General features: G+C 36.3%; 8 protein-coding genes and 3 long non-coding RNA genes across 15 annotated transcripts; 7 read left to right on the top strand and 4 right to left on the bottom strand.

Moving 5' to 3' along the window:
- Positions 1–68,722: 68,722 nt before the first annotated feature.
- Positions 68,723–71,964, top strand: LOC121733336 (the record flags this gene model as incomplete). Its single annotated transcript, XM_042123552.1, has 5 exons — positions 68,723–68,900; positions 69,478–69,665; positions 70,177–70,390; positions 70,821–71,034; positions 71,228–71,964. Coding segments are annotated over 5 exons (1,221 nt in total), but the record flags the coding sequence as incomplete, so codon positions are not given.
- An 89,795-nt stretch (positions 71,965–161,759) lies between these two features.
- Positions 161,760–162,817, bottom strand: LOC121732864. The gene is made up of 2 exons (XR_006036448.1): positions 162,508–162,817; positions 161,760–162,403 (listed from the first exon to the last, which is right to left on the bottom strand). It is a non-coding gene; the product is annotated as an uncharacterized LOC121732864 (long non-coding RNA).
- Positions 162,818–166,944: 4,127 nt separating this feature from the next.
- LOC121732862 lies at positions 166,945–168,152 on the bottom strand. 3 transcript variants are annotated; one of them, XM_042122855.1, is made up of 3 exons: positions 167,992–168,147; positions 167,688–167,890; positions 166,945–167,366 (listed from the first exon to the last, which is right to left on the bottom strand). In XM_042122855.1, exons 1-3 carry the CDS (start codon positions 168,055–168,057, stop codon positions 167,018–167,020), a joined length of 618 nt encoding a protein of 205 aa, XP_041978789.1. In that variant the 5' UTR covers positions 168,058–168,147; the 3' UTR covers positions 166,945–167,017. The 3 variants fall into 3 exon arrangements, 2 of the variants coding, with proteins under 2 accessions (XP_041978789.1, XP_041978790.1); XM_042122856.1 differs by having other exon boundaries at positions 166,946–167,366; positions 167,688–167,888; positions 167,976–168,145; XR_006036446.1 differs by having other exon boundaries at positions 167,151–167,366; positions 167,688–167,888; positions 167,972–168,152.
- A 1,971-nt stretch (positions 168,153–170,123) lies between these two features.
- LOC121732863 lies at positions 170,124–171,231 on the top strand. Its single transcript, XR_006036447.1, has 3 exons — positions 170,124–170,277; positions 170,707–170,783; positions 171,150–171,231. It is a non-coding gene; the product is annotated as an uncharacterized LOC121732863 (long non-coding RNA).
- Positions 171,232–171,930: 699 nt separating this feature from the next.
- On the bottom strand, positions 171,931–187,405 carry LOC121733017. Its single transcript, XM_042123087.1, has 8 exons — positions 187,327–187,405; positions 186,598–186,682; positions 184,839–184,946; positions 184,119–184,214; positions 180,681–180,751; positions 175,192–175,300; positions 173,977–174,115; positions 171,931–172,093 (listed from the first exon to the last, which is right to left on the bottom strand). The coding sequence occupies exons 1-8, from the start codon at positions 187,387–187,389 to the stop codon at positions 171,943–171,945; spliced, it is 822 nt and encodes a 273-aa protein (XP_041979021.1). The 5' UTR covers positions 187,390–187,405; the 3' UTR covers positions 171,931–171,942.
- A 2,779-nt stretch (positions 187,406–190,184) lies between these two features.
- On the top strand, positions 190,185–191,670 carry LOC121733018 (dynactin subunit 5). The gene is made up of 4 exons (XM_042123088.1): positions 190,185–190,299; positions 190,441–190,628; positions 190,893–191,004; positions 191,375–191,670. Exons 1-4 carry the CDS (start codon positions 190,252–190,254, stop codon positions 191,576–191,578), a joined length of 552 nt encoding a protein of 183 aa, XP_041979022.1. The 5' UTR covers positions 190,185–190,251; the 3' UTR covers positions 191,579–191,670.
- A 4,382-nt stretch (positions 191,671–196,052) lies between these two features.
- Positions 196,053–211,796, top strand: LOC121733015 (PAN2-PAN3 deadenylation complex catalytic subunit PAN2). 2 transcript variants are annotated; one of them, XM_042123083.1, is made up of 22 exons: positions 196,053–196,217; positions 196,544–196,704; positions 196,961–197,130; positions 197,791–197,911; positions 198,517–198,716; positions 199,572–199,794; positions 200,937–201,076; positions 201,296–201,448; positions 201,614–201,710; positions 202,043–202,138; positions 202,569–202,679; positions 203,186–203,267; positions 204,364–204,515; positions 204,696–204,957; positions 205,236–205,372; positions 205,645–205,811; positions 206,540–206,624; positions 206,932–207,023; positions 207,528–207,624; positions 208,529–208,674; positions 210,459–210,587; positions 211,197–211,796. In XM_042123083.1, the coding sequence occupies exons 1-21, from the start codon at positions 196,169–196,171 to the stop codon at positions 210,559–210,561; spliced, it is 2,844 nt and encodes a 947-aa protein (XP_041979017.1). In that variant the 5' UTR covers positions 196,053–196,168; the 3' UTR covers positions 210,562–210,587; positions 211,197–211,796. The 2 variants fall into 2 exon arrangements, 1 of the variants encoding a protein (XP_041979017.1); XR_006036478.1 differs by lacking the exons at positions 206,932–207,023; positions 207,528–207,624; positions 208,529–208,674; positions 210,459–210,587; positions 211,197–211,796 and having other exon boundaries at positions 205,645–205,948; positions 206,540–206,621.
- A 1,662-nt stretch (positions 211,797–213,458) lies between these two features.
- Positions 213,459–232,313, bottom strand: LOC121733016 (leucine-rich repeat-containing protein 39-like). 2 transcript variants are annotated; one of them, XM_042123086.1, is made up of 4 exons: positions 231,560–232,313; positions 216,383–216,533; positions 214,420–214,893; positions 213,459–213,612 (listed from the first exon to the last, which is right to left on the bottom strand). In XM_042123086.1, exons 1-4 carry the CDS (start codon positions 232,218–232,220, stop codon positions 213,492–213,494), a joined length of 1,407 nt encoding a protein of 468 aa, XP_041979020.1. In that variant the 5' UTR covers positions 232,221–232,313; the 3' UTR covers positions 213,459–213,491. The 2 variants fall into 2 exon arrangements, with proteins under 2 accessions (XP_041979020.1, XP_041979019.1); XM_042123085.1 differs by lacking the exon at positions 231,560–232,313 and adding an exon at positions 218,982–219,695.
- Positions 232,314–240,461: 8,148 nt separating this feature from the next.
- On the top strand, positions 240,462–252,505 carry LOC121733141. Its single transcript, XR_006036506.1, has 3 exons — positions 240,462–240,473; positions 247,319–247,321; positions 252,421–252,505. It is a non-coding gene; the product is annotated as an uncharacterized LOC121733141 (long non-coding RNA).
- Positions 252,506–257,638: 5,133 nt separating this feature from the next.
- On the top strand, positions 257,639–260,037 carry LOC121733055 (larval cuticle protein LCP-17-like). Its single transcript, XM_042123155.1, has 4 exons — positions 257,639–257,661; positions 258,310–258,510; positions 258,739–258,843; positions 259,917–260,037. The coding sequence occupies exons 1-4, from the start codon at positions 257,659–257,661 to the stop codon at positions 260,028–260,030; spliced, it is 423 nt and encodes a 140-aa protein (XP_041979089.1). The 5' UTR covers positions 257,639–257,658; the 3' UTR covers positions 260,031–260,037.
- An 18,386-nt stretch (positions 260,038–278,423) lies between these two features.
- On the top strand, positions 278,424–281,579 carry LOC121733054 (larval cuticle protein 65Ag1-like). Its single transcript, XM_042123154.1, has 4 exons — positions 278,424–278,451; positions 278,790–278,996; positions 280,376–280,480; positions 281,405–281,579. The coding sequence occupies exons 1-4, from the start codon at positions 278,449–278,451 to the stop codon at positions 281,516–281,518; spliced, it is 429 nt and encodes a 142-aa protein (XP_041979088.1). The 5' UTR covers positions 278,424–278,448; the 3' UTR covers positions 281,519–281,579.
- Positions 281,580–288,358: the final 6,779 nt, after the last annotated feature.

Here is a 288,358-nt window from a genome sequence, read left to right as displayed (position 1 = left end):
TCCGCTGGTCGCCGTGCTAACGCTACAGCAATATAGAGAAAAGTCTACCCAAAATCACTCTGACATTGGCAACTCACTGAGGCCGCCATTAAAAAAAGAAATAATTTTGCGGTGTAAAGTGTAAACAAACACGAGAACGAGATTCCTACTATGACTATTGAATATGACTATAATATATTATCGTATATTTCTATTTTACAAACAATTTAAATAGCTTATTGCTCAACTTAATGGAGATCGCACAGTTAAGGTATTTATTCACATTGTTTTTAAATATAATATTTGCTACCTGTTGTTTTGTTTAACAGTGATACAATACATTTTCAGCATCTATGTCTAAACCATAGGTGAACTATGCCACCTTCATCGAAGAAATTCCTCGTGTAACATTACACGTGGTGTAGATATTACAGGTAACTTAAATATAGGTACCTAATTGCTTATTACAACTTTATAATTTACTTATTTTTTATTTCAATGCATTAATTTTTTATTTTCAGCACCCAAAAAATGTTACAAGTTATTCTTCATATCTTTCCGACAAAAGAAGCTTTAATATGACCTTCCATGTGGTGCAGACAATACAGGTAACCTAAGTTTCTTGCAGGTAACCTATATACTTATAACTATCACAATATTTATATTTAAATGTTTAAAATTCAATTTTCAGTACCCAAAAAACATGCCACATATAACATTGGAAGTTAAAGGGCGATTATACAAGGATATGGTTCGACTTTGATATAAATTACATTACATGGTTTCAAGTAATAAATAATTAGTGATACATGATAATATTATGTTCATAATGAGAGTATTGTGATAAAGATATAATAGTATTAAGTAAGATCAAATTAGAAATGTCAATTAATTAGTCAAAAATGTATAAATTAAATAATATCATTAGATGTCAAAGAGAATTAAATATGATTGTGTTATTGAAGTCATGTCCAAAGAATAATTATAATATATATATGTCACAATAATCTCATTCTGAATAAAAAGTTAAAATTAAAGTATGTCAACCTATAGGTAAAGAATAAAAATAAATTTTCATCAATCAGTATTATGTCAGTCCAATTTTATCATTTAGGTATTCTGAGACACTATATATATATATTTTTTTTTATGAAATAAGGGGGGCAAACGAGCAAACGGGTCACCTGATGGAAAGCAACTTCCGTCGCCCATGGACACTCGCAGCATCTGAAGAGCTGCAGGTGCGTTGCCGGCCTTTTAAGGGGTAATAGGGGAGGGTAGGGAAGGGAATAGCCAATAGGGGAGGCTACAGAAGGGAATATGGGAGGGTACGGAAGGGAATAGGGGAGGGTAGGGAAGGGAAGAGGGTAGGGGATTGGGCCTCCGGTAAACTCACTCACTCGGCGAAACACAGCGGAAGCGCTGTTTCACGCCGGTTTCCTGTGAGGACGTGGTATTTCTCCGGTCGAGCCGGCCCATTCGTGCCGAAGCATTGCTCTCCCACGTCGTCTATAGTAACATTTTTGTATTAGAAATTCGGAAACAGCTTTTTTGAAGGAATTAACACTAACATTATTTTCTCTACATGATTTAGGTAGTTTGTTGTATATTTTAGAAGACATTCCAATTACGCTTTTAGACATGAGTGTAGTTTTATATGTTGCAGTAATAATCTTGGTTTTATCACGTCTATTCCTATCTACAATATTAGTCTTTTTAGGGAATAGATCATGATTTTATTTACAAACAATGCTATTTCTAGTATGTATAGTGATGGAAGCGTGAGAATTTTTATTTTTAAGAGCGCACTTGGCCGATTATTTATGAAAACACCCAATTCCAAACGAATAAATGCGAAAATATGTCTATCTGTCTGTCTTCGAAAATCTAATATCTAATAATATAAATGCGATAGCGCATCTGTCTGTCTGTTACCTCACACCCAAACCGCTGAACCAATTTTTCTATAATTTGGAGATAATTTAAGTTTCGGGAAAGGACATAATGTTATGATAATTTTTATTCCGGAAAAATGTATGGATTTCGATAAAAAATCTGCAGTAAAGCAAATCATTTGTTACTAAACCAAAATCTATAAGTATACAGGGCATTAAAGGGTGTAACAAAAATAAGTGATAATACTTTAGGGTGTGTACGTGTTCCTTGTAGACAGTTCACTGTGAAAGTAGCAGCGCTGAAAGACCAAAATTTTTTTTCGCTTTTTTATGGGGAAACTCGTGACGCTCGGGCCCTTGCCCATACAAAAGTGAAAAATTTTTTCTTCTTCCAGAGCTGCTACTTTCACAGTGAACTCTCTACAAGGAACACGTACACATCCTAAAGTATTATTACTTATTTTTGTTACACACTGTATAATTGAAATCAATCAGTTAGTTTTCTTGAATTGAAAATAACAAAGTTAGCCGGGAATAAAGTTATCTGGGAATGCGGTCGTTACATCTTAAGGGCAGCTTTATCCCGGGACTGGATAATAAAACCCTCATCGGTATTCCTGAGGGCTGATTACATGGGATTAAATAGCTGCGGATGGACTACCTTGGACTTAAGGAAAATCGGTGTGAAAAAGTCTTTCAGGTGGTTTAAGCGGTCATATTCTGGCAAATGTCCAAAATATATACATCAACACTCAACAGGTAATCTTTCTGCTATTTAGTTATATGTAATTGCAATAATATAGTGTGTATAATTAATAGTTTATTATATCCCGTATTTCTCGTATATATAAAGTTTGAACTTTATAAGTTTAGCATTTATCAATTTTCCTTTCAATTGTTTTCAAAATTCAAGACAAAAATTGAAAAGTAAAAAAGTATACAAAACGGGTAGCATTTTTTTAATGAAATAAAGGGGCGAACGAGCAAACGGGTCATCTGATGGAAAGTAACTTCCGTCGCCCATGGACACTCGCAGCATCAGAAAAGCTGAAGGTGCGTTGCCGGCCTTTTAAGAGGGAATAGGGTAATAGAGGAGGATAGGGAAGGGAATAGGGGAGGGTAGGGAAGGAAATAGGAGAGGGTAGGAAAGGGAAAAGGGTAGGGGATTACCTGTACTTGATTTTCATTAGTAGCTTTCAATGTTCAAAATAATAACAGCCATTCACATACTTCATATTCCATCGCAATGCTCTAATCAATCGGAAATCTCTTAAATGTATCTCCTTTCACGAAACGAACACATCAGAAATATGTTATGATGGAAAAGGTAGAAGTAATGGCATCCATCAATTCAAAGAAATACATTTTATACCCGCCAGACGGATAAGTACGGTCGGCAGAAAAGTTGGCACGCTCTTTGTGTCACCGGACAATAATTCTAGGGTCGCCAGCATCGAAATACAATACATTATAGAACATACATCTGACCACTAAAATATGGCTCCAGTTATTGTTATAAATGGCTATGTCCACACTATGCAACTTCATCTTCAATTTTCGTCATCATCTTTTTATTCAACTTTCGTTTGGCATATTCAATAATTGAATGCGTCAAAATCCACCCGCGTTGGAAAGAAAAGTGTCACAGCGTCGCGGGCATGCCTCACATGCGATGTTGACTGTGCATGCCCTTGGTGAACAAAAAAAGGCACAGTGTGGACAAAGATAATGAGTAGCAAAAGCAACGATAATTATATTATGACCAGCCCGAGTTTATGAATCAAATATTTTGACGGTTGTCAGTGAAACATGGTCAAACTTTTGGTTTCCTTTATATACAATAATATTTTGTTATTCAACATACAATTTATTTTCAGGCAGTTGAATTTCAAGTTGCTCATAATCAATTAAGTATTAATAATTTTAATCCATGGAAAATATTTAAATTAAATTAATTTAATATAAAAACTCTTAGGACCTACCATGTCACCAACAGATATAGTGACATATACACATAATGTCCTTAAGCAAAAAGTTGGTAAAAATAGGCATTTCCAGTCCGTCTTTAGTCAGCGATTAAGAAAACACGCCGACTATCATTATATACTATGTTTTATGTATTTATTTTAATTTTGTAGCGCGAATATCTTACTTCGTATTTTTTCCCATAACCACATAATTCAGAAGTTGACAACCCTAGCTATAAGTATGTCTCAATCTATTTCTTTGTGGGTAACAAAGAGTATTCAAATTATAACAAATTTTATACGAAATTTTTAATCGAATATGGATGTAGGAATTTATTTGAAATCAATCAGGATTCTGTTTCAAAACAAGCATAAAGTGAATTTATTTATTCCATCGCATTTGTTTCCTTTTTTTATCTACCCTAGTTATTTTCTGTTTTTTCACAAATTGTTTCTATTTTTTTCAATACTTCTCTTACTATGAACGAAATATTATGTTTTGTGTCTCGTCTTGTGCTTTTTGACCAAGGTATGTCACTTGCTGGCATACCATAATTTTTTTTCATCACCTAAATTGATGATAATATAGTGAACTGGTATAGTGATTGACTTTAAACAAAGATGTAAACGCGAGCACTAGTAGAGATGTTTTGACATAATTTTTTTAATTTTCATACAAAAAATTATTACCTAAGAAATTCTAATCATATCACTTTCAGTATGAACCCTTAAGCTTAGGCCTAACCTAGGCGACCAAGCGACTGCGAAGCGGGAGCGTCAAGTTGTCAAATGGTTTAAAAAAAGAAGTCTAGTTACAAAACACACATTTGACAACTTGACGCAACTTGACGCTCCCGCTTCGCAGTCGCTTGGTCGCGTAGGTTTGGCCTAAGCTTTAAAGTGTTCATGGTATTTGCCATAACTCTTATTCACCACAGCTAATGCACGAAATAAATTATTTATTGGCTTAGCGATTAGCCTGTTACGTATTAATTTGATGACGTCATTAAACATCACAGTAGGCCTACAATAGCATTCGCCGCGTGAATAAAGGACCAAAAAGGGACACGGCTTATATGTTGACAATGATAAATTCGGCATACATTTTCCGTATTATGCTGGTATGTAAATAGATATTATTCGGGTTTTATTTATGGCACAAAATACAGACCAAATGGTGTATTTTACAAAATGGATTCTATTATGTTTTGTAGAAACTAGGTAGTTTTTAGTATGAAATACAAATATATCTAATTTTTTTCTTCTGATTCCTATTTTTAAGTTTAAGAAACGATTAGTTTATCATTTTCTTTTTATTAATTACAAATCTTTAAAATCCGAATCAAGTTAAAGCGCTATACAATAAGAATAGAATATAATTTTATCTGACTTAACTATAGCTGGGTTAAAAGTGCATGGCCTTGATGATCATGACATTGCTATTATTTTCAAATAAATTCATATCCTTTCCAGCGAAACATTTCACCGGCTTATTATTCCGCGTCGACGAGCTGCATTTTTCAAATAAATTAATAAAATATGGCCGCGTATTTGTGCGATATAAATCGTTGTTTAATATTTTAATTTAAATGCTTGTCTAGCGATTAGCGATACCGTTGGCCTAGTTTGGCATTTAGATAAACGAGCTCTTATTATATAAAAGTTACAATATTTTTACGTAATCACTATGTCGTATCACTATCGCTATTAGGCTCTCTACTGCGTAGCACAATCACGAGGCTGTCTACGCTACGAGGCTGTCTACGCCGTAGTACTATCACTACGAGACTAATCACTACGCTGTAGCCCGTAGCACTATCACTGCCAGGCTGTCTACGCCGTAGCACCATCGCTACGAGGCTGTCTACGCCGTAGTACCATCGCTACGAGGCTGTCTACGCCGTAGTACTATCACTACGAGACTAATTACTACGCTGTAGCCCGTAGCACTATCACTGCGAGGCTGTCTACGCCGTAGCACTATCACTGCGAGGCTGTCTACGCCGTAGCACTATCGCTGCGAGACTGTCTACGCCGTAGCACTATCGCTGCGAGGCTGTCTACGCCGTAGTACCATCGCTACGAGGCTGTCTACGCCGTAGTACTATCACTACGAGACTAATTACTACACTGTAGCCCGTAGCGATATCGCTGCGAGGCTGTCTACGCCGTAGCACCATCGCTACGAGGCTGTCTACGCCGTAGCACTATCGCTACGAGACTGCCTACGCCGCAGTACTATCGCTACAACACTCACTACGCCGTAGCACTATCGCTACGAGGCTCTCTACGTCGTAGCACTATCGATACGAAATATCTACTCGTATTTCGCATATCTCGTACGTTTACTACGTACTTTTATTTTTTAAATATTTTTTTGAATTAACATAAATTTAAACGGATTGTTAATAGATCACTATTTGGCACTAAGATTACACTCCTAGTTTGCCCACGTTTTTAAACACCCGGTTTTTGTTAGAGCTCATTTTTTTCCTTGTTTGATTGCATTCATTACACAAAGTAAAAACAAAAATTAATGACAAATAAACCTATCTTGTGCTAAGCAATTTCGTGCTCGTAGATCCTATTAAATGAAAGAATGGCTTCATTATAGCTATCGCGGAATCACTTCGCGACAGTACCTGCTTCGTTAGCGTTCTGAGAAAATTCATTGTTGACATAACGATCATTATAATTCTAATTGTTTCTATTGATTATGAGATTTGGATGTCGATTTAATGGATGTTAAATGTATTGTAACGATTTTCTGTTTGATTTTTCATTGGAATTGAAAGTAATAAAGATTTTGTAATATAATACATATTTTTTCAGATAAAATTATTCAAATTAAGTAGACAAATGACAGACACTTGAAAGGTGTTTGTTTGTGTCACTACTTTAATATCTCTTTACTCTTAAACCTGAAATAATTTTGATGAAATTTGATAGGGGCATACATTTTATTTTTTGCCAATATGTTGCGAGCATGATGACGTAATTTATAAAGACTCTTTTTTTATATCTACGCTTCGCACCACGTCAGTCTGGCTCCATGCTAAGTACTTGAAGGACTTGTGTTACGGGTACCAGACAACGGATATATAATATTTAATATTTAAGATTTTTATTATATGATACACATATTTAATACGCATCCATGACGGACAACGGAACAAAAAGTTTTTCAAAGTTCCTGGAACTTTGAAAAACTTTTTGTTCCGTTGGCGGGATTCTAACCTGCGGCGCCGGCTTGAGCTACCAACAGCCCACCAACTGAGCCACATAGGTCGTCAGAACTCTGTGATAAATATTCATAATATTTCTTAAGCGTTAATATAAAATCTGTCTCAAGTATGAGATAAAATAATCTCTTCATGCCCCAGCCTATTCTAGCAAGGTTCGTTCAAAATTATTTTACTTCGGACTTTCGCAAAATGACTCTTAAGTTCATAGCTTTAATATCCTATAAACATAAAATAAGGAAGACAGTGGCGACCCTATTCTGGAAATCTCTATATTGCGACAACTTGATGTCGCCATTTCTGTTGATTTCACGGAATAAACTGTGAATTGTTGTTATTAAATGTCTTACGGCCACAATAAAAAAATGTTTTCGTCGGAAAAATATTATATGGCCGTGAACGAACAGAAAAAAATGCGTTTCATATTTCGAACAATATTGATGACTATGTGTTTTGTTTATTCGTGTAGTTCTAGAAACATTATAGTCATTAAAAACTAAAATTAATCAGGCATAGGTGAATCAAAATTAATTTTATTCTACATATTATGCAAACTTCTTAAATGTTTTATTAATCAAACATGAATAAAAATGTGAGATTACGTAATAATTAATAAAGTATAGGATATTAAGAGCATGGTTATACACTCATCATAAATCAAGCGTACGAAATGAAAACGAATCAAAAGTTAATCATTCAACTTTTTTCAACGTTTACGAAGCGAATATTTATATCTTTTTCACGATGATGAAAAAGATATAAATATTATTGGACTGTCTGTAACAATCGTGAAATCAGATAGTTCGTGACCACAGATCTAAGAATTTAGTAGAAGGAGTTATTTTATTTTTTGGTTTTATTTCTGTCGATTTTTTTTATGGAATAAGGGGGCAAACGTCCGTCCGTTCCGTCACCTGACGGAAAGCAACTTCCGTCGCCCATGGACACTCGCAGCATCAGAAGAACTGCAGGTGCGTTGCCGGCCTTTTAAGAGGGAATAGAGTAATAGGGGAGGGTAGGGATGGGAAGGGAAGGGAATAGGGGAGGGTAGGGAAGGGAATAGGGCAGGGGATTGGACCTCCGGTAAACTCACTCACTCGACGAAATACGCGCTGTTTCACGTCGGTTTTCTGTGAGAACGTGGTATTTCTCTGGTCGAGCCGGCCCACTCGTGCCGAAGCATGGCTCTCCCACGTATATACTACTTTAGCACATCTATATCACTACTATATCAGACATTCTCTTAAAATATAGTATTTATAAGTAATATTAGGCTTAAAATATAAATATAATAATGTTGCACAGAATTTCGTTGCGCCAAAATTCATTTATCTGCTGGAACCGTTATTTTTATTGAAAAAAAAAATAACCTGTGAACTTGTCCATTCCTAAAATAATCTCCATGATAATATTTTTCATCATGTAGTTACTTTGACGCTTGAGGCGCCAAGAATTACACACATTTTCTTATTTTTAAAAGGTTTAAAAATTGTTAAAAACATCACGCCCCTGTTAGAATGTGACAATAATTTTGAAACAATCGTAACTTTTTAACTTTAAGGGGTAATTTCACCAAAGAAATGGAACGCGTTCAGTGCAAACTGAACCGGTTCTAAACGTATCAACGTGTTTATAACATCGAATTGCATTTCAACATCTTAAACTAATCGCGTTCACAGCAAATCCGAGTTTTATCTTCTGTTGCAGGTATTGGGCGTTCCAATGTTCGAAGTTTAACGTCATAAAACACGTCCAAGTCCTATCAGTATAGTGTCACGGGGGGTCGAAAAACATAGACTAAAAAAATGTCAAGCTGACATTTTTGACAGATGCGTTTGGTTAGTTTATGTGTCTTGCTATATTGTTGTGAAATAAAATAATAAAAACATTCAAAATCATCGCGTGACATCACGTTTACTTAGATTTATTAATCGCGATCAACAGAAGTTTGTGAAATCCATTTGAAACAAAACGAGATTTGCGTCGTCGCGAGAACGCGTTCAGTCAGAACTAGGTTTTATAAAACGGTATATAGGTAATAAAGTGTGATTTGTGAAATCCCACCTAAAATGCTTCCTTATGAGTGTTATGAAATGGGTGTTATTTAACTTCCTTAATTTACTGTTTTCTATTGCCGTATTTAAAACACTCCCACACATCATAATATTATATTTCATTTCAAAGGAAGAATGTTTAAATTAAAATTAATATAGAACCCGTTAAAGCATAACGCGAGAGGCGTAAGTAACTTATTGTGATAGAAAATTAAAAAATACTATACGCCATAAAATTCGTTTAACATTTTTTTACAAAACTCGCCCCTTCATTACCTTCCTAATTCTATGAGCTCACAATATTACGCTGACAGTTTGAAATATGGCCCCGTATCATGATTCATGAAAGCCGAAGGTATCGCATTTTATTATTTACTACAATGGAGCCGCGGTCGACCGGCGAACATTGTCAACATTCTCGTAGAGAAATTAAATTCTATTTATAGTATACACGCGGCTAAATAGATCAAATTCAGTTTTGTATGGGCAAGGGCCCGAGCGTCACGAGTTTCCCCATACAAAAGTGAAAAAAAAATTTGGTCTTTCATTGCTGCTACTTTCACAGTGAACTCTCTACAAGGAACACGTACACACCCTTAAGTATTATCACTTATTTTTATTACACCCTGTAGATTATATTATAACATGTCTATAGTTAAATTTACATTGTGTAGCTTTTAGCTCGGTTCTTATTGGCAAATTCGATTTTGTACTTTGAATAAAATATCGTAGGATTTATGAATATTTATTACTTTTTCTAAGTTTGATGAAATTACAAATTAGATGTTGGCGTCATAGCGATGGCATGTGATTGGCCCAAGACATGAAACATGACGGAAGGTGAGCCTTTTTTACTGACTTTCAGAATGTTGGTAAAGCGCAACAAGAAAACTTTTAGCTCGAATTTCATAATTCATACTAATATTATTAATGCGAAAGTATGTCTGTCTGTTACTTCTTTACGCCCAAACCGCTGAATCGAGTTTGCTGAAATTTATTTAGTATATCGAGCGGGAACTGTGAATTTTTCCGGGATAAAAAGTATCCTATGTTCTTTCCTGGGACTCAAAGTATTTCGCGTGTATATATAGCGTGAAGAAGTAGCAGACAGACAGATAAACAGACACACTTTCGCATTTATATTGGAACCGAGTTCTTTATCGCGCGTTCGGCGTAAATCTGAAGGCTAGACTGACCTATGACTGACGATATTTGACCTTGATTTTGACCTCGACACTTTTTTATTAGTACCTGCATGTTAGGGGCAGAGGGCGTTATTAGTAAGTATTCTGTGCGTCAACTAGATGGCGTTTTTTTTTTATAAACAGCGACGCGTTGTTAGTATTCCTGGGCGTCAATAAATGGCGTTTTTTTAATAGTTTTTTTGAGTGTATAATTATAATTATGTATACAGGTTATTTGAACATAAGAAATAACTTAGTTCCATTCGGGTGTCCCTTGACACCTCTCAAGTTTTTATTGGTATGGATTCTCTTTCTGTCAGGCGAAATTATTTGCGCCAGCTCCGTCAGGTACATTTCGGAAGTCGATTTGCGATCGTCCTCAGCGCTCTCGGAAAAGATTGGATCCGAATATCCTCCTTGAGAACCCTCCGCGTTATTGACGTTATTCACACAATAATACGTGTAATTTGTTTACATTTATGTGACGTGAAGTGATAAAGATGACAAATGGAAAATTGTTAAACCGATTTTATCGTGTCAATAATAAGCAAAATTATACAAGAAGTAGTAAACATTAAAAGCAACAAGTCATTGATTACTATGGAAATAATATTATTATCGATTTATGGTAATGGTCTCAATAACAAAAAAAATTGATTTTTATAAATGGTGGGTCCAAGCTACGAGACTAGTTTTCTAGCCTAGATTTCATAAAAAATTAAATTATTCGTGACTAACTAATGCACGCTGCATTAGCATTTCATCGACTACATAAAATTATTTTAATAATGCATTGGATCATTTTATACTTTATTTTATTAATTATACTGTATTTTTTAGCCCGTGCTTTAATAGTATCACAGGCGTATTTCTTGATTTTTTTTATGAAATAAGGGGCAAACGAGCAATCGTTTCACCTGACGGAAATCAACTTCCGTCGCCCATGGACACTCGCAGCATCAGAAGAGCTGCAAGTGCGTTGCCGGCCTTTTAAGAGAGAAAAGGGTAATAGGGGAGGGTAGGGAAGGGAAGGAAATAGGGGAGGGTAGGGAAGGGAATAGGGTAGGGGATTGGGCCTCCGGTAAACTTACTCACTCGGCGAAAAACAGTGCAAGCGCTGTTTCACGCCGGTTTTCTGTGAGAACGTGGTATTTCTCCAATCTAGCCGGCCTATTAGTGCCAAAGCATGCCTCCCCCACGTATAAAATGTACATTTAAAGCAGATCGTTTTCATACGGAAAGTGTTCATATAAACCACAGTTAATTTCACAATTAAAATTCAGTTTGTTCAATCAATTCATTATAATCGAAAGTAAATACAAAATTGTAACGGGTTATTATTTCCCAGCGAATTTAATTAAAATTATCCCACACGATATTCTGTGGCTCCTATAAATATTTTCTCTGCAATTTTCGAAAATAATCTCGGTTTAAATCTACCTTGAATAGATACAATAACTTGATGACCAAAATTAGCCAAATCAGTCGATAGCCAAACCCGTTAAGCTTGAAATAATTTTATTTTATTATGAATTATGTGATAATAATAATAACGTACCGTAGGTATATATAAATACGAGCTTTTGCTCGCGGCTTCGCTCGCGTTAAGAAGTATTATTATATACAAACTTTCATCCCCTATTTGAACCCCTTGGGGTTGGAATTTATCAAAATCCTTTCTTAGCGGATGCCTACGTCATAACAAATACCTGCATGCCAAATTTCAGCCCGATCCGTCCAGTGGTTTGGACTGTGCGTTGATAGATCACTATGTCAATCAGTCAGTCACCTTTGAGTTTTATACTCGTATATATAGATTTCGTCTAGTATTTCTAGTGAACTTGAAATTAGTCCAAGATGTCTCTTGTGTACATCAACTTCCGTAAAAAAAAACATAAAATTGACGGGACTGATTTGAAATAGAATAGGAACTTGATGTCCAATTATTAGTTGAACATATTTTAAAAGGATTTTAGTTCCAGGTATCGGTGTCAAAGTTTCCAAGCATTAGAGTTTTGGCGAACTCGTTTCAGCGATCGAGAAACTTTGACGATGGCTTATGAGTTTGTAGATAATCTTATGTATCGAGTTGCAAACATTACATGAGTATAATATATTTAGATGCAAACTTTGATTAAATAATCGGCCAAGTGCGAGTCGGACTCGAGCATGAATGGTTCCGTACCGTTATAGAGGAATAATAGGCCAAAAATTATATTTTTGTATGGGAGCAGCCCCCTTTAAATTTTTATTTTATTTTAATATTATAATTAAATATTAAAGTACATATAATATAATAAAGGAGTTTGTAAAAAATCATGTACCTACCTGTTGCCATTATTGATATAGAGCAAAAACGGTCGAAAAAATCACGTTTGTTGTATGGGAGCCCCCCTTAAATATTTATTTTATTTTATTTTTAGTATTTGTTGTTATAGCGGCAACAGAAATACACAATCTGTCCAAATTTTAGAAGTCTAGCTATAGCGGTTCTTGAGTTATAGCCTGGAGACAGACAGACGGACGGACGGACGGTCAGACGGACAGACATCGAAGTCTTAGTAATAGGGTCCCGTTTTCACCCTTTGGGGTATGGAACCCTAAAAAGTATGTGGGATGTAATTATAGTCCTGTGTTTTAGTTACAATTAGTATCAAATTATTATATCTAACCTAATCCCCTTAGTAATAAAGAAGTTATTACAAAATGAAAAAGATTTTCGATATAATAATATACTTTTCTAAATAATGCTTTTCTTTCGTTAAACTACTTTTCAACTTATCAAGCACAACATCATAAGCCTTTTTAACCCCGTTTTAACTTGAAACTGTATTCAATAGATGATGATGATGCTCAAGCACAGCTGTGGGGTTAAAATGGTCGCTTTGGAGAATATATATATATATATATATATATATATATATATATCTATATATAATCGTGGAAGCCGATTCCGAGATTCCAATCATATGTGTGTTCCACATATGATTGGAATCTCGGTTCATTATGTGTCACATCTATTGTCGAATAATAATACTATTTTGTAAGCAACTAACTGTTTTAACGACCAGCAGATGGCGTTATTAAGTAACACGAAGTCAATGAGTGTTTGCTATACTGAGCAAAGCTCGGTCATCCAGGTACTGTCTAGTAATTCGAACTAATTTGACATTTGTCAGTTTGACAGTTTTGACAATTCATTTGCTGAATTGATTGAGAATAATTGCTAAATGTGACCATTTTAGCCCCGCAGGTTTCAGATTGGATCACTTTAAGGCCCGTATTTTTGGTCAGTACTCAAGATGCATCTCGGTCTCAAGACACGGTTCAGGCTCTGTGAGTGGTTGGCTGTCAAAATTTGGACCAATCACAGAGCCGAACCGCGTCTTGAGACCGGGTTGCATCTTAAGTACTGACCAAAAATACGGGCCTTAGACTCGATTTATATATTATGTCCGACCGAACCCGCGGCTGCACCGCAAGATCAAAAGCAGTTGTATGTAAATGACGGCGCGACCACGCCGCTATGTAAATAAATCGTTGTAATCTACGTTATAGTATACATTTGCTTGTAATATCGCTATGTAGCCGCCAAACCGTGCGTTTGGGTGGACGCATATCAAGGTAATGAAATAAAATGAAATAATAAATGACAAATAAAATGAAATAATTATTGTATGTCGTCAAATGATTATCTACACATCTACAATACACACTTATTAAATGTACTATCAGAGAGTTGATTCATATGCAGATGGTGGGCCTACGTAACATGGTCGTGCCGTATCAAATCCTGCCGACAGATCACAGCTAACATGACATTAGAGATATATATTTTATGTCAATTCAATTTTAGCTGCGATCGGTCGTATGTCAAACCAGAGATAGATTGAATATTGGGAACGGCCGTAAATTGACATAACCCGGCCGATTGACGTAGGACCGTCAACTGCATGTGAATTATTTTTTTCGATAGTACATCGACACCACACACGCGTAATCTAGACGCACCTTTACATTTAATCTCATTAGTTATAGTTTTCGTCAAGTCATTGAAACAAAAATACAGATATTATACCCACCTGCTTGAATGGGATTAACTCTCATTATGTTAATGCCCCCGCAACCCTTTGCAATTAGGGAAATTGCTGTCATACTCGCCGGGTTCCGTGGAAAACTTTTGAATGTTCTGAATATAAACCTAACAGTTTATTTTTATGGACCAGTAGCTTAGACTATGTGGTGTTTAAACATATATATTAACTAGAGATCGCCCAATGGTCGAAATTCGACCTTAGTTTCAACGACATTAGGACTACTACGTTTAATTTGTAAAAAAATATTGACTTTATCTTTTTTTTTCAACTCTCGTCTCTGGGACTCAGCTGATCTCAGAATGGCCGTGTAAGTATTGTCTAATAGTATCTAAGATTCAATAAAAAAAACTATAATCCATTTTCAATTTGTCAACTGGTTGTCAACAGACTTCAAACATAAAAGAGTATAATTCATATGTATAGGTTTGTCACTCAAAAATCTGTCATCTTCTGGTGTGTGCGTATTGTAGTGTGTGTAATGTTTTATTTGTTAAAAAATGTATGATGAACCAATTCAGATAAAAGGCGCAGTGACACTTTCAGGAAGGGCATCGGATAGTTTTATCATGACAAGATGTACTATGGTTCCCGCAATATACAAACAGTGTAAAGAAACTTGCAGGCAGTATCTAGTACATTCGACACCATTTCATACAGACAGATTAATATCCTTCTTTTTGGTTTCAGTGTAGACAAATACGTAGGTTGCTTAAATTATAAAGTATCAAAGTTAATCACAGGCTACATAGGTAAGTGTCTAAACACTTTAGCCGATGTTACGCGGCGTAATTTCTGCATGATTACGACCGCAATGTATTTTAAATTACCGATGACACACTATTACGTCGCGTTCCGTCCGTATTGTATGTGTTTGACATTGCGGACGTAATCATGCGTAAATTACGCCGCGTAACTTCGGCCTAGTGTGTTCAGACACTAATAGCTATAATTTGATCGTTAATAGCACAGTTTTGAGCTCGTTAATATAATAACAGCTGTTGAGTGCTGCATGAAGCTTATTTCTGGCTTGATTAATCGTTCGCTTGTATAGCCGCGGTATAAATTGGTAACGCCCATTCCCTGTTCAGTCTTTCATTTTTCACGTCAACGCTAAATTTGCAATGGCAAAATTTAGACGATTAATTAATATAAAATAATAATATGATATTATATTTAAGTACTCACTTACATATATTTCGTAAATATTAGCAAATATTGCGTGATTTCCGAAATTTGATCCAGACTGACCAGTACTCCCCATAAAGTAAGAAAAATGTTAAATTAAACTGTTTTTGATAGCCCCAGAAGTAGTAGTAGTTGTCGAAGTACATACTTTTAAATTTACCGAGCTTTGTCTCCACGAGACAGGCCAGACCTAGTGTGGAGTCCACTAGTAATAAGTTATACCTTGTAATATTTTAATGCAATAAAGAATTATTATTATTATTTGTTTATTATATAACAAATAGACACATGGCTTATATAATTCACAAAAGTTGAGGCGAAACGATAGGCATGTAAAATGTAGACTCCGTTGCGTCAAAATCCGTTTATTGCGCGGGAATCGTATATTTTTCCGAGATAAAAAGTATCCCACCAAAAATATTTCTTGTAAAATGGCCGAGACGACCACATAAGGTTTAAGAAAAACCACCTGTGAAAAAGATATGAGATCTCATGTAGAGCGAAACTTCTGAACCTACACGACTTAACTCTACTGCTCTAACTTAAACAAATTCTACATACCAGTAAATATGTATGGCTTCGCCGTTTCGCAACCGTCACGGAGGTGATGCGAATATTTAGTTTCTGATCTGAAGTCAGTAACAAAGCAGCCGAGCCATACATGGTGTACATTGGTATGCCAAACTTCAGCTAAATCGGTTCAGCGGATTGGGCGTGAAGAGGTAAGAGATAGACAAACGGACACACTTTTTCATTTATAATATTAGTATGGATTTCGGGTAAACATGGCTAGTGGTACCATCATTGAACGTTACTTCAATAATGAAATAAACTATTCATACGGTCGGTTCATGAAAAATGCAGCGGCAATTTGCGGGATTGTCCCCGGGCCCTCGAGTGTACTGACAGCCGTAAACGGTCGAATTATATCGAGGCCCAGTGGCGGCGTTAGGGAGGGGGACGGTAGGCAACTGTCCGGGGAGCTGGAGCACCCTAGTATGGAAGACTACCTCATTAAGTATAATATTTTGGGAAACATTTTTACTTGCTTTAATAGTTCTCACACCTTATTTTTTGCTATGACTAGCACGAAGTTTTTAATACATTTAACCGAAAAAATGACAAAATTTTCTCAGACTAAAAATATCACAATTTTGCACGTTCGTTTGAATTGTTTTCGTGTCGGTAAAGATGGAAACATGTTATATAGTTTTAGGCACGTTTGTTGTCAACAAGACACGCGGCGTTATGGCGATGGAAATTTCACCCAGGGCGCTAGTTAAGCTAAAGCCGACACTGTATTAACCCTCAAAATAGGCGAATTATATTGACACTCTGCACTGACCGCCTAAATGATTGGATCATAGGATTTACTGCTTAATGTTGTACTTTACGTCATTTCTTAGATGACTTGATGATCCATGAGTCATAACTTATCATAATATTGTGTGGATTTAGGTGCGAAGCTAAGAAGGTTGATAGATGATAAGGCATTTGATGTAACGTTTGCTTTAAGGCTGGCAACGCACCTGCAACTCTTCTGATATTGGGAGTGTCCATGGCTCCTCCATCAACTGACCCGTTCGCTCGTTTTCCTTCTAATTTTATTTAAAAAAAGGTAATACTAGTTTGTTGTTTACATCAAATAAAGTTCTAAGTTACTGAATATGATGAAATTTGGCACCACCAGAGATTCTGTGTAACAACGTAGACTATTAATTGTGGAAAAATGTACGGCTGCCGCGAAACCGCTTCATCTCTGGAAGAAACATATTTTTTTTAGAATATAAACGTAATAAAACTATAGTTTAGTTAGAATATAGTGATTTAACTAATTCATTTAAGCTTTAGGCATTACTTATAAATCCTCATCAAAATGTACCTATAGAAAAAATGTATTTAAACTATTCAGCGTCAACAATTGTTAATAATTTCCCTCCAAAGATTTTTCACCTAAATTAAAATGTCCAATTACACAATACAATAAAATAAATACTCGCCTTTTGTACTAACAATTATATTATACTCGTAAAGGCGAGTTTTGAATTGTGAACATTTTTAGAGGTAAATTGAATTTTTCAGCAAACATCGTATAATGTCGAATTTGCATTTCGACGGAATGATAATAAGAATCATGAATGTTTCATACGCAGTATGGTTTATGCATTCGATTCTTTGTATTTTTATTTTAAACGCCGTTTAAAGTTTAAAAAACACGTGCGTTGATTTGCATTTCACAGGCTTACTTCTTATTTTGCTCTGGTTATAAAATTAAATAAATACGTAAGTGGACAGAGGGGGTAACGAACATTTTATAACATAAGGACAATTACTAATATTTTCCCTTATAATTTGAACAAACCTTGTAACTTACACACTTCAACATTTGTCTAATATCTGGCTCTGAATAAAGTCCACATTTTTTAAATCATTTTCACAGCCCTAAAGTCTCCTTCTATTTTCATAAAAGCGAACATTTTTAAATTGCTATATGATAGTTTATTTACTTATTTTATTGTTTAATATATTTATTTTATATAATATACTACGCTTAATATTCTCCCATGTAGAGGAAGCCGAGCAATATTCAGTATCCGACTCTCTCGTAATAAGTGATCAAGTTATGTAAACTTCAGTAGTTCTATCTAGTATCTAGCCCAACTTCTAATGCAAGTTGCAACCGATCTTGAATTCAATTGGTTATTCAGGACTTGTACCACCGAATACATTGATTCATAGGCAGTTGACGGACCTACGGCACTTGGTCGCATTATAGCAATTCAATATTAGTCGCGTCATATCGGCTGACTAGTTCGGCATAACGCCACCAAGTTACGAGTACGTGGGTCTGCCTATGGATCAACTTCTCTGATAGTACAATCAGTAAAAACGTATAAGCATTTAGAACTTCTTTTTTTTATGAAATAAGGGGCAAACGAGCAAACGGGTCACCTAATGGAAAGCAACTTCCGTCGCCCGTGGACACTCGCAGCATCAGAGGAGCTGCAGGTGCGTAGCCGGCCTTTTAAGAGGGAATAGGGAGTTTAGGGAAGGGAAGGGAATAGGGGAGGGTAGGGAAGGGAATAGGGTAGGGGATTGGGCCTCCGGTAAACTCACTCACTCGGCGAAACACAGCGCAAGCTGTTTCACGCCGGTTTTCTGTGAGAACGTGGTATTTCTCCGGCCGAGCCGGCCCATTCGTGCCGAAGCATGGCTCTCCCACGTAAAATTCTAATAATAATCTGCAGACGTTAAATTGATTTTAGTTTTGTTTAGGTGACGCCCGTAACTTCCTTTTCCCATTTTTTCAAGAAAAATGAATCCTATGTCCTTTCCTGGAAATCAAAGTCTCCATACCAAAATTTCAGTTGAACGGTTTACAAGTGGTAACAGACAGACAGGCAGACACACTTACACATCCATACTAATATTATAAATGCGAAAGTGTATCTGTCTGTATGTCTGTTGCGCTGAACCGATTTTGCTGAAATTTAGAGATACTTTGAGTCCCGGGCACATAGGATACTTTTTGTTCCGAAAAAATGTACGGTTCCCGCACGATAAACGAGTTTTGGCGCAACGGAATTGCGGGCATCATCTAGTTTATAATATTCGTATAAATAAATAAATAAATAAATAATGTTTTATTTCTGAGTAAATTTGAATCAAATTTTTTCAGAATGTCTACCTGATGCCTACCACTGGTTCGGGAACTACCCCGGCGAGAAGAACCGGCGTAAGAAACTCGCACGGGTCCCACTTTCTACCAAAAAAGTGAGAGAAAAATTATTCTTTTAAAATAAAGTTTACAATTTTGTAACTTAATATTATATACAATGTCAACATACATAATTGTAAGTCATAATAAAATAATGTAGAAGTAGCCTTGCAAGAAGCCATCCTACTCCCAAGATGTGTGTGTGTATGGATAATATAGTTGTTCTATTTGGACAATTCCCATCGGCACTGATCTGAATTTCAAAATCACAAATGATATTGACGATCGAAATCACAGGCGCTGGTTATTATACACGAAAATATATCAAACTTGTTTAATATTATGTAAATAGTAGAAGTCTAAATACCTATTAGTTATAATGGTTTATTATTATATTGTTATTAGTTTCCAAATTTCTATTTATTATTATAAAAATATAACGTAGATTTAATTTGTAACTAATACAATAATATTAAGATAGTTAGGTAGATACACTATCCAGAATATAAATTTTATTAGTCATATAATTGTACTAATATTAAATTTATTCAGTTTTAAGCGCTAGGTACTTGGTTCTCAAAGGACCGATTTGAGAAGATATAATTTAAATTGGTAATGGACGATTAAAAGATTTTTATGGTAAATATTGAACAACATAAAAACCAAAATAATTTTATAACAAAATCCAAAAGAAAAATTTCATATTAAATGTCCAAATTTGTATGAAATTTTGTGACCTTGGCGTGGACCATAGCCAATGAAGAGGTAACCCTCTTCATGCCCAAACCGCTAAACCGATAGTGTGGAGATACTTGGAGTCCCGGGAAAGGACATAATATTATGATACATTTAATTTTTAGGGATGAATCCCTGAATTTACGGTTCTTGCACGATAAAAGAATTTTGGCGCAACGGAGTTGCGGGCGACATCTAGTGTAAAATAAAAAATATAACAGAAACCTCAAAACATTTAATTCACAACACAGAAACCTATTTTCATGAAAGACAAATTTCATTACTCTAGCTTTGTAGTTGAAAGTCGGTCAAGTTGACAAAAACCAATGTCTTCTGATGTATTGTATGTTATAAAACAATTGAAACCGTTTCCTGAACTGACTTTGATGTTTGGCTTTGATATTTATTACGTTTATGCTTGTAATACTCGCAATTAAATTTTATAGGGTCTATACATCGAAATACAATATAGTACGGCTCAATTTACACCGCCACGGAATGGAACGGAATGGAAGCGTCAATTTCGCCTCATGCGATGGAATTGAATTTTGGATGGAAAAATTTTGCGAAAAACGCGCGTCCAATTTTTGGCTCGTATTTAATTTGTATGTTATACTGTAGGTTACACTGTTCATTTTGTCACAACACAAAAATCGCTTCCGTTCCATTCCGCGCCGGTATAAATTGAGCCTGTAGAAAAAAGCTCGTCAAAGAAAATTAGATTGAATTTCAAATGGCACAATGGACAATGGTCAATAATTATATTAAACTAGATGACGCGATCAATAACTTGATCGCGCGGGAATCGTACATTTTTCCGGAATAAAAGTATAATTTGTCCTTTCCCGGGACTCGAAGTATAATCATACCAATTTTCAGCAACATCAGTTCAGCAGTTTGGGCATGAAGAGGTAATTGACAGACTCTTTTACATTTACATAATCATTAACTTATATCGTTAAACGAGCAATTATAATTGGAATCTTGGAATCGGCTGCAACGATTTTCATAAAATTTAGTATATAGGGGGTTTTGGGGGCAATAAATCGATCTAGCTAGGAATCATTTTTAGAAAATGTCATTTTATTCGTGTTTTATCGAATACCGAGCAAAGCTCGGTCAAATAGATAGTTACAATAAAAAAAAGCGAAATATAGAAGTCGGTTAAAAATTAGAATGGATTAGTTTACTTAATTACAACACAAACTTATTTATTCATTAGCAAAATTATCATTAGCAAAATTAATTTGTGTTAATTTAAATAAATTAATATTTCGACGTAATCTGGAAGTTTCCGCGAGAGTTAGCGGGAAATTAATACAAACTTGTCACCGTTGTTCAACAACTTTGACGGCAAAATACAGATGTAGTGCTATTGTTAGTTTACGATTTATATAACAATGATAAACATACACGCTGAGTTTAAATATAAAATGTCTGTCTGTATGTTACCTCATGGTTATAATATTAAGGGCCTGTTTCACCACTTCCTGATAAGTGCCGGAGAGGCTATCTACAACTTATCTGACAGAATATGGAGTATGGAGTATCTGTCAGATAAGCCTCAGAGTGTGTCTGTTTGTCTGCTGGACCGATTTTGCTGGGTATTTTAGTACATTGTAAACATCAAAATCGGTTATAAAGTTCAGTTTGGGCGTGAAAAGAGAACAAGCAGACAGATACATTTTCGCATTATAATATTAGTATAGATTCAAACTAATCACCATTAGTTCTAGCTGCTTTACATACCGGTACACGACAAAACCGAACGCGTGCGTTTGACAGAAACGTATTGGCTGGGTAATGGGAATGCATTTCACTTTTTACCGATGCTTATACCGCTCTTCGTAAAGTTGACGGGTGGGAATAACAATATAAAACAACAAGTATTAGATTATATTTTATGGTAAATTATAACGCAAGCCAATCAGTAAGAAAATATTATAAAAGTTTCAATCACTTAAATGGGTTTAGTTTGCAGCGGAAACATAGTATAGCTAAAAAAGTTGTTGATGTTTGTATAACGGCAATTACACAGACCTGCTTATTTACTTTTATAACACGATTGGCGAGAGATTATGCAGTATGCACATGACTCTAAAACATGCCTATCGGATGCATGGATCTTTGTTAGAAGGAATTGTGCCAACCAAACTGAGAATTATAACAATATTAATTAGGTACTTGATGACGTCCGTAACTCTGTTGTACAAAAACTCATATACCGCGCGGGTACCGTAAATTTTTCCGGGATAAAAAGTACCTATCCTATGTCCGTTCCCGGGACTCAAAGTATCTCCATACCATTCAGCAAAATCTGTTCACGGTTTGGGCGTGAAGGGGTAACAGACAGACAGACGCACTTTCGCATTTATAATATTAGTATGGATTTATTTTCACCTTGGGCATCTAGCCTAGTAGGTACGACTCGAGAGCTCTAGACCACTGAGGCTAAAACTATTTTACACTCGCTGGAAAACATTATGAGTTTTCCCATAAATAGTTTACGATTTAGCAGTAGGCAGTTGCGGTAAACGCTTTCAACAATACATGAACTAGATTGCTGCGATCGCAACCGTGAGCGCGGCATCCATTGTCGGTTCTGATAGACAACGACTTTTCCAGCTCGTTCAATAGCATCGATGTATAACATCCTACCATTGTCTACCGTTTCCTGACGTAAATGAACGAATGCTATTGTTAGATGGAAAATGATTCAGCGGTATTCTGTTTAAAAGGACTTCACTTACATTTGTCTAATTTGAGTGCGATTTTGTATAAATGGGTTCAGATGAAAATTGAGTTTTTTTAAAACAATAGATTATTATGTCGAAAAGAACGTAGGTCTAAGTTCTGCCTCTAAAGTCTAAATCAATCTCTTTGATTATCGTTTTTGATTTTTTGAAATAAAATAATGCCAGTTGATCGCTGTTAACATTTTTGTGATAATGGCCTAAAAATAAAATTAATTAATGTTGATTTCTTATTACTTATCCAATCACTTAAGTAACTATCATTTGTATCGTGTCTTTGTTTTCTTTCTTTTCGTAAGATAAGATTACAACACAGTATTATTCTATTATTCTGTACTAATAGCGCTTAGTATAAAAGCCTATTAGGGGTAATGAAGGTTATTACTAAAATATGCTTAAGAGTTAAGACCTAATTTCGTAAATAGCATGTTCCTAAATATCCCTTATTTATAACTTTGATTGAGACTTATTATCTGTGCCAACTTAATGCCTTCATGGTCCAGTGGCTTAGAGCGTGGTTTTTGACTCAGAGGTCATGGATTCGATTCTTTCTTTGGAAACGTGTATTTCCAATTTGATTGTTTGGTTAGATTTGGGTTATGACAATGCAGGCTGATCACATGACTGTCTCACAAGTAAGATGATGATGATCTATGTCGGATGAGCATGTAAATAAGCTTGCGCCTGATCTCTTGCCAGTCGTGTCGGTCATCCGTCTCACTGGGTTATGAGAGTAAACGAATAGATAGTGCTCTTGTGTACTGCGCACACACTTTGTGCACTACGTACTAAAAATTATACTGATAAGGAAAAAGCACATTTTGACATAGGCGCATCGGGCAGGCTGAATTTTCTATACATTTTAAATTGACTTAATTATATTTTATTGTCGGTCTGTATGTAAATCTTGAGTCGATTATGACTGTCAAGACCCTAATAACCCTGTAAACGGCTAAATCGTCGTGTAATATCAATTTGAACAGATAAACCTAGCGGCGGGGGTCCATGGGACCCTCTAAATGGGAGATTCGAGCCCCATTCGTAATATGGGTCCATAATCTCTTTGTGATCCTGAATATTGGGTTAAAGTCGATATTGTAAAGGGTTAACACGGTTATAGTTTATAAAGGTTATGATAATATTTTGGGTATCATGTTTTATTACCTAACAAGTTTATCTAAACCAACTTCTCGTGTAATATAGACGTTATATATATAGTTTAATGACGCAAATTATATGATTATAATAACTATGACACACGTATCTTTGACGGTGGCATGTTTCATGGTGAGAGATCAGGCGCAGGACCGACTTTTTGCATGCCTATCCGACGCATGGATCATCTTACTTGTCAGACAATCAGGTGATCAGCCTGCATTGTCCTAACATGGAAATACTTGTTTTCAGCGTGGCAATCGAACCCATGACCTCCGAGTCAAGAGCCACACAAGAAACCAATGGACCAAGGAGGCGTTGCATTGACATTTAGTTTATTAAAATCCTAGTTATCACAAGACGTTACAGTGCAACAAATGTTCATGTCCAAAATCCTTTACTTTTCCTTTTCACTGTACCGTTGTTAAGTAAAATTTAATGAGATTTTATATTAATTAAATATAAACAAAAGAAAATAAGAATTCATAAATACTAAACAATGAAATAACTTTCGATTCAAAGCAAACAAAACGAGAAAAGTTTTGGTTTCGACACGATTACAATTTACTTCGCCATCTTATAATACCTTAAAAATTTAGTGATTTGGTGATTTCTTGAATTCAAAAACTTGCTTAATAAGTATGTACCTTTTTTGATTTAGTTTTGAGCACTTCTGGTGTTTTTGTCGCAGAGCAGCTCCTTTACAAAAAACAGTAAACATAATCCTAAGAAATCATTAATTTTAATCTATATTTTTCGTGATTTTAAAATATCCCCAACATACGGGTCGAAATCAAATACCTATATTATTCTAAATTTAAAGGTAAAATTCAAATATCTGGTCGCAAACAAACAAACTCACAAATCACGAATAAGTACAGCCTTTAGAAATCTGTCGAAGGCTTTCGCTTCTGATTTCTGAGATAACAACGTTGAAACAAAATACGCTTGTAGCGAAAGCACATTTAGATTCTATAGATGTCGAAACAATTTGATTAAATTCAAAATATTATGGGAACGTAGTTCCTTATCGCGCGTTGCGCCTTGGGCTAGACGGTAAAAGTTGTAACGACATTTTTTTATAAGTATCTGCATGGTAGGGGCAGAGGGCGTTGATATCCCTGAGCTTCAACTAGATGGCGTTTTTTGAGAATAAATAGCGACGCGTTGTTAGTATTCCTGAGCGTCAGTAGATTTTTTGAGTATGTATACAGGATTTTTGAACATAATAAATAACTTCGTTTCATTCGGGTGTCCCTTGACACCTCTCATTTCTTTTATGTTTGTTTCTTCAAGAGTATAAAAACATAAAAGTATGATTTTGAAGTGAAAATTCTTGTGGCACTCGGGGACTGCCGTGGTTAAGATATTACAAAGGTTTTTTAGCAACATAATGCAACTATAATTCGTATACGAAATAGCACACGTACACAAAAACCGTGCCAATGTCTGCTGAACTGAAACGACGTTAGACTATGCACGCCGACATGCTTTCAACGCCGCACCGCTGTGCCGGTCGGAGTGTTAGGAGCGTTAGGTTTATTTTCGTTACGGAACTTCTTGATTCGGTGGCCGCATTCAAAGCTCGCTAAAAGATAAAAGCTATGCAATAGCTTAAAAAACCTCTTTATCGACGTTATGGATTTCAGAGAACAGACTGCAGGCGCGTGGTAGGAGAGAAAGTAGTAAGTCTCTTTCTACCGCATTTTTATTTAATTGGGGGCATAGTAGGAATAAGTGGATAAACAAGACCACGTTTAAATCCTTAAACTTCATATCGATCCAAAAAATACTTTGCTGGGCGTCTCTTTTCCACTATTTTTGATAAAATCAAATAAGTAGAATGATAGGTCGCGTGCAATAATTGTTATTTTGATAAAGAAATATTTATTCAATGCAACAGAAATCACGCGAGAAGTTTTGCCTTTCGATTCCTTTTTGATTGCTGCAACGAACTTTCTTGTCGTTTGAATGCAAACTTTTCAACAACACAAGTTTTTAAATTTGTAAAATTATTTCTATTTATTTTGTAATATTTTCTTTTGCATCTGAATTACATAAAACCTAGGTGAACTGTGTAAAATGTAGATGTAATTTTTATTAATGAGGTAGTTCTTAGGGTTCCGTTACGTAGCTATATGGCAAAAAACGGAACCCTTATCGTCATGTCTGTCTGTCTGTTTGTCCGTCCGTATGTCACAGCCACTTTTTTCCGAAACTATAAGACCTATACTATTGAAACTTGGTAAGTAGATGTAGTCTGTGAACAGCTTTAAGATTTTGAGACAAAAAAGGAAAAAATATTAAATATTTTAGGGGTCCCCGTAGATACAACTGAAACAAAAATGTTTTTTTTTATATATAATAATAGTGAATAATCCGACCAATATCCGACATATTATAATTGCAGACATCATTTTTTTATGAAATAAGGGGGCAAACGAGCAAATGGGTCACCCGATGGAAAGCAACTTCCGTCGCCCATGGACACTTGCAGCATCAGAAGAGCTGCGGGTGTGTTGCCGGCCTTTTAAGAGGGTATAGGGTAATAAGGGAGGTTAGGGAAGGGAAGGGCAGGGAATAGGGGAGGGTAGGGAAGAGAATAGGGTAGGGAATTGGGCCTCCGGTAAACTCACTCACTCGGCGAAACATAGCGCAAGCGCTCTTTCACGCCGGTTTTCTGTGAGCCCGTGGTATTTCTCCGGTCAAGCCGGCCCATTCGTGCCGAAGATGGCTCTCCCACGTGACAGAAACGTTGTCGAATGTCGAACGCAACGTTTTGTTTACTGTCTGTGCTGGTGCTGCCATCTAGCGTGAAAACATTGCAGTAATATTATTATATCCTATTTCATTTAATTAATTGCAGTGCCAGGTTCCGTCGCGTCTCGGTGTGTCAGTTCTGAGTTCTGACCCTGACACAACTATATTTACTAGAGATCGCCCAATGGTCGAAATTCGACCTTATTTGCAACGACATTAGGACTACTGCCTATATTTAAAAAAAAATATTGACTTCATCATAGTTTTTTTCAATTCTTGTCTCTGGGACTCAGCTGATCTCAGACTGGCCGTTTAAGCATTGTCTAATAGTGTCTAAAATTAAATAAAAAAAACAATAATCCATTTTCAATTTGTCAACTTGTTGTCAGCAGACTTCAACCATAAATAAAAGAGTATAATTCGTATGTATAGACTTGTCACTCAAAAATCTGTCATTTTTCCTAGTAGTAGTGTCGTAGTGTGTGTAACGTTTTATTTGTTAAAAATATATATGATAAAAGCATAATTTTAAAATAATATTAGCTCGATGCACTCCTTCACCATATAAACTATAACAATGCGAAATTTCATGCACCTACGTTTCCCCATTTTTCGTAAAAAGTTTTTACAAAGTTTTTCTCTCACGTATTAATAAGATGTGACGTCATGGTATTATTTGTTTTTATCAGTGTCAAAGTCTGCGATTGACTGATCAATCGTAATTCAGATGGAGATTGGAATGTTGACATGTGGCCGCGTCGACGTACCATACGTAGATATCGAGTATATTATAATATAATTCGTCTAATATTGTAGTGATAGACGAATAATGGTTAAAGCCTAAATTTGTACTGATTGACTGATTTCAATTACTGGAGACGTCTTGCAAATCTGTTACATCCATACAAATTTAGAAAAGCATCTACGCGTCGAGATGCGGTCTGAATTGACCCTAACATATACCGAATACAGTATAAAATATGATAAAAATGTAGAACGAATGTAGCATGGCAAAACGATTTGGTTCGTCTGTTATGTAGTAAGTAGTTATATAAAAGCAAGCAAGTTTTATTTCACCTATAAGAAAATATTCAATTTAGGGAGTGCCTCCGCTGCTGGCGCCGGCTTCCAAAAATATCAGTAACGGGAACCGGCGCGCGGCGGTAAGTATACTGCCGGCAGCCGGGATATGAAACCACGGCTGCCGGCGCCGGCGCTCAAAATGGGAACCGGTGAAAATGCGTAAAACGCTAGGTTTCAGTGCCGATAAACAAATTTTAAAAATAAATTATTATAATTTCAAATATTCGACTTCTTAACTGACTTCAAAAGGTGGAGGTTTTATGTTCGGCTGTGGATATTTTAGTTTTTTTGTGATGCATTTCCATCTACCTTAGCTTTACTACCTTTTTTCAGCTTTTTCAGCTTTAAGATTTTGCATCACAGTACACCCCGTGGTATACTTCCGAAGGTATGAACAGAACTTCGGACTCAAAACGAGACACAATAGCTTATCTATTGTTATCACGGCTGCATGTGGCCGCTTGGAAGTTGGAGTACTATGCAGATCACATATTTTATCATCATCATCACTACCATTAAAATATGCATCCTCACATTATGACCTTATTATTTCTACTTTTTATAGTCCTTTAGCTCAAAACTGATGTTTTTGATCACTATTCTGTCATTTAACAAGCGATGTTTGCCGAATAGGCATCGGCAGCCTATTCGGCAATCATCGCGTGACTTCGGCAAACTTCGGAAAACGGCGCCGGCAGCTATTTCGCCAACCGGCGCCGGATGCCGAAATGGCTACTGGCGCCGGCAGTGGAGGCACTCCCTTCAATTTATTATCGTATCATTATTACAAGCTGTAATTGTCTGTTTGTCAGCGATAACACAGGATAACTAGCATTAATTAGCACAATATGTGCTGACAATTACTGATACACTCAGCATTCAGGCATTTTTATCAAACTTTTTATCCACACACGACAGTATCCGTGTCTAAAGTCCATATAGGTAGTCTTTGCTATAGTAACTCATTGCATATTATAATGATGTTACTGCGACGTTGTATGTATTGTACGTCGATGTGGCAATGTAACACTATTTTAATTGGAATTGGAAAAATGTTTGCATTGTACGCCGATGCGAGTGAGTTATGCCGATATTCAGAAACGGCGTGACAATTCGAATCACGCACGTCCTGATCAATTCAGACCGCAACGCAATGTATTTAATTATTATTCAAGTAGTGGCCCGGGAGCTGTCAATCTCAAAAGTGCCCTCATAGTGTGCATGAATTTTTTTTGATGAAAATAGATAGTTTAGAACTATAGCTACACGAAACGCTCGGTTTGCGTGGCGTTGCGGACAATTTTGAGATTGACAGCTCCCGGGCCATAGGATTTGACAGATTTGCAAGACGTCTCACGCAGCAAAAATTTAGAATTGACCCCTACGAATAACAAAAACTAAGGAATCGTAACTCCCATACTATTACCGTTTTGGTTCCTTTTGATCTGTCATATTGTAACGTTAGCCTAGTACCGCTCAAGGTCACCTTAATATTGCAAATGTATTGAAATGTGAACCTAAGGTACACTTTTTTGACAAGTATTGTGGAGCATGTTTTTTGATGGAGTTACTTTTCCTTAGTTTTTATTATTCGTAGATTGACCCTTTCATTTGTGTGTTATAATATTACAGAACATTAGATGTAGCACAAATTATATTAAGTATGCGCCAAAACGAAAGAAGATGATGAAAATTGAAGATGAAAGCGCATAGTGTGGACATAGCTTAAACGTTACACATGTTACAGACAAGATGACGCCCTCAACTCAGTTGCGTCAAAATTAGCATATCGCGCGGGAACCGTACCTTTTGCGGGACAAAAGTATCCTATGTCCTATCCCGGGAGTTAAAGAATCTCCATACCCAGGAAAATCGTTCCAGCGGTTTGGGCGTGAAGAGGTAACTGATAGACAATCAGACAGACAGAAAGATAGACAAACACACTTTCGTATTTATAATATTAGTATGGATTTTTACAGATACAAGATACAAACAGTAGCTGTCCCGGCAAACATTGTTTTGCCATCTAAAGTATTTCACCCCGTGATATCTATATATATAAAACTTAAAGGTGACTGACTGACATGGTGATCTAATCAACGCACAGCCCAAACCACTGGACGGACCGGACTGAAATTTTGCATGCAGGTAGATGTTATCACGTAGCTACGTCTAACTAAGAAAGGATTTTGATAAATTCTAACCCCAAGGGGTTAAAATACGGGATGAAAGTTTGTATATAATAATACTTCTTAACGTGAGCAAAGCCGCAGGCAAAAGCTCGTTTTATTATAAAAAACGTCATTGATTTCGCCCATATTATTTTATCGAAGTGACTATATATTCTATATAAGTATGGCATCATGGCAACGTCCATCGCTATCCCGTCGCACAAAAAATGGTCGCCGTCGGTCTCGAGTTGTAATAATTAATTATTTATTCAACAAATGAACTTGTGAATATAAAAAGTAGCCAATGGCCGATTCTCAGACCTACTGAATATGTATGTAAAATTTGGTAAAAATCACTAAAGCCGTTTATATATCGTCGTATTAAATCCACAATAATTTATCTATATATAGATATATATATATATATATATATATATATATATATATATATATATATATATATATATATATATATATATATACATACAAGAATTGCTCGTTTAAAGGTATAAGATTATTTTATTGACACTGTTTTTAATCACAGGTTCATGCTCCTGCACGCGCGGTAATCGGATCGGGTTTACAAAGTAAATACAATATTTTAATCAAAATATGCAATACGTTGATGTTCCACGAACCCAATACCAGAAATGATATTTCTGAATAACAGGAATGATTCTGATATCGGAATAATTTCTGTTTTTACCTTCAGTGCCGTAAACAGTCTTTTTTGCGCCCTGTGCGAGCTTCTACAACTGCACCCTTGCTTTTTTAGATATTATATTACCCAAAGCAATGTATAGGTCTATTTTACTGTTGGAATCATGCTCTAGGGGCGCAGCGGGACCTATTATCGGGAGCAAGCCGAAAAAATAATACGCCCTGTGCTTGGGCACCGGTGGCTATTTACGGCACTGATTACCTTTAAACTGAGACATTGCTTGGAGAATACTATACATTAAGGGCCTGTTTCACCACTTCCTGATAATTGACAAATAGGCTATCCAATAATTAACTTGACAGATCAATTATGGAGAGTCTGTCAAAAAAGTTGTGAATAGCCTATTCGACACTTTATCAGAAAGTGGTGAAACAGGCCTTAAGACTATCAAACTAACTGAAGCTCTGAGGAGTGAGCACACTGAGATGGGCCGTGCCGGGGCTCAGCGTGCCGGGGCTCATCGCAAAAATCCGCCTCCATACAATTTGTATGGAAGCGGATGCGCGTATCGCATACTGTGTCAGGGCGCAGCGGATTTCCGCTTCCATACAAATTGTATGGAGTCACCATCCAACCATCAGGTCATACGAAATTGTTTTGACGGCAACAGAAACATCTTACTACGTTGTTATAAAATACCTATAGTGTAAACCTAGGCTTGTATCTACTAAAATTTAAGTATCATGCAGACGAAGACTTCAGGTAAAGCTTACATTAAAAAAACTTACACGTATTACAACTTCACTTTAAAACCACCGATTTTGATAAAATGTTATAAGTACAGAGAAATATTATGGAAAGGATAATACCATGAATACCACGTTCTCACAGAAAACCGGCGTGAAACAGCGCTAGCGCTGTGTTTCGCCGAGTGAATGAGTTTACCGGAGGCCCAATCCCCTACCCTATTCCCTTCCCTACCCTCCCCTATTTCCTTCCCATCCCTACCCTCCCCTATTACCATATTCCCTCTTAAAATTCCGGCAACGCACCTGCAGCTCTTCTGATGCTGCGAGTGTCCATGGGCGACGGAAGTTACTTTCCATCAGGTGACCCGTATGCTCGTTTGCCCCCTTATTTCATAAAAAAAAATTGGAAAATTTATTATAATATACGTAGTGTGTATACTGTATGTGTATGTGTCCCTTATTTAGGCATAACTGTTAAATTAGCAACGCTGAAATAGAAAATGTTTGTTCTGAGATTTGTTTGTAGAAAAAATACTCTATCAGCGCTGCTACTTTCATTGTGAACTCTAATATAGGGGAGTCATACATAACCCTATATTGTCACCTTGTTTTATTACGCCCTCTATAATAATAGCTCCCACACCGGTTTCGGTGACGGTGGCCGGTTTCATTGAAATCAGGCCAGTCGCGCAGGAGTAATTTTACAGTGCCCAAGTGTACCCAAAAGCACTCTCTATTCCTTTTTCTCTCGTAAGCCAGTGGGACGGAAGACCGACATGACTGGCTAGAGATCAGGCGCAGAACCGACTTTTTACATCCCATCCGACGCATATATCATCTTACTTTTCAGACAATCAGGTGATCAGCATAGTCCTAACCAAACTTGGAAATAACATGTTTCCAACGCGGGAATCGAACCCACGACCTCCGAGTCAAGAGCCACGCTCTTAACCGCTGGACCACGGAGGCGTCCTCGATAAGCCCTAGCAACAAAACAAATCTACGCAATAAAATATGCATTTTTTATGAAATGTTGTGACTAGCCTCACGTTTTGGGCTATATCAGTTTATTTACGTATCGCATGTTAAACTAATCGTGTTAGAAAGTGATGAATGATTTACTTTACCTCAATATTCGCCCTTCACTGTGATAGAAGTGGAACGATAAATCACTCTTATCAAAACAATAACAAGCCACGTTTCTACAAATTGCCCATAATACGACTATGTTTCCCTAACCTTATATTTTTTATTGCTAATAATAAGCAAGAAGGAAAAAACATCGGCGATCTATAAGGAAATGTAAATGTTTTATGTCCAATTCAATTTTGATCTAAATGTCTCACAAATGAAATTCATCAAAATTAAGGCAGACAGACAGACACACTTTCGCAACTATAATTTTAGCAAGGAGGACGTATATTATGTTAAACCTTTAATATTATGTTTTATTGTAAATGCCTAGGAAAAGTATTGTAGGTTTTTCTTGTTAACAAGGAAAAAAGTTAGATGAACGAAATGTAAAGTTTTACAATAATTTAGTAACGATAAAATGTTTCTTTGAAAGTAATTTCCAATTCTCTTTCATAGAACTTTGCGCTGTACTTGTTGATATTTCGTAGAAAAAGAACACAAGGATTTTAACGGTCCAAAACACTCGAACAAACGTACCATTGAATAAAATTCCAAATGAAACGAATAATGAATTTGTTCTGAGGACATTATTAATTGAAGCGTTGCGAAGTTGGGAGGAGTTTGGGCTGCGTACGCACTCAGTGATATGAACACAAAATAATAAATACAAAATGCCTATCGCAATAAAATTTAAGTTTGTAGGTAACTGTGTGGTAGCTAAAAATTAGGGTAAGTATAATAATTTTATAGTAATTTATACGTGGGAGAGCCATGCTTCGGCACGAATGGGCCGGCTCGACCGGATAAATACCACATTCTCACAGAAAACCGGCGTGAAACAGCGCTTGCGCTGTGTTTCGCCGAGTGAGTGAGTTTACCGGAGACCCAATCCCCTAACCCCTACCCTATTCCCTTCCCTACCCTCAACTATTCCCTTCCCTTCCCTTCCCTACCCTCCCCTATTACCCTATTCCCTCTTAAAAGGCCGGCAACGCACTTGCAGCTCTTCTGATGCTGCGAGTGTCCATGGGCGACGGAAGTTGCTTTCCATCAGGTGACCCGTTTGCTCGTTTGCTCCCTTATTTCATAAAAAAAAAAAATAAGTTTTGTTCTGTGGACCAACATAGAGTAGTGTCTAGAGTCTAGACAGAGGCTGTTTGGGGGCATTTGGCTACTATATTTTAATCTTAGTCTGTCACTGTCTCTTCGTATAGCTTCCGTAGTATTTCCTTAGAATAACCATGGACGCCTTACACTACAATATCGTCTAGCCCCGTAGTAAGTTCTAGGAGTACTTGTTTAACTGGTAAATTATAGCAAACAACAGGAAGTTATATTTATGTACACGATAAATTAAATATATTTTTATTTTATACTAGCTGTCCCGGCAAACGTTGTTTTGCCATAAAATGATTTTCCCTGTTTCCCTGCTATTCTCTTGAAGTTTTTTCTGATTTTTTTCTATAGACCTCATGGAGCCATTTTTATATTATACTGCTGGTGCGCGCGACTTCGTCCGCGTCAGCATAGTAAATCACGTCCCAAGTATTATTTTTCAAAAATATTCAATGTACAGAATTGAGTCCCTTACGATTTTATTATATGTATAGATGACTTAAGCGTTAAGAAAGCGTTAAGAAAGTAGTCAAAGAGCGTTTGTGTGCCAAAGCGTATTATAAGGTCAATGATTTCATAAATGATGGCACATCTTGGGAGTAGGATGGCTGCTTACAAGGCTACTTCTACATTATTGTACATGACTTACTATGTATGTATGTTGACATTGTATAATTTTAAGTTACAGCATTGTAAATTTTATTTTAAAAGATTAATTTTTTTTACCTCACTTTTTTTTGGTAAAAAAAGTGGGCCCCGTGCGAGTTTCTTACGCCGGTTCTTCTCGCCGGGATAGTTCCCGAACCGGTGGTAGGCACCGTAGCTAATATTAACATTCTGAAAGTATTTTCTTAAAATCTACTCAGAAATAAAACATTTTTTATTTTTATTTTTTATTTTAGTTTGTTCCTAAAAAGGAGAAATAAGACGCAATACAAACGCCATGACACCATTTCGTTATAAGTAACAGATCCATGTTGGGGGGGGGGGGGGGGGGGGGGGCAGCCCCCCCATGAAACGACCGGCCCCGAAGATCGCTGCATATAAAATTTCCTACAAATTGCTCCTTTACACTTTGTATCTATCTCCACTCCTTGCCTTGCTATGAGCTTTTATCTACCTTACCTATACAGATTTCGAGTGTCGTTTGATTTATATGCAGCGAGCATCGGCGCCGGTCGCTTCTTGGGGGGGAGGGCTGCGCCCCCCCCCCCAAACCCTCCCCCCCCCCTTCTAAAAAATTTCTTTCGACAACACGATATCACGTACACATATTTCTCCATTTTTAAGAACAAAGTTAAAAACTACACTAAACATACGGCTTTTGAGTGTCATTTGATTTGGGGGGGCTGTGCCCCCAATATTTTTAGTTTTTTGCTCATATGGAATGGAATTTATTAAATCCTTTCTTAGGGCATATTTACGTCATAGTAGCTTTATGCATGCAAAGTCTCAGCCCGATCGGTGTAAAATTGACAAAGTTTCATACAAACTTTCATCCCCTATTTTACCCCTTTAGGGGTGACATTTTTTAAAATCCTTTCTCAGGAGATGCTAACGCCATAGTAGCTTTATGCACGGTAAGTTGAGACTTAGCATAGCGATCGGTACAAAATTGACAAAGTTTCATACAAACTTTCATCCCCTATTTTACCCTCTTAGGGGGAGAATTTTTCAAAATCCTTAGCGGATGCCTGCGTCATAACATCTACCTGCATGCCAAATTTCAGCCCGATCCGTCCAGTGGTTTATTTGGGCTGTGCGTTGATAGATCACTATGTCAATCAGTCAGTCACCTTTGAGTTTTATATGTATAGAAGATTAGATGACAGTTTTCAACCCCCTACCTCCAGCAACACACACTCGAGTCTCGACCACTGAGCCTTAAGAAGTTAAAATAAGGATGCTTCGCTTTTCTGACTTCTTATTTCTATCTTGTAGTGTGAACAACCATTAAAGCGTTCTAAAGTTGACCAACTTTTTTATTGCCCCACCTAATCAAAAATTCTTGGTGAACTTTCATTGGTGTGATTTGAGAAGTTATCTGTTTTATGACTTGGAATTTTGTTTTTTCTTTTGTATCTGTTTTTAGTGACATCATAATATGGATTTTTTATTCAAAAACAGAAGAAACATCTACTTGCATATATTATATTTAAAAATACTAATAAGGTCTCCTAAGATTTATCAAAATCGCAACTTCTTAAAGATTGAAAAGAGCAAGTAAAACGTTAACCCTCTTACTAATAAACGTTGTACATATAAGCTTTGAGTATAGTTATACAGTGTTTTGTTCCTATCACACAAGTGACATTTTTAATTGGATTGAAGAAGACAAAACACTGTATAACTATTCAAAGCTTATACAGCGTTTATTAGTAAGGGGGTAAGTGTCTAAACACACTATGCCGAATTTCCGCGGCGGAAGTTCGCCTTGATTCCGCCTGCGATGTATTTTAAATTACCGATGACACACCACGCCGAAATTCTGTCGCGCTATATTGTATGCGTTTGACATTGCTGATACAATCATGCGAAAGACACACACATGCGTTTAGACACTGACACAATATTATGTTAATATTTTTGTAATTTCGTGATTATGAATTTAGAAATTCAAACAAATATAAGCAACGATAAACAACGTTATTAAACACCGATTAGCCACGTAAAACTTTGAGATTATTCGGCAAAACTGGTGGAGTAACAGGCGGCTAAGTACAATCTACTTATGAGGTACAAAATCTATCAATAACATGCAGCATTAAAAACCAGCTAATTGCATTGTACAATAACTATACGATAAAACTAATCTGCTTAGAACCATAAAGATAATATATCTAGCGGAATAGAGAAACAAAGGCCTGAGCAAGAGAGATGTCACTATCAGTAACAGTACTGCGTGATAAAAAGATGATACATGACAGCAGCACTCTTTATTTAACGTCCAGTCGGCACGTGCCGCACGTTGACAATTTAATCACATAGAAATCATGTTCAATCATGCTTGTGTAAGTGTATACGTACACATATTTTTACACACAGATGAAACCAATTTCGGTTACGTTTGACAGCTCAAGATTGTTGCTCTATTCCGCTAGGTATATTAACATTATGCTTCGAACATGAACATGATCATCTTCCCTTTTTGATTAGCGAATTAAAGCTGTACTCGACTAATAAACATAATATTATAATAAGTACCTGGATGACCGAGCTTTGCTCAGTATAGCAAACACTCATTGACTTCGTGTTACTTGATAACGCCATCTACTGGTCGTTAAAACAATTAGTTGCTAACAAAATAGTATTATTATTCACCAATAGATGTCAGGAAGAGTCATATTTTTCAGTTTATCGATTATCGATAAAACACGAATAAAAAGACATTTTCTGAAAATGATTCCTAGCTAGATCGATTTATCGCCCCCGAAACCTCCTATATACTAAATTTCATGAAAATCGTTGGAGCCGATTCTGACATTCCAATTATATTTATACATATATACAAAAATTGCTCGTTTAAAGATATAAGATATTATATATAGTATAATATTATAACACATCGTTATAATTATATACTACCTAATAGAAAGTACAGTAACATAATAATAAGAGCGTAATACTCGTAATTTCATTAACTATGCTAATTGGCCGCATCGTTTCCCTTTGATGTTGAGTGGAAAAATTCCATAATTCCAAAGATCGGAAGTTACGGGATTCCATAAAAACTTTTCTGATTACAACCCAGCAACTTCGCTACAGTGAAATTACTTTTTAATTTAAGATTATGAGTTTTATTACGCTACTTATGTGGTGAGACTTTGTTTAGTACTTTGTGTAACAAAAACATTGTAACGGTCTTATTGTATCTAATCAGATAGTCAGTATAGCAAATTATTCATATTCTACTTAAGGCCCAATAGTCCCTAAAATAAGCAGGTCGATGTCTGTCAGTACGAATATCGACGTAAAGGACATTAAAATAACATTAATATCAGCGCGCCTTGTACCGTGGCGGTTACGCGCTCGCCGCGTGCCTTGATAATAGGAAATAGGAGAAAAAACCTTTTGTTTTTAGTATTACACAAATCAAAATATATATCAAATCGTTTAGGTTAGGTTACGACAGTTAATGTACTACTACATTTAGCCATAAAATGATTTAATTATGAAAAACAGCGTTATAACAGTGATCTTTGAGATTTTTTTCTATCGAGCAGAATTTTTCAAATTGTGTACTGATATATCTTTGCGTATAGGAAATTTCCTCAATTTTAAAATGGTACTTTTTTATACTTAAATAATGACATTTTCTTTACAAAAAACATGATTTAAAAAACTCATTTTACGTAGTTGCAACATCCACAGCGCTTTAAATTATAAATGTGAAAGTGTAGATCTGTCTGTCTATTAACTACACGCTAAGCCGCTTAATTTGATAAGATTTTGGTGAAATTTGATGCGAACTGTGAGTGTTTGTAAAGGACATAGGATAGTCTTCATCGCCAGAAATGCCCGATAAACAATTAAGCAAAAACAACGTCTATTTTATAACTCTTTCATAATATGTTTTTTGTCTAAAAAAAGTCCTTTATTAAATTATTATGTTTTAATTTAATCTCTAGCTAATATTAATATTTACTACATAATATGTGATGTTATAATAATGTGAGTCCCAGTTTACTTATCACAATGGCCCGTTTTATGATCTATACCTTCAGTTTTAGCTGATAAAACACAAGTAAATCCCTTAATGTCCCACAGAAACCTCGTAAAATAGTCGTAAAACTTTTGAGACATAATGATATTTACAGTCAATTTTCGTTGAACAAGGGAAAGACACAGGTTATAAGTTTCACTTTTTTTATTTTTATGATATAATAACGAAGTATAATAACGAATATAAAACGAGCAAACGGGTCACCTGATGGAAAGCAACTTCCGTTGCCCATGGACACTCGCAGCATCAGAAGAGATGCAGGTGCGTTGCCGGCCCTTTAAGAGGGTTTTTTTAATGAAATAAGGCGGCAAACGAGCAAACGGGTCACCTGATAGAAAGCAACTTCCGTCGCCCATGGACACTCGCAGCATCAGAAGAGCTGCAGGTGCTTTGCCGGCCTTTTAAGAGGGAATAGTGTAATAGGGGAGGGTAGGTATGGGAAGAGAAGGAAAGGGAATAGGGGAGGGTAGGGAAGGGAATAGTGTAGGGGATTGGGCCTCCAGTAAACTCACTCACTCGGCGAAACAAAGCGCAAGCGCTGTTTCACGCCGGTTTTCTGTGAGAACGTGGTATTTCTCCGGTCGAGCCGGCCCATTCGTGCAGAAGCATGGCTCTCCCACGTATAAACTTTTAATGATTTTGAAAAAAGAATTAATCCTTAAAATGCGAAAGTGTTCAATGTCTGTCACCCCTTTATATTTGAACCGATATTTTATAATAATTTAATTTTATAAATACTTAATGAAATTTTTTTCGAGTCTCTGAGATGGATGTAGGATAGTTTTTATTACAAATGTACTGTTATATCGGAAGTCACATGACAACGTATGTGTAGTAAAAACGCTTAGGTTTTCAGTTGCATTTCCATGAATTGCAATTGCAAACTTTTGCTGTTTCTGTTATTCCATTTTCCGTATTTTTTGATCAGATTGAATTGGACCTTCGTCGGGTGCAGGTTTTCTCTTAAGATAATTATTAAGTTTTTTAAATAAATATTCTAGTTTTAATAAAAGTGATTTTTTTTAAAAAGTCTCTCAAGACCCACCAAGTAACAGTGGTGTCAGAAGTGGGATACCAGCATTAAATCCGTCGTTTCGCTGGTATTCCTTAACGGTTCGCGAAAACTGAACTGAAAAGTGAAAAGAGAACTGAGTGAATAGAAAAACTATGAACCAATTCGTCTCCGGAGTGTGATTGTGTCCTTGTCCACTTCGTAAAACTCAAGTGCACTGTGTCTCGACAATAAGCCTTTCGTCGTAAGCCTGCAGACCAGTCCTGCACTCCTGCACCCCGACATCTCGCGCGCGAATCGCGATAAATCCGTAACGCCGCCGTTCCTGCCATCGTTCCTGTCATTGTTCCTGCTGCTGTTCTGCCGCCGTCCCGGTCGTCGTGCTGCCCTTCTGCTGTCGCTCTCGTTGTTCCTGACGTGGTTGCGTTTGGAAACGCGCCGCCGCTGCCTGCTGTCGCTCGCCGTGCTGCTATGCCGCTCAAGTTCCTAGTGTTCCTGTCCCTGTGAGTAAAGCATATTATTATTTGTTATTGCTACATTTCAGCTATATTTTTAATCAGTGTCGTTCAATATACTTACCAAATTCCTTACCAATCTCTTATCCTTGAAGTAACAATATTATACCTAATTATCTAGAAAAATAAATAAATAATTCTTTAAATTAATTTAAAAATGTCGGTCGATAAAAAGGCAGAAGTCTCAGTAAGCGAACAATTCCCTATTAATGTATTATGTAATTTTATTAGTCCCTATAAAGGAGATCGTGAAACTCTAACTGCTTTCCTAACTAATTGTCAAAACGCCTTAGATTTAGCATCGCCGTCTCAAAAGAATTTATTAAATAAATATATATTATCACGTTTAGAAGGCAAGGCTCAAATTGCCTGTTCACATAAAGTTTTTGAAGATTTTAATCAATTAAAAAGTTTCCTTAAACAAAATTTCGGCGAAAGAAAACACTATAATCATTTATTACTAGATCTACAGTCATGTAAGCAGCAATTAAATGAACCTGTTGCACAATTTGCTCTGCGTATTGAAAGTTGTCTTACTGATTTACAGTCCGAAATCTATAATTCCGATTCTCTTAAAAAAGATATCTCTGGTCGCATCGCTATGACAGAGGATTTAGCATTATTTTCATTTTCATTAAAGTTACATTCGCGCTTAAGTAATAATGTTAGATGTAGAAATCCTAAAAATCTAAATGACGCTATTAATATTGCTTTAGAAGAAGAAAAAATTCAAAATCTTTTATATAAAACTAATATTTCTAAATCTAGGTGTAAAACCTGTGGAAGGACAGGGCATACGGAATCTGAATGTAATTATAAAGATAAACGTTCTTATCCGCCTCGTGATTTTTCAAAATTTCAAGGTCAAAGATCATTTAATATAAATAATAATAATCAATCCAGTTCTCAATCTTTTTGTAGATATTGCAAAAAAGACGGTCATGATATTAAAGATTGTTATAGAAGGAAATATAATAATGAAAATCGTAATTCTTATAAATACAATCATGAAAATCGCAATTCATATAATAATCATTCTAATAATTACAATAAGTCCGCGAACGCGCATCATATTACATACGAGCCGCCGTCGCCACCGTCACCGACACCTTATGAAATTTCTTGTGAAAATGTCGGCGACAATTCTTTAAACTAAATGATCGGATTACGAAAAAGTGCCGCCGTTTTCCGACTAATTTAGGCACATTGCGAATTCCTTCTAAATCTAAAAATAAATTAACTTATTTTAATACAAAATCAATGGACCAAGACACGGGTAACCAGCCCCAAAGTAGTGTCCAAAATCATTTTCCAATGGACCAAGACACGGGTAACCAGCCCCAAAGTAGTGTCCAAAATCAATTTTCAATGGACCAAGACACGGGTAACCAGCCCCAAAGTAGTGTCCAAAATCATATTTTAATGGACAGAGCCACGGGTAACCAGTCCCAAATATGTGTCCAAAATCAAAAATCGATGGACAGAGCCACGGGTAACCAGTCCCAAATATGTGTCCAAAATCAAAAATCGATGGACAGAGCCACGGGTAACCAGTCCCAAATACGTGTCCAAAATCGAAAATCAACGGGCAGAGCCGCGGGTAACCAGTCCCAAATATGTGCCCAATCTCAAAACAAAAATCAAGTTCAATCTGAAACTCCCATTTATGAAATAAAATCATTTATAACTAAAATATCATTGCCTCATATCGAATTAAAAACTGAATTTTCTGTCCGTAATTTACGTTTTCTTATTGATACAGGCGCAAGTATAAGTCTAATTAAAAAATCTAGTTTAAATAATAAATACATTTTGTCTCGCGAAATCATTAAAATAAAAGGAATAAATAATATCGAGCAATGCTCTGAGTCTCTAGGTACATCTCAAATTAATTTCTACTTATCTAATAATATTTATAATTATAAATTTCATATATTTAATGACGATGTAAGTCTAGAATATGACGGTATAATCGGTAGTGATTTTCTCGGTCATTTTAAAGCCAACATTAACTACGATTCTAAAACAGTTAATATCTGCGGACAAACCCTGGATATGAACTATGTCCAACCAACTTATATAATTCCAGCTCGTTCCGAAGCCGTCATCGAGTGCGCGGTATCTAATTACACACCTGAGCGTTATCCGAATAATCAAGGTTTATTATTAGACCATACTTTAAAAGATGGTATTTATTTTGCTAATAGTATTGTCACTATAAAATCAAATAAAAGATTTAATGTTTCAATTTTAAATACTACCGACTCAGCTATCGAAATTAAAGATTATTCCGTAGAGTTAAGCCCTTTCGAACAAGAAAATTCTTCGTGTAATATTCCGTCTCAATCCGTAAATTCTATTTCTTATTCTAGTTCTGATAGAGTCCAAAAAGTCCTCGATCTTATTCGCTGCTCACATTTAAATCAAGAAGAAAAAGAAAGTCTTTTGGAATGTTGCTCACACTACACAGATATTTTTCATATGGAAGGTGAACCCCTAACATTTACAAGCGCGATCGAACATAACATAGATTCAGGAGACGCGCCTCCTATTCACGTAAAATCATATCGTTTCCCAGAATGTCATAAGGAAGAGGTAGATTCACAGATTCGTAAAATGCTTGACCAAAATATCATACGTCCTTCGGTTTCACCTTGGAGTGCTCCTGTATGGGTCGTTCCTAAAAAGATGGACGCTTCAGGTAAAAAGAAGTGGCGAATAGTAATAGATTATCGTAAGTTAAATGACGTCACTGTATCAGAAAGTTATCCGCTACCTCTCATCACAGATATTTTAGATCAGTTAGGACATAGTAAATATTTCAGCACCCTCGATTTATCTAGTGGCTTTCATCAGGTTAGGATGAGTTCTAAAGACGCCCCGAAGACAGGATTCACTATAAATACAAATTCGAGTGTCTCTGGACACTACGAATTCACTAGAATGCCTTTTGGGCTGAAAAACGCCCCGGCTACATTTCAGAGACTGATGAATACGGTTCTCTCAGGTCTCCAGGGGTTGCATGCATATATATATTTAGATGATACTATTATTTATAGTCACGACCTTCAGAGTCATATTTCAAAACTAAAATTAGTCTTTGATCGTTTAAGAAAATTTAACTTAAAATTACAACCAGATAAGTGTGAGTTTCTCAGGCGCGAAGTTGCTTATTTAGGTCACATAATCACAGACAAAGGTGTATGTCCAAATCCAGATAAAATCAAGGCCGTAACTCAATTTCCAACTCCTAAAAATCCAAAGGATATAAAATCCTTCCTAGGCTTAGTCGGATACTATCGACGTTTTATAAATAACTTTTCACAACTCACAAAACCTTTGACATCTCTATTAAAAAAGGATGCAATATTTAATTGGTCTCATCAGCAAGAATTAGCTTTTAATAACCTTAAAGATAAATTAACTTCAGCACCTTTACTTCAATATCCAGACTTCAATCAACCTTTCTTATTAACTACCGACGCTTCTAATTACGCGGTAGGTGCTGTATTATCGCAAGGAGACATAGGCAAAGACAAACCTATCTCGTATGCGTCACGAACCCTAAATAATGCCGAAGGCAATTATTCTACCATAGAGAAAGAACTCTTAGCGATTTTATTTGGTGTAAAAACGTTCCGTCCCTATCTATATGGCCGTAAGTTTAAAATAATAACAGACCACAAATCATTAGTGTGGCTGTTCAGTGTCAAAGATCCCGGATCCAGACTCATTAGATGGCGCCTTAAATTAGAAGAGTATGATTATGAAATTGTATATTATAAAAAAGGAAAATTAAACGCTAACGCTGACGCATTATCTCGTTATCCAGTACATGCCTTAGATGAAAATACAACTGATAATTCAATGTTATGTAATCCTACACTGTCACCCGGAAGTGACATCGACTCTCATAACCTTCCGTCAATATCTGAAACTTACGAACAATTTCTTCAAATCTCAAAACAATCCGGTGTTACTTTTGACACCGTAATTCAAGAACATAACGAAAGCCTATTAAAAACTAAAATAAAATTAATCGCGTATCCTACATCAGTCGATTTAGACGATTCTATTCCTTATTGCAGCGAAATTGTAGATGCATCTACTAGTGAGCCTAATATCCGAAATATTGAACGCGAACTTCATTCATATTATTCAACATCTAACGATAATCATGTATTTACTCATTTGTTTATTAAATTAAATCATTTTAATGAAATGACTTACAAAGATATATTTAATGTCCTTCGTGAATACCGAGACATGATAAAATACTGGTATGCCGAAGAGAAAGAGATAGCACTATCAGATTTCACAGATCCCTTCTCTAAACTTTCGTTCACAAAAATATATAATATTATTTCGTTTCTTTTTCATAACACTAATATTAAAATTCATATCTATCATAATTGTATAAAATATCCTACACCTAGTGAAATTAAGCAAATTTTAAAAGATAATCATGACTCACCTGTAGCCGGACATCCCGGTATCTCGCGTATGCTGGAAAGAATAAAATCTCAATTTTGGTGGAAAAATATGAGACAAGATATCGAAGAATATGTTAAAAATTGTCGCTCCTGTCAAATTAATAAGCCCTTACGTCAAACCAATCGGGCTCCAATGATAATTACTTCCACAGCATCGCGGCCTAATGAAAAAATATATTTAGACCTTGTCGGTCCATTGCCTGAAACATATGAATATAAATATAAATTTTTACTTACCGTTCAGGATGATCTCACAAAATTTTCACAGGCTTATCCTATGCAATCATGTTCAGCTGAAGACACAGCCAGAACACTAGTTAATTATATTGCTCACATGGGAATACCTAAAATGATAATTTCAGACCAAGGCACAAACTTTTGTTCAGATCTCTTTAAACAATTAGCTAAATTATTCAGTATTAAGCATATTTTCGCTTCACCATACCATCCTCAAACTTGTGGAGCTCTCGAAAGGAGCCACTCCACCCTTAAAGAATATTTAAGATCTTATATAGGCGAAAACCAAAATACTTGGGACCTTTACATCCCAAGCGCTATGATAGCTTATAATTCAAATGTGCATAGTACAACGGGTTATTCCCCTCTAGAACTTTTATTCGGTTTTAAGCCTTACATACCATCTAGCATAGATGTTCTCGATAATAATACATATACAGACTATATTCGAGCATTAAATCATCGTCTTTATTATAGCCGTCAAAAGGCTCTACAAAATATTCAAGCGTCTAAAGAAAAGTCAAAAAATTATTATGATATACGAACAAAGCCTATCATTTATAATGCTGGCGATATGGTGTATGTCCGTTGCCACCATAAGCAAAATAAAGCCTTGTCCCCAGTGTGGAAAGGCCCTTATAAAATAATAAAGCTCAACGGCAATCACACGGCTACGTTATTAATTAATCGTAAGCACGTACGTCATCATTTCGATGAAATAAAGCCAGCAAGTGATGACACGTCATAGTGTCCTAGGTCAGTAAGTTAGTAGTAACTATATTATAATAACTATAACATAATCGTAACATAAGTCCTTTCGCTCTATTTCAGATGCGCGCTGTCGCCGCTAGCTATATCAGATTACGTATCGCCCATCATTAGTAGTCCGGGCTTCTATTTCGATAAACTCTTAGATGTTAAGTTTACTAATAATGATTGGAAAGTCTTAGCATATTTAGATATAAGTCATGTTCAACCGAATCTAGATAAGGTAGAATTTTTATTAGAAAAATTAAGCGTATTTTGTGATTCTCTTACGTCGTCTAAAATACAGTCGGATTGCATAAATTTTCTTACGGCGCTGAAAAATCAGCACCTTATTAATGTTAATAAGTTTTCTTCGGTTTCATATTTGCTTCAAAATGATAACGCAAAACAGCGTTTTAAAAGAGGTCTTATTGACTTAGGAGGTTCTATCTTGAAAACTATCTTCGGTACATTGGATGCTGAAGATGCTGTCAAATATTCGGAGGCTATAAATAGTGTCCAGACAGACGAGAAACATCTCGCTCATCTTATGAAAGATAATATTCACGTCATACAATCCACTATTTCATCGTTTAATAATTCTATGTCAAAAGTTAATTTAAATGAAAAACATCTTTTGGAAAATATGGAAACAATACATAAAATACTAGATTCAGTTTCAAATACTAATGATAAGCTTACTTTAAAAACTCAAATTAACTCTTTATCCAACTCTTTGGAAGCTATAATCTTAACGTCGTCATTCGATATCGACGACATAAATAATGCTATTTTATTTGCAAAACTTAACATTTTACACCCGACTGTACTCAGTCCCTATCAGTTTTATAACGAATTAGATAAACATAGAAATAAACTCCCTAGCCATTATGATTTGCCTATACCATTAACGCTACAAAATATACAGGAATTAACCGATATTTCTAAATTAGTTTGCTATTATCATCAAAATAAAATAATATTCGTCCTTCACATTCCTTTAGTCCTACCTCAAACCTATAATCTTTATAATATAATACCATTACCCGTCCCATACGATATATTGAAACCAGACACCTATATTCTAATAGAGCCGACTAGCTCATATGTAGCAGTAACAGGTGATCGCATGTTCTATTCACTATTAAGGGACATTGACAAGTGCAAATTAATAAGTGAAAAGTATTATGTGTGTGTGCTCGCCGACTTGTTCTCAGTCGTTGCCAATCCTACGTGTGAAACAACGTTATTAACTGAAGTGGTTACTAAACTCCCAGACTCTTGTGTAGCTAAAATTGTTCATGGTTCTATAGATGTATTTCATAAGCTTAGTTTTAACCGTTGGATCTTTGTACAATCAGAACCAGGGAAATCTCATATTACCTGCGAAAAGTCTGACGTAAATTTAGATGTAATTTTATTTGGTACTGGCATCCTGACCTTACCTAAACATTGTAAAGCATTTTATAAGACTTTGCAGTTCACCGCAGTTGATGAAACATCACTCGGCAACGTAACAAATGTAATTTCCAATTTCAACATTTTATTAGACGATTGTTGTGAACAAACTAAAATTAATAAAACTTTTTCTAAACTTCCACATTCTAATTTAAAGAACATTGGTAATCTTGATTCTTTACTTCATGCCAGCATCCATCTTCGTTCGATGGAAGATGAGTTGTATAATTTAGAAAATCCATCTCACTTTGATACATATGGAAATTATTACATGTCTTTAAGTTTATTTAGTAGCATATTATTCATATTTTATCTCTTATATAAATGTCGCAAAAATATTACTTCTCAGAAAAATCCTTGTTGTATTCAAATCTTTAATCAGTGTCATAATTCAAAGACTCGCACTGATCATCCAACATCTCTTGTAGTATTTAAAGATAATAATAGTGTAAAGAATGATTCTATGTTGGAAGAAACAAATTTTGTAAGCACACCGACTCCTTTGAAAAGAAATGTTGTTATAACTAATGTTATAAAGGATCATGAAATGTAACAATTTTATTACTGTATGATTTTATTTGAATATTGAATAAATAATGATAAACATTATTTTCTATAATAATTACATATTATAATAATCTCTTATTAAAATTTTTGTGTCTTTTTATAATTTTGTGTTTTTATTGTGTGTTAGTTAAGTTTTAATTTTTAAATAAATGTCATTAATTAAATAGTTTATACTTTAGCTACTTCCTTGTATACTCCAAACGAAAGTCCAATTTCCCGCGTTTTTCAAATTACTTTATTTCAATCTCTCATCACTTTGACATGTGATGATCGATCTTAACGGGGGGGCTGTTATATCGGAAGTCACATGACAACGTATGTGTAGTAAAAACGCTTAGGTTTTCAGTTGCATTTCCATGAATTGCAATTGCAAACTTTTGCTGTTTCTGTTATTCCATTTTCCGTATTTTTTGATCAGATTGAATTGGACCTTCGTCGGGTGCAGGTTTTCTCTTAAGATAATTATTAAGTTTTTTAAATAAATATTCTAGTTTTAATAAAAGTGATTTTTTTTAAAAAGTCTCTCAAGACCCACCAAGTAACAGTACGGTTCTCGAGATAATTTCTGTATGTTATGTTTTTAATGAAAAAATAAATCGCACGTTTATTTATCAGTGCATAATATGTTTGAAATATTTCCAATGTTTCACATCTGGCTATCGTAAATAAAGGAACGGTTAAAGGCAATCAGCTTGTCATTTACATGTGTAATTAGCCTCCGAACACCGAGGGCTGTTTACGTGGGTCTGACCAATGCAATGACGTCATTACTATTAAAGAGCAGTTATATGCATACAATTCTTAGAGTAGTTATAAAAGTTACATGATAAAACAAATTTCAAGAGGTAATAAAACTACTGCATGAATGAATTGGATTTAAGAAACATATAGCTTCCATTATCTAGTAACTGAATTATTATATAATTATACTTGTTAGTTGATTTTACTAGCTTTTGATGATGTTGTAAGGTTTTAGAAAGATTTACTTGAATATATTTTTCCACGTTTCAAATCTATATTTATATAGATTTCAAACGTGGCAAAAATTAGATCAAACACCATCATAATGTTATATAAAATGTTTCTTGAGAGACAGCAGTTTAAAAAGCCTATTCTCCCGTCAATATCAGTTAAAAAGTCAAATCGTCCTTGTCGGACTGTATGTAAGTTAATAGTGTCGAACTCTTTAGTATTGTACTAAAATCGTACGAGTCTAATCGAAGCTTAAGGTTCACACGTGTTCTTGATAGGGGTTTCTTGTGGTTTATTAGGCGTAAGACTTCTGACGAGAAACGAGGCCGACAGAAGTTTTCTTAGTTTGAGAAATAACTTTTTATACTTATATAAAATTAAGTTATATTTGCAGATAACACTTAAAGCAGGTTTTAGCTGCTTAAAACTTTTCATAATATTTGGTCCAAAATGATACCTTAAATACTGGCTTTGGTCTTGAAAATGTAAAACATATTAATATGTTTATTGTTTACTTTCTATGACTTCTCTCTAAGACGATTGCTATTTTGAATAAACTGGAAAATAGGTAGATAAAGTCTCCTTTAAGTAGTGACGGTTGACTGATTTTCATAAAAAATAAAAAAAACCTTCAAATTTATGATTTATTATTAAGAATATTTCATTTATAATTCTATATTTACTAGCTGACCCGGCAAATGTTGTTTTTCCCTATTTATTTTTAATATATTTTATTGAAGTGACTAAATAAGTAAGGCACCATACTAACGTCCATCGCTGTCCCGTTGCACAAACAGTAATGGTTGCCGTCAGTCTCGAGTTGAAAATTAATAACTTACTATTATTAGTTCAACAAAATATTAAAACAACAACAACTTATCAATATAAAAAGTAGCCAGTAGCCGATTTTCAGACCTACTGAATATGCGTAATATAAAATTTGGTAAAAATCAGTAAAGCCGTTTCGGAGGAGTACGGTAACTAACATTGTGACACGAGAATTTTATACATAAGAATAACTTTATTTAGATGACGGTCTTTAAAATCTAAATGGTAATTAAAAGACTGGTATTAGAACAGCGTCACTGATCTTTTTTAATTTAACACAAACGAACTAGCAGGCTGAATGATGCTATTAAAATTCCATTGAATTTAATAGCATAATTAATAGCACTGAATTCAATTTCTCCGAGTAAATGATACTATAGATTCTCGTTAGTAATGTCGGTAATTAGGAGCTAAGTCTAATGAGGATTTATTGTCGTTTCCACGACGCGACGGCTTCAAGTTGACTTGTAGAGTGTAATGTTGAGGAGTGCCTTCATTAAAAGGCGTCAGATTACGACAAATCTAATATATAAAAATAAATCGGATTTTCTTTCCTGACCCTATAACTCCAGAACGCACGAACCGATTTCCACGGTTTTGCATTCGTTGGAAAGGTCTTGGGATCCGTGAGGTCTATAGAAAAAAAATTGGGAAAAACTTCAAGAGAAAAGCAGGAAAACAGGGAGAATCATTTTATGGCAAAACGATATTTGCCGGGGCCCGGGACAGCTAAGTCCATAATAATATTATAAATATGGAAGTGTCTGTCTGTTACCTCTTCACGCCCAAACCGCTGAACCAATTTTGCTGAAGTTCGGTATGAAGATACTTTGAGTTCCGGGAAAGGACATAAGACACTTTTAATACCGGAAAAATGTACGGTTCCCCAATCGATAAACGAATTTTGGCGCAACGAAGTTTCGGGCGCCATGCGAAAGTCATTTCTGTTTACGCTTTAGGCTAATTTTGATGATATTTAGCAATGATATTCTATGTTACTAACGTAACTAGATTGGAAGTTTACGGTAGCAACGCGTTGCCACTTCGAAGATGCCTGCAGGCATATCTCACATACATAATGACATAACGAATATATGACTTGACATTGTCTTTTGAACAAAAAAGTGGTTACGCATTTATGAGAATCTTTTGTAAGACATTGCTACTCTAGTATTTTAGAAACTCATTGATATTTAGTATGACAATAAACTAATGTACCTATTTAAATTAAATAAATAAAACTTTATTCCAGACTAATTTTGTCCATAGATTTGTTAGTGACAGTTAGTAACAATTAGCTTAGATAAGTATGTTAGTAGGGTTAGTAGTCATCAGTATAATATTTTACGACATCAAGCGTTTCCCTATCTCCATCCAGTGTTTTTGAATAGGACTGTCTAATTTAGAGGCAATGATCTTCAGAATGTTAGTTTCACTGCTACGAAGTCTCGGCAATAACGATGCTCCTTTTTTGCGCATCAGTGCGTGAAAGTCGTCAACGCGAGACTCGGCAAACATTTTTGACGCACTGCAGCGCCATGGCAGCCCAAGCAGCATTCTGAAGATATTGTTGTATTGGACGCGCAGGACGCTGAAGGTTCGGCGCAAATATGTCAGCCACAGGCCACCCGAATATTTTATAATATTATTTATAATTAGTGAGCAGAATCTTTTTTAGTTTTCATCACATGTATTTGATTTCATCATAAGCTTTTCAATTTTAAAACCCGTCTATACGAAAACGACGTCACGCAGGAACGAAAACAGTAATCGGAGTTGGAACAATCCGGTTAATGCATGAGTGAAGTTTCCATCCGTTTGTTCCAAATATAGTACCAGAAATGAGATTTATTTCTGTATCTATCTTCTAGACTCTAGAGGCATCGAATAATACTTTTAAGGGTCTTCTTTTTAGGATTTTTAATCTTCAGATAACTTATACGTGAAGAACAAAAGCACATTTTACACATTTTGTGCGTAAAAAAGTGTCTATAAAAACATAAGATGAGACAACAATAGCGAAACATAAAGTATCTAAGCGGGCGCCGGGCACCTGGACGGTCAATTTTATTGTGCAATATCACGTATTTTTAAATTTTATTGACCGTCTAGGGTTGATATTGACCCTAGACGTTGATATTGGACGGGCTCACCTATCAATCTTTTTTTTCTTTATTTATAGGCCTTACATCGTAAGATTAAGTCGGCCTTAAAACATTAATAATTACAAAAAACTTAGATCTAAATCCCTTAAATACAATGAGTGGATTACATAACTTAAAAATATATCACTGCATTCAGCCTTAAAATTAGATGACATAATGTTATGAACAAAAAGAACAAATTGTTACATTTAGCATGTTGTTTAAGTTCAAGCCTGATACCTTCGTTCCTCTTACATTCCATGAGCATGACGTGATAGAGGTATTATCACATAATATACAATGTTCAATGATATTGCACAATAAAATCGATCATCTAGGGGCCCACTTGAAGAAACAGTTATTTACTTTGTTGCGATTGGAAATGCGCAAATCGACGGTATTTATTTTCTCTGTCATTTGAAATTCTCTTTCAATTCAAGAATTTCAGAACGTCGTGTCTTCATCGATTTACAAAAGTCTTGTCATAATATTATACTGAGAAGAGTCTCAACGTATTCTTTATTTAATTAAATTGAATCGTCACAGTTTTTGCCATAGTGAACACTACGTCATAGTTCCGAATGTACCATCGAATAAAATTCATAGGCAAATGGCGGACCTACGTCATTTGGTCGGATTATGTAAATTCAATGTTAATAATAATTATGATCTTTCAGCAGGGTTCGACGTAACGCAACCAAATTAAGTAGATCTGCTATCTGCCAATGAACTTCCCTGATAGTACATAAAAAAATTATCCACTATCTACATATTACTACCCTTATTTCGCGAAAACCCACCAGTGGGGTAAAAGGGTCGTATTGCAATCATAAATCATGCTTTTAGAGAGCCTTGTTTAATAAAAACCCTAAAAATTGTCTCGAATCCCTAACCCTCATATAAAGGATATAAGTACATCATACATACTCTAAGATAATATATGCAACGTATAAGGGCGTCATAATTTTAGTGACAGTGTCAAATAGATATATAGGTCGTTACAATTAGGTCTACCGATAAAATTCAAGGATTTTTTACGATTCAAAAGACCAGATAAATAATAAATTTTACCTATAATCAATGCATTAAGTGTTCTAACACACTCGATAATAAAAATTGAAAAAGATTGACAAAACTCTTCGATTTGTAACTTATAATTAGGGCCCGGATTTATATGTAAATACCATCGACATAAGAAGCTATATGGACACAAAATGACCACGAAAGATGCCTGCCTTCAAAATTTGTAAATTAAAAATGGCGGATTTTACTAGAGATGTCACTGAATAATAAAAAAATATCGATATCGAAACTTTTCCAATTAATAGTAAAGGCAAAGATCGATCATACATTGATATTTTTTTATTATTCAAAGATTATCTCTAGTAAAATCCGCCATTTTTAATTTACAAATTTTGAAGGCTTTCTTTCGTGGTCATTTTGTGTCCATATAGCTTCTTATGTCGACGGTATTTACATATAATCCGGGCTCTACTTATAATAATATGATCTGGTTATGCCCTGGCACTTCTCATGGCTCCTCTTGGTCTATATACTGAATAAATATTGATTTAAGAACATAATTTCAAACTCTTCAGTAAATTGAAATTAACTAACATTAAAATATATCTGAGTGCGGAATTTACTCATTTCTTTTCTCATTTTATATTGGGATGGAAGCGATACAAAGTTCATCGGGTCAGCTGATATTAGTGAAATGGGCCATTAATGTATTGATAATTATAGTTACTAACACCAGTGCATATTATCTATATGTATATAAATACGTGAGCGAAAAACTTTGTAACCCTTTTTACGAATTATTATTTTTAACAAAAAATTAAAACCGACTTCCAAGGTAAAAACAATAATAATATGAACAAAAAGTATTAAATAATTTCTGTACATACTACAGTCTTCATTATTTGAAGTCGGTACTAGCAAATTTTATCGTGAGTTCGGATTATCAGCACTAATATAGAGTAAGAGTTATTTAATACTTTTTGTTCATTTTATTATTGTTTTTACCTTGGAAGTCGGTTAAAATTTTTTGTTAAAAATAATAATTTCACTCTTTTTAGTTATCTACAAGAAAAGGCTTTATGCGTAAATAACCACTACGAATGTTAACTATTCACATTATGTTACTGTAAGCGAAGTTGTGGTAAATGCTTGCAGTTATCTAAGCGATGCTGCAATTTAAAAACTTTTATCTTTAAAGGTTCAGGAGTTCTGTTCAGTGTCTTTCGACCAAGAGACACCTTCGTATGAACTTTCTCTTATCGTAACATATGTTTAAGTTACTAGAAACAACATTTTAACCACTATGAGTCTTTTGATAAATTTCAAGGATTTCCCTCGATTGCTCATAGATCCCATCATCAGCTCACCACTTTCGTAATAATTATACAAAATCAAGATTATACCCTATACAACAACATAAGAATTTTGAAAATCGGTCCACAAACAGCGAAATAATGATCAAAAACATCTGCTTCGATGCAAAATATCTCGAAAAGCATCAATAATTGGGTCATAATGTGATGACCCATAGCATAATTATGATTTTGATGATGATTATTAAATAAATTGATGTGTTGGCTTATGCTTTCAGTTGTTTAAACAACGCCGAAATCCCCGAACCTGTATCTATAAGGATTCAAAAGTTCTATTGGGTACCTTCGGATCCAGGCTATAACCTGGTGCGAAATCTTACTTTTTGGTAGCATTTACCTCGGATGTTTCAGAAAAAATTAAAATCACTATATGTTTCCATACAAATTTCAAGGAGTCCCCTCGATTCCTCTAGGATCCCATCATCAGATTACCATTTTTGTGAACATGGTATCAATTTCGAGTTAAACCCTATACAACACAAAAAGAATTTTGAAAATCGGATCACAAACGGCTGAGCTATCGTTGAACATACAAAAAAAAAAAAAAGATACATACAGCCGAACGTATAACCTCCTCCTTTTTGGAAGTCGGTAAAAATGGGGAAACGTAGGTGCATGAAATTTTGCTTAGTTATGGTGAAGGAGTGCATCGAGCTAATATTATTTTTAAATTATACATTTTTTTAACAAATAAAACATTACACACACAACAATGCGCTACAATGTGCACACTCAGAAAAATGACAGCTTTTTTAGTGACAAGCCTATACATACGAATTATACTCTTTTATTTATGGTTGAAGTCTGTTGACAACAAGTTGACAAATTGAAAATGGATTAACTATTAAGTATAGTTTTTTTTTTTTTTATTGAATCTTAGAAACTATTAGACAATGCTTACACAGCCAGTTTGAGGTCAGCTGAGTCCCAGAGACAAGAGTTGAAAAAAAATATGATAAAGTCTATATTTTATTACAAAATATAGTAGTCCTAATGTCGTTGAAACTAAGGTCGAATTTCGACCATTGGGCGATCTCTAGTATTTATAAAAAAATAAGTAATTGTTAGACTAAGCACCAATTTCACCAACGACTGTTAAAGTTAACGCTCGCATTAGTATTACGTTACCTCTTTCGTTTTTCTTATGAATGAAAGGGAAGACATGACATTTTAACAAGCTGTTAACACTAACAGACGTTGGTGAAATTGGGGCTAATTCTAAGAAATTAATATTAAATGACTTATTATTATTATTTCACGCCTTAACGGCTAATTATAGATAAGCCAGGACATCTTTGTAATACCTTATGTAACCTACAATTGCAAAAATAAATGATTTGAATTGGAATCTTTTTATTATTTATTTTAGTTACGCAATATCTACGATGATTCAGTTCTACTGTGCTTATTACACTGTAACGCTTATCTATTATCACGATACAACAATATCCGTGTAAACACGAAATGCTGGTAAACTTATTATTTGCGACACGCAAAAATTAACCCTGCCACCCTGGCCTTAGAGACGAAAATCGTACAACACACAGTCGACGTAGTTAGCGGTTTTGTTCGTGGGAGGTTTTATTGAATTTGTCCGCATTTACACCTTAAAATATACCAAAAACCTGGTTGTGGTTTTTGGTTGTAAATTTTCGTAGTTATTTACCGAATTTCATGAGATTTAATGATATCCCACTTTTAATTGAGGTCGGGTAAGTGATATGGGCAAGACTTAATAATGTAACCATTTTATTGTGGGTTAAAAATGTTGTGATTTTATTAAAATGCATAAAGGCATTCATGGTCTAATGATTTAAAAGTAAATTTTTCTCTTTATTTATAATTTTTTGCATGGGAACCGTGATTTTATCTGGGATAAAATGTAGCCTATGTCCTTTCCCGGGACTAAAACTCTTCATACCAATTTCATAAAAATTGGTTTAGCAGTTTGGGCGTGAAGAGGTAACAGATAGACAGACAGACATACTTTCGCATTTTTATATTATAAGATTAGAAGTATGGATATAGGAGATTCGATTCCCATGTTGGAGCAACTAAAATAGAAGAGGCTGTGAGATAGAAGAGGTGAAAAGGAAGGGAAGGGAGGGGATTGGGCCTCCGGTAAACTCACTAACTCGGCGAAACACAGCGTAAGCGCTATTTCACGCTGGTTTTCTGTGAGCCCGTGGTATTTCTCCGGTCGAGCCGGCCCATTCGTGCTGAAGCATGGCTCTACCACTTAAATTAGATGCTTATTTCTTTAGCAAAAGTCATAGCAATAAACGCTTTCTAAACGTTTAATTTGTCCACTTAGTTTAGTTTGATTTGAGTATATTACGAACTGCTTTATCCAATTTTTACTGAACAGTCCTCTGCCCGAGTTTCAACCACTTTATAAACCTTTTTCCGTTTGACTCACTCCCAAAAGGATTTGTAGTTAAAACAATTGTTTATTAACTAAAAGGTTTTCATTAATAAATAATATAATATAATAAATAATGTTTCAACAAAGAATTCTATTTTTAAATAGAAGTCATTGTTTTTCAAGTTGAGTTTTATTAACTTATTTCCTAAAGTCCACAAGGCAAAAAGAAGCTGAAACATTAACTCGTTATTTTGATTATTATAGAAAACTTAACTTCAAAGCAATATTTAATTCTGATGAAACTCATATAATATATTTAATTGATTGTTAAATTAGGTAAAAAATGATTACTGCGGGGCTAAAATGGTCGCTTTAGAGCATCATATTAAGAATCATAATATGATTCATTTTTTTAATTCGCAAAATGGTCACTATTTGACATTCGTCAGTTTGACAGTTTTGACAATTCATTTGCTGAATTGATCGAGAGGAATTGCTAAATGTGACCATTTTAGCCCCGCTGAAGTTATACTACTAAAGTTTTGTTGAGTTCTACGGCACTCGTAGCAGCGCTACACATCGTAGCACGTCGTAGTTAAGTTCGTAGCATTGCTACGGTTGGAGCGGCGAAGCCAACTATGAGCCTTCAGTCTCAAAATCAACGGGCAGCGGGGCGGGAGCGGCAACAGCGTGGGAGCGGCGCGTTCCAACGTATAGATTTATATGGATAAGCCGTATAGTAACCGCCGCTGTTTCTGAGGCCTGTCTATATAAATCTATACGTTGGAACGCGCCGCCATCGCTCGCGCCCTGCTGCTCACTGATTTTGAGACTGAACCCTTACATTATTATTAATACCATGAACGCTTCATAGTTAATGAATATACGGTACACTGCCTTTATGCTAGCCAAACTACGGCCAAAGTTATTTGCAAGATATCAGGTTTCGAAGCCTTAAAAAATGTGTTCTACAAAGCAGAGAAGTCAGAAGTCAGTCTCTCCAAGCTAGTTAAAGTTGGCGCTTAGATGTCTCTTAAATTCCAGTTAGGTAGTTGAGTTGGTTAGATAATATAATATTTCATATAAAACAAATTTTTGACTTCCGACGTAAACATTTTATTGTCTGTCTGTGTGTGTGCGCGAGTATGTGTAATGTGTATAGTATAATATTATGTCTGTCCGTGACATCGGAGCATCAAAACAAATGGACAGATTGCAATCATTTTTTTTAAGCTAACACGATCAGTGTTCATACTTCATCATCATTAGGACGCTTACTGCCAGAAAATTTCTATTTTTTTTTCAACTTTTGATTTTAACTTTGAAAATTTGTTGAAATAATTAGCATATTTTGATACTAAATCGGGGAAATAATAGAAATACTAGTTTCCACCGAAATGCGTTTCATTTGCGGCAACCTTGTTGCCACTTCACTGAGGCACAAAGCCTGTTCGAGATTGTTGTTCCGCGATTTTCACAATTGAACTTTGACGGTTAGAAAATAAAGAAAGACAAACCGTTTTCGAACTTCAGCCCAAAAATAACCTATCAATAACTGGAAACGAAAAATGGACGCTATTTTTACAGCCGTTTCGGAAAAAAACTAGATCTCATTTCTGTTCGTTATTTTAGATTGGAGTAGTGGGAGTATTATGGTTATCGAAAAAGCTGTATTTGGGCTACTATTTTACCTATAAATTACATTGTTCCGCAAGAGTCAAAGCATCTCCATAAAGTTAATATACCTAGCGGAATAGAGCAACAACCTCGAGCTGTCAAACGAAACCGAAATTGATTGACATCTGTGTGTTAAAATATGTGTACGTATATACTTACACAAGCATCTTTATATGAGATTAAATTGTCAACGTGCCGATAAGTGCCAACTGGACTTCAAAAAAGAGTTCTGCTGTCATGTATCACACGTTTCTTTTTACCACGCAGTGTTACTGATAGTGACATCTCTCTTGCTCTCCTTTGTTTCTTTGTTTCTCTATTCCGCTAGGTATATTAACTTTATGCTCCATACCAATTCTCATCTTTTTGTTCAGCGACATTAGTATGAAAATAATAGAGAGATCGACTTTATTTTACTTACACCTTCACAGAATTACAGTATTAGTATGGATTACTCTTGATCTCGTCATTTCCAATAAACTTTACTTAAAAAGATTTTCAAACTTCAAAAACATTATATTTGCAACAAATTTATTTATTATGTATTTATTTATTTAAATCAGGCATCTTGGCCCATGTTATACTATAGTACCTGGATAACCGAGCTTTGCTCGGTATAGCATACACACATCAATTATATTATCATTACTTGTAGTATAACACAGTTTTCTGTGGTAATTGTATAAAATTATGATAATGTATTGAATGAATTTGAGTTACTTAAATCTCTGGAAAATATTCATCTAATGCAGTGGTTCCCAATTAGTTTTTGCTGCGTACCACTTCAAAAAAGACCTCAAACCTGCGTACCCCTTATTGTAGCAATCACACTAATAATATTATAAATGCGAAAGTTTGTGAGTGTGTGTATGTTCGTTACTTTTTCATTCTCAAACGCTTGGACCAATTTTGATGAAATTACCAATACAGGTAGTAAGTTGACACCCTGGATTAACATCCGGAAATTGTTCTTGTTTTTACTGATAGCCGCACGTACCCCTTGATGCAATTTCACGTACCCCTGGGGGTACGCGTACCACTAATTGGGAAACACTGATCTAATGTAATTCATCGTTTGTAACGTACTTCTCAATGAACAGACACAGAATCACATAATACCCCCTTGGCAAAACACGATTTAAATCTAATTAGACGAAGCTTATTGCAAATTTTGCCAAAACGCCAAACTTTTAGGATCATGTTTTGTTTTAGGATTTACCGGAATCCGATAGTAATTCGAAGGTACTGGGAAGATCGTATCTCACAAATTTAAGCTAAATACCCCCCGGCGATCCCAAACAAAGTTAAATAAGTTATTTGATATAATATTATTAGCTGTATTGGCAAGCAGCTTGGAGTACTTGAGACTAGATATAATATTATGTCTACAAATGGCTTTGCTTGAAATATACTGAAAAAATATGTTTAACTTTGGAGTTTAGGCTTCTCTTTAGGTTAGAGGACTTCAACAACGAAAAACGAGTAAACGGGTCACCTGATGGAAAGCAACTACCGTCACCTATGAACATTAGCGACATTAGAAGAGCTGCAGGTGCCTATGCTTGCGAAGCTGCCTAAACCAAGCCCAATCGCCGACAATATGGGAAATTATAGTCGAATATGCCTCTTCTTGTTCGTAAACGCTTATATTGGTATATCACAGCCTAACCAGCAGACTTAGCATAACAACATTGGAAACTGAATAATAGACAATATACTGAGAGTCGAGAGATTTTGGTGACAAAATGGCGGAAAAGAATATACATACTGAGAGTCGACTCGAGAGATTTTAGTGAAAAAATGGCGGATTTCCTTTGTCAATCTGTCACTTTGTCTATTCTTCCGTAGAAAGAAACTGATTCTATAATGACCATGCTAAGCCTGCTGAAAATCCGTAATTACATTAATTAATGTCACAGTGGCGGATTTCCTTTGTCAATCTGTCACTTTTTCTATTCTTCCCTAGAAAGAAACTGTTTCTATAATAACCATGCTAAGCCTGCTGAAAATCTCTAATTACATTAGTTTAGATTACGCTGAGCCAAGTCTATGTGCCAATTTATATATATATATACAAGAATTGCTCGTTTAAAGATATAAGATATATACATGTACAATATAAATAAAAGTTGTACTTAATTATAATTATTTTAAAGTTACAAAATAAAAGTTGTAACTTTAAAATAATTATAAATACCCAAAATTAGCTTTTAAAATAATCTCAAATCACGATAAAGTCAATAAGATTTCAAATAAATTAAAAAAAAATGTTTAGCTTTTTTTTTAATGTATTAAAAGTTCAGACTTCCAAATAGTAACAGCATTTCCAATTTTATGCAGTATAAAAATTATAGATTAAAAAAAAAACCATTTAAAAATGGAACGATACTCAAACGCATTAAAATTGTAACGCTCGCATATATTTCCGCTTCGACAGATAAACATTTTTATGTGCGGTACGGTGTACAGCGGTGAACTGTAAAAATAACCCCATTCTAAAATATACCTAAAGATTATAGAGTCAGCAAAATTATACTTTACAAAATATATTCTTTGAAATTGTTACAATAATTACATAACATCCTACAGCTACTTATTTTGGGCGCTAAAACACAAAGTAAAAATTAAAGAGAAAGTAGGCTTTTATAATATTATGTACTTACCGTATGTGTGTCAGGAGTCAGGATAGCGAAGTATTGCTGGATTTGGACATCATAACTTGTAACACAGCATAATATAATATATACGTGGGAGAGCCATGCTTCAGCACGAATGGGCCGGCTCGACCGAAGAAATACCACGTTCTCACAGAAAACCGGCGTGAAACAGCGCTTGCGCTGTGTTTCGCCGAGTGAGTGAGTTTACCGGAGGCCCAATCCCCTACCCTATTCCCTTCCCATCCCTACCCTCCCCTACTACCCTATTCCCTCTTAAAAGGCCGGCAACGCACCTGTAGCTCTTCTGATGCTGCGAGTGTCCATGGGCGATGGAAGTTGCTTTCCATCAGGTGACCCGTTTGCTCGTTTGCCCCCTTATCACATAAAAAAAGACTGCTGTCTGTAATTCCATGTTTAACGCCACGTGGCCAGTAGATGATATTGCAGATTTGATGAAAACCTCAAGTCACGGCGAACAAATTAAATTATCTGACAATTAGTTTTTTTTTTCTGTTTTTGATTGACATTGTTATTAGTCGATTAAGTATAGTTTTTTTTTTTCTCTGGATCAATAATTATTATTAATAATTAATGTGTGGCTTTCTTCTTTAAGGCAAATAATATAGAATATTTATAATGTAAAATCACCGTATTAACTAGGTAAATATTTATATCATGTATTAAATTTTGCATGCTTCTAAAGCAGAATGTTTGATACTATAACTAAGATCTTTATAAACAACATTATTTGCAAATAAATTATGATTGTAATACAATTGTAACACCACTTAGAAAGATATAAAGTAAGGGATGTAGATGTTTATTAAATTGTAGTCAAACTAGTTTTCTATCATCTTGTATAATATATATTATGGTGTTTGTCATAAGTTTAATTCCGCAGATCCTATCCGTCCGTCTGTCCACCCTAGTATAAACTATGCTAGTGCTATGCTAGTACGAACCTTTTTATACTTGTTATACGTGTCAAACAATATAACATTACGTATGCTCACCTAATCTTCGCACACATAGTGACAGCGTGCAGGGGGGGGGGGTCGCATTTTTCATACAAGCTGGTCACATAACACATTATAATATTAAAGTTACGATGTATAACTATTTAGTAATCTGTGAATATAGGTGGTATAGGTTCATAACACTTGTATGAAAAAAGCGGCCTAGTCCCCGCGCTCCGCCTAGTATAATATGCTTATACAGTATTCTAAGTTTTACACTTTCATCATAAGCGGTTTACCATAATATTCAGACCATTAATTCCCAGCGTTGCTGACCGTACACACTATCTGATCACGGGCGATTGAGCTCGCAATAAATACGCAATCGCCTCGCTAACGCTTTCAATTCCCCTCTTGTACATTCGTGAAAAAGCACAAAACGGAAATCACCATGCATAGCAAACTAGACTAGGTAATAAAACACTTTTAAAATTTTAGAAATTTTTTAACGTATAGGTAATGAAAGCAAAAATTTTAATTCATAATTGTGTTATTGCGTACTTAATAATGCTTTGTGAGTGCTCGCGTCATCACACCGTGACTGACTGATGATAACACATCTACATATAAACAAAATTACTATGTTAAAGCACAAATCAATAGGCGTTATAAATAACGTTTTTCCGTAAAGTGTACCACAAAATTTACTATATAATTTGATTACTACATATTGACTATTTACATTCACATCATAACAAAATTGCTAAAAATTTAAATATTTTTACCGATTTTGTTATACTTAATCTAAATGTTTCTAAGCTAAACAGTAGGTATGACGAAATTTTTTTTTTTCGAAATAATACAAAAATTAAGGAATTTTATTAAAAAAAATCGACTTGACATCCAACTTTGAAGGATCACAACAAAAAAAAATATACTGTATAAATGAAGCTAAAATTTTGGGAATACCAATATTTTATCGCTATGTCTTTATTTTATTTAAAAATCAGCTAATCTTTGACCTTGTCGTCATCCCTGTTGTAATGTTATGAAGAACTATAATATGCGGATGCTTTAGCTGTGTTACCCTCACCAAACTTGTAAAATAATTGAAAACCATTTAATTAAACTGAAAACTGAGGCTTAACACGTTCGCTAATTGATACTAACGACACACAAGCCACAGTATAAATAATATGCAATAGATTATCTCCATACTAAACCGTAAACGGCTTTAACCCGCTGAATGCACACAGCCTGCTTTCAGATAAGTTAAGATAGCAGTGCAGTGAACACGAATGCTTAAAAATTGTAAAGTTATCAAATATCATTTTTTTGGCATTTATCAAAATGGGGTTTATCTATTTTTTTACACAGGATAATATTTAAGGCTTATAATTTACGCTTAAAATAATTAGGCTCTAATCTCTATCATAATTATTGTGCGCGCGAAACCTGGCTTAATAGCCAACACTAATGTGTTGCACGATTTTTAGAATATGGCTGTCAGTACTAATTTTAAAATGGACGACAATAAATAATTATATGTAACTATTTTAATAGTACCTATTAATATGTTAGTGATTTACAATACTGTTTATATTATGTGTATTGTGTTGGCGGTGAGCGAGTGTGGTCACGTAATTATCACGTTGTAGAGATTACTCGCGGTTTCGTTTAGTTCAATTCGAATCCTACCTTAACTAGGTGTTGGAACCAAAATATATTGTGAAGCAATAGGTATATAAATACAGATGAAAATATATTCTGTTTTGAGACTTACAAAAAATTCTTTTTTTTTTATGAAATAAGGGGGCAAACGAGCAAGTCACCTGATGGAAAGCAACTTCCGTCGCCCATGGACACTCGCAGCATCAGAAGAGCTGCAAGTGCGTTGCCAGCCTTTTAAGAGGGAATCGAGTAATACGGGAGGGTAGGGAAGGGAAGGGAATAGTTGAGGGTAGGGAAGGGAATAGGGTAGGGGTTAGGGGATTGGGCCTCCGATAAACTCACTCACTCGGCGAAACACAGCGCAAGCGCTGTTTCACGCCGGTTTTCTGTGAGAACGTGGTATTTATCCGGTCGAGCCGGCCCATGGCTCTCCCACGTTTAAAATTCTGCAAATTTAAGCGTCTCAACGCTCTCTATTTGTATGAAATAGAAGATTTCTTGTAGTGAAAATTTCTGTAGAGGCGTTGTGAACTTTCTTTTGGTCGTGAATAATGCGAAAGTATATCTTCTCTAAACACTAAAACCTCTGATACGATTTTGATGCAAATGGTGGAAAATGGCTGTAAAACCCAGAACAAAACATCCACATTATACAATCACAATTTAAAATATATTTCAGTAATGAGTAAGTTAATTAATATTTAGTGCCTCAACAAGAACTTTTAACGAGCCTAATCCTACGAATGGTGGCACATTTCATTAAAACTTTCATTTTTATCGCTTTTTTATTCACCCGAGCCCTTTAGGACAGTTTTGTTGTAAAAATTTGAGTACGTCGTAAACGTTACCTAGTTTCTAGGTAACGTTTACGATTTCTACAATTTGACAAATATAATAAAAAGTATTCTTGTGTCGTGGTGACTGAACGCTAAACTTATTTGGATGACTAGTTGACGCCCGCAACTCCGTTGCACTAAAACTCGTTTATCACGCGGGAACCGTACATTTTATTAGGATAAAAAGTATCCTATGTCCTTTCCCGGGACTCAAAGTATCTCCATGCCAAATTTCTGCAAAATCGGTTCAGCGGTTAGGGCGTGAAGAGGTAACAGACAGGCAGAAACACTTTCGCATTTATAATTTTATATTGGTATGGATATTCGTATACAGTAAAAGTTTTAATCTCGGGAAAGGACACAGTATATTATTATCTAAACTTATTAATATTATAATATTATAATTGGGAAGAGTTTGTTTGTTTGTTTGTTTGTTTGAACGCGCTAATCTCAGGAACTACTGGTCCGATTTGACCAGTTAGGACCAGTTTCCCATTTATCGAGGAAGGCTATAGGCTATATTTTATTACGCTAATACTAATAGGAGCGAAGAAATAGAGGTAAGTGTGGATAAAACGGGGGGAAATTATTTGAAAGGGCTTATTTGAACGCGCTAATCTCAGGAACTATTGGTCCGATTTGAAAAATTATTTCAGTTTTAGGTATTATGCTGTATTTTATCACGCTAAGACTAATAGGAGCGAAGAAATATAGGAAAATGTGGAAAAAACGGGGGAAATTATTTGAAAGAGCTTATTTGACCTTTTTTTTTTCAAATCGGAGCATTAGCTCCTGAGATTAGCGCGTTCAAACAAACAAACAAACTAACAAACTCTTCCGCTTTATAATATTAGTATAGATTTTCAGAGTGAAGTAACTACTTCTCAAAAATTGTAGTGCCTGGGACAAGATTTTAAACGTCAATAAACAACGTCTAAAATAACGACAGTGGGGCTTCGGCCTGACCGCGTATTATGACTCGCTCGGTCCGAAGATGGAAGATATTATTTTCTAAAACGAAATAAACAATAGTTTAAAATTATCGGCACGAAGGGTTCCGTACCGTTATAGACGAAAAATAGGCCAAAAATTGTGTTTTTGTATGGAAGCCCCCCTTAAATTTTTATTTTATTTAAATATTATTATTAATTATTAAAGAAACCATATAACTAAGGCATTCCTCAAAATTTCAAGTGCCTAACTGTTACCATTTAAATAGATTGCGAGCAAAAAAGGCCAAAAAAATAACGTTTGTTGTATGGGATTAAATATTAATTTTATTTTGTTTTTAGTATATTTTACTGTTATAGCGGCAACAGAAATACACAATCTTTGAAAATTTCAAAATCTAGCTATAGCAGTTATTGAGTTACAGCCTGGAGACAGACAGACGGACAGACAGACGGACAGACATCGAAGTCTCAGTAATAGGGTCCCGTTTTTCCCCGTTGGGTACGGAACCGTAACAACGATATTTTTTTATGTATTTTTTAAAACATTTTAACAAATTATAAGTTTAGCGATTACGCCGTTCACGCTCAATTTGGCTTAATACTGTACTTTTTAAACTTGAAAAACCACTTATCTTTATAAAAATGTTGATTACTTATTTCTCACCACTGACCCACAGAGGTCGTCAAACATAATTGAGAACATAATACGGGTTCAACGCTTGTTAAAAAGACAACGATAATGTCGAACCGTTTGTACTTTGTGACAGCGGTGAGGTTTATTGCGTATTACGTTTTGTTATTCTGTCGGTCGTAAACCAACCTGTAGCCATTTATAGCTCAGTTTATTGTATCCTCAAATATGTTATTTAATACCAATACGAAACACAGCGTCTTTCATTTTCTTCTGGTACTTTTACTTTGTTCGGAATTTAAAATGAGGAACGAAAGAACCAGCTTCAACACTGTTGTACTGTGGATAAAAAAAACTATGTGACTTTAGGCCCCATTATATAATGTGTAATGAAGGAAGGCCGATCACAGGGTTTGCTATAAAATCCTACAAGGACGGTTGCTGTTTTTTTTTTAAGCTTACAGCGCTATTTTGTTAAGTATCATCCAAGTGCTCACAAATATTGTTTAATGGTATGAATGTGCCATCAATGCCATATTTTAAAAATAAATTATAATAAATCATGATAAAATTTCTTTTTAACTACATCGATACAACATAAGAAGGTAATGTTACATTAAACACGCGCCGCAGATGCGCGCTCACGTAGTCAAATCCGGGTATAATGTGTGGCCACCAATATAGTGTGGTAGCGGCGTGAGTTAGTGCGTTTGTTATGACGCGGCATAATACACTATTCACTCGTATAGCAGCTATGAGAAAGAAAGAAGAAAGGATTTTGGTATTTGTGTGTAGATGTGTTTTGTGTTAAGCATATAATAAGTGATATAAGTAGAAATTTTAGAAACGATTGACATTTCAGAATGATAATATTTAGCGAGGAGTATATTTTTGTTTGTTGCAAAGTTACAAGTGATGTTAATGTCATAGTTTTAAAGATTGTTAGTTTTGCGATTTTTTTTTTATAATTGACACATGATATTATGTTATTCCTGGAAATACCGAAAATAATCTATCTGTAAATGCACCAATCGTAACTTAACTTTCGCCATTAATAGTCTAATTTGAAGCTGAGTTTTTATGAATATGGTTTGTTCACATTAGCAATCGTCTACTCGCTTGTTACGTGGCCACACTCCGGGATATAAGGTGATAGCATCGCTCGTGCCAAAGAGCCGTTGTTCGCTGATTTTCAATCAATTTTTATTCATATTTTAAAACCACCATCCCGCACCTATCTCGCGATAAGAGTGGAATTAAGTGTTATATTCGGTTGGCAACACTATGAATCGGATTTTACTCATAGATGGCTTTAATTGAATTTTTAGTGTCACACCATGCCGAAGTTCCGCGGCGGAATTTCGGAATTATGATTCCGCCTGCAATGTATTTTAAATTACCGATGACACACCATGCCGAAATTACGTCGCATAGTGTATGTACGCGTTTGACATTGCTGTCAACGTAATCATGCCGAACTTCCGCCGCGGAACTTCGGCATGGTGTGTTTAGACACAGGTTTGCAGACGTGGTACAAATAAACACATATTTTTGTTATTTGATAGTTGGCAATTCAGCTGTCGATCAGTATAAAAAGTTTTTTGATTGGTTGCGTAGTTTTCGTTAAAAAATGAAAAATCAAAGGAACATTTTCGTCCGATTATTAATATTGTAGCTAAGATATTTAAACGTAGACATCATCATAATATTCAAACACACGTTTTACCATATGGCATACCATATGGATCATGGTTTAACCAAGATTGCAAAGCTAGCAATCACGTATAATATGCCTATCTTCATGTTCCTAAAACTTTACCTAGTTTTAATAACATAAAATAGAAAACTGATTTAATTTTCTATTCCGTAGAGAATTTTTGGTTACGTTTTATTAAAATGCTCACCGAAGCGTTCATTTGTTCTCAATAAATATCGATTGGCGAAATTACGGACCGATTTATAACAAAGGCTTAAAAGTTAAACGGTTCTTTTAAGTTTAGATTAAAGTAAATAAGGGCGATTAATCAGAACATCGAACTTATAATAGCTTCAAAGTTACATCTTTAGCGTCAAAGTACAAGGGATTAAATAATTTCGACTTTCGCGATTAAGTTATATTTTAGCATTGTCCAATTTTACAAAGTTTGAGAGCGTTAATAGTTGAGAAAACGGCTAACAGAGTTATGCTTGCTCGGGCGCTATTCCGCTCAAGTTTGTTTCAGTCTTCAACAGATTTTGTTGCATAAGCGTGTTGCTCATTGACATAAATATATCAGTAGTCCTAGACTACTGATATACTCTCACTCCTAGAGGGTGCAGGTTCGAACCCGAGTGGAGGCGTCTACCTATGGGACATTTTCTGATCTCAAGTACATAATACGGTCTCAGGTACATAATACGGACGCTCGTACGGTGAAGGAAAACATCGTGAGGAAACCCGCACATAGTTGGTCCCAGACGTATTGAATAGTTCTTTCCTCTGGACTAGGCCGACTATGATGCGAGAATATCGTATGCGCTTGGGCATCCATACGGACATTTAAAAATATTGTCCCAGACTGCACTACAGTATTTGAGCAGTGGTTACTTCGCTCTGAAAAATACTGTATAAATCATCCACAACGGATGTAAAGGCCTAGTTTTATATCAGTAGTTCATTAATTTACTTCAAATAAAGCTTTAAATATTTTATTCGTAAGATAAAAAACATAAATAAAATATAATAATGCTTTTATTTTTATGTTCATTGCAACTTGTTTGCCAATATAAGATGAAGAGCAAACGAAACTAAAAATGCTGTTGAAGTTGAGTTGTGTCCATTACAGCATGAGACTGCAGCATAGCACAACAACTCATTTTTGGCTGTCTGGGTCAATTCAGACCGCAACGTGTTACGTGACGCGTAGATATGCATTTCTTATGTCTATAGAGTATCCGCCAAAATTGACCCACTCTCGGCGCAAAAGAATTGTATCTCAGATTTTAGATAATTATTAGTAGAAACAATATCAAGTATCACTATTTACTGATTCGGTGGCTAACATGGCTATTTTGCCCACAGAAGTTTCATAGGTGCTACATGCAAACATAGCACTTTTTAGGAAAAACTTCATTTTACTCTACGAATAATAAAAACTAAGGAAAAGTAACTCCGTCAAAAACATGTTCTACAATACTTGTAGAACCAAATTTAAAACGGGAACACTGAGATTCAAAGATCGATTGGAGATATGACCGTCTCTTTCTATTCCAGAGCGTCTCAACGTCCTGTACGAGCGCAACTGGACTCGGCTGGTTCACGAGCAGTTGCGAAAGTTCGAGTCCTCCATCGTGGCCGCCGCCAGGTCGGACGACCACGACGTTCAGCCACGCTGGACTTTCACCGGCGCGGTCATATACTGCATCACGCTTATTACTACTATCGGTAAGCTGAAGAATCTTGAAATTCTATTCTTGGTCACTGTAAGTGTGACGCCAGCCATCGTGGTCACTGTTAGGTCGGACGACCAGGACGTTCAGCCGCGCTGGACCTTCACCGGTGCGGTTATATTATACTGCATAATGCCTATTATCATTGGTAAGAATGAATTGTATCCTACATCGTGGTCGCTGTGAGTCTGACGATCACGACGTTCAGCTGGACCTTCTCTGGTGATATACTGCTTTATGCTAATTACTACTAAGTATCTAGAAATTATGTCCTACATCGTGGTCGCTGAGAGTCTGTTGACCAAGATGTTCAGCCACGCGTTCCTTTACTTTATCACACTATCAATACTATTAAGGTAAGGTTAATTAGATGTTTTGAGGATGGCGTAAAATTTATTTTTTTATAAATTAGGATACAGCTTATTTTTGTAGTGCATCGTAAATTTCTCTAGCATATTAATTTAGACCTTAGATCACTTAGTTAATCGTGGCCATGAGCATTCATCATAGCAGTTGAGCTATTATATTTGAATTATGATAATTAGTTTAAGCATCTCTCATTATTTCACCAGGTTACGGCAATGTATCCCCCCGTACTTCAGCGGGACGCGCGGCCACAGTGGCATATGCAGCTGCGGGGGTGCCCCTCACGCTGGCGTGCCTGGCTGGACTAGGGGCGTCCCTGGCAAGACTGGCCCGGGTGACGTGGATCAGAGCTACGAAGAACAAGGTGCCGAACACCTGGCGGAAGGACACTGAGGTACTGTTAACTGAAGGCGGTGAAAGTAGGATGATTTTGGAAGCAGAACTTAGAAATTTAGAAGTACGCATGTAGGGTATATTGTTTATTTCATAGTGCTGAGACGGTTAATTTGTTTCATAAGATAAAAGTTTAAAAAAGTAATTACTATCGTAAAAAAAACGTCAGTTACTGGGACTTGCATAGTTTGGTCTTATTAGGGCCTGTTTCACCACTTTCTGACAAAGTGCCTAATAGGCTATTCACAACCTTTTTGACGGATTCTTCATACTTGTTAGTTCTCTGAGAAGATCTGTCAAGTTAATTTGTGGATAGCCTTATCAGGAAGTGGTGAAACAGGCCCTTAGATATGGAAAATGCAAATTTTGTCACAACATGTATGAATGATGTATTTAAATACATTCCCTAAGAAGTATCAATAAAAATAATTATTCTTTTATTTAACCATCATCTTAGACAAATGACTAGAAAATTCCCATCCAAAGAAAATAACTTTACTCTCTATCACCAGATGGAGAACCATTTCCAACTGCATGAGCAGCAGCGTCTACTTCCGCAACCGGCGGAGAACAACCAGTACACCTCCTTCCCACCGCGCACCCTCAAGTCTCCGGGCACCGTGAGGGCGAAGGCCGGGGAGAAGGGCCAGTACTCGCAGGTCTTCGAGAAGATACCTGCAAGCCCTAGAGCGGCGACGCTGGGAAGGATAAAACGAATACCGGAAGGTAAGGTCCTGTTTTAGTGAATAAAGATAAAAGTGTGCATGGGTGACATTATAATAGCAACACTAGACAAATACTTTAAAAATTCTCTGAAGACTGCTGCGCACTGTTAATTATTATTATAGTCGCCATGCTTATGTATTTGGTACTCTCATGGGTAATTAGGGACCAAAAAAATGAAATAAGCTACAAAATTTCAAACGTATCGTATAATTTGATTTAGTTTATTCAATTAATTAATGAATGATGATTATAAAAAAATATTACCGAAATCTATGTCTATGTAAAATTTTAAAATAATGTCGTTTGAGGAAGTTACGTTTGTCTATACATTATTATTATGTTATAATATAATATGTACGAATTACATACTGTGGATCCTTAACGATTTAATCTACTTACTCCATGTTTCAAACATAATCATCTTTTTCAGAACCCCACGCGTCATCTTCATTACAAACGCAAACGCTGGACCGAAAGAGAAATGCTGCCTGCCTCGCGACAGTACACGGCCGAGGCAGAGGACGAGGCAGGGTCTACCGACCGCGAGGACCAGCTATAGAACAGTTGATAGCTGAGGAGTGCGGGGAGGCTTTCCTTAGCCGGTGTCAGGAGGAGTGTGAAGATTCTGAAGATATGGACGAAAAGTGAGTTGAGGTGGACTAAGAGTCAAAAAGGTTATGTTACGGACATAGTAGGCTAGGTACTGCACACTAAGTCCATAATCAATTTTCGAGCAAGAGTATTTTCATCTCAAGCGTCTTGAATCGAACAGCATAACGTATAAGACATAACAAAACTTACTTCTTACTTGGTACTTAATCCATTCTTTTGTTTCAGTATCTGTCCCCACGACACACCATCACGGGTCCCACTCATACACCACGAGGAGAAGAAACCAGTCCCAAGAGCATCACCCCACAACCTGGAGCACTGCCACATCCCCGCTGGCATAGTCCTGTTTCTGTTGCTCGGGTATATCTGCGCGGGCGCAGTCATCTTCTCCATTTGGGAGAACTGGAGCTTTCTGGACGCGACTTACTTCTGCTTCATCGCGTTAGCCACTATAGGCTTCGGGGACTTCGTGCCAAGCCACTTCTTGACCATGAAGAGCGAGAGCAAAAGCGAGTATATTCAGATCGTTGCCTGCTGCGCGTATCTGGTGTTTGGACTGATCCTAATAGCCATGGCGTTCAGTCTGCTTCAGGATGAGGTGGTGTCCAGATGTTCGCAGTTAGCCAATTCCCTGGGCCTGAGTCGACAATGACAGTATGAGAAGAGCGAATGTAGCTCGACGGACAATATTATGTTATGATTGTTATAGTGACGTAACCGATATATTTTCAATCTAAATCTGATTTCAGACGGTTCATTCTTTGTTAATTGTCTTTCACTCCAAGTGAAGAATGAACACCAAATGAAACATTAGTGAATTAATTCAAAAATAATTATTCATTTAAATGAACATTCACTCGACTGAACCGCCTGATGTCATCTAGCGATGGTTTCTACGTATTTGTATTGGAACGGTTTGTAAATAATGTATAAAGTTTATCTATAAAAGCAAGGCTGAAATGTTATAAACAATAAAACTGTGTGAACTTCAGCGTTGTTTGAATTATTTAGTACCCTCATTTGAATTTTATATTATGGTTAACCTTTGCAGCTAGATTCTAAATTATTATTGTGCTATAAAATTAAATACACCACAAACTAAAATAGAATAATTGACTATTTACTGTAAAGTGTAGATTGTAAAGGTGATATAATATTTCCCATACTGGTTTTGGCAATTTCCATTTCATTGAAACCATTACACAGAAGTTAATAAAGTTCCTGAGCTTATTGGCAAACGCATAATAGTAAGAGAATTCTCATTTTATTTAAACTAAATTTAAAACGGTAATAGTACGGGAGTTACGTTTATATACCTCTACAGGTGTTTTTGAAACACCTGTAGAGGCATATAAAACGTAATTCTATCTTCTCAATACAACATAAATACACTACACTCCGAAAACCAAGTAATCAAGTATCCAGGCCGGCTCGGAACAAATCCATCAATTATATAAGTTGTAGCCTGAGCCTGTCTGAGCGAATCTCCCCTGACAGGGCTTAAGCACGCCCGTCTATCGAATTATATTATATAGCTAAAAATTATGTCTAAGATTTGCAAAATCTAGCCGGATTATGTCTGAAATGCTTAGTTTTTGGATAAGAGTGGAAAATAAAGGTGTTTTTACATTGTAACACGACGTGTTGATGCAATGCGATGACTGAATGTGTTGTTCAAAACTAAACTTTATTTTCGGCACTGAAGTACTCATTGAGCTTTGCACTATTTTGGGCTATTTCAATAATTAATATAAATGGCTCATTAAAAACATTGCATCACCTCGTCACGTTGCTGCACGTGAAATACAAACTCGTTGCCCTTATTTTACACAATTAAACAATGTTTTGTTTATCTGATACTAATTTTATGGGCAAGTTAATATATTAAGTAATGCAGAAAGTTATTTTTTTTACTACCGACTACCGAAGCTAGTATTAAAATTAACTCATTTGTGTAAATATTTGCTAACGATTCACATTAATTATTTCTGACACACCTTTTTTCGGTTTTCCCTAAACTAAACCTTTTATTTGACAAGGCAACACTAATTAGCCACGAAAACGGATAATTAGAACACAGCTCAATCATAGTCTACTAATGGGGAAATTATGGGGAAAATACATCGATCATCCAGACGAAGACGAATTGGCTAATGTGATTGACAATACACAGGTAACGCGGGACTTCATTTGCAGATTTTGTGCGTGAGTTTCAATTCAACTTAGTACTAGAACTTTCCTTCATAGAGTAATTTATACGTGGGAGAGTCATGCTTCGGCACGAATGGGCCGGCTTGACCGGAGAAATACCACGTTCTCACAGAAAACCGGCGTGAAACAGCGCTTGCGATGTGTTTCGCGGAGTGAGTGAGTTTACCGGAGGCCCAATCCCCTACCCTCCCCTATTCCCTTCCCTTCCCATCCCTACCCTCCGCTATTACCCTATTCCCTATATAAGTACGGCAACGCACCTGCAGCTCTCCTGATGCTGCAAGTGTCCATGGGCGACGGAAGTTGCTTTCCATCAGGTGACCCGTTCGCTCGTTAAATTTGCAACTTATATATTTCATAAAAAATAAACTAATAGGCACTTTCCTTTTGGCATCGCCCATGTAACGTTATGATCTATCACCGCGGGCCCCTAGACATAGTAAAAGGAGGGGAAGTAGGATAACTCCGGCCTAATCCGCGATATAATTACCTACTGTCTTAGGGTTGTCAATTTTAGGCGGCGCGGAGGCGCGGGGGGTTGGTGTGGGAGCGGCCGTCCGCGCTTCGTTCGCGCAACCGCATGAACAGCGGCAACGTCGTGGTCTCCCTTTTTAACAAAAAGTAAATCTTTATTGTGCATATTTTGTGCATATTTCGGCCATTTTCGTGCATATTTGCATGCATATTATTTCGGCACTTTGATCGTGCATATAATTCGATGTCTAAATAAAATTATCAAAATCCCCTGTAAAACATTAAAACTAACGCCTGTCTCTTATACTATAAACAAATCTGTTGTTATGATTCGAACTTTGCTTTTTTTTTATGAAATAAGCGGGCAAACGAGCAAACGGGTCGCCTGATGGAAAGCAACTTCCGTCGCCCATGGACACTCGCAGCATCAGAGGAGCTGCAAGTGCGTTGCCGGCCTTTTAAGAGGGAATAGGGTAATAGGGGAGGGTAGGGAAGGGAAGGGAATAGTTGAGGACAGGGAAGGGAAAAGGGTAGGGGTTAGGGGATTGGGCCTCCGGTAAACTCACACAATCGGCGAAACACAGCGCAAGCGCTGTTTCACGCCGGTTTTCTGTGAGAACGTGGTATTTATCCGGTCGAGCCGGCCCATTTGTGCCGAAGCATGGCTCTCCCACGTATTACTGCTTTATGTGTATTGTGATTTACAATTAGTCAATTACTTATTTTTAATTACGATTTAAAATAAGTAATTGACTGTAAGTAGTTAGTTAATATACGGTCTACAACACAGAGAAATCGGCAAATTACTATTACGTAAACAAAGCAATAGCGGCAAATTAGTTGACGGATCAAAAGTACATAAAACATTATCTTATTTATACTATGTTCTATGGCGCGAGCGTGCAGCGTAAAGTGTTAGCCCCGACTGGTTATGCCGAAACATTGTCCGAGATTTTGTTGTGTGCCGTGTGGCGACGCATGGATACTATGGCGCACACATACAAGCCGCGCGCGGTGCCTTTGTATAAAGATAACTTACTTCCCCTCCTTTTACTATGCCCTAGATGAGCAATTTTATTGCGCAATATCACGTATTGCGTAATATTATTGACCGTCTAGGGTCGATATTGAACATCTAATTGTCAAACAAACTGTTCATTAAAATTAAAGCGTGATATGCACAATAAATTGATCGTCTAGGGGCCGGCCTAACACACTAACAAACTAAACCTTCAAACTAGTAAATACATAAGCAATGTACCCACAAACAGGTAATCTGACAAAACCATTGTACTCGCTAACAAATACACAATTTGCGAGTTGGCAAGTTGTTGAATAGCGTCACCTACCCCTTTGACATGGAAATAACTTCTGTATGCAACATTTATTAACTTCTTGTTCGCTGCATTTACTTCTAACGGCTTTGGTAATATTTTCTTATTTGGTTATTTTTCTTCTTTTGTGATTATAAGAGTCAATTCAGACCGCAATGTGCATTTCTAAATTTGTACTGAATTGACAGATTTCAATTGCATAAGACGACTTGTGAATCTGTCAAATCCATATAAGTAAATTTAGAAATGCATCGCGTCACGTTGCAACCGTATCAACCCAGGCTGGCCTTACACAGCCGGAATGTTACTCTGAATTCATATTGTTAATTCAGAAAGACCGGAATACCATACAATATCAGTATGCTCCACACACATTCAGATTTTTTCAGATTATGAATTACTCGGTACGATCTGTAAGAATGATACTGACGATACCGACGACGATAAAGGATGAACCCAGTATTTGCGTTTGCATTTCTTTTTTTTTATGAAATAAGGGGGCAAACGAGCAAACGGGTCACCTGATGGAAAGCAACTTCCGTCGCCCATGGACACTCGCAGCATCAGAAGAGCTGCAGGTGCGTTGCCGGCCTTTTAAGAGGGAATAGGGTAATAGGGGAGGGTAGGGATGGGAAGGGAAGGGAATAGGGGAGGGTAGGGAAGGGAATTGGGTAGGGGATTGGGCCTCCGGTAAACTCACTCACTCGGCGAAACAAAGCGCAAGCGCTGTTTCACGCCGGTTTTCTATATATGGGGCCAAAATATATTGCTATTTTTATTATAATTATAATTATTTTTATTATCATAGTATATTTTTATTATATAGGGCCAAAAGCAATGCGATTAGTATTAATTCTTCTTCCATAAAGACGTTTATATGTGCCGGGAATCACGAAACTACTGATCAATCTGAATTTTTAAGATATGTGTGAGGCAAGGTGCCGAAATTCTGATTATGAATTTCCGATTATTAATTCAGAGACATATTCCGGCTGTGTGAGGCCAGCCTTTGTATATAATAGCTCCCACACCGGTTTCGGTGACGGTGGCCGGTTTCATTGAAACCAGGCCAGCTACGTGGAGTAATTTTATTGTGCCCAAGTGTGTGCGCAGTACACAAGACCACTCTCTATTCCTTTACTCTCTTAACCCAGTGGGACGGACGACCGACACGACTGGCGAGAGATCAAGCGCAGGACCGACTTTTTACATGCCCATCCGACGCATGGATTATCTTACTTGTCAGAGAATCAGGTGATCAGCCTGCATTTTCCTAACCAAACTTGGAAATAACATGTTACCAACGCGGGAATCGAACCCAGGACCTCCGAGTCAAGAGCCGCGCTCTATACCACTAGACCACGGAGGCTTAGTATAATAGGTACGCAACAGCTTAAAGATAATTACACAACTAACAAACAATTAGTAGTAATTTAAGCTGATGTCAGACGGTTAATTTTTTGTTTATTTTTGTCATAAATTTTTACACCTTCATATTATGGTCTACCAGAATCTGATGGCAAAAAGTGAGAAAATAAATTGATTCTAGCAATACCGGGGTAATTGGAATAAAACATTTTGATCCTTTTTTCTTATAGCGGCTGATTCTGTGTGTTAAACATGTAAATATAAAAATTTATCCAATGATCATGGATATTTTTTGAAAATCTGCTGTCAAAAATTGCCATCAGATTCTGGTAGACCTATAGTGAAGGTTTAAAATAAACAAAAAATTAACCGTCTGACATCAGCTTAAATTACTACTAATTGTTGCTTAATTATCTTTAAGCATCTTTTGATAAATCATAATTAATTTTGATTCATTCGAATGAGTATTCACTCGTTGTCACTTTAAACAAACGCAAAGTGAGACCTTTCTCTTTCACCTTTTTTGTTTCCTTTGATGTTATTAATTCATAATTATTTTAATTCTATGTTCCTTTAACTATTTTTAGCCTAAAGTTCAAAGTATAATCTTGTATATAAAATTCTCGTGTTACAATGTTAGTCACCGTACTCCTCCGAAACGGCTTTACTAATTTTTACATACATATTCATACATATTCAGTAGGTCTGAGAATCGGCTACTGGGTACTTTTTATATTGATAAGTGCATTTGTTCAATAAATAATAGCAAATTATTACAATTCGAGACTGACGGCAACCATTGTTTGTGCGACGGGATAGCGATGGACGTTGCCATGGTGACATACTTATTTAGTCACTTCAATAAACTTATACGGGCGAAATACTTTATATGGCAAATAATCGTTTGCCGGGACAGCTAGTTTTAATATAAATACGTTTTAATGTGCTAGTTTCAAGTGCTTTACTTATACATACAAAGTGAAGAAAACTAGTTTCCTATGAAAGTGGTCTTTACTAGGTAGTAATAAAAATGAGTGGACGTAAAGTGCGGCGTGCTCACACAGTTCCCGAACTGAGCTAATACACTCAAAACGTCCATTTTGGAGACTTTAGAGGGTTCCAGTAATTTCGCTAAAAGGGACTTGGGTCGGATATTTGTATGTTAATTGTGATTTTACGCGTCCTGCATCGAATATTCCTGAAAAAACCCCGAGCCAGAGCTTTACAGGTAAAATATTTTATCAGAATACGTGACGAGCGACGGCCTTAGGGTAGAAAAATTTTAGGCTAAGTAAATACAAGTGAAAAACCTTAGGCGCTTAATATGCTCTACTAAATGTCGACCGCAACTACGCTGCGCCAAAAATCGCTTATCGCGGGATTCGGGATAAAAAGTATCCTATTTCCTTTCCCGGGACTCAAAATATGTCCATACAAAATTTCAGCAAAATCGGTTTAGCGATGTGAGCGTGAAGTGAAGAGGTAAGAGACAGACAGACAGACACACTTGTATAATATTAGCTTGGCTTTTTTATTAACATAACATACACAGAATGTATTTTCGACACCCTGCTTAGCATACGCCAATGAGATATCTCACTCTCGAGATAATTAATAACTACTCGTCTCATCATGTCAAAATCTCGACAAAACTCTATAAAAATGTGTTATTTCGATGATAGATCTACGCGAGAAAAAATGTTTGTCATGCTAGGGTCAATAGAGATGAAGAGACAAACCATCAAACATCGAGAAAACATGTAGAGTGAGGTATCTCGTTGGCGTATGCTAGGCAGGCTGGAAATGATTGAAAAAAGTCTGTGAAGATTTCAAACTGCTATAACTACATTATTCTTAAATCTAAAAATACTTCCAAAAGAACTCAAGACGCTTTTTGCCGAGTTTGTTTATTATTTGATTATGCACGGTAAATGAGAGTGTTATTTAGGAAAATATCACGTCTTAAATGATATTATGTCTGTATTATTTTCTTACCGCCTCCGTGGTCTAGTGGTATAGAGCGCGGCTCTTGACTCGGAGGTCGTGGGTTCGATTCCCGCGTTGGAAACATGTTATTTCCAAGTTTGGTTAGGACAATGCAGGCTGATCACCTGATTGTCTGACAAGTAAGATGATCCATGCGTTGGATGGGCATGTAAAAAGTCGGTCCTGCGCCTGATCTCTCTCCGGTCGTGTCGGTCTTCCGTCCCACTGGGTTATGAGAGTAAAGGAGTACTACTCTTGTGTACTACGCACACACTTGGGCACTATACAATTACTCCTGCGTAACTGGCCTGGTTTCAATGAAACCGGCCACCGTCACTGAAACCGGTGTGGGAGCTATTATTTTTATTATTTTCTATTCTTGTTAGATTCTTGTACACAAATTCTGCTCAATTTAGTACAATAATTAAGATCCATACTGAATATTATAAGTGCGAAAGTGTATCTGTCTATCTGTTTGTCTGTCTGTCTGTTACCTCGTCACGCTCAAACCACTGAACAGATTTTGCTGAAATTTGGTATGGAGATAGATAGTTCGAGTCCCGAAAAAGGACATAGGATACCTTTTATATCAGAAAATGTACGGTTCCCGGGTGACAACCGCATTTTGGTGCAGCGGAGTTGCGGGCGTCATCTATTACTTAATATTACAAATGCGAAAGTGTGTCTGTCTGTTACCTCTTCACGCCTAAGCCGCTGAACCAATTTTGCTGATATTTAGTATGTAAGTACTTTAGAGTCCCGGGAAAGGGCAAAGGATACTTTTTATCCCAGAAATATATACGGTTCCCGAACGATAAACAAATATTTTCATATTATTATTATTTTCGTCCTCAAACTGTACTCTATTTTAGTACAAAAAACGTTTTATGTAGGTATGCGGGATAAAACTTCAGTTACAATTAATTTGACACGAAGGATTACTTGAGTATTCGCCGCAAACGCCGCAGAGAAGGGATGGGGGATTGGATTACCGAATATGCGGTTAGCTGCTAAATTGATTTTGGAATGGGTTTTTAATTACTTTTTATTTGAAATCTAAATATGTGTGCTTACGCTGCATGCCGGGTGGTAGGCCGTCATAGGTGTTTATGTTGGACAGTTCTAAAAGTGTTAATTTTTATAATCCTATTAAAAATTCTTTCTAAATGCGACATCCTAATAACGTCAATTTACGACCGAATCGGTTAAAAACTAAAAGTTTCCAAATGATTGGCTAGATAATATTATGGTATATTATACTAATAGTAGGACAATTAGACGACCTCTGTGGCTCAGTTGGTAGCTCAAGCCGGGTGTAGCGGGTTCGAATCCCGCCGAGGGAACAAAAAGTTTTCAAAGTTCCTGGATGTGTTTTGTGATTTTGATTTTGAATTGTATTAAATATATTTCCATTGTCTGGTACCCACAACACAAGTCTTTCAGATACTTAGCACGGGGCCAGACTGACGTGGTGTGATGCGTCCATAGATATTATGAATAATAATTTTGAATATGATTGGGGCGTTCATTAGATATATCGGAATATTAAAACTACAATTTTCTCCGGAAACTTTCAAGACCTCTAGTGCTATCTAATATTTTCACTTATCCGCCGAATATTTTACATAATATTTTAGGGAATATTCGCCGCTCTACCGACAAAGCCGATCCCTGGAGAGGCGGAGTGACAGGCGGCAGTCGGCACACAAAAACGAATTCGTAGGGAAGTTCGGTGGGTGTAATTGACAGATATCGAGTGTTTACCATACGGATAATATGCGTAAATAAAATCACACGCAGAAATTCCTTAATCGTACATTCTTTCGTCGCAATAACTATGGTTATATTGTTCATACATAAAAATCGGTTGAGCGTTTCAAGCGTGAAAAAAACGGCCAAGTGCGTGTCGTGCCACGCGCAGGGTTCCGTAGTACTTACCGCTAGTTTTTGAAAATTTTTGTATGGTCAATGAACGTACATTTATAACGTGTTTTACACTACTAACAACATCATCTCAGTTATTTTCAAAGGAATTTGAACGAAAAGTTCCTTTATACTTCGCTTAATACATTTTTTCAATCTAAATAATATATAAAACTCAAAGGTGACTGACTCTCACATGGTGATCTATCAACGCACAGCCAAAACCATTGGACGGATCGGGCTGAAAGGCATGCAGGTAGATATTATGACGTAGGCATCCGCTAAGAAAGGATTTTGATAAATACCCCAAGGGGTCAAAATAGGGGATGAAACTTTGTATATAATAATACTTGCTAACGCGAGCGAAGCCGCGGGCAAAATCTCGTAACTTATGAAGCCTTCTTAGCCGTGATAGTTTTCCTTTTAAATTCAGCATATTTCATACTCCCGTGAATTTTCACATTTCCAGAAGCAACCGTTTAGCTGGTAGAAGAGGGGGACACTGGACTCCACGATTTTTTCACCTTAAAAAATTAATATTTCACAAATGGATCACTAAATCGGAAAATGATCTATGAATACTCATAATATTTTAAAAACCTATCCAACGACACCCCACAAGTTGGGATGGGCGCGAAAAAAAAATCTTCCCCGCTTGGTGTGTAGGGCAGGCACCATAAAAAAATATTTTAAAGATTTTATGTACCATTTTGTCGGCATCATTAATATATTGTGTATTCATGCCAAATTACAGCTTTGCAGGTCCTATAGTCTCTGAGCAAAACTGCGGACAGACAGACGGACAGACGGATGGACAGACCGAAACTATAAGGGTTCCTGACTACGGAGCCCTAAAAAGTTAAACACAGTCACATTTTATATTTGGTGTCACTCTTTATGGCAACTTGAAAAATATTATATCTGTTTGCTAAGTAGTGGCAAATATTAGTCAAAAATATGGCTGCCTAGTTGGATTAGTTAATGCTGGCTTCTCACGGCGCGTAATACCACGAGCCGTTCCGCGCCAGCTCGAGCCATGGGCCGTGTGAAGGTGGTGGCTCGAGGAGGCGCTGGCTGGCTTGAGCAGGCGCCTCCGATCCGATTGAAGTCGGTAACTTCAAAGGCGCGGCTCGGCGTGGCTCGGCGCGGCTCGTGAATATTACGCGCCGTGAGAACGGGTAGCGCGGACTCGCCTGTTGGCTCGTGCCTCGTGCTCGCTCCAAGTACAAAATAACGGGCTCGGCGCGGCGCGGCTTGCGATATTACGCGCCGTGAGATCTGAGAAGCCAGCATGAGGCACCACCAACATTACTAACACACTATTAACTTGCACATAAAACCTATGCATAAAACTTTTATATACAATTTAAAGTCTGCGTTAACGATTCAATTAAAATTAAATTGTAAACCAAACAAGCATTTAGCACGGCATATTGTAATTAGTACGAATTCCGAATATAAACACATTTATTTTTTCGAATAAATAATGTTTTCTCGTAACATACAATATGCGTTTGTTTTGTACTGTATATTTTGCTGTTTGGCTGTGTTGCATTAACCTTCGTTTGTTGCTACTCGCTAACGTTTTCAAAAAATTAAATTCAAGTTATATCGAAAAAATATAATTTTAGATTAATAATATATTTTACTAGCTGTCCCGGCAAACGTTGTTTTGCCATATAAATAATTTTAGGTATGAAAAATAGATGTTGGCCGATTCTCAGACCTACTCAATATGCTCACAAAATTTCATGAGAATCGGTCAAGACGTTTCGGAGGAGTACGGGAACGAACATTGTGACACGAGAATTTTATATTACTTTTACTTACTTAAATAAATTAAAATTAGATGCTTTTTATCATATTTTGTACACTAGCCCACAAAAAATACGTAATTCTTTAGATTATAATATTTTGGAACAAAACTACAGTATAAGTATAAGACATAGAAGAAATAGTACACTAGTTGATGTGCTTGGGAACGTCTAAGGGCTACATTTTTCGACCAAGCGAAAAGTTATGAATTATGATTTTTCACGTTGTTGTAAAAACAATTACTCCTTTCAGAGCCTCCAACTTTCAGACAAACTTCTGTAGCGCAATTTAGGATTGCGCGCTGTTCCGTCCATTACAACGTTACTTCGGGCTACGAACTATTAATTATTGTATAGCCTATTTATTGTGTAACTATTTATTGTATAGCTAAATGCGCAAATAACCAGCTTTCAAACAAAAAACACCCGTTTGGATGCTACGATGCCACAGACAGACACACACAGACAGACAGACAGACAGACTTTTTTTTTCAACTTTGTACGGAAAAATTAATGACGCGAAGCGCTTGCCTATACAAATCACCAAAAAATATGCTCTTTCACCGCTGCTACTTTCACGGTGAACTCTACATAGGTAACACAATATACTCCCTAAAGTATTATCACTTAGTTTTGTTACACCCTGTATAATTGTAATAGTAAAGTAAACACCATATTACCAGTCAATTTACATTCGGATTTCGATTTCCGAATATCGGTAATACCCGTGTGGGTTCAACAAACTAGTACTTTCCTAATTAGGGTTTGCGAAACCCTATAGGTTGATTAATCGGTAATATACTGCAGGTATTATGTGAAATTAATTAATGTTCAGCCCTTTTGTGGTTCAGGGTACCGTGAGGGAAGATGTGGACTATGATTTTTATATCTCACTCATCTGAGTGATATGCAGCACCCTATATGTAGATATGTATGTACATAATATACCCTAGTGCTGCATAACTATATAGACCCAATAGGTCTATATAGTTATGCAGCACTTTGTCCTTGTTTGTTATTTTAGAAAAAAAAAGTAAATCTAGGGTGTACAGTCAACGGCCGTTCCCAATGTTCAATTAATCTCTGGTTTGACATACAGCCGATCGCAGCTAACTATATAATTGACATAAAATATCTCTAATGTCTAATGTGAGCTATTCCTATCTCTAGTAGGGCAAACCCAGAGATAGATCAAATATTGGGAACGGCCGTTAGACGAGATATTCGTTACCTTTCTTAGATAAAAACTGCATCAGTGTCGCCGGCCTTGTACTATCAGAGAAGTTGATTCCTATGCAAATCGGGGACCTAAGTAGTTTGGTCGAGTTACGTCAAACCCAGCTGACAGATCACAACTACTAACATTGAATTGACATATTCGACCAAATAACATTGGTCTGTCAATTGCATAGGAATCAACTTCCTCGATGGTACATTGACTGTACATTATTTCGTAATGTACAAATATTAGGGACTGGGCACCATATAACTTTTTTACCTACTCATTAAGAGCTATCTAATGGTGTATAATTGATCTTTGTTGAGACTATATACCAAAATGGCGATCATCCTTTGCAGCCGTTACATAGCCAAGATAGCGCGTGCTAGCCAGGTAGCAGCCAGCTAGCCAAAATAAAATGTTTCCTTGAAAATAATTATGATAATTACGGAACCTTTACAGACTATTACTCATAATATAAATAACCGTGGTCGTAAATAGTGAAATACATTTTACAATACAACAGATCTAGACATAGCAGAGCACCGTCCCATGTGTGATGACTGATGACTCACTCGAGAGTGATCAGTCTAATGCTTGTTATGTAACATAATATTATTATGTAATATGTATATAGTTATCAATAGTTATTATTTAATATGTATATATTTACGCGGAGTGCGGACTTATGGCTCGACGATCTTAATCGCCTGTGTGTCAGCAAAGACCCGCGAGCCCCGAGCCACGAGCCTGGGGGCATGGTAATCTAGTGTGAGCGATTCTCGTATGTCACCGACGCCAGCCGAGTAAGTTCGTGAACTTAAAAACCGCGTGTCTTAAGTTCGTACGTCTATCAGGTACTTTTGGCTACAGTATTTTATAGTACCTAAGTGCGTAGTACACAAGAGCACTCACACTTCGTTTACTCTCACAAATCTACTGGGTTATAATATAATCGTTGAACATACAACAATAAAAAATAAAAACTTAATAGGTGTCAAGGGACACCCGGATGGGTGTCATTTCTTATGTACAAAAAAACCTGTATACACTCAAATAAGAGAGAGAAACACGCGCTGCCGCACGGCTTACAACTATATCAAATAGCACAGACATAGATCAAGATGGTTTTTGAGATTGGGGTATTTTCATTCTTAATTACGAACAATTTTGGAGACGGCTTCATCTTCTTAGATCAGAAACAGATTTTTAAGTAGTAAAACATAATATTTTTCTTTTAAAGTAGTTATGACTAATGATTTTATGCATATGTATAATGAACTGTGCAACAATAAATTTAGTCATGTATTATTTAATAATAACAAAAAATATATTAAAACCAATATGTTAAAAAGGTTTATTAAAATCAGAATACTGCTTAAATTCAAATACTTTCATTTCGTGATTTGTAAATTCACGCTTTATCAAGTGTTAGCTTTGATAATGGTCATTCGTTAAAATTAATTTTTCAGTTAAAATCAATACGTTTTTAACAAAACTTGTACGAAATAAAAATGTTAAATGAATTAAATTATACACCGTGTGGAACCACTAACCGTATTAATTTGGACAGTCATTGATAAAATTATTATTGTGCCACTTTTGTACCTTTTGCTAAATACTAATTTAATTTTTGTACTCTACTGTATTTGTACTCTTTTGTACTCTAGCACGGACAATAATAAGTGCTAAATTCAAAGAGTATAATATGAATTGAATAATAGCTTTGTATACATGTTTGATGTATTAATTGTTTATTTTGAATGTTATTGTTATAATTTAGTGCACAATAAAGTAAATTAGACAGTTTGTTTATTAAAACATTATCATATCGCCAGAAAAGATTTTAAATAGCTCGACGTATATAGGGGAAAAACGCTTATTATTATTTATAACGTCTATGATCTATCTTTTGGATGAAGTATAAAAAAATGCAAGTTAAACTAGTTTCCTAGGTATCAATTAAAATATGTTAATCGGGTTAAAAATAATCACTTTTACACATGCTATAAAGTTATTAATCAAATTGCAACGAGAATTATGATATCATAAAAATATTAAATGTTTCTTTTATGTAGTATCAGAACATACAATGTTATAAAATATATAATGACAAAAATATTATACTTGATTTCACAAAAGTTTTTGATTGATTTGTTAACAATTTACTTTTGTATACAGTGCGAGAGTAAGAGCACCAAATGGAGATAAAATGATTGTATTTTATCCTATGGACCACTAAACAAAGCATACCGTCGGTCCTTCTGCACGGTGAATTCGGCACGGTGTTTGTGTGCGAGCGACTAGACGTATGCGAATTAGAATTGCATAAGTAAGCTTTACCGCGGCAGTCCCCGAGCGCCACACGTATTTTTTTTTAATTTATCCATTCATTCATTCATATTATAACATAATAATAACTAGGTATATGACCGAGCTTTGCTTGGTATTCGATAAAACACGAATAAAATGACATTTTCTAAAAATGATTCCTAGCTAGATCGATTTATCGCCCCCGAACCCATATACTAAATTTCATGAAAATCGTTGGAGCCGATTCCGAGATTCCAAATATCTTATATATGAAATTCTCGTCTTATATATGAAATTTACTTTACTATTTTTATATTCCGCAATGTAAAATACAAATAAAGTGCCTCGAATATTTTGTATTTGCATGGAATATTTGACACATAATACACGTTCTAATATATATTGAACTGAAATCCGTCCTTTAGCAGACATATTGCAACACAGACGTACAGATAAATAGATATTACTTTGGTTCAAGCGATAAAAAATATTTTTTTAAGTTATTTCTTCAACTTATTGGAAGTCTGTTTAAATACTGTTTACTGAAAATTGGAAACATCGACTAATGCCTTTGCGCCAAAACTCGTTTATCGCGCGGGAACCGTACATTTTTCCAGGATAAAAAGTATCCTTTCCCGAGACTCAAAGAATCACCATACCAAACAGCTGAATCGGTTCAACGGTTTGGGCGTGAAGAGGTCACAGACAGACCGACCTACTTTCGCATTTATAATATTAGTATGGATATTTTTAAACTGGATACATTTTGTACAATTTGTAAGACCTATTTGATTAGATAATATTATAATATTATGCTAATGCTTAAGCTGTATTTTTTAGTGACTTTTCAGTGATTTTTTACAGTATCGTAGATTGTAACTTTTTTGATCCATTAAAAAATACGTGTGGCACTCTGGGAAAAACCGTGTTGGATATGTTTCAGATTGCTTGTTTTCTATGAGAGGCCGGCCCGGCCTCACATAGAAAACAAGCAATGGAACGACAAAAAATGGAAAGGGACAAAATGGTTTTTGTCGCGTAATTTAAAAACCATAAATACATTTCATATAAGCTATGGGCAAATTAAAGTGTATGCTTGAACCAATTTATGTACTTTTGGAAGCTTAAATCACTCTCCTCTGTTGACAAAATAGGAATCCCTTTTTTTACAGAGGTCTTTTTGATCGATTATTCTGTGTTATAAAAGTTGACCAATCGTGTTATGCTATGGGTAATTCAAAGACAAAGACATGATGAATACTGACAATGAACTTTAATTTCTTAGCTTTAGTCATTGCTGAGAAAAATCGATATCGCTACAGCCAAATTATTAAGGCGTCACATTAAAAGTGTACCTAATTAATTTTAAAATTTGGTTTGATTTATCTACCGCTTCTAAACTCTACGCAGTTTGAAGTATCCATAGAACGTTACAGTGTAGTCCGCCCCGAGTTATGTTTGGACTAGCTGCGAGCTGTAAAAATGTTATCTTCAATGCCTGCACTGCAGTTTACACGATATTAAATAAACACTGAAAACGGCAGTTCCAGGAATTGTGTTTGTATTGCTCCTTTGTGAAACACATTGAGTAGGTATGTCAAGTAATGTGGCATAATATTATAACAATATAATATTTTCAGGCTATACGGCAGTACCAGCATAGACAGTAAACAAAAAGTTTTGTTCGACGCTTGACAAAGTTTATGTAAATTTATTTAATATGACGTATACAATGTGTCGGTTTTTGGTCGGATTATTTACTGTATGTGCTAGTAGCGGCCTCTGTTCCGACCTTTGCACAATACTCCCTATTAAGGGGGCGACTAACCCTAAAGTGTCGATTTTATAAGTCATTTTTATACTTGAAAATAAGCCCCGAATTGTTTCATTTTCTAAAATTAGATACTACATTATATTTCCGAGAATTCGATCTGAGCAAAAACGCGATATCTTAAAATTTTCTCGATAGAAAAAAATCACAAAGATGCATCTAATTTTCACGAATTTTTCATTTATTGCCATAACCGTGCATTGAATTAAGTTAATATTTTAACACATTGTATAAAATTCTATCATTGAGAGATCGACCTAGCGGTTTTTTAAAATGTTGTATATTTATCGAGTTATTGAGAAAAAACTCATTTGGCGATGAATCCGCGTCGTCCTTTTTCACCTGGCATATGAAAGACGGGCGTGAGTAATGAAATCTGTTTTACACCTACTCACGTTCTAAAACTGTATCATAGTCACAGAAATAAAATTCAGATAATATCTACAATTTGAATTACAATGTGTTTTAGATTCCGAATTAAGTTAATTTTGCTGTAATAAACTATAGAAAGAAAAAATAGTTGTAAGCTTATCATGAGATTTATTTTGAGTTATTAATAGTCTACTAAATGATCCAGCAGCTATTTTGTGACTATTATAATAAGCTACCAACCTTACAATATCTAGCTCTTGTTTGAATTTCATTCTATATAATAGAAATTGGAAATAAACAATAATTAGACTTTTAATTATTATATACCGTCTGTGTGTATAATTGAAAGTTCTAATTAGGAAAATGTTGAAATCTGAGATGTTTTCACAAGACTTAGATCCCTAATTATATTATTTACATTTAAAAAATTGAGACGGAAATGCTTAACACTACAAGTCGTTTGCTATAATATTGATGAATAATTAAAGTTTTAATGAGTTTATCTCCTAGGCTTCTCTATTAAGCGATTGCTCTACAAACTTACATAATAAGAATATTTTATATACATTTGTTATAGGCAAATTCTGAAAGTATATTTTATATTTAATGAATTTTAATAAAACATACTTTGTGCCAGATTAAATGTTTTGTTTTTATAAGCAATACAGAGTATTTTATATTATTATATAAGTACTACAAAAATCATAGGCTCGATTTTTATGTGTCCGCGAGAACGAGCGGTTCGGCCGCTACGCCACGAGATCATAAGCATAAGTACCTATGTAAAAAAAGTTATTTACAAGAAGTACTATACTTTTTTTTATACTGGAAAAATGTACGGTTCTAGTGCAACGGAGTTGAGGGGATCAACTCGTAATCAGCATCATTTAAAAAAAACCGTGGACAGACAGACAGATGGACGGACAGACTGAAACTATAAGGGTTCCTCGTTGACTACGGAACCCTAAAAATCACTTGCCGATGAAAGAATATTCTTCTATGAGACATATCTGTATTTTTTTTTTATGAAATAAGGGGGCAAACGAGCAAACGGGTCACCTGATGGAAAGCACGTTCCGTCGCCCATGGACACTCGCAGCATCAGAAGAGCTGTAGGTGCGTTGCCGGCCTTTTAAGAGGGAATTGGGTAATAGTCCAATTTGATAAATTATTATTTTTAGCAATATTCAGCACAATAAAAATATGTCATGGAATATTACCTAAAAATAATATATACAATATTTTTTCTACATTATGCATATTATTTTTAATTATCATTATCAGATAGAATGTAGATCAGCATCATAACGAAACATCGAATCCGTATTAAGTATTAACCGCCCAGTTATGTAGTTTGTGTTTACCGAGAACTTGCAAGGAGGATCGCTGCAACTTAATTCGTAAGCTTCCTAAAGCTCTGAAAGCTTTGAAGTTCCGCATGTAACGGAGCTTTGGGTTTAAAATTCGAAAAGCTTGTTTTGTTGCACCTTGCAGCTATTTTAAGTCGTTTCTTAAAGTATCTTCAGAAACGATCTTAAGAATATCTAAAAGTTATAGTTGGAATAAGATAATATTATTATAGTTAGAAGGTATTAAGCTTTTAATGCAGTGAAATACATAAAAAGTACCTACCTGGAGACAAGAAGACCTTGGGGAATGCCTGTGCCCAGAAGTGGGCTATAGGAATACTAGCTGTCCCGGCAAACGTTTCTTTGCCATCTAAAGTATTTCGCCCGTATTATTTTATTGAAGTGACTAAATAAATATGTCACCAATGGTCGCCGTCAGTTTCAAGTTGTAATAATTTACTATAATTTATTCAACAAATGCACTTATCAATATAAAAAGTACCCAGTAGCCGATTCTCAGACCCACTGAACATGCATATAAAATTTGGTTAAAATCAGTAAAGCCGTTTCGGAGGAGTACGCTCTTACATTGTGACACGAGAATTTTATATATTAGAGATATATTTTTATTTTTTTCCTGTTTTCTTTTACCAAAGCTAGCGGTCATACTGAAATATGCTACTAAACATTATATTGAAATTTAATGTGTGTTACTGCACAATAGAAAATTCTAGCTATTGCAAAAATTCCCATTATGGCTAGTAATCAGCAGTATTAATATGTTAATATGCTCATTCTTCATGATCGCGTGAATAATGTGCGAATGTCAGGTTATGAATTAACATTATTATAATGTTATTTCTAGAACAATACATATAATTAAAACTCTACATTGTTGGTGATTAGTAGACATCGGATTATATGCACGATCAAAGTGCCGAAATATGCATGCAAACATGCACAAAATATGCACAATCAAAAGTTAATATTAATACTTAATAATAAAATTTATTATTTTTTTCAAGAGTTTTCCGGTGGCGCCATTAATAAAAGCGCCAATTTTTATAATTTCATCAAATGCAGGATTTTTCATTTCTTATACAGCACCAATTATAATTTTCTATCAACATTTTCCGATTGCAATCTTAATTCCCATGGAGGTTATTAAACCGTTAAACACAAAGATATTGTACCTATTGCATTCTTTAATTCTTCGATCGTGGATTCTTGGAAATCTATTGTTATTCTATTTTGTCTCGCTCACCGGTGAGCTTATGGGGCTTAAAGGGTTAAATGGGGATGGAGCCACATATTTGAAGTGTTTTGATCTATCGTACCTTTGTTTTGTGGCTAAAAAGTGCCATTATATTATGCATTTGCATATATTATGCAAGTATGCAAATGCATATAATCTGATGTCTAGTGATTAGCATTAAAATATTATAATACGATAACGATAACTATTAATAAGACCGCTCAATCCATACTAATATTATAAATGCGAAAGTGTGTCTGTCTGTCTGTCTGTTACCTCTTCACGCTCGAACCGCTGAACCGATTTTGCTGAAATGTGGCATGGAGATACTTTGAGTCCCGAGAAAGGAAATAGGATAGTTTTTATCCCGGAAAAAATTACGGTTCCCGCTCGATAAACGAATTTTGGCGCAACGGAGTTGCGGGTGTCATCTAGTAGGGAATATTGTGCAATAAGACCAAAATCTTAATTTAATAATTGCGTTAGTATTATGCCATGTTGTGGCAGCAATTTCCAGAAGCCGGGTCTGTATCAAAGTTATCACGGCGGCATAGTTGTGCAAACTCCATTGTGGCAATCACAGTTGTTACGTCACAGTTGTCCAAAGGTAACAAGGAAGCCGATTGAGTATTCATTTTGTGTTCGGCGCCATGCGGAATATGTATAATTAACTAGTTTGGTGTGACTTGGTTTGTTTTAGCCTACTAATTAAGACTAGTGAGTTAGCAACATTCTACTGTTTCAATGCAGCTTCGTTCCTTGTTAAATTTAGTCTGTTTCCTATCAAATTGTTTTTTATAATATACATGGACAATTATTTGACAATAAGAATTTTATTTTGATAGGACTAGAGCAAACAAGAACGGAGAAAAAATATATTATCTTCATTTCGACGTGTTTTTGTTTAAAATGCATTATATTATAAGAAATATTTACAACTATAGAAAATATGCTATGCTTAGAACTTTAGCTACACGTCATTCTCAAAGTGTGCTACACGGAGCCCTGGGTCTGGGAATGTAAGGGCCATGTCATCCGACACCAGCATCGAGGCAATTAATTCAAAGACAAAACAGTTTTCTTTTTGCGGATTCAAAAAATTTCACTTCTTAAAAGGGTTCAGCCACTAAAAAAGTTAGAGAACCACTGCTATATTCTAAGATAGCTAATACTAGATAGATAGATCTAGAGACTTCGTTGCTCTCATTAAATTAAATACATACTAAAACTAAACTTAACGAAAAACATAAATGAGGGCAAGGGCGGCCTTATCGCTAGCGATATCTCGCCTCTCCTGCGGGAGGGAATTTAAACTAAAGATAGTATGCGGGGTAAAGAATACAGCTAATACTAGAATACACTACTGTATACTACAGGTAACTATAAGTATACAATACTGTATACAATATTATACAATCTACATTGTAGAATGTTCATCGCAAATCCTGTTGGGATAAATCTTGTAAAAGTGCATTTCCACCGTCATATCTCCGCCGCGCTCCATTTCACAGCCACGTGCCGGGACGTGGATGTTTGTTACACTGGAGCTGTTTACAATTTAGAGATATTACTTATCGATAGGTTCTTTTTGTGTGATTCGCTACTGCTAATATTATGTGGAAACTTGTAGAAAAGATGAAAAAGTTTTAAGTTTTTTATTTTCGAAATTTCAGGACTGATTTCGATAAAATATTCATATTTTGTTAAAAGCCGTAAGTATAGAGCATAAGTCATCGAAGTAAAAAGGATTAAACAGCACAAATGTGGAAAAGCTACGAAAAGAACAAAGGCTACTTTCATTCAAATCAGTTTATCGTTTTAAGAATATAAATTAGTATTGATATAATGCCTCCGTCCGTGGTCTAGTGGTATAGAGCGCGGCTCTTGACTCAGAGATCGTGGGTTCGATTCCCGCGTTGGAAACATGTTATTTCCAAATTTGTTGTCTGACAAGTAAGATGATCCATGCGTCGGATGGACATGTAAAAAGTCGGTCCTGCGCCTGAACTCTCGACGTCGCCGTTCGTGTCGGTCTTCCGTCCCACTGGGTTATGAGAGTATAGGAATAGAGAGTGCTCTTGTGTACTGCGCACACACTTGGGCACTATAAACTTACTCCTGCGTACCTGGCCTGGTTTCAATGAAACCGACCACCGTCACCGAAACCGGTGTGGGAGCTATTATTACTATTATTAGTATTTGATAATATTGAAAACATACCCACATTTGAAATAAATTTTATGAAAATAGAGAGAATCTCTATCTGCTTATATCTCTACCTCTACTACACATAAAGAGATATTCTAAATACCAACATCAGTGTAGATCACGTCGCAGGTCGCACGGCACGGATTTGGCGCGTGACAAGAAGTCATTCCCTAATCCCTCACAAATACCAACTTGAGCTATTATGTGGATGAAATCCGAGATTGCTTTTATTGGATTAAGTGTCTAAACACACTATGCCGAAGTTCCGCGGCGGAAATTCCGCATGATCACGTCAGAAATTTCAAACGCATACGCGATGGAATTTCGGCATGGTGTGTCATCGGTAATTTAAAATACATTGCAGGCGGAATCAAGCCGAACTTCCGCCGCGGAAATTCGGCATAGTATGCTTAGACACACTTTTTATTCAGCTGTATAGCCAAGGAAAGGAGATTGCCTGATTCTATCAATAATATTTATTATAAAAAATATAATATCGCATTCATAAGAAACTTTAGAGACTCGTGAATCTATATTAGAAAGAGCGCTCTACAAACAAAGAATACCAATTTTATATAAATAATATCTCTCTATATTTTTATTTTTTTTATGAAACAAGGGGACAAACGAGCAAACGGGTCACGTCATGGACAGCAACTTCTGTCGCCCATGGACATTCGCAGCATCAGAAGAGCTGCAAGTGCGTTGCCGGCCTTTTAAGAGGGAATAGGGTAATAGGAGAGGGTGGGGATGGGAATGGAAGGGAATAGGGGAGGATAGGGAAGGGAATAGGGTAGGGGATTGGGCCTCCGGTTTTCTGTGAGAACGTGGTATTTCATCGGTCGAGCAGGCCCATTCGTGCCGAAGCATGGCTCTCCCACGTATTAATTATTAAAGCTAAAGATGGAGATATTCTAGAACACAAACATCAGTGTAGATTCAGCGCACGTCGCACGTCACGAGTCTGGCGCGTGAGCAAACACGTCGTTCCCTAACTAATACCGACTTCAGATATTATGCGAAATCCGAGATTGCTTTTATTCGAATAATACGGAATATTTCTTCAGTAGCTTTGGAAACTAGCATGGATCGTCTGATAATATAAATAAAATAAAATAAAAAATGGTAAAATAAAATATCCCTACTATTTATACTATGTGTCCTGACACCAGCGTGTCTGATCCTTTAATGTCATGATGATATTAAAGGAAATTTTAATTTCGCTCATACTAATTAGACCAATACTTCTCAGGTCCTATGGCCATAAAAATTACATAATATCGCATTCATTACAATGTGAAAGAAACTACTCATGTGTTTTATGTGATACGAGCTTTTGCCCGCGGCTTCGCTCGCGTTAAGAAGTATTATTATATACAAACTTTCATCCCCTATTTGAACCCCTTGGGGTTGGAATTTATCAAAATCCTCTCTTAGCGGATGCCTACGTCATAACTTGTACCTGCATGGCAAATTTCAGCCCGATCCGTCCAGTGGTTTGGGCTGTGCGTTGATAGATCACTATGTCAATCAGTCAGTCAGTCACCTTTGAGTTTTATATAGATTTAGTATGAGGATACTATGAGCCTTGTGAAAGTACGCAGGATTGTTTGTGTACTTGAAAACATTTACTTATGTTTTATACTAATTTCAACGCTTACTAAGTTACGGACGATATTTAGTTCATAATAAAATAAAGAGGATGAATTTTTACAGTTTTGCGGGGTCCGGTCACAGAGAGTTCCGCTACCTTATCACGTAAAAATAGCGATCAACAATCCACTAGCAATAATCTCGCAAGCGATTGCTGGGTGTCATGAATGACACAAAGAATGGTGTCATGTATAGTGATCGATGGCAATCGTATTGTTTTGGCTGATACGTGATACGAAATTGCGATTTTGGGGCAATTATCGCGCAATAATTGCTATCGCATTGCTCTCGCAAGATATGTGACACGGGGCCCGGTTTTCATATTTATATTAGCCACTAGATGTGTCCAAAATTCGTTATGCTAGAACCGTACATTTTTAAGAGATAAAAAGTATCCTATGTCCCGGGACCCAAAATATCTTCGTACCAAATTTCAGCAAAATTGTTTCAGCGGTTTAATCGTCAAGAGGACAGACAGATACATTTTCGAATTTATAATATTACTATAAAAATATTTAGAAACCACTGATTCGCCGAATGATGATGATTAGGTGGAAACAATCCAGCCCGAGGTCCGTAAGTCCTCATTAAATTCGCCAGACACGGCGCTGAAATTTTAATTAAAAGGTGGCTATTTATTAAGAGTTCCCAGTTGTTGGCAAGTGACAAGTCCATTTTTGAGTTAATTTACAGCGAAAGTTTACGGGATTCTTGTGGGCAACCCCACAGTGAAAACTCAGCTAACTTTACCCATTACCTCAGAGATAGCTCCGTCAGTTCATAAATACGATACCGAACGCTCCAACAATTTTAGAGATGGTCGATTTGCGTAGATTCACTGTCTGGGTTTTAGATTTTAGATAATTTTAATCTATATATATAAAAATGAATTTTCAAATGTGTTAGTCGCGCCAAAACTCGAAAACAACAGAACGGATTAGGCTGATTTTAGACTTGAAATGGTCGTAGAAGTCCAGGGAAGGTTTTAAAGATGAGAAATAATGAAAAAGTTGCGCGATATATGCCAATAACGACAATTTAATTTTCCCCATACAAAATGTTCTTACATGTTTGTTACGAAGATTCGGTATTTTTTGGCATGATAACACGTAGATCTAGATAAAATAAGGGTTTTGAATCGACAACATATATCCATAATAGCCGAATTACCACGTATTTGTAAAAAGAAAAACACTATGATGACACTTTCCGAATTCAATTTGACACAAAAACAAATAATATATTTTTATCAATTACCCACATTTTCTAACAAGTCTGCTATAATTGACATTTCGAAAGACTATAGAACAAGGAATACTTCTTCTTTTGAATTTCTCCTGCGTGAATCGCCTACCTAAGAGTGTGATGACGGAGACAATATTATGTAACATTATAATACCACTAACATAACCCTTAGGGTGGGTTGCACCATAACTGTAACTTAAACTATAACTACAACGCAAAATCTTTGGTTAAAGTCAATAATGGACGCCTTATTTAACGAAAACCATAACCGCTAAAACTTATATTGAAAAGTTTTCGTGAAAATAATAATTATTGTAACCACGGAATAATAATCGTAACCATGGCGCACAGTTTTGTTATAGCAAATATTTTTCCTGTAGATTTTTACGGATAAGTCATTCATTTTTAATTTATACTCTCAACTCTCAACTTTGACGATCTCTGTGGCTCAGTGGTGAGCGCGTTGGTAGCTATTATATATCAGCCTATCGCTGGCTATCAGTGTGGTTAACGCGTGAGGTAGCTCGTCGCACATCAGAATATTGGGATCGGCTTCGACGACCGTTTTTATTTCATTTTCCGTTCGCCATTGTAAATAGATAGGAGTAGAAGGAGGTAATATTTTTTTCGTGGGTATTTAACATTTTTTTTTCAAATGACTTCACTTTGTAATAGCCAATATCGGCAGTTAAAAAAAACATGAATTAATGAAGTGGAAAAAAATTTAAGAGTGGGTTGCACCAGAGGCGTAGTTATAGTTACTGTTATGGCTAAAGAGCTTGCTAAACGGTAATTCTGCATTACATGCAATACGTGCTGTAATGCACGAATTATCGTGTATTTAAGTGAATGATGCGAATTACATGCAAACTACGTGCTGTACAACGTGCTGTACATTGAATTTAACTTAACTTTTACCTTAACTTTGACCACAGAATTTGACAGATGTTCGAACTTGCGTTTATTTTTTTGTTAAGGCTATAGTTAATGGAGTTGAGAGTATAAATTAAAAATGAATGACTTATCCGTAAAAATCTACAGGAAAAATATTTGCTATAACAAAACTGTGCGCCATGGTTACGATTATTATTCCGTGGTTACAATAATTATTATTTTCACGAAAACTTTTCAATATAAGTTTTAGCGGTTATGGTTATCGTTAAATAAGGCGTCCATTATTGACTTTAACCAAAGATTTTGCGTTGTAGTTATAGTTTAAGTTACAGTCATGGTGCAACCCACCCTAAGGGTTATGTTAGTGGTATTATAATGTTACATAATATTGTCTCCGTCATCACACTCTTAAGTAGGCGATTCACGCAGGAGAAATTCAAAAGAAGAAGTATTCCTTATTCTATAGTCTATCGAAATGTCAATTATAGCAGACTTGTTAGAAAATGTGGGTATTTGATAAAAATATATTATTTGTTTTTGTGTCAAATTGAATTCGGAAAGTGTCATCATAGTGTTTTTATTTTTACAAATACGTGATAATTCGGCTATTATGGATATATGTTGTCGATTCAAAACCCTTATGTTATCTAGATCTACGTGTTATCATGCCAAAAATACCGAATCTTCGTAACAAACAGGTAAGAACATTTTGTATGGGGAAAATTAAATTGTCGTTATTGGCATATATCGCGCAACTTTTTCCTTATTTCTCATCTTTAAAACCTTCACATGACTTCTACGAACATTTCAAGTCTAAAATCAGCCTGATCCGTTCAGCCATTTTCGAGTTTTAGCGCGACGAACACATTTGAAAATCCATTTTTATATATAAGACTAGCTGTCCCGGTGAACTTCGTGTCACTTTAAAACCTTCCCTGGACTTCTACAAATATTTTAAGACTAAAATTAGCCCAATCCGTTCAGCAGTTTTCGAGTTTTAGCGCGACTAACACATTTGAAAATCCATTTTTATATATAAGACTAGCTGTTCCGGTGAACTTCTTGTCACTTTAAAACCTTCCCTGGACTTCTACGAATATTTTAAGACTAAAATCAGCCCAATCCGTTCAGCCGTTTTCGAGTTTTAGTGCGACTAACACATTTGAAAATCCATTTTTATATATAAGACTAGCTGTCCCGGTGAACTTCGTGTCACTTTATAACCTTCCCTGGACTTCTACAAATATTTTAAGACTAAAATTAGCCCAATCCGTTCAGCCGTTTTCGAGTTTTAGCGTTACTAACACAATTGAATATCCATTTTCATATATATTATAGATTTATATTTGAAGTAAGAATACTACGGGATCCAGTCACAAACGTTAAAATAGAGCTGTAGAAGTAGGTATTGGAAATTCTAGAATTGTGGAATGTTCGATACGGATTTACCTGTTCCTTACAGAAATAGATTTAAATCTATTTCCCGTTCGGGGAAAGAACAAGAACCTAAGCTCACAATCTGAACCGATCAAGTCGGAATCTTTTTCCTGGGAGAGAATTAACTATTCTTTCGGTGTAGTACAATACTAGACTGAAACTTCTTTCGTGTCATTTATTCAATCTTTTAAAACTATGCATTTTGTATTGTATCAACGCGAGGCAAATTTTTGTCCATCTAAATCAGCCTTTCCCAAAGTGGGCGATAATGCTCTTGTGGGCGCTAAAGGCTTAAAGGGGTGTAGGACCCAGAAAAATATGAGGCGTTTAATATAAAAGTAGGTGAAACGAAGGGGGCGCAAACCCTATTAAAAGATAAAATTTACAATTCTGCCAGTAATTAATAAAATAAAACTTATGCTATAAAATCAAGTGTTTAAATAGCCTGGACATTATTTTATGCAAAAGATAACTAGATTGTTCTGTTAAAAGTTAAATGCAGGAACCACGCTAAAGTTCCAAAGTTCAAGTAAAGCGCGAACCGTCTTTGTCCAACACAATCTTCATCAGAATTGAGACTTAAAAACTAACTCATAAAATATTAATACATCCGGTTGGGTCTGACAAAGACTTAACGAATTTCTGGGAGCATAGAGGCCGCGCACAAAAAGCCGAAAACTTTTTGGTTTTGCATAAAAAAGTGTCACTTTTAATTAGCTATTCTAATGAGCGGGAGTTTTTGTTTCATCTTGATAAAGTGATACTCGTTAGCGAGGCCACGGTACCACCACAGTACGACGGTGTGTTGCGTTATTATGTCACAGTAAGGGCCAACCCACCACGTACCACAACCACACGACAACCACAACCACACCACAACCACACCACAACCACACCACAACCACACCACGTGGTCGGGCGTATATTTCGTATTGTAAATGAACTGAACTATTCACACGAACCACATTTTACAGTCATTGTCTACCACTTGTGTTATACCGACCACATCGCAACCACAAGCGAACTAGTGGCCGACTACATCGCAACCACAACGTTGCATCGATGCAATGACAGTGTGCGCACACTACCCTCGCTCTTCACCCCTCCGTTTCATTGCCTTTTGTACGTAACCACATCGCAAGCACTGGCGACAACGCAACCACGTCGACATTTTGTCGTTACCACAACGCGACTACAAAAAGCTGCAGCGACACCATTCACATGTAACCACTGCTTGACGGCATTTTGTCGTTGCGACGTGGTGTGGTTGTGGTACGTGTGGGTTGACCTGCAGCTGTTCGACCACGTTGGTGCGTTACGTCGCAATTTTTGGACAAACGACGGATTCGAGGTGAGGGGGTGAGTTAATGACGCATTATGCTTTTGGGTTAGTTCACATTTTTTAACAAAATTACATACACAATTACAAACGAAGCAAACGGCTCACCTGATAGAAAGCAACTACCGTCGCCCATTGGACACTGACAATATCAGAAGAGTTGCATCTTCTCATCACGTTGCAATGTGAACGTGCGATGCATTTTTTAATAAACCATTTAAAACTTTGTTAACTACACAAGAAGAGAACTAATAGTAGTTCTCTTCTTGTGTAGTAAACAAACTTCTGTAGAGAAGCTTTGACCGATTTACCGCCCGTGGTGTTAGGTTACCTGTTCTAGTTTGAATGGCTCATGAAAATCACTGACCTCTATAATACACTGGACAGGCTATAACGTACAAAATGACAGCTATTTTTTGTGCCGATATGAAGCGCCGCGGTGAGCGTACTGTGAACTAATTACATAGAAAATTACAACCGCCATTTGCAAAATAGTAGTTCCAAGTACACTCACTACTGCTTTTACATAGCAATCAGCGCCAATATGGCGACTTTCAAATAGGAACATTTTATTGATAGCAATCGCCTGTCGTTACGTGTACGACGCAAAATGCATTGCGTCGTATCGTCGTTACTGTGTAATGAAAACTGACCTTTATATTGTCACGCGTCACTGAAAGATAGCCTAGTAGCAACTATGTGCCATACAATGCGTTTTTCACTCTCCACGACGCACCGCAGCAAATGTATGTGACCTCGTCCTTGATGGGATTTTCTTTGGGAAGTTTTGGATCTCGTCGAAAAGTTTTAAACTTAAACACCTACTTTGGATAAGAAATTTTATTCATAAATTTCTATTTGTTATGAAATGGTTAATTATTCATTAAATAACTCTAACAAAACAGAGTACTTTCAGAAATTTGGGATTTAAAATTATAAAGTTCGGCTAAAAGCCTGCCTTTGTGAGGGCTTGCATCGTCACACCTTAACTGACTGATGATAACACATCTACATAATTATAAAAAGAAATTACTATGTTAAAGCTAATAGGCATGATAGTTTTACCAAAAAACTAGAGATCTCCCAATGGTCGAAATTCGGCCTTAGTTTCAACGACATTAGCACTACTACCTATATTTTGTAAACTTTCAACTCTTGTCTCTGGGAATAGTATCTAAAATTCAATAAAAAAAACTATAACCCATTTTCAATTTGTCACCTTGTTGTCAACAGACTTCAACCATAAATAAAAGAGTATAATTCGTATGTATAGGCTTGTCACTCAAAAATCTGTAATTTTTCCTAGTGTGTGTGTTGTTTTTTGTGTAAGGTTTTATTTCTTAAAAAAATGTATGATAAAAACATAATATCAAAATAATATTAGATCGATGCACTCCTTCATAATATAAACTATAACTGTGCAAAATTTCATTCTCCTACATTTCCCCATTTTTCGTCAAAAGGAATACAAAGTTTTTAGCTCACGTATTAATAAACAGGGTGTAACAAAAATAAGTGATAATACTTTAGGGTGTGTACGTGTTCCTTGTAGAGAGTTCAATGTGAAAGTAGCGGCGCCGAAAGACCAAAAATTTTTTTCACTTTTGTATGGGGAAACTCGTGACGCTCGGGCCCTTGCCCATACAAAAGTGAAAAAAAAATTTCGTCTTTCAGAGCTGCTACTTTCACAGTAAAATATCTACAAGGAACACGTACACACCCTAAAGTATTATCACTTATTTTTGTTACATCCTGTATAGAAAAGCCTGCCTTTGTGAGGGCTTGCATCGTCACACCTTAACTGACTGATGATAACACATCTACATAATAAAAAGAAATTACAATGTTAAAGCTAATAGGCATGATAGTTTTACCAAAAAATATGTAAAGGTTGTGGGATATACCGAGGGCTCGCTTCGCTCATCTTAACTCACAAAAACGTTATTATAACGGTTTTAATGAAACCCTACAGAAACTCTTTATTTTTATAAATAAATCATCCTACGTGTTTGATCCAGAGTTGAACTACCACCATGTTAACTCCAATCAAATAACGTTCAGTACTTTTTAAGTAAAAAATTATTATACATACGTAAAATTTTGCCATTACGAAAATTTTTCTGATAAACCTACCTCTATAAGCCCGGGCGCGCACTAGCGGCCAGGCCGCGGCGGCCATCGAAAGTATGGTGTGGCCGCAGGTCGCCGTGCGGCCAGGTGCGCGTGGTCTATGGCGGTTTCATACGAAGGTATCTATCTCGATGGCCGCCGCGGCTTGGCCGCTAGGGACCAAGCCGCGGCGCGCCCGGGCAAAAAATGTATAAAGTCTCTCAAAAACTATAAACAAAACTAATTTAAGAAAAGCTATATCAAGCTCAAGCAAACTGTATAAAGCGAGGTCGCATCCTAATAACGTTCGAACTAATGGGAACCCACAAAAGACGTGTAATCAAAAATCAATCGGCTGTAACACTAACACCCGATCAAACACTCCCCCACGCTCTCCGACAATTATCTACGAATTTATCCTATCTTTTGCTACAGTTCGGACTTTTATTGCTTTTTATTGCTTTAACACTTTATGGCGGTGTTAGACAAAATGTCGTGTAAGTATAATGTAGATTTGTAGAATGTAGCGCGTAGATGCAGTCTACGTAGCTCGTAAATGTGTTCTAAGTAGCGTGTACATGTAGTCTGCGTAGCACATAGCGCGTAGACGTGGTCATATAGCACGTAGCGTTAATATCTGCGTAGCACGTTGTATGAGGATGCGATCTGCGTATCTCGTAGCGCGTAGATGCGATATGCGTAGCACGTAGCATGAAAATACGATCTACGTAGCACGTTGCACGAAGATGTAATGTATGTACTATGTAGGCCGTTATGCATAGATGTAATCTTCGTAGCACGTAGCGAAATTTTTTTTATGAAATAAGGGGGTAAACGAGCAAACGGGTCACCTGATAGAAAGCAACTTCCGTCGCCCATGGACACTCGCAGCATCAGAAGAGCTGCAGGTGCGTTGCCGGCCTTTTAAGAGGAAATGGGTAATACGGGAGGGTAAGGAAGGGAAGGGAATAGGGGAGGGTAGGGAAGGGAAGGAAATAGGGGAGGGTAGGGAAGGGAATAGGGTAGGGGGTTGGGCCTCCGGTAAACTCACTCACTCGGCGAAACACAGCGCAAGCGCTGTTTTACGCCGGTTTTCTGTGAGAACGTGGTATTTCTCCGGTCCAGCCGGCCCATTCGTGCCGAAGCATTGCTCTACCCCGTAAAAGCGCAATCTTTGCGCTACGTGCGATTTGCGATCTGTGTAGATGTATGTAGCGCGTAGTGCAGAGATGTGATCCACGTACCACGTAGCGCGTAGAGACAATCGACGTAGCACGTAGCGCATAGAGAAATCTGCGTAGCGCGTGGCGTGTAAACGGGGTCTACTTTGCACGTAGCACTTAAGGTCAATTCAGACCGCAACGCGACGAGGCGAGGCGCGACGCGACGCGATCTAACACGTCGCGTCGCGCCTCGCCTCGTCGCGTTGCGGTCTAAATTGACACACAGACGTCTTCTACGTTACGTAGCGCAAAGCGATCTTCGAAAAAATCTTAATAAAAAGTATCGAGTAGATGTGGTCTACATATAGTATGTATTGCAAAGTAGCGAACTACGTGGGAGAGCCATGCTTCGCCATGAATGGGCCGGCTCGACTGGAGAAATACCACGTTCTCACAGAAAACCGGCGTCAAACAGCGCTTGCGCTGTGTTTCGCCGAGTGAGTGAGTTTACCGGAGGCCCAATCCCCTCCCCTATTCCCTTTCCTTCCCTACCCACCCCTATTACCCTATTACCTCTTAAAAGGCCGGCAACGCACTTGCAGCTCTTCTGATGCTGCGAGTGTCCATGGGCAACGAAAGTTGCTTTCCATCAGGTGACCCGTTTGCGCGTTTGCCCCCTTTTTTCATAAAAAAACAAAAAAATATAGCAAGTTCCTTGTCAGTTTTTTCCTTGTCAAATGCAGCGCTTGGGATGTTTTTTGCTTAGCCGCATTTAGGCAGGCAAATGAATTTATCAGCAAGATTTTTGAAGTCTCTATGTGCTGCTATTAACAGGAATTTTAGTTTGTAAACGTCAAAAGATTCACGCCAACAAGTGAGGCGTACGTCAGCAAGTGTAATTCCCCAGAAGTGTCAGCAATTCGGTGATTCAGTTACACAAATTGGGGCAGCTCTGGACCGTGAACGCTGCGAATATTTGTCTTCTCAAATTGCAAATATTGGCCAGGGATATTCCGAAATATGGGGATAATATTACGCAAATACCTAAATTTGTCGTCTAATTTTGTAACAGGTAAAACGAGTAGTACCTGTAAGTAATATAGGAGCTATTATGAAACTATACTAATACTATAAAATTATGCTTCGTCTATTATGTCATTGCCTTATGATTAAACAGCAGTTGTCAATTTCAAAATTTTAACATGGCTTTTTTATTATTTTATATGAAAGTAGACTTAAAATAAGGCGACACGTGTTTCTTGCTTTTTCAAAATTATGTTTTTATGATACCTAAAAATAGATTTTAATCCTTCGTATTCTAAAGAGACGTAAGCGCCAAGTGACGTCATACTTACTTACGTCTGAACGGTTAATTCCATTACACTTTAACAAAAGAAAAAATCTGTCAATGTAAGTTTGTTACGTTTATTATGATTTATGGCGTCCTTCAATGTCATCGTCAACCTGGAGGATAGGTAGGTAACCAATGAGGTAATGTTATTTTTTAGAAATGTCATTGTTGACAGGTGGCTGAAAGTGACGTTTTTGTTTTTATGCTTCATGTTGTCTTTTTAAAACTATTTTACACCAGGCAAACAAACTGTATGATATTATGCCGTAAGTATGACGTCACAGCGTATTTTTAAGTTTTTCTTTATTTTCTCAGTAAATAAGCAATATAAACATTTTTTGAATATTTTTGTTGATATCAGGAGAAGAAACTAAAGAAACGGTATTTTTTATTTTAAGGCTTAAAAAGTTTGATATGTTGTCAATTGAACAAAATAAGATGAAATGTACATGTAATGTAGTTAAACTTCATTTTTATTTATTTATCTTGGCCCATATTAAAGATACCTTATAGACTAACATACATACAAAAGTATTATGTGTATATATCTGTATAATCCCTAATCTTCTTTAGAGGCTTTGTGGTTTTTTGGCATTCAGCGGAACTAAAATGGTCACATTTATCAATTCCTCTCAATCAATTCAGCAAATGAATTGTCTAAACTGTCAAACTGACAAATATCAAATTAGTATTCGGAATTACTAGACATGAATTGCAAGCAGAGTGACCATTTTGCGTTTTAAAAATAAAATCGGCCAAGGTCGAGTCGTCGTACCATAATAGGGCGAAAGTAGGGAAAAAATGTGTTTTTACTTTTTTTGTATGGGAGCCCCCCTTAAATATTTATTTTATTTTTATTATTAATTATTAAAGTACAAATACAATTTAGGATTTTGTGAAAATTTCAAGTCCCTACCTGTGCATGTGTGGATACAGCATTTGAGTACGCAAACCTAAAAAAATGAATCATATTATGATTCATAATATGATTCTCTACGGCTACCATTTTAGCCCCGCAGATCAGGACACGTAATATCATCGAACATTATTAAAACAGTGAGAGAGCAAACATGCCACTATATTTCTGCTGCGCCATGAAAACTTATAGATACCTATGATTGCTTTTTCGTCTTCTTTTATGCCGGCAGTGCCGGAGTGCAACCCTTATTTTTCACGATAAGTATCTATAACATTCAAAAGGGTTATGTTTTAGTTGCCAGCAGTTCCGAAGTGAAAACATTGTTTTTATAACAAGTATCTCATATCTAAATATAAATATAACTGATTCAATTTTCATTGACAGTAAATAACTCTAAAGCTTAGCACTTCTGGTAAAATATGGGAGTGATATACAGCAAAATTGTATGAGCTCGTTGCAGAGTAATACATCACAGAGACGCGATGTATCGATAACTCGTAGGTGCTAATGGAAAGCCCTGGAACGTTCGAGTATTACTCTATGTATAGGTATGCTTCAATAATTTGTTGCATGAATATTGGGAAGCAGAGTGCGATGGTACAAATATATCTAAATTAAAGTGTTTATTCAGACCGCAACGCACGCGTAGATGCATTTCTAAATTTATACGAGTATGGATTTGACAGATTCGCAAGACGTCTCACGCAATTGAAATCTGTCAAATCCATACAAATTTATGCCGCGCCGCGCCTCGTCTCGCCTCGCCTCGCCGCGTTGCGGTCTGAATTGACCCTTATTAGTAATGACTAAACGCGTTAAGGAAATTGTAAGATTTCTAAATAATATTTTTCTTTTATAGATTAATAGCCTTCTATTTATTTATTTAAAGATACACCAACAACATATTGTGACAACATTAATAACTTAAAAACTAATACATTTTTGTTTTAAACTAACACAATAGCTAATTACAGGCGTATGCAACTGTTTTAGAGGTATTTGCTCCTTTCATTAAAAATAAGTTTCTAGAAGTGTGTCATAAGAAATGCTTAACTTACTATAATATTTTATGTAATAATTAATATAGTAAACAAACTTACAATTAATTAGAAGAACTAATATTTAATTTTATTTTATTTATTTTGTGTAAGTAAAGTATTTTTACTATAATAGCTGTTATACAATTATGCAATTCTCAAAATACCGACCACTGACAACGCGTTTCTTTTAATCTTTAATTTAACATTTAAAAATCATTTTTAATTATATTTTAATCAAATACTTCATTCTTCATGTTATATAATCCCGCTAGTTATAAAATAACAATCTAACGGCATTCACAATTTCACGAACAACGGTACAAGGCATTATAATATGAAGACATGAGAGGATGAAGTTGATAACTAATATTATATTTTACAACATAAGAGCAATTACTATTTTTTTCCCTTATAATTGGAACAAACCTTGTAACTTACTTACTTCATCCACTATATCTAGCTATACTAAACCACATTTTTACAGATTGTAGTGAAGGGGTGAAGGAAAAAAAATACACGTTTGTTATAATACGGGAGCCCCCATACAACAAACGTGTATTTTTCGTCCTTTTTCGCTCTATGAAAATGAAATGAAATGAAAATATACTTTATTGTGCACAATCACATATTTTACAATACCACACACATAAAATACAAACACATAAAATGACGAGAGTACACAAAGGCGGCCTTATTACTAAATAGCAATTTCTTCCAGACAACCTTTGAAAGAAAGGAACAAATTGCTGGAGAAAGGGTGTTGTGCTTAAAGAATAACTATAATAAAAAATTAAACATAAAAAACTTAACATTAACAATTACCTATAAATACTTACTATGCTATATATAAAATAATAAATACAATATATATAATACATATAAGTACAATACTATATACAAATTTAATAAAATAAATATTTTATCAATTATAATACTAATATTATAAATATTAGAAAAAATAAAAATAAAATACTAATAATAATAATAAAATAAAATAAATAATTAAATAACATAAAATATAATAATTTACGTAATATATTACAGACACATGAAATTATGATAAACATTTCCAAATAAATTAATGTTATGACATGATATCACGAACACTTATCGAGGTAATATTCTTTAAGGGAGGACTTGAATGTTTCTAAAGTTTTTGAGAGTCTTATTTTGGCAGGGAGGAAGTTCCAAAGTAAAACGGATTGTACGGAATAGGAGTAGTGGAAGTACTTGGTGTGGTGAATGGGGATATCAAGGAGGAGATTTTTAGAGGAACGCAGCTCATGTCTATCGGGATAACGGAAGTTAAAGATCTCTTTTAGATATTTAGGACTGTTGGGATCAAATAGGATGGTATAAAGGAAGGAAAGTGCGCGGGCATTGCGTCGAAAGCGAATGGGCAACTATTTGAGCTAATTGCGGAACTCAGATACGCGGTCAAACTTGCGCAAGCCAAAGATGAACCTGATTGCCAGATTCTGAACGCGCTCAAGTTTGTTGAGTTGATCTTCGGTCAAGTTAGTGAAGCAAGCATCCGCGTAGTCGAGAACAGAAAGGAACAACGATTCGGCTAAAGCTACTTTGGTAGGAACCGGCAGTACATACCGAAGACGCTTCAGGGACGCTGCCACGTTGAATATATTTTCCTGCTAATCTCTTTCAGTTGCTGGGACCAAGACAGATGCTCATCAAAGTACACGCCAAGATTCTTCACAACCCTACTGTACGGTATTATAACATCGTCAATAGACACCGATGGTAAAGTGGTACTATGGCCTGTACGAAAGCCAGACTGGTAAGCGCTAAGTAGTTTATTGTCAGTGACATAGTTTGTGAGTTGGTGATGTATGAGTCGCTCTAGGACTTTGGATAGGAAAGGGAGAATTGATATTGGACGGAAATCGGAAACATTTTTAGGACGGGAGGATTTAGGTAATGGGATTATGTGGACGGATTTCCAAGTATCAGGAAAGGAGCAAGTTAATATGCAATAATTGAAAATGTGTAAAAGGACTGGTGAAATTATGTCCAGGATCGGGATAATCATTCTGCGACTGATGCCATCATCACCAACGGAATTAGAAGCTATCGTCATGACGTGTTTTTTAACCTCGCTCTCGGTAAACGGGGCAAAACAGAACTGCTCGGAGTTGCAAATCGGTATAAGGGAAATTTTATTTAAAGTACGCAGCTTAACATCCGGATCTAAGTTAGGAGAGCTAGTAAAATGTTTATTAATTATGTTGATATCAATATCGCAAGAGTTATCAGAGTCGCGTTGATTCTTTCCGATGCCAAGTGACTTAAGAAACTTCCAGGTTTTTGTGGGGTCACCATTCTCGATCGATGAATGTATATGACGGCGTTGAGCATCGCGACACATAGTGTTACACCGATTTCGTAATTTTATATACCTATCGCGATGCTCAATCGAATTAGTTTTCTTGTATTTGGCTTTAGCTGCATGTTTGGCACTAATAAGGGACTTAATACTATCTGTCAGCCATGGAGCAGGAAGATGTTTAATTCCAACTGGTTTTACAGGAGCATGTTTGTCATATAGGGATTTAAGTAGGCTATTAAACATCTCAACCTTAGTATCAGCTGATTCCGATGCGTACAGTGCTGACCAATCTATATTGTGTGTGTCTTCCTTCAAGCTGACCAGATCCATGGAGGAGAAATTACGTTGGAAAAGCATTTTACGTTTAGGTTTAGGCACGCGAATATTATATACAACATAGATTAGATGATGGTACGAAAACATTTCAGCTGAACTCTGGCCATGTAGGGTTACAGAATTTGGCGATGATACGATGATAAGATCTAGCAAGGAGGGACTGCAACCAGGACAACAGTGTGTTGGATTGAATGGCAATAAAATTAGGTTGTAGGAGTCCAAAATTGACTGAAGGGCTTTTGTTCTACTATCATTTTTAATCATACAAGTGTTAAAGTCACCCATTATGATTGAATTAATGTAGTCAGGTTTGTGTAACTCAAGGATGTTGTCAAATGATGAAAAGTAGTTATGGTGCATCGAATCGTGCATTAAATAAAATAAAATCGTGGTGTCGCCCATGGACACTCGCAACATCAGAAGAGCTGCAGGTGCGTTGCCGGCCTTTTAAGAGGGAATACGCTCTTTTCTTGAAGGTTTGCAGGTCGTATCGGTCCGGAAATACTGCTGGTGACAGTTCATTCCAGAGTTTTACAGTGCGCGGCAGAAAGTTACGCGAAAAACGCACTGTGGAAAACTGCCACTCATCAAGGTGATGAGGATGGTATGTTTTTTGCGTGGGACGATAGCGTAAAGTTGCAGGTGGTATGATTCCGAACAATTCCTCAAAACACTCCCCGTGATACAACCGATAGAGGATGCAGAGTGAAGCTACATCTCGGCGTAATTCCAGGGGGTCTAAGCTGTTTGAAACACTATGGCAGTCAACAATTCACACATTCTGTAGTTATGTTTTTTTTAATGTTTAATAATAATATTTAAATAAAATAAAAATTTAAGGGTTGCTCCTATACAAAAAACACAATTTATAGCCTATTTTTGCTTTGTATTGGTACGGAATCATTCGTGCGCGAGTCCGACTCACACTTGGCCGGTTTCATTTTATTTCAAATCATTTTCCCGGTCCCATAAAGCCTCCATTTATGCAAAAAATACAGTTTTCAAATTGTTAGTTACCATCCACTCGCCTTCATTTTATATTTACCTCACAACACGGAGATATGCACACGGCAATAGCTCAACTTTGCCGCGATACAAAGTTGCACGTACCAGTTGCACAATGGTTTCCACGGAAAGTGTTATCTGTTCCCTATTAGTTTTACGTAACTGTGTGAAGTTGCATATTGTGATATTAATAGTAATACTTATTATATGCGAAAGTATTTCTGACTGTAGATTTATTTGCTACACCCTAATGTTTTTGATTATATGAAAATTGAGAGTCCTACATGGGTCAAAGATAGTTTTTATTGGCAATATTATTATTTTCACTTGAAAAATCACTTTTGTTTAGTGCCAGACAAGGACGACGCATTACGTAGCTATAAGTCTGTATAAGTAAGTATAAGTGAACAAATGCTTGCCAGCATTTGTTCAGTACAAACTATAAGGTGACGCCACGTTAAAGTAAAAAACCGTGTTGGATATGTTTAAGATTGCTTGTTTTCTATGAGAGGCCGGGCCGGCCTCTCATAGAAAACAAGAAATGGGACAGCAAGAAATGGAAAGGGCGTAAGCGACAAGAGAGCATAAATATATTTCATACAAGCTATGGGCAAATTAAAGTGTATGCCTGAACGCAAATCCATGTACAGAGGAATTTAAAATCACTCTCCTCTGTTGGCAAAATTAGAATCCCTTTTTTTACAGAGGTCTTTTTGATTGATTATTCTGTGTTATAAAAGTTGACCAATCGTGTTATGCTATGGGTAATTCAAAGACAAAGACATGATGAATACTGACAATGAACTTTAATTTCTTAGCTTTAGTCATTGCTGAGAAAAATCGATATCGCTACAGCCAAATTATCAAGGGTCGCCTTAACGCAAGTTTGGATTTTCTCAGTAGATTTTTTCTGGTTATGTATTAATAATAACTGTGGTTTCAATATTCAGGCTCTACCCGGCATCAGATAGTTTTAGTTTCGATATTATTGGTCTCAGGTCAGTTCACGTTTCTGCTCGGTTGGTTCCGTACTCGTATCGTGAGGGTCCCGTAGGTAATGAGGCGAATCGGCCCTCGACTAATCGGATGGAGGGTACAAGACGCCATCTTTTATTTCGTTTATTCTTTAGGATATTTTGTATGTTTCGTATATTTTGATGATTATATTAGATTATTTCGTATGTTGTGTATATTTTGAAGATAATATTAAAAGTAGAAGACGCTGGCAATGTCGTTGCGGCAATTCATTTATCTATTTCTAGAAATGAAAAATATTCTTTGTCGTTTTCTGGGACTCAAAGTATCTTTATATCTAATTTCAGCAAAATCCCTACAATGGTTTGGGCGCGAACAGGTAACAGATAAACAGACTGACACACATTCGCATTTATAATATTAGTATTATTTGAAGATTTTTTTATAAAAGAAGGGGGTAAACAAGAAAATGGTTCACCTGATGGAAACCAACTACTGTCGCCCATGGACACTCGCAACACGAGAAGAGCTGCAGGTGCGTTGCCGGCCTATATTAAAATGTTCCCGGAAGTGAAAATATGTTGTTAAGTTCTCATACGTTTATTTTGTAGTTCGGCTTTCTACGTTCCTTATTGTATCTCAACAATTGCTTTTTATTACTGTTTGGTAATAAAAACATACTTTCCACCCAAGAAACGCATATTTGATGCGATTAAGACTATCCTAATATTTTTTTTCTCATGACTCAAAGTATTTCTGTGATAAACATTGAAGATGCTTTAGCAGTAAGCATAAAGAGATAAGCATAAAGAGATTTTAGATAAATACACTTTTATTTATTTATTTTTATTTAATTATTTATTGTGCACAAGTAATATTTACAAAACAACAATTCACACAGTAATACGACACAAAGGATCTGCTTATTTCTAATAGAAATCTCTTCCAGCAGCCCTACGGAGAGAGATTGGATAAGGATAGCAGATAGGACGTGCACAATCATGAATGTAATATTATAATATAAACAAGTACTTCTACAATAAAACTAATAAAATAATAGTAATAATAATAATAATGAACAGATAACATAATATTATATGAATGACAAAATAAGTAAATTATAGATAAACCAAAAGCTATAGCTACAACATACAATAAAATATAATAAATAGTATTATAACTATAAGAAATAAATACTATATGTATATATAATAATGGTATTTAAACGGATGGAGATTCAAGGTAGTGCTCTTTCAAGCGTCTTTTAAAAACAGCAATGGTAGGACTGTAACGGATAGTGTGAGGGTGCGAGTTCCACAATCTGACAGCATCAAGACAGCATGAACAGTGAACGAGTAGGAGTAGAAGTTGGAACTACGGGAGGGGAGGGAAAGATCAGACCGGACATTTGACCTACAAGGGAGATCAGGAGATCGAGAGAAGTTGAATCGGTCGAGGAGGTATGAAGGAGAGTGAGGAGGAGAGTAAGGAGGAGAACTTTTAGTATTTAAGTTAAATGTATTTACAATTGTAAAAGATAAAATAGGGTTGCCATATACTTATGTATAAAAACCTCTAAATAAAATATGAAGATTTAAAAAAAAATACACGTTCGCATTCATAATATTAAATAACAAATGTTTCATCAAAATGTACTTTATTAAATATACCTACTATTACAATATAATTAGCTGTAAAATGCCCGCGTCGGCCGTCGGCTGATCTGAACTTGTTAACTAAACGCACAGTCAGCGTAACGCTTGATTAAATTTTAATCAGAGTTTATAGAACAGATTGTTACGATATTACCGACCTCATTTTCATAAAAATGTGTTAAGATTTTCCTACAGTATTTGGATATTTTTGGTAAAGAAGTAATTTGTTTCATTTAAGCGTGAAATTGTTTTGACTTTTAAATTTTGTGCCAGACAAATAACAGAGTAGACAGAATGATAGAATATGCCGACGTAGAACTGATGTTGAATTTTTTAAATTTGACGTATTATGACGAAAATCGTCGCTAGGGTTGTTAACTTGTCACCTACGAATTTAAAAATATGACATATTCGATGGACGTGTTCCTCTTTGGTCGTATTGTTGTTTGTGTTTTGGCACATGCGATTAAAATTAGCAGAATCCAATTTTGAAATATTTATTTGAAATATTTAAAAATAAATTATATCAGCCAGCGCGAGGGACAATCCATTCATAATCCTAGTGAAACCCGACGAATTTGACAGATATTGAAACCTGTCCGTTTCTTTGCAGTCGAACTACTGGTAGTTATGTCTATTGTGCAAATAATATAAAAATTGCTTCTATTCTCATATAATAGTAGTAGTAATAATAATAGTTTAAAATTGTTAACTTATATAGAACTAGATGACGCCTGCAACTCCGTTGCGCCAAAACTCGTTTATCGCGCGGGAACCGTACATTTTTCCGGGATAAAAAGTATCCTATGTGCTTTCCCGGGACTCAAATCTGCATGCCAAATTTCAGCAATATCAGTTCAGCGGTTTGGGCGTGAAGAGGTAACAGACAGACAGACAGACAGACACACTTTCTCATTTATAATATTAGTATGGATAAGTATGTACGTGCTACGTACTACTGAAACTATTTTCAGTATAATAGTACAGGGCCTGTAGACAAGTGGCAAAGCGCTAACGCTAACGCTAACGCTAACGCTAACGCTAACGCTACAAAATGTATGCGATTTGACATAAGTCATCGCTTCGCTAGCGAATACTAATGTCAAATCCATACATTTTGTAGCGCTAGCGCTAGCGTTAGCGTTAGCGTTTTGCCACTTGTCTACGGGGGCAGGTTCCCTTGTAAAGGTTGATAGGTTAATACTTATATAATTTAACAGTAACATTGTCCTACAAATAGAACAATCCATATTTTATAGATCCATTAAATCGAAATATTAAATCCTTTCTATCTCTGTTAGCTACCACTTTCGAGAATTTTCGCCGAGGAAATCGTTGTTCTTATCAAAATGAACCTACTCAGAAAAAATTGCTTCATAGTAATAAAAAAAATGTTCTAGGGAACCTGTACTATAACTGATATCACTGATAATAGTTTCAGTAATATAAGTTATTCAGTTTATGCGTTGGTTAAGTGAGAAAAAGATCTGAACCAGACTTATTTTAACACCCTCAGGCCTCAGTGTTCGATGGTGCCGCTATGTGTAGCCTTAGGGTCTATCGTGTCAAATTGCTGTCATATGTCGTGACATAATATGACAGCAATTTGACATAATAGACCCGGCTATCGTGACACGTTACATATGACAGCTATATCGTGATATATCTGTCATATGTCATATAGAACTTCAATCTACCCACCCATGACCCAACCCTAAATGCATTTAAGGTATTTTCTGGGGCGCGTCAAATAATAATTTAAGGGTCTGTTTCACCACTTCCTGATAAGTGCCGAATAGGCTATACTTAACTTGACAGAATATGAAGTGTGGAGAATCTGTCAAAAAAGATTTGAATAGCATATTCGGCACTTAATCTGAAAGTGGTGAAAAAGGCCCTAAGTGTGTGAACTCAAAATACCCTCTAGCGCAGTAGGTTAAAACAAACAGTTCCGAATATAAACGCCACATTGTACACAAATCTGCGACGGAGCTCAAAAGATAACCATATTAAAGCCACAATCCGCCACAAAACTAAGAGCACTCGGAAGGGCCTTCATTTACACGGATTTTAATATTTTCCGAGAATTGCCCTCAGCGCGTCGCTTTTTGTTTTTATTCCGTTTTTAAATTTAAAAACTTGAGCCAAGTGCTGTGTAACGAACGATGTAAAAACGATAGCGTTTTTAAAATGTGGAGAGAGTGATTTGAGACTTCTTAAAATATACTTACTTTTCCAAACAGACCTTAAGGGTCTGTTTGGAATAGTAAGTATATTTTAAGGCTTCTTTTTGAAAAAGTGAGTATATTTTGACATACAAGTGGAAGTTCTGTGTTAGGTGAGTTTTGTGCATAAAGTTAATATACATAGTGGAATAGAGAAACAAAGGCCTGAGCAAGTGAGATGTCACTATCAGTAACACTGCGTGGTAAAAAGAGACGTGTGATACACGACAGCAGCACTCTTTTTTTCCAGTCGGCACGTGCCGCACGTTGACAATTTAATCTCATAGAATTCATGTTCAATCATGCTTGTGTAAGTGTATACGTACACATATTTTTCATACAGATGAAAACCAATTTTGGTTACGTTTGACAGCTCGAGATTGTTGCTCTATTCCGCTAGGTATATTAACTTTATGGTTCTGTGTTAAGTGAGTATATTTTGACATATAAGCTTACTTTGAATTGATATTGGCGCTTGATATTACAAGTTCGTAATGCTTCTGTTGTTAAATTTCATAATCGGTAGATCTTCGATTGACAATGAAGGGTTTGATTGATTCACACCAGACTACCCGAATTCGGCACACGCACATAATAGCGTGCTCTGACACACCATTTAATTTTGTTGTGATGCCGACGGCAAACACAATTAATCTTAGTAAACCTATAATTAATAAACAAAGATGGAGTGATAAAAAACCGATCGCCCTTCTCCCTCGGGATTGAGAATTCTCGAAAGTTCATCTCTAAAATACCTTTTTAAGACGTTTGATCGCGCCTATATTGTTCTATTCGGTGGGATTAAATTGTTAAAGTATTTGATAAGAAGCATTACAAAATCATCCATAATTCAACATTTTTATTTAAACATCATAATCTGTACTATATTATTTATAATAGAGCATATTGAAGCAAAAATTAATGGGTCCACTTTAGGGTTGTTTTTGGCTAACTCTGACAAATTTTATGGTATAATTATTGACAAAAACGTAGAATTTCTAAGATATATAGCTATATATAATTATGAGTCCCGCGTCACGCTATGGTCTGCACTCACTAAAAAGGAAGGAGAAGAGTTCGAATCGTCGTCGAATAACGATACAATAGCTTATCTATTGTTATCGCGGCCGGATGCGGCCGCTTAGGGCTAATTTAGTGGGGCGGGAAATAAACAGGGACGTGGTGTGCATTGATAATATGATGATGATAGAATATCGTAAATAAGGCAGGTCGTTAATCGTTATAATAATATGTAGATTGCGGTTAGAATATGGTAGCTGTTTACATAATATTATACATTTCTAGATATGTACGTAGTTTCTCCAGTTTTGCCGATAAATATTAAAGTTTCACGTATACAATAAGTAACAGACTGTATCGTATATTTTGCAATCCAACTGTATCCACCATAACAAATCGGAGATAGAATTAGGGCTAGCGCATTCTGACGCGGCGCAACATTAATAATCAGCAATTTCAAATTATATGAATCATCAATATAGCTGCAGGGAATTACTGAATTCATTAATGCTATGTTGAAATTTCAAATTCAATTATTGTGTCAAAACATCCAGAGAATAGCGTAATGTTGGCGTTGTAGAAAGTTGATATTTTATCATTAATATGCATGTTGTTTTATCAAATATCATACGGTCTTTTTTTGCGAGTTTCTTACGCCGGTTCTTCTCGCCGGGTTAGTTCCCGAACCGGTGGTAGGCACATTCTGAAAATATTTATTTTAAATTTATTCAGAAATAAAACAATTTTGATTTTGATTTACACCTGACAAGGGGATAAACAAAAACGCCTAGCATTTTTATTAAATGAGTGTAAATTTTTTTCATGTAGAAACTGATTTTATTATCAAAAACGCATTTGAATTTCATTAAATTAATTTCTTGGTTAGTTAGATACTACCTGTAAACCTATTTATACATATTATCTTGAAAATCCGATCGGTATATACGGTTTAAATGCGATAAAACTTGGATCAAAAATCATCACGCTATCTGTATTGTCGTAAACTTTATCTCAATATAATTAGTACTTTATTAGGTTTTGTGCCTAACTGACAATGCTGATGTTTAGGGTGGATTGCACCAACTTACTTTAACCATAACTGTAACTTTAACTATAACTTTAAAGGCTGTCACAGACAGAGCAGGTAATGTAAAGATGTATATTATAGCACGATACATCTCGATACATCTTTCTATAGAAATCGTCAGGAGACCACACACAACAGCTATAATGTATATTTTTACATCTTCGTATCTTAAGATACAGAGCTATATGAAAATATACATTTATATTTTGATACATCTAAATACATCTCAATATATTTCTGTATATTACATCTCTTCTCTTCAGAGGATGTTCAATAATTTCTGTGATTATATTATATGTGTATGATAGACAGATACACAGTGTTGCCACTTGCTAGTTGCCACCTTAGCACAGCACTCACAGCAGGTACTGCAGGCAGTCTGTTCCCCAGAGCCTATATTTTCAATACAATATCTTCAATCCACATCGTTCTGTTTTTGGCACAATATGTAACAATGCGCGCATCAAAATTACAATCCGAATCATCTTCTGATGAACTATCTAGTGAATCTAATAGCAAGTAACTCGAAAGGTCACAGTATAATAACATTAAAAATAAGAACAGCCTTTATAACACTTTAGCAGCTGAAAATGTGCGTCAAGCGGGGCGTTTAGCATTGAAATGTAGAGAAAGATACATTACATTACCTGCTCTGTCTGTGACAGCCTTAACTTTAACTACAATGCAAAGTGTCAAATCTCTGGTTAAAGTCAATAATGGACGCCATGTTTAACGATAACCTTGAGCTCGACAAGGCTCGAAAAAAGGAACTAACGCTGTCATCATACAAAAACGCCATTTTTGACAGTTCTCCTTTACTAGCAGCGCCCTCGCTCACGTTCAGTTAAAGCCCTGTCGGACCAGCTGTCATCTGTCAAATTCTGCGGTCAAAGTTAGGGTTAAAGTTAAAGTTAGCCTTAACTATAACCATAACTTTGACCATAACTCTGCCTCTGGTGCAACCCACCCTTATTCACTAAAGCTTGGCACACCATTTTTGGTACCAGATGCTCTTAGCATGAAAGTAACGTAAGGAAAGATAGAAACAATACACAAAAATTACGGAGTTAATGCTACAATTCATCTTTAGGGCATAAATGAAACATTCCTCGCTGGAAACAATAGTAAAAAATCTGTATATTTTACGCTCAAAACCGTAATGTATGGAACGTGCATTGTTGCTTATGAAGCTACGTGGGAAAAGGACAGATATACATGTGGGACAGAGATAGAGGTATGGGATAGCCGCACAATTTATGACCGCGTTTGTGTTCTGTGGTTTAGGTTTTTACAGTAACGTGAGGTGTCCGTTTCGAATGTATTAAAGATGAGGCGTTTCCAAGCATATCGAAGCCATTATGTAGAATTGAAGCGTCAGACCTGAATCCTTTAAGAAGTACTTCGAGGAATTATTCGGACTTAATATCTGCTTTTTCCACTTTTCACTTAAATGTATATTTGACAATATTGTCACGCACACGGGCGCTGCGTCATCCTTCCGATTCGTCTTGGGGGCTGCTGACCGTCATGTGTGCGTTGCGACGACGTAGCGCGCAGTGTGAACACCTTGGTTATTTGTATGTAAAACAACGCAACGGCAGCGCTGCGTCGACACAACGCTGACACAACGCGCCGTGTGGACTGGCTCGGCTTAGTTTTGTTACGTGTGTCTGTATCAGTATGTCTAATGTCTATGTAATGATACATCGAGACGTAGTTTCCACTTAGTTTGTGTTTTGCAGAACTCTGTCTTTCTTTTTTAGGTATACGTGTAAGAACAAAACGTTTATTTACATGTGAGATAAATGAGGAAATTGCAGAGGCCAGAGGCTGTATGTACAAAGTGTAACATAAATTAGTTACCTAAACTTTGAGGCATATGAGTGAAAGATTGTTTAAAGACAGTGATCTCAATAATTGTTTTTTTTTCTTATCCGAACCAAATAATGCATGTAATCTACATACGTGCACGATATAGCAAAATCCCGTGATTATAGGCTTTTGCTATAATTTGCAACTATTTACCACCTGTAAGGTGTGCTAACAATATTTCGCAATAACAACAATTTTCGCACGAGTGCCGAGGCAACGCAATTACAAAATAAGGAAGGAACAAAATAAGATCATCCCAATTTTAGGTTCAAATTTTCTTATGTACGTGAGTTGAGTAGGAGATTGGAAATTGAAATGAGAAATGATTTCCATACTAATATACAGAATCCAGTTATGTTTTTCATATTATATTTTATATATTTGTTTCCGAAAATTGAAAAATTAAAAGTATATTTTGATACGTTATTATGCAAAATATCGTACATACATTTTCGTACACAATTACATCATAATATACTAATGTTAGATACAAAATAATTATTTCATAATTTTGGTTTTAGATTGTGCCCCGGGTAGAAATTAGTTACAGTTATTATGGAGGATTATTTCACAAATTAACTTCAAAGGCTAATTTTGCAGCCTATTTTACATATTTTACATAACAACTTTATCTATAAATAAGGACTATTCAGTAATAAATAAGAAGTACCTGGATGACCGAGTATCTCGGTATAGCAAACACTCATTGACTTCGTGTTACTTAATAACGCCATCTGCTGGACGTTCAAACAATTAGTTGCTCTTAAAATAGTATTATTATTTGCCAATAAATAATTTTTCAGTTTATCGATTATCGATAAAACACGAATAAAAAGACATTTTCTGAAAATGATTCCTAGCTACATCGATTTATCGCCCCTGAAACCCCCTATATACTAAATTTCATGAAAATCGTTGGAGCCGATTCCGAGATTCCAATTATATATATATATATATATATATATATATATATATATATATATATATATATATATATATATATATATATATATATATATATATATATATATACAAGAATTGCTCGTTTAAAGATATAAGATAATATTATTCATCTGTGGATACAACTTTTGGCGCAGTCATCAAGAATCTTTCGCTGTAGCAGTATTTCGGTTCCAATACGACCTGCAAACCTTCACGAGTGTCGGCATCAAACTTGCAACTCTTCTAGTGTCACCAGGGTCCATGGGCGACGGTAGTTGCTTTCCATCATGTGACCCGTTAGCTCATTTGCCCCCTAATTTTATATGAAAAAAAGGATATTCAGCTCGATCAGCTATTATTCCATTAAAAGCACTCCTCTGTCACATAATGGCAGCTGATGGTACATTTCTATAGAGAAAAATTGTACAAGTGATTTGTAAAGGCGCTTAAAAGGCTATTGTGATTGAACAATTGATGTAAAGGTGGTTTCATGCTGTTTGCGGTGTGACGTGCGATTTGAACGTCTTAGCAAATTAGTTAGCTTTTACGTTACGGCAACCGATTGAAGGATGAATTAAAAGAAACCACAGAATCAATATAAAATATTAAGGTATGTACTATGTATTTATTTGAAAAATTATGTTACTTCTATTGAAAAAAATAACTAACAAGTACATGAATCGCCTGGTCGAAGCTTCTTCTTCCTTTTTTTGCCTTATTAAAACCAGAACTAAATAATATTATCTTATAAGTTATAATTACGATGCTATTCTTAAAAGTACAAGTGCAAGTGTAAATATAATATTATGGAGAAAATGTTAATATTATTATAATCTTCACTTTGACCTCTTAAACGACGCCTTCAGTGTGTAACACACTAATTGCAAGTTGCAATGCAACAAAGTGTCATTGAATATGACGCGACGTGCAACGTATGAAAGTGCCCTTACAGGGAGTTGCCGTAACCGCCAGCAATAGATTGACAAAGTTTCGACGCAATTCAAAAACAATTTGTGCGGAAAAACAAATATTATATTTAATTTGTGTAGATTCATTTTAACTTTTATTGAAATGTCTTAACTTACAAGTACCTCAAGTAAATGATAGACTTTAAGTTAAGGGTCAATTCACATTGCAACGTTGCGATAACTGCTATTTTTTTAATGAGCCATTCTTTAGAACAAGCATTCAGTGTTTATATTCGTAACGATGGTCCATTTTCTATAAGATAAAAATATAGTAAAACTTTATGCAATGAGACGCATTTTACCCACTTAAAATTGAACTCTATATTTTGTAATTTGTACACAAGAAGATGTACAAATAGAGTTTCTTGTGTACAAAATACAAATAGATTTCAACTTTGAATGGATAATTTAAAAACACATCTTATTGCATCGATTTTTTTTTTATCTCATAGACAATGGACCATCGTTACTTATAAGTGCGAAAATGTCTCCTCCATCTCTTTACACTTAAGCCGTTGAGGGGATGTTGATAAAATTTGACATTATCGAATGTAAATGCTTGAGGACCATTTTATAATAAAGTAAAGTATACATGTGGGATGTGGCTCAATCTAATGCAAAAACGTTTTAAAATTCTCACTAACTTTATTTTTCTATATCAACCGAACCAAACATCTTATTCATCTTGCTTTTACTACTGACAACTCTACCCACATCTGACAAGTGTCACCTGCCAAGTCATCACTCATCCGGCTTGCTATACATAGACAACAGAATACAAATTAAAAAGTTAATACTAAATTAATAATTATCCCACATACATTTATAAAATTTACAAAATGTAAAACCAACGGCGATGACCACAGAACCACAGTTAATACACCTAACTATATACCTACAGAAAATTCCGTAAAATATTGTACAACCACCTGATATTAATAGCTAAAGGTTTAAAAGGGGGGTACAATCCGTATTTATACCCCCTTTTTGGCCATTAATTTCTGTCGCTAAGACTATGAAATTTATACACAAAGAAATTTAATTACACCTAAAGGATTCGAAGAACAAAAGAAAATAGTACTTTGCGACTTTGCCGGAAGTTAATTATGATTTTCTGTGAACATTCTGTCGAAATTAATTGTAATACAATTAAATTAACTAGAGATCGCCCAATGTCGAAGTCGAAGTCGAAATTCGACCTTAGTTTCAACGACATTAAGACTACCCATCTACTACCTATATTTTGTAAAAAAATATTGACTTTATCATATTTTTTCAACTCTTATCTCTGGGACTCAGCTGATCTCAGACTGGCCGTGTAAGCATTGTCTAATAGTATCTGATTCAATAAAAAAAAACTATAATCCATTTTCAATTTGTCAGCTTGTTGTCAACAGACTTCAACCATAAATAAAAGAGTTGCTAATAGCTCCCCCACACCGGTTCCGGTGACGGTGGCCGGTTTCATTGAAACCAGGCCAGCTACGCAGGAGTAATTTTATAGTGCCCAAGTGTGTGCGCAGTACACAAGAGCACTCTCTATTCCTTTACTCTCATAACCGAGTGGGACGGAAGACCGACACGACCGGCGAGAGATCAGGAGCAGGACCGACTTTTTACATGTCCATCCGACGCATGGATCATCTTACTTGTCAGACAATCAGGTGATCAGCCTGCATTGTCCTAACCAAACTTGGAAATAACATGTATCCAACGCAGGAATCGAACCCACGACCTCACGAGTCAAGAGCCGCGCTCTATACCACTAGACCACGGAGGTGTTAAAAAAAATAAAAGAGTATAATTCGTATGTATAGGCTTGTCACTCAAAAATCTGTCATTTTTCCTAGTATGTGTGTTGTAGTGTGTGTAATGTTTTATTTGTTAAAAAAATGTGTAATAAAAGCATAATTTCAAAATAATATTAGCTCGATGCACTCCTTCACCATATAAACTATAACTGTGCAAAATTTCATTCACCTACGTTTCCCCATTTTTCGTAAAAAGGGATACAAAATTTTTGGCTCACGTATTAATATATAGATAGATATAGATAATTGAGTGAACACTGAACACGTGACTTAACTCGTGAGTACCATTTTTAATATTTCTAAATAAATATTTACAAAAAATATGTTAACCTCTAGCTAAAAATAATATTTTTTATTGTTACACCAATTTATAAATTAAAATATTGATTTGACAGAGGACTAATATCATAGTGCCCAAGTGTATGGGAAATAAACAAAAACACTCTCTTTTCATGGATGGATCATCATTATAGTAAAACAAAACAAGTATCAAAACACTAAAAATAAAATACGTGTGGCACTCGGCGACTGCCGCGGTAAAGCTATATTATATATAGCCTAGCATTTTTTATCAAACTATGCAATTATAATTCGCATACACCGTGCCGTCTGCCGAACTAAACGACGTCAGGCAATGCACGGCGTTCGTTACTATGTTTAGCAATATTTCGTGGAATTCTATTCTATTCTAATAATATTATATTAACTGATGCACGGCTTTCAAGTTTCAACGCCGCACCGCTATGTCGGTGGGAGTGGAGGGTGTTAGGTTAATTTTTGTTACGGAATTTCTTGATTCAGTCGCCGTGTTCAGAGCTCGCGATAAAAGCTATGCAATAGCTGAACAATATTTTTCCGACGCAGAAAGTGAACCAGTCACCTCCGAGTCGAGATCCACACTCCAAACTCTAAAGTAATGACCCTCTAAGGCAGTATTTCCCAAAGTGTGGGTCGCGACCCACTGGTGGGTCGCGGGTAGATTTTGGGTGGGCCTTGAAACTATAGTCCATAGGACGATTGTCGAAGGTACTCGTTTGATTGTAATTTTACTCGTTCGTTCGTCTTCGTGGGTAAGTAAAGCTGACGTAAAGTAAATAAGGCTGACGATGATGATATGGTGGTGAACTGATAAGAATTAACGGGTGAATGCAGCGGCAGCAACATACCGCTTTTTTGTCTTCATGACACAAGGTGGGCCGCGAACTTTAAACTTTCTTGTAGATGGGTCGCGGTCCCGACAATTTTGGGAAACACTGCTCTAAGGCATTATTTTTTTCATTGTTAAAAGGCCAGGAGTTAATAGAACCTCCACAGTTTGGGTCAAAGTAAATTCCTGCTTGTTTAACACTGAGTCTATGTACGCGGTTATATCATATTAAACAGCATTCGCTCAGCTACCTTGCTCTTAGTCTATTTTACACCATACAAAATCAAACGAGAATGCAAGGTCCTGCTCTAACAACGTCATTTCATGTTTGTTAGAGTAGAACGCGGCATTCTCGTACGATTGTTTGAATCTCAAAATGGTATCGTGGTACGGCCCCTGGCCTCCACAATTTTCAGCTCATCGTAGGCTTATCGTCTATTTAGCACTAGCTATTTAGACTTGGGAGGTTGAACTTCTCTCTGTAGTCTTTTTATTAACAACTCCATGCCCCAAGAATTTACAAAACTTTTTGCATCGATGGTTGCGAACCACTAAGCTACAGAATATTATGTCGTCCAAATGGTTTAATACTTCGTCCATCACCATTTTACCCTAAAATAAATTCATAGTTTGACAGATTTGGTCACGATTCACTTAGATTAATTCCCGACATCGCCTAAACCTCTTAAGGGCCGCCCGTAAAACTTGGGGACCTTTTTGATGGCAACATGAAACATGTCACTATGTCCCATTTGAGCGGGTCGCGGAAATAGAGGAAAAATAACTCACTATTGAGTATTTTGATTGAATTGTTGTGGGTTTTTTAAAGATGGTTAGGTGTTTTTGAAGTAATCGTCAAAATATTAAATTATTTTAGGGTTTAATTTAGTAATAACAATAAACAATTAATTATAAAACAAAAAATAAAAAACTCTAAGATTATCTTTTTAGCTCTCTAGAATTGATGTTCCATTTTGCTCATTTAGAAGATTTTAAATTGATGAATGAATGAATTGAAATGAATAAGAAATTTCAACGTCAGTCGAAGATTGTAGGAACCAGTTAATTGAATTCATTTCGGCCAAAACTAACAATACCTACTCATACCAAACTATGTCATGCATGCCATTAGGGGAAATCGCGACATCCGTTTACAAAACGACAACAATACACATCTACGTTTACGTCCACGTAATTCACGTGAACAACACGTATAACCGGCATTATACTGATCGAGTTAAATGTACCGTAGCGAGTGGAAATTTAAACCCTAACACGTTGTTTCAGAGTTGAAACTTCAATGAATTTCACCTAAATCATCTTGTTTGCGAAAGCAACGCCGAGTAAATGCTTCATTTAAAAATTTCCTTGTTTCGGCCGTGATTTGGAAAATAACACTTCAGTTTCGGCTTGTCGGCTTATATTAATTGGGCCAGTAATGTTTTCACGGTTTTTCGTCGCCATATTCGGAACTTGTGTTTGTAATTTGCCGTGAAATTCGGGCGATTGGTTGTAATGGTTGTCCCATTTCAGTTGCAATTTGAATGATTTGTGCGAAATTTCATAATAGATATAATTGATATAATCAATATCAGTTATCGAATGGCCGCCTAATAATTTTATTTGTAAAATACCAAACTCCCGTAAATATCGCAATACAATATGCATTACTGTTTCATTTTAAGTACTTATAATATTACTTGTACATCTACACCGCTTACTTCTTGAGGTTATAAAGTTCTTCAATAGAAAGTACGTAACACGTCGCACAATTGGAGACATGAGAGGAAGACGTGGGTAATTAACATTTTATAACATAAGAACAATAATTACTCATTTTTTCCATTATGATTTGAGCAAACCTTGTGACTTACATACTTCTACATCTAGCTGATTATTTTCCCGTGGTGCTTCCCGCTTTGTTTGGACATTAATGTCACGAAAATTTGGGTTTTTGGAGTTGCAGTGGTGGGAACGTGTGGTGGGCCATTTGCCTGTTTAAAAAAAATCTAGTTGATATGCTTACATAAAATCCACGTTTTTTTTATTAAATAATGTTCCCGGTCCTAAAGCGTCCATTTTTGCAAAAAGGCAGTTTTTAAATTGTCAGTTAGCCACTTTATCCACTCATAATATTGTCTTCAATAATGAAACTCCTATACAGTTGTAAAGTCTGTAGTTTCGAAGAATAATAAAACGACTTGAAGAGTTCTGGTTAACAGTGTTGCCATTCTAGCTGAAATAGTGTATATTTTAGTACAGTAGGTGGCATAAAATGAAGCTACCGTTTTATTTTCAAAAGAAAGGGATACAAAATATTTTTTTTATATTTTGTATAACTTATTATTTTATGCATAATATTACACACACCCTCCCCCCCACACACACACAGAGCTATTCAACTATGTATCAATATTAAAAATAAAAAACAATACTAAATATAAATTTTTTAAAGTAATTTAATTATTTTTTAAAAGTAAATGTATGTTATGTGGTTAAATATTTTTGTTAATCAAATATAATTATTTTCTATTTAAAGTTTGCAAAACTAATAATTATTGTGCATGACTATTTTCTCAATGTTCTTATATATAGTCTTATATGGAGCTTATATAATGTATCAAAGGGAATGAGCGAGATATCCCCAACACAAGTAATTCCTTATTTAACGGGGATGCCTCATGATTGTATTTGTTTCTGTAATTGTAAATAAAAATAAATAAAGATTTATTTATATTTATTTATTATATTCTTAAGTTATCTGTACCAAATATTTAAATTGTTTCTAGCCCTATATAATGTGATGCAGACATTTTTCTTATTCTTTTAACACACTTAGGCAATATTAAAAATATCTTCTGCGTAGCTGGCCCGGTTTTAACCACATCGTGCTAACAGGTGAACGTCTATAGTGTTTTATAATATATTTTACACTGAAAACGGGAGAGTATAGTTGAACCTTAACCATTCCTTTAAGGTCCAATGAATATTTAATTTCCATTAACTTTTAATAGACTTTGCTCATTTATTCACGCTTTTAGGCAGTTAAAGTTTTTTACAAGAATTATAATTGTAAATTAACGGTTTTAGGGTAATAATTATAAATAAGTGAAAGACCATTTTGGGAAATATGTTTTTGGTTTTATTGGCTGGTTACTATTTTCATGGATCGAAACTGCCTGACTGAGTGGGAAAACTGCAAAATGGTATACTTATAATATGTGATTGCCAACGTCATAGTATAAAGACTTAATTCAATGAAAATTATATGAAAGTCTTAATAAAATGAGAGAATAGGGAATATAAGCAAAGGTCGGAGCAGAGGGCGCAACTAGCACATACCTACCATAAAGTTAATATACCTAGCGGAATAGAGCAACAATCTCGAGCTGTCAAATGAAACCGAAATTGATTTTTATCTGTGTGAAAAATTTGTATACGTATACACTTACACAAGCATGATTGAAGATGATTTCTATGAGATTAAATTGTCAACGTGCGGCACGTGCCGACTGGACGTCAAAAAAAGAGTGCTGCTGTCATGTATCACACGTCTCTTTTTACCACGCAGTGTTACTGATAGTGACATCTCTCTTGCTCAGGCCTTTGTTTCTCTATTCCGCTAGGTATATTAACTTTATGATACCTACAGCATAGTAGACAGAAGTCGTTATGTCTATTGTGACTACAGTCAATAATCTGATCAAAATCCGACATGTTGCACACGTCATAATATTATCAGAATATTGACAGAACGTTGTCAAACGTCGAACAAAACTTTTTGTTTACTGTTTATATGCTGCTGCGGCCACTTGCACTAGGGTGAAAAACTCGTGAAAACATTGCTATAATATAATATTAACTATTTTTAATGGCGTTTTTTGATGCGTAAAGTAACTAGTTTTTGTCAAGCAAATGAAATCCCGTTGGATTTCATAGACGTTTCTATCTCAATAAAATTAACGTTATTACCAAGTAGTTGGAACTCTAACGTTTCTTCAAAGTTACCGGACAAGCGACCGCGGAACTTACCTCAATAAAACTTACCTAATCTAACTATTCGGGTTTAAAGTTGCCCGCCGTGAAATAACTGATACCCATTGGAGTGGTAAGCTAAAGATGTCGCGGATAGAAGGTCTAACCTATAGTTATGTTCTAGGTTTAAGGTAATCTGAAACATAAATTAACACTTTTTTTCTTTGTTTCCTGGAAATACTGGTGATTCTATAACAAATAAGTGCTCGTTCGCGTGTTATGTGGGGTCAGCCATAAGGCTGACCCCTATATAGTATCTAGTAACTACCATAAGGTAGTTAGTATCTAGTAACTACCTTATGGTAGTTACTAGATACTACCAATATGATAAGATAATATTGGTAGTATCTAGTAACTACCATAAGGTAGTTACTAGATACTACCAATATTATCTTATCATGCACAACATAAAGGGGGTGACAGACGAGCGAGTAAGTACGCGGACTTATGGCTCGATGATCTTTATCGCCTACGTGTCAGCAAAGAGTCGCGAGCCTGGGGGCATGGTAATCCTGTGTGAGCGATTCTCGTGTGTCACCGATGCGAGCCGAGTAAGTTCGCGAACTTAAAACCCGCGCACTTTAAGTTCGTACGTCTATCAGGCACTTTAGCCAAATTTTATCCGTCTATAATAATTGTTGTGGTGGGTGTGTCGTGCCCGTGGCTTCGTCTTGGGTGGCGAGAGGAGCGTCGCAGAGTTTTAGTGGGTAGGGTCGCGGCACATACCATCTTCGCCACGACGAGCCCCACATATCCGGAGCGGGAGTCCCCTTCCCCTGCGTCGAATGCGTAAAAATAAAAAAAAATACAAAAATAAAAGGTCAATAATAATTACCAAAGTGCGTTCAAATAATTCCCAGGTGGACCCCAGAAGTCAAAAATTTTGACTTGATTTCTCTTATCAGAAAGCATATGCAGATAATTGGTAAGAAGCAAAGCGACTGCTACTTAAAATAAAAGCAATTTTCATAGATTTTTTTTTTTTTTTGTCCACTGTATCCACATAATTTTTAAAGTGGTCTACGAATCAAAGGAGCTTGGCACCTCTGGTCTAGATGAATTATACCTAATCTCGCTAACGACAACCTAGATAAAAATGTGAATCAAATTTTGAATCTTATGAATGCGGGAACATTTAAATTTGGAAGACGGTATTTGAATCTGATTTCAAACCGTTGAGAGAATAGATTACGACATTAAGGTGAACGGCATCATCATCTTCATAATGCACTTATCTACTTATTTGAATGGCACAGAACCAAAACATCACCTAAAATGGTTTTCAAATTTTGTTACCTCCTATACCAGCAATTCGGATTGACTCACTTTTGAAATTATGTTTAATTACCGGGTAGGGTAAGTATTGATCAACACATTCTTTGGGTGATGCAAACCAACATTTTATTTTAAATATACATTTTTTTGTAATTCAGCATTGAAAAATAAGGTACACACAATTCTAAACTTTTACCTTTTGACTTAAGAGGATACACCAGGGGCGAGAGAAATTGAAAATAGGTATTTGAAAATGTATTGCTGTCTCACCAATCTCAAGTCTCCCACCGCAGAGCGCGATAGAGACAACACGACAAAAGTTCTAATAAAAGAACAGAAAATCTTCGATTCGTTGTCCGCTGATTCCTTCTCCAAAACTTAACCGATTTAAGTACTTTTTTCATTAAGAATTAAAGCAAGGCTTGAACTGTGTTCCTATGTTTTATTTTTTTTGTATATTCTAGCCAGTATTGTTTTCTGGGCGTTTGAACACAGAGGAAAATCTGGCCATTTTTTTGGGTTTTTGGACGTTCTTATCTTTTTTAATAATAAAATTATGAAAAAAAAGAAAACATAGGGACATACTAATAGTGGCCATAGATATTCAGGAAAAAAATCATAACTCTACCGGCATTATCCAGGGAGGAAACAGGGGACAACGTTTGTATGGAAAAACGGCGGTGCGGACTCCTCTTAATACAATCAACCCCTAATATTAATTATTATAATATTGTCTGACTGTTCGAGCGTTGGCTGGCCTAGTAGGTAGACCTTTGTCAGAGGGTGCAGGTTCGATCCCGGGTGGATGTGTACCAATGACTCATTTTCAGATCTGAATTACATAATGCGGACGCTCGTACGGTGAAGGAAATCATCGTAAGGAAACCCGTACATGGTTGGTCCTAGACGTATAGACCTGCTCATTCCTCTGGACTAGGCCGACTATGTAGTGAAAATGCCGTATGTTCTTGGGTGTACGGACATTTAAAATCTTTTCCGTGTACTACAATATTTGAAGAGCGGTTATTTCGTTTCGAGGATACTATATAAAATATTATAAATCATCCATCACGGATGCAGAGGCCTAGTTTTATTAAGACGCAGCTTGGTACTACTAATATATTATATTCTGTGACACAGCTCGAAAATCTTTGCCCCTCTTCCTTGGCTAAAATACTTGGCATTTAAAGGCCACACAAAATCACTTTTAAATCTTTCAATTACGTTTTCACTCGAGCCTTATTAACTGAAATTTCGTGGTTCCTTCGTTATTTCACTTTGAGCTCTTTAATAAGAATTAATTCGGTGAAAATCCTGAATCCGTGCTAAATTCGAACATTTTATTATGTTAATTTAGCGTAACGAGCTTAAGGGATCGCCTGATTAAATCTTAATGAGGTGAGATTCTGATATTACAATATATTTATTGAAGTAACATTGAGAACTGGAAACTAACCAATACAACTTAAAGTAGGTCTCACCTTTGGTTTTTATCTACCAAAGATTTTAAAACTAAACGTAAAATAACAATTTATTTAAGAACAAAAACCTCTGTATTAGATTGGTTCATTTACAAAACCGCGACATTTTACTGCCCTGTTAATAGCAGACTCCTACTCTACTGGATATTACATTTTTCTTGTGGCTCTGTAAAAAAAAACTAGAGGCTTTAAATAAAAACAGGATCAAACCGTCTCATTAGTGAACAATATACTGTCCTGCGCTAACCGGGGTTCATTGTTTGCGGGTTATTCTTGACTGCTAACCAACAGTTAAGTTTAACGACGCTCATTAATACTTAACCCGGTATTTTTAGGTTAAGAATTTAAAAATGCTTTTTACTGCTTTTTAATTCCGTCACTGAGGTTATTATAATATAACTGTTACACTGACGATACTCTCTAATGACAGTGACCTCAAAATTAAATTTTATTTTTTACACAAAAACAATACCTACTATAAACTTAAAGAACTTTATTTTCTTTATAAGTAATAATTAAGTTTTATGAATCATGTTCACATTTACGCAAATGTAAAATAAAATAAACTTGGTTTAAATCATAAACTTATTATATACAAATATTATCATCTAATTCTTTTCTAAAAACGTATGACAATATTATTTATAGTCAAAGAATTTTTTAATACAGAGGCAAAATTTTTGCCGAGATGCAAGTGTCACCGTTAAGTAACTTTAGAAATCCGTTGCTTTGAATCTTTTGTACTTTCTTGGAGTCAACAAACAAAATACCGCGCGTTCTAGTACGATTTAAATTCAAGAAGTTTTTCGTTCAATCTGAAATCGAACGATTGTTCAGCATTGATTAAATATTGAAGAAAACTTCGTCCAAGTTGGTTCATTAAAAGTTCTTTTGAGCTAGACTTGTATAGCCTTAGAAATTAGATTCCCGATTAGGTTTATAAATAGCTGAAATATGATTCGTTGAAGTTATATAACAGTGAATATTGCTTCAGCTTCTTATTACACTTCGTTGAATTTGTGGGTGGTATTTAGTTAATAGGAAACGTGCAGGAACTATAAGCAGCGGCAAAAGTACTACTGGGTCCATATTATGCAGCCTTTAACACAACTTTAACGTGCAGGAACTGTAGGAGGCAGTTGATCATGTCAAATAAATTAGAAATTGGTTCATTGGCACGCGATATTATTTTGTTTGGTTAGGAATAGCATAAGCCGACAGATCACGACTAACATTGACTTGACATTACGTTAGTCATTAATTATTTTTGAGTCAATTAATTACTGTGACTAGAGATCGCCCAATGGTCGAAATTCGACCATAGTTTCATCGACATTAGGACTACTACCTATATTTTGTAAAAAAATATTGACTATCATATTTTTTTCAACTCATGTCTCTGGGACTCAGCTGATCTCAGACTGGCCGTGTAAGCATTGTCTAATAGTATCTAAGATTCAATAAAAAACTATAATCCATTTTCAATTTGTCACCTTGTTGTCAACAAACTTCAACCATAAATTAAAGAGTATTTATTTATTTATTTATTTATTTCAGAGGCACATCAACAACATAAACACAATCAGTACAATCAGTTACAATATTCAGACTAGGGCTATGCGCTTATGTCAATTACAGATATGCACAACATTATTAACACAATTCAATGTAAACAGTCAGTACAATAATATTCTATAATAATAAAAATCAATTAATTAATTCATAAAATAAAATGTTTTTGTTTATGTAATAATCATATAAAATTTAAGTATGTACTTAATTAATAACATAAAATAAAATTTAACTACTCGAATGCCATATTATAAAACAATTCATTATTATAATTAAAAATATCTAAAATCTCCAGCTATAAAATTAACTAAAAAATTAAAATATACAAAATGATAAAAAAAATGTCACTATTAATATTGTACCTATATAAATAAAAAAATAACAATAAATCACAGACAAGAATCACAATTAATATCAGAATGTTATAAAATATCACAAATTATTACCAATTATACAGTATTTGGTTACTTCAAGTATTTTCCTTTTAAACAGCGCCTGGTTCACCTGATGGAAAGCAACTTCCGTCGCCCATGGACACTCGCAGCATCAGAAGAGCTGCACGTGCGTTGCCGGCCTTTTAAGAAGGAACAGGGTAATAGGGGAGATTAAGGATGGGAATGGAAGGGAATAGGGGAGGGTAGGGAAGGGAATCGGGTAGGGGATTGGGCCTCCGGTAAACTCACTCACTCGGCGAACCACAGCGCAAGCGCTGTTTGATGCCGGTTTTCTGTGAGAACGTGGTATTTCTCCGGTCGAGCCGGCCCATTCGTGCCGAAGCATGGCTTTCCCACTTGTAAATTACTTTAAAAGTCACAATGTCCATCAATTTACTGGCTGTAACAAGCGACGCGTTCATCCGTATAATTAATTCATGTATCAGTTCTGCCACGTCGCTCTGATTGTATTAAATTAATCACGGCAGATATTGTACACTTATGATTACAATTGACATCATAATACTGATCACACCGGTTTCGGTGACGGTGGCCGGTTTCATTCAAACCAGGCCATTTAGCCGAAACTTTTTCGTTTTCGCTTCGTTATAGAATCGCCGATCAAAATGTATGGGATTGACATTAGACGAGTCGAACGTCAACGTCATATTAACGAACGCTTATGTCAATTCCATACACTTTCATCGGCGATTCTATAACGAAGCGAAAACGAAAAGATTTTGGCTCACCCCCCTGGACGGGTAAAAGTTTTGTAGAGCCAAAGTGTGTGTAGAATACAGAGAACACATCTTTTCTTCCACTACACATTCCCACCACTGTGGTATGTCTAGATGACGCCCGCAACTCCATCGCACCAAAATTCGTTTATGGCGCGGGAACCGTACATATTTCCCGGATAAAAGTATCCTATGTCCTTTCCCAGTCCTCACAATATCTCCGTACGAAATTTCAGCAAAATTGGTTCAGTGGTTTGGGCGTGAAGAGGTAACAGACAGATAGACATAATATGACAAACTTTAGCATTAAACTTTTAATATTAAAATTGTAGGATTGCAAGATTCGGGCCGGCCACGCACCTGCAGCCCTTCTAATTTTGCGAGTATCCATGGGCAACGGTAGTTGCTTTTCATCGGGTGACCCTTTTGCTCGTTTGCCCCCTTACTTTATAAAAAAATCGGATTACTGAGAAATTGATTTATTGACAGGCGACGGACAGACAGACAGACACACTTTCGCATTTATAATGTTAGTATGGATATTGTTCTTCTCCTTGTTCTGAACCTAACAACTAAAAATCGCACAAACCGTCTCACCGCTGTTGGTCTCACGAGGCATGACAAAACCGAATATAATGACATCAGGGTTGTCGTGTCAGCCTCAAATGCGACAAGCATATTAAAATATGAAATATCCTTTCTGGCTCAGCGGGCAAAAAGTATGTACCTAGATAGGTTATGTATGAAAATGTAATAACCCAAAAGCCAGCGACATCCAGATTCCAGACTATATACTTTATTGAACACTAGGTAGTCTTTCAGAGCTGGAACTCCTAAAGTGACCGCGACCGAAAATCCATAGGTGCTGGTCATTCTTACCTCTATAGGAATCATATTATACAGGCAAATTATCAGCTTTTATAATATGACGAAAGTCTGTCGCTGGCTCTTGGGTTATAATATACAGTAGACTTATGTAGAATAGCTAACTGCAGTGACGGATTAAGACTACTTGATGCCCTAAGCATTAAGCAATCCATGCCTGTGGGCCCCCCTATCTGCATGTCAACTAAAATCGGTCTCTTTAAACCTTTACCGCCTAAAATTTTTCTTTTCGTAGAAACTTTTTTGGTGTTATTTTTGGTGACGTAAGAGAGTGATGGCCTAAGGACAGTTTTTTTGTGCTTCCTCTGGTGCCCCCTAGGCAATTGCTTAATTTGTTTAAGGGTTAATCTGTCACTGGCTAACTGTTGAATAGATTTTGATGATTTCTGTTGTTTTTCTTTACTTAATTATATCCAGAAAGGAAGGTGAAAAAACAAAATAAAATTATTATAATATTCTTATAGTACGTTGTCACAACCTGTTACCAGTTACCACTGATGTAGGCCACTAGCCAAAATAAGTATCTCAATAGAAATGTTGGTCACGTGCTGAAGATTCATCAATGAATTCCATTTTCAAATTATCATAAGAAAGAAATATTCCAAGAACGTAGCCAAGAACCTAAGATTTGTTCTTCAAGACATGACATTATTATTTCAATGGATGAGTAATAAAAATCTTGAAAGAATAAATTAAAAAAATTAAAGTTTATAGCACAGATTTTAGAAGTAAGAGATATGTTATAGAGCTTGTCACATGTCGCCAAATCCTGCCCATATGGGCACAAATTGTCAGTCGTATCACTCCACGGCTTACACGTTTTCACTACTCCGTAAATTGCGAACAAAATGCTATGACTTGTGCTATAATTACCTACAAAACTTGCAGCGATCAGATTCGCTTTTTTCGATTCGATTTATCACAGCCAACTGTAATTTATACGACTTTTTAATTTAAAAATCAATTATTCTTCACGAAAAATATTCTTCACGAAAAATGTTCCGTGAACTATCAAACTAAGGCACTAGTGATGTGGTGTGATGCAGATTTTGGTATCGATATTTTTATCGACATTTTTATAAAGCTGAAGAGTTTATTTGTTTGAACGCGCTAATCTCAGGAACTACTAGTCCGATTTGAAATTTTGAAGTATTCTTTCAGAGTTAGATAGCTCATAGCCAAGAAACAGAGGAAAATGTGGAAAAAACGGGGAAAATTATTTGAAAGGACTTATTTCACGCACCATCCAGCAATTTTTATGTTGTTTGGCATAAATAAAAAGTAGACCACATGATGTCATAGGCTATTTTTGTGGGCTAATTTGTCTTTGAAATTCCTAATTTACGGGGGTGAAGCCGCGCGGAAGGTCTAAATTTATTATAAATATGCGGAAGTTTTATTTTATAGTCGAAAGAAGTGGTGCTTAATGCTTACTCATATAATAACTTACAATAATTAGTGCATCTTTGAAGAATGATTTGTATTACCTTCATCGCTTTTAGTCCTATTTCAGTTTTCCCAAAGACGCAAAATTCAAAGAGAAATGTATGAAAAAAATCGGCCAAGTGCGATTTGGTCTCGCGCACGAAAGGTTCCTTATCATAATAGAGCAAAATTAGGCAAATAATGTGTTTTTGTACGAATCCTTAATTATTTAGTTTATTTTAATTTTATTATTAATTGTTAAAGTATAAATACAATGGAGTATTTTGTACATTTCAAGTGCCTATCTAGTACCTGTTGCCATTATTGATATCGAGCAAAAAATAGCAAAAAAATCACGATTGTTGTGTGGGAGCCCCCCTCAAATATTAAATTTTATTTGTTTTAGTATCTGTTATTATATCGGTAACAGACATACACAATCTGTGAAAATTTCAGAAGTGTAGCGGTTATTGAGATATACAGCCGAGACAGACAATAAGACATCGAAGTCTTAGGAATAGGGTCCTTTTTTTCCTTCTTAAAGATATTCAAAAAATAATAAGCGGGGGATGTTACTACATCGCTATAGAAGCCAAAACTGTGGCTAGTTTTTTGTGTCTGTCTGTCTGTCTGTATGTTTGTTCCAGCATCACACGAAAACTACTGATCCGATTTGAATGCGGTTTTCGCAGCTATATTTGTCTTTTTCAGTTGGAAAAAGACAAATAACATCTGGATATATAATATTATGAATGTTTATCTATTGCCTAGTTACTATTTTGCCAAACAGCTGATTATTTTGCCGAATAATAATAATAATAATAATAATAATAACGTTTATTTAACGAATTGAGTTGGTCCCATAGTAAAAGTTTTTCGTAATCATGGATGATTTCAACCCCTTTCGGCCTTTAAGTTATTTTTGTTAGACTCTGTAATATTAATTATTTATCACTTTCATTCTTTTAATAGTATTTAAATACCTACCAAAATACATCCATATCGTCGTAATAATAATTAATCGACACCGTAGATAGACCGGACATCACTAGACCGTGTACCGTTGACACTATTCTGACAATATAGTGTCATTGAAGTCGGCGACATAGGTTTCCATATAAACGGCGCTACATAACACTTCTCCTTATTTCCCTGTTCTGAGGTTTATACAGGGTGTAACAAAAATAAGTGATAATAATTTAGGGTGTGTACGTGTTCCTTGTAGAGAGTTCACTGTGAAAGTAGCAGCGCTGAAAGACCAAATTTTTTTTCCACTTTTGTATGGGGAAACTCGTGACGCTCGGGCCCTTGCCCATACAAAAGTGAAAAAATTTTTTCGTCTTTCAGAGCTGCTACTTTCACAGTGAACTCTCTACAAGGAACACGTACACACCCTAAAGTATTATCACTTATTTTTGTTACACCCTGTAGAGTTGGATACATTTCAATTTTTTTTGTCATATAAAAACGGTCAAGTGCGAAGCGGTCTCGCGTCTGAAACCTTACCATTACTAATATTGATTTCGGCATCTGAACTGCCCCGGGGCAGGGTGGGCCGACATCCGAAGTTTAAATTAAGAACATAAACTACGTATTGCATAGTACTAGTGCAATACGTAGATTATGTTCGTAATTTAAACTTCGGATGTTTCCGTATCCTGTCGGCCTACCCTGCCCCGGGGCAGTTCAGATGCCAAAAACACATATATATTACGATATTAGATAAACACCAGTAAAGTATTTATTACCATTTATTGATAAGTATCGAGCAAAAATAAACAAAAAATGACCACAACGTGGGCACCAACATAATTAATACTTATTTACATAGGTGCATACATTACAACATAATACCTATAGTCTGTCAAGAAAGTGAAGAAATTAAAAAGTGGCAACATCATAGTGCCATCCCTTTCAAATCAATCTAAGAAAAAAGGGATGTCACTACGATGTTGCCACTTTTTAATTTCTTCACTTTCTTGACAGACTATACCACAGAACAGATAATAGTACAAGTAACTATACTATCTTACATACATAAATAGTCTGCCAAAGTGATGATTTTGGTAGACTACTACAGCTGCTTACTGCTTACTTTCTTTTGATTTCGCCGTATACGAGTAAAAACAATAAAACATACAAATAACACCTCTCCAGCTTAGGCGCTAAATCAACTTTTTTATTCCAGCCTCCACTTTTTATAGGCCAATAAGGTAAAACTCAATTATATATTTCAATTTTCTCCCCACATTTAGACTTGTAAAGGTAATCGTTTTTAGCACCCAATCTTTCTTGTGGCTTATGGGCTCATATCTTTTGTCACACATGACCGAAATTAAATTCCATATTTTGTCGATTTATAGGGGTTTTTCTTGGGGTACTTAATTTGTTACTTTTTTTATTTGCAATTATGTTGCGCCAAAATTTGTTTGTCGCGCGGGAACCGTACATTTTTCCGGGATAAAAAGTATCCTGTCTTTTCCCGGGACTCAGCCAGACCAAATTTCAGCAAAATCGGTTCAGCGGTTTGCCCATGAAGAGGTAACAGACAGAAGACACTTTCGCACATTTCTCTCTTCTGATGCTGCGAGTGTCCATGGGCGACGGAAGTTGCTTTCCATCAGGTGACCCGTTTGCTCGTTTGCCCCTTTATTTCATAAAAAAATATTCCTTGTAGTTTTTGGTATTCGTAGACACTCTTTGATTCGGTGCCTAAAATCAGGCGTCGTTTGTTTTGGGCGCCATTTATTTCCCCTACGATATTGAGATTCAATCCTCTCTGATTGCAGACTAGTTTTGAAGTGGAAACGCAAAAATCAACAACTTAGTCGTCGAGGTTTTTTCGCTTTAAAATCGTCATTTTCGCAATATTTTCAACGACTTGAATACATTTTTCAGTGCTTATTTGCACATGCGAAAGTTATTGCTGTACCGACGGCAAATTAATGTTTTTATTAATGTTTGAATTTACGTTTTCGTTGATTTCAGTTTATACTTCGAGTTTTATATGAAACAAATTGACTCCCGACTTGGTTAGCGCAAAAACGAATAACTGTAATACAACACAAAGATTTCAAGTATTTTTAACGGACTTCCAAAAAGGAGGAGGTTATATATTCAGCTGTGGATATTTTTTGTCGTAACCAAATTCCAGTAACTAACACAGCGGTTTTCAAACATTTTTGGTAGCAAAACCCTTTTAAGAAAATAATGCTTTGTCCTTGAATAATTAATGGTCTCTATGCTGGTGCGTACTCTGTCTAACGTCATTTCTAAAAACAATAATATAATATCCCCGCGTTCTATTTGATGTTAAAAACGATCAAAACGCTCAAAAATAGTCCGAGGCATTTTGAGCGTTTTGATCGTTTTGGAACGCGGGGTATGTATCGCTCACGGAGGGGCACATTTTGAGAATATCTCGTCTTTCATAACGTTACTTGACTATCAGAATTTTATAATACCTAGATAATTTAGCAGACAAAGTATAACCATTGTCACAGTTCACAATGAATCTCACTAAACACCTGAGCTTACACAGACGGTGTTAGCAAATGGCTTAGCACTTTCAACGTTAGGTAACCAAGCTTTAAATTACATCTTTTTCCCAGTTTCAAAATTACATTTTTTTTATGAAATAAACGAGCAAACGGGTCGCCTGATGGAAAGCAACTACCGTCGCCCATGAACACTCGCAACATCAGAAAAGCTGCAGTTGTGTTGCCGGCCTTTTAAGAGGGAATACGCTATTTTTTTGAAGGTTTACAGGTCGTATAGGTCCGGAAATACTGCCGGTGGCAGTTTGTTCCAGAGTTTACAGTGCGCGGCAGAAAGTGACGCGAGAAACGCACGGTGGAAGACTGCCACTCATCAAGGCGATAATACAAAAATACTGTTTAAATTGAACTTCAATTGAGATCTATGGAGAATTATTAGTACCTAATGATAATATAAATTATTAATCCTAATTCCTATGTTTTACTCCTGACTCCTGTATATATTTTTAATAGGTTTCCATATTTCATAAGTATATTATCCCATATGTATGTGTGATCTTCTGCAATTATTACATAGATGTAATAAAACATAATATTTTATACCTGCATTTTTTTAATAGTATTTTTTAGTAGTAGATCTTTCATACAATAACAAGATTCAGCCTTAAGTCTGTGGAGTAAGCTATATTTTCCTGTAATCTCCAGAATAGCGATACATTTAACACAATCACAGTAATGTAGGTTGCTTTGTTTCCTGCGGTTTCATATTGTTAATGTTTTTCAATGGATAAAAATGGAACACAAAAAGATGGCGTTTTATATCTCTACAATAATGATTTAAAACGTCCTTGTTGTCGTGTTACCTACTGTAAGGGGGTGACGGACGTGCAAATAAGTACACGGACTTATGGCTCGACGATCTTAATCGCCTGTGTGTCAGCAAAGAGCCGCGGGCCGCGAGCCGCGAGCCTGGGGATATGGTAACCCAGTGTGAGCGATTCTCGTGTGTGACCGACGCGAGCCGAGTAAGTTCGCGAACTCAAAACCCGCGTACTTTAAGTTTGTACGTCTATCAGGCACTTAATAGAGCATGTCTCTTGATTCTCGAAGATCGTGGATGTCGTGGGTTCGATTCCGGTATGAAACGTTATTTCTAATCGGATATGACGATGCAGGGTGATTACTTGGTTGTTGAATATGTAAAAAAGTCGGCCCTGCTCCTGATATCTCGTTTGTTTTCAGTAAAACCGGAGTATGTGTATTGTGTATGTCTCTAAAGTTTACTATGAAAGAAGCAGCACTGAAAGAGTCCTTTTTAGGGTTCCGTACCCAAAGGGTAACAACGGGCTATCCGTCTGTCCGTCTGTCTGTCTGTCTGTCTATCTCCAGGTTGTATCTCAAGAACCGCTATAGCTAGACTTCTAAAATTTTCACAGATTATGTATATTTTTTCCGCTATAACAACAAATACTAAAAGTAAAATTATATTTATATTTAAGGGGGGCTCCCATACAACAAACGTGATTTTTTGGCCTTTTTGCTCGATGTAAATAATAACAACAGGTAGGCACTTGAAATTTTCACAAAGGCCTTAAATGTATGACGTGTAATTTAATAATTAATAATAATATTTAAATAAAATAAAATGTTAAGGGCGGCTCCCATACAAAAATACAATTTTTGGCCTATTTTTTTGTTCTAGAACGGTATGGATTCGGAACCGTTCATTCGCAAGTCTGACGCGCACTTGGCCGATTTTTTACTATATTATAGGCAAATTCTAGTTCTTATTATTCGTAGTTGACAGTGAACTCTACAGTGTTCGTTAACATCCTAAAGTGGGTGATAAACCCAGTCTAGTTAAACCTCTACTTATAAGAATTAAGATCACTATCAAAAACTGTCAGAACAGGAAAGTGAAGAGATTAAAGATTTCTGCGACCTAAAAACGTTTCACCTACAGATTGAGTTTTCAAATTCAATGCAATTTCCAAACTTCATTTTTCTGTGAATAGAAAAATCCGATAGCAAGCAATTATAGGCGGACGGACAAGCGATCCGTGTTCGATGAAAACTTCACAGATATGCAAATATTCTCTGTTCGGTTTTGCTTGAGGGGGTTTGTATAATTTTTCTGTGGAGCACTAAAGATTTATTAAATGGCCTCAGGATTCCGTAGTTGTACTATTTTATTATTATATCTTATTATCTTATATCTTTAAACGAGCAATTCTTGTATAAGTAAGTATATTATGTATTATGTATATAATATATAATTGGAATCTCGGAATCGGCTCCAACGATTTTCATAAATTTAGTGTATAGGGTTTCGGGAGCGATAAATCGATCTAGCTAGGAATCATTTTTAGAAAATGTCATTTTATTCGTGTTTTATCGAATACCGAGCGAAGCTCGGTCCAATAGCTAGTAATATTATTATAGTTAAGTAATACTAGCTGACCCGGCAAACGTTAATTAGCCATATAAATTATTTTTAGTATCAATATAAAAACTAGATAAAAATCAATTCTCAGGCCAAATTATGAATGTACATTTGTACATTCATAATTTGCAAACACTGTGACACGAGATTTTTATGTAAGTATTGGATAGTATTCTAATATGTTTTAATTATTATTATGCTTATTTATTAAGTATTAATCATAGAATGCCCATGGAATTAATATATAGTTTATACACTACGTATGTACGTTATACGTAGTATAAAGTACGTACGTGTACGCCAGTGTTTCCCAACCTTTTTCTGCCACGGCCCACGGACCCCTAGGAAATCATGTAGTTTTTAGGGACCCCCTTAATAAAATAAACAGCAAAAAATCTGAATATGTATGGTCCAGAGACGACACCGCGGACCCAAATACGTATACTCGCGGACCCCCAGGGGTCGGCGGACCACAGATTGGGGAACACTTCTCTACGCTGTTATGAATCTTCAAACGTTGAAAATGTTTTAAAAGACAATATTTTGCAGGCTGATTGACAAAAAAGATGATCCATGCATCAGATGGGCATGTAAAAAGTTGGTTTAGATTTCTTGCTAGTCGTGTCGGTCATTTCCTGTTGAGTCCTGCTGAGTTGTGGCAGTGAAGGAAACGAAAGTGTTCTATATAAATTGCGCACATACTTGGGCGCTATGAAATTATTTCTGCCTGTCTAGTTTTCAATGAAACCGGCCACCGTTACCGAAATTTGTGTTATGTGTAGAAGACATTATAGTTATTAGTTATTAGTTACTGTAAAAGCAATGGAAGGAGTCTTTTGAAATAGATTTCACAATTCAATTGTAAAATGAACCCTTAAAACGTAAGCCTTAAGGCATTAATTGTTTCAGCCGGTTCGGTGATGCTGCTTCCATTAATTTCATACGAGACTTAATTTCGTCGTAATGTTATGATTTATTAATGTCAGTAATTTCTTCTGTTGATATCTCCAGTTGAGGGCTGAAATAATATTACATTAATTAATATTAATGTAACTTTTATTACAGTGTAGATTTCGCTTGTGTGGAGTTTCTATTGTTTTCTATAGTTTCGTGTTTATACTTTAACTAGATGATGCCCGCAACTCTGCTGTGCCAAAACTCGTTTATCGCACGGGAACCATGCATTTTTCCAGGACGAAAAGTATCCTATGTCCTTTCCCGGGACTCAAAGTATCTCCATGCCAAGTTTTAGCCAGAGTCAATTTATTTTCTCACTTTTTGCCATCATAGAGTATATACCTATACAAACGCGAATAGTGTTGCGAAAAGGATGGTACTAGAAACAAAACAGGTTTTTTTTTTAATGAAATAAGGGGACAAACGAGCAAACGGGTCACCTGATGGAAAGCAACTTCCGTCGCCCATGGACACTCGCAGCATCAGAAGAGCTGCAGGTGCGTTGCCGGCCTTTTAAGAGGGAATAGGGTAATAGGGGAGGGTAGGGATGGGAAGGGAAGGGAATAGGGGAGGGTAGGGAAGGGAATAGGGTAGGGGATTGGGCCTCCGGTAAACTCACTCACTCTGCGGAACACAGCGCAAGCGCTGTTTGACGCCGGTTTTCTGTGAGAACGTGGTATTTCTCCGGTCGAGCCGGCCCATTCGTGCTCTCCCACGTATTTTGTACTTTTTAGTCCAGGATTTTGTAGTCCAGTTGCGGGTCCTGTTAAATACGGAATTTTATTGTCAAGCCCTGAATAGATTTTACTGCCGCACTCAGAGACAAATATCAATTATTACTAACTGTATAATTTATATAAAGATTTTGACATAAGCTACATAATATTAGAATAGAATAGAATACGTTTATTTTTTCCAACACACAACATATACAGAATAGAAAATAAAAAGTAAAAAGGACTTAAGCTATGTACAATTATAATTATAGGTATATGTTATGTGATGTCAAAAATTGGCCCCAGCTCAGCTATACGCAGCAAGCAAGCCTGCTGCACTGGTATTCTGCAGGGGCCAAAGAGTGACTTCACAACATAACATGCAGGGATAAACAATAAATAATTATAACTACAACAGCTACAACATATTATATTATCTGTCAAACTCTTCATTAAATAATTAAACTTTTTAAGGGGACTCACCCCCTCGTGACCACGGCCGTTGCAACACGGCGGAAACGTCGAGAAAAAGTATGTACTCGTAGTAGCATTACTACTTAAATAAGTCGCGTTAAGTCCCGATTAAAAAGTTTAATTATAATGCAACGCGAAAGTTTAAAATGTTATCTTCATTAAATAATTGAAGTTTAGTCATCATTAAATGTACTTATCTGAATGCGGCAGTTAGTTTTCTACTTTCACTGTCAAAACTGTCAAATGCAGCTTGACTAAAGACAATGTTTAATATTCAAGATCACGTGTCCCATTTCGAGTTTAACATTTTTCACCTATCCCAAAAAGTGTACTACCAAAGAAGTTTTCAGTTCAAAAAACTGTTTTATCCCCTATTTACGCTCCCATAGTTATTAACGAACTTGAAAGGAACTAATTTATATGAGCTGTAACTACGCCACCCTTTTGAATATGCTAATAGATCTGTTCGTTTCAGTGGGCAATTCGCTAGCAATTTTGTCTAAGGGAGCTTTAGTATTTCTTTTAAAAGGCCTACAACGGTTAAAGTAGTAAAAATGTATAAGTAAAAAGGAAATTCTCATATTTTATTTTTGTCAAATATGTGATAGAGTTGAGACACTATAGTATAATAGTTTAGTAGTCGTTTAGTAGTCGACCAAGTGCGAGTCGGACTCGCGCACGAAGGGTTCCGTACCGTTATAGAGGAAAAATAGGCGAAAAATTGTTTTTTTTGTATGGGAGCCCCCCTTAAATATTTATTTTATTTTAATTTTATCATGGATTATTAGAGTACAGATAAAATAATGGATATTGTGAAAATTTCAAGTGCCTAGCTGTTTCCATTAATGATTACGAGCCAAAAAGGTAAAAAAAAAAGGGGAGCCCCCCTTAAATATTAATTTTATTTTGTTTTTAATATTTTCTGTTATAGCGGCAACAGAAATACATATTCTGTGAAATTTTCAGAAGTCTAGCTATAGCGGTTCTTGAGTTACAGCCTGGAGACAGACAGACAGACATCGAAGTCCCAGTAATTGGATCCCATTTTTACCCTTTGGGTACGGAACCCTAAAAATAAAGCGCTGAAATTGAGCGATTTTATTTTATTTTATGGCCAAATTCATGACGCCGCTTTGGCACACTTCTCAAATATAAGGCAAATGTAACTCTTACAGCGTTGCTACTTTCAAAGTAAATTCTATAATATATAAGGGTTAATAATTAATTCATTAAATTAATAATATACTTACACCATAAAGTATTGTGATTTAGTTTTATTACTGTCTTTACTGCGTTAGAGAGTTAGAGTATCTAGATCAGGGGTCACCAAATGGCGGACCGCGGTCCGCGTCCGGACCGCCGACCCGTTCATTGCATGCGGACCGAGCATTTTCGAAGATAAACTTCTTTAAACATGGATTTCGGTCTCGACTTACTGATGAACATCTTCAGCATTTAATGTCAGTAGCTGGCTACCAATTTCACTCCAAACAAGCAACAAAAATTGTCACTTTTCGTATTGATACCTATACCTATTCATAAATATTTTTTTACAAAATGTGTGAACCGCGAAAGTCATTTCATTTAATCTTAAAACGGACCCCGAGTGAAACTAATTGGTGACCCCTGATCTAGATAGTCGCTTATTATCAACAAAACTTGATGTTTCTACTGGTTTTTCAACTCAAGATGGATTTTACAATCGTTTCCCCTGATCTATCGCATCAAATGCACGCAATTGGCGTCATTACGTGGCTCTGGAGGTATTACTGCTGCCTCTCTCAGGAAATTACTCTATCTCATGCTCAATTATCTACCATTTTGTGAGATTGCGCGCGTGTAGCTCAGGTTTTTACCTTTTGGATAGGGAAATAGATGGTAAAGAGTAATAATATTAACAAACAATAACCCGACAAAGTAAGATATACAAAACTAGCGACCCGACCCGGCTTCGCATCGCGTATAAAATATCTAGCCACTGAAAAAATGATTAAAATCGATTCAGCAGTTTTGACTTGTATTCATTATTACTACCCGTGACCCGCATTGGTCGGTACTCGGTATATCTTCGAAAATATTCATTTAAATCATATACTGCCATATAGATCTACATTAAATCAACAATGTATTTAAGTTATTTAATTGGATAAGGAATTAATGCTGTATTTATTAAAATTGCTTCGAAAATTAGCCATTATTTGTCGTAAAAAGAAAATGACAAAAATTTTTATTGTGGGATATCCATAAGAGATAGATACATCGCGGAGTTTTCTGTAGACCTTTTCAATGTGTACAATACTTGGTACAATATTTTGATAAATCTCGTAGGGTTCAGCCTGCGTTTGCAATGTAAGCGGAAAAAAATGTACTTAATTATTTACGACATCACATTAGAAACCCCAACAATAACAGTATTTTTTCACTATTTAATTAATGTTATTATACCTATTATATATTCCTCTTGAATTGCTCTATCTATTAAAGAAAACCGCATCAAAATCAATTGCGTAGTTTTAAAGATTAAAGGGAACAAAAGACATGAGGGAAAAAAAGCGATGCCTTTGTTGCACCAATTGCCTTTGTCACCTGCCGTATCATACTATTATGACCTCATTTTGCTGAAATCGGACTAGTAGTGTCTTTAAGGAGCATACGTATACGAGAATCGTACAGAGACTGTCCGTGTCGTATAGAGAATCGTCACCCTTCCTTTTGCCTTTGCCGTAGTCGGGTAACAAAACTAAGAAGGCTGTAAGATCCTATAAGAATGTTTTAGTGCGAAACCCAAATCAGAAATCACGCCGCATTTGTAAAGTATCTTGATAGACAGCTTTTTTCACACCTCCTGTTGATGTAATACAAGTATCAGTTTGGATGAAAACTAGTAATCTATACGAATATTATAATTGGGAAGAGTTTGTTTGTTTGAACGCGCTAATCTCAAGAACTACTGGTCTAATTTGAAAAATTATTTTAGTGTTAGATAGCCCATTTATCAAGGAAGGCTATAAGCTGTATTTTACCACGCCAAATACTAATAGGAGCGAGGAAAATGTGGAGAAAAAACGGAGGAAATTATTTGAAAGGGCTTATTTGAACGCGTTAATCTCAGGAACTACTGGTCTGATTTGAAAAATTCTTTCAGTGTCAGATAGCCTACTTATCGAGAAAAGCTATTGGCTATATTTTATCACGCTAAGACTAATAAGAGCAAAGAAATAGAGGAAAGTGTGGAAAAAGCGGGGGAAATTATTTGAAAGGGCTTATTTGAACGGTCTGGAGCAATTTTTATGTTATTTGGCACACATGAAGAATAGACCACGTGAAAGGACATAGGTTTCTTTTTTTGCGGAAAAATGTACGGTTCCCGTGACATTCCTTAATTACGCGGGCGAAGCCGCGCGGAACATCTAGTACTTTATAAAAGGCGAAATAGTTATCTCTCGAAAAATCTTATATCCGCCGTCTGTAGAAACAACTGAATTACATACCTGAATCCAGCTTAAGCATTTGTCTGGAGCATGAAAAGAACACAATTTACTCGCATGTACCGAGATCTGAGAACAAGAGAGTTTGCATTCAAAATACGAGAAAAATACGTCTTGCAATATAAAATTTCAGATGCAGCCATTCCTACGTCCCGTAATGAAATTGCAAATAACTTTTTCGGAGCGAGATTGCTTGTGTGTTTTGGAGTAAAGCATCGATGACACGGTTCTGAAATAATCGGCCAAGTGCGAGTCGGACTCGCTCACGAAGGGTTCCGTATCGGTATAGAGCGAAAGTAGACAAAAAATGGTGTTTCTTGTATGGGATTTACTTTATTTTAATTTTATTAATAATTATTAAAGTACAAATATAATTAAGGATTTTGTGAAAATTTCAAGCGCCTAGCTGGCCTAGGCCAAAAAAATCACGTTTCTTGTATTTTTTTTTTTTTTTTTTATTTTTAGTATTTGTTGTTATATTTATATAAGTATTATATTATGTACTATCAAAGAAGTTGATTCATAGGCAGTTGACGGATCTACGTAAGTTGGTGGCGTTATTTCAAACCCAGCCGACAGATCGCGACGGCTGCGTTTCCACCGGAGCTGAGTTAAGCTGCGTTGCGAGGAATGTGTTTTTTTAAGAACCAATAGAAACGCTTCATTTACCTGACAACGTTCAGCGCAAAGATTCTATTGGTTCTTGTGGAAACGCAGCCTTAAATGTTGAATTCACATTACTCGACCAAATGTCGTAGGTCCGTCAACTGCCTATGAATCAATTTCCTCGATGGTACATTGTGTTCTTACATTCTACGAACTTCAAATTATGAATGTCTATGCTAAAATATGATCTCGCAAGGTTTTTTGGAGTAAGTTAGTATCTCGATAAGGTTACATTTTTGTGGAACCTTAACGTTATACTACTAGTCTACTACTTATATCTATTTACTGTTTTTTTTTTTTGGAATTTAATATCATCATAGGAAATAATTTGTTAATATACAGTATTATATCCATACTTAGATATAATATTATTAACTGACTACTGCACAAGCAATGATTACTGATAACTGATACTAACGTTTATAGGTCTGTCTAAATACAAAATATAAAACGATTTAAAAACACGCTCGAAAAAAAACTATCAAACAATATTAAGTAAATGTTATGTAGTGTACCTATTGTAAAAACACCACATGTTTTACTGTTTACACAAAATGTTGTGTTGTGTATCTACTTATTGTAATACCTACACAATATGTTTATCACACTGATCGTAAAATGTCTATGAATTTAAAGTAGCATTCGCTTTTATTATCAGCTGCTCTTTTATAATAAAACTTAGGGCAATATAGGCTATAGACATATTATAATATTTGCTACTAAACAAATATTGTTTTGTCTCTAAAGATAGTTAAATACACATTTGAAATTAAGAAAGGTTACAAATTTACAATATAATATAATTATTAAACTGTATGTTAGTTTGTTAGTGTTAATTTCGTATGTAAGTATTATTAATTCATTAATACTACTGTTCCACCACAGATAAAGTTTTTAAAGAACATCCTACCTAGTAAAAATGAACTTAATATTAGGTATAATAATATGTATAAGTACTAGCGTATTCCCCAGATACTTTAATAATTGTAGGTATATAATTGTTGGGTTAGGTTAGATAAAATGATAACGTTATATACTTTTGAAACCTTAAAAAGTATTTCCATTTTGTTTTTTAATAATTATAAAACAGAAAACTCAACTCACACGGTCCCTTGAGACATAAAGCGCATTAAAATATTCTGTTTTAACTGACTTGGTAATAAAAGTCTCGCTTATTTAGTTACATTTACTTTTACAATATTATTACTGACTGTAAATACCCATACTGCAATAATTGTATGTTATAAATGCAAGTATGTTTAAAACTGTTTGGCCGTTACATCTTCAACCTGACTGATTTTGGTCGGCACATTTCCGGGACCTTTTAATAGGAATGTATTTTTACCAAAAAAAGATATCCTCAACCAACAGGTGCAATATATGATACAATATTATAAAAGGCTCGTTTTGAGGGCATATCTTTAACCGTCTAGCATTGAGATTTGAGATACTTGGCGTTAACATATCGAGCGAAGTCCAGTTCCGATATCATCTAGATTCTAGAGGGTAAGGCCAAGTTAGCCTCGAAGAAGCTTGGTGTTCGAGAGAGCGAGACAGTACTTACTTCAGTCCGGACCAACACCTACAACTCTACAAGGTGCAGGTTCAGCCTCATATGGAATATTGTTCTCATCTCCTGGCAAGGGCGCCAAAATACCAACTGCTCCCTCTGGATCGTATCCAACGAATTAATCGACTTCCATAGTGTTTCAAACAGCTTGAACCCCTTGGAATTACGCCGAGATGTAGCTTCACTCTGCATCCTCTATCGGTTGTATCACGGGGAGTGCTCTGAGAAATTGTTCGGAATCATACCACCTGCAACTTTTCGCCATCATCCCATGCGAAAAATATACCATCCTCATCACCTTGAGGAGTGGCAGTCTTCCACCGTGCGTTTTTCGCGTAACTTTGTGCCGCGCACTGTAAAACTCTGGAACGAACTGTCACCAGCAGTATTTCCAGACCTATACGATCTGCAAACCTTCAAGAAGAGAGCGTATTCCCTCTTAAGACCGGCAACGCACCTGCAGCTCATCTGATGTTGCGAGTGTCCATGGGTGACGGTAGTTGCTTACCATCAGGTGACCCGTTTGCTCGTTTGCCCCCTTATTTTATAAAAAAAAAGCTGTGTGGTCGCTGGTTATAACAAACTATTCATAAAATCTCTCAAGGTATAAGACCATAACTCTTGAAAATGATGTTATCTTATAATGAGACACTCGGTTTTGTACAGTTTATTACACAATAGAGTTTTATGCAAATCCATTAGGCTTAAGATTTAATTTTAGATAGACATTCCCCAATTTTTTATTATAATTAGCTTAACTTAAGTAGCTATATCCGATTGCGTCCCTTAAGGCTTTTCTCCTGCTTATTTCTTGTTCAAACATCTATACCAATATTGTAAATGCTAAAGTGTGTCTGTCTGTCTATTACCTCAGCAAGCCCAAATCACTGAACTGATGTATGGAGATTCTTTGAATCCCGAGAAAGGATTTAGGATACATTTTTTCCGGAAAAATTTGTGGAATTCCGGGTGTCAACTAATAATAGTATATTTTGAGGTGTCAAAAGACTCCAATATATATCGCGGTACCTAGCAACTTTCTTCATGTGTTGGCGCAACTGCACCACTGCCTACTTGGCAAAGCCGCCGAAGCTGCCTTTTCTCAAATCGTCTCGTGGGTTTCCGTGGCCCAATATTTTTGTTTGTAATGAAATTTCCTGCTGATGTTTATTGTTTTTGATTGATTTTTTATAATAATAATAATAATAATGTCTTTATTTCAGGCCAAATAGCCCATAATGTAGCCTAACAGTTACACTTACAAAACAAAAAATAAAAAATAACAACAAATGTGTTAGTAGCTTGGTTAGTATACAATAATAATAATTAAGAGTTAGTATTTGTTAGTAAATTACTTTAACCTATTTCTTATTACTACTGAGGTGTACACTTGTCCAGTATTTTTGAAACGGGCTGTCAATTTTTCCAGCCAACGTTCTGAGGATACTGTTGGTACTATTTCTAAGTCTTACCATTGTAGATGCCGTTCTTTTACGAATTATGGCAAAGAAATCATCAATTCTAGCCTGTGCAAACATCGTGGATGCGCTACAATACCGTGGCTTTCCCAGCAGTATCCTCAGCGCGTCATTGTACTGGATTCGGAGAGCGTTGTAAGCCCGCCGCGTAAAACTGATCTATAGACTGCACGTGTAAAACGATTGACAGAAGCTTTTAAACAGGAGCAATTTTATGTCATTTGTACAACGTGCAAATCTACGGGCCAGCATATTGCAGCGGACTGCCAACGCTCTCCTTTTCCTCTCCAAATCATCATCATCCCGCAATTCGTCTGTCAGTATATGACCGAGGTATTTAAACTTATACACTCTAGTAAGTGTTACCCCACAAAGACTGATGGACGGAATGCTTGCAGGGGTTTTAGTATCGGCTTTACACAGCATGACGACACTTTTAGTGGCATTATACTTCAGTCCATAAGTCAGCGTGTACCTTTTACAAATTCCGACCAGTTTCCTCAGCGCAGCTACCGACGGGCTCAACAGAACCATGTCGTCTGCATAACTAATATTATTAATCATTCTTCCGTCAATTGAGCATCCGACCATGGCACTGTTCAGCTCCCCGATCAGCTGGTTGACGAATAAATTGAAGAGACTTGGAGAGGTGACCCCGCCCTGTCTCACCCCACACTTTAAATAATAGCCGTGACTGTGAGCGTTGACCCATCTGACTGTGTTGACCTGTGTATCGTACCAGTACTTCATAAGAGAGATAAGCTCAGTCGGTAAATCAGTCTCCGTTATGAGCTTATGCCACAGAACATCATAGGAGACTAGGTCGAATGCCATGGATAGGTCTAGAAAACACGCGTAAACTGGAGTCTTCCGGTTTGTGTAGTATCTGACTGTCTGCTTAAGGCACAGAACAGCCGATTCTGTTGACAAGTTGGGTCTGAAACCAAATTGTGAGTCATTAATTTGAAGATGTTTCTCCAGACACGCGTTTAAAAGACCATCCAGAACTCTCGCCATTATAGTGGCTAGTGATATTGGCTATAGTTGTTCTTGTCAGATGGGTCCCCGTTTTTATTCTTAATTATAGGTATGACTACTGTTCTTGTCAAGTCACTCGGTAGATAGGAATGACCGATACAGAAATTGAAAAACATGCTCAAAACCCTGAACAAGTGCACACCAGCATAACGCAGATGCCCAATTGTTAGCTCATCGTAGCCAGGTGACTTTCCACTTCTCATCTTTTTTATCACACCTCTTACATCACTAGCAGTGAAACGATAATAAGTTTTACCTGGCTGCGATACAGGCTTAGACAAAGAATCTGTTTTACATGCTAGAGGTGTAATAACATATCTTTAAACATATTTGCAATATTACATTCAACTTTTACATTTCCCACACTTACAGGAATGCTCGGTCTAGAATTTAAGTAACTTGTTTGCTTCCAAAAACCCTTAAAATCTTTGGCCCGGTGTTTTTCTGCCAGTATGTCCATTTTAATTTGATCAGAGTGATCTTGACACCACTTTAGTCTCTTCTTAAAAGTTTTACGTGCTTCACACATACTCAGATACAAATGTCCTGTTCTAGGTCTACCGTGTGATACCCAAGTGAGGTAACTAAGCCGTGCATTCCTGTGAGAGTCCCGTATATGTCTATTCCAACCCACTATGTAACCCTTTTTCTTAACCTTCTTAGCATTTTTGGTAGCCTCCGATGCTTTGATTAATATAGACTTAATGTCATTGTAACTGGAGTTTATAATATGTTTATGATCTTCATTGACACAAATCAAATCGCAACATTTATGTAATTTAGATGGATTATTTTTCCGACCCAAATATCGACCAATAGAATTGCACCATTCGACGTCACGTGGTACAACCTACATGGTATTATACTGATAATTTTTTGAAAATTTTCTCTGGTAGTTGCTATATATAAAAGACAAACACGTCAAACTGACAGGTTGAATTCAATTGTGTCTCATGGTGCAATTATATTGGCCGACATTTGGGACGGAAAAATAATCCCCCGAATACCACACGAGCTTCAAAATTATCTGGCATTTCCCTCAAGGTTCCCTGCAAACAAATAAAGTCGTCAAGTTTTTCAGGAAAAATCACTCGCGCTTCGCGCTCGTGATTTTTTAACCTGAAAAACTTGAATCCTTCATTTGTTTGCAACGAACCTATCGGGAAATATCCGATAATTTTGAAGCTCTTGTGGTATTATAAGTGAAAATCTATTTTACATAATGCCGTGTTACACAAATCAGAATATTCTCTGATTTGTTCTTGGTCTCTAACACCCCACAAAGGTTTTTCAACTTCCCTTTGCTTACACTTAATGGGAGTACTACTTAAATTGCGTGTTACGGCTAGCGGAAAATGGTCAGACCATGAAACCTCAAACATCACTTTTATATTATCGAATGTGTGAAAAGACAAGTCCGTGACCAGGCAATGGTCTAACCATCTTACGGTCCCGTGCGCCTCACTTAAATAAGTGTAAGTATTAGGGCAGCTAGGTAATAGTTTGAGATCAGCGCACACCCAGTTTAGTTCGTCACAAAATTGTAGTAATTCCCAACAAAATACTTCCCCTGGGTGTGCGTTGAAATCACCCAAAATATATACTAAGTCTACATTATTCATCAGTTATCGCATTAATTACCGACAGGCATTCTGTAAATTGAGGTAGGTTGTCCTGACAGTCTGTAGGCATGTACACAGAGAAAATTTTATGAAACAAGGGGGCAAACGAGCAAACGGGTCACCTGATGGAAAGCAACTTCCGTCGCCCATGGACACTCGCAGCATCAGAAGAGCTGCAGGTGCGTTGCCGGCCTTTTAAGAGGGAGTGGGGTAATAGGGGAGGGTGAGGAAGGGAATGGAAGGGAATAGGGGAGGGTAGGGAAGGGAATAGGGTAGGGGATTGGGCCTCCGGTAAACTCACTCACTCGGCGAAACACAGCGCAAACGCTGTTTCACGACGGTTTTCTGTGAGAACGTGGTATTTCCGCGGTCGAGCCGGCCCAGTCGTGCTGAAGCATGGCTCTCCCACGTATAAAACCGCGTGCTTATTTATCGAACTAATCTAAGGCTATAATATTCAATTCAGATCTACTATCTAGTAACAACTTCGTTACAATTGTAATAAATTGATTGCAAATTAAAATTGATTTGTTACTATGTGTACTGCTGATTGTTTTAAATACAATGAAAATATTAATATTTCCCGGTACTTCAAAGATGATAATCTCGCAGTTTTATTCGTGATAAAAATAAGTCTTGTTCGTCCTACTGATCTACATTATATGGTTATTTTTATAATCAACAACCTCTAGGCCCACGCCTCGCCCAGGTCTACGCCTTGGCGGGTTCCCAATATCTGTCACCTCAAGTATTCACAAAACGTCTTTAAGTAATGTCAAACTGTTTCCAACTAGCATTAGGAATAACTTGGCAGTTGGCGCGATCTTGAAAAGATGCCAAGCACATTTTCGCCATTGTGTTAAATGACTTTTTAAATAGCTTAGCGTAAAATTGGATGCGAATATTTCACAAAAAAGTTGATATTATCATAATTGCCTTATGATTTTCATTTTTAGTATGAGTTTTGTCGTAGATATTTGCAATGCGATGCAAATTAGCAGTTTTGTGTGGGAGCCCTTTGATGAGATTTGTCATTTGTCATTTAGCATGTGCCCTACATTCTATTGTTCATCGCAAAAATATAAGGTTCCCATCAGTATTCTATGATATTCTATTATAAAAAAGGTAGATATCGCACTAGCGCGTACAGTCTGATACGGCCAAATGAAGGTAAGTGCCTTCTTTTGAATTAGTTGCATGTTGGCAGCGAGTGAGCGACGAGGTGTCACGTTAGAATATCATTGTGTCACGTTTTTGACTTAAAATGCCAAGCTGCGTTTTTAGGAAAATGCAAATATTATAGTTGATAAGGTAAAAAAGGATGATAAAGTTACGTACCACAAGTAAGTACATGAAAATATCTAGTAATTAATTTTTATTTGGATATTTTCCAACATTATCGACAGATTATTTACTTAATGCAAAAAATTAAACTAAAAAGGATAGAAAATATGGACCACAACTACAGCGTGATAAGGACAGATATTCGTGTGACATGTGTGTGCGGCGAGTAGGGAGTTATTGGGCATTCTGTCCCACCTCCGTTCGCTCGCGCGCGAGCTCACTTTGGTGGAGGTGGGACAGAATGCCCAATAACTCCTGTTCGTTTATGCACCTCTGTCCGCTCGCGCCCTCGCTCACTTTGGTGTGTCAGTGTGCCACTTACGTTTATGCATCAACTGATGGTAAATGAAATGACACGCTCATGACATGCACCTCTGTTCGCTCGCGCCCTCGCTCTCTTCGGTGTGTCAGAATACCCAATAACTTCTGTTCGTTCATGCATCAAGTGATCAAAAATCGCTTCTCATCGATGATTGGACGGCTGAAAAATCTAGAGAGCTATTATAGGAACATTGAATTTCGTATGTTTGAAGCTATCTGTTTATATGAGTCAACACACTGCATGATTATCATTTTGTCATAATCCACTAATCACAGTGGTCGATTGGATTAAACAGATATGAAATTTCTGAAACAAAAAGAATCACTTAAATTAGAATGTGTCTGTCCTGCAGTTAAAAATGAAGTTAAGCGACATGGAAATTTACTACCAAATACCATTCGCAGTATTGTTTGTGGTCCCTCAAACTGTGGGAAAACAAATTTAGTAATCAGTTTGTTACTACACCCGAATGGTCCACGATTCAGAAACCTTTATGTGTATTCAAAGTCTTTGTATCAACCTAAATACGTCTTTTTAGAAAAAGTATTGGAAAAAGTTGAGGATACATCGTATCACAAGTATAATCATAACAGTGAAATTTTAAGTCCACAAGAAGCCTTACCTAATTCTATCATAATATTTGACGATGTTGCATGCGAAAATCAAAATAATATACGTGATTATTTTGCTATGGGTCGTCACAAAAATATTGATTGCTTTTATCTTAACCAAACTTATACTAAAATACCGAAACAACTAGTAAGAGATAATGCCAATCTCATCATATTGTTTAAACAAGACGAGATTAATCTAAGACACATCTACGATGAACATGTAGGGTCTGATATGACGTGGTCGCAATTCCGTGAAATGTGTTCAACTGTGTGGAGTAAACCATACAGTTATGTGGTAATCAATAAGGATTGTGAACGAAATAATGGTTGTTACAGAATGAAATTTGATACATTTATAATAGTGGATTAATTTATTCTATAAAGCTTATACGTACCCCACTACGTAGTAGTATAACTTGAGACATCAATCAGAGTAGAATTCTTAACATGGAGCGGAATCTTAAGGAACAAATTGTGAAATCAGCGTCTGCAGTGAAAAGAAAGGTAGAAATGATAAAAAATACTAAAAACACAAATGACATGGCACTGGAGACGATATTTCAACCGATCGTCAGTCCGCTAAAATTATTAGCAAGCAAAACTGAAAAAAAACGTCATGAAGAAGACGTGGAAGAATCTTCAAATCGTTCACATGAAAAATTTGAAGAATCTGAGACGGATCTTGATGATGAAGAAAATTCAGATAATGACGACTTTAGTTCTAAAACACCTGACAAAACGCTTACTACATCACCTTCTGAGGATAATGATATCCATGAGAACTCATTTAAATCTATTCAATCATCACCGAGTATCGCAAACGATTCTTTGTCTTGGTCTGTATCGTCTGAAGCGCTGAAAGAAGATATACCATATGGAGTAAGAAGTGAACGAGGAAAACTTTGGCTAGGCAAAACCCGTTTACATGATGATGGAAAAGTTCTGAAAATTAGAAGCCGCTCTTTAAAAAAAACTTCTGGTCTGGCAGAATTGTTGTACAAAAAAAAACCTAATTTAGATATTATTACAGAGGAAGACTTACAAAATTATAAATTGCTACTCATCGACACAAATGCACATAAACGTAACTGGAAACCATCGAACCAAATAAATGGTAATAAAGGGTTCAAATATACTCACGTGATAAAGCCACTATTTAAATTCGCTAGAAATAATACCAGTAGCGTAGAAAGTCTTCAGCGAGGTGAAGGAATCAACATTTTGAAAGAAGTTAAGAAAGACACTGATTTAGTATACTGGAATGATCCTAATGAGTTAGTTGAGAGACTAAAAATATTACTTGCATCTCGGGCAGCTGGTAATACGGGATTAGATAATGAAGTTAATGCCATACTTGAAGAAATGAAGGAAGCTGGTATCATTAAAAAAATGAAATATATAAGGCTGCCATCAGGAAAATTTAGCAGTTCTATTACACTGCAGAACCCAGCAAGACGGCAATGAATATAGACAAATTTGGTCATCACGTTCATAAGCGTTTACGATTATCTGAATTTTCTGAAATTCTTAGCGATACATTGGTAAGGTCCGATACAGGGGAATTCGATTTAAAGTCATCGAAATTAAAAGGGGTGCAAATTCCAGAAAAAGACGACGAGGCTGTGAATAAAGAATACGTAGATAAAAGTGTCCAAGCCCTTAAAAATGAAATGATGAAAATCCAAAGTAATGTCAGAAACTTTCTTCATAGTTTAGAAAAAATTACTACTACAAATTTTAGTAAAATCTACTACACAAAACAAGAAATCGATAACATGATTGCAGCAAAATCTGTTCAGAATGAGTAAACAAGATATAGTGAATGAACTACACAAAGGAGCGAGACGAAACTTCGCTCGTCGACATACAGTCATTAAAGGTCTGGATGATTTATGGCAAGCTGACCTAGTGGACTTACAAAAATATTCGTCGATTAATAAAGGATTTAAATATGTTCTCATAGTAATTGATGTTTTATCAAAATACGTGTGGGTTAGACCGTTAAAATCAAAATCTAAAAAATTTGTATCAAGTGCTATGTGCAGTATATTATCAGAATCCACACGAAAACCTAAAAACTTACAAACAGATCTAGGTAAAGAGTTTTATAATGATTCTTTTAAGCATTTAATGAAAACTTATAACATAAATCATTATTCCACATGTTCTGTAAAAAAAGCTTCTATCGTCGAACGAGTGATAAGAACTATAAAATTACGTCTTTACAAATTATTTAGTTTATGTGGAAAATATGAATGGTATAAAAATAATTTGAAGTCCGTTGTGCAGAATTATAACAATACTCTGCACCGCATTACAAAACATAAACCAATAGACGTTAACAGTTCAAATCAAAATACAGTTCGATTGAATATTATCAAAAGCCAACAGCCAAAAAAAGTACGCAAAGAATCGTCTTTTCGAGTTGGCGATTTTGTTCGTATAAGTAAATACAAAGGAGATTTTTATAAAGGCTACACCCCTAATTGGTCAACGGAAATATTTCGCATCATAAAAGTCAACGAAACTAGTCCTCAAACGTATCAATTACAAGACAAACATAAACAATACATTGTTGGTTGTTTTTATGGAAAAGAATTACAAAAAACTAAATTTCCTGATATTTATCTTATCGAAAAAGTTCTAAAGAAAAAAGGCAACAAACTTTTTGTGAAGTGGTTAGGATTGAGTGCCGAAGAAAACAGTTGGATAGATAAAAGTGAATTAGTTATTTAGATATATAAAGCACATAATCAGTGCTATATCACAATACATACTTATCAATGAAGGAAGGTAGTGGTGTAATCAATAACTTGATAGACCATTTACCGTTTGAGTTGCATTTACCTGGATATCAATTTTGCGGTCCTGGGACGAAACTTCAAAAACGAATACTACAAGGCGATCGAGGAGTTAACAAATTGGATGAAGCTTGCATGCATCACGATATTGCTTATATAAATAAAGATCCTAGTGCTCGACGTAAAGCTGATTTAGAACTTTTGAGTATGGCAAAGAAGAGGTTGAAATCAAAAGATGCTGGTAAGGGAGAAAAGATTGCCTCGTGGATAGTAAAAAATGCTATGAAAACAAAAATCAGAGCTGGAAGTGGTATTAAATCATTTAAGAAAGGTATTAAAAAAATACATGCCCATTTAAAAAAACTTAAATCCAAGGATCATCACTCTGCTATAAAATATGCGTATGCAGCTGCGAAAAAACTGTTCAGCAAAAAGAAAGGAATATGTTTACCACGTATAATTCCACTTCCAAAATGTGGTGGACTTTTACCGCTTATTCCTATTTTTGCGGGATTGTCGGCGTTAGGTTCATTAGCTGGAGGTGCGGCAGGTATAGCCAAAGCCGTAAACGATTCTAAAGCGGCACAAAAGAGTCTCCAAGAATCTGAAAGACACAACAGAATGATGGAAGTGGTCGCTCTTGGAAAAGGATTATATATTAAACCTCATAAAAAAGGAGCAGGGTTATATTTGAACCCATCAAAAAACTAATTAGGCGGCTGCCCAGGCGTGCGCTCACGAATTTAGACATATTGGAGTATGCTAGTGATATTCCATACTTTCGCGGCGTTTACATGAGAGATAAGTTGCCTTTAAAACCTAGAAAAATAGAATGTGGAATTGTAAATTTAGATAGTAACGTGAATCCTGGCACACATTGGGTAGCCTATGTAAAACAAAACAGCTACGTAGAATACTATGATAGCTTTGGTAATTTAAAACCACCATTAGAACTGATGAAATATATGTATAATTTGCCCATAAACTATAATTATAACAGACATCAAGCATTTGGAACAACAAACTGTGGTCATCTATGTATTAAATTTTTAAAAAAATATTGGAAGAAACATTTAAATAATATTAAAAATAAATAAACGTGTCAGTATCAAAATGTCTTTCACTGTATCTATAACCGGGAGCGGAGCCTCTTTGACGACAAACTATTCTCCGACGTTGGAACTTCTTGGAGACTATGAATGTGGTCTTTTGCACTTTTCAACTTTCAACTCTATACCTAATATTGATGGACGAAACAACAAGTTTTATTACGGTGATAATGAAATGATCGAAATTCCTGAAGGGTCCTACGAGCTTCAAGATATTTGTGATTATTTGAAAACTAACATAAAAAATACACTGCTTAAACTAAGATGCAATAATAACACATTGAAAACAAATATATTTTGTTCTAAAGACGTTCATTTTAATAAAGATGATTCAATTGGCAACATACTAGGCTTTGGAATGGAAACAATAAAAGCTAATATAAGCACTGATTCACAGTATCCTGTCAGCATTCTATCAACAACTATCGTGAGGATTGAATGTGATGTAGTTAGTGGTTCATTTGTGAACGGAAAAGCAAGCCATATTATTTACGAATTTGTACCTAATGTACCTCCTGGTTATCGAATAATAGAAATACCAAAAAATTTAATTTATTTTCCAGTCAATCAAACTTCTATTAGTTCCATCAATATACGACTGTTAGACGCTGATAACAAAGAAATAAATTTACGAGGTGAAGAGGTACAATTGTATTTACATTTTAGAAAAAAATGATAAATTTTCATAAAACCCCTGCCATATCAAATGTCCAAGTCAGTCCTAAAAGATCTTCTCACAAAGACACACGACAGCAGTTAAAAAAGAAGCTTACCAAAAGCAATAAAGAATACCTCAAGCTAATTGGTTTAATAAAATGAATATTTTAAACATATCTCAACAAACCTCATACGACAACAGCATCGAAAGTTTTGAGTATCATTCGTACAGACCGTATGTAACAAGTTTCAACAAGAATGATGAAATACGAATCCCCATCAATCAACAAGACCTATATGTGCTGCCTTCGCTCAGCAGTTTGTATATCGAAGGCAAAGTAATTGTCTACAACAGGACAACTAAAGAAAAGGTTTCAAATGTACATTTCGTTAATAATCCAGCGTTATTTCTATTTCAAGACATAAGATATGAATTAAATGGAGTAGAAATAGATAAAATAAAAAACGCAGGTGTAACTACGACCATAAAGTCTTATCTGTCCTTAAATGAAAACGAATCAAAATATGCTCGAGTTTGGGGGTGGTCGCCAGAAGGTATAAATAATACAAGTGGTGGAGAATTTTCTGTATCCATTCCTCTAAACAAGATTTTAGGATTTGCGGAAGATTATGAAAAAATTATCATTAACTGCAAACATGAGTTAGTGTTGCTTAGATGTAACACTAACCTTAATGCAATCAAGTTGAAAACAGGAGAAGTTTTGGAAGATATTGTTATAAGTAAAATTATCTGGAGAGTACCTCATATTAAAGTATCTGACCGCGAAAGAATAAATTTACTAAAACAATTAGAAAAAGATCGAGCTATTCCATTAGCATATCGTAACTGGGATTTATACGAGTATCCATTATTACCCAAAACTCGTAAACATACTTGGTCCATTAAAACTTCATCTCAAATAGAAAAACCGCGATTTGTTGTATTAGCTTTACAAACCAACCGCAAAAACAACAGTGAATTGTCGATGGCGGAGTTTGATCACTGTCACGTACGTGATGTGAGAGTGTTTTTAAATTCGTCATACTATCCATATGAGGGATTAAACGTCAGTTTTACAGAAGACAAATTTACTTTATTATACGAACAGTATGCCAGATTTCAACAGTCGTATCACGGACGTCGGTCAGAGCCGTTGATGAGTTTGAAAGAATTCAGAGACGTTGCTCCCTTATTCGTTATCGACTGTTCGCGACAGCACGAAACGTTAAAAGGCTCAATCGACGTGAGAGTAGAAATCGAAACAGACCAAGAAATACCTGATCAGACAGCTGCATATTGTCTGATTTTAAACGACTGCATATTTGAGTATAAGCCTTTGAGTAATATCGTTAAGAAAATATCATGAATAGTAATACAATAATCGTTGACTTACAAGGATTTAAAAATAATAATAACGACTTTTTAGTAAAAGAATTATGTATAGCCACTCGACAGCATACACATACATTTTATGTTAAACCACCATACCCATTCTCAGCGCTAACTGATGATGAAAAAAAGAATGTTCGGTGGTTAGAAAGAAATAGAGGGTTTCGATGGAGCGAAGGCTATATCGATTACAGAGAATTCAGAAGAATTATTAAACCTTACTTAAAAGACCGAAACATTATCGTAAAAGGTGAAGAGAAAGTGAAATGGGTGAAAGAACTGTGTGATCATAATAATATTGTAGATATAAGTTACAAAGACATTCCAAGATTTAACATTCTGTACGATCTGTATTGTAAGGAAGAATCGTATAACTGTTTTATTCATAAGAAGTATTGTGCCTTAAAAAATGTATTATGTTTAAAAAAATGGTGTTTAGAAAATAATGTACACTTTCAATAAAAAATAACTTATATTTATTGCTTTTTATTTAAATAATTAAAGTTGAATGAAATAGAAATAAAACAAATATATTCACATCACACATACAATTTATTTAAGCAATAATTACGTACACATTAATTTACAAAACAAACCCTAACTTATATTATTTTCATACAAATTATATATCTTGCAATTTTATCGACTTATTCATTCTAAAGTCTATTGCGACCCTACAGCTAAAACAAATACTTAATACCAAAGTAAACTAAAACCAACTCGTATAACTGTAATTACATATTTTTTTTTATATATTACTGACTAACTTCTCGGTTTGGTCCATTATTTCATCACCGTTTTCATTCACAACATATTGTGCGGATAACAAAAAATTATCATCGTCTATACTGTCACAATGTTGCTGGGATCCATCTAAATCAAACACTGAGATCTTTATCAGACGGAAACCTTTTTTGGGAACGCTGTTTATCACAAACGAATGAACTGGGATATTATGTAGTTTACTTAGTGCACTTTTAGAAACACATTTTTTTCTTAATTTTGCTGGACGACGTTCCCGAATCTCAGCGTTCGGCTTTTGCTGAGCTTTCATTTTTAAAAACTCTTCAGTAAATCCTTCCAAAGGATCTTGAGCATACTGGAAAGTATCCCCATATTCATGTCGGTAGACATTGTCTTCGGATGTAGCAGTCAAATCTTCTACGCGTTCCATTATCTGTAAAAAAAGAAAATATTTAACACCAAATCAGCAATCTTTGGAATTAACGATTATTTTTTAAATGTATTTTAATGACTTAAATCAATAATAAATCAACTTACCGTTGTGTAGTCAGGTCCAAGACTCTATTACCAAAAAATACGTAAATTATGTACACGTGAGTAACTATAATATAAGTTAAGTTTTGTTTTGTAAATTATGTAGACGTGAGTAACTAATTACAGTGCTTATCGACGCAAGAATGAATACTAAAACAAAGTCTTCACATTATTATAGTGATTGCATCATGTAGGTGGCATTATTATGAATGAGGACTCATGTTACAAACAGTACCGCGCGCTCATATATACGTAGCGTAGGTTGTACTACCTGTAGCCCTAGCATGGCCACCAGTAGAAACGCGAAAGTATAGACAAACTGTGGACTTGAGGTGCCATTCCGATTTTTAACGCGACTAATTGCGACCGACAAAAATTCAATTATAATGCCACTTTATGACAGATTATAGCCTATGTCATAAAGTAGGATATTATTTGAATTTTTAGGACTATAGTCTGTCATAAAGTGGCATTTTAATTGAATTTTTCGGAACGAAAAAAGATCGGAATGACACCTCAAGTCCACAGTTTGTCTATACTTTCGTATTTGTACTGGCGGCCATGCTAGGGATATTGGCATGCGCGCGTGTGGATTCAGATTACTCAAGTAAAGCATGTTTCAACTTGATAAAACTTTACGTTACTTGAATTTAGCATCAGCCTGCAGGTTTGCTTGCAAAATCTATGTAGTTGAGAAATAATAAATAAAACAAATTTATTTAGTAAATGATATTTTATTTCTAAATCTACATAATATACATACTAAATACACAGGTTATGCTAAGAAAGTAAATAATACAAAGAATTTCTTAATTAGGTACAGCTTATTAAATCTAGTTAAAAGTTAAATATACTAGTATGTCCCCATGATTTAGTTGAAATTTTATCTTTAGATATGACTCTCTTGTCATCATCACCAGACAGAGCAACTTTCTTCACAGCACATGTGTACAACTCGTGTTTTATTGACTTAAATAAAACATTTGTTTTATGAACAATGTTGCCTTCGTACAGAGTTTTTTGGTAATCAGTAACATTGAAATTGCTGACAATATTTTTCTTAATTCCTTTCGCTTTTTTGATTGTGCTATTTATGGTTTTAATACAATATAACTTTGAACGAAGGCCTACAAATTCACTTATGATTTTACCCGCCATTTCATCCTTGAACAAACCAGGAACTTTTTTATTTTGAATGGGTAAATCATATTGATTAGTATTACAAAAATTACTAGTATCAAAGTAAGGCAAAAAATGTTTTTTTATGTCATCATAAAAATCATGGGTCCGTATATGATATACAAAACTATCAGTGTCCGTGTAACACATCTGTACATTATTTTTATAAAAAGGTTTAATAACAGAGTAATGAAAGTTATACATATGACTTTTTGACAATTCTAGTACGGTAAAACCAATGTATATTGGTTTATCCAAAATTATTTGATCAGAGTTTAATTGTACCGCAACTAGATTTTCACTAAAAATTGTCACGCTATGGAAATTTGGACGAGCGATAAGCTTTTGTGCACATTGCCTTTTCTTAGTCACATTATTATTATCAACCCACTGATTAACTAAATGCACATTGACCCTCTTCTCATTATTTTCTAAAGTTTTTCCAAACACACTGTTATTCAAGAGTTTGAAAAAGTCTTGTTCAAATGTTGAGGAACTTTTTTGTCTCAGAGCAGTATTCAAATCAATGTATTGTTTCAAATACGGGCTTTGTCGAAAACTAATCACTCGATGAATTTTCTTTAATATTAAACCATGTTTTAAACATGTTTGCAAGTGAATGTAATGTATAACATACTTAAATTTATCATATAAATTTGGAACTAGTTTGAAAGTTTTCCCCCCGGGTGGAATGCATTTTTCAGAACAAAATGGTAAATCATTATGTAAGTTATGTAAATGTTTAGGATATTGTAAATCCACTTCTAGAATATAACCACACTCTGCATCAATCGGTATTTCGGTTACATTTAATTTGTTGATTTCTTGTTCATTGAGAAATCTGAAATCTGATAATGGTAAATATTGACACATACTATATCCATATAAATTATTACAATCAATATAAGTGACGTAGGAAGGAGATTCTGATGGTTTGTAATTTTCTAAGTAAGGATTATTTGCTTTTGCATGTCTATGAGAGCACAGACATACTCCTCCCCTGATACCACTCTGTAACATGCGCACCATCGACAAGTCATCGATAAGTTCCAATTGTATTCCTGTTTTTAATAACATCGCATCAAAAGATAAACTGGGTGCTGTTAAGTAAAAAGCTGGGTCTAATTGATAGTGTTGCTTGCAAGTCTGTCTAAAATTTTCAAAGATATCTGCCAGTAAAAGCACATCAGTTTTTAGATATAAATCCGTATAACTACCTAAATCTTTGATTTGAAATGTTGACCAAATTAAGCACGCGTGCTGGTAATCCTCATCAGAAATATCATGATCAGTTAGGGAACTATAAAAGCATTCTTTTGGGGGTAGACTTTTTTCGTCATACCGCTTCCACGAGTTCATATATTCGTATGGATAAATGCCTTTACGAGTGAGTAACTGAAATTCATCTTCATCGGGGAAATGATTTTGTAAGTTTTTAAACATTTCCGGTTTTAATGTCTCTGACAATTTACTTAAGCTTGTTCCCAAAAACTTAAATGAATCCACGAATCGAAGTTGAAAAAACTGATTATTCGTAACTGGTACAAATTTGGTAAATGAGATGTAGTTTTCTTTTGTTTTAGGTATTATTTTAATATTACCAGGAACCTCACCTAACGCTTTTATAAAAAGATGACAATCATAACCAGCTAAGTTATGAAAAAAAATGGGGACGAATGAAGGGCGTTTATACTGTAAATTACAAAACGGATGCGCAGCTCCGCGGTAACGACCAGTAACGTGGCAATGGTCACGGACTTTGTCCGAAAAAATAAAATTTTCACAAATATGACAACGTGTGGCATTATCAAAATCAGACTTATCCGCCGTAGAAAATATCATAGGGACTGGTGTACTAAGTATATCAAATATTTTTTGTACGTCTTTAAGAATCGAATCTACAAACTGCTTATCACAACCAGGTCCTCGATATGATACGTACCGATTGTAACTAGGGTCATCACGACAAACAATATAATAACCAAAAGCTATAGGTAAATGTTGGTGCAATGTAGTCGTATTTTTGCTAGAAGAACAGTTAGCTTCAGTATTGGTTTGTAGCATCGACTCAAAATCTGCGTAAATACAAAAAGGCATGTTTTGTTTTCGAGCATAGTTTTTAAATTTAATTACTGAGCCCTTATTTGGGAGGACAGTTACAACGCCTCCACATAAATGGTTTTCAACTTCTTTAGAAGTACTGAAAAATATCAAGCACAAATCACAGAAGTACAATTTGCTGTGATGAGATGTAACTTGGCTTCTAAACAGTCTAGAAGGTTCTTTGATCAAACAATAATGAGAAGTGTTATTATTTTCTAGATACAACAAATGTATAATTTTCTCGTTGCATGTTTTATTAATGTCTGATTTATACAACGGCCCAACAATAGTTTTACTTTTTTTTAAACCATAAATTATGAACTTAATATTAGGATTATTTTTTTCAAAAATTTTAATGTCATGGAAAGTTACAGGAAAAAACATTCCATTTATATTAAATAATTCACGAAAATTAGGATATGATGAAATTCTTTCAGGGTGATTTTTAGCTGGATATAAGGCTGCTGTCACACTCCATAGAAAGCAATGCTGATCTTTATTCATAATATTTAAACACGCCTTTTTAGCCTGAATTGATTTGGGTAAACTGATAAAACTCGAACCGCTAAGTGGTTGATATTTATTGATATTAATCTCAATGTATAAATTATTTAAAAATGTCCACCCACTGTCACGATCCTCAAATTCCTCTATACTAGTTTTTAAATAACTAACTGTTTCCAAATATATTTTTTCAAAATCATAATTACTATGTAATATTTTATTCTTGGTTCCAAAAGATTTTATTTCTTGTGAATTATTGTTGAACTTCAAAAACGTCCCAAATAGTTCGAAATTAACCTTAACACATGAATGTTTAATAAGGTTTTCATCTAAAAGAGATTTTAACTTGTTACGAATTTCGAAAAAAAATATATCTACTGAAGCTAACTGAAGTTGATCAAGAGGTAATATCTTATAAGTTACAATACGATTACGAAATGCAGAGCTGACGATTTCTACACCATCACTGTATTCTATTGTCTTACTACTTTTTCTATGTGAATTACTTCGCAAATGACCTACCCATGATTTACTATGTACAGATACGTTACACGTCGTACAGAAAGGCATTTTTTTATATTAAAAAAGGCAATGCTATCAAAACAATAATACAGTAACCGATATTAATGTAAAAAAAAATAAAAAGGTTATAAATCTATTCTAGTATAATAAAAAGAAAATTAATATCTACTATAAATTGATTAACTGTAAACCTACTTAGTAAATTTTATTTTTTGTCACTGTAATGGACGGGCTCTGACTCCTCAAACTCGGTAAAAGCTTGTCCTAAGAAGCCTTGCAGTGCCTCCCAAGACGATGATGACTCGTCGCACTGGAGCTTCACACTTACCAGCGCCGTCTTGTATCGCACATTAGCAGCGTGAGACACGTAGTCCGATTTTTTGTAGATCTTGAGGTCCACAAAATATTCGCCACCGGTCTTCGCAGTCCGACGAGACGTTCCCGTAGAAACTCGGCTGGAGAAGCTTGATATTATTTCCCCGCCACGAGATTTGGGTTCACTGCAACTAGCTTCCTCAGCCCGCAAGATATTGAATAAGTCCGGTCTCCTTGTTCTGTAAAAATACAAAATTAACATATCATTAAAATACAATAATCGAGAAAAAATATTAGCAAAAAAACAAACAAAATAGGAATAAGTGTATTGCACATTCACTTTTGACTGTAAACAATTAGGTGCCTAGTTTTATCAGACTTCAACAGGATACTGAACTAAGTTTTGATAAATAATAAAAAGTAGGAAATCATTGTATGCAAACTGAATTATGGTGGTTGGGACTGTGTTGACTATTACAGACACTTTGTAAGTAATTAAAAACCAGCAGAATCAGAAATAGAATTTCAGCAAACGTAAAGTATATAATAATCGAACTTACCGTGTAGTTATAACTTCGTGCGGCGAGGAGTATTTTCGCTTTCGTTGAGCACTTTTGTCTGATGAGGTGCGGGTCAACTCCAGCGGAGGCGATGAGTCGCGTTGCTTTTCGGGGCCGGCCTTGCGTTTGCTGCTTGACGCCTTTGACTTCTTTTTCGGTGCTACCGACACCACAGATGGGGCCTCAAACTCTGAATCGGACCTATTAAAGAAGAAATATAAATTATTTTCCCATCTTGATGAATTAATCACAAAAAAGAATAATAATATTAATTCTATACTCACTGACATTTTATATTCTTTTATTTCTCGTTGAAATTGAAGACTGGTGCGAAGCCACTTGAAAAATTGTGACTTGTTCCAACGTGCATCGCCTTTTATGTTGGAAAAAGGTCTTTGTCATCAAAAATGTGTAAAAGTTATCAAGCGCGAGTTGATACGTATGTGCGTATGTTTGTCCGTTTTAATGTTATATAATTTTGCTTGATTTTAAATAACAATTACTTAATAATAATTAATCCGTTTTTCGTTTAATTAATGTTTAGTAAAGTTTTTTATTTATTGTTATTTATTCTACATAATATAGTTTATTCTACATTTTTAGGAAATATACTAATATTAATTATATATTATAAGCAATTCTTAGTTGTTTACTAACGTTATATGGAATGTAAATTTTCTGAAATAAATGGTTTGATTTGATTTGACTGATCATGCATCCAAATTTTCAAAATCTAGATAAGTATCTTTATACATCTGTGCATTTTTTTAAGCATGTTAAATGTTGCATACTTTTATAGCGAATTTAATCTTGAACCAATACCTAATTCCCAAGAAGAGATTAAATTAAATAAATTATTTTGTTTAAACAAGCAAGTAAATCCGAATATTTAATGTGTGTATGTGAATTGTGATAATATGGTAATTATGAAATATAAACGCTTCATAAACGTTATTTAAACTAATGATGCCTTAAGTACAACTTTCGACCTTATTATTGATCAATGTAGCTGAATATGGAATAAAATTGAATAAAGACGAATCTACGTGGCGCGCTCGCTGCGGCGTTTCATTGAAATGCTTTGTAATTGTATCTCTGCCGCTGTCCATAGTAGGGAGGCGAGCAAGCTAATTTTGTAGTTACTCGAGTGACATGGGGACCTAGTAGATTTCGTAGATTAAGTAATGAGGAGAAAAAAATATTATGACAGTGGGGCAATGACAAAATGCAGCTATTTAGAAGTTAAAAAAGTAATTATATATAAAAATTGTCTTAAAAGGGAATTTATTATTCAATTTAAGGAAACAAACATGTAATCGTCAAGCAGGATTAAAAAAATAAATCAAGAAGGCTTTGTTTTTTAAATATGGACTTTAATTTTTGAAAATTTCAAATCTTTATATCTTTCCCTTTACTTTAAGTGCTTTAAATAAAAGCTTATTTGGGGTCTACACAACGTTCTCTATTTTAATCTGACAATTTGATACTTAAAAATATTTTTTTTTAACGCCCCACTCAGATAAGCTGATTTCTATACCACGTTAACTAGAGACATGTGGGAAGCATACACAAGCTTAATATAATTAGCTTAATTAAATAAGCTGACGCGCTCGAGCAACTGCAGAAATCCTCTCTTCGGCTCCCCTACCGTAAAACGAGTGTTGGTTTTACAGTATGTATGTGTAATATTATATTCTTGTTTGACAGCTTGCACTTTTTTCCAGATCAGGGATGTGAACTAGAAGCGAGAACTCGATTAAAGAGATAATTTAAGAGGCGATCAGTTTTTACCCTATAAGTCCAATAAATTATAAATGAATATTGTGGGTAATAAACATGATTATTTTACCTCCAATCAAATTATGAAAATTATCATCCTTTAAATTCATTTACGCATATATAATATGCGTAACGACATCAATGTGACAATTATTTGTTTCAAAAATTATTTACAAGCACGGTCTATCGATGTTTATAATTCCTTATTTTACTTAGTTATGAATTTGACGCATGGTTTAATTTTTATTGGATAAATCTTATCGAATTTATTCATGTCTTACTGATTATTTGTATAACTATTAATTTGAATTATCGCAACACTATGTTGGGATGGATAACTTTACGTTTCAACACAGGAACATCGTGTGTGCATGTATTTGCGTGCGACTAATAGAGTTACCAACTTTTTTCTATCATATATAATACTTATTTATCATATATAGTTATCAACTTAAAAAGTATAGTAGATGACAAAAAAAGAAAAAATAAAATAATCACGTGGCACGCACACAATACAATACAACGTTTTTGGAATAAGATTCATTTTAGCTTGACTGCGTTGCTTTACGCAAAATATAGTAGTTTCGCCTACTATTTTTTAGAAATATAGTATTTGATCACTTAAAATAGTAGGATACTATAATATTATATAGTAGGTTTGACAACCCTAGCGACTCAGTCGTTCTGCAGTTCCTATGATTTCCCGTCTTGGCTGATGGCTCATTCATTTGCAACGCAGTGCGCAGAGGTATCATCGTGGTTTCAGCTCAGTACATCAAAAGTGTATGGGAAGATAAAGGAATAGTTAAAAGTAAGTGTAGTAGTTATTGTATTCATTATAGATTTAATTCATTACACAATTATTTAAGTTTTGATTTAAATTGATAATATTTTAGTTTTTGAAATAGATTCATTATTAATAAATAATATTAATAATGTATCAATGTAATAACATTGATACATTTTAAAATTAAATAATTACCAATATATTTATTCGTTACCCATCAAATATTTAAATCTAATGTGGTAGTCTTATTGAATAGTATTTTCCTAAATTAGCTTCATGATTTTATTGCATTAACTTTTTTACAGAGTAGGTATGGCAGGGATGAGTTATAAATTTAATTGAATAATGTAATATGATATAAATATCTTACCTTATTCATAAAACACTATTATACTTTTACGTGTGTTGTTTGATGGAAAAAAAAATATATATTTATTTTTTTAATTTTTTCAGATGCTTGAAAATTAGAGAAGTTCATCAAAAATCACAGCGGAACGCAGAAAAAGGATTAGACCAGGCATTATTTAATTGTAAGTAAATTTGAATCTAAATGTATCTAGTTTATTGAATGAGGTTTATGTAGTAGATACCATATTAGAGGTAATTATTTAATCAGAATAATAATTAATAACCGATAGTTATTTTAATAATAACAAATTTAAATATAAAAATTCATAATATATTTCCTGTAAAACTGTTATTGCATAATATAACGTTAAAATTTTCGAGATTATTTGAATGCCAATAAGTCAAAGAAACATAATTAATCCATAATTTTTAGATGAAACATTACTCAAACATCCTTAATCGTCGTCGTAGTTTTAAAGTACTCGTGACTCTAAATGGTGATTTTATGTAAGTGTGGATGTACATAACATTCGGTTTTCTTTTTCCAGATCGGATGATCAATGACGAAGAATTCTACATGACACAAACGAAGACATTATTTTGTTTATTTGTATAAATGCATAAAAAACTCGTGTTTAATTATTGATAAGATCCTAAATTCCTATCCCCTGAAATGTAAGCTTAAACATACTAAACATCATAGTGTGTTAGTATATTTAAGCCGAGGTATGTTTTTTGGTAAAAAAGTAGGTGATCTTACCATGGGCCGTAACCGATCACGAGTTAGGAGTATGATCGGTACGTGATCTTACCCACGGTAAATGGCACACTGACACACCGAAGTTAGCGAGGGCGTGAGCGAACAGAGGTGTATGTCATGAGCATGTCAATTCATTTACCATCAGTTGATGCATAAACGTAAGTGGCACACTGACACACCAAAGTGAGCGAGGGCGCGAGCGGACAGAGGTGCATGTCGTGAGCATGTCCTTTCATTTACCATCAGTTGATGCATAAACGAACAGGAGTTATTGGGCATTCTGTCCCACCTTCACCAAAGTGAGCGAGCGCGCGAGCGAACGGAGGTGGGACAGAATGCCCAATAACTCCCTACTACTGCGGCGACAGCAGCGCGGGGCGGCAGAGTCGCTATGTCGTCGCTGGTAACTTCGCTAACGTTCGCACGCTGAAGCCAACTCATGCAGGCGTCTGCAAGTCTGCATGAGCTGGCTTCAAATCTTCCACACATTACACCAAATAATTGTCCAAAATTTTGCAATAACAATGCAAGAAGTATATTGTATATTTGCATTAATAATATAAGCCAAGAGGAAGTTCAGTCTAATTTTGTCTAAAGTCCTTGCACAGTTTGGCTACATGATGCGCGGCGACCGCAGCGCGGCGCGGCAGTGTCGCTATGTCGTCGCCGCTAGCCGCGCGCACGCTGAACGCTTGTAGCCTGCATGTACCGGGCTTCATACGACCTATTACCCTAAAAAAAAGGTAAATCAAGCGTCAGAAAAATATTTACAACTTTGTGATAATTTGAAATCAAAATTTATTTGCTAAGAATATATTATGTACAGTAGATGTTTACATTTATATGAGTTCCTGGAATATACTGTTTGTGGTGAGACCGCATTGCTAGTAACTGCACAGCAGCGGAGCTACGGTCCAAATCCAATTTAGTACCTAATGAAATGCTCCTTAGTAATCGAATGCAACGTTCATCTAGATTAGTAGACAGACAAACAGAGGCACAAAAACAACATACTACAAGTATCATTGGGTAGGTCGGTAGCCTGAAAATAGAAAAGTGAATTTGGGTCCGTTGATTAGAACATAACGGAGTTATAGCTACGAGTTCTCTTTGTGTCGCTTTTAATTATTTTTGAATAGGACTATGCTACGGTTTCTGTTTTAATTAAAACTAGCGACCCGCCCCGGCTTCGCATCGGGTATAAAATATATTATAATTTATAGCCACTGCAAAAATGATTGAAACTTATATTCATTATTACCCGTGGCCCGCATTGGTTGGTACCGCCGCAAAAGCTACGTCTCGCAATTTTTAAATCTGTAATATCTTCGAAATTATTCATTTAAATCTTAAGCTGTAAAGGTCCACATAGATCTACATTAAATCAACAATGTATTTAAGTTATTTAATTGGATAAGGATCAATGCTGTATATTTTATTAAAATTGCTTCGAAAATTAGCCATTATTTGTCGTAAAAAGTAAATGACAAAAAATGTTATTGTGGGATATCCATAAGAGATAGACATAATATTATACCATCGCGAAGTTTTCTGTAGACCTTTTCAATGTGTACAATACTTGGTACATTATTTTGATAAAGAGTTTGCAATGTAAGCGGAAAAAAATAATATTTACGACATCACATTAGAAACCCCAACAATAACAGTATTTCTCCTCTATTTAATTAATGTTATTATACCTATAACCTTCCTCTTGAATCACTCTATCTATTGAAGAAAACCGCATCTAAATCCGTTGCGCAGTTTTAAAGATTAAAGGGAACAAAGGGACATGAGGAAAAAAAGCGACTTTGTTTTTAAATAATAAGTATAGAAGGTCTTTTGTGCATTCTGTATAGTGTAGACCGTCATCCAATTCAAATAATATGATTCTTATCATGATTTATAACCCAACGTGAAGATAAAGTATTATTAAAAGGCATCAAAAAGTAATTCTTAAACTTTACAATAATACAGGTACCATCGAGGAAATAGGCAGTTGACAGACCTCGTCATTTGGTCGGCTTATGTCAACTCAATGTTAGCTGTGATCGGTCGGTTGGGTTTGACTTAACGCGACCAATTTACTTTAAAGGTCCGCCATCTGCCTATAATTCCTTATAGCTCGAATTATATGTACTATCACAGAATTTGGTTCCCCAAATTCTCTGATAGTACATATAATTCGAGGTTTTCAAGAAATCAGATACAGTGTGCAATTAAACCTTCCTGCCAAATTTTGATATGTTGATCCTTGTTAAAAATACACGTATTTTTTCTTTTATAATCACTCAGTACTAAAATGTTGAGAAATAGCTTCCGAAAGTTATCCTAAAAAACACTACAATTAATGGACACGATGCGTCGGCAGCGCGTGACGTCCCCCCGCGCGCGCGCCTCTTTCCGCGTCGCCCCCGCTCATTCCCCCGCGCCGCGAGTGACCGTTCTGCAACGATTTTAAACGGGATAAAATAGGTATGTCATTGAAAAAAAATGATACCCAATTTTTTTTTGGTAAAATGGACTCTCCTATAGATATCTAAGCCCTGGAAAAATTTTTGCAGGAAGGTTTAACTACACCCTGTATATCTCCAAAACCGCATCAGAATACCAACCTGACCATACAAGGCACAGTCAGCTCTGGTAGCAGGAAGTCAATCTCGTGGTAAACAACCTGCATGGCTGGGCCGTTCTCATCCCGTACTACAAGGGCTTTGGACGACGGATGTTCAGGACGTATGGATACGCATTTACCTAAGAAAATATTTGAATAAGCGAGCCCCTAGACGATCAATTTTATTGCGCAATATCACGTGTTAACCGTCTAGGGTTGATATTGAACATCGCGCGGCTTAATCTAATTGTCAAATAAACTGTTCAATAAAATTGAAGGGTCATATTGCACAATAAAATTGATCGTCTAGGGGCCCGCTGTTATCCGCACTCAGAGATATTTTTTTTCTAATTCAAATTCTTCATTAATTAAGCAAACAATAATATACAGGGTGTAACAAAAATAAGTGATAATATTTTAGGGTGTGTACGTGTTACTTGTATAGAGTTCACTGTGAAAGTAGCAGCGCTAAAAGACCAACATTTTGTTTCACTTTTGTATGGGGAAACTCGTGACGCTCGGACCCTTGCCCATACAAAAGTGAAAAAAAATTTCGTCTTTCAAAGCTGCTACTTTCACAGTAAACTCTCTACAAGGAACACGCACACACCCTAAAGTATTATCACTTATTTTTGTTACATACTGTACAATAGTATAAAAGCTAGGTAGCGTACATCACGTCGTCTAACCCCATGCTAAGTAAAACTTGTGTTATGGCCATAACACAAGTTTTACTTAGCATGGGCAGTTGGCGGTAGGTATTTCGCCCGTTCTACACATTGGGCCAGCGCGCCGGCCAACGCGTCGGCCAACGCGTCGGCCAACGCGTTCGCCTATATGTAGTGCCGACATTACACGATGGCAGTGGCAGGTCAGCACTGTCTTGCTGTGCACTGACGTCAGTTACTTATCCATATAAAACGGCCTTTAGGCTACAATAATTCGGTGCAGTGTTGCAGTAATCTTATCAAGCCTGTTGCGTTTTTGCTACACTTTATCTTGCATCTCTTTTGACATTAGTTTTTGACTGGTTCTAAAATCTTAGGAATTTTCTACGTTCTCACATACCTTTATCATCAATATTTCATCGAATTTTGCAATGATTTTATGAGTGATCCCAAATTCTAAGAGCTTTATTATGTAAAATAACCTCCTAACACTCTCTTAGCTCAGACATCAACAGGAATCGATTTTCAGAAGCAATAAAGAAACTCACCGACGATCTCGAATAATACCGCGGCTCCAATTTCTTGAACAGCCCTATTCCATTTGAGGATCTTCTCTACTGGCCCGGAAAATACCTTCGTGCCAATTTTGTGTAATTCCTAAATGTAACGGTGTAATGTTATAGGCATCTAGGGTATATGGGATTTTACAATTATTATAGATACTTATTTTGATCTGAACGTAAATAAAATCCCGGTTATAATGCCAAGATTATTCAAGTGTCGAGACTCCAGTATTAAAATGCATTATAAAATAATGTATTAATTTGGTCGAGTTTAGATTTTTGTTTACATTTTAGACTAGATGACGCCCGAAACTCCGTTGCGCCAAAATTCGTTCATCGCGCGGGAACCGTACATTTTCCGGGACAAAAAGTATCCTATGTCCTTCCTCGGGACTCAAAGTATCGAGAACTCCATACCGAATTTCAGCAAAATCGGTAAAGTGGTTTGGGCGTGAGGAGGTGACAGACAGACAGACACATTTTCGCACTTATAAAGGATGGATGTATGGATGATAGTATGGAAGTATGGATTAACATTTGTGGAAATGTAATAAGTAAATAAAAAGCGCTGCATAATATGCAAAGGGGAAACGGTTAATTTTTAGGATCTCTTTTTTGGGTCGTAGAAACACGGCGATTTTGACAAGTGGTCTCAAAGATGAGCGATGCTTATACCACATAATTATATTGGCTAGAATTATTTTTATTCTTCAAACACCTGTTTCCAAAGTATTACACTACATAATGTCAAATTTTACTACCAATACCATTTTAAAGAATACAATACATTAGACGACCTCTGTGGCTCAGTGGTGAGCGCGTTGGTAGCTCAAGCCGGGGGTCGCGGGTTCGAATCCCGCCGACGGAACAAAAAGTTTTTCAAAGTTCCTGGGTCATGGATGTGTATTAAATATGTGTATCATATAATAAAAATCTTAAATATATGTATAGTATAAAAGGTATTAAATATATATCCGTTGTCTGGTACCTGTAACACAAGTCCTTCAGGTACTTACCACGGGGCCAGACTGACGTGGTGTGAAGCGTCGATAGATATTATTATTATTATTATTAACTTTGAAAACATTATTTATGTCTACTTTTATAAAAAACACAATAATAAATGACTATAAAAGTTACCGAGGCACTAAGTTGTATAGACAAAGGCGCGGTGCGGATATTGCATTGACGGTTGTCTCGATAGTTCCAACATCACTTACTATATTTCAAACGGACTTTTGCAGCGGACAGTACTATATTTTATGACGTAGAAATGTAGCTCATTGGAAAGTTCTTTAGTTTGTTCTTGTATTTGCTGTTCACTTGAATGAATGTACTTTGTAAAGAGGTATAATGTAATATTTGATACTATATTCGTAGGTCAACAAGGGAAGCCGGCGGAGTCGTGGTGTAGGCTCACGCGATCCCGCGGCCCGCCCAAGGCGCATAGTGGAGTACCGCCGAGTTTTTAGTGGGTAGAGGCTGCGTTCACTACCATCTTCGGACGCAGCAGAGACCCACATACTTGCGGATAGGACCCCATCCCCCGCAAGATGCTTAAAAGCATTTTCTCGGCGCAAAAAGATTTTCGAGATAATAATAAAGTCACAGGTCACAAGCTTGTAAATTTTAAAAATGTGCAACATAAGTCCTAAATATCATATTATTTATATTGAATATCAATAGAAATTTGATGTTATGAAGAAGAAAGTTTGTGTGTGAGAAATAATTTAGGTTTGTATGTTTGTTACCTAATTACGAAAAAATTACTGAAAAGATTTGAATTTAATTTGAAAAGGTCTTTAGACAAACATAATAATATATTGGTAAAATAATTATAGTGTTCACGCAGGCGGAGTCGCGGGTGAAGGATAGTTCGTATTAAAAACATCCAATCCAAGCCGGGAAAACGCAAGTTGCATTGAAAATGCATCCGATACAGAGAAAATATTATAATGGCGAGTACAATAAATATTTATTCTACCCATACAAGAATTTAAAAAACAATGTAAAATATCGAATACTCTTCTAGATATATCCGCCTATGACACCGTGATTATAATTAACTTCAAGAACTCGGCAAAGAACGTGTAAAATATAATTTAGTACGGTACGAGCTGAGTTTAACGAACCTTAGTGTCTTCTAATTACTCCAAGTAAAGGTGTAACTATAATGAAAGTAATTAATATTTATTATAATCAAGATACCCTTATTTAAAATAATATCCAATTAAGAAGGAAAATTACGACCGAAGGGATTTAATCTACATATTTTAATTGCAACATTTTTTTTTTTATAAAATAAGGGGGCAAACGAGCAAACGGGTCACCTGATGGAAAGCAACTTCCGTCGCCCATTGACACTCGCAGCAGCAGAAGAGCTACATGTGCGTTGCCGGCCTTTTAAGAGGGAATAGGGTAATAGGGGAGGGTAGGGATGGGAAGGGAAGGGAATAGGGGAGGGTAGGAAAGGGAATAGGGTAAGGGATTGGGCCTCCGGTAAACTCACTCACTCGACGAAACACAGCGCAAGCGCTGTTTCACGCCGGTTTTCTGTGAGAACGTGGTATTTCTCCGGTCGAGCCGGCCCATTCGTGCTAAACCATGGCTCTCCCACGTATAAGTATATAATGTGGATATATTAGTTAATTATTTTAATTAGCATACATGAGAGTGCTTTTAGCTAAAGAAATTACACAACATAATATTGTGATGTTAATGAGCTGTTTTTGCATACATGGTTAAATATCACCTACATTACATTCGTGATTATCGTCTAGAGTCTAGAACATGACTCTGCCTCCGTAAATACTTTGTACGAATAAACCATAGCTTATGAGAGCCTCATTGAAGCTCTACATTCTGTGAGGAATCGAAATTATAAAAAAAAAGATGTATAAGAGTGTCGGACACATGTAATAAGCTCGCCATAATTGTAAATACCATCGAGGAAATTGATTTCTAGGCAGTTGACGGACCTACATCATGTGGTCGGCTTATGTTAATTCAATGTTAGCTGTTATAGGTTTGACTAAACGCGACAATTAAGTCCGCCATCGGCCTAGGAATCAACTTCTCTGATAAATCATGTTACACTACGGTGTCACAGGCAGCCCACATGCAGTCAACGACATAGTTATTCAGAGTAAATAGAGCAAAATGAAAACTTGTAGACACCGTTAATAGGTAACGATTATTTCCACGTTGACACATTATTAGCGTTCGTAACTTTGTTGCGACAATGTTTATAAGTTTATGACGTCATCAATTTAATGGGTTGTTTGAGTCTTTATGGACTCTTTAATAGTGCAAAAAACGTTTTATGTTGAAATAGTTTCTCACATTTTTCGCTTTATAAAAATACTAAGTGTTTTCGGAATTTGATTTCTCGCGTAATTTTTATCTAAGTTAAAGGTATCTTATGTCCTTTTCCGAAACTAAAAGTACCGTATCTCAAAACTAAATATTTTTATCAAAACGGTTCAGGGGTTTAAGCGTAAAGACAGACACATTTTTGTATTTATTAAATGACAACAGTAATAATAGCTCCCACACGGGTTTCGGTGGCGGTGGCCGGTTTCATTGAAACCAGGCCAGCTACGCAGGAGTAATTTATAGTGCCCAAGTGTGTGCGCAGTACACAAGAGCACTCTCTATTCCTTTACTCTCATGACCCAGTGGGACGGACGACCGACACGACTGGCGAGAGAGTAAACAGTGTGTAACAAAAATAAGTGATAATACTTTAGGGCGTGTACGTGTTCTTTGTAGAGAGTTAACTGTGAAAGTAGAAGCTCTGAAAGACGAAAACATTTTTTCACTTTTGTATGGGCAAGGGCCCGAGCGTCACGAGTTTCCCCATACAAAAGTGAAAAAAAATTTTGGTCTTTCAGCGCTGCTACTTTCACAGTGAACTCTCTACAAGGAACACGTACACACCCTAAAGTATTATCACTTATTTTTGTTACACACTGTATATCATTACATAGAGTAACTGAATAAATTAATCTGACTGCCTTTTTAAATCAATACATTCAAAGATGTTCGTCTTTAAATAGATACAAGGATAACCCTTAAAAATACGTCGATTGATCGCCTTCGTCGTCGATTGAAACCCTTAAAATATTTGAAACACCTCGGAATGATTTTTATTTTTCTCGGGAAATGATTGGTTTTCTTTATTACCCGATATTTGCAATAATATCTTATACAAAAATAGGTTATACAATCTTATAAAAGATAGAAGGTATCTTTGAAAACCTTTATAAATATAATTTTGACTTCTAAGAATCAATACGAAAAGTGATTTTAAGCGGCTTAATACAAATAACTAATTGGGAAAATTCGTAATTATCTAACTTTCTACTTTACGTGGGAGAGCCATGCTTCGGCACGAATGGGCCGGCTCGACCGGATAAATACCACGTTCTCACAGAAAACCGGCGTGAAACAGCGCTTGCGCTGTGTTTCGCCAAGTGAGTGAGTTTACCGGAGGCCCAATCCCCTAACCCCTACCCTATTCCCTTCCCTACCCTCAACTATTCCCTTCCCTTCCCTTCCCTACCCTCCCCTATTACCCTATTCCCTCTTAAAAGGTCAGCAACGCACTTGCAGCTCTTCTGATGCTGCGAGTGTCCATGGGCGACGGAAGTTGCTTTCCATCAGGTGACCCGTTTGCTCGTTTGCCCCCTTATTTCATAAAAAAAAAACTTTCTACTTTAGTAAGTCAATTCCATTTAAATTATTTCTTAACCAAGATTAAAGTTTTTTTTTTTTTAACATTATATTGTTATTAACGTCTATAAACTAAGGAAATGTTTTATTGAATTACTTCCCATGAAACCTTAATCCATATCCATATTAATAATATAAAAGCGAAAGGTTGGTCTGTCAGATTACTTCACGCCTAAACCGTTAAAGCGATTTTGCTGGAGATGGAGATTTTTATTCCCGGAAAACAATATAGGATACTTTTTATCCCGGAAAAAAGCAAGTTAATTAGGTACGTGATAAAATACATTATCCAATGTTCTTGTCCGATCCGAGACTCAAAATCCACACAAAGTATCACAAAATTGCTTTAGCGGTTTAAGCACAATAGACATAATAATTCTGTCTACTCTGGTTTAAGCGTTATTGAATGCGAAATATAATTTCGCAAGGCGTTTAGTTATTATCGCAAAATTTCACCTGTGACTTTGTCAGAATATAAAATCCATTAGGTTGTTCTCGGAAACATTTCTGCATATCACATAAATTAATTAATTTTCTTAGTAAGTTGCAGAAATGATCCTGACCTTTTCCCGAGGTAAGAGCCCCAGTTTGAGGAAAAGGAAAAAGGAAAAACCGTTTTCCTTCAACTTCACAAAGCGATCCGTTACAAATAGAAGAACTATAACTGGATTTAAATCAGTTTGAAATGTCTTTCGTTTTATGAGCCACATAAAAGAGCGGAGCTGAAGACAAAGACTTACTTTTAGTTTGTCTGATCTAGTTTTAACTCTCCCTTCCTCGTTCGATAAATCAACTTCTTGCTTTATGTTCGCTGAAATGAGAAGATATTTTATTTCATTGCTTTGATCACTAAGGCCTCAGCCTCGAATTTTGCGGGCAGCGGGGCGGGCAGCGGAGCGGGAGCGGTGGCGGTGGCGCCGAAAGCCGCTCGCCGCGAGGCCAGTTCTATAAAAATCTGTACATTGGAACACGCCGCTCCCGCGCCGCCGCCGCCATCGCCCCGCTGCCCACTGATTTCAAGGTGAGGCCTTATTGAAAAAAGATTAAACATTATTGTTGTGATATATATACTTAAAGCAAACACAGACCCACATACATACTCGCATTAAACTACGCTACTCTCCGTTGTACTCGGTGACTTTGACTCACACATACACAAAACTTAATAAGGGTCAATTCATATTGCAACGTAAACGTAAATTAGGCGTTCAGATATGATATTTTTAAATAAGCCACTCAGGAACAAACAGCCCTAGACCGCGAGCGGTCTGACAATCCAATATGTATCTTCTTGTGTAGTCTATAAAGTTCAGTATTGGATTTAATTTAAACTCAATTAAAAACACATCGCATCGTCCCGTCACGATGCAATGTAAAGTGTAAACTGTTTACAAACCACAAAACACAAACATGCACTTTTTACCAACACACTCACACGTTAGCATCTAACTACGCTACTCTGCGTCGTAGTCGCAAGTTTGACTCACACATACATAAGAAAATGAGCTAGGCGATACTTCTTTCGCATAATATCAAAGTAATCTTTTCAGGTAAGTAGAATTTGGAATTATTTTGTTAGAATAAATTATTGGCTTACGGCCGCACTCAGAAACATGTGATTATAAATTCCATTTTTTATAAAACTGTTCATTGATAATAAAAACAGTTAGCCAATAATAATTAGTAGCTCAGTGTTCGTTTTTGTTTAAATTATAACGATCAAACTACTTTTTATAATTCATTTTCCATATTAATTAGAATGTCGAGGAAATTTCCAACAATTATCTCTTCGATCAAGCTCAAGTTATAATAATGTAACGTAAATTATTCAGCGCAAGGCATAATAAATTTAAAAAGCCGTGGTTAGTTTGTATTGGCGGTTCTACAGCTTTTTGATTTATTGATTTTCTAGTGGTGATTTTAAAATTAATGTATTTTCCTTAGATTTAATGAGAATGCTAGGTTGTAGTCAGAATCACTGTAAAATGTTTATGTTGTATAGAAAACATTCATAAACGTTACACTTTCAGACAATATAATAATATGTTTGTTCTATTCTAACACAATGCCAGCGAGCCCCTAGACGATCAATTATATTGTACAATATCACGTATTGGGCAATATTATTGACCGTCTATGGTTAATATTGAACACCCGCCTTTCAATCTTATTGTCAATTAAGTTGTTCAATAAAATATTGCTCAATACTATTGTAGATACTAGGGACCCGCGATAGTCAACAAACATAATCATAAGTACTGTATAAATGTAAATATATTATGTATAAATATTTAATAGTATAGACTATAGAGCATAATATTAATAAAATTAATATTAAACCTCAAACAAAAGTGTAAACTATATTTTTAATGTTTGTTGTTGTGCCATTGTGTTTAAAACAATTATAATCCAGTCAAGTCATTGTGGTGATGAATATTTTAATAAAATCTGAGATAATGAGGAGTGCCCGTAGGCGCCACGACCAAATACACTTACGAGTTTCATTGAAGATAATAACGGAAAATAGTGTTGGTAAAAATAGCATTAGCATTCAAAATTAATTGTAAAATATCCATTAGCAATACCTAAATTAATAGTACTTGCTAAAAAATACGATTGCTAATATTATCGTGCGTAGCAATAGTCAGCGATCATGAAAAAATCACGTCCGCGCTGTTTCGCACCGCGGTGCTAACTGTTAATGAATTGTTATTTTTCACTCGACGCGAAATAATACTCGACGCGAGCGGTGCGATGCGAACCCATAATTCACGATGCCTCGTTTTTGACAAATAGCAAAGCAATAATACTTAGCATGCTGTGACATCAAAATTAGCATGTTAATGAAATTAACAAAAAATAGCATTAATTCCCATTATTAACGGAAAATACGAGTATAATGTAGGAGAGTTTTTAATTTTTAGCCTGCTACTGTTTTAGAGGGCCAAAACATAATACATATAGTAGTAAGTAGATGAGATAAACGTAGGTAACCTAGAAGTAACGCTGTAGCATAGAAGCTACGCCGTAACGTAGAAGCTACGCCGTAACGTAGAAGCTACGCCGTAACGTAGAAGCTACTCAGTAACGTAGAAGCTACGCCGTAACGTAGAAGCTACGCCGTAATGTAGAAGCTATAACGCTGAAGCGTACTGCGTCGTGACGTAGAAGCTACGCCGAAGCGAAGAAATGTATAATATTAATTTAAAATATAAGTTTTAATCATTATAATTATGTTATGTTCAATCAATATTATATCAATTTATTGCTGTTCACACTAAATACCTAATACCTATTACACCAGAAAAGATTTTAAGTTAATTACTTTCAAAGTAAAAGTAAAATTGCAGTTTCCAATTTCAAAAACTTACCACGGTCGTCGTTATTAGTTGAAAATGTTTTATTTGAACTCGAGTTGGCTGACCAAGAAGTTAATGAAAGTTCAGATGGAATTGGCGAATAGTGAAATAATTAAAAGTTATGGTGTTACTTGATATTAACTTGTAGATTTTTGATTGCTTATGTGCTTGGGTGTATATTTATTTTAACGTTCGTCGTTTTGTGTGATTACAATTAAAGAAGGGCTTGTTTATAATAGAACTCAGTTTTTAGGGCCGCGCTTTACCGGAATGGCAGCGGCGAGACGGGCACTTTCAGTGTCATATGATTTTAAACTTTATCTTCATTATTGTAATACATAGTATCGCTTGAGACGTCTTTACGGCCTCCCGCGGCCGCTCGTGGCCGCGATTTCTCAAGCGATACTATGTATTACAATAATGAAGATAAAGTTTAAAATCATATGACACTGAAAGTGCTCGCCTCGTCGCTGGCAATAGAGCTGAAATTTGTAAAAGTGATAGTAAGTATTCTTATAATATTATGTAAATTAAGTTCCAAAATGTACGTGCATCTACGTTTGTTTTAAAAAATGTTTAAAGTGAGCCCAGCTTGTTAGCATCGCAAATAGCAACAATTTCGAAAGACATTATCAGAAATCAGAATGGTGGACTTTGTATGTGTGTGTTTTACTAAACCATAGTTTAATATCTCAAATATTGCCCTTTCAGTACAGCCTGAATTCACCGTACTGTTTTTTTTTTTCACTTTAAATTAAATTACGCAATAATATAAACGTCTAATAATAAGGATTTCCTAATAACTACTATTTTACATACCGACATTTCTCATATTCTGTTTTGGCTGATTTTCAATTGGATTCTTCATCATAGTTCTTTCTGGGGCAGGTGGTTTTATCGGTGCAGATTGCATACCTATAAAATTATTTTACTCAATTGTATCTATTTATCTAAGCACTCGATAGAAGGTAAACATATAAAAAAAAACAACTTCAGCTAGTGATTAAGAGGATACCACACCGCCATTTTTTCCATACAAACGTTGTCCCCTGTTTCCTCCCTGGATAATGCCGGTAGAGTTATAATTTTTTTCTTGAATATCTACGGCCACTAATACAATGTCCCTATGTTTTCTTTTTTTTTCATAATTTAATTATTAAATAAGATATGAACGTTCAAAAACCTAAAAAAATGGCCAGATTTTCCGCTGTGTTCAAACGTCCAGAAAACAGATTTGGCTAGATTATACAAAAAAAAGCAAAACATAGGAACACAGCTCAAGCCTTTTTTTAATCTTTAATGAAAAAAGTACTTAAATCGGTTAAGTTTTGGAGAAGGAATCAGGGGACAACGAATCGTTGATTTTCTGGATTTTCTGCAGTTGTCTCTATCGCGTTCTGCGGTATAGGCTTGAGGTAAAGGAGACAGCTATAGATATTACACGTACTTTTTTTTTATTTCTTTAGCCCCTGGTGTATCCTCTTAATAATTAATTAGTTGTGCACTCCATAAAATAGAAAATGGCTTATAAGCAGTTACCATACGGATGTTGTGGATAATGCTTATTTTCTACTCGGTCTGGACCAACAAAAACGCGGCTTTGGTAATCTGTAAATGCTGAATTCTCCCTAGGCATATTCTGTTGACCTGAAAAATAACCTAATATAAAATATAAAAAAAATTATATAGTGTTATCACTATATAATTTTTTTTATATAAAATAAGGGGTAAACGAACGAGCAAACGGGTCGCCTGATAGAAAGCAACAACCGTCGCTCATGGACACTCGCGATATCAAAAGAGCTGCAAATGCGTTGCCGACCTTAGATATGTCTAGAGGACTTGTATGAACTCTTTGGTTAGAAAACTATTACTTTTACGACAGAGTTCATACTATTACTTTTACGACAGATCAAAAAAATTCATCGTAGTAGAAAGTTATTTGGTTTAAAATATGAAAAGGATGTTTAAGCGCCTTACCGACGCGACTAACCCAAAATTTTCGATTTTATAATTCATTTTTATACTTGAAAATAAGCCCCGAATTGTTTCATTTTCTAAAATTAGATACTACATTACATTTCTAAGAATCCGATCTGAGCAAAAACGATATCTTAAAATTTTCTCGATAGAAAAAAAATCACAAAGGTGCATCTAATTTTTCATTTATTGCTATAATCGTGCATTGAACTAAGTTTATATTTTAAAACATTGTATAAAATTATATCATTGAGAAACTGACCAAGCGGATTTTTAAAATGTTGTATATATATCGAGCTATTGAGAAAAAACTAATTTGGCCATGAACCCGCGTCGTCCTTTTTCACCTGGCATATGGAAGACGGGCGTGAGTGTGAAGAGAGAAGGATGCTGTTTGATTTTTTGGGTTAGTCGTCCTCTTAAGAGGGCGACTTAGTACTACAGTGCCACCTGTAAATTAAAACTTTAGAGGCAGCTGTTTCACAAACATCCTTCTGTCAATATCATCCAAGAATTATTTTGCAGGTGGCCGAATTATAAAGACCGGTATCAAGCCGGCTGTTTCGCATCCATCCATGCTATGAAAAATTCTTGAAGGAATTAAGTTTTTTTAAGCTATTAGCGGCGACCGAATCAAGATATTCCGTGACGAAAATGAATCGCGTCTAAACACACTATGCCGAAGTTCCGCGGCGGAAATTCCGCATGATTACGTCAGCAATGTCAAACGCATACAATATGACGCGACGGAATTAAATTAAATTACCGATGACACATCATGCCGAAATTCCGTCGCGTTATATTGTATGCGTATGACATTGCTGACGTAATCATGCCGAACTTCCACCGCGGAACTTCGGCATGGTGTGTTTAGACCATAAAGTTAATATACCTAGCGGAATAGAGCAACAATCTCGAGCTGTCAAACGTAACCGAAATTGTTTTTCATCTGTGTGAAAAATATGTGTACGTATACACTTACACAAGCATGATTGAACATGAATTCTATGAGATTAAATTGTCAATATGCGGCACGTGCCGACTGGACGTCATAAAAAGAGTGCTGCTGTCATGTATCACAAGTCTCTTTTTACCACGCAGTGTTACTATTCCGCTAGGTATATTAACTTTATGGTTTAGACACTTACACCCCCCCCCCCCCCCCCCCCACTCCAACCGACACAGCGGTGCGGCATTATTATAGTTCAGCAGACTTCGGCGATGCTATGCAATAGCTTTACCGCGGCAGTCCCCGAGTGTCACGCGTATTTTTTTAATCTGGTGCACTTATCTAGGCATTGAGATTGTGTCTACTTACCGTAAGTCACTGTTGGAGTCTCATATGCAGAAAGGTATCTAGGATCAATGCTGGACACTGCTCTACCTATATTCTGTGGCTGCATCTGCAACAAAAAAACATGTTAATAATATTTACTTTAAAACAAAAACTCCTACAGTACTGTTAATGTACCCATGACAAACAATAAATTTGGAAATTAGCTTTCTTTTATTCATTTTAAAAATCTTATGCTGCCTATGCCACATTTTTGACGTGCGAGAGCCATGCTTCGGCACGACCGGAGAATTTCCCCGGGCTCACAGAAAACCGGCGTGAAGCAGCGTTTGCGCTGTGTTTCGCCGAGTGAGTGAGTTTACCGGAGGCCCAATCCCCTACCCCTTTCCCTTCCCTTCCCTCCCCTATTACCCTATTACCTGTTGAAAGGCCGGCAACGCACCTGCAGCTGCGAGTGTCCATGGGCGACAGAAGTTGCTTTCCATCAGGTGATCCGTTTGCTTGTTTGCCCCTTTATTTCATTAAAAAAAACATTGTGGAAAACCATGTAGACCGACGGCAATCGCATTACTAAGGTGATAATAATAAGTTGATCCGTCTACTCGCTTGCTGGTTCACTTCTTTAAAATTGCAAAAATCGGTTTTACTCTTATTTCACTGTTCTGAGGTTTTACTTCTAGTTAAAAAAAACACAGATCTCAAAAACATAACCCACCTTCGGTAAATACAGATGTGTTTTACCATCCTACTTACGTTAGATTGATGCGGAATGCCTATATACGGCGAATATTGCATACGCGGGCTGTCTTGTACCATGGTCCCATACACGTTACATGGACTTAAAAAAAAGAAAAGTAAAAAAATATAAATAGTAATAATTACTTTAGTAATAATAAATTGCAGTTATTGCACTAACTCTTAACATTTTGTTTAAGTAAATTAATTTAACTCAGTTGCGCCAAAATTTGGTTATCGCGTGAGAACCGTACACATTTTTCTAGAATGAAAGTATTATATGTCCTTTCTCGGAATTCAAAATCGGTTCAGCGGTTTGGACGTGAAGAGGTAACAGACAGACAAACAGACACATTTTCGCATTTATAAGTATGTATGGATTACTAAATTCACACATATTGTGTTAAGTACATAAAAATCAAAACGTCCTTAGTTGAAAAGTTTATTCCAAGTCTTCATAAATTCCGTACATTTCTTGTGCATTTTTTATTCACAGCTCAGTTTATGTCTACAGTAGGAAAGCAATGAAAAGACTTTATATTTATGGCAGTTAAATATCAAATCGTCTACTGATAGAAATAGAATACGCTCCCTAGAGAGATTCAGTAGCACACTGTTTGTCAACCTGTGGGTCGCTCCCCTGGGCCGCCGCGCCGCGCCTTAAGGGTTTGTGAAGCTTCTGTAGGGCCACAGGTTGAAAGAACTATTTAACTATTGTTTTTTACTGAAATAGTTCTTATTTCAGTAAAAAACAATGTAACTTGATTAAACATAATATTGAGAAGGAGATTTTTTACAAATTTTTATTACTTACTTAAATTTTAAACATATTATTAAGTACATACTTACATTAATTTATTATGTATAATATCTATAGAATATAGATTATAGAGTAGCAAAATATTTTTTCATACCATGGGGTCGCATTGTCAAAAAGGTTGAAAAACACTGCAGTAGTGAATACGGCAACTTACGGTATAATATTTCCTGCACTAGTCGCCGTGAACGAAATCATTTGATTTCCCTGCGGCTCTGAAAGAAAGTTTCACGATATTATTATGCATTTATGATAGATAAAGTCGTTTTTATAGCTATGGGGTGGTTGTTGTTTCTTCGATTGATAGTGGGAATATTGTGTGAGGGCCAGGCCATTAAAACATTGCGTTGTGGCGCAGCCCCGGATCTAGGGGGGGGGGCAAGCCGAGGTCTGTGCCCCGGGCGGCAAATTCAGAGGGCGGCCAAATTCATACTTCACGGACCAATGGCCAACTCATCATTGACCACGTAATAAAATATATAATAGCACAAGTACAGCAATTTCATGGCCATATCAACTTGGCCGATACCCTGAGCGCGGACTGCGGAGTGAGACGTGCTGCACGAACATTTCTTATTCGCGAGGCGCGTAGGCATAGTTCAAAATACGCGCCCGGCTCTCGCACGCTTTTAAACCCTACCCTGTTAATTATATTATATATCCTACATAATATTGATAGCTGAAATTATATCATGGATGATAAAGGTGAAAATAAATATAAGTAGGTAGGGGGGGCGGCATGGGCGTATATAAGGGGGGGGGGGGGGGGACCGGACCCCCCACTTTACTATCCATCTTACTTGTCCAATCGACAATATAATATTATTGTCATCGATTGTCATGGGCGAGGTACATATTGTATTTTTTTTCTATTTACAATATTATAATAAAAAAAATTATACTGTGGAGCGTGTCCGTAGGCAGAGTAGGTATTTAGGCTGCTGCAGAACCCTTCATGGGCGAGTCCAACTCGCACTTGGCCGCTTTTTTAAGTTAGGGACCCCCCCCCCCCCCTTATCAAAGCTATATAGCTTTGATAAGGGAGGGGGGGGGGTATATACGCCCGTGGGGGGTGGCATTTTTCAGTTTTTGCCCCGCCTGAAAAAAATTGAAGATCCGGGGCTGTTGTGGCGACTGTCGTCGCATTGTAAAAAATAAAATCTACAGCTCAGAACGCATCGTGGAAATTTCCAATGCGAGTTGCGACAACGCATCGTAAATACTAAAGATGTTAGCGTCTTATTTCGTTTAGTCCACTCCTACGTTTAGTCATATCTAAGATGATTTTGAAAATTATTAAAATATGATGTATTTGCAAACTTTTCACAGAAAGAAGAGTTACTTACCCAGTAACTTCTTGTCTCGAATAATGTATCTATCCATTATAACACTACCAATAAGTTTTAGTTTATTCAAATAAAATAATTATTACAAATTACAAAATGTAAAAGATTTGTTGAAAAATTCCAGCAGTGCAAATCACAAAAGAACGCGGCAAATTTATTTGAATTTTAGCGCCTTTTACTTCTACTTCTTCTTGTGAACAAACTGTCCGAAGGTTTTGGCCCAATAATAGGTTTTTAAAATCGACTGCTTTATAATATTATATTATTAGCATTTATAGCATTTCAATACAAAATATGCAAAAATAATTATAGTTTACATCTGGGAGCACGAAGTATACGAAGTTTGGTAGGTGCAGGTAGGTGAATGGTCTAATAAATCTAAAAAAGATGTAGGAAAGTGGTTAAATTGCAATTTTCATTTGTTATTTAGACTTTAATAGTTTGCTCAACAATTATTATTGTTATTATTTGCGTATTTGGGAAAATAATGCTAAAACTTTTTTTACCCTCTTTAACGTCTTGAGAGTTGACACTGTGCTTTTTAAAACACAAATTGAAAAAAAAAGTTGTCAACTGTCTGTTGAGTGCTGACAGACGTCAATGTCACTTGTCATTTAATCGTAATATGACGTCACTCAAGTAAAAAATATAAATTTCTGTAATATTTTTTTATATTAATTTAAAATGATGAAAAATTGCTTCTAATAACACATTTTTAAAGTTTATATTTTAGTATACAATAAAGAAGTTCTCTAGTTCTCGTAGAAAAAATATAAAAAAATGGAGTTACAAGACACCTATTACAATAAATCCGAATATGTGGAAACTGTATGTAAATAACAAATCCTAGTAACTGTAATTGATTGCTATCCCTTAAATAAATTCAATTAACAATCTCTTCCAATTTTGACACCCTCGAACTTTATGAAAATATCATTTATTTTCACATGCTATCATTTTACTTTTCAGGCGTCTGGAAACAAAGTAAGTCGACAGACTGTGTTGTGTGGATCTCAAAACATTGTATTACACGGTAAAGTTATTGTCCAGAGCGACGCAATCATCAGAGGAGACCTGGCTAATGTTAAAACAGGGAGATTCTGTATTATAAGTAAAGGATCGGTAATCAGACCACCATTCAAAAAGTTTAGTAAAGGGTAAGTAATTAAATCCTAAAACTTTGCATGAATCAAAACTTCAGTATGTACTGTTTGTTTCCACAATAAATTAACTGAATGCAACAGAAAGAATGTGTACTGCTGCTTGCTAGATTCACTGTTAACTTTCATAGTGCCTGAGATATAAATAAACAAACTTTAGTTTTTGCGGCACAAGTTTTACCCTCACCATTTAAATGCCAAAATAGAAACCAAAATATTATGTTGTATGACCATCACACAAGTATAAATTACAATTTTCAGAGTTGCATTTTTCCCCCTACAAATGGGTGACCATGTGTTTGTGGGAGAGAACACAGTTGTCAATGCTGCCGTGGTTGGCTCTTATGTTTATATTGGAAAGAATGTTGTTATAGTAAGTATTGCTAACACATTGAATTACATCTGATAAAAATTAGTATGCAGTGCATGTCACCAGTCACTTGTGCAGGGTATTAATAGAGACACAATAGAATTTCTATTGTGTCTCGTTTTTCCTCGATCAACGGGTTTAAGTGCTCAATGAAAGAATTAATTTTAAAAAAACAAAATGAGTTCATGCTTGTAGCTTCTAAAGATTGAAAAAAATGTTAAATTATTTATATTGGTAGTTTTATTTCAAAATCTCTGATCATTTCACAAAAAATATTTTAACTTTTTCAAATTATTTATATTCTAGCATTTATGACTCTTTACCTAAAGACACATAAGAAAAGTTGTGATAGTTTTAATTTTTTCCATTTCAGGGAAGAAGGTGTGTGCTAAAAGACTGTTGTATGATTGAAGACAACTCTGTTTTGCCGGCTGAGACGGTTGTTCCATCTTTTGCACGATATTCAGGAAGTCCTGCACGACTCATCACAACACTACCTGAAGCAATGCCAGATCTGATGACGGAATACACCAAAAGTTACTATCAACATTTTCTTCCAACCACTGCAGTAAACTAATATAAAATAGGTTTTTGCAAATTTGCTCTTTTTATTGCAACTTTATTTAAAGATGTGACCTGTGTGGTTGCAATAAATATGTATTATTATTATTAAATACATTATGCTTATATACATTCTAAAAATAATATCATGTTTAGGATTAAAGTAAAAAATAAATAAGTTAAACTTAATAATAAAATATATTTTTTTGTATATTCTCACTTTAAAGTTTAAGTAATGTAAGAAATTGTTGATTTGTATTGATAAGTAGCAAAAAGATCTAAACAGGCCCAACTTCATTGGTATGGTGCATTCAATATAATCTTTTACCTTGTAGGTAGAAAATAATGTTAATATTATAATGAAGCTGGGGCCAGACTGCTATGCTATATCAGTAGGAATCACCTAATGTAAGTACCTAAACAAACCTTTGGTCTTATGCTGGCATTTCACATGGCTATTTGTATTTGCGTATTTGACGTATTCGCCAAACAATCACCATGTGTAGACGGTATGTTTGACAAAGTATTGGCCTATTTGGCAAATATAACCAATACCAAAATATTAATACACACGTATCCATACCTTTGTCGGTTTTTGAAGCACATCAAAGGAGTCAAATAGGCAAGTAAAAGTTTGGTATTTGACGTCCATGTGTTTGCCTTTATTTGCTTGTTTGTATATGTTACGCTCAAAGACCGAAAACGCTCAGTGAGCGAAAAAATGGCTTACAACGCGTTGTGGTAATAGTGAAAACGGCCACGACGCGTTCTGGTAATCAAAGAAATACCACAAAGCGATATTCGTGTCGTGGCTGACGTGCTATTCGACCACAACGCGTTGTGGTAACCGAGTAAAACCATAACGCATTATGAGCATAAATAAAAACGGCCACGACGCGAATTCGTGTTGTGGTCCTAATGAAAACGGCCACGATGCGTTTTGAAACCAGGCCGTGTTACGCAGGAGTAATTTTATAGCGCCCAAGTGTGTGCGCAATTATTATACAAGAGCACTCTGGTTTCAATGAAACCAGGCCAGTTAAGCAGGAGTAATTTTATAAAATACACGCAAACGATTATACGTCAATAATTTTGCCAAATGCAACAAATAGCCAATAGCAGCAAATACAAATAGCCATGTGAAGTGCCAGCATTAGATTAATGATTGGTATTGTTATATGTGGACTGTGGAGTAATGTTATAAAGAAATGCATTATTTACAACTGGCTTTTAATTTTTAACCTTTCTTTCTCAACTTAAAATACCAATAAAAGCTGGTTTAAGTAAAAGGACTTAAAATATTATAATTAAGACAACTTAGACTGGGTTGCACCAGAGGCGTGGGTAAAGTTAAATTTATGGTTATAGTAAAAGGTAAATTTAACTTTAATTTATCCTTAACAGGGTAGGGTTTAAAATCGTGCGAGAGCCTGGCGCGTATTTTGAACTATGCCTACGCGCCTCGCGAATAATAAATGTTCGTGCAGCAATGAACGCTTTTATTTAATTTTGCCTGGAGAAATTGACAGATGACAGCTGATCCAACAAGGTTATAAATGCGCGTGGGCGGGGGCGCTGCTAGTAAAGGAGAACTGTCAAAAATGGCGTTTTTGTATGATAACAGCGTTAGTTGCTTTTTTCGCCACGTGCATTTAAAACCTTGTCGAGCTCTATGGTTATGGATATGGCGTCTTGATGGCGTCCATTTTTAATAGTTAAAGTTAAGTTAGTAGTCAAAGTTAAAGTTACAGTTGAAGTTAAAGTTAGTTGGTGCAACCCAGTCTAAAGAAATCCTACTAATATTATAAAGGCGAAAGTTTGTTTGGATGTATGGATGTGTGGATGTATGGATGTTTGTTAGGTACTCTTTCACGCAAAAACTACTGAACGGATTTTAATGAAACTTTACAATAATATAGCTTATACATCAGAATAACACATAGACTACAATTTTAACCGACTTTCAAAATGGGGGAGGTGTTATGTTCGTTTTCTTATGTTCAACGATTACTCCGCCGTTTGTTAACTGATTTTCAAAATTTTTCTTTTGGTATATAGGGTATCATCCCAATATTATATTCACAAAAGTGGTGATCTGATAAAGGATGCATAATTAGCCGAGGGAACTCTTCAAAATTTATATGGAAACATGTGGTGACTTCGGTTTCGTGAGAAGTATTCTAAGCATATGCTACCAACAAGTAAGATTTTGCACCGAGGTATACCTGGTATACCGTGGTTCAGAAGGTGCTGAGAGAACTCCTGATTCTTTATAGATACAAGTTTGGGAGTTTCGGCGTTGTTTTAATAACGGAAAGCATATGCTACTATGCAAATTACATTCATCATCATCATCATCACTACCATTTTATACCATACATCGTCCCATGGTTATGACTTATGAGCCTATAATGACCCTGTTATTGGTACTTTTCATAGTCTTTTAGATTGAGACTCGAGTTTGTCAAGCGATAATTGAAAAAAATCTATACTTAATATTGCTTGAGAGTATGTTTGCTTGAACGCGCTAATCTCAGGAACTACTGGTCCGGTTTAAAAACTTATTTCAGTGTTAGATAGCTAATTTATCGAGTAAGACTATAGGCTATAATATATTATCACTTCTAATTAAACTAAACTAGTTAGAATATATTTAGATGAAAAAGTGGTAACATCGTAGTGTCATCCCTTTTTTCTTAGATTGATTTGAAAGGGATGACACTATGATGTTGCCACTTTTTAATTACTTCACTTTCTGTATTATCAGATGACGAATAAATGTGAATTAAGAGTCCCATTCACGGCAGGACTGCCGTGCAGTCCTGCCGTGAATGGGTCTCTTTAATCGTCAAGTCCCAAGAAGTAGGTAACAACCAATGATATTCTACTTATGCAGATCTGTTACGTTCATATTATTTTCCGGCTTTAATCTCTTCCGAACAATTTTCAAATTCAAAATAATTGCACGCATTGAGAAATTTGACAGATAAGTGAAACAAAAGATACGAATGCCATTTACATAAAAGAGACAGCTCTATTTTTAAACGTCGAACTGCAAAGTTTCTTGTGCGTGGAGAGTAACCTAAATAGCCGTAGAGTGGACACTTGATACAAAAGTATTAGTAGGTAAGAAATGAAATAACTTATGTAAGAGTTAATTTTATTTATTGAAAATTTTAACATTGAAATAGTTAATAATGGAATATATACTACATAAAATACATATTTTATGTATACTTACCTTCAAAAAACTCAGTGCAGTACAGTTGCATATGATATCGCATAGCGTACCTATAAAATAGAAAACAAATAAACTGCAATGAGGGATTTTCATTTATATTTTTTAATTTTATTTTTAACAATCTTAACTAGATGGCGTAAGGATAAACACTTCTAGATTTTCTATTGGTTCCTCACCAATCTGAAATTATTTGGAATCTCGGAATCGGCTCCAACGATTTTCATGAAATTTAGTATATAGGAGGTTTCGGGGGCGATAAATCGATCTAGCTAGGAATCATTTTCAGAAAATGTCTTTTTATTCGTATTTTATCGATAATCGATAAACTGAAAAATATGACTTCCTGACATCTATTGGCGAATATTAATACTATTTTGTTAGCAACTAATTGTTTTAACGACCAGCAGATGGCGTTATTAAGTAATACGAAGTCAATGAGTATTTGTTATACCGAGCAAAGCTCGGTCATCCAGGTACTGTAATCACTAGTCAGTGATGCCAACCTGCAGATAATTTCACATCGGTGAGGAACCAATAGAAAATCTAGCAGTGTCTATCCTTACGCCATCTAGTTAAGATTGTTAAAATTAAAATTAAAAAATATAAATGAAAATCCCTCATTATTGATGTTATTGCCTGGTATTACCGATAGTTGTCTACCCACACGCCATCTAGTTACTAAAATAGAAACTGTTTGACAATCAACTTAAAAAAAATAAGAAAATGCCTCATTGTAGGCGTTTAAGTCATGTGGCGAGTCTGCATTAACTACTCTTAGATGCTGCAGCGCAACCATCTTTATCTTTCTTGCGTCAAAACCGTATCGCTGTCTCTTTCTTTGCCTGAGCTATGACAAAAATTAAATGTTTTCCAGATTGTTCGAAAAAATAATTGAAGATGTAAATTATCGAGGTATTTATTACATACAAGACATGTGGTAAGAGATTCCATGTGTTCTGTTTACTTTCGAGTCATAATTGGCACATTTTCGAAACACACACGATAGCATTTTCCATTTATTTAGGTAGACAAGACGTGGCAAGTTCGTGATTGCGCTCGATGCAGACTAAACAACAGACGACGACGACGACGTAGTAACATATCTGCTTTGAGTTTTTCATATAATATCATTGGTAACAACGTGGTACTAACAACACAGCTCTGATCTCTTTACAATTTTTTTATAATAGCAACATTATTTTATTATCAAACGTGTAGACATTTTGACAATCTGTGGTAATTTTTTTTTGACCTGTAGAATCAAGAACAACTTTCGATTTATTTTTTTATTTACCAACTGTTTTAGTTCCAAATTAATGTTTAGAAATGTTATTAATTAAAGGTTTCTGATTTCAATGCATAATTATGGCGTATTATTCCGACCTCTGTGTACAATCTGAACATCTTTTGGCTGGTAAGTGATTTCGTTTACGTGTTAGAAAATAAATCGAAACAACAGTTGTTTTCTCAATTATTGAATGAAACTTGGATCAATTTTGCACGGATACGGATTATTGAAGTTTTTATGAACACATTATTATGGTTTTCGCTAAAATTGAGCACGTACGTGCGTAGTAAATTAATTCACTATATTTCTTGGTGACAACAAGCTTGTAACATTTTTATACGTAGCACTGTACTTCTCTGACATTTTCCCAGCTGTTTACCTTTGTTTACCGTATTTTAACACCTAACTTTAAGCTATCCTTACTTTTGGTGAAAATATTTCAACTTTTTTAGACCCCTACCAAACTGATTATAGTCAACAGTATTTGATTCCAAACCAAGAGGCAGAATATGAAGTCCGTAGTACTGTCCTCGTTGACGGAGGAGACAGATTTGGGGTGGCTTCTGTGGTGTTTGATAAATATGAGGAGTTGATATGGATGGGCAACCAAGGAGTAAGTTCTTTGTTCACAGCTGTAATTGTGTCAGTTTTGTAGTCAAAGATAAATTCAATTAATCCTTTTTACATCCACAATACTGAAAAAGGTCTTTTAAACATCTTACTTTACCATCTTCCTAATTAAATTAGTGGTTAAGAATGATTGTAATAAATAGAACTAGAAAAGTGGGTTTTTGTAAGGTTTACTAGTTATATAGTATATGAGAAGTTCTGCGCTCAAATATAATGTTACACTATTTTTTTTATTATAGGGCCATGTCACCTCCTATTATGGGCCTGCCATGCAGAAGTACACTTCATTTCAAGTCCATGAGTCAGAGGAAGTAAGGGATATACTGACAGTTGAGAATGGCATATTTGCACTTACCAAAACCTCCCTACGGCATCAGATAAGAAGAGGAATCCCAAAGCACACACATAAGTATAATTAATATTTATAATTATACATAATAGTCTCTTTCTAAAATATAATAAAATCCACAGACATTAGTCATTACAGATATAACTAAAATAATAACGGCATAGTAAAAGGAGGGGAAGTAAGTCATCTTCATACAAAGGCACCGCGCGCGGCTTGTATGTGTGCGTCGCCATGTACGGCACACAACAAAATCTCTGCCAGTTTTACTAGGCTGGTACCACCGAGGTTTTGTTGTGTGCAATATGTGGCGACGCATTGATAATATTATGGCGCACACATCATGGCGAAACATCTGTTGAACAGTTGTTTTAAGACCATTTTGTACTGAATTTTTCTCTAATCAACTGTTCAACAGGTGTTTAAATCTTTTGTAGTCAGACCGTAAATGTTTAGTCCTTTTTAAATCATGATGTTTGTGTCACAGTGTGTGCTTTTTTTAGTAAAATGAGAAGAGTTTTGCATGTTCTAAACTGTTCAGAGTTATTAACCACTAATGTCAAAGACAAAATCACTTAGGCTTTAGCCACTTAGGCTTATTACGCTGTCTGGAAGATAAGTATTTTCTATATGATTATTTAGTTTCTATATTTTGTAGCAATTGTTTTAGTATTGGTTAGCCAAACTAATGTGCATGTTTGATCCATCAATATCCTTTTGTAGATCAAAGAGCATGAGTGATATGCAGTGTCTATACCAAGTGAGCTCTCACAAGTTGCTGATGGGCGGCCATCAGGACAAACTTATTGATTTGGATCTCAATAAAATGGTTGAAAATATTATTGTAAGTATATTTTTTGTATTTTTCATCGTAACCCACACAACACGGCAATGGTTGGTTGGTCATGGCTGGTTCTTTAGAGTTAGTTCAGTTTTCGCCTCAGGCGGGTCCAGTGGCTCAGCGCCAAGCGGAGGATACGGCACGGACGGGTTTTAGTGGGTAGAGCTGCGGTCAATTTACCACCTTATCGACCGCAGAGAGCCCCACATATCCGCGGCTGGGTTTCCCTGTCCCTCGCGGAAAGCGTAGGAGCATTTCCTGTCTTTAAAAAAATGGTTCTTTTCTTTACAGTGAAGCCCTGGCCTCTATAGATAGGGATATAGGGATTTAGAATAAGAAAATAGTCTTCAGGGATAGGAGTAGCCACCGGCTGTTTTATATTTTTAAGGAACAGAGGTATGCTATGCCATTGTAGTGAATCTAAAAGGAAAATTATTTTGACAGTATGTGGCTTAGTATGTTTGTATGTTTTATTTGCCATACTACTTAATGAGGAAATTATCATGAATAAGGTGCTGAAAAGGTTTGAATAATGACTAAGTTATTATTATATTGTGTATCGGGGTTATATAGTTAATGTCTTTTCTAACTTATTCAACATCTTCCAGAAAATTCCAGAAGAAGGTAGTGCAGTCCTCAGAAGCGGTGGAGGGTCTTTAGTGGCCTGTGGCAGTGCCAACGGTATGGTGTCTCTACGAGACATCCGGTGTCCCGGCAAGGCTGAACACAGTTTCCGGGCACATTCTGCCTGTCTGTCTGACCTGGACATGCAGGGTGATACGCTAATCAGTTGTGGATTTACGCAATCGTAAGTACAAGCTATACAGTATTCAGGAGCTGTTGTTTTTCCACCTTTTTTTATTTGTGGCGTCTATATCGGTTTTGGTTACGATGACCGATTGAATGATGAATCAGACCAGTTTTACAGGGTTGATAACTCTTGTAACCTTCTGACTTAGTGGAGCGAATGATTGACAAAATGACTGGTGGGGAGATCAGGCGTGGGCCGACGTTTTCATGCCTATTCTACGCATGGATCGTCTTACTTGTCAGACAATCAGGGGATCAGCCTGCATCTTGACGTGGGAGAGCCATGCTTCCTCACGAATGGGCCGAGTTGACCACGTTCTCACAGAAAACCGGCGTGCTGTTTCATGCCGGTTTTCTGTGAGAACGTGGCTTGCGCTGTGTTTCGCCGAGTGAGTTTACCGGAGGCCCAATCCCCTATCCTATTCCATTGCCTACCCTACCCTATTCCCTTCCCTTCCCTACCTTATTACCCTTTTCCCTCTTTAAAGGCCGGCAACGCACCGGCAGCTCTTTTGATGCTGCGAGTGTCCATGGGCGACGGAAGTTGCTTTCTATCACGTGACACGTTTGCTCGTTTGCAAAATTTTGTTATTTCATAAAATAAAATTAAAAATTGTCTTAAACTAATGTGGAAATTGACTGCTCAATCACTCTCAACCACTAAACCACAAGGGCAGAGTAAACAGACCGGAGTAATTCAAACAATACTGAACGCATTCGTACGGTGCGCGCCAGCCGATGTGACACACTACGTTAAACATAATATGAATTTCGAGATCTCTTCTGATTCGGCCTACTCGATAGTTCTGTTTACTCTAACAAGGGTAGTTTTTTACCTAATTGTCATTTACAGCGGCGGCGTGGCTGTAGCGGAGCCCTACCTCCTAGTCTGGGACGTGCGGGGCGCGGGGCGGCGGCGCGCGCCCTCCGTTTGGTCTCTTCCATTGGGCTGGCCGCCACTTCTCCTGCACTTCGTTCCCGCTGTTTCCGGCAGAGCAGTGGCTTTGGGCGGAGATGGGAACGTAGCCCTACTGCACGTGAACGAGTCACATAATGTTGATCATTCTGTCTTCCAGGTGAGAGGTTTTATAAACTAGTTTTTTTTACTTGATACTTTAGTATAGACGCCGCATTTCCAGATCGCTCGGCAAAAATGGAAGGTTATTAGAGCTCTTTGGTGGCGCTAGTGGGTATTTGTGCTTTTCACAGAATAATATGTACTGATACAGACATTGATAATTTATTATCCATTCTGTAGTTTTTGTAGCAGTTTAATATCAGTCTGTCTATTCTCACATTCTTGAAATATTTCTGCCTAGACTGTTTTACACAAGCAACAGAACATAATATTATTGTCCTACTAGATGTTCCGCGCGGCTTCGCCCGCGAAAATGAGATATTTCACAGAAAAAATTAGTCCACAAAAAAGCCTATGATCCTTCACATGGTCTACTTCTTATCTGTTCCAATTAACAGAAAAAATGCTCTAGCAGTTCGTGAGATAAGCTCTTTCAAATAATTTCCCCCGTTTTTTCCACATTTTCCTCTATTTCTTCGCTCCTATTAGTTTTGGCGTGATACACATGACATGTAAACACTGAAAGAATTTTTCAAATCGGACCAGTAGTTCCTGAGATTAGCGCGTTCAAACAAACAAACTGACAAACTCTTCCGCTTTATAATATTAGTATAGATTATTGTATAAAACGATTATTTCAATGATTTTAATTTTACCAAACTATAATAGTATAATAGTAGGGATTGATGCTCTTGAAATGTGCTGCTGACGCACAATGCTCGGCATCCCTTGGGCAGTCCAAGGGATGCCGAGCATTGCAACACCGGACAAACACGTCTATACTTCAGCAACTCAAAATTATCACCCGCCTGTCCACTCTTTGTCTACAAAGATCACTCGCCTTTTTTGGCCACATAGACCGCCGGGAGCCTAATAATCTTGAGCGCCTCATAATAGTTGGGCAATTAGAGGGGAAAAGAGGCAGAGGCAGAGTGGCTACACGATGGACAGACGCGATTGTCAAGGTTGCTGACTGCACGTTCCAGTAGGCAATGCGTCAGGCCAAAAACAGACATGTGGAGAGCCCTATCAGCCCTATCCCAAAAAGCAAATATTGGTGGTCACATTCCTCAGCCATGAGGATACGACCAAAAGATTAGTAGTGAGAAAATTAATATTGACAATTTGTTGCCTTTACAGGTAGACACCCACAGCGCACACTGCAGCGCTATGGACGTATCTTCCACCAGCCAAGCTCTAGTCTTCGGGGATCAAGCCGGCCACTTGCATCTGTTCTCCGCTCAGCACAACCATGAGCCACGGTTTAATAACTTTTCGAGGTAAACATATAATTATAACAAAATTATTCTGACTGCAAGCTATAGAATGTCTCGAAGGTCAGTGTGCCTCTCGGCATAGGCCTCCTCCAGCCAGGGTCGAGGTAAACATAATGAAAATAAAAAAAATGTTTTCAAAATTATTTTACTGGTATTCTTACCACCGAAACGACTTTAAGAAACTCAAGAACCGCCATAAGACACTGTCAATCATTCTTCCAGAGGCACAGAGTTTGCAGATCCAGATCCAGGTTTGCCGTTCGTGAGTCTCAACGACACGGGTTTCAAGTACTCCTCCGTCCCACTGCCCCCGCTCGCCTCCGGGAGCAAATGGCTCAATGAGATGCCTGAGGCATTTTATAAGAGAGTCTACAGGTATGAGCTATGGATTATGACATATTCAGCATATGCATGAGGTGATACGTTTGTGGCGGTACCCATAATTAGCGCCGCAATCCTGCATCGCGCTATCGCTGCCGCTCATGTTCTTTGTATCTAAATCGGGGTAATGATTTTATGTGACTATAAAATATGTTTTAGGAAACCGAAAACTATAGACCCTGAAGTGCTGAAGTCCATGAAGATGCAGGGACCTATAGGATATGCGCCAAACCCTAAAAATACCAGAAGAAATCAGGTAGAATTAACATTTAATAGTTTAACGCCGGAAAACAATTTGTCATATAGGTAATATATTATTTAATTCTTTAGTAACTTGCCTTTTATTTATCAAGTATATCTGCGGCTCTTTTTTGGTATTTTATATTTTAATCCATAGGCTAACTGCTATGTTACCAAATATCATCTAAATCTATTCATTAGTTTTTGCGTTTGTACTGAAGTAACTACCATAAACAACTCACAAACTTACAGCATTATATTTTTAATGTGATAACTGATAAAGATTTTGTTATAGTAAAAGGCACAAATTTTTGCATGTTAAAAATAATCAATTTTTGTAAATTTCAGATTCCTTACGTTAATGATACCCTTGAAGATTTACAAGCAGTCAGGCACAACGATTTTGTTCCAAACATACAACCTATACCCAAGTGTTATCTCAAGGTAAGATTATTTTAGTATTTGTTGTTATAGCGGCAACTTCTGCAGGCTTAGCTTGGTCACCATAGAAGCGGTTTCTGTCTACGGAAGAATAGACAAAGTAAATATTGGACAAAGGAAATCCGCCATTTTATCATCTAAATATGTTAGTATGTCCATTCCTTCGCATTTCTACTGTTGTTATGCTAAGGGAGCCTCCCTAAGCCTGCTGTTGTCTTCTCTCTTCTTCATACACAATCTGTGAAAATTTTAACTCCCTAGCTATTGCCGTTCTTGAGATACAGCCTGGAGACAGACAGACGGACAGACATCGAAGTCTTAGTAATAGGGTCCCATTTTTACCCTTTGAATACTTCAGTATCCAAAGGGTAAAAACGTTTGTGTGTTTTTAGGGTTCGCCCTAAAAACAACTGAAAGCTTGCATATTTCTCAGATGGACTTTCGTCTATACAAGCATGGGGTCGACGATTTGGAAATCAACAAGACCGGTCTGCCAGGGCTAGAGGCGACCCTGCCTAACTCCTACTGCAACTCCATGCTTCAGGTAAATCGCATGTCACGTGGTAAGTAAAGATTTTTTTATATAATAATATATAGTTGGTTTTAGCTAGTATATTCGCGTTAAAGAGAAGGAAAAGACAATAAATAATGCGTACATAAAAGCCTAAAGTACACAGTGTATGTGTCACTTTTTTAACGCGAATAGACTATATTTATGGAACACTTGATAAAAATATTTAGAGCCCTTCCACACGTCGTTTTTTTACGCTCGTTTGTAATCTGTATCGATACAAACGCAAGGAAGCCTAAAGTTTTAAACTTTATATCTGCCAAAACCCATAGAAGACGAGCGCATCAGAAATGCGCGTCGTCAGTGCGCAAAAAATACGTCGTGTGAAAGGGCCCTTAGACAGTGTGCAAAGTGCATCTATAACAATAAACAATTTGTGCTGCATCTACAAAGTATTTTATAAAAGTCTCATGAATTTATGATTGCAAAGAAGGAAATGTAAATTATTAAATTATTTTATTTTAAAACAATATTTTCAGGTTCTCTACTACATTCCTCAACTCAAAACAACTTTGCTAGCTCATACTTGCGCTAAGGAGTTTTGTCTGAGCTGCGAGCTAGGTAAGATTATATTGAACTTCCTATTCTAAATTTTTCGTCCTTCAGAGCTGCTACTTTCACAGTGAACTCTCTACAAGGAACACGTACACACCCTAAAGTATTATCACTTATTTTTGTTACACACTGGTGGCTTCACAAAGCTATTAAACTAAATATAAAATTTACAAATAAATAATAATAGTGACAAGAACTAAATACTAATTAATACAACAAAGTTACAAAATATTACAAAATACGTCATGTACATTTGAATCTACAGGTGTTGTTGTCTTAACTTTGAAGAGAGAAAAAAAAATACATATTTGACAGAAGGTAAAGAATAAAGCTTAAAATTATGTTTATATATATATATATATAGATTAAGAGCCTATACTATCCCACTGCTGGGCAAGGGCCAAGGTCTTCTACTTGTCTCATTCTAATGCCACCAAAAAACAGCCTGGCATGTAGGCATCTTGTCAAACAATGTAAGACAGCTAAAATATGCTTCAGTGAAAGTTAATGAGACAGTGTCTCAATTATGCCTGTGAATAAATGTGCCGAAATTAACTAATATATTATAGCCTTATTGCCACAGATATTAGAGCGTTGTTTCGAGCTTGTTGGCCGGCATAATGGCTAGGAAAATTCATGATCATTGATTACTTATCAAAACCACAAAGCCAAGTCAAGGCCGGCAACCTGATGTTGTGAGTGTCCATTGTATGGTTTATATCACAGACATAGATCAATATAGATACCGCATGTGTATGTACTTCGCGTGCCATATCGCGTTCCCAAACGACGAGCAATGCTCATCTTTCGAAAGTCTGTTCTTTAGTCTGCTTTCGGAATCGGACGTTAATCGGAATTTAAAAAATGCCTTAATGACTAATTGTGCCGTATTGAGCTGTAGAAATTCGAATAGAAACGTTGGCCTAGATAATGGACACGTTTCTTATCATCGGTACGTGACAGTAGGTAGGAAAAAAAATGGCTCGCTCGTTTTCATACCAATGGAGGGACATGCGGTATCTATTTATATGGCATGTACGCAACCTTAATCATAATAGTGCCTCAAAAAATGACCACTATATGATCATTGGATTGGTTCCAGGTTTCCTCTTCCGCACGCTGGACGCTAGCGGCGGCTCACCGTGTCAGGCGAGCAACTTCCTGCGAGCGTTCCGCACCGTACCCGAGGCCGCCGCGCTCGGCCTCATACTCGACCGCGGCGACCAGAAGGCCGACCTCGTCACTCTCATACAGGTACACCACGGGGTGTATAACTTTGAGATTGGCGAATTTGGAGGGGCAACGTCTACAACTATAACCAATGACGTAACGTGAAGCAAATGACGTGTCACCGTCTGATAGCAATCTTCAGAGTTTGACAAAATAAAGTGAAAATATTTTTTATTAATACTAACTTTAAATTCTATTTTTCAGAGCTGGAACAGATTTATTCTGCACCAAATCCATTACGAGATTCTCGAAACTCGTAAGAAAGAGAAGGAGCTAGCGTTTCTCACTCAGAATTCCAGTCCACCTAAGCCGTCAAGAATCAGCAGTAGGATCAACAGACAAGTTGTCAACGGACAATATGTTGAGGACTATCAGTATACTGAGTTGGAATTCCTTGGGCCTTCGGAGTACGAGGAGTTTAGAGAGCCCCTAGAAGATTCTTGGAAGAGCAATAATAATGATGAAGGTATTTTTTTAATGTAGTTGGTTCAAAAATATTATAACTTTATTCTAACGAGACAGTTTTCTATGATTAAATATTTCTATGAATAAAATATTATAGTTTTTAAGAAAGTCAAACCAATGTAGCTAAATCTTGTCTCTTGGAAACCGCAGATTTTGGAGTTTATTATGTTTTATGTATTGTCAAAAAACGCCCTTTTTACGCAAAACCTCTGCAGTCGGCCGTTTTCTATCGATTAAAATGACGTATTGAGTAAAAATAATGGTTGTTACAATTTTCAGAGCACAATCACGTACGGAGTGAGAGTATCGACGTGAGTAACAATCACAATAACACGGACCGCGAAGACTCCGAGATCTCTCAACTGTTCGCCATCGTCAGACAACAGCTCAATAGGTGTTTGAAGTGTAACAAAGAGGTCTGTGTATGTTGCCAAGATGTAATTTATCTTTACAACCTGTAATCATCGAAGTACAATACTCTGTTATAAGTTAAGTAAAGATTTCGTTGTCTTAAGGTGATGATCGATAAAATATTATAAAGTCGAGATAATTTCCCCTAATACCTGATAGAAGGCAAGGCAGGCTAAATGCTTACTTTTCCTTTTATCTTTGTCTGTCATTTAATGTAATTTACTGTATTTTTTTATTAGTGAGGGAGTTATCTTATATATTATCTTATATTTTACAGGAGGAACGTATGTCTGTAGCGCTGGCATGCGCGCTGCAATATGGCGGCGGCGAGCGCGGGTTCGCAGACTTACTGCGTGCGGCGCTAGCGGCGCGTCGCTCCACGCCCGCCTGGTGCGAGCGGTGCGCGCGCTTCACGCCGACCACGCAGCGTGCGCGCCCGCACAGGTATACGTAGATGCGTACACAATATGGCGACGTTTGCGGGCTTACTGCGGGTGACGTTAGCAGCGCGTCGCTCCACGCCCGCCTGGTGCGAGCAATGCGCGCTTCACGCCGACCACGCAGCGTGCGCGCCCGCACAGGTATACGTAGTTACGTACACAATACGGCAACGGCGAGCGTGGCTTACAAACCGAAGATACATGTAGATAGGGGTGCGGGTTTCTGGATCTGTATATAGCGGATACACACACTATAGTGTGTGTTTACACAAACTGTGATATGAAAACATTTGCTTTCCTGACTGAAGCGTACGTCGTGTCTTACCTCTTTTGTGGTACATTAACCTTTTGAACCCCACCGACACCTTAACGTGCCACCCGTAAAAATACCTCTGTGTACCACGGGCACGTTAAGGAGCCACCTGATGCACTCGACCTCACGCTGTTTTGTTACTTATTTTAGTGTGTTTAAGATTTAATTTCGTTTGTTCTAAACATTATTTTTAAGAGTATGAAGTTGGCTACAAAGAAGAATGCACTAAATTAGTTCCTGATCGGCGCAAATTTTGTAAAACTTGAAAAAAAAAAAAACGAAAAATTTGATTGGCGCCATAGAACGCGGTATTTGAGGCTCAATAGAATTTTAACATCCCGGTATTCGAGAGGTTAATGTTGTATTGGTAGTATTCGTAAGTTTGTATAATTATTATTTACAACTAAAAACAATTTCAGATTGCCTCCGATATTAGCAATAAACTGCGGCGGAACGACGGCGCAGGAGAAGGCGTACTGGTCTAAAAGTGTCACCAAAGACGCGGTAAAGAAACATTTAATTTATATTTTTTACCTTACAAGCTCTTCAAGTAAAACAGAACGGTGCTATCTGTCCTTTGAGTACATAATCGAGATATTATCATAAAGTAGCAAATGCGACTGATTTTATTTTATTTATTTCGAACACAAAACACAATCACTTTATCCTCTTTTCAACCCGTATACGACGTTATTCAAGGTTTCCTGAACCAGAGTCACGGATAAAAGCTAGAGTCATTCAACCCTCATAATATGTATTTCAGTTCTATGTGTCTTGAAATATCTGATAATTCTTTTCTATAATTTTACAGACAGAGGCGTTGAAACGTGGACTGACTGGTAAGCCGTGTCGGTACGGCCTGCACTGCGCGCGGCCGGGGTGTAGATTCAAACATCCTGACAGGTAAATTTTATGAAATAACTAATAGCAATTATTTCCAATTTTTTTTATCTTATCGGAAAGTATAAGAATACTTTTAAGTGTTCTTCAATGTTGATAGACGAAAACTGCCCTTTTAAGATGACTATAGTAGTTCTGTCGCGGTTCACATAGGAATATCGTCTATTTACTTTATTTATTTATTATTTTATTTTAAAGGAAAACTTACAGCTAGTACAAAGGAAGGATTCAAAAGTAACCATACAAATGCCAATTAAAAGTTTTCGCGACTATGTATTTGTTTAGATTGTAAATAAATTTGGTTGACGTCAAATTGACGCACTGTGATGAATATACTTATCACTATTTTCAAATTCCCGTGCGCAAATGGCATATCGTTCCTCTGGCGTGCATGGATACGAAATTTTGCGACTGAAAGAAACATTAATTAATAGCAATAACAAGTTTCTGTGTGCTCAACAACCATACTTAATATTAAAAATGCTTATGAATATATAATTATTTCAGAGGTCTCTCCCAATCCGCGTCTCCGGATAGCTGCACGCTGCCACACCGCCTGCACGTGCGCCTGCAGGCCGACGGCGACGTGCTCATCGACGACAAGGTAATATATTCATGACGTCACAAGTACGTACACACGTCGCAGCGTACATGCCAACACTGTGACGTCGAAGCGTACACGCACCACACAGCTGTACGCTCCTGCGCCGCCTAAACGTGCGTGCGACAAGGTAATGACGTAACACCTACACACTGTGACGTCACGTTCTCAGCGTACACGCCCCTGACTGCTACCGCGTGTATATAACACGCGGTAGCAGTGTGGCCGTTATACAGTACATGTAAATATGTAAAGTTCTGTATGATCGGTGATATTGCTACATATAAGTCGATGATCGATCACGTAATAGGCGTGACAGCGGTCTTTATACAGATAAGAATAATGCTTTGTTCAAACCTACGCGACTGCGAAACGGGAGCGTCAATACAAAACACACATTTGACAAGTTGTCAAATGTGTGTTTTGTATTGACGCTCCCGCTTCGCAGTCGCGTGGTCGTGTAGGTTTGGCCTAAGCCTTATCATTTTTTAAGTAAAAATAACATGCAACAGTTACACCTGCGGGGCTAAAATGGTCGCTTTGAAGAATCATGATATGAATCATATTATGATTCATTTTTCTAAAATCGCAAAATGCAACTCTGCTTGCAATTCATTTCTGTATTCTTGTACTGATTTGACATTTGTCAGTTTGACAGTTTTGACAATTCATTTGCTGAATTGATTGAGAGGAATTGCTAAATGTGACCATTTTAGCCCCGCTGTATAACAATTGCAATGTGATGGTAATTCTATTTTATTTAACTAAACCTTTTAAACTTGTATACAATGTAATCGCGTCTTGAGTGCATAATATTTTTTCCAAACAACAACTCTATTTTACATACAAGCTACACCCCATAACATTTTAAAAGAATGATTATGTCTTAGCATTTTTTACGTTCCAGACTGATCCCCCTCCCGTGGACAAGCGTGCGGTGTGGAGCGACTCGTACGCACTGACGGCGGTCATAGCGTGCGTGGAAGACGGTCCGCGACATCTAGTGGCGTACGTGTCGCGACGCAAGCAGTGGTTCCTGTTTAACGACCTCAGGTGAGAGAAGAACACTTTTTTTTTAAATCTTTATTGTCTTAATCCAGCTTCTTTACCACCGAAACTGTAGGCCTACTACGAAACTGTTTTGAGACTCAAACAATCGGACGAGAATGCTGCGTCCTGCTCTAACAACGTTTTCACGTTTGTTAAAGTAGGACGCAGCATTTTCGTCCGATTATTATTTGAATCTTAAAACAGTTTCATAGTACAAGGCCTGATACAATTTTGATTTGCGAGTCTGATTAATTTCATATTGAGCCGCAGCACGATTTTGCGCTAGTAAAATAGGTATGTCGGAAGTAGCAAAAGCTGTTGAGATCGAGCTGATTCGATTCTCGATTCGAGTCTGATTCTGTTGGGACTTGGGCAGCTGGTCATAGGCTTAACAAGTAATTGGTGACATTGCATTGTTATAAAATACTAGCTGTTGCCCGCGACTTCGTCCGCGTTAGTATAGTAGATGACGTCCCAAGTATTATTTATTGTACAAAAATATTCAATGTACAGCATTGACTTTCCTACGATTTTATTATATGTAGATGTTCCGCGCGGCTTCGCTTGCGTAAATTAGGGAATTACACGCGACTGTACATTTTTCCGCAAAAAAATAGCCTATGTCCCTTAACGTGGTCTATTCTTCATGTTTGCCAAATAACATAAAAATTGCTCCAGTAGTTCTTAAGAATCTTAAGATAATAAGCAATTTCATATATTTTCCCCCGGTTTTTCCACATTTTCCTCTATTTCTTCGCTCCTATTAGTCGTAGAATAATATAATATAGCCTATGGCCTTTCTCGATAAATAGGCTATCTAACACTGAAATAATTTTTCAAATCGGACCAGTAGTTCCTTAGATTAGCGCGTTCAAATAAGCCCTTTCAAATAATTTCTCCCCATTTTTTTCACACTTTCCTCTATTTCTTCGCTCTTATTAGTCTTAGCGTGATAAAATATAGCCTATAACCTTCCTCAACAAATGGGCTATCTAGCACTGAAAGATTTTTTTAAATCGGACCAGTAGTTCCTTAGATTAGCGCGTTCAAATAAGCCCTTTCATATAATTTCCCCCGTTTTTTCCACATTTTCCACTATTTCTTCGCTCCTATTAGTCTTAGCGTGATAAAATATAGCCTATAGCCTTCCTCGATAAATGGGCTATCTGACACTGAAAGAATTTTTCAAATCGGACCAGTAGTTCCTGAGATTAGCGCGTTCAAACAAACAAACTAACAAACTCTGCAGAATTATAATAATATTAGTATAGACGTAATAGTTTGAGTTCAAATATACCATATCCTCATGGCAGGGGGGGGGGGCAGCTGCCCCCTCTGGATCATGTTCACGTCCCTACTAAGTATATTATCTAGTACTTTCATCTATAAAAATAACGAATTTTTGGCATTTGTTTGCAATACAACTAAAAATTATAAATTTTTATTCTTTATAAACACCTAGCTTATAAAAAATCTGATTTGCCCCCCCCCGGCTGAGGATCTGCGTAATTGCCCCCCCCCCCCCCCCCGGCCCAGAACCTGGGTACGCCCATGGATATCCTCCATATTGTGTTGCTCTTCGTATTTACAAAAGAGAAATCCTGATAATTTGGTGTTTTTATTTATTTAGGCAGTCAGGCATCTTGGCCCATAATATTATAAATACCTTATGGACTAACATACATACAATTATACTAACACTAAACACGTTCTACATTCTATTGTGGTGATGTCATGTGTAAGCGTAAAATATGACTAGAATTAATCTGTTGTGAATATAATTCCAGTATAATGCCCGTGAGCGCGGAGGAGGTGGTGCAGTTCAGCTGGTGGTGGAAGTCGCCGTGCGTGCTGTTCTACACTAGCGTGGGCGCCGCTCCCCCCTCGTAGCTCACGTGCGGGCTCTGCGCCTCCGGGTGAGTGACCACGACCGAGTGTGTTCTATCACAATTCCAGTATTATGCTCGTGAGCGCGGAGGAGGTGGTGCAGTTCAGCTGGTGGTGGAAGTCGCCGTGCCTGCTGTTCTACACCAGCGCGGGCGCCGCTCCTCCCTCGTAGCTCACATGCGGGCTCGGCGCCCACGGGTGAGTGACCACGACCGAGTGTGTTCTATCACAATTCCAGTATTATGCCCGTGAGCGCGGAGGAGGTGGCGCAGTTCAGCTGGTGGTGGAAGTCGCCGAGCGTGGGCGCCGCTCCCCCCTCGTAGCTCACGTGCGGGCTCTGCGCCCACGGGTGAGTGATGATGAAAACGAATGGTCACAGCGGTGTTTGCTCTTTGCTATTTCGCTAATAACATATTATGTAAATATGTATATAAAACTATAATACTCTAGAAAAATAACTTACGCCCTTACATACAAAAAGTTATATACTGAATAAGCTATCCAATGTTTGTCTTTTTCTCTCAAGTTACTCTTCAAATGTTTCGGAAAACGACAAATCATTGTAAAGCATATCGATCGTGAAGTATTAGTAAGGCGACTATTGTGTGCGTTAATGACTATAAAATATCTTGTTACAGGTGTCATGGCCCTTGCATCAACGATGCCTACTATTAGGCGAAAGAGAAATCTACTTTTGTAAATATTTTTCTAGAATAAACGCTTTTTAACGAGATGAAAGAAATAACATTGCAGTGAGCGTTACGGGTGAGCCAAATTCCTCAGTCGGCCATTCGCGACTCATTGCGCTGTAATTTAACATATTTATTTTATTACAAGACTACATGGACCAAAGAGACTGCTAGACACGTAGACCTCAGAAACTAGAAGCCTAGTAATGTGCCGACACTGAAATGAAAGCAATAAATATGTTTACCAGAGCGAGTGATTCACAATTCTCGTTACGAAACTTACAATGATGTGATTGGTCAATGTTTAGCGTGGTGTGCGTTTATTGGCTGCCCGAGATTTCGAATTGTGAATTCTCCTTGGTCAATTTTAAATAATAGAAATAAGACAATCGTAATAATATTTTATACCGCGACAATATCTTATATTTGAGAATAAGTGTTCACTGACGCTATTGCATCAGTTACCACGTTGATTTAAAACCGCTTTAAATGAAGTAAGAATTAAATTTTATTTGTACGACTAAACATAATAATTATCATGCTGAAGTTCCGCGGCGGAAATTCCGCATAATTACGTCAGCAATGTCAAACGCATACAACATAACGCGACGGCCGACGGAATTCGGCATGGTGTGTCATCGGTAATTTAAAATACATTGCAGGCGGAATCAAGCCGAACTTCCGCCGCGGCAATTCGGCATAGTGTGCTTAGACACTAACTCTGAAATCAGATAATTTTATAAACAAAAATCGTTCTTGTTTAATGAAATTGAGATTTTAACTATGAAAAGCAATAACACAGATTAAGAAATCAAGGAAACATAATGCTATAAAGCCCAAATGCCTTATTTGGTCTCACCGTATATTTTAAGACTGCATGACCACATGCAAATGAAGCCGACTTGTATTTGGTCAGTCCATAGCTTTTTCAGATAACAATTTGAGGCGAACATAATATTTATTTTGTTCGTAAAATAGCTGTTTATTGTTTAGGGCCAAAAGTATCAAGATATACATTTAGCCCTAACGCGCCTACGCCTTTTTTAACAAGTTATGAACCGATCGTTTTGTTCCGTTGCAAATTACATAAATTAGGAAGTGAGGCCCAATTTTAAACTCTAGAAAGTCGCTAAGATTTCAGTCTGTTTCGCTCGTGCGTGAGCAACTTGAATGATGGTATTATCAAGCTAATTCAATTGATAGCTCATATTATAATTATTATGATCTCAGAATAAGCATTTGTGTTTTAACCCACAAAAAAAAGTTGAGTTATGAATGCAGTCATGTTCTAAATAACAATTCGACTGCATTCATAATTCAATACATATTTTTTTGTGAGATGGTACGCAAATGCTTTAACAGCGTCGAAATAAAATAATGTTGAAATTTTTATTAGAAATCATATCTATTTTTTACTCTGTGACACCGACCCGCGATATAACTGTGATACACAAGTACATATTTTCTGTGATGCCGTGTCTGTACGTCTCTTTGGTCTGTGACCAATACTCTGATGGTGGTCGGTTACGATAAATAAATTAAGAAAACTTAACTGTTTTGTTATTTCACCTTTTATACCCATAAATTGCTATCTTTATGCCTTATGGTTCAGTTTTAATGAGATATGAGCTTTTTCACATTATCTGCGATAAATCGTGTAAATAATCAGATACCATGGGCGTAGCCACACTGGGGCAAGCTGGGGCGCTTGCCCCACCCTGGCTCTGACCTTTAAGGTGCCTATAAATTAAAGAAAAAAAAAATTTTCTTATAACAACAACAATCATAATATCCGTAAGAAAGTTACACAAAAAAATTATATAGTCGACATGAAAAAAAGTGCGATCAAAACAAGCACGGGGGATAGGTTGACTGCTCAGCTACCCCACCCTGAGCTCAAGGCTGGCTACGCCCATGTCAGATACTTACCCCATATTATAATAGGTAGATATATTGAGATAATAATATGACTACAATAATAATATTACTGTTTTATAAATTCCTCTCGCTTTTAGTTATTATAGATAGACTCGGTTCTTTTATTAGAACAACGCCCTAGCAGTTAGCACTGAGAACATAAGCAAAGAAAATATTATGAAGCATGTTCGTTAATAATTTATCAGCCATTTTAGAAGATTTCCTTTCATGTATTTTAGGAACAATTCGTTCAAGAATAAAAAGCTTAACTAATAAACACTTTATACAACAATAACAAAATAAATTACGTTCTTTATTTCTCGTTATTTAAAAACTCAACTTCCAAGGCAACACATGTTTTCCAACGTTCCAGGAATCGGCACAGGACTTGGAGCAAAATGTTGCACTCAGTATTACATCTGAGGAGCTGTCTATCAGGATTATCTTTCTGTAACAAAATACAAAATGATGTCTACACTGTATCATATTACAGTTTTCACTGAACTGTCGTCAGCAGTATTTTCGATTGACCTGGAAACCTTCAAGAAGGAAGCGAATTGCCTCTTAGCAGGCCGGCAACGCACCTGCAGCTCTTCCGATGTTGCAAGTGTCCATGGGCGACCGTAGTAATTGCTTTCGTGTGCTTGTTGACACCCTTATCTTATAAAAAAAGAAATACAAGATGCTGCCTGCAAGTTCCCGCATACCTAATTATCAAATTGTTTACCCATCTAGTGGTGAAATTGTTACAAATATTAAATTAAGAACAATATTATTCGGCAGACGGCTCTATAATAAGTCACAAAATAAGGGTGGGTTGCACCAACTTACTTTAACTTTACCTACAATACATTATACAAAATGTCAAATCTTTAGTTAAAGTAAAAAATGGACGCCATATTTAACCATAATCATAGAGCTCGACGAGGCTTTAAATGCACGTGGCGAAAAAATGAACTAACGGTGTAATCATACAAAAACGCCATTTTTGACAGTTCTCCTTTACCAGCAGCGCCCCTGCCCACATTAATTAAAGACTTGTCGGACCAGGCAACGTCTTCTGTCAAATTACGTGATCAAAGTTAAGGTTAAAGTTAAATTAGCCTTAACTATTGCCATAACTTTGACCATAACTTTAACTTTAACCACGCCTCTGGTGCTACCCACCCTAAGATAATATCATGACTTAGGATAGGAATCTTCAAATTTTAAATATAACGTCATTATAAGTAAAATATTTAACTCTTATACTCACTCTAAACAAAATTCATAGTAAGCGTAGTCGAAAACCGGCGCTTTGCAGTTTACATTTTCGCATCTCGATATTGGGCCGTTGCACAAATACTTCTTTATAAAACTCGGTAGATAATCAAAGTATTTCTTCACTACATCATTTGGCACCGTATATTGTTTCTCTCTATTTAAATTTCTATTGTGACAGCCATCTTTATACTCTGTTGTATTACCATTAATATCAACGTTGCTAAAATCATCTTCAATAGTATAATCTGAGTAAATACTGTAGGTGGCGCTAGTGAGTCTTTTTGTTGTGTCACTTATAGTTTGATAGAGCTTTCTTCTGGATAATTCTAGAAGACTTGGCGGGGCTGGAGCAAAGTTTACTATCACAGTATTGTTCGGTGGGAAAATAATGTCTAAGTATTCCTCGTTAACACGAACTAGACATCTTCCTTTGGGTTCGGTGGTACATTTTGGAATTTGTAATGATCTGAAATGAAAATAATAACAGATTAAAACGTTTCCAGAAAGCTTTGTTCTTCATGATAAAAAAATAATGCTTAATTTGACTTGAATGAATTAATAATGATGCAAAATTTCATCATTACTTAATAACTTTTATTAATTTTTCGGTTTAGTTACGTTGATTTCCAAAGTGAGGTTAGGAAGATACCGCGATGTAGCAGTATCTATTCTACGTTCTACTTACATCGTTGGTCGTATTTGGTTTCACAAAAATCGGTGTTTAAAAGCTACGTTTGAGTTTACAGTAGCTTTATTAAACGTGTCTAAGGGGCACACGCATGGAAATTCAATGATAACTTTACTTTAATTTAATGAAGATTTGGTTACGCCGAGTGTGTGAGTTTGCTACCCTCCCCTATTCCCTTCCCTTCTCTACCCTCCCCTATTACCCTATTACCTCTTAAAGGCCGGCAACGCACCTGCAGCTCCTCTGATGCTGCGAGTGTCTATGGGCGACGGAAGTTGCTTTCCATCAGGTGACCCGTTTGCTCGTTTGCCCCCTTATTTTATATTAAAAAAAAATATCATCAGGGCTAGATTTTTTATGAGTATAGGCCACTTTAACTTTGCCGCCTCTGTGTACGAACTCTGCCGCCATCCTTAGAAGCTGCCGCTCATAGGCCATGGCCTGTAGTGCCTATACATACAAATTCAGAGCTGTCTATCATCCATAAGCTGTAAAAAAGCTGTTGGAAGTTTCTTTTTTTTTATGAAATAAGGGGGCAAACGTGCTAACGGGTCACCTGATGGAAAGCAACTTCCGTCGCCCATGGACACTCGCAGCATCAGAGGAGCTGCAGGTGCGTTGCCGGCCTTTAAGAGGGAATAGGGTAATAGGGGAGGGTAGGGAAGGGAAGGGAATAGGATAGGGGATTGGGCCTCCGGTAAACTCACTCACTCGGCGAAACACAGCGCAAGCGCTGTTTCACGCCGGTTTTCTATGAGAACGTGGTATTTCTCCGGTCGAGCCGGCCCATTCGTGCCGAAGCATGGCTCTCCCACGTATTCTATATCAATGTAACTAAATCAGCACCTAATAAGGTTACATACTTAAGGGTGGGTTGCACAACAGCTTACTTTAACTGTAAGTAACTGTAACTATAATTTTAACTACAATGAAAAATGTCAAATCTTTGATTAAAGTAAAAAATGGACGCCATCAAGACGCCATATTTAACCATAACCATAGAGCTCGACAAGGCTTTAAATGCACGTGGCGAAAAAAGGAACTAACGCTGGCATCATACAAAAACAACATTTTTGACAGTTCTCCTTTACCAGCTGCAGCGCCCCAGCCCACGTTTTTATAAAGCCTTGTCGGACCAAACGTCTTCCTTCAAATTCTGTGGTCAAAGTTAAGGTTAAAGCCTTAGCTATAACCATAACTTTGACCATAACGTCTTTAACTTTAACCACGTCTCTGGTGCAACTCAACCTAATAAGAATAAAGTTACCTAATATTAAGGCTCCTAGTCTGTTGTCCTCTAAACATGTGGTACCAGAGCGCGTAGGGTATGGTCCTCAAGGTCTCGTTCCGCCAGAATCTTAACTCGCACTGATAGTAGTTGTACACCGGCCGTTGAGAGATCCATTGCAGTTTGTTATCTGAAAACATTGTTTTGACAGTTGTTAGGTACCTATATAATAATATCATACTAATTTCAATACTTAGGCAAAATTCATCTTTTTTTAAGCTAGCTTTCTGACCAGGAAATCATTTTCCGGAAATAGTAAACAGTTAAACCCATTCGTGCCAAGCTTCATCCTAATCAGTGCAATATATTTTTACCCAATCCAATGCTTTTTTTCCTTCATAATTATACTCAACAGTCAACTTAGTTGTTGCTCGCAACTTTTATCTCGAGGACTTATCTCGCTTACCGTGCATTTAAAGTAACTAGGTTCAAAAAATGTTCAAAAAGCGTGAAAAAGTAACAGACAGACAGACACATTTTATTTAAATCTATAGCAATAAAGATTAAATTATTATTTTTGTATATTTATTGTAAACAATTTTGTATTAAATCTACCCTTTACGCGAACGAAGTAGCAATCAGTAAGTAGTTATAATCTGAACTCCCTGCCCATCTGAATGGCAATCACGTTTAATGCTTCAGTTGATACTGCATCAAACATTATACTCCATGCCCATTAGAAAATAGGTCAGTAGATCTAGGAAGTTGTAGATAGGACAGCCTAGGCACTGGCGATTTTGAGACATTCCTCGAATCTATACGTAGTCTATACTTATACTCTGTAGTCTATACTTTAAACGAAATAATTTAAAAAGGGTTTTCGGCAACGGCTGCAAGTATATTCTTGAAATTTTAGATGTAGACACTATTGAAGCGAAAAAATAGCTAGGTTTGTCCCTTTAACAACGCGCATTTTTTTGAGTGATTCCTAGTTGGAGAACCCTTGGTACATTTTTTTATGAAATAAGGGGGCAAACGAGCAAACGGGTGACCTGATGGAAAGAAACTTCCGTCGCCCATGGACACTCGCAACATCAGAAGAGCTGCAGGTGCATTGCTGGCCTTTTAAGAGGCAATAGGTTTAAGGTGAGGTGAGGGTAAGGAAGGGAATAGGGAAGGGTAGGGAAGGGAATAGGGTAGGGGATTGGGCCTCCGGTAAACTCACTCACTCGGCGAAACACAGCGGATGCGCTGTTTCACGCCGGTTTTCTGTGAGCCCGTGGTATTTCTCCAGTCGAGCCGGCCCATTCATGCCGAAGCATGGCTCTACCACATAATCTATTTAATGCAAATTCGACCTTGCATTTTGGTGTAATGACGTGATGTCCCACATATTTTTTAGATGTTTTCTTATCTCTCAGGTCACGTAAATGTCGCTTTTTGAGCAAGTATACTAACGTTTTTTTTTTACTTTTGCAACCTATTTACTGAAGATATTATCGTGATAATGTGCAAAATAATTAACAATTTTCTGCATTATTTTATGCCCATTATTTTTGCTAGGTCTCTTGAATTCTAACAAGCTACAATGTACTATCAGAGAAGTTGATTCCTATGCAAATCGGGGACCTAAGTAGTTTGGTTGCGTTACGTCAAACCCAGCTGACAGATCACAGTTAACATTGAATTGACATATTCGACCAAATAACGTTGGTCTGTCAATTGCATAGGAATCAACTTCCTCGATGGTACCTATGTGCCACCTCTACTTTTCAAGTACTACGGTCCGTACAGATCAATAGGGAAGTTAGGAGTTGATTTATAGCGTTTAGTTTGTTATCGGCGGAATTCGTACAGTTTATGACTATTGCGATGTACCAACATTACTATGTCCCGTTTTTACCCGACTGGATTTAATGATTTGGGCAGTCCGTAATTGTTGTGCAATACTGATTTCATAAATGAGATGCTAAACTAGAAATAGTCTGTTTCGGGTAGCAAGTCTAGTTTTTAGTGAACGCCTATTGCAAAAGACTAAATACTCTATATGCTTCGGCACGAATGCGCCGCACGACCGGAGAAATACCACTTTCTCACAGAAAACCGGCGTGAAACAACGCTTGCGCTGTGTTTCGCCGAATGAGTGAGTTTACCGGAGGCCCAATCCCCTACCCTATTCCCTTCCCTACCCTATTCCCTTCCCTTCCAATCCTACCCTCCCCTATTACCATATTCCCTCTTAAAAGGCCGGCTACGCATTTGCAGCTCTTCTAATGCTGCGAGGGTCCATGAGCGACGGAAGTTGCTTTCCATCAGGTGACCCGTTTGCTCGTTTTCCCCTTATTTCATTAAAAAAAACTACTATGCGACATTTCAAGGTCTGGTCTGTGGACCGTGCGTTGATTGCGTTAAAAATATTTATATAGATAGCGACAAACTGATTGTCTTTGTGTGATCTATTGAAAACGTCACATGACTGACGAAGACAGTGCGACAGAATTAAGTACATTTTATTTTATTAGTAAGGGGTTTATATTTCATTAAATTTTATATTCAAATGTTAAAAGTTTAAAACACAAACCCCTTACTAAACCAGGTACAAAACATAATGTAACAACTTGAATATTTAAAAATTTACCACAAACCGAAAGGTATCGGAGTCCTCTGACTTCCGCCAGTCTCAGCGGAAGACAGCTCAGCTCATTCTCATCCAGAATCAGAAACTTCAGATTCTGGAGCTCTCCCACTTCATCAGGAATCCACCTTAGACGATTCCCACTGATATCCAAACATTTTAAACGAGTCAACTTAGATATTTCCTTTGGCAACACCGTTATATCATTTCCACTTAGGTACAAACTCTCCAAGTTCGCTAGTTTTTCTATATCGTTTGGAATTTCGGAGATTAAGTTTTCTTTCAGGTAAATATCTGTGATTTCTGTTTCTTCCCCCTTTATATTCTGAATTGGGAACTGTTTAAACCCTCTATAGTTCCAATGTAAAACGTTGCTGGGGATTTGGTATGGCATTTTGGATTGTTAGTGGATCATTTTGACATTAACTATTTGAACCGTTCATTCTGTAACTGTTGTTAAAAGCGTTTTATGAACTTTGCTAGTTTGAAGACACCTTATTGTTTAATTCATTTACTGTCAAAAATCAAATAACAAATAAAGATCCACTTGAAACTCTGCTATTAATTTAACTTATCTTACACTATTCGTTTCTATTAACGTAATATTGTGTACTACACTTTGTTTTTCACTTTACTATTCACTTTATTCATTTTTTATCACTTTATTCACGTTAAGATACGAGTTCCCTTTATTCCCGTAGCCACAAGACTATTGCGGGCGAGGTTGGCGCGAATTATTTTTGTTACAGCAAGGTCTTTCGGGTAAAATTAGAATTTTCATTTCCCAACACACCCGATAGAATTCATATTTATATTGTGTATAAATATTATGTTAAAATTCATATTTATATTACGTATAAATATTTTTTTAAAGGTAGAATTAATATGCTATCGAGCCGCAGTAGATTAATGTAGTAAACTGAAGTTTCTCTTGCATTGATAAGGACGCTAAGCAAGGACATCGTAGAAATCGAGATTTGTTATTATTAAGTAGTAGAAGTTAATAATCGATATTTTTTGGTGATGCTATCTATAATATAGCAGATAAATTAATGTGAATAAAAAAAAATGTTTTATTTCTGAGTAAATTTGAATCAAATTTTTTCAGAATGTCTACCTGATGCCTACCACCGGTTCGGGAACTACCCCGGCGGAAAGAACCGGCGTAAGAAACTCGCACGGGTCCCATTTTCTACCAAAAAAGTGAGAGAAAAATTGTTCTTTTTAAAATAAAGTTTACAATTTTGTAACTTAATATTATATACAATGTCAACATACATAATTGTAAGTCATAATATAATAATGTAGAAGTAGCCTTGCAAGAAGCCATCCTACTACCAAGATGTGCCATTTTCTATGAAATCATTGACCTTATAATAAGCTTTGGCACACAAACGCTCTTTGACTACTTTTTTAAAAATTTATTGATGGAAAGATTTTGAACGTTTTCTGGGATTTCATTGTAAAGGCGTATACATTGACCTTTAAAAGACTTACTGACTTTACTAAGTCTGATCACTGGCATATCCAGCTTGTGCTTATTTCTACTATTTCTACAGTAAATGTCACTTTTAACTTTAAATTTATTTATATTTTTTCTAACATATATTACATTGTCCAAAATGTATTGAGAAGCAACAGTTAGAATACCAATTTCTTTAAATTTAAACTTTAAATTCTAAAGCAGACATTTTATAATGAATGAAGTCTCAGATACTTACCTCCTATGACAAGAGCGAGACTTGTAGATTTTGAGATGATTTTAATCTAAGTACCTAAAGCTGTAACACTTTGTAAAATCTTTTTTGTGTTGGATAGACCATGTATTGAAGAGGGCTGTAGAATATACCTAATCTGCAGGGCCCCCGCTACCATATGTGCAATGTGTGCAATGCACACGGGCGCCATCCTCTAGGGGCGCCAAAACGAAGGTCCCAAAAAATTTGCCTAAAGGATCGCCAAAATTCTTTTTTTGCACACAGGCGCCAGTAGCCCTTACGGGGGCCCTGCTGATCTGTCAGACAAGAGTTTTGCCTCTTTCTGAGAAAAATATTTAAAGACGCGAGTGGAAGAACCAGATAACTAACATTTTATTACAAAAATACAATTTGTCATTTTTCCCTTATAAATTAAACAAACCCGTATAATCAAATGACCTGTATAGTGTATATCCCTGTATAAAAATAAACAATATCACGCTGCGACTAATGAGAGCGAAGAATCAATATAAAATGTGGAAAAAACGGAGAAAATGAATCATCTTTGTTATTTTGTGACAAAGATTAATAAAAAAAAATAGTGCATTACAATTTTTTTGCTTATTACTTTACGTTATTTACATTAAAATTTAAAATATAACATTTATGATATCGGCTCATAATGTTTAAGATTGGTTTTAATAGACGCTCTAGGCGATACTGGATTTTTACCCAATTACCGCCCTTAGCTCCCGCCCGCCCAGCTTGCGCCCTTCAATTACTCTATAATTACATTTTCTCAGAAAGTATATACCAATAATACAGTTTTATAATAATATATCTTAAACTTGAAGTGTCTTTCAGTCACTATGGTATTTATACTTTCATTTTAATAGCTAACAAATAACAACTTGCATTTGAAATATCAAATACCAGCTGAAAAAAAAATTATACTTGCAAAGCAATACTTATAATGAATCATGATATTATTATACCTAAAGGAATTTATTGTAGGTATATTTTAGCATGATTATACATTTTACTTTTGTAATTTCAGCTGGTTATTATATAGGTTAAAAAAAAACTTTATAGCTCTACCTTTTAGGTAGAGTTTTTTGTCTTTTGAAATAAATTTATCTATCCATATCTTATTTTATCAAATCATTTGGGCTTCTTTTATGTTTTATCGTAAGTATATAGTCTCTAATTGACGCCTCCGTGGTCTAGTGGTATAGAGATACCACTAGACCACGGAGAATAACCAAGTTTGGTAAGGACAATGCAGGCTGATCACCTGATTGTCTGACGAGTAAGATGATCCATGCGTCGGATGGGCATGTAAAAAGTCGGTCCTGCGCCTGATCTCTCGCCAGTCGTGTCGGTCGTCCGTCCCACTGGGTTATGAGAGTAAAGGAATAGAGAGTGCTCTTGTGTACTGCGCACACACTTGGGCACTATAAAATTACTCCTGCGTAGCTGGCCTGGTTTCAATGAAACCGGCCACCGTCACCGAAACCGGTGTGGGAGCTATTATTATAGTCTCTAATAATATTTACTATATTATTCTAAACAAAATAGCTATCACGATCGTATGAAAAACCCAATGTTTTCAATGTTGGCGATACTCCAACGCCACTGGGCCGAGGACGTTCGGTGTAAACAAACTCGGGATATCACTATAATGGCAGTTGAAGCCACATTCGAATATATAACGTACATAACACTTTTATGTGATAACTAGATGTTGCCCGCAACTCCATTTTTTTATGAAATAAGGGGGCAAACGAGCAAACGGGTCACCTGATGGTAAGCAACTTCCGTCTCCCATGGACACTCGCAGCATCAGAAGAGCTGCAGGTGCGTTGCCGGCCTTTTAAGAGGGAAAAGGGTAATAGGGGAGGGTAGGGATGGGAAGGGAAGGGAATAGGGGAGGGTAGGGAAGGAAATAGGGTAGGGGATTGGGCCTCCGGTAAACTCACTCACTCGGCGAAACACAGCGCAAGCGCTGTTTCACGCCGGTTTTCTGTGAGAAAGTGGTATTTCTCCGGTCGAGAAAACCGGAGAAGGTCGAGCCGTCCCATTCGTGCCGAAGCATGGCTCTCCCACGTATAAATTCCATTTGCGACTTAATAGTATACAATTACAGGGTGTACAAAAGTAAGTGATAAAAGTTTAGGATATATGTGTGGGGACCCACACATATATCCTAAAGTACATAGAGCTCGCTGTGAAAGTAGCAGCGCTGAAAGGCCAAAATTTTTTTTCACTTTTGTATGGCGAAACTCGCGACGCTGGAGCGCTAGCCCATACAAAAGTGAATTGGTCTCACAAGGAACAGACACACCCTAAAGTATTATCACTTAGTTTTGTTACACCCTGTATACTAGATGAGTTGCGCCAAAGTTCGTTTATGTAGCGAGTAACCGTACATTTTTCCGGGATAAAAAGTATCGCATGTCCTTTTCCGCGACTCAAAGTACCTCCATACCAAATTTCATCAAAATCGGTTCCGCGGTTTGGTCGTGAAGAGGTAACAGACAGACGGACAGACAGACAGATAAACTTTCGCATTTATAACATATTAAGTCTAATATAATATTAAAAAGAATATTTTGTTTTCTAAAAGGCGAAAACATTGATTTCGTCAGAAAAGGTACGAGTTATGCGATAGAAAGAAAGCGGACATGTAGGTGAATATATAATTGTAGGCACCTAGCACTGCCCGGTCGGAATTTGAACTTAATAGTATCGTAACATGAGTCGTTATTTCTTTAAACGGGTTTCGCAAGTGGGAATTCTGTTGTTACTACTAATACTCGTACATATTCTGTGTTACAGACACCTGGAATAAACGCTTTATTATCACTAAATAAGCTATACACTTGCTGTGAATAATAATAAGTATAAAATATAGATAAAAATAACCACAACGAAGACACAAGTAATTTTATTTAAGAGATCAATGGATTTTTCATACATTTATATATATTTACAGGTTTTTACGTCTAATATAAAAGGTCAAATGATATTTACATAAAATCAGACTTTAGTTTAAGGTCATAGAGATAAGATATAAAGCTCGTTATAAATCTAGTTACATAAAACTTTCTGATAGAATCTACTAGAAAATAGTTGAAAGAGATGAAATTTTAAGAATACTTTAATTCATAATTAATGACTTGAGTGGAAGAACCAGATAACTAACATTTTACCTTGTAGCTGCTTCTTCCACTAAAGTCTTCATTATTATGCCATACTTTCATTACAGATTATACAAGATGGTTATCCTTGAAACCATCAAATGAGCCCGTCAAAATGAACAAATTTTTCTATGAGAACAATCATGCTGGGAACTCAAAAAAATCCGTCTTTATACCCATACAAATTGCCGATCCGGTATATCCGGTATATCCTATCCGTACCTATATCCTATCCGTATGGGTATGAAGACGGATTTTTTTGAGTTCCCAGCATTTTGACGGGCTAATTTGATGGTTTCAAGGATAACGATGCTTACACTAACACATAATATTAAAAATAGTGTAAATATATAATACCACCAGTAGGTTTTTATACTTATTTAGTACTTAAAATGTTTGGGAACTTCTTAGACTAGAATTTGTTTATAAAGGAAAATTAACTCTTTAGAAAAATACATACAATATGAAATCTCCTATAAAAATAATATACAGGGTGTAACAGAAATAAGTCATAATACTTTAGGGTTTGTTCGTGTTCCTTGTAGAGAGTTCACTGTGAAAGTAGCAGCTCTGAAAGACCAAAAATTTTTTTCACTTTTGTATGGGGAAACTCGTGACGCTCTGGCCCTTGCCCATGCAAAAGTGAAAAAAAAATTTCGTCTTTCAGAGCTGCTACTTTCACAGTGAACTCTCTACAAGGAACACGTACACACCCTAAAGTATTATCACTTATTTTTGTTACACACTGTATAAATAACGATATTATATTTCATGTTATTTTTAATGTTTTAATGAATGAATAAATTTCTAATATCACAGATTAAAGAAAGATACAATAGAAAAAAAATTACACATTAAAAATATTTAAAATTACAAAATAAATACCTAATTCAATATTAGGCTAATATTGATATGTAAACTAGTATCGATTCTACAAGTTCATATACTATTTTGAGTAAAAATTAATTTTACTTCGAGTAAAACATTATTATCTACAATTTAACTGTGATCCAAATGAGACGATACACATACACAATAAGTACATAATTTAAAAAAGTCATCTATCTTCGTGACTCGTTAATTTATTTAGATCATATAAATTATAATTATTATGTATTATAATTTTATCTAATTATAACAACACAAAGGTGAATGCCCAAAAATGTATGGACCAAAAAACCCGTAATCGATTCAAACCATTTATATATGTGGCATGGTAGACTACATATACGGTATCCCAAATACAGTGTCCTTTTTGGATTAAACAAATAACAATCACCAAGTACTTTAAAAACGATCGTAACCAATTGACTTTTCTTATAGGAATCTATGATATTTAGGATGACATGATACTACTAAACGATATTGTGACGATTAGTACGTAGTAAAAACACATTTATATTTGTCTACTGATTCTTATATTCGTGTATTTAATATTAAAATATTTATCACTTTCATGTCTGAAAGTATAGAATGTCAGATTAGTATAGAAATGGTACAACATGTACAATGTATTTTTAACAATTATTACGTCATGATATCAGTTAACTATCCAGGTCTTTTAGAAAAAAAAGGGCAAACGAGCAAACGGGTCACCTGATAGAAAGCAATTACCGTCACTCATGGACACTCGTAACATTAGTAGAGCTACGGGTGCGTTTAAGAGGGAATACGCTTTCTTCCGAAAAACGTACGGCGACATCTCTTTTTAGGGTTCCGTAGTCAACAAGAAACTCTTATAGTTTCGGTCTGTCCGTTCGTCTGTCCGTCCGCCCGTCTGTCTGTCCGTCTGTCTTTCCGCGGACCGCGGTTTTGCTCAGAGACTATAGGACCTACAAAGCTGTAATTCGGCATGAATGCACATATTAATGATGCCGACAAAATGATATAAGTATAAGATCTTTTAAAAAAATGTTACTACGCGGTACTATGGAGTACGGAACCTTTGCTCGTGGCCCGACACGCACTTGGCCGGTTTTGACTTTATTTTCTCTAAATTGTATATTCTTATAGGTGTCACCATCGTTTTTTCAGGAAAACACAAAAACAAAGGAAGAAACTACATAGTTGATTCAAAGCGCTGTCTCAAAATATATTGAGTACTTATATGTAATGCTGTAATTTGAAAAAATAAATCTCAGATTTATTTTTTCAAATTATCCTTTTATATGTTATATATATGAATAAAATGAGTTACATATTTACAATCTACTACTAATGGTCTACTTTGCTGCATATAAATTATTTCAATCGACTATGAGTTTTTTTGGGCATTCGCCTTTGCTTGAAAGCTAATTGCATAACAATAGAACCAATAATTAAAAGTTCTGTCATAATAAGGTACCTGTTTAAAAACCAGTAGATTGCGGAAAGCTTGTTTCTCAAACTGCTTATGTTATACTGAGCGAAAGAGGCAAAATTTTGAGCTTATTACGCGATTGAGAATTAATAAAAGCGCTACAATATCTTTGGTGATAAAATCAGTCGACGTGTAAGATAGAAAATAGCTATATTTAAAAGATATAATATTATATTCTTCTAATAATATTGGTAAATAGTAAATACCTTAAATTTTTTATAGACAATAAAACTGTATCTTTTTATGGATTGTAAAACTTCTTCTTCTAAAAAAAATCTTTTTATGGATTGGCTGTTAAGGGTGGGTTACAACCCACCCTTAACAGCCAATCCATAAAAAGATACAGTTTTATTGTCTATAAAAAATTTAAGGTATTTACTATTTACCAAATGTAAATAGTAAATACCTTAAATTTTTTATATACGCCTCTGGTGTACCAGAGGCGTAGTTATAGTTAAGTTTAACGTCAAATATGGCGTCCATTATGCACTTTTACTAGGGATTTGACAGTTCATTTAATTTTGATATTTTGTTATGGTCAAAGTTAGTTGGTGCAACCCACCCTAAATATTGCTTTAGTTTTTAAATAGAGCGATTAATAAATTTTAAAACCGTTTCACATAACACATTCTTTAATAATATATATTCAATTGATAAAAATATTCGGCCCTAACCACATTCACATAATTAATATACTTCACCAATACTAATTTCAACCTTTGGTACAACCCTACCATTACTTGTTTACCCTAGCATTATTCTGACTTGGTTCCTCTTTACCCTAGTATCATTCTGACTTGATTCATTCTCAGAATCTGGACCACATTCTAATCTGCACCCTCTTTTACTGTTTATTTCACGCTACGATTTAAAAAAAATACCTAAGTAATAGTGCGCAAACGCTGAATTACAATTAAAAGTCAGGTTACATAACAACCTAACACCGCGAGCGGCATGTCTGTCAGTTTAATCTGTCTCATATTTTTAAGGTAATAAAGTTCGGTTTTGAACAACTCATTTGAAAATACATCATAACGCATTGCCTCGTTGTGTTGCAAAATAAAGTGACCCTAAGATCCAGGCTACAACACTGCGTTGCGGCGTCGCATCGCAAAAAACTACATTGCTTTTCAAAGGTTGTATTTGCGATACGACGCCGCAACGCAGTGTTGTGGTCAAGCCTTAGAGTGCAGTATCTTCATGTCAACTAAAGCCAAGAACACCCTTTTTCTTCTACCACTTAGAATCGGCGTAAGATCCTCACTCTGCGCCTCTTCCCCTCGCTTTCATCATCGCTGTCGAACGATGCCTGCTTGTGGCTCATCATCAGCGCATGGACGTCCGGGTTCTGCAGCAGCACCGGGAAGGAGGAGCGTCGCACCATCGGCACCGGTCTGGCCCCTGGAACATGAGGATTTTTTTTATAAAATAAGGGGCAAACGAACAAACGGGTGACGATAGAAAGCAACTACCGTCGACCATGGACGCTCGCAAACATTAAAAGAGCTGCAGGTGCATTGCCTTAAAGTTGCCGAAGGTGGAGTTAGTTTTAGGAGGTTTTGAAGATCTACATGGGTCGGTTCAGAGAAATTGTTTTAAAGGCAGACGGTAGACGTAATTTGGTCGCGTTGTAAGTCTCCAAATTAGTGTATGAATAAATTAATCTGATGATACGTAGGTTACGTGGTAAATTCGTTCATAGGCAAATAATTCTAGGAGGAATAATCCGATTTGGTACTCTTCTGATTCCTTTTGCAATCGCCTAAAACGTAAAATATGGAACTTTACAAAAGTTATAGCTTAGCAAAACATGCAGTATCACGTAGCACGTGCGTTTAACTTCCCAGTGTTGAGCTACTTCGATTTAAAGACACGTTTGTTCTAGTGTCCAAACTCTGGGGATCTAGCTACCCAGGCTAGGCTAAGCGACTTGTATTCGACAATTTCGACGGCGAAGTCCAGTTAAACGACTAGTTATGTCGCTAACTTCGTTAAGGCCATTCCCTGGGCAAACGACCTTGACAATGCATTTGTCGCGTTGCCGAGATCGCAACAAAATCGTATTTTTTTTTACTTATCTTAGTTCAAAATTGACCTAAAAAAATTCTAACGGCAAATATGTAGTTAGTGAAATTGTCGATCTATTGGCGTGTGTTTCAAATAAACGTAATTTGCAAAAATAAATTAGTATTACTTTAGACGCTGATATCATGAGTATAATAAACAAAAATAGGAAATTAATAACGGAGAAAGGAATTTTAATATTATGCTGAAGATTATTGCTGTATTTTTATTATAATTTTGTAGCTTTCAAATTATGAGTTAATAAGACCCTAAAAACGGTAAATTACGGCATCTCCGTATAGGGAGCGTCTTAAAATTATCACCGAATAGAACTATAGAGTCTAAATTATCCTGTTGTTGATGATAGAGATTAGAGGATACAATTACATTACGCTAAATACAGTCTCTAGGGTCACTTACTAATCAGGTAATCAGTACATCAACACATATCTTCAATTATTGACAGTTCAGCCGACACTGGGGAGCTGCCAAATTGATCATCAGATTTATAATTATGTGATTACATAATGGATTATAATTGTAATCAATAGGTATAATATGTTTGTTCATACCAGAATTAGTATCAAAGTAACTAGAATTAAGTATTGTCAGCTGTTGTATAATATTCCGTAACCCTAATTAATATTGGTGATTATGGTTCGTGCAATCCACGAAGACGCGTCCCACCACTTTTTGGGTGACCGTGACGGTTTTTCTTAATTAGTCTATTTATTGTAGTGTGAGCGTGCACTCATAGGTAATAAGTGTGTACCGATAACACTCAAACATTGGCGAAAGCTTGCACACACATACTATAAACGATTAGGAGGAGTAGTGGGGCGCGTCTTCGTGGATTGCGCGGACTATAAGAGGTTACGATATGATGTGTTTTGTGACCTTCTCAATTAATTAATTATTATTAAAAGTTTAATTGAAAAATGTATCCCTACTCTATTTTATAATACTTAGAGCCATTACTAAGTAATTTCCAATTTTTTTCTCGATTTAATTCAAACATTAGAGACAAAAAAACTACACAATATGTCTTGGTATAGACTACGTAGTTACCCACTTGCATAGTACATACACAGTCCTCATTATACCAATTTTAAACCACCATAAAACTTGGTACTGTATACTAAAGTTTCATCATTTACGGCAGCGCATAAAACAAACAAGTGTAGAGTGTTACATGTAAGATTTATTAACAGAGTAATGGCTGTTCTCTTAAGGCCGTCCCCCGAACAAACGACCTTGGCCATATATTTGCCGCGTTGCCGAGATCGCACCAAAACCCTATTTTTTACTTAACTTAGTTCAAAATTGTAATAAAAGAAATTTAAAACGGGGAATATGTAGTATATGATATTGTCGATCTATTGGCGTGTGTTTCAAATAAAAGTAATTTGTGAATCCTAAGGAGATGCTGAATGTATGCTTGAATTTTGATAAATTGGTTTTACTTTGGAAGCTGATATCGTGAGTATAATAAACAAAATTAGAAAATTTAAAACGGGGAAAGGAATGTTGATATACTGAAGATTATTGCTGTATTTTTATTATAACTTAGTAGCTTTCAAAATCTGAGTTTATAAGGCTTTAAATACGGTAAATTAAGGGAAGGCCCTTAAATACGAATTACGTAGGAGTTTATGGCTCTTACAGATTTAGAATTGTAATTTGTTGAACGTAAGCATCGAGTTTAAATCTTAACCACCGTTAATAATTAGAGTATTTTTGTTATTTTTAACCTACGAATAATAAAAACTATTTTTAACCCCCGACAAAAAGAGGGGTGTTATAAGTTTGAGTCTGTCTGTGTGGGTGTCTGTCCGTGGTATCGTAGCACCCAAACGGATGAACCGATTTTGATCTAGTTTTGTTTGTTTGAAAGCTGACATTATCGAGCATGTCTATAATTCATCATGCCGAGTTTGAGTTTGATTTACTTAAAATTATTGAATAGGGGGTTGTTTTTAAATTTCGTTATTTCCAACGTGTCAGACAAAGACTGCTACATTTTGCGTTTGGACAGTTCACCCCAGAACCAAATTGAAATGAGGATATACTAACGAATGCCTGAGGATGACCGATCGCTGTATACAGTGAAATTGTACGACTTGTTTCAAGAAGAAGGATTATAAAATACGTATCTCTTTTCTAGACACCTGCTTATTTTTCTAAATAACTAACTACATATTACTTACTTGCCAACATTATTTGCATCTTAGTTCAAATGGAAAAAAATCTTTTATATAATTTTATGCTCTATAAACATACTCTTTAAAATAATATCAAAGCATTGAATATAATACAAGCACAAAGTCCAGGTATGATACAGAGTTGAAATAAACTGGCCTATATTACGTTTGTTGGAAGCAAAACTTTTCAGCCGAAGTAGGACACAACCACAAAAGCTGAAACGAAATCATGCGATTTATTTTTACTACAACATTCATGCAAGAGGAAAATGTTAAATATAATACGTGTACAATAACGGATATACATATTTACAATGTGTTCTGACACCAGTGTCCGATCGTTTAATGTATACGGCATATTTTATCGACAAATTGGCTCTCAAATTCTTCCTTTCTCTCACGGTTTTACAACCGTGAACTGTAACTACAATTGCTGCCACTTTACTTTAAAAATTATAGTTTTTTTCGGGTTCACACTGTACTAATCTTACCAATATTTGTCATGTAAATATCCAACAACAGACAATTTGTCGATAAAATATGCTATCCAACAACAGACAATTTGTCGATAAAATATGCTATACATCATAACTCATAACATTAAAGGGTCGGACACTGGTGTCGGGACACATTGAACAAGCGTTTTCACAATTATCGTAGATAGTTTTTTATTATTATTAAAGGGTTTAAAAAAATGTGTTCCAAAACATATTAAGCGTAAAGGGTGTACTGAAAATATTTTACCTGAAGCGTTGTCTCATTCGTCAGATAGACCTTGTAAGAGGCGAGAAAGAGACAGAAACATCCAATTAAACAACATTTAAAATATGGAAAAACATGTAAAAATAGACATCGAAAAGAACAAATAGACCATGAATATTTAAAGGCACAGAAGGAATTATAAGAGAAACAAATTATGTAAAATTACTTGCACAGTCTCTAACTTTTTTGTATTATCTATTAATCTCAAGAAGAAAAATAATATTTGTTTCTCTAATTTTAACATTAACATTAAGACGTTAAATTGTGCATTAATAGAAGTAGCTAAATAAAAACTTACCAATGAGTTTAGCAACTGACTGTCTTTTGACCAGCTTAGGGTCTGAAGTATCACCGATCGAGGCCGGGGCAGAAGACTCCTGCGTCTTCTGTGTTTTTTCACTGAGAAAAGAGTTAATGGATTCCCCACGAGTATAAGGTCTCGTTTCTTTTCTACTTTTATTCTCTTCTTGAGTAGTTGCCACGGATTCCGAGATCTGGAACAACTGTGCGCCAAACTTGCTCGATTCTCTTCTCAATATCTTCTTATTCGCGAATTCCGCGAGCGATTTTCTTCTTTCACCATCCGGGTTCAGTTTCCTTCTGGCTCTCTCCTCTTCTTTCACTTTGAGTATATCGAGGAACGCGTTCAACAATAATATAACTAGAAACACGGTAATTCCGATCACCGTGATCGTATTATTATCCGTATCCATGTCTTGTATTTTTAACTTTCTCGCTTTATTTACTGGCGGTTTCTTCGTAAACACATCTACTACGCTGCAGGCGTCTTTAAACATTAATGGGATCGGCTTACCCAGTGGGTTGTATCCGGATATTTTTAATTTAGGCGTCAGTACAATGTTTTGGTTCTCATTCTTCGTCAGGAACCACATATTGACGCTGTATAGACAGTAGAATATGAGGGAAAGTATGAAAAACAGTACCTTGCGTTCCTCCATGTTTGTTTTGGCTGGATTTTATTTCGGGATCATTTCGTATCGCGTATTTTCGTTTATTTTCATTTGTGAAACGCCACGTCAGGTCTCCCTTTGTGTATGGGTGGGACTGCTTTGCGCATGTGCGAGGGACTCAGCTGGTCTCCGTTCGTTTCGGAAGCCGAAAGTAGTTCACAGTTTGAGGTGTAAGCCGACAATCCGATGCCCTATTTACGCTTAATATTAGTTATTAATTAGATTGTAATATTTTTGGTCGATAACATTAACATTACAGAATTCTGAACAAAACACACAAATCCTAATTTGAAAAACACTATAGGCGAGAATTTATTTTCTTTTTTTCTACTAAACTAGCTTCAGCTCTTTATATTTAAGGGCAAGGCCCTTGTCGATTTAACCGCCTCCACTTCTCACTTTTCTTTAAAACCTAGTTTACAGATAAAAAATAACACACAAAACTTACATTGATATTATTGTTTAAACAATTCCTTCACCAATGAATCAAAGTTGAAACAATATGTGTTTCCTTCCTTCCCTTATCTAAATGTATTAGTTTAGATAAGTAATTGAATTTTATCATTTAGTGCATTGTACATACAGTGAGCCAAACATCCTTTATCATGTAAAAGAGGGGGACTGGAACAAATCCATACTTCCATACAAATATTATAAATGTGAAAGTGTCTGTCTGTTTGTTACCTCTTCATGCTTAAACCATTGAACCGATTTTGATGACATTTGGTATGAACATAGTTTGAGTCCCGCGAAATTACATATCATACTTTTTTCCGGAAAAATGTGTAGTTTCCATTTGATGAAGTTTTTTTTTGCGACGAAGTTTGCGGGCATCATCTAGTAATCTATACATTACTAGCTGTCCCGGCAAACATTGTTTTGCTATATAATGTACTTCGCCCATAATATTATTTTATTGAAGTGACTAAATAAGTATGGCACCATGGCAACTTCCATCGCTATCCCGTCACACAAACAATGGTCGCCGTCAGTCTCGAGTTGTAATAATTTACTATTATTTATTCAACAAATGCACTTATCAATATAATTATTATTTTTAACAAAAAATTAAAACCGACTTCCAAGGTAAAAACAATAATAATATGTACAAAAAGTATTAAATAACTCTTACTCTATATTTTTCAGAATTCGTCTAAATCTGAACTAATTCTGTAAATACTACAGTCTTCATTATTTGAAGTCGGTACCAGCTAATTTTATCGTGAGTTCAGTCAATGTCAGAATATCTGAAGCTTTTGGGACTGGTACCGACTTCAAAGTAATGAAGACTGTACCTAGTATGTACAGAAATAGTTGAGATTTAGACGAATTCTGAAAAAGGCACTAATATAGAGTAAGAGTTATTTAATACTTTTTGTTCATATTATTATTGTTTTTACCTTGGAAGTCGGTTTTAATTTTTTGTTAAAAATAATAATTTCACTCTTTTTAGTTATCTACAAGATAAGGCTTTATGCGTGAATAACCACTACGAATGTCAACTATTCACATTATGTTACTGTAAGCGAAATTGTGGTAAATGCTTGCAGTTTTCTAAGTGATGCTGCAATTTAAAAACTTTTATCTTTAAAGGTTCAGGAGTTCTGCTCAGTGTCTTTGGACCAAGAGACACCTTCGTATGAACTTTCTCTTATTCGTAACATATGTTTAAGTTACTAGAAATAACATTTTAACCACTATGAGTCTTTTGATAAATTTCAAGGATTCCCCTCGATTCCTTATACCTAGATCCCATCATCAGCTCACCACTGTCGTAATTATTATACAAAATCAAGATTATACACAAAAACACAACAATTTTGAAAATCGGTCCACAAACAGCGAAATTATCATCAAAAACATCTGCTTCGATGCAAAATATCACGAAAAGCATCAATAATTGGGTCATAATGTGATGACCCATGGCATAATTATGATTTTGATGATTATGATCAAATAAATTGATGTGTTGGCTTATGCTTTCAGTTGTTTAAACAACGTCGAAATCCGCGAACCTGTATCTATAAGGATTCAAAAGTTCTGTTGGGTACCTTCGGATCCAGGGTATAATCTGGTGCGAAATCTTACTTTTTGGTAGCATTTATCTCGAATGTTTTAGAAAAAATTAAAATCACGATATGTTTCCATACAAATTCTCGATTCCTCCAGGATCCCATCATCAGATCACCACTTTTGTAAACATGGTACCAAATTCAAGTTAAACCCTATACAACACAAAAAGAATTTTGAAAATCGGATCACAAACGGCCGAGTTATCGTTGAACATACAAAAAAAAAAAGATACATACAGCCGAACGTATAACCTCCTCCTTTTTGGAAGTCGGTAAAAAGTACCCAGTAGCCGATTCCCAGACCTCGTGAATATGCATATAAAATTTGGTAAAAATCAGTAAAGCCGTTTCGGAGGAGTACGGTAACTAACATTGTGACACGAGAATTTTATATATTAGAGATAATTATTTTTATTGTTCTTCTCTATTTCATTCTGCATGTCTTTCATTGTATTTCCTCAATATTCGATATTATGTATTTTCTTTCATTCCTGCTTCTATTGTTGACACTGCTCATATTCATGTACAGTGAAAATTCCAGTTTTCTTCAGTGCATAACTCCAGTGAGCCGCGAAATACACAGGTCACGAAATGCATATCGGAATTATACTTTTCATGATATACTTTCTGGTATTGATGTCACATAACACAGGTTAACAGTAGTTTTGGTGCCTGAAAACTAAAATCTATACCTGTAAGAACTTTGTGACCTGAATATATTATGTTTTTAAGAAATTTTCCTTCTATCAGCTCAAGATTTTGAAACATATCATTCCTTTTAATTAAAAAGAATCTGATTTTAGTCTATTTCAGAATCACACTACAGTTAAAAGTTTTTATTAACTTTGTTGGCCTGTGTAATCATTCAGTGCTATCAAGGACCATTCGGCAGCAAGACAAACTTATTTGTTAGAAAAACCATTTATAAACAGCGTTGTTTGGTTCAAAAACGAATAAAAAGAAATCACAAGTAGGTAACGAGAGAAAATAATCTCTGAGATCAGTTCTTTAATATAGAGATAGATTAGCAAAACAAAGAGAAGTCTCTGACATTCTAAAGTGCCTCGAAGATCTTCACATCGTTGATATTGATGCTAGATTTTCATTGTTACCTCGCTTCAAAACTAAGCTTCTCAAACTAAGATGCCGAATTAGATGCCGAATCGTATGAGTAGTAGCAGAAAGGTTTTATTTCAGTAGCCTGTTAGTAGTGGAAATATAGTAAAACGCCTTTATACATTCTCATAGCAACATTGTCTTTACACCTAATTAGTGTCGTGCTTTTTAATTTTTTAATGTATTGTGAATTTCCTTATTTTTAAGCACTAAGTTTTTTTTCTGTGCTGTCCCACTGCTGGGCAAAAGTCCATTGTGCCACCGTTAGCTAGTCTGGCTGGTATGCATCGAGCCATCTTTTTCTAGGCCGGGCTCTGCAGCGGCCATCATCGAGTGCCCAGTGACTCTTTTGAGATCGGTCTTAGTTCTTAAATTTTAAACTATCCAACCACACCACATGACTTTTCTTGGCATTATAAACAAGTTATACATATTATTATTGATAAGTACGCAATACGCATAGTGCATACCTTAAAAATGTAATTATCAACAGACGAATCCGATATATAAACAGTAGAAAATCCAATTTAAGATTTCCTTTATTCATTATTCGTTTATCAAGAGCAATCGTCGAAAATCGTTTCAAAATCAATTTACAATAATTAATTTTCGACGAGACGCTTTTCATATCCGTATTTCTTTTCGATTTCAATTAATTTTTCATTTAAGGATAATTAATATTCCATAAGTTGGGGAAATTTTGCGACGTTTTATAAATTTTATATTGAATCCAGTCGTGTGTACAGTCTACGTAACTTTAGTATTAATTTAATGCGAATGTGTCTGGTTCTTCTTCATGCTGAGGAAATTATAATTATATGTCATAAAAATAGTTAAATAATGTTGTACATGTCTGTAAAAGATGTAAACTATGGTCGCGTGTGGTCTTTCTAAGCCCGGAGTTTGCGAAAACGATAAAAAAAACTTTTTTACTTTTCCAGAAATGCATATTTTGCTATATTATGTAGACTAAAATGATGATGATTATTTTTTTGGTGATAATTAGAAACTAATTGTCGGTATATTTGCCATACGTTTAAAATATTAGAACAGGAAAATGTATAAAACATATAGGTAAGGTTATTTTTGTTAAGTATATGGACTTAGCTTTTTAAATTTGAATCTAAGTTATAGGAAATTTAACTATTATTTCAGTAATCTACACGTTTTACTATAATTTTAAAACTATGTTGATTTTTTTCCTATTTTACGGTTTCCACGTGAAATTTTTTGACTTCTATTTTTACATTGTGAGTTTTAGTTATAAGTATTCAAAATATAATTAATTTTTTCGAAAATGAAAACGTGCTGAGAGAACTCCTGATTGCTTATAGGTACAAGTTTGGGAGTTTCGGCGTTGTTTTAAAAACGGAATAAGCATAATATCATGATACTATGCATCTTACATTCATCATCATCATCATCACTACCATAATATTATACCAAGCATCGTCTCATGGTTATGACTTATGAGAGTTATTGTTACTTTTCATAGTCTTTTAGATCGAGGCTCGAGTTTGTCAAGCGATAATTTAAAAAAAAATCTATACCCACTTAATATTATAAACCTGAAAAGTATGTTTGCTTGAACGCCTTAATCTCAGGAACTACAGGTCCGATTTATAAACTTATTTCAGTGTTAGATAGCTCATTTATCGAGTAAGACTTGAGTAAGGCTATATATTATCACGCTAAGACTAATACGACCGAAGAAACTCAGAAATGTGTGGGAAAAACGGGGAAAATATTAGAAATTACGAACCACTGGAGCAATTTTTATGGCAATATTTGAGACAGATATAGAGTAGACCAAGTGAAGGGAGTAGGGACATAAGCTATTTTTTATGGAAAAATGTACGGTTACCGTAAAATTCCTAGTTTACGCGGGCGAAGCCGCGCGGGACATCTACTCATTTAGTTAGTTAGGTAACGTCCTGTCAGATATTTTTATTAGTACAGAATTTTATTTACGCGTACCATAAAAGTTGTAGGTACTATTTCTTTATTGCTCCTAAAATGATACATGACTATGTCATACATACAGTTATAACTCATTATTTTCCGTGTCGTGTCGGTACGTAAAATATGACCTCAATATGCGTTATTCCTTTAATAAACTATAAGCATTTTGGCAATGAAATGTCTTTAAGGGCTCTTTCACTACGTCCGATCCGTATCCGATCCGACTCCGATCCAAACCCGAGATTCATGAATGCTTGAGCTAAAGCGCTGTATTCACCATCTATCTTGAAATATAAAATAAAAATTGTTTTATCTCTGAGTAAAATACAAACGGGAACTAACCCGGCGAGAAGAACACAATATAAAACGACTGTGAATATGCTTGGCGTATGTCAATCAGTAAGAAGACATCCCTCCACTTGAGGGTCGAGCGTCTGCAGTCTCGCCACCAGGTCAACTTCAGTTCCTTTGTGGTGAGAGTACCGACGCATCTTCTCCCGACCTTTGAAGCGGAGGAATTCTGGCCGACTGATGTGGTTTACCGAAGGTTCCGGGGGAGACTCCGGAATGAAGCGCGCGCCACGTCACCGTTAATTCATGATAATGTGTAGTTGTTAAGTTTATATAATTTTTATGTATGTTAGTCATTAAGGTATATATTGTATGGGCCTACGCCTACGTAGCCTGATTTAAATAAATAAATAAATAATAAAAAATAAAAAAAAACTAGTGTAGGATAGATGGTGAATGAAGCGCTTATCATGGAAATAGTTCTACGTCTACGCCGGACCCGTATTTTCATCGGATCGAAATCGGATCGTACGTATATGGGATTTGACATTAGTATTCGCTAGCGAAGCGATGACTTATATTATGTCAAATCGCATACCGTACATTTTGTTAGCGTTTACGATAATCACCTGCCACTTGTCTACTAGGGCTGGTTACATAACAACTTGTAACAAAGTCAAGCTGCTAGTCGTTATTTATGTCAATTTCGTTATACAAATGTTATGGTAATTTTATACACGCAGGTGACATGCGACTGTCTATTGACACGGATGTGACCACGAGGTCTTAAAGGTCACCTTTAAAAAAGTAAAGGAAAGACAGCATTAAAATTATTAAAAAGCTCTTAAGCTTGAAGTAGTCTTTTTTATTTATTTATTTTTTTTTTTTTTTTTATATATTTATATTTATTTATATTTATCTTATATAAAAACTAGACGTCCGCAACTCCGCTGCGTCTAAATTCGTTTATCGTGCGGGAACCGTACATTTTCCGGGATAAACAGTATCCTATGTCCTTTCCCGGGACTCAAAGTATCTGAATACTGAATGTTATTGAAATCAGTTCAGTAGTTCAAGCGTGAAAAGGACCCACTTGCATTTATAATATTTGTATGGATTTTCACAGAAATATTGTATTACTAAACTTATACAACATGTTAGTGTAAACACCGTTATCCTTCAAACCATAAAATGAGCCCGTCAAAATGAACAACTTTTTCTATGAGAACAATGCTGGAAACTTAAAAAAATCCGTCTTCATACCATACAAATTGCCGATCCCAGCATCCGTATATATATATATATATATATATATATATATATATTGTTCTCACAGAAAAAGTTGTTCATTTTGACGGGCTCATTTGATGGTTTCGAACTTAATATTGCAACCATAATAAAAGAAAAATTGTCTTTGACTGGCACACTAGAAAAGTAACAAGACGGACAGAGATTTCGGGCCTTGAATAGTTTAAATACGCTGCCTAATTAATATCTAAGCATTAGTAATAAACAAAGCTAAGGATGAGTTTTATGTAGCTATTAGCCCCGCTCCGGTGTCGCACGGGTATAAAATATATAGCCACTGAAAAAATGATTAAAATCAAAGCCTATGATCCTTCACGTGGTCTACTTCTTATCTGTGCCAAATAACATAAAATTTGCTCCAGTAGTTCGTGAGATAAGCCCTTTCAAATAATTTCCCCCGATTTTCCACATTGTCCTATTAGTCTTAGCGTGATAAGATATAGCCTATAGCCTTCCTCAATAAATGGGCTATCTAACGCTGAAAGAATCATCAAAATCCGTTGCGTAGTTTTAAAGATTAAAGGGAACAAAGGGATATGAGGAAAAAAAAGCGACTTTGTTTTATAATATTATGTATAGAAGATAACACCAATGCAAAGAGTGTTCATTAAATTATTGTCGATTGAAAACTTGAGGGTAAGAACCACAATAACTTTTATAACATAAGAACAATTACTCATTTTTTCCCTTAAAATTTAAACAAACCTTAACTTATATCTACTTCATCATCTGGTTACACATAAAATCCACAATTTTTTTTTCACATCATTTTTTTGGCCTTAAAGCCTCTTTTTATGCAATAACGGCAATTTTTAAACTGACTTACGCGCAGTTCTTCCACTCCCGTTATCGATTATAAAACGGAGGTACTTATAGCTAGATTTTGAAACTCAACCCCTTACGCATAAAATTATATAAGTATTTCACTACAACGAAACTAATTGGTGCGTGTTTTTAGTTAAGTCTGCGTTTAATTACTGCGTTTCATCTTTGTGCGTACTTTAAAAGTTGTTTGCGGACCCTATTTTTCTTTAAGAAGTCCTTTAAGCTACGGTCAGCATAAAAGAAAGCTATTACGCGTGTCCACTAAGAAGGATGGATTTCAAAGTGAACTTAGAGAATGCTTGAGTAGAATATTCTTTTAAGTTTTCTTACGAATTTTTCCGCTAGTTAGTTTAGGATGGATTACGTTAAAATAATTTGAACTTAAATTAGAATTAAATAGTAGGTATATCTAAAGGCCTCTTCACAATAATTGTTCATGCTGGCCAACTACAAGCCTCCGTCATTAAGTAGACAGCGTAGGGTAGTGGTATATGATGGCAGACGATGGACACCAAAACGTGATCGTGGTCCATAGTTGACTATATGGCCTGTTGGCCATCGTGGGCAATTGTGTACTTGCTATTTTAGAAAAATTGGCCAAGTGCAAGTCGGACTCAAGCACGAAGGGTTCCGTACCGATACAGAGCAAAAATTGGCAAAAAATCGTGTTTTTGTATGGGAATTGGGAGGCCCTCTTAAATTTTTTTAATTTTATTATTTTTATTAAATATTAAAGTACACATATAACAAAAGAATGTGTAAAAAATTCAAGTGCCTATCTCTTGCCATTATTGATATAGAGCGTAAAAGGTTGAAAAAAATCACGTTTGTTGTATAGGAGCCCCCCTTAAATATTAATTTTATTTTGTTTTCAGTATTTGTCATTATAGCGGCAACAGATATATTCAATCTGTAAAAATTTCAGAAGTCTAGCTATAGCGGTTCTTGAGATACAGCCTGGAGACAGACAGACGGACAGACAACGAAGTCTTAGTAATAGGGTCCCGTTTTTACCCTTTGGGTGCGGAACCCTAATAAAAAGAAACATTTTTGACACACGTACAAATATAAATTTAAGATGTCGCTTGGATTTGATAAAGTCTAGCTCACCCTCGTTATCATCTTCATCAAATATAAGATTGATACACCCAATTCTGATCTTCTAGGATGACACAAGATCAGACAGAGGTGTGGATGTAAAGTAGCTGTCACCATAGACACAACCACAGCAGCAGTATAGCTGTAAAGCCGTATCAATATTAACAATGAATAAAAATGTTGCACATTTATTAATTAACGAGCCTTTGCCCGCGGCTTCGCTCGCGTTAAGAAGTATATTTATATACAAAGTTTCATCCCCTTTTTTAACCCCTTGGGGGTACAATTGATCAAAATCCTTTCTTAGCGGATGCCTACGTCCTAATATCTACCTGCATGCCAAATTTCAGCCCGATCGGTCCAGTGGTTTGGGCTGTGCGTAGATTACCATGTCAGTCAGTCACCTTTGAGTTTTATATATTTAGATAAAATATTATTTGTGTGATCTTGCAGCGATATCCTTATAAAAGTGTAAAAACTTAAAACCTAAAAGGTTAAAACATGAATTATGATCAAATTTCGACCACAGGCTGACCTTTAGTCTCCAAAATGCAGTAACACATTAATATATTGACTAACTTCATAATATCGCAATTATGTCAAGAGTAGACCGATTTTGGTCTTGTCTCTTGGTCTTTGGTCTTATCTTTTGCTCTTTGGTCTTATCTCTTGGTCTTTGGTCTTCTCTCTTGGTTGGTTTGGAAATTCAGTACAGTTTATTCTCAGGATATGATGTCAATTATAGTAGACGTCTTATTAAACACAAAATGTCTCAATTGAATATCTCTTATACTTTAGATTTTATTGATATCTAAAATACGCCGATTTCATCACTGACTCACTCATACACTAACACTGATGATCATCAAAATGTTTGGCTACTTCCTGAAGTACTATTATAGCTGACAAAAAAATCATAAATTTATAACTTTCGCCCCCACCCCCTAAAATAGGGGGGGGGGTGGAGATTTATATAAGACTTTCACCAATTTTATGAATTAGGACTTAAAAGTCTATATGGGACTGCTGACAGTAACTAAAATACCTTTTAATAAGTACTTACAAAAACCAACTTACCAAAGGAACTGAAATCCCACCAAAAACATTTCTTGTAAAATGTAGCCGAGACGACCACATAAGGAAATATTCTACATAATATCAGTAACTATTATGTAATGGCTCGACTGTTTGTTTACTAATTTCAGATCACAAATTAAATGGTTAGGCCGTGTAGATTCAGAGGCTTGGCTCTATATGTGATCTCATATCTTTTTACAGGGTAAACCTTATGTGGTCGTCTCGGCTACATTTTACAAGAAATGTTTTGGTAGGATTTGTATTTTCCAACGACTAATGAAATTCGATGCTATATTTGTAGATATTTTCATAGAACTTCACCCAACAAAATTAGTTCAAACTTCAAACTCCGCGAGCTTTTCATTTACAAACAAAATAATAATTTAACTTAAATGAAAATGTTAGGTATGCGGGTATATTCTTACCTTTACGTCAATAGAAATTAAAGCCACAATAGACATAACTACCAGTAGTTCGACTGCAAAGAAACGGACAGGTTTCAATATCTGTCAAATTCGTCGGGTTTCACCATAAAGTTAATATTACCTATCGAAATAGAGAAACAATCCCGAGCTGGCAAACGTAACCAAAATTGATTTACATCTGTGTATACAATTATGTTTACGTGTGCGTGTTAGTGATGTACTGTATACATCTTGTAATTCGACAAAATATCGATCATGAAATAATAATTGTAAGATTGTAAAAATAATAAAATGGGATAAAATAAAACTGCATATAATAATAATAATATTGTAATTTTGGAGAAAAATATTACTTTTATCATTAAACATTTTTGTAGCAAAAAAAAACAGAAGATATACTTATTTATAAATAAATTTATTCATGCTAATATTATAAATGCGAAAGTAACTCTGTCTGTCTGTCAGTCCGTCTTTCACGGCTCTACCTCTGAAATAGCAGCTGCTATTTCTTAGAAGTCACGTACAGACTACAGTGTACGCGACTTTTAACTGGTATCCTACCTACTCCAAAAATGTGCCATCGTTTATAAAATCATTGACCTTATAGGATAACTATAGGATTTGGCACACAGACGTTCTATGACTACTTTTGTAAATTTATTAATGGAAAGATTTTGAACGTTTTCTGGGATGTTATCGTAAAGGCGTATACATTGACCTATATAAAATATATTATTGTAATTATTTTAATTGCCCTATTGTATTATATGTAATATTTATTATTTTTATCGTATTATATTATAATATTAAGTATTATTATTATATTATATTCAATTATGGAACATTCTTCAGTTGATGGTGATTGTAATTTAAACTTTTTCTCATGTTCATCCAGCGATAGTGACGATAGTTTCTTGAGCGCAAATTTCGTTTCTCTTGATGAAGCTTTGAGCGCTTCCTTCTCAAACGTCGAGAAAAACCTTAAAGTTGTGCATATTAACGCCCAGAGTATACCGGCTCACTACACGGAACTTCTAACTTCTTTTGGGGGTAGAGCGCCAATTGATGCAATTCTGGTATCGGAGTCGTGGCTCAAGCCTTGCCTTCCGTCTACCAACTATTGCTTACCTAGGTATAAACTAGTTCGTAATGACCGAGTGGGTAGAGGTGGAGGTGGTGTTGCGATGTATATCAGATCTGATTTAGAACACACACTTGTTAGCTCGTCTCGTCGCACAACCTCCACCTCCCGATTCTCCTGAGTATCTACTAGTTGAACTGCAACTGACTGTTACCAATAAAGTTCTCCTAGGAGTTTGCTACTGTCCTTCATCTCAAATGGACTACTTTTCAACTTTTGAACACATACTGGAGACTTACATACCACAATACAAGCACTCTATTATCATGGGAGATTTTAATCTTGCATGGCTAGGGGCGATTTGAGATCTAGGAAACTCGCTTCTATTTTAGATAGTTGTAGTGTACACATGCTCCCTCTCAATCCTACCCATACCTCCCCTGGCTGTACACCATCTTTATTAGACCTCATGTTTGTGCAGAACCCGGATCTCGTGGTAAAACATGGGCAATGCTCTGCGGATTTATTTTCGTATCACGATTTAATTTATTTCTCATATAGGATGCGTCCCCCTAAGGTCAAAAGAAAGGTGCTAATGCAAAGGAATTTTTCGAATTTAGATGTGGAAAACTTAAGACGAGATGCAAAAAATGACGACTGGTCTTCGGTGCACAGTGTTGATCATGTCGACGATAAGTTAAGCATTTTTAACGCTCTGCTCACCGATCTCTATGACAGGCATGCACCCATCAAACCCGTCAGAATAAAACATCTACCGGCGTCTTGGCTGACAGACGACTTAAAACACTTGATAAAGCAAAAGCATGCGGCGAAGACAAGGTACAAGCTATCAAATAGTACAGAACATCGCGAAAAATACGTGAAACTTCGAAACCGCTGTAATAAACTACGAGTATGCAGGGATGCCCAACGGCGTTACATCCACTCGTCTGTGGAGAATGGAGATCCCAGTCGCGTCTGGAAATTTCTAAAGACACTAGGAGTTGGCAGAAATTCTGATGGTTGTCAGGACCCCTGTGTAGACGCTGACACATTAAATCGTCACTTTACTTCACCACCTAATCAATTCGATCAGAAACTAAAATCGCACACCCTGAACTGCCTCTCCCACTCATCTACTCCTGAGTTTCCGACATTCCAACTCAACCAATTCACTGGGGATGACGTTAAAAAACATATTACGCCCACCTCCTCGAATGCCGTCGGTGAGGACGGAATTAGTCGCAAAATGATAATACCTGTTTTAGACATAATTATGCCGGTGCTTGTCGACATCCTTAACCATTGTGCTACTTCTTCCGTGTTTCCCTCTACTTGGAAAGATGCTACCATAATCCCGCTACCAAAAACTGCTCGACCTAAACTGGTGTCAGACTTTCGTCCAATTTCTATTTTGCCATTTCTGTCCAAAGTTTTTTAACGACTTATAGGTGAGCAGCTCACAAATTACATGATGCAGAATCACCTGCTCAGCACCTTTCAGTCAGGTTTTCGTCGTGGGCACAGTACGACTACTGCTCTAATTAAGGTCACTGACGACATTAGACGTGGCATGGATAAAAAGCATCTTACATTGCTGACATTACTAGATTTCAACAGTGCATTTAATGCTGTCGATCACGACGTGTTGATAAGTATGCTTAGGGTTTATACATTTTCACCTCAAGTTATTGAGCTATTTCGCAGCTACCTTGTGGGGCATCGACAAAGAGTAAAGATAGCTAATAATTCTTCGGATTGGTCTACGATCCTTATTGGTATTCCTCAGGGTGGCGTGCTGTCTCCACTACTTTTCGTTATCGTTAACCTCATCTTTTCACCTCTACGCTGACGACTTCCAAATTTATTGCCAATCATCCCCACATGACATACATGCTGCTATACACAAACTCAACAGTGACCTTACCTAATTTGTAACTGGAGTAAGCGCCATGGTCTCTATATTAACCCAGCTAAGACGCAGTTAATACTTATTGGTAGTCCTGGGCTAATATCTAGGGTCGACTTTGGCTGTTTACCTTCGGTGGTCGTTAATGGCGTTGTAGTTCCCTTTACCAAATCAGTTAAAAATTAAGGAGTATACCTTGATGAAACATTATCATGGTCACAACACATCAAAGAGATATCAGTAGAAAAATATACGCAACCTAGCACTCTCTATCTCGACTTCGTTACCTACTTCCCATTCCCACAAAAATTAAGATAGCTGAATCACTATTTCTACCCACGCTGGACTATGCGGACGCGTGTTTTGTGAATCTCACAGAGGACTAGCTAAACAAACTCGAGCGATTGCAGAATCTAGCTATTCGAATCGTGTATTGTATGTTCCCCGAAACTGTTCACAAATGCGTTAGAGGACGCCTTCAAGACCCTAAACTGGAAAGGACGTGGCATAAACGTTAATGGCAAGTACCTCTCACACCTTCGTTTCGCTGACGATATCGTCATATTGGCAGAATCGTTGGAGGACTTGCAGGAAATGTTGAACGACCTAAATGAATCTTCCCGGCGAATCGGTCTCGGGATGAACTTGGACAAGACGAAAGTCATGTTCAACGAACATGTTCTCCCGAGACCGGTTGCAGTTAACGGTGTCTTTCTCGAAGTCGTAACGGAATATGTCTATTTGGGGCACATACTGCAGGTAGGTAGACATAACTTCGAGAGAGAAACCGATAGGAGGATACAGTTGGGTTGGGCAGCATTCAGGAAGCTAAGTCACATTCTCACGTCGCATATTCCGCAGAGCTTGAAGACGAAAGTCTTCGATCAATGCGTGCTTCCCGTTATGACCTACGGGGCGGAAACCTGGCCTTTTACAGCAGGGCTAGCTCGTAAGTTTTCCGTCGCTCAGCGTGCTATGGAACGCGCTATGCTCGGAGTTTCTTTGGCGGATAAGCTTCGAAATGAAACAATTCGTCAAAGAACTAAAGTCACCGACATAGTGCAGAGAATCAGTACGCTGAAGTGGAACTGGGCTGGTCACGTAGCTCGAAGAACAGACGATCGCTGGAGTAAACTTACTCTGGAATAGAGACCAAGGCTGGGAAATCGGGGTGTAGGTCGACCTCCAACTAGGTGGGACGACGATCTCCGCTTAGTTGCAGGCCCATGTTGGATGCGAGTAGCAGGAGATCGGTCATCTTGGCGTTCATTGAGAGAGGCCAGATGTCCAGCAGTGGACGACTATAGGCTGATATGTGTATTGTATGTATGTATTTTAGGTTACGTAGATATGTATGTATCTGTGTATTTATTAGGTATATTATGTATCATGAATGATATTTGTCTGATATGTATATATTTTCCTGTATAATATGGCACATTCACCTGATGTCGTATATATATTATGTTTCCTCTACCCGTGGTTGCCTGGGAGAAATTACTAATTAGTAATAAGGCCGCCATTGTGATATACTTGTTTTATGTATAAATGTTCTTGATTTTTTAATTTTATGTGTACACAATAAAAAATATTTATTATTATTATTATTATTGACCTGTAAAATATTTACTGACTTTACTAAGCCTGATCACCGGCAAATCTAGCTTGCGCTTATTTCTGGTGTTCCTACAGTGAATGTCACTTTTAGCTTTAAATTTACTTACATTGACATCTAAAAGATTTACTGATTTTACTAAGTCTGATCGCCGGCAAATCTAGCTTGTGCTTATTTCTGGTGTTCCTACAGTGAATGTCACTTTTAGCTTTACATTTACTTAGTTTATCCTGTAACTTAGTGCAATTACATATAAGTTTCTTTTCTTTTGATTTAAATTCTAGTTGAAAGGAGGTCGATGGTGAAGACAGTTGTGGCAGCGTTGGTGAGGACGTAGAATGCGATGACGACGGTATACATATTGTGATTTGTGGCTAACTCTGGTGGTACAATCTGTCTCTTGAAACGTAGGATGACACAGTGCGCCTAGGCTTTATCATGATCTATAACAAAAAATGGCTATTACTATTACTTACTACTATATCATACTTTTTTAATTTAAAACAATATGCAGATACACAATATAAAACAGACAAACTAAAAAACCTTTCTAAAATTTTAAACGATTTTTGTTTTGTAAAACCATAACTATGATTCATGGCATAGTACAATATAAGGCAAACAAATCGGCTCGTTTATTCATACAAATATTTATGATGTGTGGAAGAATATCTAGCTTATTTACTGACGATGCCCTTCACCGAGCTCATCTTCTATTGAATGAATGATCTGATACCTGATCTAGTGAATATGCCATAGCCATATTGGATGTAGAATGACATTACATCTGTGGAAATTTCAGAAGTCTATTACTATAGCGGTTCTTGAGATACAGCCTGGAGACCCGAGACAGACAGACGGACGGACGGACAGACGGACAGGCAACGAAGTCTTAGTAGTAGGGTCCCGTTTTTACCCTTTGGGTGCGGAACCTTAAAAACGATAAATTATGTATGAAAGTATATTAATATAAACTAATAATGAAGTACGGATCAGTTACGTTATCAATTATCATGTCAACATTCCTAGATAATTAGTATAACTAAAATATATTATATTCATATCGATACTACTTATCGATAACCTGATGCAGCCCTAGTGTAAAATAGATGAAAATTATTTACATAAAATATCCTTAAATTGTGCACCATGGCTAGTCAAGTTATGTTTTCCATATAAATAAACATATATAGAAGTGAATTATTACAATCAATACCAATAACTGAAGGGAATTGGCAAAAATAAACTTAAAATTAGGTCCTGTCGATGTAGAATAATTCACCTGTGAAATGAATATTTGTCCGGTTTTTTTTATGTGTACCACAATCGGTGACCGAACAAGTTACCATATTGTTGCGAAAGCAGTATTACTGAAAATTATTCACTTTAACACATAAAATCACAATTTTTCTGAGAGCCCAAATTGACAACGTGCCGACCGGATCAGACAGATTGTCAAACAACAAAAACAGATGAAAAAAGAGATATACCACCTCAAATCACGCTTCTCTTTCTACCACGCAGTGTTACCGATGATGACATCTCGCTTGCTCAGGCCTTTGTTTCTCTATTACCGATAAGTAATATTAACTCTATGGGTTTCACTAGGATTATGAACGGCATGTGTCTCGCACAATAGACATAACTACCAGTAGTTCGACTGCAAAAGTTCGACGACGGACAGGTTTCAATATCTGTCAAATCCTAGTGAAAACTAGGATTATGAACGGAATGTGAATCGCGCTGGCTGACATCATTTATTTTTAAATATTTAAAATAAAGATTTCAAAATTGGATTCTGACAATTTTAATCGAATGTGCCAAAACACAAATAACAATACGACCAAAGAGGAACATGTCCAGCGAATATGTCATAGTTTTAAATTCGTGGGTAACAATAATTTAACAACCCTAGGGGCCTTTCTGAGAAAGAATTAACTAAATTAGTCAACAAATGGTCAACAAAATGCTTGAGAATAGGTCATTTGTCTTCTAACGACATTCTACCTACGCGTCTATGCGCCAATAATGATAGATTGCATTAATTAATTCTAGTATCTATGTAAAATATAAACTTGGTAAGCGTAAGCCTACAAAAGTTAGAGCCATGCTTCGGCACGAATGGACCGGCTCGACCGGAGAAATACCACAGGCTCACAGAAAACCGGCATGAAACAGCGCTTGCGCTGTGTTTCGCCGAGTGAGTGAGTTTACCGGAAGCCCAATTCCATACCCTTCCCTATTCCCTTCCTTACCTCCTCTACCCTGTTATCCTATTCCCTCTTAAAAGGCCGGCAACGCACCTGTAGCTCTTCTTATGTTGCGTGTGTCCATGGGCGACGGAAGTTGCTTTTGATCAGGTGACCCGTTTGCTCGTTTGCCTCCTTATTTCATAAAAAAATGTAGAGTTCTTTTACGAGAATAGTAAGAGACACAAACTTGCTTAAAGTGTTATACAATTTTATACAGTTTAAATTAATTAAACTTTAAAATATTGCACTAACTTTCATTCAGTAGAGACTCTATTAAAATGTTAAATTATAATAATTTGATGTGGCACCGCTAAGTTATATGTTTTAGTGGCTACTCTATTACCCGTATAATAATAATAAAATATTTATTCAAGAACTTTGGGCATTACACCACACTACATTACAAAAAAAAAACGAAAACACAGAACAGTTAAAATGATGTTGACATGGGAATACAAAACAGTGGTCTATAATATGAACTGTAACTAGCCTAAGATTGAAAAAAAAAGTATATGAAATCTATGAGCAAGTAAAGTTTTTATCACAGAAAAATGTACGGTCCCTGTTCTATACACCTGGGACACCTGGAACATTTTACGTACGATACAATCACTTCACTACATAGTATAAAACAAGTCACTTTTCGCTGTTCGTCTCTACATTAATGCCATACAATGGACTTTGATCCATTTTTCTAATAGATAAATTCATTCAAGATCAAGGTTTATTTAAAGTATGTAATGGCTAAACAAGTTTATCGGGTCATCTTGTTTCTTTATAAAATAGTGATTCTTATCAAAGCATAAAGGTTGTATTACAGAATACAGATATCATTTTGTTAACCCACGCGCTGTGCTTCACATTGTGGCTTAATTATTTAAGACCCACGTACCCACGTTCATCTTTATTTAAGGATCTATTACAGTCATGCGTTATATTGTAAACTTTAATGCTTTAGCATAATTTGGAGCCAAGTAAGCGGTCAAAATTAAGGCACTTTGACGGTGTCTTGTTTCACTGCATTGTAGCAACTACTACTTTTAAATTTTACTGAATTTGAATAATATTATGACAATAGATTTATAATTCAAATTCAAATTCAAATCATTTATTTCGGGCATCAGTGGCCCATATAACAAATACCTTAAATCTAACATACAAATCAATTATATAATAAGTACCTTAAAACTAACATACATATTTTATATATATTCTTAAAAACTAACACTGTCACGTTCTGCCGGCGACGTGACTCGCTTTGTTCCGAATAATTATAGCCCAGGTAATATATGATTTATTATAATATTATTCGAAGCCGGAAAACATTAATTGACTACCTTGAATTTTGACGTGGGAGAGCCATGCTTCGGCACGAATGGGCCGGCTCGACCGGAGAAATACCACGTCCTCACAGAAAACCGGCGTGAAACAGCGCTTCCGCTGTGTTTCGCCGAGTGAGTGAGTTTACCGGAGGCCCAATCCCCTACCCTTTTCCTTTCCCTACTCTCCCCTATTTCCTTCCGTACCCTTCCCTATACCCTTCCGTACCCTCCCCTATTCCCTTCCCTACCCTCCCCTATTAACCCTTAAAAGGCCGGCAACGCACCTGCAGCTCTTCTGATGCTGCGAGTGTCCATGGGCGACGGAAGTTGCTTTCCATCAGGTGACCCGTTTGCTCGTTTGCCCCCTTATTTCATAAAAAAAAAAAACTCACTTTATTGTCAGTAAATCTTTGCTTCTATTTATAGACGCAAAGTTTCAACTCACTTCCGAACTTATTTTATGAAATAAGTTACGAGAACATAACTCTCATAAAACAGGTCTTGTAAACTAGAAAATAAGTTTCCTTGGAACCTAATTTAACAAAATTGAGAGTGAATTTTTTATTTATTGTATACCCGAGGAAATTGATTCCTAAGCAGTTGCCAGATCAACGTCATTTGGTCGAGTTATGTCAATTCAATGTTAATTGTGATCTGTTGGCTAGTTTTGACGTAACGCGACTAAATTACGTAGGTCCCGGGTTCCCCATCTGCCAACGAATCGACATATTATCTGAAAGTACATTCAATACTCGATAGTCTATCTTTTAATTTCCTGCACGTCGAATGAGCGTAGTTGTTGCTTAAGGGTCATCAATAATGTCATGGCCTGATGTAATATTATGTCATGGCTAAAGAGAAAAAAAGAATTACATTATAGAGTATATTATGTATGTCTGTATGTCTGATTGTTCGAAGATGGTGAATCAATTAGGCTTTACATTAGTCTCATATTACGTGTAAAATCTTCTCATTTGTTACATTGATATAGTAAATACTGTGAATGGTAGAAGCACACGTCTTGTAACTTTCTCTATGTCAACAATAACCATTTGAATGGATGGATATATTTAAATATGTTTTGTTACTCTATTACGCAAAAAATGCCAACTGAATTTTGCTTGAGTATACGAGCTTTACTGGAAACTCTACCTTTTCCTAGATACAGTAATTAAACGCAAAAGCAATTTTTTATGTAATTAATAAAACCTGAATGACCTCAGTTAAATAATAAATTGTAGACGTTTCAATCTTTTAAAAGGCAAAGTTAAACAGGAAAAAATTCAATAAGCGATAAATTAATTAAAATAACAAAATATCGAGGAGCTGTAATAAAGATTCTTCAAATATTTGAAGGCGAACTGGTTTTAATAAAAAAAGAAGAATAAAACAGTCCATGCCATAGGTAATATATAATATTGGCTTATAGCCATATAGGGCAATAATGCCTTCCACACTGGTTTCGGTGATGGTAGCCGGTTTCGTTTAATCCAGCTATGCGGTAGTGATTTAAATTGTCCAAGTGTGTGCGCAGAACATATAGCACTTTCGCTTTTCCTTTACTCTCACAAGTCAGAACCCAGTGGGACGGACGACCGACACGAATGGCGAGTGATCAGGCGCAGGACCGACTTATTACATGACTATCCACGAAGCATGGATCATTCTATGATCTGATGATGATGACGCGGAAGGCCATGTAAAAGCCGGTCCTACGCCTGCGACAAGTGGCGACGCGTGCTTTGGACGAGTGCCGTTCGTCTGAGAAGCCTAACTAATATTCAAACAGCTAATAACAAATTAGCCATTCAAGATACAACGTCTTTGTCAATTAGTACATTACGCACCTAGGGCAGGAAAATAAGAAATATCTCAGATCACATGTAACTGTTGGCCGAGGCGAAGCCTAGGTCATCAAACATATTGTGATCCTCAGATTTCTTATTTACTGCCCTAGTTCCTATTTTTATCCAGGAAAAATGTTCGGTTCTAGTTCTACTACGGTAGTACGGTTCTAGTCTCAAAAGTTTAATGTTATCTCAAAAGTTTAATTATGTTGCCTCAAAAGTTTAAAATGTCAAACAAAACGACCAAAACCTTAACGTATTAAAAAGGTTGAGTTCCGCGAACGAGCTTTATATAGATAGAAATAGAATAAATTGGATCAAAAATTTACATTCAACATATATTTGCATCTTTAGATTTGTCCTTGAATAAAGAGTAGCTGGATGTGTACTTGCAAGAGTTTTTAAAATTACTAAGAAAATGACCGACGACCTGTTACCCCTTTACGTCCAGACCGCTAAGCCGATTTTGCTGAAATTTGGTATAAGGCTTCAGTCTCGAAGTCAGCTGGCAGCGGGGCGGGAGATAAAATAGTGGATGAAAGATTGTATATTATAATAATACTTCTTAACGCGAGCAAATCCGCGGGCAAAAGCTAGTTCTGCTACAAGAATATTGATGAGTTTTTTTTTACCCTTAGATTAGAATCCTACTAATATTATAAAGGCGAAAGTTTGTTTGGATGTATGAATGTATGGATGTGTGGATGTATGGATGTTTGTTACTCTTTCACGCAAAAACTACTGTACGGATTTTAATGAAACTTTACAATAATGTAGCTTATACATCAGAATAACACATAGGCTACAATTTTAACCGACTTTCAAAATGGGGGAGGTGTTATGTTCGTTTTCTTATATTCAACGATTACTCCGCCGTTTGTTAACCGATTTTCAAATTTTTTCTTTTGGTATATAGGGTATCATCCCAATTTGGTATTATATTCACAAAAGTGGTGATCTGATGAAGGATCCATAAGTAATCGAGGGAACTCCTCAAAACTTATATGGAAACATGTGGTGACTTCGGTTTCGTGAGAAGTATTCTAAGCATATGCTACCAACAAGTAAGATTTTGCACCGAGTTATACCTGGTATACCGTGGTTCGGAAGGTGCTGAGAGAACTCCTGATTCTTTATACATACAAGTTTGGGAGTTTCGGCGTTGTTCTAAGAACGCAAATCATATGCTACTATGCAAATGACATTCATCATCATCATCATCATCACTACCATATTATACCATATATCGTTCCATGGTTATGACTTATGAGACTATAATGACCCTGTTATTGGTACTTTTCATAAGCCGAATAAAGCTCTGCTCTGCGTGCGGGCCGCGCTGAAGTGAAGCGCACGCGCCCGTTCCCTTATCTCGCCCGGAATCCCGTCAAGCTGCCGCCTGCCGCCTTTGTCTAGCCGACACGGTGGCCTCTCGCGTTATACTAAGCTGCAGTAGCCCCGAGACTGGACATTTCAATTACTACATGTTTTTAGTATGCTATTTTATTTTATCCATATTATTTATATATTAATATGTAATTACACTTCCACTACCGCACATATTTAATAGGTTATTATTATTATTATTATTATTATTATTTTTACATTCTAAGAATATGAATTATTTATTACTGTAAATTTTTTATCTAGTTTATGTTATAACATAAACAACACACAGCATAATATATATTATGCTGTGTGTTGTGTGTCTGTCAAACGCCTGGCAGTCACAAGGATCCACATAATACCAGGGATCGTGGTACAGTTATCCTGTACCAAGATCATTACCTGAGTGGAGTCCTATTCAACAACTTTTCGCACTGCACTGCCTTATACCGAAGCACTCAATCCGTGCCGCACCACAAAAATATTATGTACTTGTGTAAATTATTTGTAAAATTTTGTTTGTGTTAAAATTCGAATTAAGTGTTCTAATTTTTTTTTTTACTGATAAGTATACCTATTATGTGGTTAGGCTTATAGTATGCATGTCTTTTTTTTTTTTTCTTTCTCTGTCATTATTGTTGTGTGCTTTGTTCTATTGTAGTGTACTGTGAACTTTGTTGAATAAATGTTTATTATTATTATTATATTTAAATGAATTTTTGTCTCGGCAAATATGCCGGTGAATGATTCAGGTACGGGCATGTGCCAAGTACCTGATTCAGTTTGTATGAGGGAAGAGTCATGATTGTGAAGTAGTAAAGGATGACGATGGATTTAGAAAGCGACGAACGATGGAGCAGGTGTCAATTACGATGGATTTTTGTAAGTGGATGTATAAGTTTTTGTTTAGATCGAGTGATTTCAAAGCAGCAATGAGGGTTTTGGGGATGACGCCAGTTGAGGAGATGACGATGGGTATGATTTTTACGGTATCCTGGCGCCACATTTGCTTTATTTCGTCTGCGAGAGGTATGTATTTTTGGATTTTTTCATTATGTTTTTGTTTCAGGTTATTGGTATTCGGCACAGCTATATCTATGAGGTAGGTGACTTTTTGAGATTTTATTGTTAGGCATATATCAGGTCTATTACTTAGTATGGTTCGGTCGGTGATTATATCTCGATCCCAGTAGAGCTTAGCGGTACTATTTTCCAGGACGTTGCAGGGTTTATATTTGTAATAAGGTGTGTGTGTGTCAATTAGTTTATATTTCAGAGCTAGCAATTGATGGATATGTTTGGCTACGTTGTTATGACGGTGCGTGTATTCTTTATTGGCGAGTGCGCTACATCCTCCTGTAATGTGGTCTATCGTTTCGGTGGTTTGGTGGCATAATCTACATTTATCAGTTTCTATGTTTTCTTTGAGTATATATTTGGAGTAGTTGCGGGTTTTAATTACTTGGTCCTGGATTGCTACTAGGAAGCCTTCTGTCTCACTGTATATATTGCCTCTTGTTAGCCAACTAAACGATGCGTTTTGATCTATATGGTCCTGTTCTAACTGATGAGGGAATTTACCGTGTAGCGCTTTACCTTTCCATTTAGCTATCTTATCGCAATCGTTTGTTATTTTATATTTCGGATTAAAATTACTATTGTTTAGCTGCAGAGGAGTTCCAGAGTTTGTAAGTTGTGTTAAGGCTTTGTGTAGGTGACTAGTTTGAGCTTTAACTTTAAAATATGTTCTTAAATTTTCTATTTGGCTGTAGCATAGGTTTTTTATGTCGATGCAACCTCGGCCTCCTAGTTTTCTCTTAAGAGTGAATCGTTCGACTGCGGAGTGTATATGATGGATATTATGTTTGTAGCTTGCGGTACGGGTTTATTATTATTATTATTATTATTATTATTCTTTTAGATCGAGACTCGAGTTTGTCAAGCGATAATTGAAAAAAATCTATACTTAATATTATAAACCTGAAGAGTATGTTTGCTTGAACATACTCTTCAGGTTTATGATACTACTACACTAATCTCAGGAACTACTGGTCCGATTTAAAAACTTATTTCAGTGTTAGATAGCTAATTTATCAGGTAAGACTATAGACTATATATTATCACGCTAAGACTAACACGACCGAAGAAACTCAGTAATAATATTAGAAATTACGAACTACTGGAGCAATTTTGATGGCAATATTTGACACAGATATAGAGTAAACCAAGTGAAGGGAGTAGGAACATAAGAGCTATTTTGTGGGAAAATGTACGGTTTCCGTAAAATTCCTAAATTACGCGGGCGAAGCCGCGCGGGACATCTAGTACTTTAATAAAGTATTCTTAGGGTCGATAAAAACAATATCATTTGAGAACGTTATAACTTCTTTCATTTTCTTGTCTATCTTATAAAATTAAATTAAGAAATTTAAAAAAACCCCCGCCAAACAACTTTAAAAAGTAATGAAATAATATATTTTACTGACTTTAAGTTTAAATAATTCCTAAGTGTAAAGTGATATTTTAGTCCATAATTGTTGTCAAGGTGTGTCGGGGGACCTTTATTTCATGCTTTTTAAACTTGTGTTGGTTATAGTGCAGACTGCAGAATAATTCCCATCAACATGATCATGTATGAATATTTACACATTAATGGAATGAATACCATCAAGGAGTGTCCTTTTGGATGAGGCCGTCAATATGAGTCCAAACATGAAACCTCCACTTTGGGTTCATACGAAGCTCGGTTCCTGTAGAATCCAGGTGATGCTGCAGCAGCAGCATGCAAATATTTACTGGTTATCTACTTCTTACTGGTTGTCGCAATTAAAATGAGCCCAAACACGAAACCTCTTCTCTAAGTTGGCGAGGAGTTGGATATCCTATTGATTACCAGGTGATGCTGCAGCACCACGTCAACTTTCCATTAATGTGTAAATATTCATAAATGTCACGAACTAGAATGCAATAAAGCCCACCAAACTACTGCAAGTTGCTAATCGGCCCTTCACGAACCAAATGAACTGCGATTTTTCAGCACGGAGCAGGCTGATGATGATGAACTATGGCTAAGAACACTCTCAGTTAATTCAGCTTTCAAACAAAAAAAACTAGATCAAAATCGGTCCACCCGTTTGGATGCTACGATGCCACAGACAGACAGACAGACAGACAGACAGACAGACAGACCGACAGACAGACACGTCAAACTTATAACACCCCTCTTTTTTGTCGGGGGTTAAAAAGTGATAGCTTCGTAGGAGAATTACGATGTTTGTGAAAATCTGGTATTTAATTAGTTGAACTGAATTTAGTTTCCATGTGAACATTTTGCCAAATAACACACAAAAAATCAGACTGTACGTAACAAGGTAATAGGTATACCTTAATTTCTAATAGTGCTAAGGTAAAATTGTCACTCAAAGTAAAATGGCAGTTTTAAAAACCTTTTACTTCACGCCACCCTTAAAAATCTCTTGAAATAATTCGACGTAACTATTTTGTATCCGTAGTACGATTTGAAAGGATATCGATTCAAAATCTAAAGTTGAACGACCAAAATCACTAATTATTATTATTTATTATAATATTAGCAAGGATAAGCAAAAGAAATTATATGTGACAAAAAATTACCATAATTAGTCTCTCATCCGTGATTACCTTTTTTACATTATAGGCATTAATTTATAAAATGTCAAAGACATTCAGAATAAAATTTACGGGCGCATCCAAACGAGTAGGTAATGTATTCGTTTCTAATCTTCTTATTTGGGTATATAAAGACATTTTAGATACAAATTCGACAGACTGTAGTCAGCCTCTGAAAACCCAACTAGCAACATGGTAAGAGGTTTTATTAATTTATTTTCACGGAAATAAAATTAAATATAATTTAATTCGAAGAGATGATTCTGGAAAAAGCTTATAGACTTACGATCATAATTTTACCAGCATAATTGTTCTTAATTAACCAGCATATAAAAGGAAATTTCTAGAAATATATTCTGAAGGGACTTCAGCTCAAGGACTTGAAGATTCTAGAAACCTAACCTGAACCAGTTTTGTGTGACGTCCGATAAACTTGTTTGGATCCTTAACATTAGTCTTTGACGCTTCCATATTAATTGCCATCGATTTATTTCGCACCAGCATGATCACTATTAATATCTCCAGATGTATCTTTCCAGTTTCCAGAGTTTTCGTAAACATTATCTGGAAAAAAAGTTTACATCATATCTATTTTGTCTATTGTACTTTCCAGTAGCCAAAACTTTCTTTGCATACCCGATCGCATCATCCATTTCTTATAGAATTTCACTTTCAGCATTCATTCAACCAATTGATCTCTTATGAAATTCTTTGCCGTTCTCCAATATCTCCTCTCATTTACCGTCAACATTTATCCAACCAATCGTTCTTTCGAGAAATTCTTCACCTTTCTTCAATATCTCTTTTATCATCAGCTTTCATCCAACCAATCGTTCTTTCCAGAAATTCTTCGCCGTTCTTGCCGTCATCGTGGCTTCGGCCATCGCCGCCGAGGTGCCCGTGTACCGCAGCGTGGAAGCCGATGCCCCCATCCTGCGTTACGACAACGAGGCCGCCCCCGACGGTTCCTCCTTCCACAACGCCATTGAAACCGGAAACGGCATCGCTCAGCAATCCGAGGGAGTCCTGAAGAACGTCAACTCTGTAAGTAAAACCTCTTTTATGGCAGGTAAAACAAGTTTTCTTGCAAAACCTTTTTTCAGAATTTTTCATAGTTTTTCTTACAAAACCATATTTAATGGAGCACTTTTTTTAACGTTTTTCAATCTTGTCACTGAACAGAAAAAATACAATATTGTATTTTTAGCAATAAGTGCTTAAATCTCACTTTCTCATTGTCTTCAATTAATGAATAAACTTCTTCATTTCCAGGAATACCCCGCTCTGGAAGTCCGTGGCTCCGTCAGCTACACCTCTCCCGAGGGTGTCCCCGTCAGGCTTACCTGGGTTGCCAACGAGGACGGCTACAGAGCCGAAGTAAGTGTATTTCCTTACCCAAGTGAATTAGCCACTACTTTAGATTAAAATAAGGGTTCCGTTTTTGCCATTTGGCTACGGAACCCTAAAAAAGAGTTGGAATAAATCTGGATTAAAAAAAGACGACTAGAGGTAGAGATAATATTATCTTAGTTTAAATTTGGATTATTATAGTTATATTGCTGTAGCCAGTGCCGTAAATAGGGCGGTTCCACCGGTGCCCAGGCACAGGGCGTAGGAGTCTACGCCCTGTGGGGGGGCGCAAGAATGGCCAGACCAGGCATACTCTTATTCTTTCGAATTGCTCCCGATAAGTACTTCCCGCTGCGTCCAAGAAATGTTTTCCAATATAGAAAAAAAATATCCACAGCCGAACATATAACTTTCTCCTTTTTGGAAGTCAGTTAAAAAACAAGGGTGCAGTTATATACCTAAGCTCGCACAGGGCGCAAAAAAGGCTATTTACGGCACTGGCTGTAGCTTCCTACAAGACTACCTGCAAAGTCAAAGTTAATAAAGAATAATAATAGAGATCTCAGGAAATCGATTGGCCTTGATCTTAAAATGTTAATAATTTAATAATTTATGTACGAATAAGAAGACGACATCTGCATACCAAATATGGGTATGACGAGTTAGGAACAACTCATAATAAAAATAAATCTTATTAAGGTATGAACTTTATCCGGGTAACACTTAAATTTGATGTTTTACCTTTGACCTTTAGAAGACGCATCTGAGGCTACTGATAAGTTACTAAAAATTGGCTACCATTCTCTTCTTATATTATCTATCTTATACCAGCAAAAATGCTGACACCTAATTATACTATAAAACTGCCTGTTTCTACAGCCTTAGAGATAGCCACCAAATTTACCTTCATAGTCTAGGGGACAATTGTTTTTCTATCACTGTATACAGCTCCATCTATAGTCTGAGAGCCGACGACTCCTTTATAGTCCAGGACACAACCGTAACATTGCTACTACTTTATATTTTATAGTCCATGAGCGGTGAGCCAACCGTTACTTTGCTACTACTATGGTATACTAAATTTGTTTTTGTTTCCACAGGGTGACTCCATCCCCGTCGCTCCCCCAGTACCAGAGCTGATCCTCCGCAGTCTCGAGTACATCCGCAACCACCCCGCCCCCGCCCCCGTTGAGTACCTCGTCAAGAAGAACTAAGTGACCCCCGGCCTATAACGATTTGGACTTTTGTGTTTTTGTTCCTAATGGACAGAGCATAAATAAATGTTGTACAGTTATTTTATAGTTTAATTTGTTGTTTTTGTTTTTAACCTCCGACAAAAAAGAGGGAGGGAGAGGCTTGACGTGTCTGTCTGTTTGTCTCTCTGTCCGTCCATGGCAACGTGGCAACGTGGCGTTCAACAGGTGAACCGATTTTGATCAATATTTTTTTTGTATGAAATCTGACATTATCGAGCGTGTTCTTCGCTATAGATCATCATCATCAGCCTACTCAGTGTTGAAAAATTTGAGTTTGATCTACTTAAATATTTTCAATCGGATTTTTTTTCTCAATTTATTACTGTATTATTATTGTATAATATTCGCTATTTTATCTACTAAATCCAAAACATTAAAAGTAGTGCATTTTGCCTTACTATAACGAATAACGAAACAAATCTACTTATTTTATGTTTATGAATGAGAACAGAAAAAGAAAAGTAGAGAGGAAATTAGGTATGCATCTAGTACCAGTATACTCTTTTTACCCAGTTACTCAGTTTTCGAAACAGTATCAGCTAATGATGATGATGATTGTGAGGTGCTAATAAGCAGAATCACCTAGATGACCTTTCTGTTATCTTCATCATTTTAACGATATGTATCGAAATGCCCCAGACGAATCGAATTTGTAATAAAGGAAAAAAAAATATGTTTCAAGTTCCAACTCACCGAAATTGGCTATAAATTATACAGGCAAAATAGCATGTTAGATTTTACCTAACACCTCCGCAAAAAATAAATTTAAATTACATTCAGAACGATTTGTTACTTTTTTTGGACGCTTTACTACCAAGCAATAAAATAAATACATTCATGATTTCTTTTAAAAATACACTATGAATCCATACTAATATTATAAATGCGAAAGTATGTCTGTCTGTCTATTACCTCTTACCTTCCAAACCGCTAAACCGATTTTGCTAAAATTTTGCATGGAAATTCTTTAAGTCCCGGGAAAGGACATAGGATACTTTTAGTCCCTAAAAAATGTACGGTTCCCATGCGATAAACGAATTTTGGCGCAACGGAGTTGCGGGCGTCATCTAGTAGAAAATACGGAATGAATTTTTTAAAGAATCAACAGTATCGACATTCGAATCGATCATATTGACAGTTGGGCCCTCGATTTTGACAAAAACTAAATCTGCATGATTTAACCAAACATGGAAACAATACTTATTTTTATCCCCCAACACGGTAATCTAACCCAACTTCATGAGGCTAGTCAATTTCTACATATCAGTAAATATGTACAACTTGACTGTTTCGTTGCTTGCTTGGCTCTACATGAGATCTGATATCTTTTTCACAGGGCAAACCTGATGTGTCGTCTTGGCAACATTTTACATGAAATATTTTTGGATTATTATGACTCTAAAATCAGAAAACAATTTTTCTTAGGGTGGATTCGACCAAACTGGAGTAAAATTTTACTCGAGTATAACTGTCTCCTAATCTAAGAGTAAGCTGGTTTTGCGTTTTTCCAACTTCTAATCGAAGAATGAGGTAATTACACGGGAGTAAATATTTACACGGGCTATTTTGGTGGAGTAAATATTAAACTGAGAATAGTTGCACAACAGGGTTCAACTGTCACGGTCGGTGTCATTGTGAACTATAATTGACATTTTATTTCATACTCTTTGAGTAAATTGGTAAAATGCAAACGATAATACCCTAGAGTAAATTAAAGGAGTAAAATTATTCTCATGATAGTTATACTCGTGTAACTTCAAGTTTGGTCGAATCGGGCCTTAGCCATCTCTCCTGGTCAGCACGTAGCATCGGCCCCGCACGGCAGCTATCCGACTGGATCCCGTGCAGCAGCTTCACAGTTCCGACTCACTGGAACTCACTGGCACTGGCACTCAAGCGACAAGACTTCAAGATTCGACCTCCGGTCTTCGGAGGGGAGTGATGTGGCGGTACCCACTATTCGCCTAACATTCCTGCATCGCGCTATCGAAGTTTTCTGAGCGCGTCGGTATACATACGACAGCTGAAATGTATCACGTGGGCTTCGGCCTGACCAGGCACACCACCTCGCTCGGTCGGAAGATCTTCCTTTGTGGCCACCACGCATATCCCACAAGATAATGTACTATCAGAGAAGTTGATTCCTAGGCAGATGGGGGATCTATGTATTTTGGTCGCATTACGTCAAACAGATCACAATTACCAAATTGACATGATCCGACCAATTGATGTTGGTCTGTCAACTGCTTGGCAATGAATTACCTCGATGATACATTAACTTAACGTTAGCACAAACGAGCATGTTCCATCGCTTTCGTAGCGATTGCTTTAATAAAAGCTCTATACTTAATAATGTACTAGTTTTCAAAAGTCTTCTTCTTCTTTTAAAAATGGCCGACTCGGTGAGTTGCCAATGTCAGAGTGGCTCGAAAGACTTTTCTGAATTTTAAAAAGCCAAAAGCTTTTCTTGTCTCAAACATTCAAGGCCGCTAAATTAAAGGCAATCCTTTAATTTAACGGCCTTGAATGTTTTTTTTTGGTTTTGATTTCTGCGCTGAAAGAAAGTGGCAATATCTGTCACCTGAGAGCCAGTCCGCACGGCGCGTTGCGTCGACGCAGCGCTGCCGTTGCGTTGTTTTACATACAAATAACCAAGGTGTTTCCGTCACATGTACCATATCTCTAGCAATCCTATAACTGAAGTGTCTTCCATGCGTGATTTGGGTGTTATAGTTGATAGCAAACTAGATTTTCGAGAACATATAAATAGTATAACATCTAAAGCTGCTAAAATGGCTGGTTTTGTAATACGACAGACCAAGTTTTTCAAAGATCCAGAAATACCGGTGATACTTTTTAACTGTTATGGCTCATTTTCATTGGTCGATAGGGCCCGCATGCGGGGTGCGGGAGATTTCTGAAACGCATGCCATAGGGCCCGCATTCGGGGAACCGTTTTCATTAGTCGGCAGGGCCCGCATGCGGTGTGCGGGAGATTTCTGGAACGCGTGCCACAGGGCCCGCATTCGGGGAACCGTTTTCATTAGTCGATAGGGCCCGCAGGGAGAACCTCTGTGTTCGTCGCCAGTTACAGACGTTCTTGCCATGGAACAACAATTGTCTGTGATTTATTGAAGAAGAAACTATTAGCGTCACTGAAGGAGAAGAGAAAATGATTTTGGGTGCGAACTTTACTGAAAAATAGAAACAGGCATGGCGCGCCAGAAACATTGTGTAAGGATAGGGTATGTTATTCGAATATTCGACGATTTTATTATTCGAATAATCGGCAGTCCTCGACTGATAATTGAAACAGTTAGTACAGTATCAAAAAATGTCGATGGCTCCTTAATATCATGTCATTGGTGTTATCAAACTTCAAGTTACTAAATTCACCAGCTCTAGGATTGTTTCACCAGGGCTTCATTTTTTTTTTCTTTGTTGTGGGGTTGGTTTTCTAGTGGCCCTTTTTTATAATTTCAATATATATAAATATCAAAAAGACGGGTAAGCTGGCTTAGTATTAATGAACAGATATCATAACGTTGAATATCAAATTATTATTTAATCTCAACTGCTACCTAGCAAGACTTAAGCAATAATCGCATGAGAAAAGTAAAAGGTGCTACGATCGAAAACGGCTTACACTTTACAGCCTTTCTTTTATTGCCCAGCTGTTACCTTAAAATATACATTTTTAAAGTGTTTAACAATAAAAATTAACTATGTCATTTATAAAGATTTATGTTGATAAAAGTAAAAATAAGAATTGCTTACTTTATAGTATAACAAAATAGGTTGTACATGGCTGTACGAAGCTTTTTGTTACTTTTATTCAGAGTTTTCAGCGTTTTTCAATATTTTTTAATTATTCGAATAATATTCGAATTATTCGAAAAGTTTTGTAAAATATTCGAATTATTCGAATAGTAAATTTGTCGAATAATAACATTCCCTATGTAAGGAGTTACAATTGCATTTGGAGTGTGATACAGTAAAAGATCATGATCATTTTTTTAGATTATCTAATGACTTATTTCAAGATTTATTAAATAAATTAGAAACACGACTTCAGAAAAAAGACACTCATTTTCGTGAGGTATTATCTCCAAGATCTCCTTTGCAGTAGTATGGCGGCCATTGGGAACTGTCGGAAACGTGGCAACTCGCGTCCCGCAACTCGCAAGCTGTATACACTTCTTGTGTCATTTATGTTACTCTCTAAACCTTTGTCAAAATTTAATTTCTTATGAAGCTAAACTACTCGTAGCACACTTCAATTTAGTTTCACTGGAGCATAGACGTCGCATCTCTGATATTGTTTTTTTTTGCATAAATTAATTAACGGGAATTTAGACAGCACCCCACTTCTAAATAAGATCAATTTATTAGTTCCTCAACCGGGCAGCCGTACTCGAAATAGAAAAACATTTGACATACCTGTACACCACACAAATTATGGACAAAACTCCCCATTATACCGAATGTGTGCCTCATACAATAAGACCTGCGGTGAAATCGATATTTTTGGTACTTCTGTCTCATTATTCAAAGATAATTTATATGAAATTGTAAGCAAAGATTAGGTAACAAGAATTTAGCACCATTTTTGTAACTTAGATTTATTTTGCATGTAGTATTCACTTCAAGAAGGATGTACACTACGTTATGATACTTACTAACTTGTATTTAGAAATAAGTTGTAAATGTGTATTATCTAGTTTAGTGAATCAATAAAAAAAAAGGTGTTCACACGGAGCGCTGATGACGGACGAGCAGCCCCCGAGACGAAGAGGGAGGGGGCGTTGACATGACTGCTTCGTAATAACGTTGCGATGACGCAGCGCCCGTGTGGCCGGCTATGCGTCAAACGGCAGCGCTGCGTCGACGCAACGCCGTGTGAACGGGCTCTGAATGGTTCACGCGACGTATGTAAAAAGTCGGTCCTGCGCCTGATCTCTCCATGTGTTATGAGTAAAGGAGAATAGAGTGCCCTTGTGTATTGCTCAAACACATGGGCACTACAAAATTACTCCTGCGTAGCATTGAAACTACCGTCAACCAATATTGGTCCTACACCAGGTTGGGCCTCCAAAGGCTTGATTATAAGTGTCTTAACTACACTAGGCCGAAAATACGCGGCCGAAGTTTGGCATGATTACGCCTGCGAAGCGCTACGCATACAATATAACGCGACGTAATTTCGGCATGGTGTGTCATCTGTAATTTAAAATACATTGCAGGCATAATTATGCCGAACTTCGGCCGCGTATTTTCGGCCTAGTGTGTTTAGACACTTACAGTTATAATAATAACTTCCTTTGATAAAGATGCTTACACACTACATACTACACTATACATTATAAATTAATAGTTCATAGTTCAAGTACAGACCGGTCGACTCGAGGGTCACCAGGAGGGTCTTATAATACATTACCACATTACAATAATTGGATGCCTCTTAGTTCCTTATTATGGTGGTAGTGTTTTGGCATGTTTGAATATGGATGTTACATGAAATAATCCGTCAAGACTCAAGTATTATTGCAAGTATGGATGGATACAGTGGTTGTATATCTACTGTATAGTTTGCCCATATCTACTTTAAATATTGTTAAAAATGTCTTGTTCTTTTCACGATCAAAGTGCTTAACCGATTCATCTGCACAGTGCAGAGGTAGATTCCCAAGAAAATACCATACATACTAATATTATAAATGCGAAAGTGTGCCTGTCTGTCTGTTACCTCTTCACGCACAAACCGCTGAATCGATTTTGCTGAAATTTGATATGTAGATACTTTGAGTCCTGGGATACTTTTCATAGGATACTCATCTCGAAAAAATGTACGGTTCCCGCGCGTTTTTTTTTTTAAATGAAATAAGGGGGCAAACGAGCAAACGGGTCACCTGATGGAAAGCAACTTCCGTCGCCCATGGACACTCGCAGCATCAGAAGAGCTGCATGTGCGTTGCCGCCTTTTAAGAGGGAATAGGGGAGGGTAGGGAAGGGAAGGGAATAGGGGAGGGTAGGAAAGGGAATAGGGTAGGGAATTGGGCCTCCGGTAAACTCACTCACTCGGCGAAACACAGCGCAAGCGCTGTTTCACGCCGGTTTTCTGTGAGAACGTGGTATTTATCCGGTCGAGCCGGCCCATTCGTGCCGAAGCATGGCTCTCCCACGTATAAATGAATAAAAAGCGCGATAAACGAATTTTGGCGCAACGGAGTTGCGGGCGTCATCTAGTTGCTAATAACTAAGAGACAGTACAAGAGAGCTTGTCTCTGTCAGTATACACTAGCTATTTGACCGAGCTTTGCTCGGTGTTCGATAAAACACGAACAAAATGACATTTTCTAAAAATGATTCCTAGCTAGATCGATTTATCGCCCCCGAAACCCCCTATACTTATACTAAATTTCATGAAAATCGTTGGAGTCGATTCCGAGATTCCAATTATATATTATATACATATTACATACAAGAATTGCTCGTAAAGATAATATTATGTATTAGGTTCATCTTTCTTTTATTAAGGTTAGGTTAGGCTTTGTCCACATCTGTATCATGATCGCGTATCAGATCTCCGTCGTGTAGCATCGAAGCGTATCATGATCGCTAGTGTGGACGCAAAATGATAGCGTATGATACGCTTCGTATCATGATTTGCGTTCACTAGTGTGGACACTAGCGATCATGATACGCTTCGATGATACGCAACGGAGATCTGATCTGAGATAAGGTGGAGAGAGAGAAGGGGCCTGCCCTTAGACAAAGTATCTTTCGTTAAAAACGATGAAGAAATTCGTTATCAAAATGTATGCGGTTTGACATAAGTCATCTAAATGACATTTTGCTTGCGAAGACTAATGTCAAATCGTTTTTAACGAAAGGGACTTTGGCTACTACTGATCGCGCAAATGATACAGATGTGGACAAAGCCTGTTTTTATCCCGGAAAGGAAATTTGCGATTTTGGTATGTATTAGCTTTATCTTGCAGGATGAGTACATTTTTAGGGTTCCGTACCCAAAGGGTAAAAACGGGACCCTATTACTAAGATTGTCTGTCCATCAGCTGTCTGTCTCCAGTCTGTATCTCAAGAACCGAATAGCTAGAGTTCTGAAATTTTCACAGATTGTGTATATCTGTTGCCGCTATAGGTAACAACAAAATATACTAAAAACAAAATAAAATTAATATTTAAGGGGGGCTCCCATACAACAAACGTGATTTTTTTGGCCTTTTCTCCTCGATATCAATAATGACAAAGCAGGCAGTTGAAATGTTCCTTAATTAAGTAATTATATTATGTGTACTTTAATAATTAACAATAAAATTAAAATATAATTAAAATTTATGGGGGCTCCTATACAAAACACAACATTTGGCCTATTTTTTCTCTATAACGGTACGGAACCCTTCGTACGCGAGTCCGACTCGCACTTGGCCGATTTTTCTACATTTTATCTCAAATAAATTATCGTGGCCGTAATTATTTAACTTAAGAGCCCATATGACCCTAACTTGACTACATACTTTAACCTAGATCTCAAAATCTGTAAGGTCTAGAAAACTGATTTTATGACACAAGTAACTTCAGTTCATAAAGATTAAATGCTCAAGACGAAAACACGATTACTCAAAAAATGCTCGATAGTTTCTTTTTTACAAAAAACCTTGTTTTAGGCACATTTTTGCTTGGATCTTCGAAGTTTGCTGTCTTTTCTTTAATATTTTTTAATATCTAAAAAGGTATTGATAAAACCTAAATTTTCTCAAAACACTTTTTTCATAATCATTATAGTTCGTCTTTTATTCAAATAAAACTAACTCGGCGATGATTCCGCGCCGTCCTTTTTCACCTGGCATATGAAAGACGGGCGTGAGTGTGAAGAGAGAAGGACGATGTTTGATTTTTAGAGTCAGGTGAGCTCTTAACTTTTAATTACTGGTCACAACATGGTGATAAATTACGTAGGAAACTAATTCTAAAATAGCACGTGCTTATCGACTGATTCTAAGTTTTATTCAAATTATTATGGTTCACGTTTTTATTATACAGATGTCAAGTATTATAATAAAGGTCAAGAGAATAAATTTATAATCCATGTGTTGGGAGGTCCTAAAGAGCTCTTGTTATAGCTGATATGTAATTCAGATAAAAAATATGTAACTTCATGGTTTTAATCACTCTGACTGAAGTCAGCGGGGCTGAAATTGTCGCTTTGGAGAATCGTATTATGAACCATAATATTATGATTCATTTTTTAAAATAGCAAAATGCAAGTCTGCTTGCAATTCATGTCTAGTAATCCGTAATAATTTGACATTTGACAGTTTGACAGTTTTGACAATTCATTTGCTGAATTGATTGAGAGGAATTGCTAAATGTGACCATTTTAGCCCCGCTGATGATATTTTGTAACTGAATTCCATATTGATGTAAGAAGCTCTAAACAAAATGTAGGTGCAATGTACATTGTACTAAGTTAATAAATGCTCCTTTTTACTCTTTAAAAAATTTATCCACACTTCCATTACTAATATTACAAATGCGAAAGTTTGTCTGTCTGTCTGTTACCTTCACTCCCAAACCGCTGAAATCATTTTCTAAAATTGGGTTGCGCATAAATTCGTTTATCGCGTGGGAACTGTATATTTTTCGGGATAAAAAATATGCTGTGTCCATTTCCTGGGACTCAAAGTAAGTAGAAGTATCTTATACGTGGGAGAGCCATGCTTCGGCACGAATGGGCCGGCTCGACCGGAGAAATACCACCTTCTCACAGAAAACCGGCGTGAAACAGCGCTTGCGCTGTGTTTCGCCGAGTGAGTGAGTTTACCGGAGGGAGGCCTAATTCCCTTCCCTATCCTCCCCTATTCCCTTCCCTTTCCATCCCTACCCTCCCCTATTAGCCTACTCCCTCTTAAAAGGCCGGCAACGCACCTGCAGCTCTTCTGATGCTGCGAGTGTCCATGGGCGACGGAAGTTGCTTTCCATCAGGTGACCCGTTTGCTCGTTTGCCCCCTTCTTTCATATAAAAAAAAGAAGGAAAATCGGTTCAGCGGTTTAGGCGTGAAGAGGTTCAACACACCTGTAGGCAACCATACATATACAGATTGATATACAGACAGACGCACGTTCGCATTTAAAATTTTATGGATATGGATGGCGGCTGGTGCCTATGCTATAACTGCCCGAATAAAATTTACGAATTTCGTGATACTGACCCACCCGACTTCAAGATAATTTGCATAGACAAGTAAGACGATTTTCAACATTTTTTAAGTAATAGTAGAAAACGCAAGTAAAATAAGATCGCCAAGGCCATCAAAACCTGATCTTCTTTATCTAAGAACAATAATTTATTGTCTTTATTAGAATTTCATAATTATTATCAAATTCTAATAGAATTTATTTTAACACTCTTACATCGTGGGAAAAATCGTGGTTCGGTGCTAAAAAACAACGGCTACACTGCTGGTTAAAAAGAACTCATTATTTTTGATGAAAAGGGCTAGCTTATAAATTATTATACATAATAATAACTAGCTGTTTGAACGAGCTTTGCTCGGTATTCGATAAAACACGAATAAAATGACATTTTCTAAAAATGATTCCTAGCTAGATCCATTTATCGCCCCCGAAACCCCCTATAAACTAAATTTTATGAAAATCGTTGGAGCTGATTCCGAGATTCCAATTATAATATTATATACAATGTGTCCCGACACCGGTGTCCGATCCTTTAATGTCATGATCTATGGCATATTTTATCAACAAATTGGCTCTCAAATTTTTTCTCTCTGTCACGGTTGTAAAATGGCAGCCATTTTAGTTTTTCTCGGGCTTTCATACTAATCTGACCAGTACTTCTCATGTAAATATCCTATGAAGATAAAAAAGGTATCATTTGGTAGCTAAACTTGTGGACTACGCTTACACAGGCAATATGTTATAAAGGCGAATGCCCAAAAATGTATGGAGCAAAAACCCGTAATCGATTGAAACCATTTATATGTGGCATGGTAGACTACTTATACTGTATCCCAAATACAATGTCCTCTTTGGATTAAACAATCACCGAGTACTTTAAAAACGATCGTAACTAATTGAATTTTCTCATAGGAATTTCTATGATATTCAGGACGACGCGATGCTACAAACGATAGTGTGGCGATAAGTACGTAGTAAATACAATTTTAATACAGATGTACAGTGTTGTAATTATGTATTTATGAATTTAATATTTAAATCTTTATCACTTTTATATCTAACAGTATAGAATGTTAGTTTGGTATAGAAAATAATCTGTATACAATATGTACTGTTTTTTTAGGATTATTAAGTACACGATATCGGTTATATGATCGTTTTTATAAAATAAGGGGGCAAATGAGCAAACGGGTCGCCTGATGGAAAGCAACTATACTGTCGCCCATGGACACTCGTAACATTAGAAGAGCTGCAAGTATGTTGCCGGCCTTTGAAGGTTTGCAGGTCGTATTGAAAATATAGTGACAGTTTATTTCAGAGTTTTACAGTGCGCAGCAGAAAGTTACGCAAAAAACGCACGGTGGAAGACTGCCACCCATCAAGGTGATGAGGATGGTATATTTTTTGCGTGGAGCGATGGCGAAAAATTGCAGGTGGTATGATTCAGAACAATTTCTTAGAGCACTCCCCGTGATACAACCGATAGAGGATGTAGAGTGAAGCCACTTGTGATTTAGTTTATTCTTAAAATATATTATATTTGACATACTTTTTTAGGGTTTTTTTTTTAAAAACGGGCTTTGGCCCACCACACATTCCCACCACTGTATCTCCTGTGTCGCCAGGATTGACAGCGGTATCCAACCACGAAAACCCTTTGATATGATCTCAGGGAGCCCGAGGGACATGCTAAAGCTGTCTTGGGACCCGCAACGAAATTAATCAGAAGAAAATAGGAGGAGTAGGAAGAATTCCAGATTCCCTCCCCATATAAAGCGGGAGACAGCACAAGGTTGCAGTGACCGAAAGTCAAAGAACTGGAAGGGGGAAGCACCACGGGAATAAACGTTAATAATAATAGTGACTACTACGCTAGAGCTAAATTAATTTATTGTGTTAGACTGTTGCCAGTAGTAATTGTGACAAAAACGCTTGAAGGCACGGAAGTTCCTAGCGCTGTCCACGAGATCACCGTAGTATGCGACACCAGATGTACAGAGTAGGTTGTTTAGCATTGTAGTTCTTTCGTCCTGCCAGAGACTGCACTCCCAGAGAACATGATGAGCTGTTTGTTCAAACATGTTGCCTTCGGTCGAGCACTCGCACATGGGTGATGCTACTAGATTAAATCCGTAGAGTTTGGCCTTAAAATTTCCATGACCGGTCAGGAATTGAGAAACGCAGTGATCAATATCCATCCAATGTTTGGATAGCCGTTCACGAATATTAGGGAAAAAATTATAAAGATGTCGCCCTTTGGTGGAACAGTCCCATCGCGTCTGCCATTCGGAGATTAGGCTTTGCAAAGAGTTTTCTAAAGGTTCAAACAATCTTGCTATTTTAATTTTATCCCGAGCGCTTAAAAAAAACGGGTTGTCAATGTTTTTATTATGATAGTACATTGTCGCACGACGCTGAATCTCAAGGTCAACGGGTAAAACTCCGGCTAGCACGGGCAAGGCTTCGGTGCTTGTGGTTCTGTAAGCTTTGCACAAGAATATAAGAGCAAGACGTTGGCTTTGTAGCAACTTGCGACGAGCCGCGCCGATAGTTGCTCTGTCGGCCCACACGGGGGCCCCGTAGCAAATGCTGCCAAGGTAAGTAGCAGTGTAAATTAATTTTAAGGTTTTGAATGAGAGGCCCCATGTCGACGTAGATATTTTGGTAAAGGAGTAAAAGTTGCGTTTCGCTTTCTCACCGGTTTGAATTATATGTTCTAAAAATGTAAATTTATTTTCTAAGTAAAAACCAAGATAACAGAGTGACTGTTTGCGTTTAACGTTAATATTGTCAAGTTTGATGCTAGGGGAAGATATAAGGGATCCTTTTAAAAGAATTTGGTAAGTTTTTTGCGCGGCGAATTTCAGACGATTACGCTTACCCCAGTCAGATATTAAATTAAGACTACTGTTGGCTTTAGACTCAATTTCGGAACGCGAGTTTGCTTGAACGATAAGAAACCCGTCATCGGCGTAACCAACTAGTATACAAAGCGGTGGAAGTGGAAGACTTAACAAATCGTCGAATCCGATGTTCCATAATTTAGGCGAAATTACCGATCCTTGAGGGCAGCCGCAAGTTAAATCTTTGGCGTGTGTACAATGTCCTAGACGAAGCTTAGTTTGACCGTTAGAAAAGTAAGAATGTATTATGGAATAAATATTACAGTAACACCCTCGATTTTTTAGTTTTAATAGCACCATCGGCCACCAAGCATGGTCGAAGGCCCCGGAAATATCTAATGAAATGGCGACCACATATTTAGTTTCCGACAAGTTAACTATTTTTCTTACTTCTAACGCCGCGTCAACAGTCGATTTCCCGGCGGTGAAACCGAACTGATGGCTATGAAATTTAGGGCCACCAGGAAGCAGGCGAGGTACGATGAGACGTTCTAGTAATTTACCTAAGCAAGGCAGTAACGTTATCGGACGGTAAGATTTTGGGTCGTCAGGAGGTTTGTTTCCCGCTTTAGGTATTAATTTTATGCAACCGGAACGCCAAATTTTTGGAAATATACCTTCAGCGATACATCTGTTGTAAACATATTGAATCGATGAATTGGCCGCTAAACATGCTTGCTTTATCATAATATTCGATATTTTATCCTCACCCGCAGATTTTTTTATAGGTAAAAGGTTTACTATTTTAATAAACTCCTCCGAAGTTGGTAAATCTGAGACCGGTGTATGAATGGGGTCTAACATTCTACTCCTAATGTCGCGTTGGTGTTCATCATCCAAGGAGGGCTCGTCGTCTGGGATGAGAACGTTTAGATATGCCTTCGCCGTTTCCTCTAAACTACAAGTGTAAGAGTTGTTAATTTTAATATTTGAGAAAAAGCTTGGCTCATTACTGCTACTGGGTTTAAGCTCGTGGTATAAAGAGGACCAGGGACCCTCTTTATCCAGTCTATTCGCGGCATTCTTCAGCACATTATTTTTCGCTAACGTAACGGCGGCACGATAGCGTGACCTTGAAATGCGTAGGTTATTTAAACTAATTATATAATTATCATCCGAACGGTCGAGGCCAGATTTACGAAGATTATTAATTTTGCGCCTGGCCCTTCTAAATTCTCGACGAAGATTAAGAAGTTTACTGTTCCACCATTTACAGTTGTGATCTTTTTTAAGAGGTCTACGACCCAAGGCTACATCGGCACAGTAAACAAATGTGTTTGTCATAATTTCCGCGCACTCATTGACGTTTAAATCCGGCCGAGTGAAGTCTCCGGCATGAGCGGTAATGAGGGAGCGGAATAATTTCCAATCGCCGTTCTTAACATTGTATTTATAGTCATTAGAATTGACTACGGTATCACTCGGGACCGCACGAGAAAACTCGTACACCAGTAAGCGGTGATCACTACATGACGCATCGGGAAGGACACGCCAATTCCTAATCTGGACGTACGCGCTAGATAGCGTGACGTCAATCGACGATTCGCCCGTAGGGCTACTAAAGGTAGGTGGTGCATCGGGGGTGTTATGAATATGGAGGTTAAACTCCGCAATAAAGTCTTCTACAGCGGTACGTCGGTCGCGGTCAGTGTACCTAAGCTGGCCGTGCCATAAGGGTGAGGATGCATTAACGTCGGCGCCTATAATGATTTTATTACCCGCAAGAGATTGTAATACGCGTCGAAGTTGATGTAAATGGGGGCTTACGGAATCCGAGTACTGAAAGTAGCAGCTTACAATGTAAACTCTAAACTGAGGACCCGATACCTCGGCTACCGCACAGTGCGACGTCGAAAGGTTAATTAAGGCCGTGATTGAAAATCTGGACTGAGGTGTGTATATACCCGCGCGAGCTAGGTTATTCATTTGTATCATTTTCGACCGAGACGACGCGAGTTGATATTGTTCTTGAACAAGTACTAAGTCCAAATTGTAATCAGAAACTAACTTTTCTAGCTCTAAAGTCGCGTGCTTGTTATTATGGAGGTTTAACTGTCCTATATTTAAACTATCCATACCTAGTTGTTAAAATGAGTTGCTCCATTTTAGTCTTATACGTTGGACAGTCAGGGGAGCCCGTGGAGTGGTCGGAGGGTTTTTTATAACGAAGGCAGCTACCACAAACCGTTTTAAAATTGTCTTTATCTTTGTTGGGGCACGATAGCGAACTATGTTTTCCTGCGCAGTGATAGCAGCACGGATTAGGATCGCGACAGAATTTAGCGACGTGTCCATACTGTTGGCAGTTGCCGCAGCGGACGAGCTCGACGTCGTCCACGAAGCGACACATCGCCCAATCGATGAAAAGTTTTTCTTTTGAATCGATCAGGTGTTTACGCACTACAGGGTCTAGTTCAATGCCTATCCATTTCCTGTTGTTATAATCTTTATTTAAAATACGACGCCTTACTATTTTTGTTGTGCGCAAAAATTGTTCTTGTGACATATTAATTTCGCCGTTTATATTTTGGTTGTAAAGTGCGAGTAAGAAATTATCGTCCGTCATATGTTGCGGTACATCTTTTACTAGAATACGCGGGTTACGTCCTTTCGGCGACTCAAGTCGCAGACCGGCCGATTTGAGTGCTTCCACCGATTTTAATTTATTGACTTGCGACTCGCTAGTTAGTCGCAAGATCACACCCGAATTGGCGGTTTTTTTGACGCCGTGAAATTGGAAGCCGTCGGCCGGGTTGATGACTTTCATCAGAGCTTGTTTAGTCTCCGATGACGATTTTAATTCCGCCGATTTTTCTTGTGTCGGATAGGCAATAACGCAAGGAAGTGGTTTTCGCGTCTCGACTGGCGGCACTGACTTAGCAAGTCTTAATTTAAGCGCGTCCGAGTAGGAGGCAGAAGGCGCGGCGGAGACTGGATGTATTACGGGATTAGTTTTAGCGGCCAGTAATTCGCGTTCCATATTGGCTACCTTGGTTTCCAAGGACGAGTTCTTAATAGCGAGGAGTGAAACGATTGTAGTTATTTTTTGTGTCATACTCATAATTTCTGACTTATTGGCAAAATTATTGCGACGAGATACGGTATCGTTTGCGAACTCATTAATCTTTGCTAAGTATGAGCTGGCTTCGCGGACAAGCTCGTAATAATTGCAAGCATCGTCGGATGCGCGGCTTGTATCTAACAATGACGTAACGGGGGACAGCTGCGGCTCGTCCCTAGTGGGTTGGTGACGCTTCTCCACGGGTGACAAGGAGGAAGGGGATAATTCCGACAACAAACGTTTACCGGACGAGTATGTCGGAGAACGAGGAGTTTTGTCACTTCTACTAAACGGGTTTGTATCTTTATCAGGCGGCATATTATTTTGGCTCGACATTGTGTGTTAATGTAAAATTTAAATGTACCAATTACACTTATTAATTTACTTTAGACGTAACAAAAGTTTAGCTTAATAATCACAGTCAGCTGATCGCAAGACCGGCCGGCGCCGCGCGAGCGGTACCGACACACACAATATTTTACCTACCTACAATTCCCTAAATAAAAAGTGAACAAATAATTTACTTACCGAGTTAAATCCAAGAAAAAAAACGAGCAAATGTGTTAAAAAACTTACAGTACACGTAGATTACACCGTTACCTAGCTATTTATACACACTCAGCACGAATTCAACGATTTAAAAACACCGAAAATAATTTTTAATCCCGGAGCGCACGTCAGACGATGTTAACCGTTCGGTGTCCGCGGGGGGAGAGGGTTTTTTTAGGGTTCCGTACCCAAAGGGTGAAAACGGGACACTATTACTGAGACTTCGATGTCTGTCCCTCTGTCTGTCTCCAGGCTCTTACTCAAGAACCGCTATAGCTAGACTTCTGAAATATTCACAGATTGTGTATATCTGATGCCGCTGTAACAACATATACTAAAAACTAAATAAAATTAAGATTCAAGGGAGGCTCCCATACAACAAACGTGATATTTTGCCCTATTTGGCTCCTAATCTATAATGGCTATAATAATATTATGTAGACACATGATTTTTTTTACGAAATTCTCAATTATTGTGTACTTATTTAATCGCAAAATTAAAATAAAATAAATAATTAAGGGGCACTCCCATACGAAAAACAATTTAAAGTTTAAGAAAAAAATAGTGTATTTTTTAATTAATGGCTTTTTGTGAAAAATCTAGCGCATTAAACTGGTTCTTTTTTATTTTAAAAATATAGAGGAGGTTAATAAATTCTTCACTTCAATGCTCTAAGTCAGATATTTTAGAAGTTATAACGATTTTCTTATGATGTATAGGTCAGATTAGTATGAAGTCAGAGAAATTTTTGTTTTTTCGAAAGATGGAGTATATATATATACAAGAATTGCTCGTTTAGAGATAATAATTGTGCTCTATACGTGTGGCACTCGGGGACTGCCACGGCCCACGGCCCACGGCCCACGGTAAAGCTATGAATGAAAATGAAATACTTACTCAACAATTATTTGCGAAAAGTAAATACACAAAAAATTGTCTAAAGTAGATTTAAGGACGCTATCACATTTTTTCACAAATATCAGCGATTTTCAGGTACCATTTTAAATAATTAGGAGTTACACTGCGAGGATATATAAATACGTTTTAACCATCACAATAATAGCAAAAGATTGAAAAAAATGGGGTTTGATTAGGTACCATTCTAGCCAATTAATACACTGAACTAAGGAAAATAAATATACTTACAAAAAAAATGTTGCTTAATTAGTCCCCTGTACGAATAGCTTAATATTTTATATAAAAATAAATAACATTTCCATTTATATGAAAAAATAAGAAACGCTCTCAAATTTCTTCATACATTTTCGCCCTATCAAGAACGCGGCGAGCGTCGTAACCGCCATTGTACAAGGCGCGCCGATATTGAATGTTATTTTAATGTTAACGTCGATATTCGTACGGACCTGCTAATTTTTGTAATAATTTTTGTGATAGCGTCCTCAAAGAGAGCCAACGCAAGAAATTAATTATTTTTAATGTTAAAAATAAAGTATATAAATTTACAATAGGAAATATGTCGCATAACTACTTAAAATGCCAATAAAAATAATATTTTACAAATAGAAACAAACAAAAAAATGTAACGTGTCCGTGATATGGCATCATCTGAAACATTTAAATTAGAATACATTATGTCATACAAATAGAAGAACAAAAATCTTGTTCATCCGGATTGACATATAAAAATATCTACGACTAGTAAATGAAATTATTTCAACCTTTTTACTTTTTAACACCTGGTTTTTTCCAGAATTTTTTTACACCTATAATAAAACTTGTGAACTTACTGTTTTAGTAAAAACTTTCAACCTTCATAAAAGAGGTTCTTTCAGTAACGGACTTGTAACTTTTCTGATTTTGCGGATTTCTTTGGGCGACTGTTGTATATTGCAAGTGTAGTAATACATACTTAGCATGGCCGTAAAGAAAGGTTTCCTTATTAAAGAATTAAATTATATCAAATCTTGGGCATCAGAGGTCCATAAAACAAATACCTTAAATCTAACATACATATTAATTATATAATAAATACCTTAAAACTAACATACATATTTTATTATAGATATAGACATAGTTAAAATCCCCGAACCGGTATCTTTAAAGTTTATAAAGTTCTGTTGGGTAGCTTCGGATCCAGGGTTTAACCTGATGCGAAATTTTACTTTTTGATAGCATTTACCTCGAATGCTTCAGAAAAAATCGAAATCACTATATGTTTCCATACAAATTTCAAGGAGTCTAATCGATTCCTGATGGATCCCATCATCAGACCACCACTTTTGTGAACATGGTACCAAATTCGAGCTAAACTCTATATTATGATGATGAAAAGAATTTTGAAAATCGGATCATAAACGGCTGAGTAATCGTTGAACATACAAAAAAAGATACAGCCGAATACTACCTCCTCCTTTTGGGAAGTCGCTCAAAAATAGCAGAAGCTTTACACACGTAGCTATCAGCTATGAGCTATGTAAGAAAATACTATTTTTTTAAATTTAAACAACGGCTCAAAACCGCCACTTTATCATTTTGGAAAAAGCTACTCAAGTTCACCTTGTAAAAATACGCAGCCGTCATTGCAAAATAATGCAAATCGTCTTAGAATATTCGGTCAGTATATAAAGCTCTTCGATTGTTCACAGGCCACAGTCGCAAGCCGAGTGATAACCAACACACACTATGGTGAGTTATCGCGAAAAAAATATTCAAAATATTTCAGTACAGAAAAAAAAGGATTGACTTCAAAAAAAAGAATATTAAAAATGTTTGGGAATAGAATAGAACGAAAAATTTAATTGGATACAAAAGAGCTTTTTTATGATTAATAATGGGCTTTTTTGTTAACACAATTAAGTAATAAGTATATATTATGTTTTAATAATTGTTTTGCCATTTTCAAGAACCTAAAAAAATACGTTAAAAAAACTTTTGCATTCAACTTTCGAATATTTCAAGCTATCAAACTAGTAACTAAATCAATGTACTGTCAAGCATAAAAGTGACTTTAATTTTTTTTTCAGAAATTCTTCGTTGCCTTCCTAGCCCTCGCGGCTGTCGCTGCCGCTGACGTCAGCCACCTCGTCCAGAAGGAGTACCGTGGCCCCGAGGCCGACGCCTCCGTCATCAGGAACGACCAGGACGTCTCCCACGACGGCTTCGCCTACGGATTCGAGACCAGCAACGGCATCGCCGCCCAGGCTAGCGGACAACTGAGGGGAGTCCCCGCTGTAAGTTTCTTTCATGAGTCTAATAGATTGGCATTGGGCAAATGAATAGTAATTATAAGTGTGATTTTTTTCGATTGATAAGCTTAAGGCTGTAGAGTTTCATAGCAATAGAGTTTCATTGCTGTGGAGTTCCATGGCTATAGAGTTTCATGGCTATGGGGTTTCATGGCTGTGGAGTTTCATAGTAATATGGTTTAATTGTTGTGGAGTTTCATGGCTGCGGAGTTTCATAGCTGTGGAGTTTCATAGTAATAGAGTTTCATTGCTGTGGAGTTTCATGGCTATGGAGTTTCATAGTAATATCGTTTAATTGTTGTGGAGTTTCATGGCTGCGGAGTTTCATAGCTGTGGAGTTTCATAGTAATAGAGTTTCATTGCTGTGGAGTTTCATGGCTATGGAGTTTCATTGCTGTGGAGTTTCATAGTAATAGAGTTTCATTGCTATGGAGTTTCATGGCTGCGGAGTTTCATTGCTGTGGAGTTTCATAGTAATAGAGTTTCATTGCTGTAGAGTTTCATAGCTGTGGAGTTTCATAGCGATAAAGTTTTATGGCTATGGAGTTTCATGGCTACAGAGTTTCATGGCTACAGAGTTTCATAGCTTTAGAGTTTCATAGCCATAAAGTTTCATGGCTATGGAGTTTCATGACTACAGAGTTTCATGGCTTTGGAGTTTCATGGCTGTGGAGGTTCATTACTGTGTAACTTTTGGCTGTCGAACTTACAGCTATGGACTGTAGAGTTTCATAGCTGAGGTGGGGGCTTTGAAACTTTGAAGTTACATGACCAAGGCTGTAGAGCTTATTGCTATGGCACCTACGGCTGTGGAGCTTCACGGCTATAAAATTTTGTCTGTAGAGATTTTAGAAATTTTTGCTTATCGAGCTTTTAGAATTTTTCACATATTTGCAAAATCCTTATGCTATTGCAAAATCCTAGTACCTTTTTTATATGAGGTAAACTTTTACAAGAACTATCTTAGTATATTATATAACATAAGTTTAAGGAAAATAACTTTATGTTCAAGCTCCAAAATTAATAATCTGTTTCGGAACAGAATGACATCTGAGCGAAGATTCACTGTCGAAATATGTGCATAAATTAACTGTAACCTTCGTACGATAGTGTCGAACGATGATGGCATCAATATATTTTATAATATGAAAATACTCTTAATAATAATGATTAAATTTTAGAGATTGCTCGTTTATAATGGAAAAATTATCAAAAATCCCACAAATCCTGCAAATAAATAATTATAACTGAAATATAATGGATTTATCAAGACTTAGTTAGCATAACATTATAGATATCACACCTTTTTTCTACATAGATTTTTTGTGACCATATTTATTAATATTTTGTTTTTTTTTTCTCAGGAGGGTGAGGCTGTAGTCCAGGCCGGTCAATCCCACTACGTCGCCCCCGACGGTCAGTCCATCGACCTCACCTGGGTTGCTGACGAGAACGGTTTTCAGCCCCAGGTAAGAATCTAAAAAAAATAAAAAAAAAACCCTGCACAATTGTACAAAAATCCTCACTAGCTTTGGGAAAATTTTTTGATAATAACTTTACCAAAATGATTAACATTAACAAAACACTAATATCAACGTACTTCAAAAGCTTTAACTTTACTTTTAAAATTTCTCAAACAATTTTTGGTTCTATCTTACCAAAAAGGAGAATTCCCTAGGAACTTTTAAAAAAATCCTGCTACTTATTTAAAAAAATCTTACTGACAAAAATTTGCGGTTGACCTAGGAACAGTTTAATAATTATTTTTATGACTTTAACAGCACGATGGTCTGGGATACTTCTAGAATCAATTATTAAAGCAACTCAGCGGGGCTAAAATGGTCGCTTTGAAGAATCATCATATGAATCATAATATGATTAATTTTTTTTAATCGCAAAATGCAACTCTGCTTGCAATTATTCATTTCTGTATTTTTGTACTGATTTGACATTCGTCAGTTTGACAGTTTTGACAATTCATTTGCTGAATTGATTGAGAGAAACTGCGAAATGTGACCATTTCAGCCCCGCTGAACCAGTTAAATCGAATTAATTAATTTGACCACACATCTAGAGTGTCTTTTGACATTATCAATATACAATCTAATTTTGTAATCTCAATAGCGTTATGTAAATTACTATATTATGTGATGATAATATATTAGGAAATCAAGTTAAAATGTTATAAGGTCAGAGCTTACATTGAGCCCACGACACGACATTTAGGTTGGATTCTAACAATTTTGTGCTTATACTTGACACAATAATTCCCTACAATAGATTAAATAAAAGTACAATCACGTAGACAATAATTGCTTCTAAAAAAGTGAAATTTACCCTTAAAATTTTTGTTATTTTTTGCATTTTTATTTAATTTTTTTCTTTTTTTCCAGGGTGCCCATCTGCCAACCCCCCCAGCTCCCCAGGCCATCCCCGAATACATCCTCAGGTCTCTTGAGTTCATCGCCGCCCACCCACCAAAACCCGAGAACGTCGCCCGCGCCTAAGCTAATTTAGTCACCACTGCCAACAAATACTCTCTAGTCTTATAAAATGGAGAAATAAACACAGTAGTCTTAATTTATTTTTCGTTTATCTTCTATTCTACCCCTATATTATATTTTATTACTCTTTTATGGTCATAATATAATTATAATTATCTAACAAGGATTAAAGTACATCTTCAAATATTATAAAGAAGATAGTTTTGTTCGCATTATTCTAATTCTTCTTCTTCTTCTTAACATAAACCTTAAACAAAAAGCTTGATCTAGTTTAGCTTTCTTCGGATCACTACTAAATAGTCATAAATTCATAATCTTGTGCACACACTTGGGCACTTTAAAAATAATTCCTTTAACTCACCTGTTAAGCTGCTGCAAATTAAAGCAACTGAAAACAATAAAAAAATTAAAGCGTTCAAATTCGAGCACCCTAATGTTTTTATTAACCTCATAAATATTATTATAATTGACCTCGAAGATTACGAAATAGTTTAACAGTAGGTTTAGTATAGGGTCCGTTAACACGAAGATACGGTGGTCGGTGAGGCGCTGAAACTGTGTCACTGCAAAGAATTTCGAGCTTTCTTTTTTTTTTTTCGAAAGGGTCTAAGCCACAGAAATAAATCAAGATAGAACGGCGACGCGTGCATTGCTAAGGAATCGCTCGTGTCAATTTTTGCTTTGCTTTTAGTTAGAACAAAAACTTACCCGTGGAAAGAAATACCTCCTTTTGACCGATTCACTTTCGTACCTCTGTTTTTACAATTAGACACTGCACAATGAGGCATTTTTGCACAACCGCTCCGGTGTAATCAAGTCGAGACTTGCGCGCTGACTGAATGAACGTTCAACGAATCTTGCACACTTGTGCAAGATTGAAACACGCGTACTCCACCCGCTTAGCCGTTCTATCTTGATTTATTTCTGTGGTCTAAGCTACTGGTCTGGTTAAGACCATGGTAGTTTAATCGTGACTATAACTAGTCTGTTGCTAGTTGGTTTGGAGATAAACATTGAATTGAGCTTTCGTGCAATGAAATTAAAGGACAGAGAAAAGAGCTACAGGATGTCCTGTAAGACTGCGGTTACACCACGTACATCAGACTCTTCAGTGATCAGTCCATCAGTTTGGTCAGGACTGACGGGAGAATGATCACCGATTCCGAAGTCAACAAGGAACCCTTATAGTTTCGGTCTGTCCGTCTGTCTAACCGTCTGTCTGTCTGACTGTCTATCTGTCTGTCCACGATTTTTCTCAGAGACTATAATACCTACAAAGCTGTAATTTGGTATGAATGCACATATTAATGATGCCGACAAAATGGTAGGTACATGAAATCTTAAAAATATATATTTTTTATGGTACACTACACATCAAGCGGGGATGTTTTTTTTGTCGCGTTCACCCCATCGTGTAGGGTGTCGTTGGAAAGGTTTTTTAAAAATATTATGAGTATTCACAGATCATTTTCCAATTTAGGGATCCGTTTGTGAAATATTAAGTTTTAAAGTGGAAATAATCGTTAGAGTCCAGTGTCCCCCCTTTCTACCAGCTAAACGGTTGCTTCTGGAAATGTGAAAAAATTCAGGGGAGTATGAAATATGCTGAATTTAAATGGAAAACTATCACGGCTAAGAAGAGTTCATAAGTTATTGAGTATTAGACAATAGTCGATCAATTCAAAAAAAATGTATTCGGCGAAGTATAAAGGAACTTTTCGTTCAAATTCCTTTGAAAGTTACTGAGATGATGTTGTTAGTAGTGTAAAACACATTATGAATGTACATTCATTGACCATACAAACGGACGTACCGTGTATATTGTGCGTGGCCCGACATGCACATGGCCGGTTTTTTTTATGTACTTTTCAGCCATTATTCTGGTGTTGGTCTCAAACTGATGCACTGAACTGATGCCACACTGACCGTGTAACCGTAGTCTAACGTAACTAACGCGAACGAACGGTCCTAGCCGATTCTGTATCGTACATTTGTGAGTTAATCACTGCGTTAGTAACGAAACGGAGGAGTTAGTAACGTAAAGTGTCTTTTTTTTATTCACTTGCATACAAAAGTGAGGCTTTCCGTTACTCACTTCTCCGTTTCGTTAGTAACTCAGTGATTAACTCACAAATGTACGATACAGAATCGGCCCACAGAAAAGCGTCCGTGGGAATCGCAGACACAATAGATTTTCAATTGTTATGCGACAGCTGGGTGCCGCTTGGGGATTGATGGGTCAATATCCGTACTAATATTATAAATGCGAATGTGTGTCTGTCTGTCTGTCTGTAACCTCTGCACGCTTAAACCGCTAAAACCATTTTGATGAAATGTATACTTGGAGTCCCGGGAAAGGACATAGAATAGTTTTTAGCCGACTTCCAAAAAGGAGGAGGTTATATCGATGGCCCCAACGAATAAACGTGCAAGAACTCTTACCCAAAAATTTTTTTTGCATTTTTGGTTTGATGCACACCTATGGAAATTTTTTCGAAATTTTTTGACTTAAAATAACGATTTTATAGCAATGTAAACCTTTACTGTACGGAAAAAATAATAACATATATCACATTAATAATAAAACATGCGCTTATTGCAGATTATTTGTTTATTTGAGTTCACCAGAATAGACGTGTTAAAACAATCTGGCGCTCGTGTGTATCCTTTCCTTTGGGTTATAACTCTTGCACGATTATTCGTGTAAAAATGCAAGCTACTTTTATCAGTGATGCCTCATTGTAGATGGCGAAACTTTGAATATAATAATTACAGCTATTCTATTATTTTTTACTAATTTCTCTTGTCTTTTTTGCTTTTGTAAAAGTTATTCGAAGAGCTATTGTAATATTTATCAGAAGAGCTGCTGGTGAGTTGCCGGTCTTTTTAAGCGGGATAAGCTTTCTTCTTGCAGGTTTAAATAGGTCCGGAAATACTGCTGGTGACAGTTCATTCTCAATTTTACAGTGGCCGGCAGAAAGTTACGCGGAAGACTGCCACTCATCAAGGTTATGAGAATGGTATATTTTTCATGTGGAATGATGGCGAAAAGTTGCGGGAGGTATGATTCCGAACAATTCCTCAGAGCACTCCCCGTGATACAACCGATAGAGGATGCAGAGTGAAGCTACATCTCGGCGTAATTCCAAGGGGTCCAGCCTGTTTGAAACATTATGGCAGTCAACAATTCGAGCGGCCCTTCATTGGATGTGATTAGTTGGTATTTTGGGGTCCCTGCCCAGAGATGAGAACAGTATTCCATATGAAGCCAAACCTGCGTCTTGTAGAGTTGCAGGCATTGGTCTAGACTGAAATACTGTCTCGTCCTGTTAAAAACAAGTTTTTTCGAGACAAACTTGGCATCACCCTCTAGATGACATCGGAACTGGACTTCGCTCGATATGTTTCCACCAAGTCTTTCAATGCTGGGAGGGGATTGTTAAAGAGGTGCCCTGAAAACGAGGATATACGACCTTTTTAATTGTGAACGCGCAGACTTGGCGGAGTTGAATTGGACTAAATAACGTCTTCCCCATTCAGAGACTTTATCCTGTGAATTCTTTATTTTACACAATATAAATTGACGATTTGTTCGATTCGTTCGATTTGACTCTCAATGACATTTAGCCGAGAAATATGGGGGAAGCCGATACATAGGGCATCACCTGTACTCCGAATCCGCATAGCAATAAATGCGGTTGATCTGTAACATGTCATTGATCTGCAAAAAACTTGTGACCCATTTTGCATAAGTTCTCGGGAAGCCCATATGATGGAATAGCAGCAGTTTGAGCGAAAGCCGATCGAAGGCCTTCGCAATGTCCAAACTAACAGCCAATGCCTCTCCTCTCCACACAATCACCTGAGCCCAACGATGAGTTTGGTACGCCAAGAGATAACCAGCCAAGCGACCCTTTCGGACCCGTGCTGTTTGTAGTGTTTGTCGCTTAGTAATGTCAGGCCACCCAAGTATCGAAAGAGCTGATAATGGATTCCATTAATTTCGAGAAGACGGAGGTTTTAGCAATTGGTCTGTAGTTGGAAGGATTTTCTGGGAATCGGGTACACTAAGGCTATCTTCTAAGAAGCCGGGACAATGCCAGAAGAGTAGGAGAACCGAAAATGACGCGTTAAGACGCGTTAAAATCTGGAGCACACTTTTTCAACACAATAGGAGGGATTCCGTCAGCCTCACTCGACTTTGGGATATCAAGGGCACGCAGGACTATTTATACTGAGCGCTGAAATAACCGAATATCCGACATGATGCTCCTGTATCGTGGTATGATTTTTATCCCTCGTCATCAAGGGCCGAGTTTAACGCAAAGAGCTTACCCAGAAGAACGTCTTTGTATTTTGCGTCGTGGGCCAACGATCCATTTCCTACTTGTAGTAGTGTAGTAGGATGGTAGGATGGCTTTCAGATATACCATTCAATAGCTTAGGCCAGAGAACAGAATTCACAGGCACTCGAGTCTCTCACCAATACTATTGACGTGCTGTTTCTTTGCCCGAGTGATCTCTCTGTCTTGAAGGATCTATAGGCAAGGTTGTACTCCATTTTATATGTATGTGTCCACGCAGAGGCGCGAGAGAGGTCAATATTTATCAACAACAACAATAGATCAACAATATTTTTTTACTGAACCGTCAACAAGAAATATTAGCTGACTAGACGTTCCAAGCAGTCTCGTCCACATAAATGAGAAATTTTACGGAAACCGTACATTTTTCCGCAAAAAATAGCCAATGTTCCTTCACATCATGACCTACTCTACATCTGTGCCAAATAACTTACAAATTCATCCAGTAGTTCGCGAGATAAGTGCCTTCAAATATTTTTCCCGGTTTTTTCCACATTTTCCTATGTTTCTTCGCTTCTATTAGTCTTAGAATAATAATTTATAAGCTATAACCTTTCTCAATAAATGAGCCATCTAATAACGAAATATTTTTTTAAATCGGACTAGTAGTTCCTGAGATTAGCGCGTTCAAACAAACAAACTCTTCCACTTTATAATATTAGTATAGATTTACATTTTATACCATGCACTAACAAGGTCGTATTACATAAATATGAGTTGATCTTATTAACACTATTATACGGGCTTTTATCTTTATGAACATGTAAAAACAACAAAATATACAATAATAAGCGTGTAAATGACCAGAGCATGGCTCCGGGAAAGAAAAATATACGTGGAATAACCATGCAACATTTCACTGCGCTTGTCAAAACTTCATTTATAACACGAATAAACGTGCATTGATACAATAGTGTTAACAAGTCACATATTATTCACTAGAATAATAATTTTATATGGTTTTTCTTAAATATGTGGTAAACCGATAATATTTGATTTATAATAAACATATGAGCTGAAAGATATTTTTTTTACCTTTAATTTGGTCATACATTGTATTTGTCTATTTATTATGTAGTCAAAGTTATGTGGTTCCAAACGTTTTTTGGTCCTGCTGAAAAGTTGTCTTTTTTCGATTGCACGTTTATTCGTTGGGGCCATCGTTTTAGGGTTCCGTAGTCAACTAAGTTTTGTTGATTAGTGAACTAAAACGACTAAAACGGTACCCTAATAAGCTGTTTTTTTGTATAATGATAGGTTATTATAGTTATATAATTCAAGAGTAACTTGAACTTCTTGTCCTACAAATAGAACAATCCATATTTTAGGACCATCAAATCGGAATATTATATTATGTTGCGCACCCCTGCAAAAGACTGAAAAAATTTTTGGGGAAATTTCGTTAACAAATTTACCCCACTGGGGTTATTTCGAATGTTTATTAAAAATCATAGCTAGAGCAACATAACCTATTCTTAGGAAAGCAAAAAACGTCAAAGCTTCTTTAAAAAAAAACAAAATATTACGTAACTTACCTAATTTCTGTGTAAAACAATACGGGGTAATTTCGATAATTTCGATAATCCCAAAAAAATCATAAAATTGCACTTGGCGCGAAAAAATGAACTTAGCGCACATACACTGCCGGCTGAAGGCTCGAGGGAAAGGAAGTGGGGGAGGTGATTAAATTGGCGTCTCGGTTAATGTAGCCAGAGCTCAAAATTACTTTCTGTTTGGTAATTATTTGCCATTTTCGGAATATCCCCATTTTTTTTTCTTCCGAAGTTACCCCAATGCACCTAGTATATTATTTCCGTAGTCTGGTACCTGTAACACAAGTCCATCAGGTAGGTACTTAGCACGGGGCCAGACTGACGTGGTGTGAAGCGTCCATAGATATTATTATTATTTTACCTAATAATAATAGTTTTACCATTGCCAAGTAAAACTATTATTATTATTATTATGTTTCTTTAAAGCACTCCTTGCTCACGGGCAATTAAATCCCGGTGGCCGATTCTGTATCGTACATTTGTGAGTTAATCACTGAGTTAGTAACGAAACGGAGGAGTGAGAAACGGAAAGTCTCACTTTTGTATGCAAGTGAATACAAAAAGTGGCACTTTCCGTTACTCACCCCTCCGTTTCGTTACTAACTCAGTTATTAACTCACAAATGTACGATACAGAATCGGCCAGCCGGACCTTTGGAATTCATGCGTGGGGCACAAGCCAACACGTAGAGGCCCGTTATATAGATGATGTAATGTGACACTAGCCGGCGACTCTCCCTGTCCGCACTATGGGAGTACGACCAAGGTGAGCCAGCGGCCAGTGTAGGACTATTGCAGGAAATGGAATTAAAATGATATCCGGATATAGGGGTGAGGTGGTAGTGGAATGGGTAACTAGGAATATGGAAGGACTATGGCGTCTGCCGATACAACGTTATAAGTGTAACATATTGTATCATAAAGTTA

The sequence above is a fragment of the Aricia agestis genome, chromosome 13 (assembly GCF_905147365.1).
Source record: "Aricia agestis chromosome 13, ilAriAges1.1, whole genome shotgun sequence".
In the NCBI taxonomy this organism is placed as follows: domain Eukaryota; kingdom Metazoa; phylum Arthropoda; class Insecta; order Lepidoptera; family Lycaenidae; genus Aricia; species Aricia agestis.
This window is presented reverse-complemented; position numbering and strand designations above follow the sequence as displayed.

Bases quoted from the DNA above. Each gene is read 5' to 3' on its own strand.
- LOC121733055 (XM_042123155.1), top strand. The intron at 258,511-258,738 runs GTAAGTAAAACC...CTTCATTTCCAG, and splicing joins TCCTGAAGAACGTCAACTCT to GAATACCCCGCTCTGGAAGT. The intron at 258,844-259,916 runs GTAAGTGTATTT...TTGTTTCCACAG, and splicing joins AGGACGGCTACAGAGCCGAA to GGTGACTCCATCCCCGTCGC.
- LOC121733018 (XM_042123088.1), top strand. From the start codon at position 190,252: ATGGAGTTACAAGACACCTATTACAATAAATCCGAATATGTGGAAACT. The intron at 190,300-190,440 runs GTATGTAAATAA...TTTACTTTTCAG, and splicing joins AATCCGAATATGTGGAAACT to GCGTCTGGAAACAAAGTAAG. The intron at 191,005-191,374 runs GTAAGTATTGCT...TTTCCATTTCAG, and splicing joins TTGGAAAGAATGTTGTTATA to GGAAGAAGGTGTGTGCTAAA.
- LOC121733017 (XM_042123087.1), bottom strand. From the start codon at position 187,389: ATGGTACAAGACAGCCCGCGTATGCAATATTCGCCGTATATAGGCATT. The intron at 175,301-180,680 runs GTAAGTCTTTGT...CGTTACATTTAG, and splicing joins CTAGATCAGACAAACTAAAA to GAATTACACAAAATTGGCAC. The intron at 172,094-173,976 runs GTTGGTATTCTG...CCTTTTTTTTAG, and splicing joins ACTGTGCCTTGTATGGTCAG to GGTAATAGGTCGTATGAAGC.
- LOC121732862 (XM_042122855.1), bottom strand. From the start codon at position 168,057: ATGCACGTTGGAACAAGTCACAATTTTTCAAGTGGCTTCGCACCAGTC. The intron at 167,891-167,991 runs TAAAAGAATATA...TTCTTCTTTAAT, and splicing joins TCTTCAATTTCAACGAGAAA to AGGTCCGATTCAGAGTTTGA. The intron at 167,367-167,687 runs GTAAGTTCGATT...GTATTTTTACAG, and splicing joins CACGAAGTTATAACTACACG to AACAAGGAGACCGGACTTAT.
- LOC121733016 (XM_042123086.1), bottom strand. From the start codon at position 232,220: ATGGAGGAACGCAAGGTACTGTTTTTCATACTTTCCCTCATATTCTAC. The intron at 216,534-231,559 runs GTAAGTTTTTAT...CAATGTTTTCAG, and splicing joins GTCAGTTGCTAAACTCATTG to ATAACAAACTGCAATGGATC. The intron at 214,894-216,382 runs GTAACTTTATTC...TTTTCATTTCAG, and splicing joins ACTAGGAGCCTTAATATTAG to ATCATTACAAATTCCAAAAT.
- LOC121733015 (XM_042123083.1), top strand. From the start codon at position 196,169: ATGGCGTATTATTCCGACCTCTGTGTACAATCTGAACATCTTTTGGCT. The intron at 201,711-202,042 runs GTAGAATTAACA...TGTAAATTTCAG, and splicing joins AAAATACCAGAAGAAATCAG to ATTCCTTACGTTAATGATAC. The intron at 207,024-207,527 runs GTAAATTTTATG...TAATTATTTCAG, and splicing joins AGATTCAAACATCCTGACAG to AGGTCTCTCCCAATCCGCGT.
- LOC121733054 (XM_042123154.1), top strand. The intron at 278,997-280,375 runs GTAAGTTTCTTT...TTTTTTTCTCAG, and splicing joins AACTGAGGGGAGTCCCCGCT to GAGGGTGAGGCTGTAGTCCA. The intron at 280,481-281,404 runs GTAAGAATCTAA...CTTTTTTTCCAG, and splicing joins AGAACGGTTTTCAGCCCCAG to GGTGCCCATCTGCCAACCCC.